This window comes from Mastigoproctus giganteus, chromosome 8 (assembly GCF_048544385.1).
Source record: "Mastigoproctus giganteus isolate SK-2022 chromosome 8, ASM4854438v1, whole genome shotgun sequence".
In the NCBI taxonomy this organism is placed as follows: Eukaryota; Metazoa; Arthropoda; class Arachnida; order Uropygi; family Thelyphonidae; genus Mastigoproctus; species Mastigoproctus giganteus.
The window spans coordinates 4999312-5245927 of NC_143582.1; the positions used below are offsets into that span (position 1 = coordinate 4999312).

General features: G+C 37.6%; 3 protein-coding genes across 3 annotated transcripts in view; 2 read left to right on the forward strand and 1 right to left on the reverse strand.

Moving 5' to 3' along the window:
• Positions 1–1292: 1292 nt before the first annotated feature.
• Positions 1293–141218, reverse strand: LOC150081218 (monocarboxylate transporter 10-like). The gene is made up of 9 exons (XM_090379410.1): positions 140725–141218; positions 71620–71984; positions 67382–67504; positions 57430–57558; positions 54863–55003; positions 47584–47809; positions 38536–38645; positions 25917–25983; positions 1293–1713 (listed from the first exon to the last, which is right to left on the reverse strand). Exons 1-9 carry the CDS (start codon positions 140993–140995, stop codon positions 1532–1534), a joined length of 1614 nt encoding a protein of 537 aa, XP_090235536.1. The 5' UTR covers positions 140996–141218; the 3' UTR covers positions 1293–1531.
• Positions 141219–158909: 17691 nt separating this feature from the next.
• On the forward strand, positions 158910–203278 carry LOC150081219 (tRNA (uracil-5-)-methyltransferase homolog B-like). The gene is made up of 11 exons (XM_090379429.1): positions 158910–158951; positions 169118–169240; positions 172374–172473; positions 177234–177307; positions 181189–181335; positions 182410–182504; positions 193025–193239; positions 197575–197676; positions 198936–199052; positions 200994–201093; positions 203125–203278. Exons 1-11 carry the CDS (start codon positions 158910–158912, stop codon positions 203276–203278), a joined length of 1269 nt encoding a protein of 422 aa, XP_090235555.1.
• An 18738-nt stretch (positions 203279–222016) lies between these two features.
• The window catches only part of LOC150081220 (tRNA (uracil-5-)-methyltransferase homolog B-like), a 110433-nt gene continuing 85833 nt past the window's right edge, over positions 222017–246616 (forward strand). The window contains exons 1-3 of the mRNA XM_090379430.1: positions 222017–222180; positions 238269–238532; positions 243663–243717. Coding sequence (XP_090235556.1) covers positions 222017–222180; positions 238269–238532; positions 243663–243717 — 483 coding nt within the window. The remainder of the gene's footprint in view (positions 222181–238268; positions 238533–243662; positions 243718–246616) is intronic.

Consider the following 246616-nt stretch of genomic DNA (forward strand, 5'->3'; position numbering starts at 1 on the left):
CCCAAGTGACATGAACATCTATCGATTACTGAGGAACCCTATTATAAAGAAGTTTTGTTTACAGATAATTTGTAAAATAATAAGAGAAGTTTACCACAATATAATAACGTAGAACCCTTCCTTACGATACTCCAGCAATTAAAACAAAAAATTTGCAAATCTTACTTACATTACAGTAACTCAATTAAACACAATTAGAAATCAAATGAACACAAAAATCAATGTAACGCAATTAAAAATTAAATTAAAAGAAATTTAATGAAAAAATTGCAAAAAATGATTTTTTTTTGAAAAAACTCAGTTTTTTTCGTTAAATTTCTTTTAATTTAATTTTTAATTGCGTTAGATTGATTTTTAACTGATTTCTAATTCATTTGATTTCTAATTGTGTTCAATTGTGTTTTTCTAATTGTGTTCAATTGTGTTTTTTTAATTTGTTCAATTGAGTTTTAATTATTTTTTATTTTTTTACTGTAATGTAAAATTTGCAATTTTTTCGTTTTAATTGCTGGAGATTATTGTACAGAAGTGTTCTACATATTATATTGAGGTAAACTTCTCTTATTATTTTACAAATATTGATATCAATGTAGAACATATTGAGCATTACAGCTCTGGTTCATACTATCAAGTTTACAGATAATGCACAAGAAAATATGAAGAACATGCTTTTGGGATAATATTGGGGGCCATAATAAGCTTTTCTAAGATCTGCCCTTTAAAATAATTTACATAGTGAAGAAAGTGAGCTGGCAATTAAATTGTTTCAGTATTTTAAGTTTTTGGGAATCATTCAATACATTCTTCATACATTTTGGTTTTTTTTTTTTTTTGTTCCCACTATATTGCATTTGATGATATTACTATTAAGAGAAACTATTTACTTACTTAAAGGATTGTGAAATGTGAAATTAATTTTCTTCAATTAAAGTCTGCTTTGCAGATCTTGCCTTGGTAGTCAGTAACCTTGCAAATATGCACTGGATTTTTTGAAGATATATGAAATCATGTGAAAACCACTGTAACTCTGTGTTATTGTGAGAAAGGAGTGACCAGCATGCAGGAGTGAATCAGCAGCTCCCAGAAATCTTGGCCCCCATCTATCATGTCATGACTATTAGTTGATTGCCAGCTGGGCCAGTCCACCCATCCCAGATGAGATATGGGTGTGCAGTGCATTACTGAAGATCTAGAGATGGAGGAGGGGGAGACAAAATTGCTTTTCTATCATGCCCACTTAATGGCTTCAAGGAATATTAAAATTAGAAAGAGTAAATAACAATAGAAAAATGTTTCACAGAACAGGTAACATATCCCTTTATTATTTTTGTAATAATGAGAATGTTCCTAGGTGAAGATGCTTACAGCTAATATACTACATACATTGTAAACTGCTCTTCTTCTCCATCAGTTACCATGTGGCAGTGTCATTTTGGAACAGTTATTTTCTTGCTAGAACATTAGGAATGAATTTTTTATGCAAGTTGCTTTATTTCCAGAAGACTGTACAGATCTAATTTATATTGATTCATCATTCTGGTCCTTGTGTAAAATTACTATACTGGTATGACTGAGCTCCTGCACTAGTTGCCAGCACTAGGTCACTTGGTAAGCTCCTGTTGTCCCAGCACACTGCTGTGGGAGTTGCCACATTGTACTCTGATGATGACAAGTTCTGTTTATTGTGAAAACCACTAGATAGGACAGAATCAGCTGAAAGACATAATTTTAAATTAAAAGCAATATATATATATATTATATACATTACACACTACTACATACAGACATCAGTAAAAAAATTAGTCACTTGTGGTATTTAGGGCATATAAGAGATTGAAAAATGTACCTTATGTGCTTGTTCACTTATAGCGCTGAGGAGTATAGAGTTAATTGTTTGTTCTATTTACAAGTATACACAGCTGTGATTGAAGGAGAATGGGTTTCCACAATAAAAGATGGGGCCTAGGAAAGGTGAGTGGCAAAAAGGAGTGCTAGCATTTGGTAGGTCTATAAAGGATTTGCTTTTAAAGAAATACAAGAATCTGCTGATATTCTGATTTCTGCAAAGAGAATTGCATAATATGGACATCTGGAGTAGGCCTACCTCAAAAGACCAATGTTAACAGTTGCACATAAAAAATGTGTGGTTAATATGTGGTCTAATAAGCATAAAAAGTGGATTAGCAGTGATTCAAAAGCTGTGATGAATCCAAATTTTACTTACACTCTAATGATGCCAGGCATCTAGTTTGCAGAAAAAGCAATTAAGCATTACATCCAGACTGTGTGCAAGCTGGTGGTGGTGGGTAGGTGATACTTTGGGGATGTTTTAATTATTTATAAACTGCATCAGCTACTTGAAATACCAACTAAGATGAATCAGGCTGGATATACAAATATTCTGAATGATCAGGTTGTGTCTTTTTCTGAACATCTGAAGGATACTCGTGATTTCAATATTGCTATATTCCAAGATGGCAACTATCCGGTTCACGGGGTCTCTACTGTTTTAAAATTTTTACATGAGGAGCATTGGGAGAATGGCCTGCCAAATCACCAGATTTAAATTCTACAGAGAATGTGTGGATCTACCTTGAATGGAAAGCAAAAACTATAAATTGTGGGCTCAACTATCAGTGCCATGCCAAGCCATTTTAGTACCTAAGGAAAGAATGAAAAATTGCACCCTCCACTAAAATATTTTTTTAAAAAAATTTTAATTAAAAATATTACTTATTTTTAATACATTTCTGGTACATGTAATAAAAAAATTAAAATTGAGGTTATGAAAATGACAACCAGTGGAGCGACAATCATTGTGGTGCCCCAGATAGCACTGCCATGCAGAGCTTGGTATCTGTACGGTGGCATGACAAAGATTTTCGTCTTGCAAAAGCAAGATGATAAATGGATTGGAATAATCAAAAATGTTGGCAAATCTTTCTTTTGGCACCCATTTCAGTTTTTAACCTGAGGCTTCGTTCGGCACGGCTTTGTAAACTGTTTAACCCTGCAGTGTCAGCTCTACACCTCTGAAGTGTAACTTAAAAATAACGAGCAGCATTAACTGTTGGATGAAGAAAAAATCTGTGATTTTTCTGTATCTTCCTAAATACAGACAAATTTTATTTGGTATGGGTTTTTTAATTTTTATTTATCATTTTCCCAGAGTTACAGCATGAGTGCAATGAGCAGGTACAGCCCCACCACATTTGTTTTCTACTTTTAAATTTTAATGCTGGTATAAGAAAAAGACTGCTACTGACACTTACAAAACTTTGAATTATATTTTGTTTCTAGTTAAAGTTATTTACAAAAACTTTCTTCTGTGATCTAATGATCATAAACTACGTAGTTTTGAAATTTGAATAATAAACACAGAAATTTGTTTTTGTGTTTTTGAATTGTTTTTGAATAATAAACACAGAAACATGGAAAGCAGTAATCAATCAGGTTAGAGAGTTAACAACAAGCAGAATGTTCAAATTTTGCACACTTTGTGGCATGCCAAATTTTAAATAAATTTTGAAAATGAAAGTGAACAATAGTATGCATAATTTTTTAATACTATTTATGCATATAATAACCAGAAACACATGCATACGTTCAACAATTTTTAAAGCTTAAAAGTGGAAAAGGCTAATAGCTCTCTTTATATTTTATGCTTATATTTTTGCTTGAAAATAAAAGGTGTAAAAATGTAGCATTTTTAAAATATTTAATTTTTATTAAAAACTAAAAAAATGCATAGCATAAATATTGTAATCCATTAATAAAAGATGAGACACTGACATACTCCAAGCAGAATTCAAAAATTCTAATATAATTTTGTCCAGAAATTAAAAATTTAAAAATTACACAGGTGAATAATTTTTTATCTGGTATCTGTATGTTATTAAATGATAACACAATAAAATTCAGCACACACTTAGTGTATAATGTTATAGTAGGAGAAATGGTCCAAGAAAAATTTAATCTTTTTTTTTTTTTTTTTTTTTTTTTTTTTCTCTCTTCCAATTATCATCTAACATTGTTCATACATTTCCCTAAACTTTTGAATTGTACTACAGCAATACCTCGCATAGCACTGATAATTGGTACCGAGACTGTTCCGGGTTATATGAAACCATGCTGATTGAGGTATAATTATAATGGGTTTTAATTGAATGCGTACCAGAGATACAGTCTATAAACAAATTATAATAAATCTATAAACAATTTGTTTATAGATTTATACTGCAAATATTGCAGTATAAATATTGCAAAAATTTTATTAATGAAAAGGTAACATCATGAGAGATGAGAAAAAAGCTTTATAGTTTATTTAGGTATTCCAATAATAAAGTCTGGTGAAGTCGTCTCTTCTTTTTCTCGGGATACACGTCTTTGTAGCATCAAATTCCATCTTGTAAAATTTGCCTTTTCTTGATGCTACCTTCAACATCCAGATCTCCATTCATAATTGCCTCACAGGCCATTTCAACCCCCGAAAAAACTTTCTCCAATTCTTCTGTTAAATTCTTTTGATGCCACTTCATTGTTATCCACTTCAGAATTGTTTTCCTCTTCTTCATGTGCAGTTTGCTCCTCAGTTTCAAGGAGAGTTGTATCATTTAAGTCATTTGCGTGTAAGTCAATGCAGTCATGTACATCGGCAGTGTCCAAAGTTTCAAATCCCAAGTCTTCTCCAATCTTCACAATGTCTTCGACAGTTGTCTGAACTTGCGATTCAAAACCAGTGAAATCATTTGCCAAATGGGGCAAAACATGCTGCCAAACAGAATGCATGTTGTTGGCAGCAGATATATTTTCGATTGTATTTAAAGGGGTAAAAAAGTAAATTGTGGAATGAAAAGTTCAAAAAGCTATCATGTCGTCTCATCAGGATAGAATACTGAACACTGTTGCACATTGCCGCTGACTGCCTGATTGGAGCTTTTAGCACATGTGCACATAAGACAATAGAGTTGGCACCGCAGCATATACGTACACGTACTTAGACTACAATAATACAGCATATATGTACACATACCTAGACTACAACAATGCAGCATATATGTAGAGTACGTGTCTACGCTATTGAATGAGTTTTAATATGTACAGTAAATTTTCGACTTAACTTAATTGAAAACAGTGTTATAGTGAAACCCGTGCTAAGCGAGGTATTGCTGTATATATAGTTGAATTAAATGTTCGGAGAAATTAAATTACAACAAATCATTAAAACTGATTGGACAAACTTTAAAAGTAATGAGTAAGGCACCCAGTTTATGGGCTGCATATCAACAAAAATAAAAGAATTATAATAATTTTATTCAATGTAGTCATCTCCAAAGACTATGCTTGATGTAACATTTCCTCAACTTTTTATAGATCCCTTATGTACAATCTGCTTCCTTGGTCCTATATTTTCGACCTATAACCACTCCTCAACTACATGAATAACATCATCCAAGTTTGCTACTTAGTACACCAATCTGATATTGTAGAGGCACCTTCCTCATAGTTACCTTTGGTATTGCACTATAAATAAAATGTACTGCTCGAGTGGAGAAATATATTTCTGTTTTATTTAAAGTATTTGCCACTGCTTGAGTTTTAACTCATGTTTAGTCTCTAGAGCAAAGTTTCCGGCATCCCCCTCTCCCCATACTTCTCCTTCAACCCATGCACGGTACTAAGTACTATAGGTTTTAATACCTTTTGTGTTTGTGGTTTTCATAAAAAAAAAAAAAAAAAAAAACACTCTGTGGAGTTTCATCTGTGAGCAGGTAAGCAATGTGAAGACCTTAGTAACCCAGTGACAAGAAGCATCCAAAATAAATGCCAAAATAGGTGAAGGTGCCTCTACAAGATAAGAGGCAGTGCACTAAGTAACAAATTTAATTTGCTTACCTCCACTTAAGAAAAACTGCTTTGATACCACCTTATAATAACGTTTTTTAAATCTTGTAGCACCAGCTTTTGCCAGTTACTTAATTTACTTTGTTTTATTTATGTGCACCCTCTTGCGTCTCATATATAGTGATACTTCTCATCACTGGGTTGCTAAGGTCTTCACATTGCCTATCTGCTCACTGATGAGATTCCAAACAGAATTGAAACTTTAATCTGTGCAGTGGCAAACACTTCTCCCCTGGAGCAGTGCATTTTATTTAAAGCAATTTGTGGTGAAGGTGCCTCCACAATATAAAAAATCAGTATGCTAAGTAGTGAACTTAGTTTGCTGAATACTACATAATAAAAATGGCTTTAGTAACCATTTACAGTAATAATTTATTTGATCCATAAAAACAACAACAGCCACTGCCAGATATCGCCCACATACAGAGACTTGCAGTTGCACCTGGACCCTCATATTAGTGAGGGTCCAGGCCCCTCACTAGCATGAGGCTCTGGTGTAACTGCATCCTGGTAAATGCAGCCTAGATAATAATAATCTATGTTTCAACTATTCAGTACTGTTTCTTATTATTTCTTTGTTTTATTTTGTTTTAGAATTTATTTCCATGTCCCCCTCTCCACAAACTCCAATTATTTTTAAGCAAAGCCATATGTGAATGGAGGGGAGATATAGTATACTGTTATAACTAGCTGTTGCCACTTCTTTTTACCAGTTTACCGTTTTGGAATGTTGCACTGTTTTGAATCTTTGAGCAACATAGTCCCTTATTATTAATTTTAGATACTAAAGTATATACGAATTAAAATTGTTATAGATCCCAATTTTTTGAGGACAAAAAAAAGCAAAGTTTAACTACACAGAAAACCACTATTCTTAAATGCAGGGTTTGGCTGAAATAAGAAACCTTAGGAGCCACAATGAGTCTTGTAGAAATACATTACAAAACTTGATTAATACAGAAATATTACTAGATGCAGTTGTGTATATTTAAAAAAATTCCATTTTGGAATTTTTACCTGTGAATAACAAAATAAATATATCTATATTTTTGATTCTTTTTTTAGTTATTATAAGTTATTATTATGAGTGCATTTAGTGTATTTTTTTATTTAACCAAAATAAGTATTTTATATATATATATAAAATACTGATATATACCACTTCATATTATGCTTTCATGGATAGCGCAGTTGGTAGAATCATTGTCCTCCCCACATGGGGTGGAAAAGACCTGAGTTTGAGTCCTGTCTATGATATAAGGAATTTTTATGGGCCTTTTTCACAACGTGGCTGAGTTAGTTGGTCTCGGGCAAGGGTAGCACCATTTTTTCTTCTGGAAACTCTGGTTTTTCTTTCAGCAAACAGAGAATCAACCATAGAACACATGCAATTTACAGACAGTATATACAGAGCAATACGGCCTTAGTCACTGATGCTCCTAAAAAAATTATTATATTATATATATTTTTATACTTCATATTATAAATTACTATTCTTTTTATATATATATATATATATATAAAAGGCCTCCATAGCTGAGTGGTCAGAAGTGGGAGTGCTACTGCACTCCCACTTTTCGACATGCTTTTTGAGTAGATCCAGGTTCAAGCCCCTGACTGCTAAATATGGTCAATCTGCCAATTTGAACTGGACCAGTGTGACTGATTAGGGTCTGTTTCCTTCAACTTGACTTGTTGAGAAGGCCTCCATCCTGCAGAGGATTGACAATGGCTGCAGTTTTATTTATTTATATATACAGTAAACCCCCGCTATTCGCGGGGGTTACAATCCTGAGAAATGCCACGAATACCGAAAACGCGAATACTGAGTTATGGCTCCCATAGTAATAAAGGGGTTCCATTCCAAAGTATGAAATATATAAGAAAAACTAGTCTAAAATTTTATCTGTGTATGTATTATAGGTACATTCATAATATGACTATGTACATAGACAGTACATAGTGAAATGCAAGCATATGATCGAAATGAAAATAAGAAACAGTTTAATATTAAATGTAATATTTATTAGAAATTTCAAACAAATCTTTCAAACTAGCGCCTTTGCTAACTAAAAAACTTATCCCACCAGTACTATCACCAGTTTCACTAAAGTGTTGATAAAGGAAGTTTTGCCTTTTCACGAAAAATGAGTGAACTTAACGGAATTTTATTTTGAGTTTGGTCTTCTGTCCACAGATTTAAATCTTTTCCATTTTTTCTAATTTAACATCACGAGTTACAGAGCAAATTTTTGAAACAATTAGCGCATTTTCACGGACACTATGGCAGATTTTTTTCTTCCAATTTCTTGATTGATCGTACCGTTGACTCATTGATCTTATAATGTTTTGCCACCGAGAAGACACTTTCACCATTAGAAATTTTGTCTAATAACTCAATTTTATTCGCCAATGTCATCACCTTTGATAATTTCACATTCACATTTCCCTTGTTATTCGTAGCCATATTTTTGTAGGGGTTAGAAAGAACTTGTCCACAATAAAGTCACTTTCTTCCGTTAACACACTCGAAAAAGTCTGTTTTACACTGCAAAATGGTAGATTTATCAATTTTGTAAGCATATCAATTTATAAATTGATAAATTTATTCAATTTTAAAAGCATATAAATTAAAAACAAACAACGAAACCTTCCATGGCAAGTGCATAACACATACCGAACAAGGATTAGCGAGAAACATCCACGCTGCGATTTTGTCACCCCTCTCCCCCACCCACTGAGTGCTGTTTTGACTGGGAAAGATAATTTTAGCCACACCCATGTTTTTTATGGCAGAAAATGTTCACGGCGCTTTAAAATTCACATTTTTTTAGGTTTCATTTTATGTTAAATCAGTCACCGCGAATAGTGGGGGTTTACTGTATATATATACAGGATGTCTCAAAAATACACGGCAAAACTTCAGGAATGAGTTCCTCATATGTAGACAATAAAAATATTTCATATCAACATAGTTCCGGAAATGCTTGGTTCCCCAGTTATTAACCGGAATATCTTATCTCCCGCAGGTGATTTCCTTCATCACAAGGTACTGACAGAATCTGGTGATTTTCCATTCCGACCACGTACTCAAATCAGGAGCAAGCGGATATGCACTTTATGTGCAGTTTGGCAGACGGCAATGCTCTGGAGGCTCGTTGTTTGTATTAGCATTAGTAGAGGCATTTGATGCAAGAAAGCTAGCTTATGCAGCATCAGCCAAAAAAAAAAAAAAGACCCACTTCCACTTCACCCCTCTGTTCGTTCAAAATACCTGTCCAGCTGAGCCTTAAACTTATTTAGGCTATCAACCTCCACCACAAGGGATGGAAGTCTGTTCCACCAACCAACCACCTGCTGGCTAAAGGCAAATTTCCTCACGTCTATCCTACATCTGTCTTTCCTCAATTTGAATTTATGCCCTCTCAGGTGATTATTCTGAGCGAGAGGAAGAATCCCATCAGCATTGAGCATGCTCAAACCATTCAAGGCTTTATACACCTCTATCAGATCACCTCGCTGGTGCCTAGTCTCCAGACACTGTAATTTGCAAAACTTAAGCCTTTGTTCCATTCACTAATCTTGTTGCCCTTCTCTGTACTCGTTCCAGCAGCTCTACATCCTTCTTGAAATGAGGCCTCCAGACCTGTATACAGTACTCTAGGTGAGGCCTGACCATTGCCTTATACAAGGGAATAATCACCTCCTTATCCCTGCTGGAAAAATTCCTGTATATCATTGACAATACTCCATGAGCTACTCTTGCAGCCCATTTGCACTGCTCAGAGAACTTCATATCTGCCTGCACAACCACCCCCAAGTCCCTTTCATTCTCTACCACTGTTAGTGTAGTAACACAGAGTTGATACGTTGCTCTGGGGTTGCTGTTTCCCATATGTAGTACTTTACATTTGTCAATGTTAAACTTCATTTGCCACCTCTCAGCCCATCTGCTCAACCTTTCCAGATCCTGTTGCAGCAGCATAGTGTCAGTAGTGTCCTTGACAACCCTGCCAACCTTTGTATCGTCTGCAAACTTGGACATTAAGCTTGATATACCATCATCAATATCATTTATAAATACAGAAAACAATAATGGACCCAACACTGAGCCCTGAGGGACTCCACTAATAACCTTTTTTTTTTTTTTTTTTTTTTGATTTGGTAGTTGTTGGTGCATCGGCTTCTGTGGCCATATTGCACCTCCCAAGGTTTTTGCAGTACTTTGATCCAAGCCCGAGGCGGGAATCGAACCCGCGACCTTTGGGTTGCCGGGCAGGTACTTTACCCACTCGGCTAGCCCGGTCAGCTCCACTAATAACATTAGTCCACGATGAGCAGTGTCCATTGATTACCACTCTCTGTCTTCTCCCCCTCGACCACTCCTTTATCCATAGCAGCAATTTGCCTCCAATGTCACACTGCTCCAATTTGTGCAGCAGTCTTCCATGTGCAACAGTATCAAAAGCCTTTCTAAGATCCAAGTATATAATATCAAAGCTATTCCCTGCATCCTGTTCTTTTGTGACTGCATCATAGTATCCAATCAAATTGGTCAGGCAAGACTTCCCCTTAACAAAACCATGCTGTGTCCGAGCTATAAGCCGACCGGGCTAGCCGAGTGGGTAAAGTACCTGCCCGGTAACCCAAAGGTCGCGGGTTCGATTCCCGCCTCGGGCTTGGATCAAAGTACTGCAAAAACCTTGGGAGGTGCAATATGGCCACAGAAGCCGATGCGCCAACAACTACCAAATCAAAAAAAAAAAAAAAAAAAAAATCCGAGCTATAACTGAAGTCTTGTCTAAATGATCCTGCAGTGCTTCTTTAACCAGTGCCTCCATTAATTTTCCTGGAACAGAAGTTAAGCTCACAGGTCTATAATTACTTGTGTCAGCCTTTGATCCTCCTTTGTGAATTGGGGTCACATTTGCACATTTCCAGTCTATGGGTACCTCCCCTGAGTCCAAGGAAGCTCTCATAATTATGGCTAATGGTTTGCTTACTTCCTTTGCTGCCTTCTTTAATATAACTGGATAGATCCCATCCACCCCGGGTGCCTTTCTTGTGTTTATCTTCAACAATTTCTCCTCCACTTTACTCCCAGTTATTTCAAGATTCTGTAGCTTACTGCTAGAGTTGAATACACCTCTGGCATTCCCCTTGCTGAATAACTCCTCATGTGTGAATGTCAATGCAAAATATTCATTTAGTTTGTTAGCTACCTGAGCAGGATCATCAACAGTTGACCCATCAATATCAAGTGGACCAATCTGATTCATCCCCTGGGAACATTTTGTACCACAAAATGTTCCCAGAACGAAGATGTCCAGACAGAAAAACGTTTGAAGGTATCCATCGCTGCCTTTGTGAACGTGAGACCTTTACACCTCGTGCTGCTGACAGAGGATGACCAAGACGATGCCAGGAATTTGGCATCGTCTTGGTCATCGATGAGACGTCGATGTGAGGCCTGTATTCAGGCAGAAGGTGGACATTTTGAACAATTACTATAAAGTGATGTGAAGAGTTAAGTGTCACAGACAGACCTTCAAAACTCGGAAACCAAGCATTTCCGGAACTACGTTGATATAAAATATTTTTATTGTCTACATACGAGGAACTCATTCCTGAAGTTATGCTGTGCATTTTTGAGACACCCTGTATGTGAAAGAAAATATAAATATTGATGCAATACTGGAAAGTATATAGGTTTGGACATCTCCTGTGAATGTTATTATCTCAGTGTGCATTTTCTTTACAATCTTGTGCCATTTACATACAGTGATATAATTATCAAAGGAGCACCTGCTCAAAGCAGAATCTGAAATAACTGATTTAACACTGTTGTTCGGAGGCCCTCTTTTAGTTTTTGTGAGGAGGCTCCAAAAATCTGTTTCCATTTCTGCATAGAAATCCAGTATTTTGCAAAATTAATATTCCAACATTTTAGAATTTTCAAGCCAATAATTTTTTTACATTCTTTTGATCCCACATTGGGGCACAGATGTTGTACATCCACTGTGCTCCCCTGCCTTTGCATGGCCATGAACCAGTGTACTGAATTAAATGGGATATGTCAAAAAGGAATAATTATGAGAAACTAAATATAAAAAAATACTTTTAATTTAATTTGTCTCTATCTTTTTGATCCCTCCTTATATTTCATGAGAAAATCACATAAATCCACAATATTTAAAATATGATTTTTTTAATAAAAAAATAGTTGAATTAATTAGAATTGGATAAGAAATAAAGTTACATAAAGTGAATCCTTCAGAGCATAAGGAAAAGGCCTTCTGTTCTGAAAATTACAATCAAATTAATCAAAACTGATATGAAACTGTATAAAAAAGAATTCTAGCCATCAGCAAGCCCTTTACAAGCCACAAATAAATTGAAACTGCAAACAATTATTTCAAAAACAGTTAGCATTAGCAGTGGAAAATGATGCAAGAAAGAAAGAAAAAAAAATTATACAGCATCAGTCAAAAAAAAAAAATAAAAATAAAAACCAGCATCTACTATTTCACCTTTTCATTCCCACCAACAGTTTGTTCCTTGAATTCATTTAAACTATAAACTTTATGCAAGAAATCAAGCTTATACAGCATCAGCCAAAAAAAAAAACAGTACCTTCTATATCACCTATTCATTCCCTCCAACAATTTGTCTAGATCTTCCTTGAATTTATTTAAACTATCAAATTCCACAACAACAGATGGAAGTTTCTTCCAACAATCAACCACCCATTAGCTAAAGGCAAACTTCTGCACATTTATTCTGCAACCATCCTTCCTCAATTTGACCATACACGTACCCCCCCCCCCCTCCCTGAGCAAAAAGAAGATTCCCATCAACATTGAGTTTGCTCAGTCCATTCAAAGCTTTAAACACCTCAATCAGAAAACTTTGCAGGTGCTTAGACTCTGGATGCTGCAGTTTGCAGAAATGAAGCCTTTCTTCATAAGAGCAACCCTTTGTTCCATTCACTAATCTTGTTGTCCTTCACTGTACTTGTTCCAGAAGCTCCACATGCTTCTTAAGATGAGGCCTATAGACTGTATGCAGGTGTGGCCTGACCACTGCCTTATACAATGGGATAATCATCTCCTTATCCCTGCTACAAAATCACTGCATATCATTGAAAAATTGACTTGCTCTGGCAGCCTATCTGCACTGCTCAGAAAACTTCATATCTGACTAAACAATTACCCCAGGTCTTTTTCATTCTCTACCACCCTGAGTGTAAGATCACATGGTTGGTACATTTCTCTGGGGTTACTGCTACCCATATGCAGTACTCTGCATTTGTTAATGTTAAACTTCAGTTTAACATTGGCATACTGTCATTACTATTATTAGCAACCCTGCCTACCTTTGTATCATCAGCAAACTTGGACATTAAGCCTGAAACACCATCAATATCACTGATAAATATACAAAACAACAATGGGCCAACCACTGAACCTTGCAGAACTCCACCAATAACATTAGTCTATAAAGAGCAATGTTCATTAATTACCACTCTCTATCTTCTAACACTCAACCATCCCTTTATCCATAGCAGCAACTTTCCCTTAATGCCACATTGCTCCAATTTGTACAGCACTCTTTTATGTGCAACAGTATTAAAACCTTTCCGAATACGAGTACATGGTATCAAAATTATTTTTTGCATCCAGTTGCTTTGTAACCACATTGTATCAAATTAGTGAAATAAGATTTCCCCTTAACAAACCCATGCTATGTTTGAAGTATAAATGCAAACTCGTCTAGATGATATTGCATTACTTCTTTTATCAGTGACTCCACCAATATTGTATCATTGTATCACTGTGACTCCACTAATATTGTTAATGGAGTCACTGATAAACTGGAACAGAAGTTAAGCTAACAGGTTTATAATTACTTGTGTCACACTTTTGATCCCCCTTTGTGAATTGGGGATACATTCACACATCTCTTTTTTCAGCCTGGTCTGTACTTGTTAACAGAAGAGACTGCTTCTACAGGGATGGGATACACTTAAATAGAAAGGGTGCAAGAATATTTGCTGATGCTATCGAGGCAGTGTTAGGTGGGTCGGAAAACTGCTAGTTTGGGGGGATACAAGAACTAATAGATTAACAATAGCATTAGTAGAGGCATTTGATGCAAGAAAGCAAGCTTATGCAGCATCAGCCAAAAAGAAAAAAATAATAAATAAATAAAAAATAACCATTTCCACTTCACCCCTCTGTTCCTTCGAAATACCTGTCCAGCTGAGCCTTAAACTTATTTAGGCTATCAACTTCCACGACAAGGGACGGAAGTCTGTTCCACCAACCAACCACCCGCTGGCTAAAGGCAAATTTCCACACGTCTATCCTACATCTGTCTTTCCTCAATTTGAATTTATGCCCTCTCAGGTGATTATTCTGAGCAAGAGGAAGAATCCCATCAGCACTGAGCATGTTCAAACCATTCAAGGCTTTGTACACCTCTATCAGATCATCACCTCGCTGGCAGAGGTGAAAGTGATTCTTGCATTGCTTCTATTGGAATGAGCAGAAGCCTGGAAAACAAGATGCAGGATATTTCAGCGGCTGCTGGGAGTCATTGCGATACAAGTAAACACTTACCTAGAAACCTTCCGTCTGATCAACAATCGCCAGTATGGATTCCGTCAATGTCGATCCACTGGTGATATTCTGGCTTATGTTACCCATTTATGGACTAATTCAATGGAAAGGTTCGGTGAAACACAAGTACAGTCAGTGCTTGTATAACACGTGTTTACACTACACAAATTCGATCATACACGATTTATAAATAGGGGAGCGATATCTTATATAACACGAACCGAATTCGCTTATGCACGATTTGCCTTTGTGTTTACAAGAAATGGCAGTCGAATGCAGAATCACCCCAATCGAACGCAACACGATAGGAATGAAGAGAAGATTCTGAAAATGTATTTATGTTTTTTATATCAGTGAAGGGGAAACACATTTCACCATAATAACGTAAAAACCAACACAATTCCAGCTATCGGTATAATCGCAAATGCAATTAGATTGAGTTTACTACCAGTTTATAACAGATTCCACTAGCAGAAACGCAACTGGAAATTGTTTTTATTGTTTTATCGTGGTAACCACCAGAAATGTGCTTTAGTAAAATGTGAGGTGATAATAGTGTATCCCTGCCTTTACGGTGTTGTTTATTCAGTTGCTACACGCGCGCAGCTTTGTTTGTGTATCAAGCGTGCCTCCTCATTTTGTAATTGTGCTTTATTCCCTAAAAATGAGTAAAATACTTAAAAGGTGTGAAAACGAAGCGTCCTGGTGAAGACACTGCAGATTCAGAGAGAAAAAGAAAAGCAATATCGATAAACAGAGGCGGACTAGGTCAAAAATTCTTACCCGGGAAAATTTATAGTGGCCTCATACTATAGTTTATGGCCAAAATCGCACTGGCCTACTGGAGTTTCCCCGGTAAGGCTTATGGCCAGTCCGCCTCTGTCGATAGAAAAAAAATATATGAAATTGTGAAATGCTTTGAACAAAATGAAAGACCATGTGATATTGCACATGCTACAGACCTAAATGAGGCAACGCCGAGAATTAGAAAGAATGCAGTGTGCCTTAATCGATATTGGATTAAGACAAAGATTTGGAAGAGATGGAACGGCTGTCATCTGTTTGGATAGAAAAAATAACAAAAAACAAGTTTGCTTATGATAGAAGCAAAAGCATTAGCAATATTTTATTATGTAATAGTCATAATAAAATACGTATTTTATTACGATTATTTATTGTGTTTGGTAAAGTTTGGGTTACAAATGTGTGTTCAATCTTGGGTGGCCAGCACCTAACCCTATTTTTTCCATAGGGCCTGTTGTTTATATGCACGATTTTGCATTGCACGAGGGTTTCTAGGAACACAACTATCGTGCTATACGAGGACTGACTGTAGTTGCTCTTGACATCTCAAAGACTTTGATCGTGTTTGGCATAAAGGTCTTCTAAACAAGCTTCCATCTTATGGTTTGCCAACTGTTTTTAGTAATTGGTTATCCAGTTTTCTCTCTGATCGCTCACTGAGGGTGATGGTAGATGGCTCTCTGTCTTCTAACTTCTCCACTAATGCCGGTGTCCCCCAAGGTTCAGTTCTTTCCCCCACTCTTTTCCTCTTGTATATTAATGACCTTCTTCCATTGACCGGAAATCCTATCCATAGTTTTGCCAATGATAGCACATTGCATTCCACTTTCCATTTTGAGAAACCTTGTCCTGCTCAATCAGCTTCAACTTCTCAAAAATCTGCTACCAATTCTTTAAATGCCGATCTTCAGGTAATTCTCCAGTGGGGCAAAGACAACTTAGTTGATTTCAACCCTTCTAAAACTCAGTCTTGTCTTATATCTTGCAAAAAGGATTCTTCTGCTCCTATTCTTATCTTTAGTGACACTCCGATTTCTAGGCAAAATGATATATCTCTTTTGGGGATTACCCTGACTTCTAATCTCTCTTGGCACAAGCACATTACAAATATTGCTTCCTCTGCATCTAAAAAACTTGATTTTCTCTTTCGTTCTCGGCGTTACTTTTCTTCCAAACAGCTGCTCACTCTGTATAAATCGCAAATCCGCCCTGCCATGGAATATTGTTCCCACATCTGGGGTGGTGCCCCCAAAACCTCTCTCAGGCTTCTTGATTCCATTCAGAAGAGAGCAGTTAGGTTAATTAATGATTCATCTCTAACAGAGTCTCTCCACTCGCTTTCACATAGATGTACTGTTTCTGCTGCATGCCTCTTCTACATATACTTCCATGGGCACTGTTCTTCTGAATTGGCTTCTATAATTCCCGCTCTCTCTTTCAAAAGAGTCCAAACACGTTCCGCCACCAGCCAACATCCATTTACTGTCCAACTTCAAACCCACAGAACCAACTTTTCATCTTCCTCGTTTATTCATTCAACTGCCGTTTTCTGGAACAACCTTCCTTCATACGTATTTCCTGAAAATTACAATCTACAGAAGTTCAAGTCCAATGTCAACAAATATCTTCTTTCATCTTATCAACCTCCAATTCAAGCACGGTACTAAGTACTATAGGTTCTAATACCTCTCATGTTTGGGGTTCACATAAAAAAAAAAAAAAAAAACACACGAGTTGTGTTAGGGTAGCTAAGAAAAAGAACAGGTGCATGATACTTGCGTGAACACCAATGCTAGGAGTTTGGTAAATAAATTTGATGAATTTGAGGTATTGCTCAAAGCATCAAAGGTGGATATTGTTGGGATATCAGAGACATGGTGTCACACAGATATGACAAATGCAGAACTGGAATTTGGGGAGTACAATGTCTACAGAAAGGATAGGAAGGGAGGAGGGGTTATGCTATTAGTTAAGAAACACACAAAATCCAAGGAGAAGCCAGTCGACATCGCTGGACAGTGCAGTGTCGAGTCAGTTTGGTGTGACATAAGCATTGGGAGATCAAAATTGAGAGTAGGAGTGTGCTACAGGCCTAATGACTCTGATGAGTATAATAAGAAACTGTACAGGGAAATAGAGTGGGCCAATAAATCACAGAGTCTTATAATGGGGGATTTTAATTTCCCAGATATTGACTGGAATTTGTGGTTGGTCACTCACACACTAGCAAGGCTTTTGTGTATTTATTGGATGATTGTTTTCTACATCAGCATGTTCGGGAGGCAACTAGAGGGAGTAATTCTCTTGATTTGATTATCATTAGTGATTCTTCATGCATTAAGAATCTGCAGATAAAGGAACCACTAGGTGGTAGTGATCACAGTGTTCTGAAGTGGGATTTACTCAAAGAGGTAACTAGCATCAGGGGTAAAGGGAAGGGTTATTGCTTTCGTAAAGGCGACTACCATGGTCTGAGACAGTATTTAAATTCTATACAGTGGGACCAACTGATGATGTTACCTACAGCAAATTCAAAGTGGGAAGCATTCAAAGAACTTATCTTGGAAGCTACTAGGCTTTACATACCACCTAATAAATATTGTTCAAGGTTTAGTCCTAAATGGATGTCAGATGAACTAAAGAGACATATGGCAGAGAAGAAAAACGCTTGGGATACATATAAATTAACAAGTGACACAGAAGCCTATGATAGATATAAGTTGATCTGTAACCAAGTTACAAAGGAGCTGAAGGCAGGTGAAGGCAGATTACGAGAAATCCTTGGCAAGGGATACAAAGAAAAACAGCAAAGAGTTCTTTACTTATGTAAACTCTAGAAGGAAGGGGATGAATCAGATTGGTCCACTTGATATCGATGGGTCAACTGTTAATGATCCTGCTCAGGTAGCTAACAAACTAAATAAATATTTTGCATCGACATTCACACATGAGGAGTTATTCAGCGAGGGGAATGTCAGAGGTGTATTGAACTTTGGCAGTAAGCTAGATAATCTTGCAATAACTGAGAGTAAAGTGGAGGAGAAATTGTTGAAGATAAACACAAGAAAGGCACCTGGGGTGGATGGGATTTATCCAGTTATATTAAAGGAGGCAGCAAAGGAAGTAAGCAAACCCTTAGCCATAATTATGAGAGCTTCCTTGACTCAGGGGAGGTACCCGTGGACTGGAGATGTGGAAATGTGACATCAATCAACACAGGAGGATCAAAGGGAGACACTGGTAATTACAGACCTATTAGTTTAACTTCTGTTTCAGGGAAATTAATGGAGGCACTGGTTAAAGAAGCATTACAGGATCATCTAGACAAGACTTCAGTTATAGCTTGGACACAGCATGCATTTGTTAAGGGGAAGACTTCTCTGATCAATTTGATTGGATACTGGATGCAAACAATTTTGATTTAACATATTTGGATCTTAGAAAGGCTTTTGATAGTGTTGTACATAGAAGACTGCTGCTATAATGTATAAAGGGATGGTTGAGTGGGAGAAGACAGAGTGGTAATCAATGGACACTGCTCTTCATGGATTAATGTTATTAGTGGAGTCCCCCAGGGTTCAGTGTTGGGTCCATTATTGTTTTCTGTATTTATAAATAATATTGATGATGGTATATCAAGCTTAATGTCCAACTTTGCAGACGATACAAAAGTTGGCAGGGTTGTTAAGGACACTACTGACACTATGCTGCTGCAACAGGATCTGGAAAGGTTGAGCAGATGGGCTGAGAGGTGGCAAATGAAGTTTAACATTGACAAATGTAAAGTACTACATATGGGAAACAGCAACCCCAGAGCAACGTATCAACTCTGTATTACTACACTAATAGTGGTAGAGAATCAAAGGGACTTGGGGGTGGTTGTGCAGGCAGATATGAAGTTCTCTGAGCAGTGCAAACGGGCTGCAAGAGTAGCTCATGGAGTATTGTCAATGATATACAGGAATTTTTCTAGCAGGGATAAGGAGGTGATTATTCCTTGTATAAGGCAATGGTCAGGTTAGGCCACACCTTGAGTACTGTATACAGGTGTGGAGGCCTCATTTCAAGAAGGATGTAGAGCTGCTGGAACGAGTACAGAGAAGAGCAACAAGGTTAGTGAATGGAACAAAGGTTTGCTCTTACGAAGAAAGGCTTAAGTTTTGCAAATTACAGTGTCTGGAGACTAGGCACCAGCGAGGTGATCTGATAGAGGTGTATAAAGCCTTGATTGGTTTGAGAATGCTCAATGCTGATGGGATTCTGCCTCTTGCTCAGAATAATTACCTGAGAGAGAATAAATTCAAATTGAGGAAAGACAGATGTAGGATAGATGTCCGGAAATTTGCCTTTAGCCAGCGGGTAGTTGGTTGGTGGAACAGACTTCCATCCCTTGTTGTGGAAGTTGATAGCCTAAATAAATTTAAGGCTCAGCTGGACAGGTATTTCGAACAAACTGAGGAGTGAAGTGGAAGTTTTTTTTTTTTTTTTTTTCTGGCTGTTGCTGCATAAGCTTGCTTTCTTGCATCATATGCCTCTACTAATGCTAATGCTAAATCTCTAGTCCATGGAGACCTTCCCTGAATCCAAGGATGCTCACAATTATGGCTAAGGGTTTGCTTAGTTACTCTGCTGCGCTCTTAGTTACTATGGTGGGATCTATAACTGGATAGATCCCATCCACCCCAGGTGCCTTTCTTATGTTTAACTTCAACAATTTCTCTCCCACTTTCCTCTCAATTATTATGAAATCATTTAGCTCCTTGTTAGAGGACTTGATAAACTTCTGGCATCTGCTTCCCCAAAGAATTCCTCATGTGTGAATGATGTGATGCAAACCATCAATATCAAGTGGACCAACTTGATTCATCCCCTTTCTTTAGTGTTTAAGTAAGTAAAGAAGTCTTTGCTGTTTTTCTTTCCATTATTTGCCAAAGATTTCTCATAATCTGCTTTCACTTGCCTGACCTCCTTTGTGACTTGATTAAATACTAATTTATATCTACCATAGGCTTCTGTGTCACCTGATAATTTATATGCATCCCATGCACTTTTCTTCTCTGCCACACGTTTCTTTTGTTCATCTGACATCCATTTAAGCCTCACTTAGGTCTATACCTTGAAGAGTATTTCTTAGTTGGTATGAAAAGCCTAGTAGCTTCTATGATTAATTCCTTGAATGCTTCCAATTAAAATTTTCTGGTGATGACATCATCAGTTGATCCCAATGTATAGAATTTAGAAGCTGTCTGAGACCAATATAGTCACCTTTACGAAGCAAAAATCCCTCCCATTAACTTTAATTGTAGTTACAGATGGAAATAAATCCCAAATCAATTGCACTATGATCAATGCCACCTAGTGGTTATTTTATCTGCTAATTCTTAATGCATGAAGAATCACTGCTGAAAATCAAATCACGTGTATTACTCCTTGTTGCCTCTCTAACAAGCTGCTATAGAAAACAATCATCCAATAAATCCACAAAAGTCTTGCTAGTGTGTGTATGACCAACCATCAAGTTCCAGTCAACTTCTGGAAAATTAAAATCCCCCATTGTAAGACATTCTGATTTACCCATTATTCTGATTTGGCCCATTCTATTTCTCTGTACAGCTGTTCGTTGTATTCATCACAGTCGTTTGGTTTATAACACACTCCTACTCTCATTTTTGTTTTCCCAGTGTATATGTCACAACAAACTGACTCAACATTGCACTGTCCGCCCATGTCAGCTGGATGCACTTCCTTAGATTTTACGTGTTTCTTAACTAACAGCATAATCTCTCCTTCCTTTCTATCCTATCTATCCTTTCTGTACACATTGAACCCCCAAATTCCAATACTGCATTCTTTATATCTGAGTGATACCATGTCTCTGAAATCCCAACAGTGTCTGCATTTACTATTTACTACTAGAAGTATTTATTATACTTCTATCATTGGTGTACACGCAAGTACAGGGTTGTTAAAATTAAAGTATCCCTATGTAGAGGGTTCTGGAATGAGTTCTAAGGCCCATACTGAAGAGAAATTTGTACAATAAAGAATGCACTCGCCATTTATTGGAAAAAAAAATTAGTTACAAAATTCGTCACTATATGGCGCGTAACTATCTTAGTTATTCTTATGCAAATAACTTACATTATTTGCATAATCGTAAGTTATTACCACAGCACCACTATTCAGCTCTACTGTACTGTATAAAAGCAAAGCAGTCTCTTCAAAATCATACAGTAGATGTTTGCTTGCACCACAGCAGCAGCAATGCCAACAACGTTGCAGGAAAAGGTGCTATTGGTGAAGCTGTAATATCAGAGCAGCACTAATGCAGCTGTGGCTATCAGAGAATTCCGGCATCAGAAGCACGAGGTGTGGACCTATGACTGTTTGTGCTGTCCGCAAAATGATTGCGAAATTTGAAGCGACGGGAAATCTTGGTGTTCAACCAGGTAGAGGTTGAAAACGAGTGGACTCCTCCTGTGTTGAAGAGGTGGCTATGGCTATCATGGATTTATCAAGTCAATCTCCATGTGGGTAGCACAGGTGTGCCAGCTGTTTCTCATGAAGTGGACATGCTGTATTCCACTGTAAGGCTAGTAATGCATCAGGTGTTGTGGTACTATCCTCACAAGATGCACATGCTACAGCAGCTAAAGCATGGTGATAGAGATATTAGTTTCACATATACACTTCAGTTTTTGGTGTGAATGACAGTGGATATCACTTGGCCATGGAATATCCTTTGAAGTGATGAAGCCCACTTCTCCTTAAATCGACAAGTGAATACACACAACTGCCACATTTGGGCAACAGAAAACCCTTGAGTTATCCAAGAGGTCCCATTGCATTCTCCAAAAGTGACAGTGTGGTGTGGATTTTCATCCACATTCATGATTGGGCCATATTTTTTTGAACAGGTAACACTGACTGGACTTCGCACCTGTTCCATCACTGGACAGTGATATTATGAAATGTTGGCAAATTTCACAATACCAGAGCCAACAATGTGGGTGCCTTCAGGATACTATATTCATGCAAGATGGTGCACCACCCCACATCCACCGTTGTGTCCAAAGATTGCTAAGGCAACACTTTACAAACGGGTCATCAGCCGTTGTTTCCAGACATCTTGGCCACCCCGATCACTGGACCTCACCCCGTGCGACTTCTGGTTGTGGGGTTTTTTGAAGAACCAGGTGTATCGGGAAGGATGTCAAACACTGACAGATCTGAAGGACAGCATTAAGCGTCATGTGCTGGCTATTTCAGTTGACATGTTACATTTTGCTGTAAAAAATGCTGTTCTTCGAATGGAAACTGTCGTTGACCAAAATGGAGGACGCATTGAACAATTGTAGCACTGTTCAAGTGATTTGTATTGCCACAGCACCATAGTGACAAATTTTGTAACTAATTTTTTTTTTCCAATGAATGGCGAGTGCATTCTACTGAAGAGAAATTTATACCTGTACTTGTACTGAAGAGAAATTTGTACCTGTACTTGTACTGAAGAGAAATTTGTACCTGTACTTGTACTGAAGATTAATTTATACCTGTTGTCCAAACTTCTCTTCGGTACAAGCCTTAGAACTCGCTCCAGAGCCCTCTATATAGGGATACTTTAATTTTAACAACCCTATATCCATGCTGTTCTTACTCTTAGTTACCCTAACACAGCCCATGTATTCACTTGTTTCATGATGACTCCCAGCAGTTCTTGAAATCCCCAGCACCTTGCGTTCAATGCTGTTACTCATTCCAATAGAAGCAACGCAAGAATCACTTTCACCTCTGCACATGGCTATTGTTAAGCTATTAGTCTGTGTATCCCCCGCCAAGCTAGCAGATTTCTGACCCACCTAACACTGCCACAATAGCATCTGAAAATATTCATTCTTGCACCCTTTCTATTTAAGTGTATCCATTCCTGTAGAATCAGTCTCTCCTATTAACAAGCACAGATCACTCTGAGAAATATTCTACCCCATGATCTTTGCACAGTCTCTGCAGTGCTGAATTGATTGACAAGGCTCTCATCATATACTCCCTCCTATCGTGTCTGGGCAGAATTGCAGACACTTTCAAATTTAACCCTAACTCACAACTTTTTTTCAACATTGCCCTATATACTTGTTAAGGAAGTCTGCAGATCTCCTACTGTTAATGTTATTAGTGCCCACATGTACAACAAAATCACCTTTTGTGCCCTTAAAAGATGATACGTCAACTTTTGCCCCTAGCAGACATACCCTGGTCCTATTCCACCTATCCTTTTTGCACAATATACTTACTGTTTCCCTGACAATAGAGTTGCTGACAATAACTAGCTCCTGTGGGGCCAGAACTTTCTGCCTTGGGGGGGGGGGGTTGCCGCTGTGTTACCTGATGATCAAGTGTAAGATATGGTATTGAAGTGGCAACTAAGAGCTTGATGGGCCCCCAATTTAATACCTTCAAGGGCATCCACCCTGTTCTTCAAGCTGATGCCTAATATCCTCACACTCCTTACATCGAGCACACAAAAAGACATCCCCCTTGGCAATATCATGTCCCATTCCTGATAGCCCTGCAAACACAAACATCTCATAAGGCCGTGATTTGGAGGACAACTGCCCTCCCTCAGTTCTCCCGAGAGCCATGGCACCCACTAGCTTGAGCCCTTTGCTTTGTTGCTCTGCGGCATGATTTTTTTTTTCAAATTCAATATAATTAAAAATACTTCACTAAACAAATATATCGAATGCTGTAATTTAATTACTAATCTTGATCCTTAACTTAACCAGTGCTGCGATGTTAGTGGTGAGGGATAGTTTGAATAACAATCTTTTTTTATGCTTTAACTATAGCCTAAAAATGTTTGTTATCCAGTTATTTAAAAAATATAATTGTTTGAAAACAAATCACTTTGATTTTTTTTTCTTGCCTTGTAGTGGAAAAACTCAAAATGCCAATTTTGATTTTCTTCATGTCGGAGTAAAAACCCACAAAATTTGAAGCGTTCAATTTGTATTTCTAAAACAATATCAGAAAACAATCTCCAAATTAAGAAGTCATTAAAAATTTTCTTCCACTGAACTCAAAATCAAATCTAGTCTTTTCCAAATGCGAAGAAAGCAGCATAGCCACTATACCAGCACATAATATTTTCAATCCTATGTCCTTCTTATTCTTCTTTAATGCTGCCAAATGGCGTTTGCGACTTCAATTTGATATTGTTCTCTGTCTAGTGCTGCGTGTAGAATTTGTGCTGTTGTCATGTGAAGTCAGGTGTTGATGTTATCTAGCCATGCCATTTTCGGTTTGCCTGGGCGTTTCTTGCCTTCGATCTTTCCCTTCAGGATGAGTGGTAGTAGGTGATATTTTTGTTGGTTCCTAGCGATGTGACCTAGGTATTTGCATTTCCTGCTGATGATGGTTTTGAGCAGGTCCCGTTCCGTGTGCATGTCCTGCAGGACCTGTACGTTGGTTATCTTGGCTGTCCACGGGATTTTCAGCATTCTTTGGTAGAGCCACATTTCGAAGGCCTGGAGCTTTTTTGTAGTGGCTGATGTTAGAGTCCAGGTTTCTACACCATAGAGCAGTATTGGCCAGATGTAGCATTTCAATGTGCATAATTTGAGCATGATGTTCAAGCTTCTGTCGGTGAGGAGGGTTTTCCACTTGGTGAATGCCTGCCTGGCTTGTTCAATTCTGCTTTTGATTTCGGCCTCGTGGTTCAGCTGGTCATCAATGAGTACTCCGAGATACTTGAAGAGGTGTATTTGCTCTAATTTTTCACTGTTTAGTTTGATCGTGATTTTGCTTGCAGTCCTGCTGACCTTCATCACCTTTGTTTTCTTTTTGTTGATTCGTAGCCCCCATGCTTGGCTTTCTATGTCCACTTCGTTCAAGATGGTCTGTAAATCTTGTTCTGAATCCGCTATTAGTACTGTGTCATCGGTATATCTTAAGTTATTGATGTAGTGTCCGTTAACTTTTATGCCGATGTTCTTGTCAGCCAGTGTTCGGTCGAAGATCATTTCCGAATAGATGTTAAAAAGAATGGGAGATAATGGGCAGCCTTGCCAGACGCCTTTTTTTATTGGAATTGGGTCTGTCAGGTCGTTATCATAGCGAAGCCAGGCTGTTTGATTCCAGTAGAGAGTTGTAATAAAGTTGATATCGTTGTTTTCAAGCCCAAGTTTTCTCAGTCGGTCAATTAGACGGTCGTGGTCTACTGAATCGAAGGCTTTCTCGTAATCAATAAAACATATATACACGTCTTTTTGATGTTCATAGCACCTTTGTAGCAATATTTGTAAACAGAAAATTGCTTCTCTGGTGCCTAGTCCCCTGCAGAATCCGAACTGTGTGTTTCCTAGTGCACTTTCGCACTTACATCTTATCCTTTGCCTATGTCCTGGATTTTTAATAAAATTTTTACATGAATACAGTATTTGTATATAAAAAAAATTCATAAATAATTATTGTAAAATTTAACAGTGAAACCTAAGGAAAGCTTTATCTGATGTTATTTTTTAGGCATAAGATTTATATAAGGCATTAATATAGTAAAAATTAAGTTTAAAAACAGCAAGGCTTACTCACCTAAGGCTGCTTTTTCAGATTGAGGATGGTTATTTTCTATTGTATCTATTGTAGGTGTATCTGTATTCTGGGTAGAAAAAAGAAACAACATTTAGTTTTTAATTATATATAAAAATAATATTGTAGAATACACAAATTATGAAATTCTATTAATAATTTCTGAAATAACCTGATTCTTTTTTATGCATTTTGCGGCCCAGCAATGATAAACATATTTGAAACTGATAAAATTAAAATATTTGTTCACATAATTCCATTAGAGGATTATAATTTTCCTTCTCATTTGATGATAGATATTTAGCTTTAAATTAGAAGGAACTGGAGCACTTCTTTGAACACACTCAAAAGTTATTTCATGCTAGGAGTAATTACAGTACTTTCAGATATTTCTTGGTATTTTCTGCTCCACTTCATTACTAACTGGTTGCTGTCTTTATAATAACATCAACTCGCACATATAAAAACAAAGAATTTCTTCAGAGTGTCAATAAGAACAAATTGCTACAATTCTTCATAATATCAATTCTATTTATATATGCCCTAAGCCAGTAAAGGAATAGTACTTTTTTCTTTCTTCTTCCCTTCAAGAACTCAGGAATGTTCGAGAATGTTTAAGCATTGCTCAAACATTCTTGAACACTCTTGAACACCGAAATTCCTTCATTATAAAAATGCATTTGTCAATTTAAATATCAAATAGTCCTCTGCCTCACCATGAGACAGAGTACTATTACCACCTCTTACTTTTACTTTTTCACCTTTTGAAAGAGTCCTTTCTAGATGACAATGGTGATAAAAGATCATCTTCCAAAGCTTCAGCTGTTAAAGATCACCATCTTCATATTGGCCATCAATCTTCTTCAGAGAAAGATGCTAATAGTGAAGAATATTCTTCCATTTAAGCTGCTTTCAACTACAAAGATATACTTGAAAGTGATGTGTAAGGTACATGGAAATTGTGCTTCACAAAAAATATTTTGTGATACATTGTGGACAATACAAATGTGAAAACTGAAGGAATGAAACGCTGATACAAAGTACCTTATTCTTTGCATACAAAAGCAATTGACATAATTGACTGAGAGCAGCTACAAGTTGGCTATACACCTCAGGAATTATGGAATACGGTAAAAAATGCTACTATTCTGTTTGTTGAAAGTTGGCAAGGAGAGATATTTTTCCCATCACTGTGAATGTTAGGAGATTTTTGTTGATTCTTCTGGTGCTCAAATTTGATTGCCCTTCTAGCAATTTTACTAAATTGCTAATAAAAAATAAAATAAAAAAGTTTTTCCATAAATCCCACAGGAATTCAGACCTCACTAAAATTGAATAACTGTCCAAATTCTATTTGTTCATTTTGTTTCTATTGTTTTTTAAAATTTTTGAAAAATGTTTACATTGTTTCAAACATTGTCTGTAGTTTATTCGTAATTGTTGTGATTGCCAAATTGTGATTCATGAGGAAGTTTTTAATTATTTTTGTAATGTTAATTCTGCATTTATATAATTTTATCAAAATATTATAAAAATATATTCCTAAGATGATTTATGTAAACTTGAGTAATATACATTTATTATTTGTCATGTAAATATTTATAAAATAAAATTGTGTGTCACACTAGCATATGAGTGTAATTTTTTTCCACCTACACAATGAAGGGTTAATATGTATATATACAGGGTGATTCACTACCAGTGCGACAAACTTGCAGGAGGTGTAGGGGGGCACAAAGACGAATCGGAATCACATAGCATTGCAGGGTCCGAAATGCCTTCGTCATGCGGTAGAGGACGTTGAACGGGAGGTCACGTGAACAGCGATCCCACTGGAAGTCAGCATTTGCGAACTGGTTCTCGAGGCAGTAGGATGGACGAGTATTCAAACGTTGAACTGGCCAACATGCACCTCGTGTATGGAGCTGCGGACTGTAACGGGCGCGCTGCTCTGCACTTGTACCAGGAACGTTTCCCACACAGGCGTGCTCCTCATCATACGATTTTCGCACGTGTGCACAGAAGGTTACGTGAGACTGGTTGTTTCACGAGAGGTACCATGAATTGAGAGCGAACGACGAGGATGCCAGACAATGAGGAGAATGTCCTATGTCTTGCAGAAGGCAATCCGAGTATGGGTACTCGAGCGATAGGCCAATGTTTGGGTATTTCCCAATCCACTGTATGGAGGATACTGTCAACAAACCAAATGAGTTCATACCATCTGCAATGCGTCCAATCATTGGAGCCTGCGGATTATCCACTCCGGAGGACTTTTGCTACTTGGTTTCTTCAACAGAAACGGTTCACAAATGCTGACTTCCAGCGGGATCGCTGTTCATGCGACCTCCCGAAGGCATTTCGGACCCTGCAATGCTATGTGATTCCGATTCGTCTTTGTGCCCCCTACACCTCCTGCAAGTTTGTCGCACTGGTAGTGAATCACCCTGTATATATATATATATATATATATATATATATAAGTAAATTGGCAAATGCTAGGCTTTTGCTGCAACAGTTTATAAAAACATTTTTCTGGATATTACTGGTATTGTAGTGACAAATACACCATCACCCAGAAAAAAATCCTCATCTGTACATCTCCCCTGTAACAATTTTCTAATCCTTCCTTAAATTTATTCAAACTACCTACCTCCACAAAACAGTGAAACATAAGTTTTTTAGTGCACATGAAATTTATTTTGGAATACCTGTGGGCGATCAAAACAAGTTGTGAGCACCTTATTTCTACTGTAGTGGTTGCAAATCAATATTACAGGGGATAGTTTCATGGTAGTTGTAAGTGTATGCTTTTTTGCTATATCTTGAATATGGAGGGAAACCACAAACCACCATGATGACTATTCCTTTTATAGAGTGGATATATCAAAGCTTAAAAAATCAGCAGATCAAAAAACCATAGTGTATTCAAACATACACTATTCAAATATACACTATTCAAACATAAGAGTAGGAGACCAGCGGAATTACTTAACAAGTACAGGTCACTGTTGAAAAAAAGCCGTGAAGTAGGGTTGAATTTGAAAGTGTCTGCAATTCTGCCCAGACACGTTAGGAGGGAGTATATGATGAGAGCCTTGTCGATCAATTCGGCCCTGGAAAGATTGTGCAAGGCTGAAGGGGTAGAATTTTTTTCAGCCTGGACTGTACTTGTTAACAGGAGAGATTGCTTCTACAGGGATGGGATACACTTAAATAGAAAGGGTGCAAGAATATTTGCTGATGCTATCGAGGCAGTGTTAGGTGGGTCGGAAAACTGCTAGCTTGGGGGGGAGACAAAGACTAATGGATTAACAGTAGCCACTGGCAGAGGTGAAAGAGATTCTTGCACTGCTTCTATTGGAATGAGCAGAAGCCTGAAAAACAAGATGCAGGATATTTCAGAGACTGCTGGAAGTCATTGCGGTACAAGTAAACACATGGGTTGTGTTAGGGTAGCTAAGAATAGAAACAGGTGCATGTATACTTGCGTGTACACTAATGCTAGGAGTTTAGTAAATAAATTTGATGAACTTGAGGTATTACTCAAAACATCAAAGGCAGATATTGTTGGGATATCAGAGACGTGGTGTCACACAGATATAAGGAATGCAGAACTGGAATTTGGGGAGTACAACATCTACAGAAAGGATAGACAGGATAGGAAGGGAGGAGGGGTTATGCTATTAGTTAAAAAACACATAAAATCCAAGGAAGTGAAGCCAGTTGACATCGCTGGACAGTGCAGTGTTGAGTCAGTTTGGTGTGACATAAGCATAGGTAAATCAAAATTGAGAGTAGGAGTGTGCTATAGGCCTAATGACTCTGATGAGTATAATAAGATACTGTACAGGGAAATAGAATGGGCCAGTAAATCAGAGAGTCTTATAATGGGGGATTTTAATTTCCCAGATATTGACTGGAATTTGTGGGTTGGTCACTCACCCACTAGCAAGGCTTTTGTGGATTTATTGGATGATTGTTTTCTACACCAGCATGTTCGGGAGGCAACTAGAGGGAGTAATACTCTTGATCTGATTATCAGTAGTGATTCTTCATGCATTAGGAATCTGCAGATAAATGAACCACTGGGTGGCAGTGATCACAGTGTGCTGAAGTGGGATTTACTCAAGGAGGTAACTACCATCAGAGGTAAAGGGAAGGGTTTTTGCTTTCGTAAAGGCGACTATGCTGGTCTGAGACAGTATTTAAATTCTATACAGTGGGACCAACTGATGATGTTACCAACAGCAAATTCAAAATGGGAAGCATTCAAGGAACTAATCTTGGAAGCTACCAGGCTTTACATACCAACCAAGAAATATTGTTCAAGGTTCAGGCCTAAATGGTTGTCAGATGAACTAATGAGACATATGGCAGAGAAGAAAAATGCATGGGATACATACAAATTAATGGGTGACGTGGAAGCCTATGATAGATATAAGTTGGTCTGTAACCAAGTCACAAAGGAGATTAGGCAGGCAAAGGCAGATTATGAGAAATCCTTGGCAAAGGATGCAAAGAAAAACAGAAAAGAGTTCTTTACCTATTTAAACTCAAGAAGGAAAGGGATGAATCAGATTGGTCCACTGGATGTTGATGGTTCAACAGTTGAGGATCCAGCTCAGGTGGCTAACAATCTAAACGAGTATTTTGCATCTACATTCACACATGAGGAGTTATTCAGGAAGGGGAATGTCGTAGGTGAAGTAAACATTGGCAGTGAGCTAGATGATTTTCTAATAACTGAGAGGAAAGTGGAGGAGAAATTGTTGAGGATAAACATAAAAAAGGCACCCGGGGTGGATGGGATCTATCCAGTTATATTAAAGGAGGCAGCAAAGGAAGTAAGCAAACCCCTAGCCATAATTATGAGAGCTTCTTTGGACTCAGGGGAGGTACCCATGGACTGGAGTTGTGCAAATGTAACCCCAATTCACAAAGGAGGATCAAAGGCTGACACAAGTAATTATAGACCTGTTAGTTTAACTTCGGTTCCAGGAAAATTAATGGAGGCACTGGTTAAAGAAGCACTGCAGGATCATCTGGACAAGAATTCAGTTATAGCTCAGACACAGCATGGGTTTGTTAAGGGCAGGTCTTGTCTGACCAATTTGATTGGATACTATGATGTAGTCACAAAAGAACTGGATGCAGGGAATAATTTTGATATTATATATTTGGATCTTAGAAAGGCTTTTGATACTGTTGCGCATGGAAGACTGCTGCACAAATTGGAGAAGTGTGGCATTCGAGGCAAATTGCTGCTATGGATAAAGGGATGGTTGAGTGGCAGAAGACAGAGAGTGGTAATCAATGGACACTGCTCAACGTGGACTAATGTTATTAGTGGAGTTCCTCAGGGTTCAGTGTTGGGTCCATTGTTGTTTTCTGTATTTATAAATGATATTGATGATGGTGTATCAGGCTTAATGTCCAAGTTTGCAGACGATACAAAGGTTGGCAGGGTTGTTAAGGACACTACTGATACTATGCTGCTGCAACAGGATCTGGAAAGGTTGAGCAGATGGGCTGAGAGGTGGCAAATGAAGTTTAACATTGACAAATGTAAAGTACTACATATGGGAAACAGTAACCCCAGATCAACGTATCAACTCTGTGGTACTACGCTGACAGTGGTAGAGAATGAAAAGGACCTGGGGGTAATTGTGCAGGCAGATATGAAGTTCTCTGAGCAGTGCAGACGAGCTGCAAGAGTAGCTCATGGTGTCTTGTCAATGATATACAGGAATTTTTCTAGCAGGGACAGGGATGTGATTATTCCCTTGTATAAGGCATTGGTCAGGCCACACCTTGAGTACTGTATACAGGTCTGGAGGCCTCATTTCAAGAAGGATGTAGAGCTGCTGGAACGAGTACAGAGAAGGGCAACAAGATTAGTGAATGGAACAAAGGGTTGCTCTTACGAAGAAAGGCTTAAGTTTTGCAAATTACAGAGCCTGGAGACTAGGCATCGCCGAGGTGATCTGATAGAGGTGTACAAGGCTTTGAATGGCTTGAGCATGCTCAATGCCGATGGGATTCTTCCTCTTGCTCAGAATAATCACCTGAGAGGGCATAAATTCAAATTGAGGAAGGACGGATGTCGGATAGATGTGCGGAAATTCGCCTTTAGCCAGCGGGCAGTTGGTTTGTGGAATAGACTTCCATCGCTTGTTGTTGAAGTTGATAGCCTAAACAAATTTAAGGCTCAGCTGGACAGGTATTTCGAACGAATTGAGGGGTGAAATGGGAGTAGTGGTTGGTTTTTTTTTTTTTTTTTTTTTGGCTGATGCTGAATAAGCTTGCTTTCTTGCATCATATGCCTCTACTAATGCTAATGCTAATGCTAATATTATTATTAAAATACACTACAGCTTTATTTGCTCCAGTGCCACACAGTGGCACTGGAAGCTTCCAATTCCCAATCCATCTTCCAGAGAAGACTCTTCAGAATCTGGTGAACAAGATAACTGGAATTACACATCAGAAGCCTGTTCAAGCAAAGTGCCATATTTTCCTAATCAGCAAGAATATGATGACTTAGCAAGGGACTTAGGCATAACCAAGAATTCAAGGTATAAATCTAAACAGATATCAGATGAACTGATGAGACTAGTGAGTTGGGGGGGGGGTGATTAGGTGAAGAACAGTGAGATTGGGGGGGGACAGAAGAGTACTCTTAACAGGAAAGACTTAAGTTCTGCAAATTGCAGCATCTGGAAATTGGGGAGATCTGATTGAGGTGTTTAAGACTTTGAATGGATTGAGTAAGGAAAGTGTTGATGGTATCCTTACTCTTGCTCAGACAATACATGCATAAGAGGAACATAAATTTAAAATGAGGACAGATGTACAGAAATTTGCTTTCAACCAGAGGATAGTTTGAATAAATTTAAGAAGACAAATCAAAGTAGACAAATTATTAGAGGAAATGAACTGATACGGAAGGTGTTTTTTCTTATTTATTTTTTTATTTTAATTATTTTATACACTTCTTTGTGTTACTTTTTGCAGTCAGTTGTCAGGGAATGCTGTGGTCCTCCAATGATATTAAGAACACAGGCTTGTGCTCTTTAGAAATAATTGCAACTGTCCACTTAGTCAACCTAAAGTAACTAACCTCGTTTTTAAAAACTCAAGGCACTGTTGTGACCAGTTTCAGAATTTACTGGTTCTTTCATCCAACAGGTGGTAGCCCTATTAGAAAAGAAAAGAAACCTTGTGCCGAGCAGTGAATCAACGTATCAAATCTAAATGAGCAGCCAAGCGCTAGATCGAAATGAAACTTCTGGTTGGAAACGTAACTTACGTTATGTGGATGTTAAACCCCTATAAACACATGGTTGCTAATAGGACTATCTGCTGTCTGATGATGGAACCATATGTTCTGAAACTAGTCAGAGCAGTGCCTCAAGTTTTTAATGGATACACCTAATGAGTAATGTTATCCAACTAAAGATGATATTAGTTACTTTAGGTTGACTATGTGGACAGTTGTAATCATTTCTAAAAGAGCACAAGCCTGAGTGCTATCACCATCACTGGAGAGAGCAAAGCATCCTCTGATGGTTGACTGGAAAAGCTAAGGGCACCTCCGTAGCCAGGTGGGCAGGAGCGGCAGTGCGCAGCACATACTTCTTGGTTAGACCGGGGTTCAAGCTCATGACCACCAAATACGGAAGATCAGTGAATGACCACCGCATATCCCCGGAGCAATGTGGCCTTAGTTGCTAATGCTCCTAAAAACCAAATAACAACAACAACAAGCAAAAGCTAACAGAGCATTATTTTAGAAGCTGCTTCAAATATTGAAGTAACCTGCATGTGAAAATGTGGTATGGCAGAAGGTTCTACAACCCAAACTTTATGTAACCATCAAAATTCCAATTTTGTTGTTGCATCATTGTCATAAATCAGAAAAAAACTTGTCACTCACATTCCATATGTAAAATATTTTCAAAAAAAAGTTCTGTTTATTTGCATTTCTTGGTGTTTCTTTGAATCAGTGATATTCTGCATTCAATTTTCCTACAATTTTATTATTTTTTATGTACATTTTTGGCTGATACTGTATAAGTTTGCTTCTTTGCTTCTTTTACCTATACTAAAAAATACTAATAGTAAAATTGTAGAAAAATTTGATGCAGAATATCACTGATTCAAAGAAATGCAAATCAACACAACCTTTTTTGAAAATATTTTACCTATTAGCATTAGCATAGGTATACGTTGCAAGCAAGTTTATGCAGCATCAGCCAAAGTAAAAAAAAACACCCTTCCATTTCATCCCTCCATTCGTTCCAAATGCCTGTCCAGCTCAGCTTTAAATTTATTTAGGCTATTAGCTTCCACAACAAAAGATGGAAGCCAATGTTCCACCAATCAACTACCCGCTGGCTAAAGGAAAATTTACGAACACCTATTCTACAACTATCTTTCCTCAATTTGAAACTGTGCCCCCACAGGTTCTTAGTCTAAGCAAGACGAAGAACCCATCTGCATTCAGCTTGCTCAACCCATTCAAGGCCTTATACACCTCAATCAGATCACCTCGCAGGTGCCTACTCTCCAGATGCTGCAATTTGCAGATCTTGAGCTTTTCTTGGTAAGAGCACCCCTTTGTTCCCCTCACCAATCTTGTTGTCCTTCTTTGTACTCATTCTAGCAACTCTACATACTTTCTAAAATGAGGCTTCCAGACCTGTACACAGTACTCTAGGTGCGGCCTGACCTTGTATAACGGGATTATCACCTCCCTGTCCCTGCTAGCAAAATTCCTATATATCATTGACAAGACTCCATGACCTACCCTGGCCACCTGTCTGCACTGCTCAGCAAACTTCATATTTGGCTGCACAATTACCCCCCAGGTCTTTTTCACTTTCCACTTCCCTGAGTGTAGTACTACCCACATTTCTCTTCAGTTATTGCTACCCATATGCAGTACTTTGCATTTGTCAATGTTAAACTCCAGTTGCCACTTCTCAGCCCATTTTCCCAACTTATCTAGATCCAGTTGGAGTAGCATACTGCCATTACTATTGTTAACAACCCTGCCAACCTTTGTATCATCTGCAAACTTGGACATTAAATCTGATATACCTTCATTGATATCATTGATAAATATGCAAAACAACAATGGGCCCAACACTGAACCCTGGGGAACTCCACTAATAATATTTGTACACAAATGTTATTAGTAGAGTTCCCCAGTGGAGTGTCTATTGATTACCACTCTCTGTTGTCTCCCACTCAACCATCCCTTTATCCATTGTAGCAGCTTACGCTTGATGCCATACCTCTCCAATTTGTACAGCAGTCTTCCATGTGCAACAGTATCAAAAGCTTTCCTGAAATCCAAGCATATGATATCAAAATTATTTTTGGCATTCAGTTCCTTTGTGACCTGGAAATCTCCATTACCACATCATAGTAACCAATCAAATTGGTCAGACAAGATCTCCCTTTGACAAACCCATTCTGTGTCTTAACTATTACTGCAGTCTTGTCTAGATGATCCTGCAATGCTTCTTTAACCAGTGACTCCATTATTTTCTCTGGAACAGAAGTCAAACTAACAGGTCTATAATTACTCGTGTCACCTTTTGATCCCCCCTTGTGAATAGGACATACATTTGCATATCTGCAGTCCATGGGGACTTCCCCCGAGTCCAAGGATGCTCTCATAATTATGGCTAAGGGTTTGCTTACTTCCTTTGCTGCCTCCTTTAATAAAACTGGATAGATCCCGTCCACCCAGGTGCCTTCCTTATGTTTAACTTCAATAATTTCTCTTCCACTTTGCTTTCAGTTATTACAAAATCATTTAACTCCTTGTTAGAGTTTGATAAACATCTGACCATCTCCTTCTTGAATAATTCCTCATGTTTGAATGTAGATGCAAAATACTTATTTTGTTCGGCAGCTATCTGAGAATGATTGTCTACAGTCAAACCATTGATATCTAGTGGACCAATCTGATTCATCCCCTTCCTTTAGAGTTTATATAAGTAAAGAACTCCTTGCTGTTTTTCTTTGCATCCTTTGCCAAAGATTTCTCATAATCTGCCTTCGCCTGCCTAACCTCCTTTGTGACTTGATTACAGTTTATACCTGCCATAGGCTTCTTTGTCACCTGATACTTTATATGCATCCCATACATTCTTCTTCTCTGCCACTAGCCTCAAAAGCTTTATTATTATTTATTTGTTCGGTTTTTAGGAGCATTAGCAACTAAGGCCATATTGCTCCAGGAATAGCGGTGGTCATTCCCTGACCTTTCCGCATCCTCCGTATTTGGTGGTGACGGGCTCGAACCCTGGTCTAATCAAGAAGCGTGTGCTACGCACTGCTGCCTCAAAAGCCTAGTAGCCTCCAAAATTAAGTCCCTGAAGGCTTCCCTAAAATTCACTGTTGGTAACATCATCAGTTGATCTCACTGCACAGAATTTAAAAACTGTCTGAGACCTCTGTAGTCACCTGTACGAAAGCAAAAGCCCTTCCCTTTAGCCTTGATGGTAGTTACATCTTTAAATAATTTTCACATCAATACATTGTGATCACTGTCGCCCAGTGGTTCCTTTATCTGCAGATTCTTAATGCATGAAAAATCACTACTGATAATCAGATCAAGTGTATTATTCCTTCTGGTTGCCTCTCGAACATGTTGCTGTAGAAAAGAGTCATCCAATAAATCCACAAAAGTCTTGCTACTGTGCGAGTGACCAACACACAAGTTCCAGTCAATATCTGGAAAGTAAAGTCTCCCATTATAAGACATTCTGATTTACTGGTCCACTCTATTTCTCTGCAGAAATAGAGTGGACCAGTGGACCTACTCTCATTTTCCCTTTCCCAGTACTTATTTCACACCAAACAGACTCAACACTGCATTGTCCACCAGCATCAATTGGATGCACTTCCTTAGATTTTATGTGTTTCTTAACTAACAGCATAACCCCTCCTCCCTTCCTATCCTGTCTATGCTTCCTATACACATTGTACCCCCCCAAATTCCAACTCTGCACTGCCTGTATCTGTGTGACACTATGTCTCTGATATCCGAACAATATCTGCCTTTGGTGTTTTGACTAGCACTTTAAGCTCATCAAATTTATTAACTATACTCCTAGCATTGGTGTACATGCAAGTATACGTGCACCTGTTCCTGCTCCTAGCCACCCTAACACAGCCCATGTATTTACTTGTTCCACTATGACTCCCAGCAGTCCTGGAAATCTCCATTACCTTGCTTTCCAGTCTGCTGTCCATTCTAACAGAAGCAGTGCAAGAATCACTTTTGCCTCTGCCTGTGGCCACTGTTAACCTTTTAGTCCGTGTATCCCCCCAAGCTAGCAGTTTTCCGACCCACCTAACTCTGCCTCGATAACATCAGCAAATATTCTTGCACCCTTTCTATTTAAGAGTGTATTACATCCCTGTAGAAGCAGTCTCTCCTGTCAACAAGCACAGACCTGGTGAAAAAAATTCTACACCTTGAGCCTTGCACAATTTCAGGGCCGAATTGATTGACCAGGCTCTCATCATATACTCCCTCCTATTGTGTCTGGGCAGAATTGCAGACACTTTCACATTCAACCCTAACTTGCAACTTTTTTTCGACATTGACCTGTACTTATTGAGTAAATCTGCAGATCTCTTACTCTTAATGTCATTACTTCCAACGTGTACAACGATATCACCTTTTGGAGTGTGACACAACAATATGGAGTGTGAATGATAAGTTTTTTTTTCTGATTTATGCCAATGATGCAACAACAAAATTGTAAATTTGGTGGTTACATGAAGTTTGGGCTGTAGTAACCTTATACCATACCACATATTATATAATTTTTTATGGTTTTTTATTTTATTTTCTTGTTTATCTTATCCTCTCTTTGCTCAAGTTGAGAATTAAGTATTTAGCTGGCTATAAGCAAATTTGGTAATTAATTAGTCTTAATTATTGACCCTTGATGACAGTACAGTAGGATTGCCACTTACCACTCTGCCATGAAAAAATTCTTAAAGCCCACCTCAATCATGACTGTGGTTAGCAAATCTCAGGTGGAGAGATATCCTGTATGAGTTTTTCAGCCTTCACAACATGCAGATTGATCCAAGCACACACACACACACACACACACACACACACACACACACACACACACACACACACACACACACACACACACACACACACACACACTAAATGATTAAAAATATGAATTGAAGTAGCAAAAAAAATCCCCCTTTTCCTATATAACCAAACAACCAACTTTAATTATGGAGAAAAAACTAAGCAAAGATATTTCAAGCACCACACTTTACTATAGGGACAGACATGATAATATTACTAAGTCTTATGAAAAAAAGGAAACACTAAACATTTTACAAATGCAGCATCCTCCTGCCTTTTTAAGGCTAAAGAAAGACATTTAATTAAATTTATTTCATTTCATTCTATATTTAGGTTGGCTCGTTACATTGGAACAGAATTGCACCTTACCAAAGTTAGCTTTAAAAAGACAGCAGCCTGAACAACATACTGTATTTGCTGCCTTTTAACATGGTTTAGTGTTTCCTTTTTTCATAAGTCTTTATATTTCAAGCACATTACCTGTGATGGCATTCTGTGAATTAAACACATAAGAGCAGCTCCAATAATTGGGGGTACGCCTGCAGCAAGGAAGGCTACCTTATAATTACCTAGATGATCGTAAAGTAGACCTGTAAAAAAAGTCAAAGTTAGAAATGCACCTCCTTAAAAGTGTAAAAAATATGTATTAAGGAAATTAGAAAAATGATTTGTTACTCCCCAGAAGTTATTTACATCATTTTTCCGTTTATTTTTTTCATAAACGGAATTTAATAACCGGAACTGAAATAATAAATACTTATAACACTATTTATAATCATTTGTTTTCTGACAAAATGTATTTCATATAAGATATATTAAAAAAAAAATATCTCAAACTTCAATAAATTAAAATAAAGTTTTAAAATATATAATGAAAATATATTTAAATATATTATTTATTTAGAATAATCCACACATTCAGTGATATACACTAGTTCACCTGTATGCAAAAATACAGCACAAAATAAGAATTTAACATAAATGTACAATAATCAAAAATATGTGACTTTTATAGATATACAGTATATATAATGAAGTTAAAATAGGTCAGCAGAATGGATAAGCCCTGAGAAGTGAATCCAACAAAACCAGTTCTTAAATAATAAAAACATGGTACATTATGGGAATACGGCGCTCGCTTAGCGCTGATTCATTTAGTGCTCTGTTTTTCGGGAATGCATTATCAGTGTTAAGCGGGGGGGGGGGGGTCCCATGTATATATAATGAAGTTAAAATAGGTCAGCAGAATGGATAAGCCCTGAGAAGTGAATCCAACAAAACCAGTTCTTAAATAATAAAAACATGGTACATTATGGGAATACGGCGCTCGCTTAGCGCTGATTCATTTAGTGCTCTGTTTTTCGGGAACGCATTATCAGTGTTAAGCGGGGGGGGTCCCATGTATATATAATGAAGTTAAAATAGGTTAGCAGAATGGATAAGCCCTGAGAAGTGAATCCAACAAAACCAGTTCTTAAATAATAAAAACATGGTACATTATGGGAATACGGCGCTCGCTTAGCGCTGATTCATTTAGCGCTCTGTTTTTCAGGAATGCATTATCAGTGTTAAGCGGAGGGGTCACATGTATATATAATGAAGTTAAAATAGGTCAGCGGAATGGATAAGCCCTGAGAAGTGAATCCAACAAAACCAGTTCTTAAATAATAAAAACATGTTACATTATGGGAATACGGCGCTCGCTTAGCGCTGGTTCATTTAGCGCTCTGTTTTTCGGGAACGCATTATCAGTGTTAAGCGGAGAGGTCACATGTATATATAATGAAGTTAAAATAGGTCAGCAGAATGGATAAGCCCTGTGAGAAGTGAATCCAATAAAACCAGTTCTTAAATAATAATAATAAAAAAAAAAAAAAAAACAATGAAGAGAACAGAAGTGGGGGGAGCTAAATTGAGAGAGAAATTGTTGTGAATACAATTTTTTTTATAATACTTTAAATAGAAAGCCAATACAGCATAATTTATGGGTGAATTATAAACAAATTTAGACCAGCATCCCCAAAAAATGCCAAAGCCAAGCAATGTGAAATATCATGACTTTAATACTGTAAACCATCCATAGCAACATAACCAATAAATAAAACAACTTAAAATTTAAAACAGTATAACTATTCAGTCCTATCTCATCAAAAAAAAAATAAGCCACATAAGGACATAGTCATAGATCACTGCATTTTGAACACAAATCATTGCATCAAACACCAACTAACAAAACAGTATCAGCCATCCAATGCAACAGTTTTGCAAAATGGTGACTCTTATGCAGTGAAAAATAAAACCAAGATATCTTAAGACCTTCACAATGCAAAGCCAAACTGCCAACTGGAAAATGAAGTATAAATAAGGAACTAGAATATACAATCAATCAAACTATAGGTCTGGTTGATTATATTATATAATTTATATAATGATAGTTCTAAGTTATATAATATGCAATCTATAACTATAGGTTTTATTATAAATATATATATTACTGAAACATTAGATAGTTTATAAATAAAGAAATAAATTTTGATTTTCAATAATAAAAATTAATAAATTTTTGTTACTATTCTTGGCTTCCATTTTGCTTTACTGTTTTTGGTTTTAAATTGAAAATAGCAGCACAAAGTGGAAGCACAAAGTCGGTCCTTGAGGTTGTCACAGACATTCTCTGAGATATGCCAGACAAGCTGTACTTGCTACTTGGGAGTCTAAAATGCTGATGGAACTGATATTCGGGTGACATTCAAGTCAAGTGGACCCAATTTTGGCGAAGTCCGGACAGTCTGTGACAGCCAGATCTTCTGCTTGCACCTTCATGATGGTGGGACTTAGTAATCCCAGGTATCACCTCCATGCATATGCACACCCAGGTGTGAACCGTAAGCAGAGGTCGAGGTGTGGCACCCACACAACATGGAGGAATGCCGCCCCTCTGTGTTACCAGGCAGTAATAGGTGGTAGATGACTCTCATCAACCAGTGCAATATCACCATTTTGCTTATTGGAGGCTTGAAATGGTGGAACCCATGTTTATTCTACAAAGCTAAGTTCCAGCCAACCCTTCCCCATCTCTTCCATCATGCAGTATGATTGATGACTTTTGAGGTTATGATGAACATTGTGGCGAGATCCAATCTTCCTTACATTTCGAGGGTATAGCTCTAAAACAGTGTTCGAAGGCCGGCCACTAGTTAGTACACTTGACCAAACTTATTGGTAACTCTCTAGGAGGCTTCCGGATCAGCTAGTGTATAATCTTGCTACCTCTACTCTGCCAGATAGTAACTGGAGGGAGTCCGAGTAGTGTGTATGCGGGGGGGCATTTTCGAGGCCACGTTATGTCGAGGATCTGGGTATATTCTTACCACGTGTATGACATACCCAAAAATTTCATTACTTCATACAGCATGTCCCACCCACTTTTTCTTACTATTGAATACACCATGAATTGTCAAACTAATAGACTAAGCTTATCTGCGAAAATATCTAAACCTCCCAAACACTTCCTAATTCATGTCACAAATATATGTGGCCTCAATGATGTCCATTTCCACTTGCAGTCTGCCAAAGCTCACGTACTTTTTCTGACATAATCTCAGTTATCGGTTGATTCAACTACTGCTCGTCTCAGTTGCCCAAATTATTCGCTGTATGATTCCTTTCTGCCCAAATTATTTGCTGTAGATTCCTTTCGCCTCAAAGGTGGTACTTGTGCATATGTCCATTCCGATATTCCCTGTCAGAGACTTGGTAATTAGGAATCTCCTCTTTTTGATCTTCTCTGGCTTAAAATCTCTCTACCTCATTGTGTCAAATTCATCTGTTGTCTCTACTGTTCTCCCAACTCCACTAATCACTTGGAGCTCTTTGACTTCCTCTCTTTGCAACTTGACTTTCTCCGGTCCAACTTTCCTAACAGTGAGGTAATTTTCCATGGTGATTTTAATGTTCACAACTCCAGCTGACTTCTGTTTTCTAGTCACACAGACTCAGCTGGTTGAGATGCTGAGGCTTTTGGAATTACTAATGACCTTGCACAGATTGTTCATTTACCTAGAAGAATAGCGAACAATCCTAACCATACAGCCAACACGTTTGATCTTTTTCTCACAAACAACCCTTCTAAGTACACAGTCGACGTGAGTGGTCCTTTAGGCACCTCAGATCACAATTTGGTGATTGTCTCTTCTCCAGTGGAGCCTTTGTCTCATGGCTATTCCCAACCTCGTATTGTTTGGCATTACAAGAATGCAAAATGGGATGGCCTGCGAGATTTCTTTTCTTCTTTTCCTTGGTCGGATTACTGTTTCAAAACTTCTGGTGTCAATGTTTGCTCAGATCATGTCAATGAAATTATTCTTGCAGGAATGGAATCCTTTAACCCACACTCCACTTTAAAATCTCATCCTTTATCTAAACCTTGGTTTTCCAATAAATGTGCTAAGGCTATTCAAGAGAAGAATGTTGCATATCGTAATTGGCTTGTTTCTAATTCTTCAGTTTCATTTTCTGCCTGCACCAAAGCTCACAACAATTGTAAAGCAGTTATTAATCAGTCCAAACTAGAGTTTGAACAGGCTAAAAGTAGAAAACTTGCTTCTTGCCCTAATGGTAGCCGAGCATTCTGGTCTCTTGCGAAAGCTATTGGCCGCAACTTTTGCTCATCTCTGCTCCCACCTCTGTCCAAAAGAGATGGTTCTGTTGTCACTTCAGCCAAGGATAAAGTTGACCTGCCAGCATTCCATTTTTCTTCCAACTCATGTATTAATGATCTTGGTAAAACACCTCCCACCATTCCCAACACACTCCATTAAATGCCTCCTGTGGTCTTCCGTCAAAAGGATGGCAGAAGGATTTTGACGAATCTTGATGTTAAGAAAGCTCCAGGTCCCGATGCTATTTCTCCACTTGTTCTTAAAACCTGTGCTCCTGAACTCACTTCTGTTCTTTGCCGCCTTTTTTCAATTTCTTATTCCATAGGTGTTTTTCCTTCTGCTTGGAAATTTGCTCATATTCAGCCAGTTGCTAAAAAGGGTGACAAATCCCTCCCATCCAATTATTGTCCCATTGCAATTACTTCTACTCTTTCTAAAGTAATGGAGAAATCAATTACCCTGAACTCTTAAACTACCTAGAAATTTTCCGTCTGATCAACGATCACCAGTATGGATTCCATCAGTGTTGATCCATTGGTTATATTCTGCCTTATGTTACCCATTTATGGACTATTTCAATGGAAAAGTTCGGTGAAACACAAGCAGTTGCTCTTGACATCTCAAAGGCTTTCGATCATGTTTGGCATAAAGGTCTTATAATCTTCTAAACAAGCTTCCATCTTATGGTTGGCAACTGTTTTTTGTTATTGGTTATCCTGTTTTCTCTCGGATCGCTCACTGAGGGTGATGGTAGATGGCTCTCTGTCTTCTAACTTCTCCACTAATACTGGTGTCCCCCCAAGGTTGAGTTCTTTCCCCCAATCTTTTCCTGTTGTATATTAATGACCTTCTTTCAATGACTGGAAATCCTATCCACAGTTTTGCTGATGATAGCACATTGCATTCCACTTTCCATTTTGAGAAACCTTGTCCTGCTCAATCAGCTTCAACTTCTCGAAAATCTGCTACCAATTCTTTAAATGCCTATCTCCAGGCAATTCTCCAGGGGGGGTAAAGACAACTTAGTTGATTTCAATCCTTCTAAAACTCAGTCTTGTCTTATATCTCACAAAAAGGATTCTTCTGCTCCTATGCTTATCTTTGGTGACACTTCGATTTCTAGGCAAAATGATATCTCTCTCTTGGGGGAATACCGTAACTTCTAATCTCTCTTGGCACAAGCACATTACAAATATTGCTTCCTCTGCATCTAAAAAACTTGGTTTTCTCTTTCGCTCTCAGCGTTACTTTTCTTCCAAAGAGCTGTTCACTCTGTACAAATCGCAAATCCGCCCTACCATGGAATATTGATCCCACATCTGGCGTGGTGCCCCCAAAACCCCTCTCAGGCTTCTTGATTCTGTTCAGAAGAGGGCAGTTAGGTTAATTAATGATTCATCTCTAACAGAGTCTCTCAACTTGCTGTCTCATAGACATACTGTTTCTGCTGCATGCCTCTTCTACAGATACTTCCATGGGCACTGTTCTTCTGAATTGGCTTCTATAATTCCCGCTCTCTCTTTCAAAACAGTCCAAACACATGCTGCCACCAGCCAACATCCATTTACTGTCCAACTTCAAACTCACAGAACCAACTTTTCATCTTCCTCATTTATTCATTCAACTGCCGTTTTCTGGAACAACCTTCCTTCATACATATTTACTGAAAATTACAGTCAATAGAAGTTCAAGTCCAATGTCAACAAATATCTTCTTTCGTCTTTACATAAAAAAAAAAAAAAAAAAAAAGACAAGAATTATTGTTCCTGATAACATAAAAGAAATTATTAATTGATATTTTCCAGGGAATTCAGATTTTTGAGTTCTTCGAAGTTCTTTTAATATTATTTTAATTCCTTGCCTTTTAGTTCATATTATTTTAATTTAAACTTTGCAACACATTAAACTATATGGTTAGGAGGTAAGTTTCATAAATATATATATAGAATAATTTGCTAATTTACCTAATGTTAAAATTCTTTGGGACTCAAAGTCCACACTATAAAATTTCTTATATATTACTTAAATTAAAAAAAGTAAGAGTAATATAATAATTGTGTGTAGTTAGCTTTTATTGACTGCTGTATGTGCTGAACTAAGTGTTGATCCAGTGTTCACTCTCTCTCTCTCTCTCTCTCTCTCTCTCTCTCTCTCTCTCTCTCTCTCTCACACACACACACACACACACACACACACACACACACACACACACACACACACACACACACACACAGGGAAGCTGCAATCAAAAACAAGTTTGTGGACTACTTATTGAATAGCAAAAACAAACAACAGTAAAGTCTTGAATGAATAGTTTTATATTTAAAAATAAACCAACATAAACTTTTTAAAAGATGATATCTCGATAACAGTTATCATCATTTACGAGCAGAAAATGTGATAATGTTTCAGCTGCTAATAAAATTAAATGCAGACATCTTAGGTCTTACTTCATAGTTAGTATTAGTATTGGTAAATGATATAAGGAAGCAAGCTTATACAGCATCAACCAAAAAAAAAAAAAAAAAACTACTTACCCAATCTGGCCATTTAATGATTTCTGTGATCCTTACTTAAACATATTCACTCTACCTGCTACCACAATACCAGATGAAAGTTTGTTCCAACAATCAATGTTTCTGACTGAAAACAAGTTTTTGCACATCAATCCCACAAACCATCCTTTTTCAATCTGTCTCCTTATGTGTGTTATCAGAGAAAGAGAGGATGCTATCAGCATTTAGTTTACTCAATCCATTTAGTATTAATATTGATAATGATACAAGGAAGCAAACTTATATCACATAAACAAAAAATAATAAAAACTAAAAAAAATAAAAATATAAAATAAACAAAAAAACTTTCCACATTACCTGTTCATCCCCCCTCTAATAATTTGTTTAACCATTCCTCCTTAAATTTATTCAAACTATCTATTTTCCTATATATCAGATATGGAAATGGATAGTTTGTTCCAACAATCAGTTACCCTCCAACTGAAAGAAAATTTTCATCCATTAATATGTCTCCTTATGTGTGTTGTCTGAAGAAGAGTAAGGATGCCATCAACATTTAGCTTACTCAGTCCATCCAAAGTCTTAAACAACTCAATCAACTCTCCTCCTAATTGCAGCATCTGGTGCCTTCCAGATGCTGCAATTTGCAGAACTGAAGTCTTTCTTGGTAAGAGCACCATTTTGTTCTCCTCATAAATCTCATTGCACTTCTCTAAACCTATTCCAACAGATCCACATCTTCTTAAAATGGCTTTCAAACCTGTATGCAGTGTTTAAGATACAGTGAGTTAATTTCTTCCCTTATCTCTGCAAGAAAAATTCCTATATATCATTAACAAACCTCATGAGCCATCCTAGCTGCCTGTCTGCACTGCTCAGAGAACTGCATGCCAGACTCTACAATTAGCCCCTAGGTCTCTTTCGTTGGCCATCACCTTGAGTGTGGTACCACACAAATGTGATTCTGTGATTATTTCTGTATTTTGTGAAATTGAGAAAAGGATCACAAGCTCAACATGAAAGTGTCCGAAATTTTACTCAAGCATGATTAAGGAGGGAGTTTATGGCTCTTACCTTCTCGAGCAATTCTAAATGAGAAAGATTGTAGAAGGTTGATATGGTTCATTTTTTTCAGAATGGCTTGTACTTGTTGACAGAATGGACTACTTTTGTAAAGATGAGATGTATTTGAATAAGTGTGCTATTGAGGAAGTGGCAACTGCTTTCTTGAGAAAGTGTTAGTTGGGGAAGGGGATCTCCTAGGTCCCCTTCAACTAACACTTTTCTTGTATGACTATAAGAGTTGAAACTGTCTATTAGACAGTTTCAACTCTTGTTTTCCAGTTGTACTTACGGCTTTGAAAAGTTTTACTAAATTAAATAATGGAGGATATCTTTTTCCTTTCATAGGTGTCATGAACAAGTGAACATGGACTTAACCCGGCAGTGCTTGCAAATGGCCTACCGGGTACTACTTCAAAATATTGATTGCACATTAATTGTTGGTCCAAGATTGATAGCTAAAACTTTCTGTACCTTCCTAAATACACACAGTTTTACTTGAGTGGGTTTCAAATTGAACAGTTATTGTTTACTCAGGATCAAAAGCAGAAAGAACCTGTGAGGTGCTATGTGACTTTTTATTACTATTCTTGTCTTACACTTTGTGCTACCATTTTCACTTTTAAACTGAAAATATCAGCACAGAGTGGAAGACAAGAATTGTTATTCCTTTACTTAATAAGCTGTTACTGATAATGTAATTAGTAGTAGCTTATTGGTCTTAGGTACATTTCTCACCAGGTTATTGATGTTACTACTATTACTGCTCCTACAGAAATTAAGTATTCTCTTTATGTTTAATTATTATAAAAAAATAACATTTTTAATTTTTCATTAAAAAATTTTGTTTAACATATATTGAGATCCATTAGAAAAAGAAAATGCATCGATATACTCCAAATAGAATTTAAAAAAAATAAATAAATAACAAATAAAAACTTTTCTAGAAATACAAAAAGGTTGAATAGCACCTGCAGATACTATTCAACCTTTTTGTAATGACTGGGTATAACCATTGCTGGGTTAAATTCAGGAAGGATTGTTGTAGATCGAATATAAGAAAATTCTCATTTAACCCAAAGTTAATAACTTATAGAATTAATTAGCATCTCATTTTAAAATAATAAAGAGCTTAATTTAAGGAAAGGTTGGATAGATACTTGATTGACACCAGATGCCTTTTTTTTTTTTTAAGGTTGATACTGAATAAGCCTGGCTTCATTGCATCAGTTTGCCTTTATTAATATAAAAAAAATAAAAATACAAAATAATAAATATTTGAAACTGACCTGCAACTGGAGGTCCAACAGTCAAAGGTATTGAGCAAAACCCTAAAAGAAAGCCAATAGCTTGTGATGCTCCTTTATGGCCAACAACATCAAAGGCAATTGGTCCTAATAATGATATAAAGCACCCATCAAAGAGTCCCAGGAATAGGCATAAAATAATGAGAGCTATGAAATGGTGGGCTATAACAGTAAACATAGTCAAAATTCCAATGCACAGGAATGCAATCTGAAATGGAAAAAAAAAAAAAAAAAAAAAAAATTTAAACAGTATCTTTTTGTTTATTTTTTTGTAGATAATTTTATAATATATAACTAGATTTTTAAATTAAAATAGATTTATAAAGCACTGTTAACCTGTCAGTAGGCACACTTGACAACTGATATAATTAGGAATTTTGATATCTATGGCCAAAAATCATATAGAGCACCTTTGCTTTTCATTAATACAACTTATGTTTAGTGATTGTTTTGAGACTTATTTTTCAACTGACAACCCTACACCTTTGCTTTTCATGAATAATGTAGAACAAAAATCAAAATGGAAAACGTGTTATGTGGATGATCTGAAGCTCCTGATCATATCACACCAACATATGATCATGGTACAATGAACAACAAAATTAATCAAAACCTAGAAAACCTGGCAAAATACCTTATTTAAAAATACCTCATTTTGCTTGTTACAGAGACCATAGAAACCATGGGTAATGCTTGAGCCAAAGCTCAAATCCAACCACAATCTCAGGTCATAAGCTGGCTGTTTAACATGGCAAGCACATCATCATCAGCTTTACATGCAGAACTGTGCAACTACCTAAAGATACACCAGTACAGTAGTGTATTATCCAAGAATCTTTTATGCTTCTGAAGTGTGGGATGAGCATCTCCATCCAATAAGAAATATCTTTATTCCACTCATTTTATATTTAGAGATACTGCATATTTAGAGATAAAATGATTCTTGACACTGACTGAAGAAAAACACAAACTGCACTGTGAATTTTATTTTTGGACATGTCAGTATTTTGCATCTGAGATGTTTGTGAATGGAGAACCTTCCATGGCTTTACAATCTACTCCAGTTCTCTGTCCCTAGCTAAATCGATTATATCTGTCAGTTGGTTTTTGCTGTTCCAAATGCCAAAATGTGCTCAATCCTTTATGTCATCCTTGAGAGTCATGGTACTGAAGCACCACCTTCTCTTTTTGGGGTGTGAAAAATACTAATGAACATTAAATACAAACAATATTTTAACTGTTGGAATCCCATACTGCAATTTTCTAAATATTACTATACGTATTTTCTTTATACTGAACGGTTACTATTATAATAATAATAATTTAAATAATAATTTTCTGTTTATACTCCGGCACAACAACCAAGTCAGTAGAGTTTACAATAAATCGTCAATACAAATATTTATCGTATTTAGTAGTCACGGGATTGAACTCCGGTCCACTCAAGGAACGCGTGCTATGCACTCTCGCTCCTGACCACTGGGCTACGTTATGTACAGGCAACCTTGGTATAACAAGGTACTTCTACAACACAGTGATTGATAAATTGCAGAAATTCTCAAACCCGGTACTTGTATAACATGGTTTGAGAATTGCAGTAAATATCGCATAACACAGTATTTTTGAGCTTTTGTACTGGAAAAACCTTGCTATTATGTTAGATGTAATTTTCAATATTTCCATTCCTTTTTGTGAATCCCTGCTGTTGACTCATTAGCTGTTATCGCCTTTGTAATATTTTTCTAAAGCACATTTCTGGAGGTCACTATTTTTCTAAAGCACATTCCTGGAGGTCACCTACATGTCTGCTGAGGCAAAGGTTGATGACATTGAAGACATCTTTTAAAGGCACAAAAGATGATATCATTGTACACATTGGCACTAATGACATTAAGTGTAGGAGATCTGCAGATTTACTACGCAAGTACAGGTCAATGCTGAAAAAAAAAGTCCTGAGTAAGTTTTAAATTTTGAAAGTGTCTGCAGTCCTGTCGAGACACGATAGGAGGGAGTATATGATGAGAGTCTTGTTAATCAATTTGGCTCGGGAGAGATTGTGCAGGGCTCATGGGGTAGAATTTTTCTTAGTATGGTTTGTGCTTATTAACAGGAGAGATTGCTTCTACGGGGATGGGATACACTTAAATAGGAGTGCAAGAATATTTGCTGATGCTATCGAGACAATGTTAGGTGGGTCGGGAAAACTGCTAGCTTGGGGAGGGGGATTCACAGACTAATAGATTAACAGTAGCCACAGGCAGAGTTGGAAATGATTCTTGCACTGCTTCTATTGGAATGAGCAGCAGCCTGGAAAACCAGTTGCTGGGGATTTCACAAACTGCTAGGGGTCATGAAACAAGTAAATACATGGGCTGTGTTAGAATAATTAAGAGTAAGAACTGGTGCACGTATACTTGCATGTACACCAATGCTAGGAGTATAGTAAATAAATTTGATGAATTTGAAGTTCTGGTTAAGACATCCAAGGCAGATATTGTTGGAAGTACCCCGGGGGCTCACAATCTGGTGAGTATGGGCTTGTCACACCCAGGGTCCTGAGCCGGATATCATCATTCTTCTTTTTCTTGGTGATTCCTCTCTCTCTCTCTCTCTCTCTCTCTCAGGGTAACTCGGGAATTTTTTTTTTTTTTTTTTTTTTTTTTGGCTGGTGCAGCATAAGCCTCAGGCTTCCTTGCACCATATAGCTGCTAATAATAATAATAATAATAAATAATATCAGAGACGTGGTGCAACTCAGATATAAAGGATGCAGAATTGGAATTTAGGGAGTACAATGTGTACAGAAACGATAGACAGGATAGCAAGGGAGGAGGGATTATGCTGTTAATTAAGAAATACTTAAAATTTAAGGAAGTGCATCCAATTGACATAGATGGACAGTGCAATGTTGAGCCAGTTTTTGTGTGATATAAGCACCGGGAAAGCAAAAATGAGGGTAGGAGTTTGTTATAGGCCTAATTACTCTGATAAGTACAATGAACATTTATACAGAGAGATAGAGTAGGCCAGTAAATCAGGTTGTCTTATAATGGGGGATTTTAACTTCCCAAATATAGGCTGGAACTTGTGGGTTGGTCACTCAAACACTAGCAAGGCTTTTGTGGATTTATTTTATGATTGTTTTTTACAGCAGCATGTTAGAGAGGCAACAAGAGGGAGTAACACTCTTGATCTCATTATTAGCAGTGACTATTCATCCATTAAGAATTTACAGATAAAGGAACCACTAGGTGGGAGTGATCACAGTGTACTGATTTGGGATTTACTTAAAGATGTAACTACCATCAGGGGTAAAGGGAAGGGTTTTTGCTTAAGTAAAGGCAACTACAGTGGTCTCAGTTGCCTCATTTTACAGGTCTCTGATGATGTTACCAACTGCAAATTCTAAATGGGAAGCATTCAAGGAAGTAATTTTGGAAGCTACTAGGCTTTTTGTTCCAACTAAAAAATACTGCTCTAGGTTCAGGCCTAAATGGATGTCAGATGAATTAATGAGACTCGTGGCAGAGAAGAAAAATGCATGGAATGCACATAAATTGTCAGGCGACACAGAAGCCTATGGTAGATACAAGCTAGTCTGTAATCAAGTCACAAAGGAGGTTAGGCAAGCGAAGGCAGATAATGAAAAATCGTTGGCAAAGGATGCAAAAAAAACCGCAAAGACTTCTTTACTTATATAAACTCTAAAAGGAAGGGGATGAATCAGATTGGTCACTTGACATCAATGGTTTCACTGTAGATGATAATGCTCAGATAGCTGCCGAACTAAATGAGAATTTTGCATCTACATTCACACAACAGGAGTCATTCAAGGAGGAGAGGGCCAGATGTTTATCAAACTCTAACAGGGAGTTAAATGATTTTGTTATAACTGAGAGCAAAGTGGAGGAGAAATTGTTGAAGTTAAACATAAGAAAAGCAGCTGGGGTGGATGGGATCTATCCAGTTATATTAAAGGAGACAGCAAAGGAAGTAAGCGAACCCTTAGCCATAATTATGAGAGCATCCTTGGACTCGGGGGAAGTTCCCACGGACTGCAGGTTTGTGCAAATGTATCTCCAATTCACAAAGGGGGATCAAAAGGTGACATGAGTAATTATAGACCTGTTAGTTTGACTTCTGTTCCAGGGAAAATAATGGAGTCACTGGTTAAAGAAGCATTGCAGGATCATCTAGATAAGGCAGCAGTAATAATTCAGACACAGCATGTGTTTGTTGTCAAGGGGAAGTCTTGTCTGACCAATTTGATTGGATAATATGCTGTGGTCACAAAGGAACTGATGCAGGAAATAATTTTGATATCATATACTTGGATTTCAGGAAAGCTTTTGATACTGTTGCACATGGAAGTTTACTGTTCAAGTTGGAGCAGTATGACATGAAGTGTAAGTTGCTACAATGGATAAAAGGTTGGTTGAGTGGGAGAAGACAGAGAGTGGTGATCAATGAGTACTGCTCTATGTGGATTAATGTTATTAGTGGTGTCCTTCAGGGTTTGGTGTTGGACCCATTGATGTTTTATATATTTATCAATGATAATATACTCGGCTGGATTTACACATAAGCTAAACAAGCTACAGCTTATGGCCTCACATTACAAGTGTCCTTGCTCCATATTTAAAAAATCCTTTTTTAATATTGTCACAGGCAGGTTAACTGTGTGAGAGAGAGAGAATTGCCTCATACATGTCACAGGCTTAGGGTCACAACAAGTTTAAATCCAGCACTGAAGGTATATCAACTTAATGATGTGTCAGATATGAAGTTCTCTGATTCTACCCAGACACGATTCCACGTAATCGTGTCTGGGTAGAATACGCTTTCCAAATTTAACCTAACTTGTGACTTTTTTTTTTCCAGCATTGACCTATACTTGTTAAGTAAATCTGTAGATTTCTTACTCTTAAGGTCATTAGTGCCAACGTGTACAAAAATATCACCTTTTATGCTTTAAAAGATGATATCTGCTCTACAACGTCATCAAATTTTGCCCCTAGCAGACAAACCCTGGTCCTGTTCCACCTATCCTTTTTGCATAATATATTTCCCATCTCCCTGACAATAGAGCCACTGGCAATAACTAGTTCCTGTGGGACCAGCACATTCTGCTTTGAGATTGCCGTTCTGTTGACTGATGCACAAGAGTGAGCTCTGGCACTGAGTTGGGCAGCTGAGAGCTTGATGGGCGCCTCATTAATTTCTTCGAAGGCATTTACCCTACACCTCAAACTCTCATAGATGCCCATCAGAATGCCGTTTTGGCGCCTAATTTCTTCACAGTCTCTGCGCCTAGCATGCACATCCTTCTTGACTAGATCATGTCCTGTTCTAGACAGGTCTACAAACATTTCCCATTTCGTGCATTGTTTTAGACTGTGATGCATTGGAGAATCGCCCTTCAGTTCTCCCATGAGCCACAGCACTCTGGCTATTCTGTGAACACTGCTTTGTTGCTCTAGTCTGGGTCATGGTTCCATTAAGTATAATTTAATTACCAATGAACTTTAATAAGATTGATAAATTTTACTGATTAATTGATAATACTATACTAATCTAACAGATTTCTAATACAATGCTACGTTTTTCGCTATCTAGTTTTACATTAAACCTATTCTGTATTGTATAAAATGGCGGCAAGTTACGAATGTAAAATCTACGGACACTAAGTATTAACTTTCAAAATCGCTATCTAATTTCAAAAATAAACCACAGAGCTTGGCTAGAACTATAAAGCTACTTATAGAAAATAATTTAGTATAACAATTAAGTCAATAAAATGACTAAATATAAATGAAAACTTAGCATTCGCCGGAGCTGCAAAATTAAATAAATAAGATCTTTATTGTAAAGTTCACCGATACATGCAGGTACCATGATTCTACAATACCCTTTGCATCACCATGCCAGGGGTTGGCATGGAAATCTTAGTCAATATGGTAATAACCTTGCATCCTGCTCGTGACCCATGCATTGAAAGCCATTTTATTTATGTGGGCTTTCTGGAAGTCATTGTAGTGTCTGCTATGAAGTGTCTTCTTTACCCATCTTTCCATCTTGGTTTCTTCCATCCAAGCAGGAGGGGTCTCCTCGCTTAGATTGAGTGAAGTATGCAATTATTCAGTATGCTAAAAAACCCCGGAAGAACTCATGGGGAACCCTACTTCCTTCACCACAGATTGGCTAACTCAGCTCTGATTAAAGATGCCTTTAGAAATCCTCCAGTTTTTGTACCCAGGCTTCTCTAAGCCGATTCACTTGTTCAGAGAGGCTGTCACAGTACTTATAATTATTAACTTGTTTTAAAGGCTGTCATGGAACTTATAATGTGACTGTATATAAATATTTCTCATTGATTTTTTTTTTTCTTTTGTTAAAATATAAATGGTTGAGAGTAGTAATGTTACTAAGGAACAGGTAGGCCCTATTTGAGATAGAACAGTGAGCCCATCAAGATGAAAAGTTAAATTATTCAATAAGAATTATGTTACTTTGCATTTCCACCCCCCCCCCCTCACCTGCTGAAATTATACTTCGGTGCTTGTGCAACCTGGTAGTTATGCACTTTGGTTGAAAAATGCTATAATAATATATTCTTCAAAAACTTGTATTTAAATAAAAAGTAAATGCCAACTAAATATACCAGTTTTTTTTTTCCCTTGTTTATTTAAGGTCATAGGATCACATTTTTCTATTTCTTGGTGATTCCTTTCTACTTCTCTCTCTCTCTCTCTCTCTCTCTCTCTCTCTCTCTCTCTCTCTCTCTCAGGGTAATTCAGAATTTTTTTTTTTTTTTGGCTGGTGCGGCATAAGCCTCAGACTTCCTTGCACCATATGGTTAATAATAATAATAATAATAATAAAAGGAGCAAAGTTCATTGCATCCTGTAGAACTGCAGTGCAGTTATCTAAGGGTTATTGGTCTCTTACAGAAAAAACAAAATAAGTTCAGAAACATAAGTAAGCACTTTCCTTAAGTCACAGAACTGAAATAGTAAAACATGAAAGTGTTAATCCCAAAAAAAAAGAAAAAAAAAAGTTACATTTTCATGTCGTGAGGATTCATAAAACTCCCAAGCACTTTCACTAACTAGTGAAAGTGCTTGGGAGCTTTATGGATTTTGTTTCATTTTATTCCTCTGTACTAGCTGAACACAAAATGAACTCCCACGTATACACAAATACATATTTAAACAATACTTTGACTGTATGCTCACCTTAGAATCGAGTATTGACTCCCTACCTGTTGTAAATAAATACGATTGATCCGAGGAAAGTCAGCTAATTTTCCAAATACTATTCTTCCAATTCCAGATGTCAGCCCAATACAAGTAACTAATACTTCACCATTAGCATCGGGCAAAGTATCTTTAACATGTTGAACCTATTATTAAAAAAAAAGTCTTAATGAGAATGTACTAATTAATTTTACAAAACAAAACACAGAAATCCCACATAAATTTACTATTTGAATAGTATTTTTTTTTTTTTGAGAAGTTAAATGTACAAGTGAGGTGGAGAAATCAGAAGTTTCATTTATTTTATGTAAAAAATGAGCTCTGATGCTTTCTTGTATTATGAAACTGTTGAATTGAAGTTAGAAAGAAATGGAGAAGTTGCCTGAGATCTTTCACCAGATAAGAGGTTTCACAATGCAGTGCACCATTTCACTGGAACCTCATTATATTCATTATATTTTATCTTATAACCTTGGTATAAGATAAAATATAATCAAATTAGCATTAGCATTAGTAGAGGCATATGATGCAAGAAAGCAAGCTTATGCAGTATCAGCCAATAAAAAACCGCTCCCATTTCACCCCTCCATTCATTCCAAATACCTGTCCAGCTCAGACTGTAAATTTATTTAGGCTATCAACTTCCACAACAAGGGAAGTCTGTTCCACCAAACCAACTACCCGCTGGCTAAAGGCAAACTTCCATACATCTATCCTACATCTGTCTTTCCTCGATTTGAATTTATGCCCTCTCAGGTGATTATTCTGAGCAAGAGGAAGAATCCCATCAGCATTGAGCATGCTCAAACCATTCAAGGCTTTATACATCTCAATCAGATCACTTCGCAGGTGCCTGCGAAGTGATCGTTTTCTAGATCCTGTCTCTAGACACTGTAATTTGCAAAATTTAAGCCTTTCTTTGTAAGAGCAACCCTTTGTTCCATTCACTAATCTTGTTGCCCTTCTCTGTACTCGTTCCAACAGCTCTACATCCTTCTTAAAATGAGGCCTCCAGACCTGTATACAGTACTCAAGATGTGACCTAACCATTGCCTTATATAAGGGGATAATTACCTTCTTATCCCTGCTAAAAAAATTCCTGTATATCATCGACAAGACACTATGAGCCACTCTTGCAGACTGTCTGCACTGCTCAGAAAACTTCATATCTGCCTGCACAATTATTACCCCCAGGTCCTTTTCGTTCTCTACCACTGTCAGTGTAGTACCATAGAGTTGATATGTCACTTTGGGGTTACTGCTTCCCATATGTAGTACTTTACATTTGTCAATGTTAAACGTCATTTGTTTCTTCTCAGCCCATCAGCTCAACTTTTCTAGATCCTGTTGCAGCAGCATACTGTCATTAGTTTCCTTAACAACCCTGCTTAATATAAGTTTAAAAAATATATATCATATTTTTTTCATTGTGCTTTAAGAATATAAATGGATAACTGAATATATCATAACTATATTAAAATATTAAGTTTCCTAAAATATTAAGTTTCCTATCCTAAAATATTAGGATTCTCTGAAAAATAATTTATGAAAAGAATAATTGTTCATTGTGCAGTACCAGTTCCTTAAATTGTAGCACTGTTGCAATATCCAGATATTACACTAAAAATAACCAGCATTTCTTTTTCAATATTTACATTGTCACCATTTCAGCTCTTCTGACAATGTTTATCTCACCTTCAGAGGGTAGGTGAAATTTTTCAGTTTAAATTTTATTCAGTTATTAGGTTTGCATTGATGGTGCTGCTCACCTAGCATCTGATATTTGTAGTAATATCAAAATAGATGTAAAAGTGGTGGTTTTTTATTACAAAAACGACAGTAATAGTTCTCAACACCAGAGCAACTCAAGATGAATGAAGAATATTAATTCGTCCTTCAACTCTGTTATTTATTTATTTATTTTTGGCAAAATAAGTCCTACCAGTTTTAAGACTTATTTATTACGAATTACATTACAAGGCTCAAGAGAAAAGGCTCAAGGAACCATTTTGAGGACTGTGATTGATCTTCATATTTTTAGCACTGGTGAATGTAAAAAAATCATAGTTCTTTTGCAGATTTTAATGATGTAACAACAACGTTGTCAAAGGAAAATCATGGAATGCTTATTTTTAGAACGCAATGAATTGCACCAAATAAATAAATAAATTTTATTTTTTGCATTTATTTTACTTATTTTATTTTTTTTAAAATTGTTCCAAGAACATTCTACTGCCTTAGTATAACCTTGATTTTGAGGTAATCTTTGTTGTTTACACATAGAACATGTCCCATATGTTGAATCATTGGAAAAATATACCTTTTGCTACATTTCAGGAAATAACACAGAACAAATTTTCAAAGTTTGCATGCAGAACAATTATTTTTAATTTTTAGTTTCAATTTTATATCTGAAGAAAATTCTCTTGCAATGAAATACATATTTTACTATTGACATTATATAGCTAAAATGTGGAGTAAACCTGGAGAATCTCTGAATCAATTATTAAAATCTGTTTCAGTGTAAATATACAATACCAAATGAATAAAGATAAAAGTAACATATACTTACTAGGTGAACGTAAGGTACAAAATAACCAAATAGAGCCATGGGAATGGCAAACACCCAGAGAAGATATTTTTTATTTCTCCATATAGAGGTATCCAACATTGAGCAGCACCGAAATCTTGAGAACTTGATCTAAAAATTAATAAAATGGATAGTAATGTTTACATTTTGTTTACATTTACTCGTTTTTAAGGGTATATATATATATATATAGCAGTGGCACACAAACTTATTTCGCTCACAACCCCCTTTATTAAATATAAAATTGACACGACCCCTCAATATAAATCCCAAGGGAGGACGACAAGATTTTTAGAGAAGAAAAATGGCATTTTATAAATTATGCACTAGAAAATTATTTGAGCTCTGAGAAAGGAATAAAAAAATTGTTTACTTTTTAATTTACACATTAAAATAATTGTTTAATATTTTTATTGAATACAGTAGGAGTGGCCAACTTAATTTGTGATGCGATCTACTTTTTTCCTTCAAAATGTGCTACGATCTACCATCTCAAAAATTTCATTGCACAAGGTTAAAAAAGTTAATCAACACATATTGATAAATGTTGTTTATAAATTTTAAAATTCAATACAATTCATAATTCTTATTTTAAATTCATATGTATTTAAAATTTTAATTTATGCAAAGTTTGTGTCTTCATGTCATCTGCCAGGCTTTCAAAATCAGGGATATACTGTGATAAGGCCAACTATAAAGAATCTTCTGTATGCAAGTCCGTAAGAGCACAGCAATTCTTCGTCTTTGTTTGTATCAAATACAAAAAGGCCAATTCACATAGATAATTATGTGGAACCAAAACAGGAATTTAAAAGTTCACTGCATTTTTTTACATTTGGGTACTTTTCTTGGCAAACATATTTCCAAAAGTCTTTTTCTGATAACCTGGCTTTTAGAAAGATATCATTTAGCAATGTTATAATTTCATTTTCAAGTAATATTTTCTCCAAGTGAAAAATCGCAGCGATTTGTTTCTTATCTAAGTCGACATTAAATGGATAAGAAATATATTGACCAATGTCTTCAATTGTTTTAAAATCACTGAATCTGGTTTAAAAATCGTCCACAATATTCTCAATTTCAGAAACATTTCTCACTATTAAATTCAAAAACAGGATATTTTTGCAAATAATCTTGAATATTTGCAAAATGGTCGAATTTTTTTAATTTGAGATCCTCAGCCATTGCCAAATATTGATATTTATATGCAGATATACTTTTAATCATGTCACCCACATTTTTATTTTTTCCTTATAATTCCATATTCAGATCACTTAATTTACTAGTAAAATCTGCCAGAAAAGCCAGATCACACAACCACTCCGTATCTTGTAGCTGCTGATAATCATCTCCCCTTTGATCAACAAATTATTTAATTTCATTCAGCAAATTTCGAAATCTCTGTAGAAGCTTACTCCGACTCAGCTACCTCACACCTGTGTGTAATATCAGATCTGGTTCTTTTTCATTGAGTTGCATTTTCAAAAATCTTCTTTGAAGAGATTGTCCTCTGATGGAATTCACGATTTTGATAGCAATGTCCACAACACTTTTAGTATGTAACTCAAAAAATTTGGGAATTCATAATCCTTTTGGCACAATGCGATGAATCCGTTAAGATGCCCCGTCATTGCTTTAGCTCCATCTGTTGTTACTGATACGAGCTTAAATAATGGTAATTTAATTTTTTCAATAAAATGCTTGAATGAGTTAAAGATATCAAGACCTCTAGTTCTTTCTTTTAACGAACCCATACCCAGCAGTTCCTCTCTAGTGGCAGAATCATCGAAAACCATACGAATGAAAACGAGCAATGGAGCTGTATCACTAACATTCATCCAGTTGTAAAGAAAAGGACACACAATTAGCAATATCAGCATGTAATCTGTTTGCTCACATTTTTACTCATTTTTTCGATGCATCGCATCACAGTATTTCGAGATAATTGCAGATCTTGAAAGGGCACTTTTAATTTCATTTTTGTTCTTAAAATTTTCAAAAAGAGAATCTATTTTTTCTAAAAATGCGTCTTTGATGAATTGACCATCAAAAAATGGTTTGCATTTTTTTTGCAAGAAGATGACTCACTTTAAATGATGCTACAGTTACTGCTTTAGATTGTAAATTAGGTGCCATGAAGAAATTTTGTTGCGCGAATAATCTGGATTTAAGTTCTAATTTATTTTTTCTAAGGTCACTATTCAGAGGAAAATCCAATTGGTATTTACCATGGAGTGCATTGAAGTGATTTTCTAAGTTTCCTTTTTTGGGTAGAGCCACGGAAGCATTGCAAATCAAACAGCAACATTTTTCTTTCTTTCATAGTATTCATTACAAAAAAGTATTCTAGTTCCCACTCTTGATGAAAATGATACGTTTTACTCTTTTTCGTAGTATTCATTTTTAAATCAAAAGGTATTAAATTAACATATAAGTACTGTCCAGTATTAAACCAGCAAAAGCAATGTTTATCGATTAAAACACTTTAAGTTGCGAACCGGAAAAATATCTCTGAACAGCTAACGTAGGATAATTGATGAAGAGGATTCCTGAATGAGGAAGTTGTTTCCAAAATAACCAAACACACCATCGTTTATTGCTCTGTTTAGTTATATCCTTATAAGAATCAGTTTTGAATGCCTTTGTGATATTTCTCTAAGCTATTTCTGGAGGTCATGCCCATAAAACAATAAAAACAATTTGCCCTTTTTGGTTTATTGGGCTTTTCTGTTAGTGCAATCTAATTATAAATGGGTAGTAAACTCAATCTTATTGCATTTGCAATAATACCGATAGCTGGAATTCTGTGGTATTTTACGTTATTATGGTGAAATGTGTTTCTCCTTCAATCATGCAAAAAAAAAAAACAAAAATAAATTTTCAAAATCTGCTCTTCATTCTTATTTTTGAAGATAAATAAAAAAAATAACTCTCAGGTAGCGAAACCCACTGCACAATATAAAATTCTGGTAGTATACCTGACCGCGCAAATTGAGGGATGACTGTATATTTAAAATTCATCGTGAATGATCGAAATTAAAGCCATGATCGACTGGTAGATCATGATTGACTCGTTGGCCACCCCTGGAATACAGCAAAAACAACAAATCAAATTCTTATTCTTCAATTAAGATTACAAAACATTAAAAAATTAACAATTACAAAACAAAACCTAACATAACCAATTAATGAGAAGGATGAGTCTGGATAACTGATAATATTTGGTCCATATTTGGATACAATATTTGAAAATGCCAATCTCATGTCATCTTCTGGATCAAGTCTGGAATGCTGTTTTGTTTTTATAGCTGTTAATTTTGAGAAACAAACCTCACATAAATATGTAGACCTGAAAGGTAGCTATATTTGTATCGGCATTTTCGATAATTCTGGATACTCATCTCGAAGAGAAAGCCAAAATTTTTCACAAGTAGCCTTGAAACGAGCACGTAATTGCTTCGTCAGATGATAGGTCAATAAGATCTTCCTTTTTGCTCAATGGTCATTTCAGGACATGAAGAAATTTCAAAAGCAAAGGGATCATGAATCCAATACAACATTTTTTTCTGAAGATACATAATCGTATGGAAAAATTAGCATTAGCATAAGTAGAGGCATTTGATGCAAGAAAGAAAGCTTATGCAGCATCAGCCAAAAAAAAAAAAAAAAAACCACTTCCACTTCACCCCTCTGTTAGTTCGAAATACCTGTCCAGCTGAGCCTTAAACTTATTTAGGCTATCAACTTCCACGACAAGGGATGGAAGTCTGTTCCACCAACCAACCACCTGCTGGCTAAAGGCAAATTTCCGCACGTCTATCCTATATCTGTCTTTCCTCAATTTGAATTTATACCCTCTCAGGTGATTATTCTCAGCGAGAGGAAGAATCCCATCAGCATTGAGCATGCTCAAACCATTCAAGGCTTTATACACCTCTATCAGATCACCTCGCTGGTGCCTAGTCTCCAGACACTGTAGACGAGTACTTCTCTGTACTCGTTCCAGCAGCTCTACATCCTTCTTGAAATGAGGCCTCCAGACCTGTATATAGTACTCTAGGTGTGGCCTGACCATTGCCTTATACAAGAGAATAATCACCTCCTTATCCCTGCTAGAAAAATTCCTATATATCATTGACAATACACCATGAGCTACTCTTGCAGCCCATCTGCACTGCTCAGAGAACTTCATATCTGCCTGCACAACCACCCCCAAGTCCCTTTCATTCTCTACCACTGTCAGTGTAGTACGACAGAGTTGATACGTTGCTCTGGGGTTGCTGTTTCCCATGTGTAGTACTTTACATTTGTCAATGTTCAAGGCTCAAGGGGTAGAATTTTTTTCTACCTGGACTGTACTTGTTAACAGGAGAGATTGCTTCTACAGGGATGGGATACACTTAAATACAAAGGGTGCAAGAATATTTGCTGATGCTATCGAGGCAGTGTTAGGTGGGTCAGAAAACTGCTAGCTTGGGGGAAGACAAAGACCAATAGATTGACAGTAGCCACTGGCAGAGGTGAAAGAGATTCTTGCACTGCTTCTATTAGAATGAGCAGAAGCCTGAAAAACAAGATGCATGATATTTCAGAGACTGCTGGGAGCCATTGCGGTACAAGTAAACACATGGGTTGTGTTAGGGTAGCTAATAATAGAAACAGGTGCAGGTATACTTGCGTGTACACCAATGCTAGGAGTTTAGTAAATAAATTTGATGAATTTGAGGTATTGCTCAAAACATCAAAGGCAGATATTGTTGAGATATCAGAGACGTGGTGTCACACAGATATAAGGGATGCAGAACTGGAATTTGGAGAGTACAACGTCTATAGAAAGGATATAGACAGGATAGGAAGGGGGGAGGGGTTATGCTATTAGTTAAGAAACACATAAAAACCAAGGAAGTGAAGCCAGTCGACATCGCTGGACAGTGCAGTGTTGAGTCACTTTGGTGTGACATAAGCATTGGGAGATCAAAATTGAGAGTAGGAGTGTGCTATAGGCCTAATGACTCTGATGAGTATAATAAGAAACTGTACAGGGAAATAGAGTGGGCCAGTAAATCAGAGAGTCTTATAATGGGAGATTTTAATTTCCCAGATATTGACTGGAATTTGGGGGCTGGTCACTCACACACTGGCAGGGCTTTTGTGGATTTATTGGATGATTGTTTTCTACATCAGCATGTTCGGGAGGCAACTAGAGGGAGTAATACTCTTGATTTGATTATCAGCAGTGATTCTTCATGCATTAAGAATCTGCAGATAAATGAACCACTAGGTGGCAGTGATCACAGTGTGCTGAAGTGGGATTTACTCAAAGAGGTAACTACCATTAGGGGTAAAGGGAAGGGTTATTGCTTCCGTAAAGGCGACTACGATGGACTGAGACAGTATTAAAATTCTATACAGTGGGACCAACTGATGATGTTACCAACAGCAAATTCAAAATGGGAAGCATTCAAAGAACTTATCTTGGAAGCTACTAGGCTTTACATACCAACTAAGAAATATTGTTCAAGGTTTAGGCCAAAATGGATGTCAGATGAACTAATGAGGCATATGGCAGAGAAGAAAAATGCATGGGATACTTACAAATTAACACATGACACAGAAGCCTATGATAGATACAAGCTGATATGCAACCAAGTTACAAAGGAGGTTAGGCAGGCGAAGGCAGATTACGAGAAATCCTTGGCAAGGGATGCAAAGAAAAACAGCAAAGAGTTCTTTACTTATGTAAACTCTAGAAGGAAGGGGATGAATCAGATTGGTCCACTTGATATTGATGGGTTAACTGTTGATGATCCTGCTCAGGTAGCTAACAAACTAAATGAATATTTTGCATTGACATTCACACATGAGGAGTTATTCAGCGAGGGGAATGCCAGAGATGTATTCAACTCTAGCAGTAAGCTACAGAATCTTGAAATAACTGGGAGTAAAGTGGAGGAGAAACTGTTGAAGATAAACACAAAAAAGGCACCCGGGGTGGATGGAGTCTATCCAGTTATATTAAAGGAAGCAGCAAAGGAAGTAAGCAAACCCTTAGCCATAATTATGAGAGCTTCCTTGGACTCAGGGGAGGTACCCATAGACTGGAAATGTGCAAATGTGACCCCAATTCACAAAGGAGGATCAAAGGCTGACACAAGTAATTATTGACCTGTGAGCTTAACTTCTGTTCCAGGAAAATTAATGGAGGCACTGGTTAAAGAAGCACTGCAGGATCATTTAGACAAGACTTCAGTTATAGCTCGGACACAGCATGGTTTTTTGTTAAGGGGAAGTCTTGCCTGACCAATTTGATTGGATACTATGATGCAGTCACAAAAGAACTGGATGCAGGGAATAACTTTGATATATACTTGGACCTTAGAAAGGCTTTTGATACTGTTGCACATGGAAGACTGCTACACAAATTGGAGCAGTGTGACATTGGAGGCAAATTGCTGCTATGGATAAAGGGGTGGTTGAGGGGGAGAAGACAGAGAGTGGTAATCAATGGATACTGCTCATCGTGGACTAATGTTATTAGTGGAGTCCCTCAGGGCTCAGTGTTGGGTCCATTATTGTTTTCTGTATTTATAAATGATATTGCTGATGGTATATCAAGCTTAATGTCCAAGTTTGCAGACGATACAAAGGTAGGCAGGGTAGGTAGGCCACCCACCTAACAATGCTAATTCTTAATTAGCATTGTTAGGTGGGTGGCAATGACATCCTTAAATTGTAAAATGTCAATATTATTGCTATTAATAAAATCAGAAAAACATGGGAACATTTCAGTATTATTACGCTCAAATTCAGTTTTCCAAAGGTTAAGTTTATTTTTGAAAGATTCTTGAATATTAATATGTTTGTTCCCTGTCCTTGAAGACTTAAATTTATATCATTAAGTTGTTCATATACTGTGTATATCAACAAGGTAACTAAGTTTTCCAAGCCATTTTATAATTGTAAACAATTGAGCATGAAGCAAAACTTCATGTTTGAGGCCAAAAAGATGTCGCAACACTTTACCACTGGACAACCACCTCACTTTCATATATAAAAGAAGTGTTTCATAAGTGGATCCCATTTCATTACAAAGTATGGTGAAAAGTCTGCTATTTAAGCTCCTACCTTTAATAAAGTTTTGATCACACTTACTGCATCTTTCAAAACTTCGTGCAAATCAGTTTGCATTTCCTTTGCTTACTTCCCTATGTATAATGTAATGATTAAAAACTATATTTGGAGCAATTTCCTTTACTTTTAAACCTTTATTTTCTCCTGTTAATGCAGCCAAATCAGTACAAATCGCAACACAGTTGTTCCACGTTATTTTATTTGTTTGAAAGAAAATATTTATAACATCAAAAATCTTCTGGCCCATCGTTCGATGGGCCAGAAGATTCTTTCCAAAGCTTTGCAAAATAGAAAATCCTCTAAAATATCTCCCTCGTAGCAGTATCCAACATGTACAATAAGTTGAGCAAGGTTTGAAATATCTGCGGATTCATCTAACTGTATTGCAAAAATTGGACTTTCTCTCAATCGATTTAATAAATTGAATTTTATGTTGTTCGATAACTGTAATACACCTCAAAACTGTGTCTCTGGACAGAGGAATGGTTTTTAAATCATTGCTATACTTTTCTTCATGCATAATTGAAATAATTTTTATTGCAGCAAGGAGAATGCACCAAATTACGAAGCAGAATAAAAAGCTTGCATGCAACCAGGGCAGATGGAACACGGTAAGCCTGGTAAGCAGGGTATAGGGATGCCAACATCTGGGGGTGCCAAATTCAAAATTTTTATTATACAACTGCCAGTAAAATGCTATGCCTCTTGTGTGCCTTACTTTTTAATAATATTTAATAAAAGTATCTCAAGGGTGGCAAATACATTTCTGCCTAGGGGTGCCAAAAAACCTAGTGCCGCGCCTGCGTGCAACACACTTGCTATGTATATTTACTGCTACCGCACATTCGCACCTCTGGTCTGGCCTTTAGGCAATACAGTACAGACAATTTGAGGATTTGTGCTGTAGGAAACATGAATTAGGAGCTAAAGGGATTACCGTAAGGGATAAATTGAGTGTGCTTCTCAGTACTACTCAGCATTTGATTAGTACTGAGAAGTCAGTACTAGTCAGCTGCTTTTTTGTGTGTCCATAGCCAGTGAGGAAATTAAGGCATATTCTGACGTGATTGGCAGTAGGGTTCATTCGTATCTCAGACTTAGTTTGAATAGCAAAGTCTCTATACCTACAGTATTGAAAAAGTAATTTTAACAACAGGTTTTTAGCTTTTATGTACACAAAAAATTAATTTATTTAAAAATGTCCATGACCCCTTTAATTTATCCCACAATAAATTAAAAGGGTCATGGAAAAAATTTATGTCGCACCCCACAGTTTGCTCACCACTGGTATATAGGATTAACTGATATTTACAACAATGATTAAAAATAATATCTGAATATAAAAGTTAGAAAAGTGCTACAATAGATCTAAGACTAACAATTTTTTCAACAATTTGATTAGCCAGTAAACCAATGGTAATTCCAAATTTGCATGCTATAAAAATACCAGTGGTTATTTAGTAACTAGAACATCAGTGTTGCTAGGATGTGTCAAGCTTGTATGTTCATGGGAACATCCCCAAGGTCCATCCAATGATTAACATACAAATCAATCAGAGAGTAGATTTTCCAAACTAAGAACACACGGTGAATATTTAAGTAATGGAAAAAAATGTGAAGGTGTAAAAATTAACCAAAAGAGCCTCATTATAAGATAAATAAATGATTATATCTGTAAACAGGAGACACAATCTTGTATCTGCTGTTTACCGATGTTAAATTTTTCTTGCATTTATAATTGACCAATATTAACATCAATATTAATACTGATGAATATTAATATTGATACCAAGACATGATATTTTTTCAGCATTCATAAAACAAATCATGTTTCAGTATAATTTCTTATCAATTCACAGAATTCAAATACAAACAGCAACTGGGTTCAGTCAATAAGGAAAGTAAATAATATAAATAAGGTAAGAAAACACCTTTACACATATATAACAAATATTTTATTACCAAGTGTGGTAATAAATACTGTGATATAGTATTTATCAAAGAGATCAATTGCTTGCACACATCACAGCATTCCCAAAGAAATCCACAGTGGTGATGCCCTGTAATCAGAGCATCACCACTATTCATCATCGTCATTCACAAACTACAGACTCGATAAATGCTGTTTGAGAGGTCTGATGTTGTAGAAAACTGGGATGTGTGTGTGGAATGTTGCAATACCTTCTCCCATACTTGTTCCAAATTGCTGTTCACCATTCAGATTAGCACAAATGATGCACCAAATCTGAATGATGCACCAAAAGAATTCCATTTCTTGCTCATAACGTGTTCCCTATAGACGGCATCAAGTTGCTAATGAATCTGCATTGGAGAGTTACCTTTTCATGAAGAAAATATATCACACTTCCTACCTCTACATTTGTCTAACTCTCCAGGCTCATTGCCATTTTTGTTTGTTGCTACATGTGCATGTGCATGCAGACCTAACATCCTCTTCTTGCCTTTCAAATAAAGTAGTTATACTCCAACAACTGCTATTAAAATGCTATTCCTCTTGTGTGCCTTACTTTTGGAACATTCCTCATATATTTGTTACATGAGGTACTTTTAAAAATAACAAAGATTTTCTTTAGAAGATTGCAATATTCCACACCATTTCTAGTAAAAATTCCCCATTTCAATGAAGATGATGATAATATTAGAGAAATAAGCATTTAGAAATACTATTAATATTTGCATATAATTCTTAAACATTCAAACAGTAAATTATATATTTCAATTTAGATGGCTGATTAAAAAAAACCTAATTTTAAAAAGACCATCATAGTAATAATATAAATACCTTCTTGTGTAAATTTTCTTCAGAATTATGCTCCACACTATCAGTTATCCGCTGATGTTGGTGGAGCAATGGTCGGAATGTTAATGCGCATAACATTAATGTCCCCATCATCGCAGAGAGGATCTAGAAAAGAAAGAGGTGTACGAATTGGAAGTATATTAATATCACCAAGATTACAGGGAATTTAGTGTTTAATCTGCAAACCACCTTCAACCAAGGATTTCTTAGAGCACATTAAATTTTTAAATTTAATGAATTATTATTAAATATGTATAATGTGAAAAAAATATATAAACTAATAATATTATTAATGATGTGCTTAATAAATAAGCTGTGTTATCAGACTAAATTTGCTATTTCACAAATTTTAACTTGTGCATAAAATTTATATGTATATTATTATTATTATTATTATTATTATTATTAGCCATATGGTGCAAGGAAGCTTGAGGCTTTTGCTGCACCAGCCAAAAAAAAAAAAAAAAAAAAATTGAGTTACCCCTGAGAGAGAGAGAGAGAGAGAGAGAGAGAGAGAGAGAGAGAGAGAGAGAGAGAGAGAGAGAGAAGAGGGAGGGGGTCAGAAATAGAAGGGAATCACCAAGAAAGAGAAGCATGATGATATCCAGCTCAGGACCCTGGGTGTGCCAAGCCCATACTCACCAGATGTGAGCCCCTGGGGGTATTACACTATCTAACTTTGAGAAGAGAACTGCATATTGCTATGGAACATACTTTTAGGTAAAAATAAATTATCAAAAATGCATGAAAAAATGATTCCTTATTTTAGTTAGGGAAAAAAATTTGAAACACTGCCTGAAATTGCATCATTTTAATCATTCGTATTTTACTTCATTTGTATGAAATAAAAGTGTGCATTTTGAACATACCACAAAAAGAACTGATTTCTCTCATTAATCAGAAATGATAAAATTAATAATATAATAATCTCATTAATAATAAAATCAGAAATGTAATTTCCTCATTTGAAACTAATTCCTCTCAATGCACTTTGATGTGCTGAGAGTTAGTCACAACTGGGATGCAATCTCGGTACTGTTCTTCCTGAAATATGAAACATTAGGTTAGTTTCATATTTCAGGAAGTTTGTTCCTAGATAACATTCATTGTTCTTAAACAAGATTTACTGACTACAACTTGGATAAATTTTCTTTCATTGTAACTTAATATATTTGTGGCATATCATGCATCCAATAGTTTCTGACATATATTAGAGAAGAGCCTCTGGATAAAGAAGAGGTTAGCTTAATTTGTTCAGTTCTAAGAAAGTAATTAATCCGAATGCAACATTAGGTTCCTAAGTTTCTGAGAGTTTCAGATTAAACTGATAGTCATCTAGGGACTCACATCTGGTGAGTATGGGCTTGGCACACCCAGGGTCCTCAGCTGGATATCATCATTCTTCTCTTTCTTGGTGATTCCCTTCTACCTCTCTCTCTCTCTCTCTTGTGGTAATTCAAAAATTTTTTTTTTTTTTTGGCTGGTGCAGCATAAGCCTCAGGTTTCCTTGCACCATATGGATAATAATAATAAGGCATATGCAAGAAGTAACGACCATCCCGATCATCGTGTCAACCATTGGTATGGTGCCAAAGACCGCAGCAGCCTAGCAGCAATAGGTCTCTCAGATAACACCTACAAGGAACTCCAGAAAGTTTGTTTGTTTGTTATTTAGTTTTTAGGAGCATTAGCAACTAAGGCCATATTGCTCCGGGGATATGCGGTGGTCATTCCCTGACCTTTCTGCATCCTCCATATTTGGTGGTCATGGGCTCAAACCCCGGTCTAATCAAGAACTGTGTGCTACGCACTGCTGCTCCTGCCCACCTTGCTACGGAGGCGCCCTCCATAGCAAGGTGGGCAGGAGCTAACTCTCTGACTAGGATAGTCAGAGAGTTCCTCGACCAAACATCAGGGTGGTTGTAATGTCTGGAACACCAGACATTACAACCACCCTGTGTACTTGGTAGCAGTACCCGTCACGGAGTGGAATCCCCCAATTAGGGAGAAATAATATAAGAGCAGCAATAATAATAATTCCTAGGACAATTAATGAAAGTCCAAAACCATCTTGCAGCCAAAGTATTAATTTTCTAGCTGCTCCAAAAATTTAATGGAGAGCACTTATTTAATGTTACAATAAAGTTCTTTGTGAATTAAAATTTAAGCTCAGTTCAAATTATCATTTAGAAGTTCCACACATATGGAATTGAAAAATATATTTTACTATTGATGGTGAATATCTTTGTCAGCAATAAAAAAAAATATGTTTGTTTTGGTTTTTTTTAGCCTATCGGCTACTCCCACCCAGACAAACCTTCAAATGAGTGTCACTTACAAGCCAGTCCTTGGAGGGGGGGGGGACGGCCAGGGTCAGTTGGTCTGACACACCTCTGACTGAAAAGGGCCAACCCCCTCCCACCAGTTCTGGAAAGGAGGACCACGTGGACCAAACTTTCACCTGCACTAATTCCTTCCCCTCCCCAAACTCTGGGACTGACCTTATCCACTCGTTACTCATTTGAAGAAGTTGGAAATGAATAGAATTCTTAAAGGCCTCCCCCGAACAGGACTGTGGTTTACTTTTTAAGCTTAAGTGGTAGGGTTCCCCTTATGATATATTATGTTATTCAGCATGCATAAAATTCAAACATGCCCATGTCATACAAACATAATTTATGATAAAGATTGCATCTAGTGCTATTTGAATTGTTCACAATAACCAGATTAATTGATGTGTCGAGGAATCTACAAAACAGCCAACCCACATCCAAAAAGTTCCTCTAATGAAGTTTTTTTATAAATGAAGCAAATATACATAACTCTAAAAAAATTTACTTCACATTAGTGTCCTTGTCAAAGATGCTGTCAAAAGTTATATTTGTGGAACTAGTTTTTATTTGTTCAGACACCTAATGAGCAGTTAAAGAGCTTCAGTTAATAAACTATGTTCTCGACTGGGTTTTATTATAGGACTTGCTAACAGCTTTCCTGAATTAACTTTGGAACATTTATGTGTCACTTCACATCTCAAATATGCAGAGTTTATATAAAATCCATTTCCCTACAAAACTTTGTTACTTTTTAACTTTAATCATGATTTTGAATTAGCCATTTTCATGAGTTAATCCCATCAAGAGATAAATAAGTACATACAGTACACACATACAGTAATAACTTATTATTGCAGTATGTGTGTATGTCATTATATATCTCTTGACAAATTATTTTTCAATTGTCAGTTTTATATGTAATCGTGTAATACCTATTGCTGATACAAAAAACACATTTTTAGTAATTTTTTGTATTTTAGAATTAATTTATTTTATAAATTTAATGTATATATATATATATATAATATGTAAATATAATATCAAAAGAAGGTAGTTAATGAATTTTAAAAATTTATCTATTAAACCTGAGACAGCATTGTCGATAGAGTTTGAGATTATTATGAGATTAATCAATAATTTTGAAAATAAAAAAGTCAGGAGCATAAACTTCCAGTAGAAAGTCATTGCCGGAGTATAAATGAGAACATATGAACAAAAAGCCTCGTTCAGCAGACATTGTCCATTATTTCCAAAGTATGTTAAATTAAGGTTTGTTAAACCAAGGCTAGTTTACTATATTTATGTGTGGTTAGTGGCTGAAAGAATTTCCTCATTTATTCTTCTCCCGGCCTCTAAAGATAATATTAATATAACGAACTACTTAAAAGGAAATCCTTTTCCTCCTCCTTAAGGAAATGATGGCTTATGAAGCAAAAAAAAAAAGTGACCAAAGTAGGTTTAGCATGCAAAAATGACATCAGGCTACTGTTATTTTTTACTGTAGTAGTAAACTTATGTACTTTAAACTTATTCTTCACTATACATGAAGAAAGGAGTTGCTGGTATTCTTGGAGTCAGCCATGCTAAAACTAGAAAGCCTGCAGAAGAAAGACTCACAGCTTTGTTCTTTTTAGAAAGTAAATGCATTCACTTACTGCAATTTAGCATTTATCACACAGATATTTTTATTTTTATCACTTTCAACATCCTCAGATGAGGATGTTGAAAGTGATAAAAATTAAGACCTCTGCAGATGTAGAGGTCTTAATTTTGGGCCCTGTAAATACAAATTCATAGAGTACTCATTTTATTGCATAAAAAGAGGTTATATGGATTTTTTAACATTGTACAATAACAGATATTGGTGAAAATTTGAATTTTACTAACCTGTAATGTCACAGATAATTCTACAGTATCCAACAGATAACGAAGCAACAAAGGCATCACCATAGTGAACACAGAACTTCCAGCAGTGACAATTCCATTTACCAACCCCAAGCGACGATGGAAATAATGACCCAGTATAACAAGGGATGGTGTATAGGCAAGCGAAGCCCCTGACCCTAACAACACTCCATAAGTCAAGTATAGTAATTCCAGTCTAGTAACAACAAATGAGCTTACAAACATTCCAGTGGTAGCAATGAAGCCTCCCAGAAATGATGTCTTTCGAACCCCCAACTTGTCTGTGAGGATACTTGCTACAGGAGATAGAAGGAATGTCATACCAATAGATACAGAGCCTACCCATGCTGTAAAGAAAAAAAAAAATTCTGTATATAATGAATCACACTTGCTCCATGATAAATACACAAATTTATTCTGTACACTTATAAATACAATATGGTATTTCAAAACACTTGCACTTCCTTGTTCCTTTAAATAAGAGTAGTAAATTAAAAGTTATTATAAAATTAAAAGTTACTAGTCAAATAAAGATCAATGAGACATCGTGCAGTACAAAGTGACCAGAAAGTCACTGTAAAGGTTCCCTTTATCTCTGGATTCATTGTGTCCATGTTGGTTCAAACAGGACTGTTTGCATAACTAGGTCCTTTGTAAGCATATTTTGTGGCATCTGGGGTATAATTAATACCAGTGAGGGCTGTTCCTACAGCAGCTGTTAAGTGTTATACAAATTATGCAACAATTTTCCAATAATAAACCTCCACAAGGCATTATAAAGTATGATAAAGATAAGACATAGACAGGTAGTATTGATGAAAATATGGAGAGCTTTGAGCCTCCATATTTGAGCCTCCACATCAAGTTCTTTAGCTTATTGCTAAAGAACTTGATGTGGAAACTATAAAGATCAGTCGTGTGTTCGGGCCACAATGGGCAGCTTGTACCTTGCGGATGGCAATTGCAAGTTGGAGGAATTATCCTGCTTTGTGCAAACATTTTGAACCAGAAGTTAAATATTCTCAACTATTAAACCAACTTTTCAATCTGGAATTTCTTAACCATTTAGCACTAGTGATCGACATCCTGCAGGAGCTCTCTTACCTTTCAGAAGCTTTGCAAAGTCGCAGAATCACTATAGTAAAAGCAGATAAATTAATTATTCTAACTATCAATGCTATCGCTAATTTGAAAAATTCTGAAGGAAATTATGAAGCTAAAATTCAGAGCATTTTGACGTGGAAAGAATTTGAAGGAATAAAAATCGAAAGTAAGAACACATTTAAAAAATTACCTCATGACAAGTTATTAATGCAACAGAGTAATTTTAAATTAAATAAAGAAAATAATGACAATATTGATGATGAGGAATTGAAAGAAATTTTAAACATGTGCTACTCGGAATCGTGGAATATGAAAGAACTTTTGTCTCCATGGCAAGACGATGAAAAACAAATAAGATATTTAAGTTTTCTGATAAAATATGAAATAAACATTAATGATTTTAAAGATTTTGTCGAAGACAGTTTATCTTTAAAATTGAATGAAATGCCTTCTTCAATTAAGAAAGCCATAGGTCACGTCTAGTGAGTATGAGCTTGGCACACCCAGTCCTGAGCTGGATATCATCATTCTTCTCTTCTTTGTGATTCCCTTCTACTTTTGACTCTCTCTCAGGGTAACTCAGGAATTTTTTTTTTTTTTTTGGCTGGTGCAGCATAAGCCTCAGACTTCCTTGCACCATGTAGCTAATAATAATAATATCTTTGAAACCATTGCGATTAGCAGTGCTGAAGCAGAGCGAGCTTTCAGCATAATGAATAATATTGTGACAATTAAACAAGTTGCAGATTATGATGACCATACATCTAAATGGAAAACCACTGCTTCAATTCGATCCAGATCGTTACATCAAATCATTCCTTCTGTAATCATCACTTAGCTATTGAGCAAAGCAGAAGATCGACAACAGATATTAATAAAGAAGTAAATACTATATGGAAATTTTTAGAATAAATTTTCCTTGAATATTTGTATAATAAATGTGTTGGGTCCATTATTGTTTTCTGTATTTATAAATGATATTGATGATGGTATATCGGGCTTAATGTCCAAGTTTGCAGACGATACAAAGGTTGGCAGGGTTGTCAAGGACACTACTGACACTATGCTGCTGCAACAGGATCTGGAAAGGTTGAGCAGATGGGCTGAGAGGTGGCAAATGAAGTTTAACATTGACAAATGTAAAGTACTACACATGGGAAACAGCAACCCCAGAGCAACGTATCAACTCTGTGGTACTACACTGACAGTGGTAGAGAATGAAAGGGACTTGGGGGTGGTTGTGCCGGCAGATATGAAGTTCTCTGAGCAGTGCAGACGGGCTGCAAGAGTAGCTCATGGAGTATTGTCAATGATATACAGGAATTTTTCCAGCAGGGATAAGGAGGTGATTATTCCATTGTATAAGGCGATGGTCAGGCCACACCTAGAGTACTGTATACAGGTCTGGAGGCCTCATTTCAAGAAGGATGTAGAGCTGCTGGAACGAGTACAGAGAAGGGCAACAAGATTAGTGAATGGAACAAAGGGGTGCTCTTACGAAGAAAGGCTTAAGTTTTGCAAATTACAGTGTCTGGAGACTAGGCACCAGCGAGGTGATCTGATAGAGGTGTATAAAGCCTTGAATGGTTTAAGCATGCTCAATGCTGATGGGATTCTTCCTCTAGCTCAGAAAAATCACCTGAGAGGGCATAAATTCAAATTGAGGAAAGACAGATGTAGGATAGACGTGCGGAAATTTGCCTTTAGCCAGCGGGTGGTTGGTTGGTGGAACAGACTTCCATCCCTTGTGGTGGAGGTTGATAGCCTAAATAAGTTTAAGGCTCAGCTGGACAGGTATTTTGAACGAACAGAGGGGTGAAGTGGAAGTGGGTTTTTTTTTTTTTTTTTTTTTGGCTGATGCTGCATAAGCTTGCTTTCTTGCATCAAATGCCTCTACTAATGCTAATGCTAATGCTAATAATTTTTTTCATGTTAATCTGTGATTTTTGTGTACCTTTTCTAGACGAGTTGGTTTTTTATGTATTTGTTTTTATATTGTAGAATGTTTGTGATAGTTTTTGTTATTTGTAATATGGGAAAATTTCATGTTATTTTTTATTCTCAATATTAAAATTTTATCATGAAAAAAATGTATCCATTATATTTCCCTAGTTGTTAAAAAAAAAAAAAACAACGAATAAAAAAGTGGCACGTGTGCCAAGCACCTGCTGATGATTCATGATTGAAACATAGTTTACAATCAAACAATCCAAATACCTGTACACTTGTTAACAAAGGAGGATATGAGCATTACACAGTGTTGGCTGAACATAGGAATGCACTTGCTTCTATAAGAGTATCATAAAGGTGAGTGTGGGCTTGGCACACCCAGGGTCCTGAGCTGGATATCATCATTCTTCTCTTTCTTGGTGATTCCCTTCTATTTCTCACTCTCACTCTCTCTCTCTCTCACAGGGTAACTTGAGAATTTTTTTTGGCTGGTGCAGCATAAGCCTCGGGCTTCCTTGCACCATATGGCTAATAATAATAATAATAATAATTCAGAATTTTCTGTGTTTATTCTTAACAAATTAATAAACAACAAATTCCATGAGGATTTTATTAATTGATGTAGTTTTCAGAGAAAGATTATCAAGATCAGTGTGAGGAATTTCAGATCATTAGCATAACATAAAGTATTATCATGCCTGGACCCAACAAGTAGGGAGACCAGTACCGTAAACAAGAACCTATATAAGACATTGCCCTGTGAAACTCCTACAGAGATACATCGTATGTATGTTGTTCTGTGGACAGTAGGCTATTTTATTTTGAAAAGAGTACTGTGAGAAACTGCAAAATATCTCCCTTAATCTGGTAGTGAAATAAAAGTAGTTTTATCACTACAAGAACTTTTATAGAGTTGAGAACAGCTTCAAGGTCTTTCAGCCTTTAAATCTCAAGTTGAGCTTATTGCCAAGCTAATCTTGAGATATGAGGCCAAGGAGATAAAGCTGGTAATAGCTGGAAGATTAAACACAGTGAATCTATGGGGGAGCAGGTAGTGAATTGGAGGAGGCTAATGTGGAAGCACTTGTTTAGTTAGAACAAGAAAGAGCACCATCTCAAGAAGTTTCAGAAGACTTGAGGCATTAGCCAATAATGCTTGATGAAGAGTAGAAGATTGGATTTTTCCTAATCTCATATTATAGTTATTATTATTTATATATAGCACATTACTAAGGCCATACTGCACTTCTAGATATGAAATTAGCACTCAATGCCCAAAAATTATAAATTGAATCAACACTGAAAATAGCCTTGCAGTACAAACAATCAACAAAAGTTTCTTAAAACTTGCAGCTTTAAAGAACACTAACTTTTTTGACTGACATTCATTGTGGAATTTTTAAAAATTTCTATGAAAATTTAAAAAATTCCTGATATTCTGATTTCTGGCCTCCAATAAGCAAAATGGCGTTATAACACCAGGGAATGAGAGTCATCTACCACATAGTCTTGCCTGGCAAAAGCACACCCCCAACGTGTACGTATGTTGGTTCACATCTGGGTAATCATCTGCTAATGCTAAATAACAAATGCACGGCATACATTAATTAACTTGTACATTCTTAAACTTATGGTACTTTCATTAAATATTTTTTATTCTTTCAATATTTGAAGAATTTCTCTCATAGTTCTACCTATTATGCTTTTATCAGAATCATTGATTTCTGTTATGGGACAAATATGGTAATGCTTCTTAGGTGATTTAAAAAGTTTGACCGGCTTCTGTTTCTCACTTCTTATTCCATTCCCCTATAATCTAGTCCATCATCTTTCAGGATTGAGGACTGGATTATTAATTTGATTCCAACTGGATGAACTTCTGGGCATGTTCTGTGGCAGCAAACTTAGTGAGAGCTGTAGTTTCATCATGAGGTGTCATGTTCACATGAACATCATTTGCACATGCTATTCCAAATTTTACCATTGTTTGTGTATTTCACCACATGCACAAAAATGACGGATTATTTTCAAGGCAGAATGTCCTTCCACACTCTAATACAATGCAGTTATTAAGTTAAATATATAAAGTATTTAAGGGCAAAGGCCTCATGCTACGAGGTAGAATGACTAATATGTAGGTTAGTGCAAATGCATCATTTTGCATCATAACCAAAACAATGCCAATTTAATTAATTAATTTAACTACTGTGGTAGATGTTATGTTAAAATGATGCATTTGCACTAAACTACATATTAGTTAAATATATCATCATGTGATGAATAACAGTGTTGAATCCGGAGGGGTGAGTTTCACCCCCCAGTGAAAAATAGTAATTTTTATTTTAAAAAACACGTTGTTGTTGTTGTTGTGTTTAACGACACATAGGCTGCTAGGGCCATATTTAAAAAAACACGAAATCAATACATTTGTCAAATAAACACAACATGAAAAATCACATCAATTAAGTGTGGTACTTGTTAGGTGGTAGATGGCGAAAATAAATCACTAAAATTCAAGACATAAAAATTTCAAAATAATTAAATGGCAATATTTCTGGCTGCACAAATTGTAACTAAAAGCCACTATTTCAAGTGTCCACATTTTCATTTTATGGTTTTCAGGTTCCCTTTATTTTCACACAAACCATCTCTTAATACTGTTTCACACAAACGGTCTACTTGTGACTAATTCTATGTTTGTATATCGCAAACAAGATTGCAGATCGCGAATAGGTTCGCCTGAATTGGTTCCTGACAGATGCTATTGTATTTGTAATTATAAAGTGTCTCGCAGCTTTCAGGGGAGTCTACTGCAGCCACTAAGTCAATTGTCAGCAGTTTCATTTTATGGTTTTCACATTCCCTTTTTCGTTTTTTTCACAGCAAGAGTCTACTTGTGGCTAATTCTTCCTTTGTATACCGCAAACAAGACAGTTTGATCACAGCCTATAAACAACACATTATTATATATGCATCTGTACTGCAAGATTGCATGAAGATAAGCTGAGGGCCCGAATGAGTTATCGGAAAAATTAATTAAGTGATTGATACATATGCAAAGAAAAAGCAAAGAAGAATAACATTATTACAATACAGTACTTGCATGTTTGATTATAATTTGTATATATTTCTTTTTTTTTTGCAAATTTTAATTGGTGATTTTCATATTATTAAACTGTGATTATTGTCAGTAATATGGTTTTTGTGAACTGACTATTAGTACATATACATATACAACATATACATATGTTGTATATGTATATGTTAAATAAAAAATAATAATAAAAAAATATACTACATGTGCCCCCGAAGTTTACATCTCCCCCCGGTGCATGTACCCCCAAAGTTTACATTTCATTTCATTATTGTTTTCTGTATTTATTAATGATATTGATGATAGTATATCAAGCTTAATGTCTAAGTTTGCAGACGATACAAAGGTTTGCAGGGTTGTTAATGACACTAATGACAGTATGCTACTGCAACAGGATCTAGAAAAGTTGAGCAGATGGGCTGAGAGGTGGCAACTGAAGTTTAACAGTGACAAATGTAAAGTATTGCATATGGGAAGCAGTAACCCCAGAGTAACATATCAACTGTGTGGTACTACACTGGCAGGGTAGAGAATGAAAAGGAACTGGGGGTAATTGTGCAGTCAGATATGAAGTTTTCTGAGCAGTGCAGATGGTCTGCTCATGGCATCTTGTCAATGATATATAGGAATTTTTCTAGCAGGGATAAGGAAGTGATTATCCATTTGTATAAGGCAATGGTCAGGCCACACCTTGAGTACTGTATACAGGTCTGGAAGCCTCATTTTAAGTAAGGATGTAGAGCTGCTGGAACGAGTACTGAGAAGGGAAACAAGATTAGTGAATGGAACAAATGAAGAAAGGCATAAATTTTGCAAATTAGTGTCTGGAGACTAGGCACCTGTAAGGTGATCTGATTGAGGTGCATAAAGCCTTGAATGGTTTGAGCATGCTATGTGCTGATGGGATTCTTCCTCTTGCTCAGAATAATCAGCTGAGAGGGCATAAATTCAAACTGAGGAAAGACATTTGTAGGGCAGATGTGTGGAAGTTTGCCTTTAGCCAGCAGGTGGTTGATTGCTGGAATAAACTTCCATCTGTCGTTGTAGACGTTGACAACTTCAAGGCAGAACTAGACAAACATTTGGAGCAAATGAATGGGTGAAATGGGAAGGTTTTTTTTTTTTTTTTTTTGGCTGATGCTGTATAAGCTTGCTTTCTTGCATCATATGCCTTTACTAATGCTATCCTTCCTCCCATCCCAGTGCAAATGCTCTGGATTCAACACTGATAACAAATCATCATGCAGGCAACATCGTGATTCTGCACAATGAAAGGAAGAGAAGGTAGGACCTGAAAGAGAAAATTTGTCAATTTAATAGGGTAACAAAAGAACTGTTTTAATAATAGATTTCTGTGCACTGTGATAAGTTATTTGCCAACCTCTGTTTTAAACTATGACTTAATTTGGTCCAAAACTGGAAATAAGAAATCTGTTCAAATAAAGAGCTATAGTAAAAATTAAGTAATTATGTTTTTTAAAGTATCTTTCCCTAATAAATAATTATATAACAGTGTATCTACACTGATACACCATAGTTTACCCATAAATTTCAACATAGTGTAAAGACATTGTTTTAATTGTATCTCATATTGTGGGTGCCTTTACAACGAGATAGCTGGTATTGCACTACTTCAAATAAATAATGCTTCTCTAGTAGAGAAGACTACTGTTATTTAATTTCAGTGAATACCACCACCCAGAAGATCATTTCAAAGCTAGTGGGCTTCATCAACAGTGGGTGAGCAGGTACCCTGGTAATGCAACCTGCCATCACTGTTGCAAAGTTATTTCCACAATATGAGAGATGCAAAATGGTGTAAGTAATAATAATGTATTAGAAGAAGAAATGCACAAGGCATAATTTTTTTATGGGTTTAGGTAATTAACTATATAATATCGGTGTAATAATTTAATAATGTAATAGTTACCCATAAATTTAAACTATGTAGTGTAAAGGCATCGTTTTAATTGTATCTACACCAATATTATATAGTTAATTACCTAAACCTATAAGAAATTATGCCTTGTGCATTTAGCATTAGAATAGGCATATGATGCAATATGATTTATTTAGGCTATCAACTTCCACAACAAGGGATGGAAGTCAGTTCCACCAGCCAACTACCCGCTGGCTAAAGGCAAATTTCCGCACATCTGTCCTACATCTGTCTTTCCTCAATTTGAATTTATGCCCTCTCAGGTGATTATTCTGAGCAAGAGGAAGAATCCCATCAGCATTGAGCATGTTCAAACCATTCAAGGCTTTATACACCTCTGTTAGATCACCTCGCTGGTGCCTAGTCTCCAGACACTGTAATTTGCAAAACTTAAGCCTTTCTTCGTAAGAGCAACCCTTTGTTCCATTCACTAATCTTGTTGCCCTTCTCTGTACTCATTCCAGCAGCTCTACATCCTTCTTGAAATGAGGCCTCCAGACCTGTATACAGTACTCAAGGTGTGGCCTGACCATTGCCTTATACAAGGGAATAATCACCTCCTTATCCCTGAAAGAAAAATTCCTGTATATCATTGACAAGACACCATGAGCTATTCTTGCAGCCCGTCTGCACTGCTCAGAGGATTAGAAGATTTCATCTTCTAATATATTACTTACACCATTTGGCATCTCTCATATTGTGGAAATAACTTTGCAACTGTGATAGCAGGTTGCATTACCAGGGTGGCACCTCCGTGAGCAGGTACAACAGTGCATAGCACACGTTTCTTGACTAGACTGGGGTTCAAGTCCGTGACCACCAAATACAGAAGATGCAGAAAAGTCAGGGAATGAAAAGTCACCGCATATCCCCAGAGCAACATGGCCTTAGTTGCTAATGCTCCTAAAAACCAACAAACAACATTACCAGGGTACCTGCCCACCCACTGATAATGAAGCCCACTTGCTTCAAAACAAGTCTGAGTGGTGGTACCAATGAAAATAAATAACAGTAGTCTTCTCTACTAGATTGTTGGGTTTTATTGGCACATTAGCAACTAAGACTATAATGCACTCTCTACTAGAGAAGCATTATTTAATTGAAGTAGTGCAATACCAGCTATCTTGTGAAGGCACCAACAATATGAGATACAATTAAAACGATGCCTTTACAATACATATGTAGTTCAAATTTATGAGTACACTATGGTGTATCTAGCATTAGCATTAGTAGAGGCATTTGATGCAAGAAAGCAAGCTTATGCAGCATCAGCAAAAAAAAAAAAAAAACCCACTTCCACTTCACCCCTCTGTTCGTTCAAAATACCTGTCCAGCTGAGCCTTAAACTTATTTAGGCTATCAACCTCCACTACAAGGGATGGAAGTCTGTTCCACCAACCAACCACCTGCTGGCTAAAGGCAAATTTCCGCACGTCTATCCTACACTGATATTATATAGTTAATTACCTAAACCCATAAGAAATTATGTCTTGTGCAGTTTATCTTCTAATACCTAATAAATAATATTTAGCTGTTCATTTATATATATATATATATATATATAAATAATATTTAACTGTTAATTTATTAATTTTAGTTAGAAAACAATCTAAAAAAGTATATTTCATATGAAAAACTTTCAGGATTACTTTCACCCTGTCCCACCACAATCATCCATGGAGCGGATATTAAAAGGTGGCAATTTGTGATAGTACCGCAGAATTGTATCACGATGTTACATCATGTGATGATCAGTTCCTAATTGGTTTTAAAAGAATTACCACCGAGTAGTAACATAATCTGGTTAATGCTGCCCAACAATGTGCCAGTGCATTCCTACTTTAATTCCCAACGGTTTCTTTGTCAAGAAGCAGTTACTGAGATCAAACTCCATATAGGCTCAGTGGTTCGCGATAAAAATATCGCGCTGAAAGGCATTCGAGAGTGAAAAAAAGGTTGGGAATTGCTGGTTTATTTGAACAGGGCGGGCTCTATGGTATTTATAATCTTTAGCAGAGTCCACTTTGGAGGTAGCTGTAGCCCTGGGCCCAAGCTGTGATAGGGGGCGCCAAAATTTATACAGTTTATATATTCAATCAATCTAGGTAAAATTTATTGCATGTACGCAAAAGCCAAATAAGCCACGGATTGAGGCTTACCTCTCAGAGGAGTTTTGCCGTTTTATTTTGTTAAATTCAAAAATTTATAATGATATATTTTACTGCATCTTTAACTTTGCCTAAATGTAAAGCTCATAGCATCTACGTCCAGTTCCAATCTAGTATCTACAAACTATGCCTAGCTCGTTTCCCCGAGAGTGTTTTATAAGTCATGGTTCTGGCATTTATTTTATTTTATATTTGCGTTATTGGCTGTAAGAATATTATTAATTTTGAAACCAAACAAACATAATTATTTAAAGGTATGTATAAAATTCTATAAACCTTTTCTCATAAGAACTGTTACAACTGAACCGTTTATCTTAAAATACAATTTCCATAACAATATTATTTTTTTAGTTTAAGAGAGCTTTTCGATTCTCACAAATTTGAATTAAAATATTTAAATATAAATATTAAATGAAGTTTCTAAGAATCAGTTCTGTGACAGTAGATTAACACATTGTTCTTTACATAAAGTGGCTTAGTCAAATCGCCAAATACACACTCGTTACTCCACGTATAGAAAGTTCACTGACTGCACTCTGTTCAGTGGTGTCCCAGCATTTTGTCAACAAATGTCTAACTAAGTACACAGTTTTTGTAGTCCTAAAAGAAATAAACAGTGTTTTCTGGCATACAGGAAAGGGGATTTGTTAACACTTCGATCTCGGAATCAGCCTGAAGAACGTTGCGACTGTTGATTACGGTGGACGGCTCGCCATATGTTGTATATCGCGCTAAGTCAATTCTGAAACGTATCACTCATTATTCAAGTCAAATAGAAGATATACTCTGTTCAAAGTTCTGTTTATAAGATTTAATGAGATAAGATCACAAAACTGTTTAAATAACTATGGAGGATATTGCCAAGTCTCTCTTATACTAACACTGCACCCATACAGTATTAAATTGCACAATTTTAACACTACCCATGCAGAATTTAAGGGATACCATCTAAATCAGTAATTAGCCTTTTTGGCATATGTGGTTATATCGGACATGATATTTAAAGTGTTTTCTCTAAAAAATAAAATTATTATTATCCCTAATATTTGCGATGTGGGCCGCCCAAGGAGTATTTAAAATAATGGCGGGAGGGAAAGTTAAACTACCGATTTACTAACATGTTTCACCTGTTATAATTTGTTTTTTCAGGGTTTCACTCAGTGTTTGAAATGAAAAATTTTACGAAGCGGATCGCTTTAATAAATTATCTTATTTTTAATAATCAAGTATGCACATGGCATTATTAATGCGTATGACGAATAAGTACTCAGTTTCGGTACGCTGCGGCCCTTTCTGAGCCCTTCCCCCTGATGTTGATTCTTCAGGCGATTAATTAAGTCTGTAGTTGGTGATTGTGTATGTTTCTGTTAATTAAATCCCTGCTGGAAGCCTCTGTTTGGGGACAGAAGTTCATTTTAATAAAGAAATATATTATAAAAATATATAACAAAAATCATAACTTGTAGTTATATGCATCCAAAGTTTGGAGTCTGCCAACTCATCCTATTTGACCATATCTTTTCCAACCCTAGTGGAATGCTCAATATCAGAGCCGGAACTAGGCAATCCCGGGGGCTCACATCTGGTGAGTATGGGCTTGGCAAACCCAGGGTCCTGAGCTGGATATCATCATTCTTCTCTTTCTTGGTGATTCCTTTGTACTTTCTCTCTCTCTCTCTCTCTCTCTCTCTCGGGGTAACTCGGGATTTTTTTTTTTTTTTTTGGCTGGTGCAGCATAAGCCTCAGGCTTCCTTGTACCATATGGCTAATAATAATAATAATAATAATAATAATAATCCTACGCCTGGGGTAAAAGTGTTATAAGTACGCCCCCATTATATGTAGATAGTCAATCTTTCAGTAGCGTAGTTAGGGTCGTCGACGCCCGGGGTAAACATGTCGCCCCTGATTGTGATAGATGATTCCTTCAGTTTGCGCCCCTGACGCTCGGTGGGTTCAGAGGGGGGGTAATCTCCCTTTGCATTCCCCCTTGCTACACCTCTGCGATCTTTATGAATTTATAAAAATTAATATTATTATTATTATTAGCTATATGTTGCAAGGAAGCCTGAGTCTTATGCTGCACCAGCAAAAAAAAAAAAAAAAAATTGAGTTATCATGTGTGAGAGAGAGACAGAGTGAGAAGTAGAAGGAAATTTAAATAATACAATGAATATAATAAAACAAAAATATCAAAGAAAAAGAAACTTACAAATATTCATTTATATCTACAGAGAATTTAATTCTATATAAACTACAAGAAACGTACACAGCTACAAATAAATTACAAAACCAGATAGTTTGTTTATATATCTAGTATATAGTATGAATCAGAGCTGTAATACTCAATATGTTCTACGTTGATAATAATATTAGTAAAAATAATAAGAGGAGTTTACCTCAATATAGTACGTAGAACACTTCCGTATGATACCCTCCAGAAATTAAAACGGAAAAAACGAAAAAATCGACAACTTACCGGTACATTGGAGTAAATTATAAATAATTAAATAATCAATTTAAAACAATTAAAAATCAAATTAACGCAATTAAAAGAATCTAACGAAAATATTCAAAACGATTTTCCTTCCTGAAGCTGACAACAATAGGGGCCGCCGTAGCCTAGTGGTCAGGCGCGCGGGTGCATAAGTACACGTGCCTTGAGTGACCGGGGTTCAAGCCCGTGACTACTGAATACGGTGCTGTTTCTTGTATTCTGTCTATCTTGTGAACTCCTCTGACCGTTTGGTCGTCCCGGAGTATAAACAGAAAATTTATTATTTATTATTAATTTTCATTCCTGTGATCACGACATACGGTCGAAAAGCGTTGCAGGAAGGAAAATCGTTTTGAATATTTTCGTTAGATTCTTTTAATTGCGTTAATTTGATTTTTAATTGTTTTAAATTGATTTGAATTGTGTTAAATTGATTATTTAATTATTTATAATTTACTCCAATGTACCGGTAAGTTGTCGGTTTTTTCCATTTTAATTTCTGGAGGGTATCATACGGAAGTGTTCTACGTACTATATTGAGGTAAACTCCTCTTATTATTTTTACTAATATATCTAGTATAAAATCATAGAAACAAAATATTTCGAAATATAATACTATTAACATTATAACATAAAGTAAAAATATACAATAAAGATGTATTATTTTAATCGAATTTTTCTCGCTTTGAAGGACGTTTCACAAGAAGCTACTGTTACAGGCAGGGTAAGAAAAATTCATAGCGCTATTTCTATATTTATATAAGATTCTATTAGACAATACTCATAAAACGAATTGGAGAAGTTGTAAAGGGATTTTATATCCTGATTTTTCAAATATTTGTTGAAATATCAACAGATATTTGAAAAATTTTGTTTGTCCTCCAGTGCTAACCACTGGAGGACAGACCAAAAAGCTCAGAGGTGTGACGTCACAAAACGGGCTATACTTTATAGAAGTTTGTAATTGGATTTTTCTGTTATTTTCGAAAAAATAAAAATTTTTAATTTTTTTCACTCTCACAAAAATATCTTAAGTAGCACGTACAAAGATAATGCAGTATTTCTTTTAATAAATTTTTTATTTTCATTTTAAACTAAGAACACAAGTTGATCACAAGCTATTATTCGTGTCGGGAATACGCCTTAATCTTTTGACTGGCTATAAAAAGCAGTTGACTGGCATGACTTCTCGATATGTGGTATAGGTGGCTGCATACGTCTTACGTTCCACTTACATTGTGGAACGGTAATCCCTTTAACCCTTAATTGGCGCTTTCTAATTGCTTAAATTGCCTAAAGGTCAAAAGTGGAAGCAAAGCATACACAGTTAAGTCTCTCGTAATCCGTCCGTTATATGGAAATTTTCTTCATTCTACAGAAACTTTTAAATGTAATTACCAAAAGGAATTCAAAAAATTCTCTATAAAGAAGTTCGTTAAATACAGGTCTGACTGTAATTAAATCAAAAATGAAGCAATTTTAAAATATATAACTGGTCGGACGTGCCCTTAAAATGCTGCACCTGGGACGGATTCCCCGCTCTCCCCACCCTAGTTCTGGCTCTGCTCAATATAAAAATAAGCCGCATTTCAATAAACCAGCAGACATTAGATTCCCTGACTGGAATCAGTATACTGGGAATTTCAGACGAATATACAGACTGAAAGAATCTATCAAGGTGTGCTCCCCCGTGGGCTACAATTATGTCTAAAAGTGATAATTATTTCTGTCAGTGAGGTAATAATTCTCTGGAAAGCTTAAATATATGACAGCCTAATGCGATTCACACCCAAAATTATGCTGAATATAATCAGATATACTTGATGGCTCGAATTCAGACAAGACAGTAGGTGCTGCGGCAGTCGTTGCTTTCACTGTTCCTACTTCTCTACCAACAGAGTTCAGCAATTTTTCTGCAAAACATTTTGCCATCTGCCTAGTTCTTAATCACCTAGATTCTCAAACCAGAGCGCAGCATATCATCTATACCGATTCTTTAAGCTCTATCAACTCAATGCAAATACCATCCCTTGCTGAAACAAATAAGATCTAAACTGATCCATCTACAAGACGAACAACAAACAGTGGTATTCTGCTGGATCCCAGATTTTGGAACACTTGGAAATGAAAACTCAGATCAAGCAGCAAAATAACCAATAAATTCAAATATGATTGATAGGAAGATTCCAGTGCAAGGCTGCAAAACCATTATACGGAAAATGTACTTCTCCCAATGAAAAAATATATGGCAGGAAACCACAATAAACTTATAGAAATTAAGACTCAACCATCCTTCTGGACCTCTGGCACCAGGAAAGTAAGAAAACAAGAAGTGGCTCTTGTAAGAGCACGCATTGGACACCCTCATATAAATCATTTTTATCTTCTCAGAAAGGAAGGCCTTCCACGGTGCTCACTGACATAATGTTCTCTCAGTAAAACATGTTTTACTTGACTGTTCCTATTATCAGCAGGAAAGGCTAAAATCATTCCTGTCTCACAGAAGTTTACAGAAACTTATAACAATGAGGCACATCATGGGAAATGAAGCAGGCCTAGATTAATATTTCTCCTTTCTAAAAAAGATAAGGATATTGTCTCACTTCTGAAAACTTAAACTTGAAACTATTATGTTAAAATAAAAGGCACAATATGGCCGCTGTAACCCTTGTACCAAAACCTTCAATAATGGCAACAACAAGAATAACTCGTAGATATGAACAAAACATATTTATTTATATATTTATTTAAAAAAGATATGTATAATATACATATTATGCATATCCACTCAAAGAAATAAATGGCATATTGCCCCACCTTTTCTGCAATACATTAGGAAAGTTTTTCAATTAATTTATGGTAGAAAGTTGGTTTATTCTCTACACAAACTGGCAGTTAAGTATCGAATCGGACCACATTTGTTTCAAATAACAGTAAGTGCGCGAGGCATGGATTTTATATGGTGTTTTGGTGTAATTATAATCATTCTTCCAGCAAAATATCGTGTAGCGGCAAAGTTGAAAGAAGAGCGCTTCGTTTCTGAATAGCTCTCTCCAGCATATCCTACACATTCACAAAAAGATTAATATCAGGTGAATGTGGGGACCAGGGAAGATGGCAGAAATCCATTTCATGTACTCCGAATCATTCTTGCACATTGCACTGTTGCGTTGTCATCCATAAAGTGGCCACTATCTTCAGGATAAACGTCTAAAACTGCCGTAAAAAGTAGATCTGATACAAAATTCAGGTACAGTATTCCCTGGATGACATTCGACCTTCCACTGGTATCAACGGACCCAGACCGTGCCAAAAAAACATTTCCCATACAATGATACCACATCCAGATGCTTGGGTTGTCTTGACAGGGCAATCAGCGTCCGTCACTTCGTGAGGTTCTCGCCACACTCTCTGCCTTACCATGAATGCAGAACAAAGTATCGTGATTCGCCCGACCACACGACTCTTCTTTGTTCCAGCGATACAATGGAAGAAAGTCCTGGAATAATGGAAAATATGGATCAGGTTGTTCAATCACGACGTCCTTGGCATCACTGCAAGCCGATTTTATTATTTCTTCTGAATAGGCAGGCGACTGCCAATTCCCAATTTCTTCAATATGGCCGCTGTATTCCCTGCGCACGGACGGAATGAAATAGGACAGTTTGGGGCTTGGTTGAGTTCATATTATTTGCTGCACACTGGATGGCCTATTTTTCCCTACAGTTCTCCGTAGAGCACGACAGCTTAGCTATTGAAGTATTGTTTTTCTGCCACATTTCCGCCTTTGAGGTGTGGAAGAACAGCTCGTTTTCCAGTCATTAAAACCTTTGAGATGGATGCTTTTGAGAAACTAGTTCTTTCGTGTCTTGAATCGTAGCTCCTCATAAATGTGCACCCACGATAAGACCTTTTACATAGTCTGATAGAGCACGGTTTTTCCGATTTTGGCTTTAGATTTCTGCAGTCGAACAGCTTGTGCAGTATTTATACTCAAGGAGGCAACACGTCATTACCCCACATCACGTTTTTATTTGCATCTATTCGCATTTATTTGCACTTTTTCTGTCTGTGACTGTCTTAATACAAAGGTTTGTATTTGGTTGACAAGCGTGTGAGTGAGTATATGACCGTTAAACTATTTATGAGCGTCACTGAAGAACAGCCCTAATACATTCCTAATTCAACGAATAGGTCTTGGTCTTTTCCTAACTGTACATCCAATTCATCCAGTAACAATGAGCTAACCACAACATTGTCAAACTGTCCTCTCCCACATGCTCTTTATTTTTAGTATCAGTATTAGAAGACACAGGCTTTTGCTGTGCTAGCCAAAGAATAAATAACTAAAAAATGAAGATAAAAAAATAAAAATAAATCATATACAAAAAAAGTAAAAAGCAAAACCGACATGTCTTTCTCCCCTCACGTAGGTAATTATCCAGCTGACCTTTAAATTTCCTCAAGCTGTCAGCCTCAACTACCCCACTGAAGTGATTTAATCCAGTAACTAACAACTTGCTGAAAGAAAGCGTTCTGCAATTCAGTTTAAATCTATTACCCTGTAATTTGAATTTATGGCACTTGAAATCCTAACTGAAAATTTCTCCTTTTTATTATCCTCGCTCAGAGCCTAATAGATCTCAAACAGATTCCCTATAAAGTACCCTGTTTCCAAGCTCTGGAGCCCACATATATTGAAGCCTTTTCTCACATGGGTAATCTTTTATAGATCTCACATTCTGGCAAGGTTGACTGTCTGTGGACTAGTTCACTGACCACAATGTGTTTTGAGGAGTGGACTCCATATTTGAACAGAGTATTCCAATCTCTGTGCTATGCAGTGAGATTATGACCTTAAACAATAGCAACCAAATGTAAAACGTCCCAAAATAGCAGAATGGTAGTTTTTCCACTAAAATTATCTTAAATATGTTCTATTGTTTGAAGGTCTGTGCTAGCAACTGCAATATTCAGAGCTTATTCTCTTGTTAGTTATTTGGTTTTTAGGAGCATTAACGACTAAGGCCATATTGCTCCGGGGATATGCGGTGGTCATTCCCTGACCTTTCCGCATCCTCCATATTTGGTGGTCACGGGCTCGAACCCCGGTCTAATCAAGACGCGTGTGCTACGCACTGTTGCTCCTGCCCACCTGGCTACGGAGACGCCTTATTCTCTTCAAACCAACCACACAGTCCTTGTTTTTTGTGATATAGAGCCAGGAGCATATTATTATTATTCTTATTATTAGCCATATGGTGCAAGGAAGCCCGAGGCTTAAGCTGCATCAGCCAAAAAAAAAAAAAAAAAAATTCCTGAGTTTTCCTGAAAAGGAGAGAGAGAAGAATCACCAAGCAAAAAAAGAATGATGATATCCAGCTCAGGACCCTGGGTGTGCCAAACCCATCAGGGCGATTAGTTCGCCATTACCCTCTCCCTAAAACAAACTTTATTGCTGTTATTGAAATTAATTTGATTTTGAATCCGTCCCACGATCACAAAATAAAATTGTGTATATATTGTTATTTGGAACATTGTTGCGTTGGGTGGTGTATAAGTGTGTGGAGTATACAATTGTCCAGATCATCAACGTAGGAAAAACATTAATGGATCCATACTCTGCGACCAATCGACCTACTCCATATATGGGAAACACACCCAGAACACCTAGAGATGACACTGGTGTTATCGTCTGGGTGTTTAAATTGGAAAATTTTAAGAAACTGAAAGTTCGTTAAGCACAATGTGTGCAGGAGGCTGATAAAGCGTACGCATGACGTTACCAGTATATATACCGAATCAGAACGGCGTTATACCATCGATCCCAAGTCCTCAACGACACGCTCAGTAATAAGGGTTGTCCAGATGTCCTCTATACCCAAACAAGTCCATCAGTCTGAAACACCAAAGGGAATCCATAGGTCTGATTTCTACCGATCCACAATACAGGTTTTTGTTATCAAGAGCATGTGTGCAGCTGCTGTTCGAAAATTTATGCCATGTAACTTTTTACTTCTCTTGGGAACACTAACAGGATTACCTGGACTTCTTGCACCTCCAAATCCTAGGGTCTCTAAGGTCTGATGACGAGACGTCATTCAATATTTTATGCCTATTTAGTAGTTTTTTAGGCTTTGTGTTAGTGCTGAAATTCCATTTCTTCAGAAAATGCCAAAGTCCATTAGGGAATGCCTAATTCCTAAGAAACAGCAAGTGCAAATGGACATTTGACACTTTCTGAAGAAATGGATTACATCATGGAAAACAAGTCGGATGAAACTTCCAGATGACAAAGGCAGATAATTACAAGTACCTGGAGATGATGCAAGTTGAACCTCTAGAACACAAAGAGATCTAAGCGAGCCTGATCCAGAAATGCCATAAAAGGATTAGAAGTTTTCTAAAATCAAAGTTAAATGGAGTTAACAGAGTCCAAGCCATAAAGATTTATGCACCCCCAGTATTAACATATTCCTTCGAGATCAGAGATTCGACTTACACTGAGTTCGAGGACATTATGAAATTGACCTGGATAATAATGACCAAGAGCCACCAACACAAAACGAAGTCAACCATCGAGAATCTCTGACTATAATGCGGAAAGAAGGGAGAAAGGGCTTGACAGATTTCATTAAGCAACATAATAACGCAGTTGAGAACCTAAAAGATTACTTCCAGAAAAACACAGCGCTAGTTTTGTTGTAGGGTTTTAGGAGCATCAGCGACTAAGGCTATATTGCTCTGTATATACCGTCTGCAATATGCATGTGTTTTGTGATCGATTTTCTGTTTGATGGACAAAAAACTCCAGTTTAGGGGGTAAAAAAACATGCTCTCCACATCTGATACCAACTAAACTCACACAAATTGTGAAAAAGGACCATAAAAATTCCTCGCGTCATTGACGGGATTCGAACTCAGGTCTTTTCCACCCGGTGTGGGGAGGACTAGCATTAGCATCAGCAAAGGAACATGATGCAAGAAAGCAAGCTTATATAGCATCATACTATAATAATTAATGATAAACACCAGCCAAGAGTGCCCGGATTGTGAGGAGTGTTATGTGGGGGAAACGGGGCGACGTTTAAAGGACCGTCTGGGGGAACACACGACCTCTATCAAGACTGCTAACTATGCGAGGTCTGCTGTTCTGGGAAAAGCAGCATCGGATCTCCCCTGAAGACGCGGTCATTACTGACCGCGCCCATGGATTTTGGGAACGCAAGTGGCTCGAGAGCTTGCGAATCGGTTCATCCAGTCACAATACTATTAATAGGGACAGGGGGACCCGTTTACACCCTTTGTTTGAGGCAGTTGTCCTCAGAAGGGATGACCGGTTCTGTTTGACACGCTCCCGAGCCACTTCCGTTTCCGACACGCGCATGTAGATCATGTGTCTGATGACTACGTGCATGAGTGCCATGGACCTGCTACTTAAGGATGTGTCTTAGCACTAGTAGTATGCTGTTGAAGAAGGAGACGGCAGTCTCCGAAAGCTCCAGATTTCATTGTTTTATCGCTTTTAACCCAGTTTATTTTAGATAATTTTACTGCTTTTAACTATATTGTAACTATATTTTAATCTTTATTGTATTTTATTTTCATCACATTTTATTGTATATTATTTTATTTTATTTTATTTTATAGTAAATTTTCAGTTTAATTTCTTGGCTGGTGTTTATCATTAATTATTATAGTATGGAATTTCCCAGCCCCATAGGCCTGTTTGAAGTTATATAGCATCAGCCAAAAAAAGAAACAAAACACACACACACACACACACACACACACACACACACACACACACACACACCCTTCTCATTTCACTCATCCACTCGCTCCAAATGTTTATCTAGTTCTGCCTTAAATCTATTTAAGCTATCAACTACCTACAACAACAGATGGAAGTTTGTTTCAGCAATCAACCACCCGATGGCTAAAGGCAAATTTCCGCACATCTATCCAACAACTGTCTCTCCTCAATTTGAATTAATGCCCTCTCATGCAATTATTCTAAGCAAGAGGAAGAATCACATCAGCATTGAGCATGTTCAAACTATTCAAGGCTTTATACACCTCAATCATATCACCTCGTAGGTGCCTAGTCTCCATACACTGCAATTTCCAAATTTAAGCCTTTCTTTGTAAGATCAATCATTTGTCCAATTCACTACTCTTGTTGTCTTTCTCTGTACTCGTTCCACCAGCTATGCATCTGAAAATGAGGCCTCAAGACCTGTATACAGTACTCAAGGTGTGGCCTCACCTTTGCCTTACACAAGAGGATAATCACCTCCTTATCCCTGCTAGAAAAATTCCTGTATATCACTGACAAGACACCATGAGATACTCTTGCAGACCGTCTACACTGCTCAGATAACTTCATATCTGCCTGTACAATTACCCAAGGTCCTTTTCACTCTTTACCACTGTCACTGTATTACCACACAGTTGCTATGTTACTCTGGGATTACTGCTTCCCATATGCAGTATTTTACATTTGTCAATATTCAACTTCAGTTGCCACCTCTCAGCCCATCTGCTCAAATTTTCTAGATCCTGTTGCAGCAGCGTACTGTCTTCAACAACCATGCCAACCTTCGTATCGTCTGCAAACTTGGACATTAAGCCTGATATACCATCATCAATATCATTAATAAATACAAAAAACAACAACGCACCGAACACTGAACCCTGGGGGTACTTCACTTATAACATTAATCCAAGAAGAGCAATGTTCATTGATTACCACTCTCTGTCTTCTCCCACTCAACCATCCCTTTATCCATGGCAGCAATTTTCCTCCAATGCCACACTGATCCGATTCGTTTAGCAGTCTTCCATGCGAAACAGTATCAAAAGCTTTTCTAAAATCCAAATATGTGATATCAAAATTATTCTTTGAATCCAGTTCCTTTGTGACCACATCATAGTATCCAATCAAATTAGTCAGACAAGACTTCCCCTTAACAAACCCATGCTGTGTCGGAGCTATAACTGAAGTCTTGTCTGGGTGATCCTGCAATGTTTCTTTAGCTAGTGCCTCCAGTAATTTCCCTGGAACTGAATTTAAGCTAATAGGTCTGTAATTAGCTGTGTCTCCCTTTGATCCTCCTTTGTGGGCTGAGGTCACATTTGCTCATCTGCAGTCCATGGGTACCTCCCTTGAGTCCAAGGAAGCTCTCATAATTATAGCTAAGGGTTTGCTTACTTCCTTTGTTGCCTCCTTTAATATAACTGGATAAATTCAATCAACCCCAGGTGCCTTTCTTATATTTATCTTCAACAATTCCTCCTCCACTTTCCTCTCAGTTATTACAAGATTATCTAGCTTACTGCCAGAGTTTAATACACCTCTGACATTCCCCTCCCTGAATAACTCCTTATGTGTAAAGGTAGATGCAAAATATTCATTTAGTTTGTTAGCTACTTGAGCAGGATCATCAACAGTTGAATCATCGATATCAAGTGGACCAATCTGATTCATCACATCCTTCCAGAGTTTACATAAGTAAAGAATTCTTTGTGTTTTTCTTTGCATCCTTTGCCAAAGATTTCTCTTAATCAGCCTTTGTCTGCCTAACCTCCTTTGTGACTTGTTACAGACCATCTTAAATCTATCATAGGCTTTCGTGTCACCTGTTCATTTATATGTATCCTCTACATTTTTCTTCTCTGCCACATGTCCAATTAGTTCATCTGACATCCATTTAGGCCTAAATCTCTAACAATATTTCTTAGTTGGCATGAGAAGCCTAGTAGCTTCCAAGATTAATTCTTTGAATGCTTCCCATTTTGAATTTGCTGCTGGTAACATCATCAATTGATCCCACCGTATAGAATTTAAATACTGTCTCAGACCACCGTAGTCACCTTTACGAAAGCAAAAACTCTTCCCTTTACCCTTGATGGTAGTTATCTCTTTCAGTAAATCCCACTTCAGCACACTGTGATCACTGCCACCTAGTGGTTATTTTCTCTGTAGATTCTTAATGCATGAGAATCACTAATGATAATCAGATCAAGAGTATTACTCCCTCTAGTTGCCTCCCGAACTTGCTGCTGCAGAAAACAATCATCCAATAAATCCACAAAAGCCTTGCTAGTGTGTGAGTGACCAACCCACAAATTCCAGTCAATATCTGAGAAATTAAAATCCGCCATTATAAGACTCTCTGATTTACTGGCCCACTATTTCCCTGTACAGTTTCTTATTATACTCATCAGAGTCATTAGGCCTATATCACACTCCTACTCTCAATTTTGATCTCCCAATGCTTATGTCACACCAAACTGACTCGAAACTGCACTGTCCAGCCATGTCGATTGGCTGTACTTCCTTGGATTTTATGTGTTTCTTAAACAATAACATAACCCCTCCTCCCTTCCTATCCTTTCTGTACACACATCGTTCTTCCCAAATTCCAGTTCTGCATTCTTTATATCTATGTGACACCATATCTCTGTTTTCCCAACAATATCTGCCTTTGAATTTTTGACAACACCTCAAATTCGTCAAATTTATTTACCAAACTCCTAGCATTGGTGTACACAGAAGTATACATGCACCTGTTCCTATTCTTAGCTACCCTAACACAACCCATGTGTTTACTTGTACTGCAATGACTCCCAGCAGTCTGTGGAATCCCCTGCACCTTCTTTTCCAGACTGCTGCTCATGTCAATAGAAGTAGCGTAAGAATTACTTTCACCTCTGCCTGCGGCTACTGTTAATCTATCAGTCTGTGTATCACCCCAAGCTAGCTGTTTTCCGACCCACCTAACTCTGCCTCGATAGCATCAGCAAATATTTTTGCACCCATTCTATTTAAGTGTATCCCATCCCTGTAGAAGCAGGCTCTCCTGTTTGCATGCAGAGACGCTATGCTGAAAAAAATTCTACCCCATGAGCCTTGCACAATCTCTCCAGGGCCGTATTGATTGACAAAGCTCTCATCATGTACTCCCTCCTATCGTGTCTGTTCAGAATTGCAGACACTTTCAAATTCAAACCTAACTCACGGCTCTTTTTCAACATTGACCTGCTTGTTAACTCCGGTCTCCTACTCTTAATATCATTAGTGCCAATGTGTACAACAATATCACCTTTTGTGCCCTTAAAAGATGATATCTGCTCTACAACGTCATCAACCTTTGCTTCTGGTAGACATACCCTGGTGCTGTTCCACCTATGCTTTTTTGCAAAATATGTTCCCCGTCTTCCTAACAACAGAGTCACCGACAACAACTAGTTCCTTTGGGCCCACCGCATTCTGCCTTGGGGATTGTCTCAATGTTGCGTGATGTTGAAGTGCAAGCTCTGGCATTGATGTTGGCAGCTGAGAGCTTGATGGGCCCCTCAATTTAAATCCTTCGAGGGCATCCACCCTGTCCTTCAAGATCTCATGTAGGTCCATAACAATGCTGAGTTGGCAATATCATGTCATGTAGGATTGTGATTATACCAACCAACTGAGCACCTTCTGCGACAAACAGGAAAACCGCAAGTTTGTGACCTCGAAACTCCTAGAGAAACAGCGACCACAAACAGCATCCTCCTAACCCAACCCAACAGTTGACTCAACAACCACAACTGCTACAAGAATTAGTGAAAACCGGCACTGCACACGTGACTTAAACCAAAGATGAGACAAAAGGAAATTAATTCCAAGGAAAGAACAATCATACTTGACCAAACACGTGAATGTGGCAAACTGACCAGCACCACAAGGAAATCACAACCAAGATGTTGGAACGAAGACCAGGACAGCAGGTGATCGCTGCCTAAGCCACATGGCGACCCAGGCTGGACACCTAGCTTAGCCTTCTTCCAACCCCTATCCCTGGCAGGGGAAGGTAACTTTTTGGCAACTCCCCCACCTGCCATCCAAACTTCCCTCTGGTGTGGCATGGGCATGCCACACTGCCTAGCAGGGGTTATCTCTTCTATCGACCCCTTACTGCTGCTTCTCCCCCCAGTCTTCAGCCTCCCCTCCCTCCCACTATTATCTTTCATCTAGCATATTTGATTTAATCAAAATTTTGCCCGACCTATTAGGCCTTTTAACACATTTCTCTAGCGTTCAACCCCAAACAGCGAATTCCTAACAGAAATCTCATTAAGCATTTACGTTAAACGTGTGATTTTTTTTTTTAGGCCCTAGCCACTGAAATCCCAGGAAACTGGGTGGCAGGACCTGCCAGAGCAACTTGTGATACTGGACACACCCGGCTAACCTCCACGTGGCGAGGTATGGGCACGTAGGGCTCCACTAGGGGCCGCCTGGCTGCCAATAAGCCGGCCAAACAATGGGCATAACACATCACACTGCACTGACACGGCCCACACACACTTTCAAATCTCTGGCTTGACTGTGTACTGTCCTTGATACAGCGAACACACGCGGAGATGGGAGAAGTCCCAGGTGCCGTCTGACACGAACATACCTTATACCAACTGTGCTACCCACGAGGGCACAGCGCCAATCTACCAGATCATGAGGATAATAGACAAATGGCACATCTTGTTCATCATCAACCAGGAGACCCTACTCACCAAGGCAGAAGAAACGTAGCTAGAAAACTGGGCAAAGAAGGCATGGCAGGCACTAAAATGAACTCGAAAAGTACATAAATAAAATGGTCACCAACAGGATGCTCTTCCCCCAGACAGAAGCATTCATGCTCGCCATCAAAGACCAAGTAATCAATATCAAGAAGTACAGAAACTACATCTCCAAGAACTACGGAATGACAGATGATATATGTCGACGATGCCACCTTTTCGCAGATGCAATCCAAAACATCACAGAGGAATGTAGGATGATTACCCAGATGCACTACACTAATGGCCATGACTAGGTCGCCAGGACAGTACACCAAAAGCTAGTGAAGACATACCAGTTGATCAACGATAGTGTATCGTATTGCAGGTACGTACCTCAGACTGTACTAGAGACTCCTACCCACAAGCTGTATTGGTATTGCACCATTAGAACGGACAAGGTGATCCATCATAACAGACCAGACATAACACTCACAGACAAGAGGGAAAAGACTACCTACTTAGCTAATCAATATAGCGGTGCCCAACACCAAAAACCTCCAGGAAACGTACGAGAAAAAGATCAGGAAATAAACACAGACCTTAGGCACAAAGTTAAAGAGATGGTGAACAGTGTCAACAACCGTCATGGTGCCAAAGAGCCTTCATGAGGACCTAGCAGCAATTGACCTCCCAGAAAACACCTACAAGGAACTCCAAAATGGTGCGATCCTGAACACCATTAGGATAGTTAGAGAACTCCTTGAAGAATAATTATAATAGCCAGACAGAACATCCATCTGGTACAATAGCATGACCGTTGCGGAATTGAAAAACCTATAATTAGAAGATCGAAGTAATAATAATAAGTTCCGTGCAAATGTTTTCTAGGAGAACAGTTATATGGAACTACTCCAGAAAACAGCGATGAATACATGTAGGATAGCCAGAGCAGTAGCGTAGCTACCCTTTTTCGGGCCCCTGCTTAATTAATGAAAATTGCAAAAACAGCAGACAGCCAAAGACGCCGGGTCCCTAAAGGGCCCGGACCCGGAGGCAATTGCCTTGCCTGCCTACATGATAGCTACGCCACTGAACCAGAGTTCCTCGACCAACAGTAATAATAATAACCGGACACAACCAACCACCCTATGCACTTGGTACCAGTCATGGGGTGTAAAAAATCCCGTAAGTAGAAAAATTAATAAAAATATAATCTTTCAAGTGATAAAATTGATATAATATACAATATAATGATGATGAAAAGCAAAAATAAAATTGAATGGTGAATAGCTGTTATCAAATCCGTTAGTTGGTTTTTCTGTAGGTGGTGTGATGGATACGTCACATCCGTTGCAAAAGAAAGAAAGAAAGAAATGAAAAGTATGGAAAACGCGATTACACAACAGCAATTAATTCGTAAGGAGACGCCAGGAAAACAAATCACTCCATGATGCAACTTTGCAGCTTGTTACTGGGCTTCGCTTCTCCAACAGCCAAGGTCGGGGCGAAGCCTGACATGTTACCAACGCCGACAGATGAAACACTGCCAACTTGTGGACGCGAACCACGTGCTTTCGAAAACTATTGAGGCCGTGATTTTGACAACACGTGGAAAGTTATTTATAGTAGCATAACCCCCAAGCTTTAAAAATATATTCCGCCTAAATATAAAACACTCCTGTGTATTTAAAATACACCTACTTTCTAAAAATAAAAAAATCATTGCACATTTTTGCGATGAATTTTTTATTTACAAAATGGCCGATACTGACAATACACAAAATGATTAATAAAAAAAATATATTGTACTGGCCTGTCCCCTACAGTGCAGAAAAGAATTGTCCTGGTTAAAACTCTAAAAAAATATTATTATTATATAAAATTATCTTTGAATTCTCCATCTGATATAATCAAATTTTCGAGGAGTGGAGGTATCTGATGTTGAATATTTTAATTACTCTGTATTTTGATAAAAATCCAATTCATGGTATACTGGAAGGAATTCCAGAGTGTCCTAATAATAGTAATTTAATTTATATACGACACCTTCAAACTTATAAGTACGGATATGGTGACTAATGAATGCGAATTACCTAAAGCCTGATAAACCTACAGTACCAGGACTATATTAAGTTATTATTAGTATTAGTACGGCCAAAATAATTTTTATGGGTCTTTTTTTTCAAAAGGTGTCTGAGAGAGTTGGTCTCAGGCAAGGGTAGCATTGTTCTTCTTCCGGAAACTGAAGTTTTTCATCCAGTAAATAGGAAAAGTTACCAAGGAATACGCTCATTTACAGCCATAATGTATATATCGCAATATGGCCTAAGTCGCTGATTTGCCTTCAACAAATTTCTCTTTATGGGTTTTTTTGCCATACCCGCGACAACTACTGGTACCAAGTGCATGGGGATGATTATTATGTTCGGCTATTATTATTATTGGTCTAGGAACTCTCTGATTATACTAGATATTCAAGTATTCAGGATTGTGGATTTCTAGAGTCCTTTGTAGGTGTTCTCTGAGAGGCCTATTGCTGCGTAGGTTCATAGATATTCTCTTCGATATTTTTGGTATCTTTAGTATGCCTTTGGGTTCGTACTTGTAATACGGTACATTTTCTTTGATCTACTGATATTTTTGCTCTAGGTTCGGTTTTATTATTCTGGTGACCTGGTTCTGCGTTTGATTGTACTCCGTCTGGGTGTATCCTGCGGTGATCTGCTGGATTGTTTCTGGAGAGGACCTGGAGGCATCATCAATATGTATCATCGCTCACTCCAGGATCCTTGCCCATGTATTTCCTGTAGTTCCTGATGTCGATTACTTGTCTTAGATGGTGAACATGATTTCTTGTATCTTAGGGAAGAAACATTGTAAGCCACCTTATCTATTTAGTCTTAATGGAGACCACTGTAGTGTCTGCCATTGAGTGCCTTCTTCGCCTATGTTTCCCCTTTATCTCTGCTGTCTGTGTAAGTGGCGTCTTCTTGTTAAGGTTGAGCCGTTTGTCTATCTTCGTTATGACTTGGCAGGTTGGTGCTGTATTTTCCTAGAGGTAATCCCGATTTCTTTTTCCATGGAGTGACAGCCCCCACCCTCTCTCTCTCTTTCGTTTACGAGCTATGGTCACTCTTTCAATTACCGACTCCGGGTGGTATTGGCTGCTCTTCGTCATCATTATCCCGCTCGATCTCATAACCTCGTCCAACTCGGTGTTTGTCCAACCTATGATCCCGAAGGAGTGAATTAGTACTGGGAACAGTGTTTATGGCTGTGACCATGTTCCCACCACTCACTTTGATTTTAACAGCCTTCTCAGTCTCTGATGGTATTTCTCAGTCAGGCAGGCCTTGATCCTCCTTGTGTTCTAACTGGTGAGCCTGCATCATCCCCAGATATTTGTTGGTGTCTCCCTCTGCCTTGGCTTCAATCTCCTCACTGGTCTTTAGGTGGTAGTTTCGTCTGACTGGATGTCCTTGATGCTATCCACGGATCTAACATTTGTCTAGGCCAAATTACATCCAGGTGTCAGTACTAAACTCATCGGTGATCCAGACCACCGGAAAGTTTAGAAATCCGGATCATACTACCCTACTGCGGATTATACTCTTCAGTGATCCAGAGTAGCTGTTGGAGTTGATTCTTGGTTGTGGCATAGAATTTGATGTCATCCATGTAAATCAGGTGAGAGAGGATGTACTTCTTGCCTTCTTTTAGGGTGTATCCATACTTGCTGGATCATGAACAGTGGATGGTGAACAGTGGGTTGAGTGCTGTACAGAATCATAGTGGGCTCGTGGCATCTTCCTGAAAGATTTCCCTTCTGGTGGGGTTCGGTCTGGTCTTGATATTCTCGATGTTGATCGTAATCCTCCATATCACCATGGTTGCTTCTAGGAAGTGTCGGTGTCAAGTTGACTTTGTACATCTTCAGTTTCTACATCAGTGAGCTATGAGGAATGGGGTCGAAAGCCTTGCGGTAGTCGTTGTACACCGTATACAAGTTGCAGTGCTTTTGGAGACTTGCTCAATGACTTCAGCATCAATTAGCATTAACATTAATACATGCACATGATGCAAGAAAGCAAACTTATACAGCATCAGCCAAAAAAAAAAAAAAAAAAAAATTCTTTCCATTTCACTGATCCATTTATTCCAAATGTTTGTCTAGTTTTGCCTTGAATTTATTTAAGCTATCAACTTCCACAACAACAGATGGAAGTTTGGTCCAGCAATCAACTACTCGCTGGCTAAAGGCAAACTTCCGCACATCTATTCTGCTGTATTTCCTCAGTTTGAATCTCTGTCCCCTCAGGTTTGTAATCTGAGCAAGAGGAAGAATCCCATCAGCATTGAGCCTGCTCAGTCCTTTCAAGGACTTATACACCTCAATCAGATCGCTTCGCAGGCGCCTAGTCTCCAGAAGCTGCAATTTTCAGAACTTAAGCCTTTCTTCATAAGAGCACCCCTTCGTGCCTTCACCAGTCTTGTTATCCTTCTCTGTACTCGTTCTAGCAACTCTACATCCCTCCTAAAATGAGGCTTCCAGACCTGTGCGCAGTACTCAAGGTGTGGCCTTATACAAGGGGATAATTGCCTTATACAAGGGGATAATCACCTCCTTATCCCTACTCGCAAAATTGCTGTATATCATTGACAAAACCCCATGACCTACCTGGCCCTGTCTGCACTGCTCAGAAAAATTCATATCTGACTGCACAATTACCCCCAGGTCTCTTTCAGTCTCCACTACCCTGAGTGTAGCAGCACCTAGTTGTTACATTTCTCTGGGGTTACTGCTACCCATATGCAATACTTTGCAACTTCAGTTTCCACTTCTCAGCCCATCTACCCAACTTTTCCATATCCTGTGCAGCACCATACTGTCATTACTGTTATTTTTACATTTATTGTTATAATGGTCAAGTGCTGCTTGGAGCCTCTGCTCATCTGCTTACATCCCTTCTGCTGCTCAGCCATGATGTTCTGGCTATCCCAGTGGTCTGAAATCTTAGTTATGCAACTAACTAGTTTGGATCTTGTACATTATTGGGAGACAGGTGATTGGTCTATACTGCGCCAGGTTTGTGATGTCTTTGTCCTGAGCTTTCAAGTAGTCCTTATGTTTTAATTAAGTGATACCTTGCGTCAGAGACTTGGAGACTGTCAGGTTGCCTTACTTTCTGGGTGAGCTGCTCCCCTATGTACCTGGGGGGGGGGTTCCTATGGGACTTCTTGTTCGATTGTTATGCTTCTTCTATTATACTATTCTGTCTTGTATGTCCTTAGTTTTTCCGTTCTAGATCTATTCAGGAGGCACAACCATTATGGCTAACTTTGCTGCTCCTTAGATTTTCCTAGAACTCCTCGAATGTCTTCTGATAGGGGAAGGGTTCGTTGCCTTCCTCCTCCTCCTCTTCTCCGATTTTCCTGTAGACGGCTTTGGTTTTCATTAAATATATGGTTGTATATTTTCCTCTGGACACTCTCCCTGTAACAGCAAAGTCTCTTGCTGAGTGCCACGAGTTTCTGTTTGAGGGTGTCCAGATATTCTTCGATGCTATGATTATGGGTCTCATATTTTCTGTGGATGTTTCCTTTCTTGAGGATGGTCATTACATTTCTGATCAGCTTCTTCTTTCTGTTATTCCGTTGGTACTGCATCAGTTGGCCTATTTTGACTCATATCCCTTCTATTTTCTGCTGTAGCCTTCTTTTACAGGGTGGTTGCTCCTTGGCATTTCGTTTTGTTTTCTGTTAGTCTCTAGTTTCTCTTCCATTTATCCTGGTGGCTACTATAGCGGCATAGTAAATAACTGTGAGGATGGTTCTAGTGTTACTTCGTCATTGTTGAAGTAATTCGGTATTATTCGGCGATTGAGGTGGTCCGTGACTTGCCACAGATTCTGTTGGGTTTCTGCTTTTGTGTGGTGTGGTGTGGGTTTTCGTGGGGTCTATGCCTTCGAATTTTGTCGGGCCTTCTTCCACTCTGGATATCGCGTTCGTCTGTTTCCACTTGGGCTGCTCTGGGTGGTAGTTCTTGTTCTTGGTGTTCCTCCTCTAGTTCTGGTTCGGTCGTGGTGTATTCGTTGTTCTTTGTAGTTGGTCGCTCACATACTGCTTGATTTTTTCCAAGATTACAGGAGGTATCAGGTTCTTCGTGACGGCGATCCGTCTCGTTGGTTACCTGAAGAGTCGAGTACCATTCCAACCACTTGGTGTGTAGTTTTCTCCTGTGCACTGTTGTGTGTCTGAGCGGGTATCGTCACCGTCCTCCCCACACCGGGTGGGAAAGGCCCGGGTTAGAATCCCATCGATGACGTGAAAAACTTTGATGGCCTTTTTTTCACTTCGTGGCTGAGTTAGTCGGTCTCAGGTGTAGATAGCAAGGTTTTTTCGTCAAGCAAAACAGGCAAATCGACCAGAGAACACACTCAATTTACAGACAAAATACACATAAGTGTATGTAATAACTAACCAGAGTTTAGTTTTATGTGCATTGTTGTGCCATGTCTCTAGTTTCGTATTATGCTCGCATGATAAACGTTTAATTTGGATGTTTCACTTCATGCGTTGGATTATTCTTCTTTCTTCGGTTAGTGCAGCTGCACAGGATGTTGGTCAGTTGTGTAGTCTTGACCTTCACTTTTGTTAGCCATACGGACGATAGCGCCACTTGCTCCACTGTAGTCCGCAGGAGACTATCTCTGACTTTTAGAACAGCCCCTCTGCTTATGGCCTCAACGCGGTGACTTTATCCTGAGCCACACTCGATGCAGTATGTTCAATATTTCTACTTCTCATCTTCATCCTGCTATAGAGGTGGACATGTTTAGCTGTGGCTTTTGTATCCAGTGGTGATTGGTAGTCATTGGTAGCGACACCAAATGGTGCCACTCTCTGCCTTAGCCGTCACGTCAACCTTGGGCGATTTAGGTCCGATGAAGCGACTTTTGCGATTTTTTCCTCCTCCTCCCACGCAGTTTTTTTTTGTTTTTTAGGTTCAATCTCCGAACCGCACCTGAAAATGTGCAAAGACTAGGTCTAGAACCATAATTGCAATATTCTAAATGGGATCCAATCGCATTTGAAAAATTCTATGTTTGTAAAGTGAAATATTGTAAAGTTTTGTAACTTTACAATATTTTACAATATTTACCATATTTTACAATATTTACAATATTGTAAATATTGTAAAGTTGAGGAAGATAAGAAATTTTTCATTTCCCAAATGTAGACGAAACCCTCGTACGAGAGCAAATATGTTTCATTTTAAATTTATAAATACAATTGCATGTTATCTGGGTGAAATAAATTATACATTTATGATTCCTTCAAGAATCCCTTTTCAATATAAGTTTAGGGGCATTTGTTCGCGAAAGAGTAAAGATGCCATCAGAATTTAGCTTATTCAATCATTTAAAGACTCAAATACTTCAGTCAGGTGTCCTTGCATGTATCTAGTTTCCAGACCATGCAATTCACAAAACTCAAACAGTTCTTAGTAAGAGTACCCTTTCGTGCTCATGAAAGGGTACTCTTTCATGAGTACTAATCTTATTGCTATTTTCTGCAACATTTTCAATAGATCCACGTCGTTCCTAAAATGACGCTGTCATTTATTATTATTATTATTTGCCATACGGTGCAAGGAAGCCAGGGGCTTTTGCTGCACCAACCAAAAATAATTTCTGAGTTATCCTGAGAGAGAGAGAGAGAGAGAGAGAGAGAGAGAGAGAGAGAGAGAAGTCGAAGGGAAGAGTGATGATATTCAGCTGAGAACCCTGGGTGTGCCAAGCCCATATACACCAGATTTGAGTCCCTGGACTTGTATGCAGTATCCAAAATGTGCCCTGCCCATCGCCTCTTATAGCAGAATAATCACTAGCTTCTCCCATCTGGAAAAATTCCTGTACACCTTCAATAGAATCTAATCAGGATATGATGGTTGCACCAGCATATCATGATTATTGGCATTAACCACCTTGGCAATGTTTGTATCATCTGTAAACTTATGTATTACTCTTGGTATACCTTCATCAGTATCATTAATAAAAAAAATAATAAATAAATAAAGTCGCATCTACAAATTATAAATCAGATTTTACATTAAACAGGTGAGTCCAATTGAGATCAGTCCGAAATCTGTAAGTCCAGTCACAATATTGATCAGTTCCTTAAAATGAGTAGGACAAATCAGGTTTAATATTAATTTAAACAACCGTATCAAAGAGAAAGCTAGTACAATGAATATGAAATTTATCTGAAAGAAAACATTAAGACACCATGTGGCCAGATCATAAACGGCACCACTTTGGGCTGAGCTAGTGCCTGTATTTGAGGGTAGGGAAGAGTTCAGTGGTTTGCAAGCTGATTTAGTGAAATCCTGCAGGTTTTAAAAATTACATTTGATGTCATAGTGAGGATACGTAAAAAGCATGACTCCGTCATACTCTTTACTCATTTTATTCAAATTGACTTGAAAAAGTATTCAGTAGTTTTTGTGGTTCAGTCCTTATTCTTGCCTGGAGACTCCAAGAAAAAACAGAGGAAAAGGACTTGACCTTTGTGATTAGATGATTCGCGCGGCGAATAAAATACAGCTTATCATCAATAGTTATTCTAGATATTTGGAACAGATCACCAAAGATATGCAATAATCATAAATTTCGATCAGTGGAGGTTAAGTATGTCCCAAAATCGTCTATTGGAGAACTGTACTCGATTTTGTTCCATAAAAATTCCTTGCATCATTTACGGAATTTGAACTCGGATCTTTTTTACCCGGTGAGGGGGGGAGGACTGTGAACTGTGCTACCGCGAGGGAGCACTGATAGATCTGATGTGAAATGGCTGCCACACAAAGAATAAGAGCAGTGGCCTAACAAATCAACTGGATAAACAAAAAAAAAAAAAAAAAAAAAAGACTGCTCCCAAATTGTGACTTGGGTCAGAACCCTGCAGTACCACAACTTATCACAGTAGTCTTTACTTGGCTTGACTCCAGAGGTCTAGCTCTGCTCTACTACGTCGCTGTCTGAGAGTTCATGTAATTTCTGCTAATTTCGGTTCTCCCACGTAATGGCTGTGAATGTTCTCACGCAATGGGAAACTATAAATTGTGGTAACAGGACATGTAAACAAAGTAGATTGGGTTAGATGCTAGGTGTGTATGCTCGCTAAGTATAGTACACTGCTCGACAAAATTAGCAGGACACATAGAAAACGTAGTGTAACTCGTGCAGCTTGCGATGAAGCAGGACAAAATTTAGTATGGTGGTGTACCATAGAATAACGATGAAATGAGGAAACAGCGAGTAACCTCGGACAGGTACACGGGACATTTATACGGTTTGTATAAATATTAAAGAATTACCAAAAGTGTCACATTACAGAAGTCGAAACACGATGCTCGAAAATACGGTCATATGACATCAGTACGGCTATGATCCCCTCCAACAGCTAAACAGGCCCAACAGCGGTGGACCATGCTCAATATAAGGGTGTCTATGAGATTCTGTGGCAACAAATCCCCATTCTTCCACCAGTGCAGACTTTAGTTTACCAAGTGACCGAGGAGTTGGCTGTCGGCGTGCAATGCGACACTCAATGGCCTCTCACACATGTTCGATAGGATTTAAGTCTAGTGATCGTGCTGGCCATGGCAGTCGTTGAATATCTTTAATTTCAAGATATTCCTCCACCATTTGACATCTATGTGCAGTGACGTTGTCTTGCATGAAAAGAAAATCTGGGCCAAGAGCACCCCTAAAAATTCGCACATAGGGTTTGAGGATCTGTTGTCGGTACCTCTGCACAGTTACGGTGCTCCTATCAAAAACATGAAGAGGAGTGTGGCCGTTAATCGTTATTCTGTCCCATATGAGAACACTGCCTCCACCATAAGTGTCCCTTTCTCTGGGTATTGGAGGGATGGTACAACATTTCTCATTGTCTTCAAATGAAATAACGCCTAGAATCTGTTTGTAGGCTAAAACGGGACTCATCAGAGAACAGAACTGTACTCGTTTTCGCGCCGACCGGGCTAGCCGGGTGGGTAAAGTGCCTGCCTGGCAACCCAAAGGTCGCGGGTTCGATTCCCGCCTCGGGCTTGGATCAAAGTACTGCAAAAACCTTGGGAGGTGCATTATGGCCACAGAAGCCAATGCGCCAACAACTACCAAAAAAGAAAAGAAAGAAGACTCGTTTTCGTTCCGTTTCATCGAAAGCTGCACGAGTTACACCACGTTTTCTACGTGTTCTGTTAATTTTGTCGAGCAGTGTAGTAACGGCAAATGATGCAAGAAAGAAACTTATATAGCATCAGCCAGAAAAAAAGAAAAAAAACCACATTTCACCCATCTGTACCCTCCAAAAATTTGTCTAGTTCTCCCTTGAATTTATTCAACCCATCAAGTGGAAAAGCAACTGAGGGATATGAGGCATCAGTATACTGTCTCTATAATTGCGTGTGCTTCTTTATTCGTTTTGAGGGACAAAAATCCCGGGTTTCTGAAAAGAACTATGAAACCGATTAATTCAACTTAAAAAATCCCATAAGAATTACTCGCGTCGATTCGAACTCCGGTCTTATCCACTTGGTGTGGGTGTGGTTGGTGATTATATCCGCTTGTTACCCGTCAGCACGATGGATTGAGATTACCATTAATATGCATTTTGACCTTATCACAGAGGTATTTAAACAATCTCACGAGAACTTAAAAAAGACTGTAAGACAAGCAAACTGCAGGGTTTTTACAATCTTTTCGAATTTCTTATAGTGAGGAATACAATGGGCAGAGGGACAGCCTGCAGTGGTATGTTAATTTCTTCTGTCTTGAGGAGAGGGGAAAAAGGAGTCTCATCACAGGAGAGGCCTTCAGATCTTTTTTATAAAAATCTTCGAATACAATATAAAATGAGAAATAATGCGATCAAGAAGTAGGGGGGCAGATACTCCTGGGAGGCGCTCCACTTTTAGCGTTAAATTTTTGCTGTAAAATAAGGGAGGTCCTATGACCCTTTGCTACTCCACATGTGATGTAGGAACAACTCTCCTCGAGCAAAATTTTTATATCTCATACTTATTGGGTTCAATCACTAACTCCATCGATTGAGAATTGGTTATCAGTAGAAGATGATTCTCGCTCTGTCCACCCTTCAACTTTAAAACTATTGATTCAGTCACTCGTATTTGTGATCTGATCAGGAGTGATCGACACTTAATAATCCGCAACGCTGCATGTGAAACTGATATTTTTTATGGGAATGTCAATAAATTTTAACTTATTGACACAAAACTTTGGAATAGTTTGAAAATTAAAAAGAAACAAAAGGACATTTGTTTGAAATAAAGTAATGGCCTCTTTAATTGTAGATGTGTGTGTTAAAAGTCTGCACAGCCTATCTTTTAATTTAATAACCGATTCTTAGAGAGTTATATCTAAGCAATTTAAGTAGTAGTTAGATTTCAGGAGCATTATGAACTAAGGCCACCATATTGCTCTGTGTTTATTGTCTATAAATTGCGTGTGTTTTGAGGTCGATTTTCTAGTTGCTAGATGAAAAACCCGAATTTACTGGAGAAAAAACCAGGATACCCTCGCCTGAGACCGACTAATTCAGCCACGTTATGAAAAGGACCCATCTCGAACTCAAGTCTTTTCCACCTGATGTGAGGAGGACAGCGATTCTACCAACTGTGCTGCCCACGAGGGCAGTAAGAATACACATTTCATATTTAGGATATAACAGCTGTCATGACATTTCTATGCTTAAACAGTTTTCATTTGTTTTGGCTTCTTTGTCAGCAGTAAAAATCAAAATGCTTTGCCAAATTCTGATAAAAGTTCCAAATTCTAATTAACCTAAAGCACATTAACCAATTACAACACGAAATGAAGTTCTGGTGATATATAAATATCTTTAATAACCTACGATGATACAGAAGCCCGTTAATAAAGGTCGATACCCCAGCAGAAGTGCATTGACCCTTTCATTTACACGTTCGAAGTGCTAAACTCTCATTCAATTAAAACAATTTGGCGAAATAAGCCTACATAAAGTAGGTCAATGTGGCCATGATAACGCATAGAACTTTCTAAAGCAAGTTCCATTACTAATTGGGATGTTTATTTGAAGCTACATCCGTGACCATTAATTTAGAAAAAAAAAACATCCTTGGAGGCGCTGTTTGATCTGCTCTGATACGAGAAATAACAGCACTTCAGAGATCAGAGATTCTTGTAAACAGGCTAACGTCAAGGTTAAACATTTGAACTTAGTCACTTTCCTTCCTCATAGTGCAAGGTGAGCGAAATGGAGTTTAGATTTTTGGCAGTGTTCTTATTGCAAGTGGGTTAACTTTCATTTGTAAATAAACAAACAAACAAACAAACAAACAAAAAAGTTACTCTTATTTATATCTCTTCGTTTTAAGGTGATGTCTTTCCCAAAGAATAAGAATGGATACATTTTTTTAAGATACTCTTTAAGCTTAAAATGGTGATAATATTCGAAATGGCGTAATATGCCCCTATGATTTTCGAAATGGTGCCGAAATTAATGACAATAAATACAGTGAATTGTGATTGGAACGCAAAGATTTGGTTATCTGATGCATCAGAGTTCTTTGGATTAGACATCTGATATAGACCATCGGTCTTTGTGTTACAATCCCAGTAAATATAAATATTATAATTCCATAGCTACTGAAGAGAGGAACTGCACGAAGTTTTGATGCGGTTTCTCTTGAAAAAAACCCCAAAGAGTAGGTAAAAGTAGGAACCAGCACTTATCAAAACTTTACCAATAGACTGATAATTAATTCGAGTGATTGATACGCAGCTGTAGGAAAAAGTAGTTTGATTAGTTCTGAATGGGCTCCAAAGTACTACTAACGAACTTTAGACTTGGTAAATTGAGTACTTGTAGTATGTTGTTCATAAATATTATACACTTACGTGCTCACACTTACAGCTGTACAGTAGTCTTCCATGTGCAACTGCTGTACAAATTGAAGCGGTGTGGCAGGGCAAGTTGCTATAATGGATAAAGGGATGGTTGAGTAGGACACGACAAGAGAGTGGTAATCAATGGACACTGCTCTTCGTGGAGTAATGTTATTAGTGGAGTTTCCCAGGGTTCGGTGCTGGGCCCATTGTTGTTTCGTGTATTCATCAATGATATTGATGAAGGTATATCAGGCTAAATGCCCACGTTTGCAGATGATACAAAGGTTGGCAGGGTTGTTAACGACAGTAAAGAGAGTAGGCTACTGCAACTGGATCCAGATAAATTGGGAAAATGGGCTGAGAAGTGGAAACTGAAGTTTAACATTGACAAATGCAAAGTGCAGCATATGGGTAACTCCAGAGTAATGCATCAACTGTGTGGTACTACACTCAGGGAAGTGGAAAGTGAAAAAGACCTGGGGGGGGATAATTGTGCAGTCAGATATGAAGTTCGCTGAGCAGTGCAGACGGGCGGTCATAGCAGGTCATGGAGTCTTATCAATGATATATAGGAATTTTGCTAGCAGGAACAAGAAGATGATTATGCCGTTGTACAATCAATGATCAGGCCACACTTTGATTACTATGTACAGGTCTGGAATCCTCATTTTAGGAAGGATGTAGAGTTGCTAGAACGAGTACAAAGAAGGGCAACTAGATTAGTGGGGAAAACAAAGGGTTGCTCTTACCAAGAGAGGCTTAAGTTCTGCAAATTGCAGCGCCTGAAGACAAGGCACATGCTAGGTGATCTGATTGAGGTGTATAAGGTCTTGAATGGGTTGAGCAAGCTCAATGCTGATGGGATTCTTCCTCTTGCTGAGATTAAGAACCTGATGGGGCATAGATTCAAATTGAGGAAAGGCAGTTGTAAAATAGATGTGCGGAAATTTGCCTTTAGCCAACGGGTAGTTGATTGCTGGAACAGACTTCCATATCTTTTTATGGAAGTTGATAGCTGAAATAAATTTAAGGCTAAGCTCGACAGGCATTTGAAGTGAAAGATTGGGTGAAATGGGAGGGTTTTTTTTTTTTTTTTTTGACTGATGCTGCATAATCTTGCTTTCTTGCATCGTCTTCTTCAACTAATGCCAATGTTAAAAATGGATCCAAAACGTTCACGAAAGTCAAAAACAGTATTAAAGGAAATTAAAACGTCAAATATGACTGAATCTTGGAAGAAATCATGACCTGTTGTATACAAAATTACCTTCGATTGGGAGAATCAGAGCGAAATTTATAAAGAAACAGTGCAGACTGCAAAAAAAAAAAAAAAAACCTGGATAAGGTTGAGGAGGCTGATGTGGTCATTTTATACGAATCACATAGTGAAGTTTTGATTACCAACGAGCTCCTTGAAAGTTAAAAAGGATGAAAGCAAGATATGATGGAAGAAATGATAACACTGCAGTGTTATCATTTCTTAAAGACTTCTGCAACCGAGGACATTGCAGAAGTCTTTAAGCTTCATTGTTCATGACTGATTAAGATAAAACAAAACAAAAAAGCTATTAATTATTTTTATTTTACAAATTTCTTTTCTTCCCTGGTTATAGGACCAATGGAGTTGTTCAACGTTAAATAAAACGATCAACGAAGTTTCAGCCGTCCGTTATTATTACGACGTTATAGAATGATGGCTGTTCCCATTACGTCATTTATGCAAAATAGGCCAACCCTATTATTGTATTAGGTCTTAACAACTGTTATATTTAAAATTTATCACTTTTTATTTTTTTAAAGAATGCATCTCTCAATATAATATGGAAGCATATTGAAAAATCGCTGTTCACTTAACAATGTTTCGCTTAACGAATTGTTATCGAGAAACCTGATCCTGTCGCTAAGCAAGGTACACCTGGGCTTTTATCAAGACTTATATGTATATAATGTATAAAAAACGTCGAAATTTTAGAAAATCCTGGGTCCCCGCGGCAGTGAGTGGCATTGTGGCACTTTCGTCACTACTACACTGGTGTGGAAAACTTAAGGACCAGTCTGGTTTTCACCTGTAGCTTCTCATAGGAGTGGCCTGGATATGGGAAAAGCATACCAAAGGAACCTCGTCAGGTACAGAAATGATGAAGGAAACAGCACCGACACAACAAAGGAAACAAAGGTACAGAGGGACTTTATTAAAAAATGGCAACATAGCACTGGCAGCCATGATACAGGTGCATCACTGCAAAAGATGGAACAAAGTGATAAGTTCTTGCGGTAACATCGTCCATTCCTCTGTCAGCGCCATCTTCAGCTGGTGAACATTTTCTTGTGGGTGTGGATGTGCCGCTAGGCGTCTCTACAGAGCATCTCATATGTGTTCAATGGGATTTAGATCGGTGAAAGGAGCAAGCCAATTCATACGAACAATGTCCTCACTTTCCAAATGCATATCAACAGCTGCAGTGCGATGGGGTGTGGCTTTATCGTCCATAAACACGAACTCGAGGCCAATAGTACCTCGGAACAGACGCACATGGGGAAGAATTACCTCAGTAAGTAGCGTGCACCGGTTACAGTACCGCCTTCCAGTATCTGGAGTTGTGTACGTCCATCCAAGATAACGCCTCCCCAGACAAGAACACCTCGGCCGCCATATCGAACCCTTTCAGTGATGTTTACGGAGTGATACCGTGTGCCAACGTCTCGCCAGATTAGCTGACATCCAGAATCGCTGCTGAGACGGAATCTACTCTTATCTATAAAGAGTACCTTACCCCATTGCGCTGCTGTCCAGTCCTTGTGTTCGATGCACCACTGTAAATGGTATCTCCGATGGGCAGTTGTTAAAGGGACACAGCGTACTGGCTGTCGGGCAAACAGTCCACCTTTGTGGAGACGCCTGACCACAGTAACCGCGATATCCTGCGTCCTGTGCTCCTGCGCAGCTGGAATTCATTGCGCTGCGACACCAGACAGCGCAATGAATTCCGCTGTCTGGTGTCGGTCCCTCTTGGCCTGTGGGAGTATATAGCGGTCATCACTGCGCGTTGTTTTTCGTGGACGACCACCACTGGTCCTTCCAACAGCTGTACCTGTCGGTCTGAAGGCCGACCAGCATGTGAGACGATGCTATGGGCGAACTGAACTCTGCAGCCACACTCCTCGCACTTCGACCTTCCTCGAGCATCCCAATTATTCGACCCTGGTAAGGTCATCCATATGTTGTCTACTGGCCATTTCGTTGTCTGTGGCACTGTAAGAAACCAATCGAACGTGTGTAACAATCGTGCTCACAATTCTGTAATTTGCACATAACTGCCGAACTGCTGCTTTTATCTGTTTATGTGAGCCCTCTCATTACGATTCAAATTTTTGCATGTGCACCAACTTTCTACTGAACGGTCACGGTTATGTAACTCGCCACAGGCTGTTTCGTTTGATTTTGCAGTTGTAACCTTTAGAAATGGTGTTGGTCCTTAAGTTTTGCACACCAATGTACTATCGGAAAACTGCTAGCTGGGGGGGGATACTCGGACTAATATATTAACAGTAGCCACTGGCAGAGATGAAACAGATTCTTGCACAGCTTCTATTAGAATGAGCAGCAGCCTGGAAAACAAGATGCAGGGGATTTCAGAGACTGCTGGGAGTCATTGCGGAACAGGTAAATACATGGGCTGTGTTAGGGTAGCTAAGAATAAGAACAGGTGCATGTATATTTGCGTGTACACCAGTGTTAGGAATGTAGAAAATAAATTTGATGAATTTGAGGTATTGCTCAAAACATCAAAGGCAGATATTGTTGGGATATCAGAGACGTGGTGTCACACAGATATAAGGAATGCAGAACTGGAATTTGGGGAGTACAATGTGTACAGGAAGGATACACAGGATAGGAAGAGAGACGGGGTTATGCTGTTATTTCATAAATACATAAAATCTAAGGAATTGCATCCAGTTGACATGGGTGGACAGTAGTGTTGAGTCAGTTTAGTGTGATAAACTACTAAAAACTACCACTGGGAAAGCAAAATTGAGAGTAGGTGTGTGTTATATCCCTAATGACTGATGAGTGCAATGAACAGCTGTACAAAGAAATAGAGTGGGCCAGTAAATCGGATTGTCTTATAATGGGGGATTTTAATTTCCCAAATATTGACTGGAATTTGTGGATTGGTCACTCACACACTAGCAAGGCTTTTGTGGATTTATTGAATGGTTGTTTTCTACATCAGCATGTTCGGGAGGCAACTAGAGGGAGTAATACTCTTGATCTGATTATCAGTAGTGATGCTCCATGCATTAAGAACCCGCAGATAAAGGAACCACTAGGTGGAAGTGATCACAGTGTGCTAATGTAGGATTTACTCAAAGAGGTAACTAATATCAGGGGTAAAGGGAATGGTTTTTGCTTTCTTAAAGGTGACTACGAGGTCTGAGACATTTTTTAAAGTCTATACAGTGGAACCAACTGATGATGTTTAAAACAGCGAATTCTAAATGGGAAGCCTTCAAGGAATTAATCTTTTAAGTTTACAATCCTTTACATACCAACTAAGAAATATAGTTTAAGATTTAGCCCCAAAAATGTCAGATGAGCTAATGATATTCGTGGTATATGAGTCTTGTTAGTTCATCTGAAGAAAAATGCATGGAACACATAATTTAACAGGTGACACAGAAGCCCCATGATAGATTTAAGCTGGTGTACACCAGCTTAAATCTACCATGGGGCTTCTTTGGCGAACGAGAAATCTTTGGCAAAGGATGCAAATAAAAACAGCAAAGAGTTCTTTACTTATGTAAACTCTAGGAGGAAGTGACGGATCAGATTGGTGCACTTGATATCAATGGTTCAACTGTTGATGATCCTGCTCAGGTAGCTAACAAATTGAATGAGTATTTTGCATCTATATTTACACATGAGGAGTTATTCAGGGAGGAGAACACCAGAGGTGTATTAAGATGTGGTAGTGAGCTTAATGATTTTTAATAACTGAAATCAAGGTGGAGGAGAAATTGTTGAAGATAAACATAAAAAAGGCACCTGGAGTGGATGGGATCTATCCAGTTATATTAAAGCAGGCATCAAAGGAAGTAAGCAAATCCTTAGCTGTAATTATGAGAGCTTCCTTGGACTCAGGTCAGGTACCCATGGACTGTATTTTTGTGCAAATGTGACCCCAATTCCCAAAGCAGGATCAAAGAGTAGCACAAGTAATTATAGATCTGTTAATTTAAATTCTGTTTCAGGGAAATTAATTGAAGCACTGGTTAAAGAAGCACTGCAGGATCATCTAGACATGACTTCAGTTATAGCTCGGACACAGCATGGTTTTGTTAAGGGAAAGTCTTGCCTGACCAATTTGATTGGATACTATGATGTGGTCACAAAGGAACTGGAAGCAAAAAATAATTTTGACATCATATACTTGGATCTTAGGATAGCTGTTGATACTGTTGATACCATGGAAGACTATTGTACAAATTGGAGCAGTATGGCATTAAGGGCAAAATGCTACTATGGATAAAGGGATGGTTGAGTGGGAGAAGTCAGAGAGTGGTAATCAATGGACACTGCTCTTCGTGGACCAATGTTATTAGTGGAGGGACCCAGGGTTGAGTATTGGGTCCATTGTTGTATTCTCTATTTATTAATGATATTGATGAAGGTATATCAGTCTTAATGTCTACGTTTTCAGACGATACGAAGATTGGCAGGGTTGTTAATGACATTAATGACAGTACGCTGCTGCAAGAGGATCTAGAAACGTTGAGCAGATGGGTTGAGAGGCGACAACTGAAGTTTTACCATGTAAATGTAAAGTACTGCATATGGGTAGTAGTAACCCCTGAGTAACATGTCAACTGTGTGGTAATACAGTGACAGTGGTAGAGAGTGAAAAGGACCTGGGGGTAATTGTGCAGTCAGATATGAAGTTTTCTGAGCAGTGCAGATAGTCTGCAAGAGTAGCTCATGGTGTCTTGTCAATGATATACAGAAATTTTTCTAGCAGGAATAAGGAAGTGATTGTCTCCTTGTATAAGGTAATGGTCAGGCCACACCTTGAGCACTTGAGTACGGTATACAGGTCTGGAGGCCTCATTTTTGGAAGGATGTAGAGCTGCTGGAACGAGTACAGTGAAGGGCAACAAGATTAGTGAATGGAACAAAGGGTTGCTCTAAAGAAGAAAGACTTGTGATTTACATTTTACAGTGTCTGGTGACTAGGCACCTGTGAGGTGATCTGATTGAGGTGTATTGAGGCTTGAATGGTTTGAGCATGCTCAATGCTGATGGGATTCTTCCTCTTGCCCAGAATGATTGTCTAAAAGGGCATAAATTCAAATTGGAGAAAAAGCAGTTGTAGGAGATATGTGCGTGTTTGATTGCTGGAACAAACTTCCATTTCTTCTTGTAGAAGTTGACAGCTTCAAGGTAGAACTAAACAAACATTTGGAGCGAATGGATGGGTGAAATGGGAATTTTTTTTTTTTTTTGTTGATGCTGTATAAGCTTGATTTCTTGCATCATATGCCTCTACTAACGCTAATGCTATCACTGCTGTCTACTTAATTTTTAATAATTATACATATGGATTTACTCAGTAATGTAACGATGGAAAGGTTATGGAGAGCGACTTGTACTATAATTTATGCAGGCTTTTATATAAGTTCTCTTGAATTAAACCATTTTTATATTAGAATTGAAAATAACCTTCAAAGTTGTTTTTAATTTTAATTTTAACTTTGTATTTAATTGCAAAACTAAAAATGAAAATATACCGGAATTAAAAATAAAAATAACAAACCATAGCCGCCTTTGTGAGAGGGCGCGCGATTTTACAAATTATTTTAGTTATTTGGTTTGAGGGAACTCAATATTCAGCTTTAGTGAAGTACTTTAATTTAAACATTGTGAGTATTTTGTGTCTAATTGTTTTTCATGACATTCAGTATAAATGCATTTACAAAAACATATTTTAGTAACATTTTACGAAATTCAGCTTGCGTTTTTACGAGACTACATAACTCCATTGTAAAAAATGCAAATCATCATTTATGTATGAAAATATAAGCAAACAAGATTTTCAAACGCCATCCTTATTTGCATATACAGTATGTTTATATAACTACATAAATTGATGCTTTGTACTATTTACAACGTCTTTAAGTCGGTTTATGATTGAAACAGATCAAGCATATCTCGGGGCATCGTTTAGCGTAATTATTTTGCTATAGAATTTGTTACAGGGTCACCGTTGTTTATAAGCAATGGCAGGAAAGAGCAAAAGGGATGTTTAGTTCGAGTTTCATTTCTTAAAGAAATAGCGAATGATAGCGACTTAGGATCTCTGGAGTGTAATTTGAGGAGATAAATGCCAGAAGAAACGAAGCTCGGTTTTGTTATGTGGGTCAAGAGAACCAGAACGAACTCGTTTTCACTCGTTAGCAAATTTTGAATATAAAAAAAGTTAGCTGGAAAAGGATTTTTCTTTCTTTTAATTACTGTGGAGGCTTAAATGTTGGTAAAATGTTTGTACCTGATAAAACAAGCATTGCAATTAAAGACTGAAATATTAAAATAAATTTCGCAATACACACTGAGTATAAATTAACTAAGGTTAATCTTAATAGAATTAATCTGTTAACTCATTAATAGATTTAATATTAACTGAATCTTAATAGATTTAAAGACAGGATCTTTCTGATTTTCAGAAACGTGATTGTTAGAGCATGTTTAGCAGCACCACAATTGAGAAAACAAAGGAAATCACTGATGTCTGTGTATATGTCAATGATTCGAAGACGAAAGGAGAATGCATCTCTAAAAGGAAGGAAGGCAGCATAAGTTCGATACTCCAAGAATGAAACAGCGAATTGTGCGTCAGAATAGAAGAGTTTCGTCAGATGACTGAAAAATTCAATTTAGACAAAGAAATTTTCTACTTCCAACCGAACTATGTGGTGGGAGTTTAAAAATCCGCAATTTGATACTGGTATGTCTACATGAAAGCAACTTTCTTCTGTAAAAAATTGAGCTATTCGATTGGAGTGGTGCCACCAAGGCTGGACTGTAGAACAGCTGAAAAAAACACGTGGTCTAACGAGACTTGATTTACATTTTGCACTAATTGTAGGATAAAAGTGCGCGAGCCCTGTGAAGGCATGTATTGAGACCATCTCGCGTCCTCCAGTAAAACGGCTGGAGGAGGTATCATGGTATGGGGTATGTTCTGTTGCTACGGACTGGGTCCGTTCAGACCATTCGAAGATCGTGTTACTAAGTACCTTTCTGTCGTATCAGACTAACTTCACCCTTAAATTCTTCATTTTTACATGGATTGCGATGGATTCTTTCAAGAGGATAACGCAACTGTCCGCTGTTCAAAAATTATATCTGAATGGTTCGAGGAAACATTCCTAAAATTTCCAGCATCTACCCCGGTCGCCTAATTCTCCAAATCTGAATCCAACTGACAGCATCTGAGATATGTTGCAAAGGGTAGTTTGGCTTTGCAGTTCTCAACCGACAAGAGTAGAGCAGTTGACAAATATTCTGATGGAAGAATAGCGAAATCTGGAGCTAGACACTCTCAAAGACCAAATGGAATCCATATCCTGGACATGTACAGAGGTAAATCGGACAAAAGCTGATCCTACTAAATATTGAAAAAAGTTTGTAATTTTTTTTTTGGCGAGTAAGGGTATTTTGATTAGGTATGACATTTATATTTAGCTGTTAGAGAATGAATTAATAACGTTCAAAGAATCAGCCATCCCGAACAGTTACCCATTGATGGTTGAAAAGGCTAGACCAGAAATCTTTTCTATATGTTGATGTATAAAAGAACTTCGAGGGTCTTAAAGGAATTGAAGATTCACCTTCAACGACAACAAATGATGATTACTAAGCAGCTTCAAACAGATTCAATAAATAGAAACATACCATGTCAAAAGTTTAAAGAGGGAAATATCGGGATGAAAAGAATCAACTACACGAAATGTAAAAATATGAGCAAAAAAAAAAAAAAAAAAAAAAAAAAAATACATGAGCGTATTCCTCTTGATAAACCCATTTATACACAGGCAATCTACTGAATGGGGAAAAAATTAAATAATATTGTATTTATTAATATATTAAAACAATAGAACGCGATCAATAAGTAGTTCATGAGCAAGCTGAACATGGAATTCGATTAATGCTTTTTTGCAAATGTCTTCGCACTTCCAAAATGTTAGATGTAAAATTTACCGATGTTGCTATGGCGAGAATGTTAATTGTCATGCTGGTCACCTAATTTGGGCATTATGTTGAAATAAAATCATTAATTACTGATTAATTCACCACAAAGGAGGAAAGAAGATTTCTTTCAGGAGCAATAACACCTTGCAGTGATGCAAAAGCGGTCCCAGGATTTTCTAAAGGAGAGGCTAAAGCAGTGTTACAATTTACGCACATATGGGATTAATTGTAACAATGTTTTTTGTGAAAAAATTTACAAAATATAAGTGTAAAAAAAGTTACAATTCTTATAAGTTTTTGTATTTAAAATCAGAAGAAAGCAACCTTCCTTTAACGTAAATTTTGTCATAATTTCATTATAAAATGGACTTTGTAATAATTAATTACTAACAATATATCATTATGAAATAATGTTACTGTAATATTTTATGAATACTTTGTTTATGACCCTCCCCTTCTCCTCGTCATCCACCCACCAATCTTTGTCCTTTATGCTGAGTGGTTATGTCAGCGACGGTAATCATTGGCAACCTTGTCTCCTTGGCAGTTGCTGTTTATAATTTCTTGCTCTTGGCAGTCTAACGAAGTCTACAGGTACCTTTTGCTAGTTGTCAAGCCCAAGATGCAGTTCAAGTTTGATGGACGTTACGAATAATAAACCCTCTCTTTAAACAAAGCTAGGAGTTTTGCTCCTCCAACCTTTCTTCTCATAAGCCTATTACAAAGATTTTTATGCGGAAGGTTGATTTTTCAGTGAGCTCCTCCTCATCTTATCTTTATTTTGCATAAATTCTATTTTTCTATTTTCCGGTAAAAAAATACTGGAAAACAACGTTTAGGATCAGATTATTACTTCATTTCACATTTATTTATTGCAGTCAGCAGTTGGAACTCAAAAAGAAATCATTGCAACTTCCTTTAATCAGGTGATCCTTCTTATTCGTACTTCAGTCAGGAGATCCTGTCTAAGCTTTGCAATTAGAGATCGCTTACAAAAATAACCGCTAGGAGATGAGGAGGAGGTCACGTTGAATTACTCACATAAAGCACATTAAAACTCCATCAGGTTTTGAGCATTAATGTTCATTCGGAAGTCTGCATCATAATGGCCGACTAGATGACTTTAAGTGCTACACAATTAATTCCGATTTGGACCTCTTTATTAGTACATCAGTCTCAATCAATTGCACTTCAGGTTATTAACGGGTAAATACCCCTGGACAAATGTCTAACAACTTGGAAACCATTGTAACTGTACTGTCTGAAAAGCCATTTCTCCGGCCTTGTAACAAAGATACGTGACCATGGCGACCAACGGTAACTAAAGAGATTAGTGAATGCTGTTAGACTTCCGCTTTGATTTCCGGTTTGGAAATTATTTAAAACAGCATTGCCGTAACTGTTGCATCGAAAAACCAAAGTGAGGGGGTTGCAGGGTAATGCTGGCAAAAGGGGAGAACTTACAGTTTTGTAGATTTATTTATTTTTTTTTGTATTAGAGTTAAGTTACTGCTATGGATAAAACAGTGGTTAAGTAATAGAAAACAGAGTACTTATAAATGGTTATAAAACCGTCATTCTCCCTCCCCCAAACTGGGTGCAAAAAAACCTGGGTCGGAATCCATCAATTATTCTATAAATTTGGCTTTTATTTCACTCCGTGGCTGAGTTAGTCGGAACTCGGGGTTTTTCCGACTAGCAAAACAGGCAAACCGACAAGAAAACACACAATTTACATACATGATATACACACAGGCAGATGAAATAAATTTCGAGTGGTCCTAATATGGCAGGATTTTCTTTTTATTTTTCTACTTTTTCAAGTGCTAATGTTATCAGTGGGGTCCCTTTCAATATTTAACAATGATACTGATGTAAGCAATTTAAGTTTAGTAGTAGTGGTGGCATGTGATGCAAGAAAGCAAGCATATGAGCTTATGTAGCATCAGCCAAAAAAAAAAAAAAATATATATATATATATATATATATATATATATATATATCACACAACCATTCCCTCTAAATGTTTGTCCAGTTCCTCCTTAAATTTATTTAACCTATCAACTTCCACAACGACAGATGGAAGTTTGTTCCAGCAATTAACCACCCGCTGGCTAAAGACAAATTTCCGCACAGCTATTCTACATCTGTCTTTCTTAATTTAAATTTATACCCCCTTAGGTTCGTAATCTGAACAAGTGGAAGAATCCCATCAGAATTCACCGTGCTCAACCCATTCAAGGCCTTATACACCTCAATCGGATCACCTCTCAGGTGCTAGTCTCCAGCCACTGCAATTTGCAGAACTTAAGCCTCACTTGGTAAGAGAATCCCTTCATTCCCCTCACCAATCTTGTTGCCCTTCTCTGTACACGCTCAAGGAAATCTACATCCTTCCTAAATTGAGACCTCCAGACCTGTAGGCAGTAAAGTAGTGGTGTGGCCTGACCATTGCTTTATACAGAGGGACAATTACCTCCTTTTCCCTGCTAGCAAAATTCCTATATATCATTGACAACACCCCATGACCTGCCCTGGCAGCTTCTCTGCATTACTCAGAAAACTTCATATCTGACTGCACAATTACTCCCAGATCTTTTTCATTTTCTACCACCTTAAGTGTAGTACCACACAGTTGGTACGTTTCTCTGGGGTTACTTCTACCCATATGCAGTACTTTGCATTTGTCAATGTTAAATACAAAGGTTAGCAGGCTTCAGTTGCCACTTCTCAGCCCATCTGCCCAAACTTTCTAGATCCGGTTGCAGTAGCACACTGCCATTACTGTCATTAACAACCCTGCTAACCTTGGTATCATCTCCAAACTTCGACACTTAGCCTGATATACCTTCATCAGTATCATTGATGAAGGTATAACAGTGGACCCAACACCGAATCCTGTGGGACTCCACTAATAACATTAGTACACGAAGAGCAGCACTCATTGATTACCACCCTCTGTCTTCTCCCATTCAACCATCCTTTTATCCATTGTAGCAACTTACCCTTAATACCATTCTGCTCTAATTTGTACAGTAGTCTTCCATGCGCAGCAGTGTCAAAAGTTTTCCTGAAATCCAAGTATATGATATCAAAATTATGTTTTGCATACATTTCCTTTGTAACCACATCATAATAACCAATCAAATTTGTCGGACAAGACTTTCCCTTAACAAACCCATGCTGTGTCTGAATTATTGCTGCAGTCTTGTCTAGATGATCCTGCAATGCATCTTTAACCAGTGACTCCATTGTTTTACCCGGAACAGAAGTTAAACTAACTGTTCTGTAATTACTCTTCTCACCCTTCGATTCTCCTTTGTGAATTGACAGGTCTGGAGGCCTCATTTTAGGAAGGATGTAGATTTGCTTGAGCGTGAGAAGGCAACAAGATTGGTGAGGGGAATGAAGGGATCCTCTTACCAAGAGAGGCTTAAGTTCTGCAAATTGCAGTGGCTGGAGACTAGGCACCTGCGCGGTGATCTGATTGAGGTGTATAAGGCCTTGAATGGGTTGAGCACGCTGAATTCTGATGGGATCCTTCCATTTGTTCAGATTACGAACATAAATTCAAATTAAGAAAAGACAGAAGTAGAATAGATGTGCCGAAATTTGCCTTTAGCCAGCGGGTGGTTAATTGCTGGAACAAACTTCCATCTGTCGTTGTGGAAGTTGATAGGTTAAATAAATTTAAGAAGGAACTGGACAGGTATTTGGAGGGAATGGTGGGATTTTTTTTTTTTTTTTTTTTGTTAGTTCTCCCCGAGTCACAGCACTCCTGCCACTTTGTGCCCGTTGCTTTGCTGCTCTAGTCTGGGGAATGATACTTTAAATTAATAAGATCAATAAATTTAATTAATTGTCAATACTACACTATCTAACAGAATCCTAAATGCAGTGATGCGTATTACGCTATATAATTTTACGTTAGAGCTACCTAGTAGTAGTATTAGTAGAGGCATATGATGCAAGAAAGCAAGCTTATACAGCATCAGCAGAAAAAAAAAAAAAACTTCCCATTTCACCCATCCATTCACTCCAAATGTTTGTATAGTTCTGCCTTGAATTTCTTTAAGCTCTCAACTTCCACAACAAATGATGGAAGTTTGTTCCAGCAATTAACCACCTGCTGGCTTAAGGCAAATTTCCGAATATTTATTCTACAACGATCTTTCCTCAATTTGAATTTGTCCCCTCAGGCGATTAATCTGGTCAAGAAAAAGAATCCTATCAGCATTGAGCTTGCTGAAACCCTTCAACGCCGTATACACCTCAATCATGTCACCTCGCAGGTGCCTAGTCTCCAGACACTGCAATTTGCAGAACTTAGACTTTCTTCGTAAAAGCAATCCTTTGTTCCATCCACCAATCTCCTTGCCTTTCTCTGTTCCAGCAGCTCTACATCCTTCCTAAAATGTGGCCTCCAGACCCGTATACAGTATTCAAGGTGTGGCCTAAGTTAGTGACATTAGTCGGTATAAACTAAGCAGATGGATTATACAATGGCAATTGATAAATGCAAGGTATATTTGGGTAGAAATAAATCCAGAATAATATTTTGTTTGAGTAGCACCAAACTGAGGGTAGTTGAAAAAGCAAAAGAACCTATAATTAATTGTAATGTGATATGAAATTCACTGAACAGCGTAGACAGGCTGCTAGAATTGCTCATAGTGTTCCCATTCGATCAATGATATGCAAAATTTTCATTTATTCAATGAAAAGTCATTGAATGAATTTTATGCAGAGTTTCTCATTCGATTAAATATGTACAGATCTATTGGAAAGGGTATAGAAAAAAAGCTAACATGACATTTGGAGACACAAATCAATATTCTTTCCAAGGAAGAGTAGGCTCCTGAAAATTGCAAGTTGCTGCTGGGGATAAAGGGATGGTTGAGTGGGAGAAGAGTGGTTATCAGTGGGTACTGTTCTTCTTAGACTTTTGTATTAGCGAGGGTCCCTACTGTTTTCAATATTTCTTAATGATGAAGGAGATTGTTTATGCACGGGTACTACACATACATCATTTCTACTACCCCAGGTAGTATGAATGCATCGTTTAATTATATCTCATATAATTAAATCAACCTTTAAATCAATGTGAATCAACCTTCACAACGAATGGCCGAATTATTGCACTGCTGTGAAAAAGTAACGCTTCCCCAGTGGAGAAGACTAATATTACTTATTCTCGGCCGATACCACCACCCAGACGGCACCGATTCGAACCTTCATCGGTGGGTGGGCAGGTACTCTGTTATTGCCACTTCTTGATGATATTGATGAAGGCATATCAGACTAAATGTGTAAGTTTGTAGATGATACAAACGTTGGCAGATTAACTACAGTAATCGGGTATGCTACTGCAACAAGGTCTTGGAAAATTAAGTAGATGGGTTGAGAACTGTCAAGTTTAATATTGACAAATGCAATATTAAATATCTATACTTCATATGGATAGGAGCAATCCCAGATTAGCGTACCAACCACATTCAGCGCCCTCAAGCCAGCCCTGTATATATCAACGTTTTGGGAATGAATGACATCAGGGTTCGAAAGAGAACCACAACGCTTGTTAGGATAATACGTTCAGAAGCGGCGCCATCTAGTTATAGGATGTCTAGGATCTAGATGGCGCTAGTATACACGACATTGAATCATTGCCGAAACGCTGTTTCCGTGTGGCAAACTGAGAACGGCGTTTCGGCATTCATTCCGAGTCCCGGATGAAATGAAGAAAGTTCGGGATTGGCCCTAATATTATGCCAACAAGTTTTATTTCGTAAAATTTCTGTCTGTATGCAGCAACTGGTTCAAGATGGCAAAAGGTGTTACAGCTGATCAGAATTTCAAACACAGTGCACAAATCTGTATAAACCTTAAGGGGTAGCACAGTTGGTAGAATCGCAATCTTCCCCAAACCGGGTGGAAAATACTCGAGTTCGAATCCCTTCGATGATGTAAGGAATTTTCATTGGTCTTTTTCACAACTGGGCTGAATTAGCTGGTCTCAGGAGACGGTTCTATGTTTTTTTTTCTCCGAAACTCGAGTTTTTCGGCTAGTAGACAGGCAAGTCGACCATAGAACACACCCAGTTTACAAACAATATATATATACGGCGCAATATGGCCAAAGTCACTGATGCTCCTAAAACCCAATCTGTACAAATAGTGATATATCTTACAGAATAAAAGAAATAATTATAGAATCGTAATTGTCATTAAATTTTGCACTCGAATGTATATGTAATGCTGGTCCAGCCTAAGTGTCATATATGAATTCTGCATTTGTTCATCTAACGTAAGAGACCTGTTGAGATGTCAATTAAATTTCCATTATCTTATATCAATCAAACTGAGACGTTTGCTGTTGTCAGGTCATCTATCTCCTACGATGTGAGTGATGTGCAAGGTCACCATTGTGTTAGTGCTTTACCCAGCTGTTTACGAAATGGAAAAACATGGTAGTTAACAGGGCTGATTGATGCCGGAGAAATCTCCAGTGGAATGTAGGTCACTGTGAAGCAAAATTCGTGATGATCACAATGGTGGTTTCCCTTTCCTCTGAAGACAGAGGTGGAAACCTCTGTTAAATCCATGTGGCTATATTCTGGGGGGGGGGGGGACCTCGCGCAGTTGATGATTCCAAAGGAGTAATACAGCAGGAAGTGTTTTCAGTCTTTGCACAAAGAGAAGGCGAACATGTTTTGCTTTGAAGAATGTATCTACAATCATTTTATATACATTAACATTCAAGATGGCTGCTTTTTTTTCAATAAGCAACTTAAATGGTTCGATTTATAAAAAAATTATTAGATATTTGACCCAACCTTCTTGATGATTGGATTGAAAAAAAAAAAATTTCCTTTATATGGCATTCGAGCCAAAAGTAAATATCAGATATTTTTAGGAGTTAGCAGACAAAAAGGCTTTTGTCTGCTAACTCCTAAAAAAAAAATAATAATAATAATTATTATTTTATATATATATATATTATATATTTTATATATAATAATAATAATAATATATATAATAATAATAATTATTATTATTATTATTAATTATTAATAATTAATAATAATAATTAAATATTTATAAAATAATAATAATTAATTACGAATTATTAATTCGTAAACAAAACTACTCATATTTTGAATCACTTTAATAATTGCAAAAATGCTGCAATGTTAGTAAAATTTATTTCGGACAAAGCAGTGAAAATTTATTTATTATTTTTTTTTATGGACGATGCCATTTTTTTCTTTATTATATTTTTTCTATGCAAATAATTAAACATAATTAAACAGCATCGAGATAAATCTGAGCAATTTAGGCCGTTCGATGACGTCAACGAAAGGCAGTTGTTACCGCAGAAGAGAAAATGTCAATTTGCAGACGACTGGAATAGCAACCGACGAAAACAGAGCCAGACGATAACACAAACTAGAATTTTCCAGAAAGTAGAACAAAACGTCATAGTTCATATGACTATAGGAGATAATTTGCAAAATAAAGTGTAGAAAATAATAATAATAATAATAATAATAATACAACAATGCATCGTATTAAATTATATTGAATTAAAAACGGAAAAGGAGAATAAATTGAAGGCGTAATATAGAGTAGCCAATGTGGAAAAAATAGCATAAAAGTTTAAACTGTTTGCAGAACTGATTTGCAAAATATGAAATAAAGATACACAAGCATTTTAAATTGCACGTTTATTGTGAGATGCGATAAAAAAAATTTAGTGGCCTCATCAAATTGGTGGAAAAGACATGAGTTAGAATTCAGTCAACGACGATAGAAATTCTCCCAGAAATTGCGGTTTTTCATCCAGCAAACGGCCAATCGACCACACACACACACACACACACATACACACACAATTTATATAAACATACGTATGGCCTATGTTGCTGATGCAACTAAAATCTTACGAAAACGACGTCAGTTTTTGTAGGATTTTAAAAAATGACGTTTTTCAACTCCTCATGAACATTAATTTTAGGGCGAACATTTGTTCTTTATTTATATAAACATAAACGCTTTTAAAGCTTTTTTATTATTATATCAATGGCATAGTAAAATTCCTTTACATAATTGGGAGCAAAAAATATCAGATGGTGTCAGGCTCGGATCAGTAGACAGGAAGATGGATGGGGGTTATTTATTACCATAAAGTTTTGGTATGGAGTATTTTTAAACTGTTATAGAAAAGCGATAACCGCATTTTTAAATGGGATCACCACTGAAAACATGTTCCCGGGAGTGAGAATGAGAGAATGAAGAAGGAGGGCTGCACCATGCAACCATGTTTGCAGTTTCTTTTGTTATATTGCAATTTACTTATGGTGTGAAAAGGGTTTCTTGCTGTTAGGATTTCTGTTAGCTTGAACTTATGAAGAAAGACGAAGGTTTTTTTTTCCGTAAAGTAGTTGATCTTTATGGTGCCGTATCAAGGAAGTGTAAGTAGAGTGGAAAAGCCAGTCAGGAACTTATTATTTCAGCGTGTACAGTCTTTAAATGATAATTCATTGCTTGCATAAGGGTGATGTCCGTTAAATTCTATGCTCGCCAAAGCAAGCTAGAAAGGAAGTACTATAGAAAGTGCCGTTTATCTAATATACTGATATGTCAATTCAGTTCAAGGTTAGACCACGTGATGGTGATGATAGGTCAAGCGAATTAGCAATAGCTGTTATTAATGAAAACCGGCATAACTTTTGCGAAACATCAATGTCTGTGATCGAAATTCTGTATTTTCAGCATGTCCTTCCAAATATTAAAAGCGTAACTTAAAATCACAGGGGCTTTGCAGAATTTTAAGAAAGCCTCCGCTTAATCAGACATTATTCTACTGGTGGAAATGTCTTATATCCAAACAGTTCCTAAAAAGAGTGGCAAATCCCTCCCTTCCAATTATCGTTTCACTACATTTACTCTCTCTCTCTCTCTAAAGTACTGAGAAGTCCATCAAATCCAACAGTTTCAACTTCTTGAATATACACTACCTAGTTTCTCACACGTCGACCTCCAGGTAATTCTTTCATAGGGCGAGTAAAACTTAGCTAACTTCAATCCTTCTAAAATGCAGTTCTGTTTTATATGTCTCACTTTGGCATAGCAAGTATCGCTTCCTTTGAATGGAAAAAAAAAATTTTTCTTTTTTGCTCTTGGCGCTACTTTTCTTCTTCTAAAAAAGATAGTCTGTATACAAATTGAAATGTGAATTTGAAACGCTGCCTTTTTAATAGATACGTATTTCTGCAGGCACTGTTGAAATACATATCGATTGCTGAACTTCGAAACCAGTTTGAATACGTGCCCCAACATCCATTTATTTTTTAAACCAAACTTAAAGGAACTAACTCTTCCTCTTTCCTCTTTGTGAGTTATCCCTTCTGCTTCTCAAAAGTAGCACTTGTGCTTTTTAAAAAAAGGTGTAGCAAAGGTATTGCAGACTGCTCAAAATCTACATCGTGAAAATTCATCTGGTAGTTCACTTGAATCTGAGCCATAACATTTGTTGAGGAAGGATAAATTTCATTTACCATATCTGGATACAGTATGTAATATGAATTCCTTCAAGATATGCAAAAAAATATATGGTTGGGGTGAAAAAAAACCCCGATTTTTAATGCATAGTATACTTCTTTAGCAGATTTGTGTGTTCACAGCAATGCAATCCAATTTTACCAATGAGATTGTAATCCAAAATTCTGATTGATACAGTCCAAGAGACTACACCATCATCAGTAAACCTCTGTTATCTTAATCCTTAAAAATTCATAAGAAGACGGTGTTTTAAATGATCGCATTCCACTTGATCCTGACTGACGTACTAGATAACAAAACGAAGGCCTTCAGTCAGTAATCCACTCTTCTATTTCAATCCCTTGAGATATATATCAAGGACAAGTACCCTTCTAAATAAACAAGCAAATGAGCAATAATAAGGAAATCTTTATATAAGGCTTACCAGTACGTTTCAATACCCGCTTCATTTTTCGGAAGGATATCAGTGAATGAGATGGCACTTGAAATAAAGTGAACCTTTCTTGTCAATGAAAGTATTAATATCAACTGACGACAACATAAAACAGCCTTTGGTTCAGAATAATTCTTATGATTTGAACTCATCCTTCAAAAAAAAAAAAAAAGATTTCGCAATTGCATTCTCTAATTCCTACTAGCTAACATAGCTACCACTTAGCCCCAAAATTGGTCCAATATTTACAAATTTCCCCTTTAGTAAAGTTGTTAAAGGTCGAACAGACTTCTCTCTTCATTTTAATCAGTATGCAAATAAGGAAGTTCGAACTTTTCTTCGTTTTTTTAATTTATATAATGGTATATTTTAAAAAGTTCATTTTTTTTACAAACACCGACAAGCTCTCCGGTGTGAAGTCGTCACTTCCACTCGGATCCCTCATGGTACACTTATCTCAACCTGGGAGCAATCCATGGAGAATACACTCGGAGTCATCCTCAAGGACCCAGTTGCTCTGACTCAATAAGAACAATACCAGTTGTGTCAAGAAAATAGGACTGTGACACACTGCAGACAGGATCGCCCTTCTCATGGGATGAGCTTCTTGCAGCTGTCGCACAAATAATAACCAAGTAATGCCCCGGTTTAGATCTGATCGAGCCAGAAATTGTTAAAAAGGTAGCCGAGTACGCACCAACGCTTCAACTCGACTTGTTCAATCGATGCATGGAAACTGGGGAATACCCGACAGAGTGGAAGACAGTAAATATCAAACTTATTCTGAAGAACCCAACGAAACAGCTAGAAAATCCAGACTCGTTCAGACCTATTGCACTTCAGTCAGTAGTTAGTAAACTTTATGAGACTCCTGCATGAAAGAATAACCCAGCACTACGAAGTAGCAGGATTGCCAACAAGGAAGCAATATGGGTTCAAACCGGGATCCTCCACGATTGATGCATTAAAAAGCCTGCTCATTGCGGCAATAGAATGATGCATGAAGTATTTACTCCTAATCTCCATCGACTTCGTTGGAGCGTTCGGCTCACTTTGGTGGCCGAGCGTCCTCGGCAGGTTGAGGGAGGCTAAAGTGCCCATAAACTTATACAAGAAAGATCATGGAAGATTACCTATCACACAGAAAGGTTGAGATCAACGCTCAGTTCAAGAAACTAAAAAAAAACAGACATAAAGAGGTTGTCCGCAGGGGTCCATTATGGGCTCACTGCTTTGGAATGTTGTATTTAATGCGTGGACCCTGGGGGGATTTTTTTATTTTTTTATTATTTATTAACACACAACTGTATATACATTCTCAAGTTATCTTAATCAATTTACATACAATATTAATCAATTTATATACAATATTTATATACAGATTTATATACATGCTCTTATATATACTGTAGTCTTTCTGTACATTGATTGTGTGTGTCCTGATATGAAGGGTGGCTCCTAGACACAAGCCCATCTCCACCTTTTACTCCTGAGAAAGCTCAGAACGTCTGTAAGACAGGCCTGAAAAAAAGAGTGTTATTTCAGGCCATTTCGCCACCAGGGATTAACTAACACCTGGATCCACCATTGTGTGCTGTAATGCACAAATCCTGCACCTACCGGAAGTAGTGCTATACTGGTAGGTGCCAGCAATCCCGCCCCCAAGGCTGCCCAAACTTGGAGGCCAGCGGAAAAAAAAAAAAAATAAATAAAAATAAAATAAAAAATAAAAATAAAAATTTTCCAACTAAGAACAATGTACACTTGTTGAAAAAAAAAGCAACATTATACGATTATTTACATGCAAATAGCAAATACATATACTTACATTAACTTAACACTTAGAAACATTAACATTAACATTATCTCCACTTTAGAGTCCATCCACAAATGCAAGCCTGAATTGGGTGTCCAGGAGCAGAAGATCATCTCGCTGTAGACAAGAAACATCCTATAAAGATGACATTACACGAAGTGTTCTGTCGTCAAATGTGCAGCACTTCCCTTAATTGGTATCCTGCAATAGATTTCTTAGCTCCTGTCTTCTTTTAAAAACTTTGGCCGAGAATTCCTGAAGCAAAGCAAAGATGTCCCACCTCTGAACCAAGAGAGGTAAATTATTCTCCGTGAGGTTTGGCAACCTATTTAGTAATTCCTGCCTGTCTGAAGTATACAGTCCGCATTCAAGGATGACATGTCTCCAAGATTCCACCTCACCGCACGAACAGTAGGGGTCAGGTTCTAATCCTCTTTCAAATAGTTTGGCCCTTAAGCCATGTCCAGTGATTAAGTAACTCGTTGTCATGGTGGGAGCAAACCAAGACGACACCCTCCTGTCCATTGCAAAGCTTACGGCTGGAATGAAGCCTCTTGTAATGGTTCCATACTCACTCAAATCCCAACGTTGCTGCCAGCAATTCACAAGCTCGCCCCAAATTCTACGTTTTTCCTCCTTTATGTTGTTATTTGGATTAGAGGTGATATTCAATATTTGTAACGCCCTTCCCTTCTTTAAGTTATATACAATACCTCGGAAAATAATGTGTAAATCCAAGGGGATGGTACCTGCAATAACCTGTAAGGCATTTGTCGACACTGTCCTTGGAGCGCGTATAACTGTAAGCAACATTGTACGTTGCAGGGACAGAAGCTTGGCTTTAGTTGTAACCTTGGTAGCAGCCGCAAACCAAATACCAGCACCATAATCTACAATGGGAAGAAATATCGTCTTGTAGTACAATACCAGAGTTTTTTTGGATAAACCCCATTCCTTGCGGGAAATTCTAACAACTGCAGCTACGAACTTTTTGATTTTTTCATTGATTTTAGTGACATGTACATGAAACCTGAGACGATCATCTAAAGTTAAACCCAGATATTTGGTGTTCTGTACATATGGAATTTGAGTACCATATAGGGTTACCTTTGGCGGCCTTCCATAATCGAAGTGGTGTTTAAACACCATGAAATTGGTCTTGGTGACAGAAATCTTTAGTTTATTCAAACCCGCCCATGCCACTAAATTATTCAAAACTGACTGAATTTTTTGTTCGAGAATTTGTCTTGATCCTCCCTGCACCGCCACCACCAAGTCATCTGCATATGCAACTTTGATGAACTCATCGCTATCCTTCGTGAGCCACTGGTCTAGCACTGCATTCCAAAAGAGAGGTCCCAAGACTGAACCCTGAGGGCATCCTCTTGAAACGGTAGTCGTGTATGATAAATGCTTTGCACATACTCTAACTTGTCGATCCTTAAAGTAAGATCTGAGGACTCTGAACAGGTAGTCATCACACTTTGCCAGTTGCAGTGACCTGAGAGCACTCTCCCACCAAAGGGAATCGAAAGCGCCCTCAAAGTCAATAAAAACAGCAAGAACATATTTGCTGTTTGCCTCCTGAATGTAAGTCAGCAGGGTTGAGATTGCGTCCTCAGTGGAACGTCCTTTTTTGAATCCAAACTGGCAATCAGAGGAGAGATTATGTTCTGTAAATAATTTAAAAATCCTTGGGGCAATCATCCTTTCAAATAATTTGCCAAGATTTGCCAATAAAGAGATTGGCCTGTATGCTCTGGGGTTTGTTTTTGGCTTTCCCGGTTTATGCAAGATTTTTAAGAGCGCAAGCTTCCATTCGAGAGGGAAAAGCCCTTCTAGCAGGCATTTATTAAATAAGTTTAATAAAATCTCAGGGAAGAATTCATAAAATTTTCCAATTACTTGATTCTCAATGAGGTCAATGCCAGGACATTTTTTATGGTTCAATTTAGCTACTGCAGCACCTAGCTCAAGCATATTAAAAATGGCAGTTTCGGTTGTCCCCTTATATTCACGATTAATGCGTCTAATTTCCGCTTGATCAGGGCTGTCCATAAACGGCAAATCTTCCGGAAATAGGCTACTCACTATCCCTTCGACTGTAGATTCCCAGTCCGAAGTTTCTTGATTCTCTCTAATTATCGTGTTGTAAATTTCACCACACAAAAGTTTATTTCTTGAAAGCTTATAGATTATACCCCAAGGGTCAGCATTTCCTGTTTCCTTCACCAGACGTTGCCAACAATTTTGCCTGCTATCAGCAATTGCTTTATGGTACCTCTTCCTCAAGTCTCTGTAATCATTTTTCAAAGCCTGAGTGTCTGCGTCCGATAGATGCCTATTCCTTTGGTATGCTTTTCGTGCTTGTTGAGTTTGTTGTCTCAATTCAGCTAGTGTCGAAGACCACCATGGGACAGAAGTTCTTCCTGTCTGTTTTCTTTTCGTCGAGTAGGCCATCGCTTGATATAATTGATATTGAACCAGAAAAACATATTCTTTTGCTGTTAAGGTGTTAATGATTACTTTGTTATCTCCATTAAAAATTGTATTCAGATATTCACGAAACTTGGTCCAGTTCACTCTGTCCATCCGAAAACGCCTTAAATCCCTTATTGTTATATTCACTTGCCTATCCTCCGGTAAAATCGAGAAGGTGATTGCTCGATGGTCACTATTAATTAGATACGGATTGACGTCCCAATTTTGCACCCTATCCACCAGATTAATGGAGGTTAAAGTAGCATCTATATTAGATTCACCATTTGTCGTCGAGAATGTATATGGTTTATTTGGCAAGTTCTTTACATGATCCAAGATCAGATCAACCAACTGCTCGCCTCGAGCATCAGAAAAGCCGCTGTTCCAAAGTGTAGACTTAGCGTTGAAATCTGCTGTAATTAGTAAGTTTTTAGCTGAAAATCTGCTACATACCCTGTCAAGTCTGTGTAAGGCTGGCTGAATATCTTCTGAGGGAGGAAAATACTGGGAAACCAGATAAAACGACTGGTCCCTGGAGGAAACCAGGATACAAACTGTGGTAGCAGAACATTCACTTGAGATAGTTGTTATTACTAGTTCACTGTTAAAGATAATTATGGCGGCCTTGGGTCGATCGTCACTTGAGGCAATAATCCTTGCCGAAATTGGATATCCTATAACTTTATACGCTGAACCCCCTACCTGAGAAGAGTAATACGGTTCTTGCAAGCATACAATATCAAACCCCAGATCATCAGCAGCTTTCCTAATCTCGTCCGCCGCTGCACGAGATCTTTGCCCATTAATCTGAAGAATTTTTATTTCGCCGTATTGCAGGTTAACACTTGTTGAATCAATTACCGTTGTATTATTCATGTCTGGTTCTTCGGTCTGTCAATTCAACAGCTTTAAGATACTCAGGGCATTTATTATCCCTGACCGAGTGATTACAATCCCTACCTCTACGTTTACAATTAACACACTGTGGTTGTTCCTCCTTGTGAATACAGTCAGAAAAAACATGGCCTCCACCCCCGCAGTGGCCACAAGATACAGCTTTATGGGAACAGAACTGCGCACTGTGACCATATCCTAGACATCTGAAGCATTTGCTTACAAGTGTAAACTTACGAAATCTATGTGACGTGAAACCTAGATAAATTTTGTCACTCTGAATCACGTGTCCCATAAGGCGTGGGCTGAAACCAATAACCCAATTGGTCACTCTGGTTCCGGTGCCAGAGTTAAATCTGAATGTAATCTCATTCTTAACTTCCTCCTGGCTAAAACCAAAGTCTTTTAAATTTTTATTAATTAAATCCTCCAAAATATCCTCCTTAGAATATTCCTTTGGGACACCGTAGATCAAAATTGTAGGATCGGACAATCTGGGTTTTTCTATTGATAATCCTGCTTTTTTTAATGCAGAAGCACTTGAGATCTTCTTGGCATCATCAGGATTTGTTGTCTCTAACAACACACCTTTATTTCTCAAAAGACGTACACCCTTGATTTTCATGTCCTTGTGATCTTTTTTAATCACTTCAGTAACTGCCTTCCTGATATCCTGGCTAGACGCCAGGGAAGATTCTGCTGAGGGCCTAAGTATTAGTATGTTTTCGGAATCAGAGATCCCACTTCCGGAATCCATCCTATCTTCACCAGCAATTGGTCTGCCCGAAGAAGCTGCCACCTCCACTGAAGACGTTAGCAGAGGAATCTCTGTTATTTCAGGAGTCTGTCTATTTCGCTTTGTCCCACCACGAACAACTTCCGTAAAAGTCTTATGAGGATGTAGATCACGTTGGATCTGTATCATCTTGTCCAAAAGACCTGCTCTGATTTCCAATTCAGATGCTTTGGTCTTAAGTCGTTCATTGTCAATTAAGATTGCGGTGGTAACTGCCTCTAGATCCGCCCATAGACTATGAATGCGGTTAGAGGCAGACTTAGTTATCTTGCTAGAATCCTTTGATAGAAACTCTCCCAGAGCTTTCCTGATTTTGGCAACCGTCGCATATACAATTGAAGCATTCAAAGACCCACCCAGGTCCAATCCCTCTGTTAGAGAAAGATCTTCAGAAGATTCTGTTGGAATCGAGTTACTATCGACAATGACCATCGGCGGCTCAGAAGCCAACGAAACAGAGGGACTCTCCACCACAATGTTTTTATCTCCTCGAGCTTGAGTAATTCTAGGAGTTTTGGGAGTTTTCTTCCCCCTGCATCCCTTTTTTTTCTTAGATGAATCCGTAGACTCTGATCCAGAAGAATTCTCAATGTCAATATCTTGTGTCAGTATCCTAACTTGGTCATGGTCCAAGTCAGTATCCATGTCAGATAAGTGTAGGCAAAAAAAAAAAAAAAAAAAAACCACACGACTATTGTCTATCCTCTTGTTCTAAACTTGTCTTCTCAATCCTAATAGGATACTCATTAGTACCCTAAAGGCAGAGTTATATCAATATGTCTATGTTTAATATGTATTTCACTTATCCAGCTGGATGGAAAGTGGAAGGGAAGTTCTGAAATCTTCGAAAAGCAGTGTCTAGATCTCAGTCCCTAATAGCCTGAGGGCGCCAGAAAAATTCTTGAAATTAAGTATTTTTATAAGATCCTCACCTACCAATAACGGGGTCCCAAGGACCAATAGATGAGGAGAAATATCAACTTTAAGATTGAGAAATGATAGCCCAAACAAGCCCACTATGTTATCCAGCAGAAGGCTTAAGTAAACTAATGAACAAACGATATTAAGTCAAAATACTGCGATGGCGCTAGTAAAAGTTTTCCGTCTCCATGACTAATTTCAAAAAATGGAATATTTCAAGTCGCCATTATCATCCATACAAAGTCTATGGGATAATGGTATCTCTATGGGAGATTTCAGTGATATATGTATAAGCACTATGCAATGCAATGTACGACTATGAAATCAATTACTCAGTTTGTAATATAATCTCATGCAAATAATTCCACAACCCCACGGTCCCAACAACCAAAAAATCACCTATGAACTCACCACAACTTTAACTTCTAGGAAAACATATTTACACATAAGGGGGTTGTCAATGAACGCATTAAATATCTCAAAAAGCAGGAGCACATTCAGAACACATGAGCCACACTGGACGATACCTCCACACCGGACTTTTATTTACTGTAGGCTACCATTTTGATTTCTAATGGCTACTTCCACTGGGAGCCGCCATTTCGTGGTGCCGTCTTAGACCTGTATTACTGTTGGTGTGGGGCACTGTAGCTGACATTATTGTAAAAAAAAAAAAAAAAACCCTGGGGGGAGGTCAAATCCCAGGCTTTGGCAGACAACCTAGTTCTCACCGCAGAAGCAAACTTCAGAGCTGAACTTGGGACCCTGGCCAACCACGCCATTCAACTCCTCCAAACCTAGGCAGCAAAGAACTTTCTCATGATTCAACCGACGAAGACTTCATCCATCCATCCTCCTCAAAGGTTTCCTTGACCTGTGCAGACTGTCCCAGATTAAAATTGGTGGGACCACAATAAAACTTGCAACACAGCTAAAATATTTAGGTGTACTCCTAGACAGCAAATTATCCTTTCAGCCACACTTTAAATACATTAGGACAAAGATCAGGAAATACTCAGCCCTGGTGGCCAGGGTCTCGCGAAGAGATTTGGGTTCTTAACAAGAGAACGCTGGCACTTTACTATAAGACATTCCCACAATCTCATACACCTCGGCCGTCTGGTATGACAAAACTATACTGATGACCAGAAGAACATTGGATTCCATCCAGCGATCCATCCTCCTTGCCATTACTTGCACTTGCAGTACAGTGACTACACCAGCCTTACAGGTAATTGCAGGAATCTTCCCACTTGATCTCGAAATCGCCAGAACCGGAATGCTCTATTACCTATCCAAAGGAGTCCCAGTTACCTTCTTGGACTTTACAACAGATCCTATGAACAACAGGAAGGTGGAAAAGCAAGCTTCAGACTCACCTACTGCAGGCTTAGCAAAATAGATGGGCCACCTCCACCAAAGGAGAGGTAACCCGTAAGTAACCTCTTACGGGTAACCTCTACCACCATGGTTCTTTCCAGGACTCCATACAGCATACCTACTAACAGGGCATGGCCCCTTCAACGCCAAACTCGCTGGTTTCAGGCTCACTGAAAACCCACACTGTCTATCCGGAGAGATCGAGGATTGGAATTATCTTATGCTTGATTGTCTCATATACGACGAAGGCTTAAGGTGCATATTAATCACGAGAGTCAGATATTTCCCTAAAGGGCGAGAGTTTCTCCTCCTTGACACGGAAGAAGATCAGAAAGCCCTGACGCGAATTGCGCAGGACTTCTTTACGAGAGGAAGGACGCAAATAGACATACGTTAAGGATCAAAGACGAAATACTATCAGACTATGACCAAATACTGATTGGGCACACTACCAACTGGGACTACCACCATCTATGAGTTGATGTCACCACTATGAGGAAAGGGCCTCATGGCGATCGGATGAGTACCTACTCAGTTCTTTCAATCCCTATCTTTACTCTTTTTTTTTTTTTTTTTAATACATAGGTCCTTACACCTTGCCGCTGAAATCTTCGGAAATTAGGGGGAAGAACCTGCCAGCGTACCATTATGATCCTTCCACTGCCTGACCTGCCTCCATGTGTCTAAGGATGGGCAATGGACTTAAGATGCATATTAGCCACGAGAGTCAGACGTTTACCAAAAGGGCAAAAGTTTCTCCTCCTTGAAACGGAAGAAGACTACAAAGCCCTGACGCGATTCGCCCAGGACTTCTTTATGAGACGAAAGACCGAAATGGCCATTTGTCAAGGATCAAAGACGAAATACCACCCGACTATGACCAAATACTGATTGGTCACACTACGAACTAGGACTACCAACACCACTTAGGCAGCAAGACCTGCCAGAGTACCATTGTGGTCCTTCTACACCTGACCTGCCTCCACGTGGCTAACGATGGGCAATGGAGGGTCCTACTAGGGGTACAATGGGTAAATGGTCAGAGGAACAACATAACACAACACTAACACACACTTACACTTTTGGAAACCTCTGGCCTTTAGCATTAGCCTTAGTTGAGGCATATGATGCAAGAAAGCAAGCCTATATAGTATCAACCAAAAGAAACCTTTCCATTTCTCCCATCCGGTCACTCCAAATGTTTGTCTATTTCAGCCTTAAATTTATTTAAGCTATCAACTTCCACAACAAGAGATGGAAGTCTGTTCCAGCAATCAACTACCCGCTGGCTAAAGGCAAACTTCCGCACATCTATTTTACAGCTAACTTTCGTTAATTTCAATCTATGCTCCATCAGGTTCTTAATCTGAGAAAGTGGAAGAATCCCGTCAACATAGACCCTGTACAAACCATTCAAGACTTTATAGACCTCAATCAGATCAGATCACCTCGCCTTCACAGAGTGCTGTGACACACAAACAGAGTACACAATGCGGAGATGGGGGTACCCCTGGGGCCACTAGACAATGAACAATTTATTCTTTTTCACTCATGGGAGTTACACATGGATTGTTGTTGTAATGGGGTGTCAGGAGAATCAGAGACTGCCATATTGCTACGTATATATATTGTCAGTAAATTGAATGTGTTCTGTGGTCGATTTTGTGTTTGCCGGACGAAAAATCCGAGTTTCTGGGAGGGAAAAACCATGCTACCCTCACTTGAGACCGACTAAAGCCACGTTATGAAAAAAGGCCCCTAAAAATTCTTCATGACGGGACTCGAACTCAGGTCTTTTCCATCCGGTTGGGGGAGAACGGATGTTCTACCAACTGTGCTACCCACGAGGGACTCATGTATTCTAACTGTAAGATCCATTTGATACTGATGGGTAGCACAGTGGTTATAATTACCGTCCTCCCCGCACCAGTTGGCAAGGCCCCGACTCGAATTCCGTTAATAATACGAGGAATTTTTGGGTTTTTTTTTCTTTCGTGCTTCCGTTAGATGGTCTCATGTGAGGAAAATAAGGTTCCTCCCGCGGAAAACTGGTTTATCAGCAAAACAGGCAAACCGATTAGAGAACACACTGAGTTTATGAACATAATACTAATGGATGGATGAGATTATTCTAGGATAACCCTCATATAACAATGTTTTTTAAACCCGCTTCATGTTTGATCACAAATTTTACATCTGCGACTTTCACAACAATGGAACCCATCTAAGAAGATAAAAAAATTAATATATAATATAAGGTAAATATAAAATAATATAATACATTGAATAATGTAAATTTTTGGTAAACCAGTGTTTCGGAAGTTGACAATTTTACTCTCAGGCTGGACTTATTTATTCCAAGAAATTCATTTACTTCATGCTGGCAATAAGGTCTACTCCTACTACAACTGAGCATTCCGGCAGCCATCCACTAATTTGGATTGTATGGTCATTTATGGCTTACATAATTAGATATTAATGTTTCAGAAATAAGCCGAAAACATAATAATGTGGTAAAAATGAATTTTTTTTAAAGTAGGAATTTTACAGTATATCTGCTTCAGGAGAAAGTCTCCACGGAAATTTGGCTGCCCAAACTGACTTGGTGTGCATCAACCAATCCCAAGCTATACTTGCCCGCTCTTCCACATTTAATTACGCCTCTGCAGTTTTTTTTTTTCTCACCAAGGCAACTAAGACCATGAGGTTTAGATGTATATTGTCTGTAAATTGTGTGTATTCGGGTGCTTGTTTTACTGGATGAAAAGCCAGAGTTTCCAAAGAGAAAAAAAAAAAAAAATCATTCTACTCTCATCCCAGATCGACTAACTCGGCAAAGCTGTTAAAATAGTCCATAAGCATTCTTCCCCTCATAAGAAGAACAATCTTAACCACCGTACTACTAACATGCATTCAACATTTATTTGTTTTTGAGATATTGTTTTTACATTATTACTAAAATGAAGTGACCTAAACTTCCCATTTATTTAAGAAATATAACATGGAGTATGAAAACAATTAAGAATCGAATCTGTTAGGAAATCATTTTCTGGTGTTATTATTTTTACAATCAGAATCCATTCATTTAATTTATTTCATTTTAGATATGACAGAAAAGAAAAAACAAACGTATAAAGATAATAACTATTTTTATTAAATGATATCTTATTGATCGCGAATTATATGTTTCTTTTTCATACTTCTTAAACTGGCCCATATCTAAAAGGAAAGAACATTTCATGGTTTTATAATATATTCATAATTGTATTAATTATAAAATCGATGCGGAAGGTTAACTTGCCTGTAACGAAGGCTGCTTCTTCATGTGTTGATTCAAATTTGTCCTTGAGTTTAACGAAAAGAACACCGATACAGTTCATTATCCCAAAGATGGTGCCATTAGTCCAGAAGGAAGCCAGGCATACAACCCATCCCCAACCTCCATCAGGATGTCGGAAGTTGTCTTTTGTGTCGCGAATTACAGGTCCACGCTTTGGTTCTTTAATTCTGGAAATAGGTCTGTCAGATTCATCACTTAACGATTTTGACACATCTTGACTGGATTTTCCCATTTCTGTTTCTTTCCAGTAAACTGAAAAATTTAGTTTATGGGTGCACTTAAATATGACAAACAAATCCGGTGAGATTCGACAGTCCGTAGAATAATTATCCCAACACCACTTTCATCAGCTGTTAACGGTCAGCGGTTTTAAACCGCAGTTAGGTTACCGTAGCTTTGCGACACCATCCCAGCTACGAACTTCTGGCACCTGTGCTTGCGTTAAAGCGACACCACTTCTGTGGCTACAGCTATAAATAGGAAGCGGCAGCAGGGCCATTGGGGGTTAGTTCTAGAGCGGACCTATAACATGCGAGAGCTAAACTTTAAAGCTTCTCTTTCACCACTGTTTTGTCAGCGTTACGGAACTCTAACGTAGTGGATAAAAAAAAAAAAAAAAAGAACAAAAAAATCTTCATTAGTAAATGGTCCAAGGACGAGCACTCACACTTCTTTAGTGAATGGCATTTCTGGCGTAGTTTCTTGAATGATTTACGACTAAGATATCGATGACCTTATCATTGCTTTGTTTCGATATAAACTGACCGAATTCAGTTCTATTATTTGTTATCAACACACATATCATCTCAATTCTTTTGACAACTGAATTATTTGATTAATTACTAATCTTTATTCATTTTCCAAATATATAAGCATTTGTTTTAAAAAAAATAATAATAATCCAATTCTAAATATAAAGTTGATTTTGCACTATTTCCGTTAGATATCGATTTCTACCGGAAATTAGCAGCGCCATAGATTTTTAGAAGCAAAGACAATTTATAAAACACAACTCCATTTTTTTTGACAATTGATTTGTTTGATTAATTATTAATCTTTATTCATTTTCAAAATATATATGCATTTGATACACGCGTTACGCGCAGAAAAAAAAAAAAAAAAAAAAAAAACGAATCAAATTGTAAATATATATATATATATTTTTTTTCCTATTAAATATCGATTTCCAGCGGAAATTAGCAGCGCCACCGGTTTTTGAATTTTTGAATTAATGTATATATATATTATTCATGACAATAATCACTGATTATCAAACGTAAAAGTCAGTAATAATAATAATAATAATAATAATAAGAAGAAGAAGAACGCAATACAATATCGTACAGTATACAATAACTGTGTGGTACTACATGTAGGGTTGTAGAAAATGAAAAAGACCTGGGAGTAATTGTGCAGTCAGATATGAAGTTTTCTGAGCAGTGCAGACAGGTGCCAGAGCAGGTCATGGGGTGGTGTCAATGATATACAGGAATTTTGCTAGTAGAGAAAAGGAAGTGATTATTCCTTTGTATAAGGCAATGGTTAGGCCACGCCTTGAGCACAGCGTACAGGTCTGGAGGTCTCATTTTAGAAATGGTGTAGAGTTGCTTGAGCGAGTACAGAGAAAGGTTACAAGATTGGTGAGGGGAATGAAGGGATTCTCTTACCAAGTGAGGCTTAAGTTCTGCAAATTGCAGTGGCTGGAGACTAGGCGCCTGAGAGGTGATCCGATTGAGGTGTATAAGGCCTTGAATGGGTTGAGGACGGTGAATTCTGATGGATTTCTTCCTCATGTTCAGATTACGAATATGAAGGGGGGGGGGTTAAATTCAAATTGAGGAAAGACAGTTGTAGAATAGTGCGGAAATTTGCCTTTAGCCAGCGGGTAGTGGATTGCTGGAACAAACTTCCATCTGTCGTTGTGGAAGTTGATAGGTTAAATAAATTTAAGGAGGAACTGGACAAACATTTAGAGGGAATGGTTGTGTGATATTTTTATTTTATTTTTTTTTTTTTTGGCTGATGCTACATAAACTTGCCTTCTTGCATCACATGCCTCTACTACTACTACAATATTTGTATCATCTGAAGTTTAATAATAATAATAAATAAAATAAATTTTCTGTTTATACTCCAGGACGACCAAACGGTCAGAGGAGTTCACAAGATAGACAGAATACAATAACAGCATAGTATTTAGCAGTCACGGGCTTGAACCCCGGTCACTCAAGGGACGCGTTACGCACAGAAGAAAAAAAAAATGATACACGCGCGTGGGTGCACTTATGCACCCACCCGCCTTAGTCTACATCAATTAAATTTCATCAAAAACTCATTAAGGATTTCAGAACCCTTATCAACAAATTATTGTTACACATTTACTCAAACACAAAGTTAATTATAAAATTCTCAAAAGAAAGAAATAAGGGAAGGGGGAAAATCAAAAATTTAATTGGTCCCACCAAACCAAGATCTATTATAATTTTTATGGCAACTCATTAAATATTAAAAACCTTCAAATGAGTGTATGTTAATGATGGCCTAAGCTTGAAGTCCAACTTTGACCTTGACAAACTGTTATTAATAATGTAATAAGGATGTTCCATATTTATTCAATGGTTTGGGAATCTATAAGTCCCTGTTGGAATATGATTATTATTTTTTTTTTATCTAGAGGACTTCTAGCACTCTTTATTACAATGTAGTTCTTTTTTTTTTAGATCAAATTAAATAAAAATTTCTGAGTAGGTTATAATATAATACAGTTTTGCCATTCACATGAAATAGTAATAATAACAATAAAACTGTTTCTGTTTTGCGTAGGCTGATCGGGACCGTGTGCTGATAACAGAAAGAAAGCTAAACCTTGCAATTTAACCTTTGATCACAAGAGAACGAAGCTAGCTAACAAAATATCGACCATAAAGGTCATATGCATTTCCACTTTAAATTGTTGATACTGATAGAGAAATTACCCTTGAAAAAAAAAAAAAAAAATGTTATAAACCGAAGTGCCTAACGCTTATTTTATACGAATTTCATGAACTTTTTACGCATTTTTACACAACTAACCCCTTTTGGTACATCTTGATTTGGTGAATACAGCCCTTCAGTATATATATATATTTTTTTTTCCATTCGTGTGTTATGTTTCCTTCTTATAACGCTATCGCAAGTGCCAGAATTTCCAACTTGTGATCAATTTTGCGCCAAGGAAACTATGGTCATGAGGAGTAAGTGTACTGAGGCTGTAAATTTCGTGTATTCCTTAGTTGATGCGAAAAAGCCAAATTTCCAGAAAAAAAATATTAAACAAAAAACTTAAAACTTGCCTGAGACCGACTAATTCAAACCCAAAAAAAAAGCCCATAAAAATTCCTCCAGTCTAGACGGGATTCGATTCGAATTCAATCTAGACCGGAGGAATAGTAGCAGCAGTAGTATGGTTTTTAGGAGCATCGGCGACTAAGGCCATATTGCTCTGTGTATATTGTCTGTAACTTGGGTGTGCTCTGAGGTCGATTTTCTGTTTGTTATGGATGAATAACCCGAGCTTCCGGGAGGAAAAACCATGCTACCATCGTCTGTGACCGACTAAGCCACGCTGCGAAAAAGACCCCCCCCAAAATAAATAAATAAATAAAATAAATTTGGAATTTTAAAAATCAGACCTTTAAAATTTAATTAAAATCGGACCAATACAAATTCGACAATTACTATTTCTTTTCCCATTCGTCCGCATCTAATAAATTCACTCTCAGCGGATGGATTTTTTTTAAAATTTTATATTTCCCTCTTTTAGAATGGTTTGTAATCCCAGAAACGAAAATTTCTCGGTTAGGACATAAAAATCATTGCTTCCTGCTTTTCTTTTTTCTTTTTCTTATAGTAGACATCGGATTATATGCACTGAAAAACAAGTCAAACATGCATGCAAACTCACACCTTGAATAATTTTGTTACAATACACAATAATAAAGTTCTCAGAATGGTCCATTCTAAATTTGTGATATTTATCTTCCGAGATCATTTTATACGCAGAAAATAAACTTCCTATTTCTACAGAAAAAACTGGGCTCTATTTAAAAATGTGAGCTTTTGAATCCTTGCAACTTCCACTTGAAATAGAAGTTCATTTCCTTCCCCATTTATAAATTCATCTAATTTTCTTAAAGTGCGAAATCCTGACTGCTTTTCTAAAAATTGTGTTTTCTTTTTATTTCTTCTATGCCTCTAGCCCGGTAAAAATTTGCAATTCACCTTTTTCCATCTCTTCAATTGCGATGCTCAAACAAAGTCTGCAAGTTTCAAGTTCTGTTATACAACTAGGTGACCAGCTGAAATGGGTCTGGATGAACAATAAATGTTTTCTAGCCAAAGAATCAGAAAGAATTGCCTAACCTTAGCAGTACCAATAGCCGGTGAATGCGTACTGTCCTACGAATCAACAAATTCTATTAATGTATCAAAAATTTTAGCATAGAACGACGCTGCTTGTAACTATGTGTCCCTCCTTATTAGAACATGATCAGATGGAAGAGGAAGAGTAGTTAGTAAATTGCTGTAAGTTGCTAATCTCGAAGGCTTTGACAAAATATTATTTTTATACTAGAAATAAGCTTAAGTTCACCAAAATTCTCCAGAATGGGCTAAGCAAGTAACGTGGATCAGATTTGGATAGAAAACTGGTAACGCAGAAGTGGCTTTTATCATATACGAAGCAGTGTCTCTAACAAAAACGCAGACTGGCTCTTTCGCTACATTACTTGTTAAAGTGTATAATAAAAATTACAGTTTGTTCTAAATTATTTGAGTCCCATTATTTGTGGTATATGGTTCAATAACTTCTTTTTGGTGTAACTTCTAAATAAAATGGCAATGTGAGGTTAAAAAAAAGGACTGTTTTCTTTCCCGTTTCAACTTTGTTAGTATCAGTAGTGGCAAATGATGCAAGAAAGCAAGCTTATACAGTATCAGCCAAAAAAAAAAACACTTCCCCACCACTTATCCATTTCCTTCAATAGTTTGTCTAGTTCTATCTTGAATTTATTTTCGCTATCCACTTTCATGACAACAGATGGAAATTTGTTCTAGCAATCAATCACAAAGTTGCTAAAGGAAGCAACTTTGTGATTGATTCAATTTGAATTTATGCAATCCCCATGTACACAAATGAGAAAGAATCCCATCAGCATTCAGCAGTTTCAATCCATTCAAAGCTTAAACACCTCAGTCAGATCGAATTGCAGATTTATAGTCTCCAGACGCTGCAATTTTCAGAATTGAACCTTTTCGTGGTAAGAGTACCCCCTTTATTCCTCTCACCAATCTCGTTGCCCTTCTCTGTACCTGTTCCAGCATTTCTACATTCTTCCTAAAATGCGGCGTCCAGACCTGTATAGTACTCAAGATGTTGCCTGAATATTGCATTTTACAATGGGATAATCACCTCATTATCCCTGCTAGTAAAATTCCTGTATATCATTGTATATCAATGACAAAAACCCATGAGTGCCCTGACAGCCTGTCTGCACTGTCTAGAGAATTTCATATCTGACTGCACAATTCATTTCCTTTTCTTTTTCCATTGCCCCTCAGTGTAGTACCATATGGTTGGTGCATTATTCAGGGTTAAGCATATGCAATAAAAAAATAAATAATAAACTATTATTTCTAAACTATTATTACTATTATATCATATTAGACCACCCGAATATTTAAATTCATATGCCGTGCTGTGTGTCTTATGTTTATTAATTCCGTGTGTTCTCTGGTCGATTTGTCTGTTTTTCTGGAAGATAAAAACTTCAGTTTTCGAGGTAAAAAACCTTGCTACCTACGCCTGAGACCGACTAACTGAGCCACGGAGTGAAAAAAGCCATTAAAGTTCCTCGCATCAGCGCATCTGCCTAGCCCTCGTAGGTAGCACAGTTGGTGGAATCATCGTCCACCCCACACCGGTTGGAAAAGACCAGAGTTTGAGTCCTGTCGATGACAGGAGTAATTTCATGTTCCTTTTCACGAAGTTGTTGAGTTACTCGGTCTCATGCGAGGGTAGCAAGGTTTTTTCTCTCGGAAACCGGGCTTTTCATCCCAGCAAAACATAAAATCGACCTCAGAACACGCAATTTACATACACTATACACGAAGCAGTATGGCCTTGGTCGCTAATGCTCCAAAAACCCTACCACAACAATAACAAATCATCCAACTCCTTATAAATTTTCTGTGCTTTTCGCAATCTTTTAGACTTTGTTTTTATTTCTTTAGGCAGAGATTTCAGCCCTTCTTTTTTGCCTTTTTATTATCTCTTTGGCATTCTATATTATTTGACGTGTAAACGCAACTCCTCTTAACAGAGGAGGCTGGTTTCTCCCAAAAAAACTTTACAAACAATGGTTTTCCTCATAGGGCCGAGTCCTTCTTTGCTAAGTTCTATGATTAGGCGAAAATATTTTTTTTTTTTTTTTTTTTTTCAAGCTAAACCTATACGGTTTTCAGGTTGCCAATTTACACTCATAACTGCAGATAATTGTATAGAACAGAGTTTTGCGAACTTTATATAGCTGGTGACTGGCTTTTCATTAACTTCTTATCGCAGCCCAAAAACATAAATGCTATAAAAACAATTTAATGCATAAATCATTCTTCTCTTTCTTGCTTTCTTGGTGATTCCTTCTATTTCTCTCTCGCTCTCAGGGTAACGTGGGATTTTTTTTTTTTTTTTTTTTTTGGCTGGTGCAGCATAAAGGCTCAGGCTTCCTTCCACCATATGGCTAATAATAATAATAATAACGACAGATCCGCGTTTTAAATTTGTATGTTCTTGTTTATACTCCGGCACGACCACAGGCAGTGGAATTTACAATAAACTATCGATACAGATATTAATTATTTTTCAGTCACGGGCTTGAAACCCGGTCCACTGAAAGAGCGCATGCTACTGCACTCACGCTCCTGACCACTCGGCTACGGAATACGATAAGATAAGAGGCCGCATCAAGGTTTAGAAAAATTAGGCAGATAAGCTGAGAAGTTACAATTCAGATTTAATATCGAAAAATGCAAACTACTGCATATGGGTCCGAGAATAACATACCAATTGGGTGTACAACACTCAGTGGAGAAAGAAAAAACCTAGGAGCAGTGGCGGTCCCAGGGACTGTAGGTGCTATAGCCTCCCAATAATCAAGCTAATGTGGGCGGATTTATTTTTCATGCTGCATGTTGATTGATGATTCTCTGTAACACTGCTTTATCCCCCACTTAGAAAATCCCTATTTCCCGGAATACTGTTTTAGCCCTTCCCTTTAGAAAATCCTGGGGTTGCCACTCTCTGATAAGAAGTTTTCTAAGAAGTGTAGGAAGGCTGCTAGGACAGTTCATGGGGTTCTTCTTGGAAGCCTCCTTTTAGGAAGGATGTGGAACTGTTGGAACTGATGCAGAGAAGAGCAAGGAGATTAGTGAGGGAACAAATGGATACTCTTATTGTTATAGGATTTTAGTCGCATCAGCAACTTAGGCCATATTGCGTCTTATATATTATGTCTGTAACCTGCATGTGTTCTGTCGTCTATTTGTCTGTTTGCTGGATGAAAAACCCGAATTTCTGGGAAAATATAATGCTACCTTCCCTGGGACCGACTAACTTAGCCACGCTGTGAAAAAAAGGCCCATAAAAAATTTCTCACATTATCGACACGATTAGAACTCAGATATTTCCCACCCGGTGTAGGGTGGAGAGCAGTTCTACCGACTCTGCTTCTACCAGTTCTGCCAAAAAAAAAAATATATGGATTTTTTTTTGTCTCATGACCTGAGACCTTAGGCATCCCATCTACTGGAACTGGCCCACCGTCCCATGGTATGGATGAGCATCTAGAAGGAGTATTCCTGGTGATAATTGCTTCTAGGTAGCTAAGAGGCCAGCATAACACAGCAACAAATGTGCATTAACTACACGAACATTACACGATTACACGCTGGTCTGTTTTGCAGTCTGTTCAACTTACAAAGAAACGAGATGTATTTGAATGGACGTTCTAGGAGCCACCCTACTTAACCCCATGGGCTCACATCTGGTGAGTATGGGCTTGGCACACCCAGGGTCCTGAGCTGGATATCTTCATTCTCTCTCTCTCTCTCGCTCTCTCTCTCTCTCTCTCTCTCTCTCTCTCTCTCTCTCTCTCTCTCTCTCTCGCTCTCTCTCTCTCTCTCTCTCTCTCTCTCTCTCTCTCTCTCTCTCTCTCTCGGTGTAAATCAGAATTTTTCTTTTGGTTGGTGCAGCATAAGCCTCAGGCTTCTTAGCACTATATGGCTAATAATAATAATAATATACACACATATCCACATGTAATGTTTAAGGACTTAAGCGGATTGAATGAATTAAACGCGATTAAACTCTTTCTCAGACGACACACGCTTACGTGTGTCGCCTGAGAAAGAGTTTAATTGCATTTTAATCATCGTTTCTCAATTTAATTCCCCTTAGGGACTTAAATTGAGAAACGATGGTTGCAGGGTAGACTGATGAAACTTCGGGTATCTATCGGGTGTTTGATTTTTGGAACAAACTTCCATTCAGTGTTGTGGAAGTGGATAATTTGAATAATTTAAAGAAGAATTAGACAAATCATCGCAGAGGATGATTAGTTTTATAATCTTGCTTTCTTTTATCACTTGCTACTACTAATGCTAATACTAATTCGTGGGGAGGTGTTTCTGCAATATGAGATCGATATACTAAGTGGCAAACCAAGTTTTCTCAGAGCTACATACAGAAAGATGCCTGACATATACAATGACTTTTATAACTATCGTAGCTTGAAGCTTTTGCCTTCACCATAATTATATTAAATTAATCTAATATCATAGAGCAGCGTTTCCCAAACTGGGGTTAGCGGACCCCCCCCCTGGGGATCCGTAGACCAGTATCAGGGGATCCGCGAAACGGACCGTCTGGCATTGGTAAAATTATTCTTTCAATGTATAGCAAATTGATGCCGTAGATCACAGTAGTTTGGGAACCACTGTCATAGAGCACTGTCTGTGCGTGTAGCACAGTGGTATCATCACCGTCCTCCTCACGCTGGGGAAAAAGCCTGGGTTCGAATCCCGTCGATGATGCGAAGAACTTTAATGGGCTTTTTTCACTTCGTGGTTGAGTTAGTCGGTCTCAGGCGTAGATAGCAAGGTTTTTTCCCCTGTCGGGAAAAACTGGGTTTTTTTTTTTTTTTATTATTATTAATAATATCCATATGATGCAAGGAAGCCTGAGGCGTATGCTGCACCAGGAAAAAAAAAAAGTTCCCGAGTAATCCTGAGAGAGAGAGAGTCAAAAGTAGAAAGAGAAGAATGATGATATCCAGCTCAGGACCCTGGGTGTGCCAAGCCCATACTCACCAGATGTGAGCCCCCGGGGTTCGTCCAGCAAACAGACAAATCAACCATAGAACACACGCAATTAACAGACATAAGACACAGAACGGCAGCTGAATTTAATTATTCGGGTGGTCTAAATATAAAATGTCATAGAGCACTGGCTGCTGGCTGTGTGTACAAATGGCTGTGTGTACACTTGCACTAACCTACACGTCAATTAATCTAATATTTATTTCTTGAGATAAAATAGCAAGTCCGCGTGGGGGCATTGTGGTAAAAATTCAGACACATGGTTAGGCACTGTTGAATTAGAAATGTTATTCTGTAAAATAAATTACAGTGGTTCTGTGAGTGTATCAAAGTGGGTATTTAAGTACTCGGTTAGAGGTTTGAGAGGAAGAAGTAGGTAAGTTTCTATCAACTACTGAAGAAAACGTGTTTAAATTCTACTTAAACTTCCGAATAATTGTAAATATTTCAGTGACTCAGAGGTTCCAAAATTTTATACCCACACCTTTAAAATATGTAAATTTATGGCACTCGCACCTGAAGAATAACAGAACAAGTGCAAATAAACATATTTGAAAAAAAATTACAAAACCGCCTAGTCTGCGTGTTTCAATTTGACAGTACTGTGTCACTCAATACACTGAATTTGACAGTACTGTGTACCAAGTTACTCAACCAAGTATGTGATATAAAAGATGATTTTAAAACAGCGGCGTGGGGGGAGGGGAGAATAAACATCCTGACTAAGACTAACCATAGCAGGATGTGCATGTCAATCACTGCTGCATGCAATGATCAATCGGAAGGGGTACCAGATTCTAAAGATCATGAATTTTGTCTAAGTCCAGGAAATATGCACTAAACTATTTACAATTTAGTATTCGTATAAGTAAATACAGTTTCTTGTGTTATTGGCTGCATTTCAGATTCAATATGGAGTGTATTTGCATTTGAGGAGTTAAGTGTTACCAATGGAAAATAATGCAGGAAAGTAAGCTTATACAGCATCAGCCAAAAAAAAAAAAAAAAAAAAAAACACATTTCACCTATCCATCCCCTCCAATAAACTGTCTAGTTCTTCCTAAAATGTAATCAAACTATCCATTTCTGCAACAGTGGATGAACTTGTTCTAGCACTCAGCCATTTGCTGGTTGTGCACGTCCATTCTGCAACTATCTTTCCTAAATTTGAATTTATGCTCCCTCGTGCATAGTCTGAGTAAGAGGAAGAATCCCATCAGCACTGAGTTTGCTCAAGCCATTCAAAGCCTTAAACACCTCAATCTGATCACCTTGCAGTTGCCTAGTCTCCAGATGGTGCAATTTGCAGAACTGAAGCCTTTCTTGGTAAGAGCATTGCTTTGTTACCCCTCAACAATCTCACTGCCCTTCTCTGTACTTGTTCTAACAGCTCTACATCCATCCTAAAATGAGGCTTCTCCACTTGTATGCAACTAAAAATGTGGCCTGACCATTGCTTTATACAATGGGATAATTACCTCCTTATCCCTGCTAGCAAAATTCTTGTATATCATTGACAAAACCCCATGTCCTGGAAGCCTGTCTGCATGGCTCAGAGAACTTCATATCTGACTTACAATTACTTATGTCCCTTTCATTTTCCACTGCCCTGAGTGTAGTACTACACAGTTGGTATGTTACTCTGCAATTACTGCTACCCACTTGCAGTACCTTGCATTTGTCATACAAAACTTCAATTGCCATTTCTCAGACCATCTGCCTAATTTTTTTAGATCTTGTTGCAGCGGTATATTTTCATTATTGTCAATAACCACCCTGCCCACCTTTGTATCATATTCAAACTTAGACATTAAGCTTGATATCATCCAAAGACATCCTGACTCGGATTAAAATTCCTGTGAGCATTTCTGGTGTGAGTCATGAGTATAGCCTATGACATGTGTTTGAAGGTTAGTCTAGTAGAAAATCAAGGTCAACTGACAATTCATTTCTTTGCAGCGTAACAAGTGTACCCATCTCAAATTAAAACTTGGTGGAGTACTAGAAGAATTTTAGTCACTGAAGAAATGGCTTGTCCTAGAATCAAATGTAACTGGGAACAAATGTAACTATTCAGCAATTGATGATGTTACCAACAGATTGTCAGATTTTAAAGTTGGGGGACAGGTAAAGAGAGCATTTCATTCATGTTGGGACTCCTGATATTAAATGAACACCATCTGACAATTTGTTGGATAAATATAGGACCATACTGGAAAAATGCCACAAGTTAGGTCAGAATGTGTCTGCAATTCTGCATAGACATGATAGGAGAGATTATATGCTGAAAGCCTTGTGGATTGACTCAAGACTTGAACTCTGCAAGGCTCTGGGGAAATTTTTATCAGAATGGTCCACACTTGTAGGTAGAAGGAATGTTTTGTAGAGATAGTATTCATTTGAACAAAGGGTGCAAGTTTTGCCAGTTTTATTGAGGATACTTTAAGGGTAAATGGAAACTGCTAGTTGGGGGGGGAGATAATATAGACCCTCATTTATCTGATGATATTGGTCAAATTAATGCTTGCACACAATTCAAGGTTTCTTTAAATGTGTGCATGACATTCTGAGAGTGACAGTGTTACAAATGAGCTGGAAGATAAAGCTAGGGAAACAAGCCTAAATAACTTTAAGGAGCATTCCAGGATAGTAAACTATAGACGTAAATACTTAATCTGAGCTGTGTGCATGTACAGATGTCAGGAGTGTTGTCAATAAAATGGGAAAATTTGAACTCCTATTATGTCTGCATTAGTTGTCCTGGTTAGGACAACTAATGCAGACATAATAGGTCCCAGAAACGTAGCACCACCTGGAAATTGGGGATGACAAGTTCCATTATTGCATGTATAATGTATTTCACAAAGATATGGAAGATAGAAGGGGTGGTGTGGTCATGCTTCTTATCAAAAGCAGCCTGAGTGCAAAGCTTTAGCTGAGCCAGAAGTTATGTCTGCCTGCATAGAATCTGTGTGGTGTCAAATAGTTGGAAACAAAAATATAATGAGAGTGTCAGTAATCTACAGACCAGAAGTTTGCAAAAACATGATGAGAGTCTCTACACACAGGTAGAATTCAGAATAAAGTGTGAATGTCTTATTGTGGGTGACTTCCATCTGCCCATTACTGAATGGAATAAGTGGGTATGAAACATGGGGAACAAAATTTTTAAGTAACCCAGATGATTATTGTTGTACCAGCATGTTAGAGAAAATACTAGGTATAAAAATATTCCTGAATTTGTCATTACTCATGAATCTCATGATATCATCACAGTGCTTCAAGTACAGGAACCAGGTTGGTAGGTAGTGATCATGCAATTGTTAGTTGCAGTAGTTATAGGCAAAGGCATGGATTTTAATTTCAAAAAATGAGACTATGGCAGAAGGCACTACATGACATCTCTTATTGGATGGATTGCAGAGGTGGATTAAATACATTAGAATCATGGAATACCTTTAAAGCAGTAATCACAGAAGCCCTGAATGCATATATACCATTAAGAAATACAGCAAGAGAAAGATGCTGAGATGGATGAATATGTAGCTGGCCAGTCTAATTGAACAGAAAAAGATAGTGGGAAAGGTATTATGATAATGAGTACAGAGTGATGAAAAGTAAAGTGCTGAAGCTTACAACAGCTACAAGTTGGTCTGTAATAGTATCATGGATAAGGCTAAACAGGCTAAGGCTGAGTATGAGTGAGAACTGGCTAAGAGAGCAAAGGATGAGGACAAGTATTTTTTCATGTATGTGAATACAAAGACGAAAGCGAACTGGAAATTGGTATGTGAAATAATGAGCACTTAAACCCATGTGGAATGTAATCTGCCTTTTATTACTTAAAGAATTACTGATTATTCTCAGACTTCCTGTACTTCCTGTTCTTGGTACTTCCTGTTGTACATTCCTTAACCTCACATACCAAACTTTCAGTTTGGTTTGTGATGTTTATTGCTCAATATTTTACCACTTTCCAGTTCTTGTTATACCTATGCACCATGCTACTAAAAGAATATTTAAGAATGAAACGAATCTGATCAGACTTTGTGTACTGGGTGTAGGAAAGTCTTAGATAACCAAGCTGATGTTGTTGATGAATTGAATAGGTACTTCATATTAGTAGTCTTTACAGATGAAAGACCCTTCATTCTGAGGAGAGGTGGTGCGAGTGAGGCTGATCCATAAGAAATTAGTGATTTTTAAATTACAGATGACTATTAGTAAAAAACTTTCAAGCCTAAAGGCAAGTAAGGCTCCTGGAGTTGATTTTATATACCCGGTAGTTTTGAGGAAGGCAGCCAGAGAGAGTATTGAACCATTGAGATCAAATATGAGGGCATCTTTGGACTCGGGAGACATTCCCTTGGATTAGAGAAGTACGAATGTATCACCAGTACATAAGGTGGTTCCAAGAGAAGTCAACTACAGACTGATTAGTCTGACTTCAATGGTAGGGAAAATCTTAGCAGTAATGATAGAGTGCAATCCAGGTGACATTTAAATAAATGTGGCATTCTGAAGGGTGTATAACATGGTTTCGTTAATGGAAAATCATGTTTAACTAACTTAGTTGGTTATTTTGACACAGTTACTCATGAACTGGATGTAGGGAGCAATTTCAACACAATTTATTTGGATTTTAGCAAAGTATTTGACTAGGTCCCTCATGAGAGGATATGTATAAGCTGGAACATGTTGGGATTACTGGAAAGATTGCAAGGTGGCTGCAGGGCAAAGGGTTGTGATTAATGATTATTCTTCAGATTGGTGTAACATTAGAAGTGGTGCCTCCATGGATTGGTTCTTGTATCACTGTTGTTTGTGATTTTCATAAACAACTGAGAAAAGAATAAAGAGATGTCAAAATTTGCAGATGACTTAAAGATTGGGAGAGTTGCTAATGATCAGTACCAAGCAGCACTCCTTCAAGACTTGAACAATCCTGAAGACTTCAAGAATGACCAGAAAAGGGCAGTTATGTTTTAATGCAGCAAAATGGAAGGTATTATATTTGTGGAATAGCAACCCCAAAATAAATTATACACTTGATGGGGTTGAATTAAAAACGGGAGAGGAAGAAAGGGATCGGGGAGTTACAATACAGGCAGATATGAAGTTTTCTGAGCTGTGTAAAGAGGCAGCCAGGAAAGCCCATGGTGTCTTATTGAGGATTTATCATATAGTATTCTCTAGAGATCAGGAGGTTATAATCCCACTGTATAAGGCAATTGTAAGACTTCATTTGCATATCGTGTTTAAGTATGGAAATCTCATTTGAAAAAGACATTTGAGCTTCTTAAAAAATGTCCAGAGATGGACAACTCACATAGTGAGATCATCAAAAGGGCAGCTGTATGAGGAAAGCCTTTTATTATGTGTGCTTCCTTCGGAGATCAGCAACCAGTCACCTTAAAGCGGACTTGAGGTTCATAAGACTGTGAGAGGGGCTAGTAAATGAATGAAGGCCGAATTTTCACTCTTATAAAGAATTCCAAAACTAGGGACCCATTAATTCAAATTACAGAGAAAGAAGTTTAGACTAGGAAGTTTTCTTTTAGCTAGTGAGTCAGTGATTGCTGGAAGAAGTTGCCTTTGCAAGTAATTGAGGCTGACAGTTTGAAGAAATTTTAAATCTGTCTCGATATTTTTTTGCATCAGAAACAAAAGACTTATCCCATCATTTAGTTTACTTAATTCTTTTAAAGTCATAAATATCTAGGGTAGCTATCTTATAGATTTCTGTTTTAGCTTTGCAATTTACAGAGCACACTGTTCCCCCCCCCCCTCTCTCTCTCTCTCTCTCTCTCTCTCTGTGTTATTATAGAAACAAATATAAATTAACTGAAATAAATTATTTATATTTTTTTGCAATTTGCATTAAAAGTAATGTTTTATGTAGAATTCATTAGTAATATTTAACAATTTTTAAGAAATAAAATACCTTAAAAATTTTAGCACATACTGTAATCATGGCATTGACTGAAAATAAAATGAAAAAGACAAATGATAAAACAAATCTTAAATAAAACAGAAATTACGTTTACTATAATTCATACTGTTTTCTGTTATAGATTCGCCATTCTCACTGATGAAAAAGAGGAACAGTTTAGTAGACATGGCAGTGAACATCTTGAGCAGCACAAACATACCATTGAAAAACGAAGATCTCTGGTTATCGAGAAAAATTCTCAGTTCAACTCAAAAGTTGATCTACAACCTATTACAGATTTAAAACAGTCATATAAGCATATTAAAGACAAGGAAAGTGGATCAGAAGAGAAAAAAGTTGAAAGGAACAAAAATAAGAAACAAAACCCCTTAAATGAGCAGAATCAATATCAGAGGCAAGTAGGTCAGATTGGTTGATTTGCATTTGTGATTTTTGATTGTGTTATATATTGATTTTCATCTGCTTAATGTAATTCACAAGATCCCAACTTAAAGAGTATGTTCAAAAGGGATAACCAACATATATTGATTAATAACCAATTCAGCAAGGTAATTTTCTGGCTTTATTGCACCAGTTTGCATTGTTGCCCGAAAGTCTGTGTTTCAGACAACTTTTGCAACATTATATTGGCTATGCTACTATACAGTCACAAAGACTGTCCCACCCCATGAGAGCATATTGAGTATATCACTTGTTTGAATATAGAAAATTCAAATCTTCTCAGAAACTGGGAGGAATTCTTAAATTTCTCTTGAATTGGGCTGTAGTTAGCCAATCAAGCAGAGGAATAGAGTTTCTGCATGAAGCTGATTTAGGTTTTTCAACCTGCATAACCCTTGCTGAAGCAATAGATATAATATATACATTTGTACAGTAATGATCACTTGTAGGACCTCCAGACCTGTACACAGTACTCTAGGTGTGGCCTGATCATTGTCTTGTATAACGGGATAATCACCTCCCTGTCCCTGTTACAAAATTCCTATATATCATTGACAAGACTCCATGACCTGCCCTGCCAGCCCGTCTGCACTGCTCAGTGAACTTCATATTTGGCTGCACAATTACCCCCAGGTCCTTTTCACATTCCACTTCCCTGAGTGTAGTGCCACCCAGTTGGTACGTTTCTCTTCGGTTATTGCTACCCATATGTAGTACTTTGCATTTGTCAATGTTAAACTCCAGATGCCACTTCTCAGCCCATTTTCCCAACTTATCTAGAAACAGTTGGAGTAGCATACTGTTGTTAACAACCCTGCCAACCTTTGTATCATCTGCAAACTTGGACATTAAACCTGATATACCTTCGTCAATATCATTGATAAATATGCAAAAGAACAATGGGCCCAACACCGAACCCTGGGGAACTCCACTAATAACATTTGTCCACGAAGAGCAGTGTCCATTGATTACCACTCTCTGTTGTCTCCCACTCAACCATCCCTTTATCCAGCGTAGCAGCTTACCCTTGAGGTCATACCGCTCCAATTTGTACAGCAGTCTTCCATGTGCAATAGTATCAAAAGATTTCCTGAAATCCAAGTATATGATATCAAAATTATTTTTGGCATTCTGTTCCTTTGTGACCACATCATAGTAACCAATCAAATTGGTCAGACAAGACCTCCCTTTGACAAACCCATGCTGTGTCTTAACTATTACTGCAGTCTTGTCTAGATGATCCTGCAATGCTTCTTTAACCAGTGATTCCATTATTTTCCCGGGAACACAAGTTAAACTAACAGGTCTAGTTGTGTCACCTTTTGAACCTCCTTTGTGAATTGGTGATACATTTGCACACTTCCAGTCCATGGGGACCTCCCCTGAGTCCAAGGAAGCTCTCATAATTATGGCTAAGGGTTTGCTTGCTTCCTTTGCTGCCTCCTTTAATATAACTGGATAGATCCCATCCAGTGCCTTTCTTATGTTTAACTTCAACAATTTCTCCTCCACTTTGCTCTCAGTTATTACAAAATCACTTAGCTCTGTTGTGTTTGATAAACTTCCGGCACTCCCCTCATCAAATAACTCTTCATGTGTGAAGAGTTATTGTTTGTAGGCATCATTTGCTCTTTCTCATATTGTGCTCTGCCTTCACGACGAGTTGCCATGATATTGCACTACCTCGAATAAGTAACGCTTCACTAATAGAGAAGACTATTGTTACTTATTCTCAGTGAGTACCACCACCACCACCCAACAACTACTTTGTAGTTTCTTAAGAGTTGTCTATGGTGTATCTACACACCGATATTATATAGATATTAAACTCTTAATGTATTATGCCTTGTGCATTTAGTTATTTTAAATATTGTCATATACACCTTTTGGCATCTTTCATATTGTGTGATTATCTTCACAACTGGGTCCGTCATGTCTGCAATACCAGGGTACCTGCCCACCCACTGATGATAGGCCAATAGCCTTGAAACATATCTGGGTGGTGGTACTCACTGAAGAATAAGTAACAATAGTCTTCTCTATTAGTGAAGCATTACTTATTCGTGGTAGTGCAATATCATGGCAGCTCATCATGAAGGCAGAGCACAATATGAGAAAGAGCAAATGATGCCTACAACAACTACTTTGTAGTTTCTTAAGGGTTGTCTATGGTGTATCTACACATCGATATTATATAGATATTAAATTCTTAATGTATTATGCCTTGTGCATTTAGTTATTTTAAATATTGGTGGTATAGTAAAAAGGAGATTTTGAATGTAGTATTGTTTTTTATATCAAGTACTCATTTTATTATTTTATTCACAGGCTGGCTGAAGTCATGACTCCTTTATGGAAAGATCCTTATATTGTGCAATTGCAGGTATGTTATATCACAGCTAGTTTCTCGAAAAAAAAAATTCTCTGTTTTCACTTAGCTGTTTTCTCAAAAAAAGTACATGAAAGGAACTGTCATTTTTCCTGACTTATTTGTTCATAGGTTTTGATTTGGATTGGATCAAGGACAGTGGAATAGGATTGAGATAAGGCGACTTTACATAGGATTAGTGAGATTAGAAAAATGAAACAAGAATATTGGGATAGGTTTTCAAAAGATTTAGAAAATGAAGTTACATGAGGAAATTATTTTAAAAAATTGTATACAAGTGAAGGGCAGCAAATATTAGAAAACAAAGAAAATAAGATTGGGGATTGGGCAAAGAATTAAATGTATAAATAATTAAAGGAATAATAGAAAAATGAAAAAATAGGAAAATGTTGGTATAGATAAAATAATGAGTTAATAAAATGTAGAGGAGAAAAGCTAACTACAGAATTAAAAGAATTTTAAAGAAAAGAATGTGCCTAGAGATTGGTGGAAAAATATAACAATACCAATATATATAAAAAAAAAAGAGATAAGCAATTTACAGAAAATAATAGGGGTATAAATTTATTAAAAGCTTCATTGAAACTGATTAAAAGGTAATATCAGAAAAATTAAATGAAATTATAGAATTAATGATGAGCAGCAAGAATTTAGAAAAAATAGATCATCACAGATGCAATATTTATAATCAAGCAGATGATAAAAAAAAACATTTGATTTTTAGAGTATAATTGGCCAATTTATGTGTTTTGTAGATTTAACAAAAGTTTTTGATAGAGTTAAAAGATGTAATAGAAATCTTAAAGCTGCAAAGTTCCTAAACAGCTAATAGAAGTAATCAGAGATATATATATAAATATATACAGGGTGTCTCAAAAATATTGGTACAAACGTTTAGGGGAGGTAGGTAACATCTAAAGGAATGTGAATTGCATAGGAACCCATAACCGGAAACGTCACAGGAAAGTAGTAGCAGAGGCACAAGAAGCAGAAATGACAAGACAGTAATTAGTGGCAAACATTTATTTGACATAATATTAACAATGGAGTATGAGATGGATGCATTTCATGATGTTACAACAGATGCTCGAAGGTCCCACCATGAGACGCGATGCATGCGTGACACTGATGCAGCATGGATTGGCGGACACAGTCAAACACACCTGGAGTTTCTTTGACAGTAGCAGCAGCGCAGATGAGTCTCGCCATGAGCTCCATTTCCGTCTCCACTGGTGATTCATACACGATAGATTTGAGGGCCCCCCTCACAGAAAGAAATCAAGGCTTGATAAATCAGGTGAGCGTGGGGGCCAGGCAACAGATCCACCATGGCCAATCCATCGACGCCCAAAACACCTGTTCAAATGGTCATGAACACACCTTCCATAATGGGCAAGCACCCTGTCATGTTGAAACCAAATGTTGTGCCTCACATTTGCTGGAACATCGTCAAGTAACCCTGGTAGAACTTGTTCAAGAAAGATCCGATATTTAGCGGAGTCATGGGGGATGGTAACTGGTATGGGCTGACTAAGCAGTCACCGACCATACCTGCCCACACATTTATTGCGAAGCGATGTTGTGCAGCATGGGGACGCACACCGTGTGGGTTGTCATGAGCCCAGACATGAGCATTGTGCTGATTGAATAAGCCTTCCCGAGTGAAATAAGCTTCATCCATGAACAAAACAGGCTGGAAAATTCAAGTCTTGAACACTTTCTTGGAGAAACCACCTCGCAAAAGCCACATGTGCAGGATGATCTTCGGGGAGCAGTAACTGAACCCTTTGGAGATGAAAGGGGTGTAAGGAATCATTATGCCAGATACACTGTACACTGCAACGAGACACTCCTGAGGCAGAGGCAACAGCACGTGTGCTGATAGCAGGATTATTCTGGACGGCATTCAACACACTTTCTTCCATGGTGGGAGTTCGCGTCGAACGTGGTCTGCCCCCACTACTCCTGTTACCTCTAAATGACCCATAATCGCACAAATTTTGATGCACACACGCAAACAAACGGTGGTCCGGTAAATGTCTGCGAAGGGTTCTCCATAAATTCGTTGAGTGGCTCATCCATTGCCCTCTGCTAATCCATACACTAGGTGCATGTCTGCCAGCTCACAGTTCGTATATCGATGCATGCTCTTCGTGCAGCGACTACTGCTTAAATGAGTAAACCAGAAATTTTCCCTCTCGCAAACTGATGAACAGTGCCGTGTACCGACTTACGGTGATGTTTCCGGTTATGGGTTCCTATGCGATTATCATTCCTTTAATGTTACCTACCTCCCCTAAACGTTTACCAATATTTTTGAGACATCCTGTATATATACAGAGAATAAATGCATAATCAAAACAAATCAAGGAAATGTAGAAGAAATAGAAATAACCAAAGGAATAAGAAGGAAACTCACAGAGTTCAGCTTGATAATGGATTAATTAATGAAGTAAATACAGTAAACAAAGGAATTAGAATAAAAGATAATTAAATACAATCCTATGCAGATGATGCAGTACTAGTGGCAGAGAATGGAAACAATTTGTAAAGAGTGCTGTGTAATTTTAATAAATAGCAAAAGAGTATAATATAGAAATATCAATAGGGCAATCAAAGAGCCAAAGCATAGCAAAAGAACCATCCAGATGTAAATTCGAATTAGAAGGAAAAATGATAGAATAAGTAACATAACTTCCTAGGAATATAGAGAAATAGTTCAGGAATAAATCAAGAAATAGAAACATCAGCATTGAAAGCGAGTAGAATATTGGGGGGTGGATAAATGATATATAATTCGGAACAAGCCAAACATCAATCAGAATTGCTGAAGTTAAAATATATAAAATGATAATAAGACTATAATAACATATGCAATTGAAACAAGATGTGCAACAGATACTGATTCAGATACACTGTTAATGGTTACTTGTTGTTTATCTTGTTATTAATAAAAAATAAAAAAATAAATATAAATAAATGAAAACACATTGGAAATTAACTAATAAAACATTTGAGAGATAAAGTTAAAAGTGAGGAAATCGGTAAACAGTGTAAAATACAACCTGTTAATGAGTGGATATACAGCAGGCCGCCATTATAACATGGTTCGCTTTACGCTGATTCGTTATAATGCTGTTCTTATATTATAATCCGTATCTGACTATAATGCTGTCACAGATCGCTATAACGCTCTTTCTACAGATTGCATTTTTGGCATATTTAACGAAATCATTTCATTTGATGGAGTCGATAGCTTGAAAATGAATATCAAAACAGCATTAAAACGTTTCCCATGCCGACTGGAGAAATTTTCCCATGCTCAGTGATATTTTCTTGCACGCTAATTTAATTGCAGTACAGTGACTTGTTACGTAGTTCCGAGATCAACATTTTAAAAAATGATCAAGTATATTGCTTGTAATATTTGTGTTATATGCATTTATCTGAAGTCTAGTCATCACTCAGTACAGTATTAGACATCGTGCGTAATGGACAGTTTACTTGAACATTGTATCATAATTAATGCAACCAACGCAGTTACATTTTCGAAGAGTTAATAATGGCGGATAAGAATGAAAAAACAACAACGTCTGGGCGCAGTACGAAGACTATAAATGTAAGTAAAAGACTGAATTTGAAAATTAAATTAGATGTTTTGAAGCGAATCGATTCTGGTCAAAGACAAGCGGATGTGTGCCATAATTTAGGACTTGCAAGTTTAACTCTAAGAACAATTACAAAAAAAAAATAAAGAATTAATTTTAGCAGTGGGAAAGATAGCTGTTCCATTACAAGCAACTAGGGCTAGGCTGGCTATTAGGATTTTATTGAAGATAATATCCAGTGCAGAATTCAGTTAAGTTAAATATTATAAAAAAAAAAAAAAAAAAAGAGAGAGAGAGAGATTAGCCAATATGATGATCTGAAGAAAACTCACCTAAAAAAAAAAAAAAAATGTGGAACCATTTTAAACTAGTAAGGGTTGGTTGAATAGATTTAAAATCCAGGGAGAAGCCGCAAGTGCAGATTAAGGAGCCAAAACTTTCAAAAAAGAACTTGTTAAAAGAAAGATAGATATTATGTGTTATACTTCTCAACAAGTTTTTAACATAGATGAAGCAGGACTTTTATGGAAATTAATGCCTAAAAGAAGTTTCATATTGAAAGAAGAAAAAAAACATGCCAGGCTTCAAAGCGGCGAAGGATCGGTTGACTTTATTGTTGGGTGGTAATGCTGCAGGGGATTTAAAATTAATACCCCTTTTAGTTTATTTGGAAGAGGGCCAAAGTTCAACCCAAAATCGACACATTTTTCTTTATTAAATTCATCAGTTAAATTAAGTCAATTTAGATCAATTAAATTCATGATTTTAATTGATCTAAATTGATTTAAATTTTAAATTTAAATAAATTTAGATCATATTTAAATGCATTAGCATTCAAATATTTGTACATATAAAATATTCAGCATGTAATGCAGAATATTTTATATGTACAAATATTTGGATATTAAATATTTTGATCGACATTTGTGTATCTTTTCACTACCGTTTATTATTGATTAGGAAATATCCTATGGCACTGACCGCAACTCACAAATACATATGTTACCTTATGGGAATGCGGCGCTCGCTTATCGTGGATTCACTTGGCGCTCTGTTTTTCCAGAACGAATTATCAGTGTTAAGCGGGGGTCACTTGTATAGTAAAAAAATTAATGGGAAAAACATAGAGTAATAGTATTTCACCCGTGCTCCCTTGCACAGCCCTGTTTCTCCCCTGTCCTGGCCGGGAGGAAGGTCCCCTTGTCTCCTCCCCGCCACCCCCTCTTTCCTTCTGGTGTGGCATGGGCCTGCCTCACTGATTTTGGGGTCATCTACTCTATCGACCCTATACTTCTGTCTCTCACCCCCCAGCCTTTAGTCTCCCCTCCCCCTCTAGCTTTCCAACTAGCGTTCATCCCATGTCAAAATTATCCTAGCCCTACACCCAAAATTCTAAATTCCACACTGTATAACTTAAAACTCCTTGGCCTGACCCAACCTCTAGCGCACCCCCCACCTTTTTTTTTTTTTTTTTTTTTTTTTGTCCTAGCCACTGAAATCCCAGGAAATTAGGTGGCAGGACCTGCCAGAGTACTTATTTAAAAATACTGGTGTACCTGGCTTGCCTCCACGGGGCTAAGTGTGGGCAACGTTGGGCCTCAGTAGGGGTCCAGCGGCTAAATAGCCAGATGAACAACGGTACACGACACTACATCCAACAATATCCATACACTTTTAAATCTCTGGCCTTTACAGTGTTCTGTAACACGTGACAATGTAGACTACACGGAGATGGGGGTAACCCCTGGTGCCGTTAGACCCTAAACACACTTCTAAAAACACCGTTAGACCCTAAACACAAGGAATCCACAGACATTTGCTGCACTGGCAAAAAAAAAAAAAAAAAAATTAACTAGATAAGAAAATACAAATTATATGCATTCCTCCTCAAAAGGCGCTTCTGTAGCCAGGTGGGCAGGAGCAGCAGTGCGTAGCACACGCTTCTCACACACACACACACACACACACACACACACACACACACACACACACACACACACACACACACACACACACACACACTTCACCCATCCTCTTTCACACATCTATCCTGCAGCCATCCTTCCTTAATGTGAATTTATGCTCCCTCATGTCTGTAGTCTCAGCAAGTGGAAGAATGCCATTAGCATTCAGCTTATGGCTGAATTACCATTCAAGTTCAATTACCATTAAATACCTCAGTCAGATCTCCCCACAGGTGCCTAATCTCGAGATGCTATAATTTGCAGAACTTAAGCCATTTTAGGTAAGAGCACCCTTTTGTTCCCTTCACCAGTCTGCTTGTACTTCTCTGCACCTGTTGCAGCAGATCTACATCCTTTCTAAAGGGAGGCCTCCAGACCTGTATATAGTACTCGGTATTCGTCCTAACCATGCATGGTCTGGCCCTATACAAAGGGATAATCAGCTCCTTATCCCTGCTAGCAAAGTTTCTGTATATCATTGATCAAACCCCATGAGCTGTCCTGGCACATGTCTGCATTGCTCAGGGAATTTTATATCTGACTGTACAATTACACCCAGTTCTTTTTCAGGTGCCTCCGTAGCCAGGTGGGAAAGAGCAGCAGTGCGCATCACACGCTTCTTGATTAGACCAGAGTTTGAGCCCATCACCACCAAATATGGAGGATGCGGAAAGGTCAGAGAATGACCACCGCATATCCCGGAGCAATATGGCCTTAGTTGCTAATGCTCCTAAAAAAAAAAAAAAAAAAAAAAAAAAGTTCTTTTTCATTTTCTAATATCTTGAGTGTAGTTCCACACAGTTGATACGTTACTCTGAGATTACTGCCACCCATATGCAGTACCTTGCATTTGTCAATGTCAAACTTCAACTGCCATTTCTCAACCCATCAACCTAATTTTTCTAAATCCTGTTGTAGTAGTGTACTATCATTACTGTTGTTAACCACCTTGCTCACCTTTGTATCATCTGCAAAATTTGATATTAAGCCTGGTATACCTTCATCAGTATCATAAATTGATATACCTTCAATTACATTAATTAATAATGAAAATAACAATGGACCTCTCACTGAACCCTGGGGAACTCTACTGATAACATTAGTCCACAAAGAGCAGTGCTCATTGATAACCATTCTCCGTCTTTCAAAGTGTCAGCCTCAGCTACCTATAAGGACAACTTGTTCCAATGATCAAAGACTCACTGGCTAAAAGAAAACTTCCTACAATCTAATCTAAAGCTCAACCCTCTATAATTTGAATTTATGCTCCTGAGTTCTGGAATTCTCTATAACTGTGACAATTCCATCTTCATTATTTTATTAACCCCTCTTAGAGACTTATAAACTTCAGTCAGTTGACCTCTGAGGTGTCTGGTTGCCAAGCTCTGTAGCCCACATAATCGGAGTCTTTCCTCTTATGGTTGACCTTTTGCCGATCTCTTCATTTGATTTGCCTGTCTTTGGACTCTTTCAGAAAGCTCAGTGTCTTATCAGATGGGGTCTCCATACTTGAACATTTGGAAGACCACAATTGTCTTATACAGTGGGATTATGACCACCCTATCTCTACAGGATAGCATTCAATAAATGATCGACAAGACACCATGGGTTTTCCTGGCTGCCTCTTTACACTACGCAGAAAACTTCCACTCTCATTATATGTTTGCTTCCAATTAACTCACGCCACACAAATTCTATGCTGGCAGATGTAACTTTAGACTCGGTAAAATCTCTTCTCGTTTAGGCTGCTTTTGATAAAAAGCATGACCCCCCTCCACTCCTATCTTCCTTGTCTTTCCTAAATACATTATACATTCGTTATACTTCAGCCATCGTTGATCCATTGCAAAATGAGGGCCTCCTCAACACGTTCCATCAACTGTGGTCGTGCTTTCCTTTGCCATTGTACACCAGCAAATTTCATTGAGCCACCTCATCTTTGGTCTTTTTCTTGGGTGGTTTGGAGTCGAGCAGTATCCATTCCAAAATTTGATTGGTCCATCTATCGTAAGCTCTTGATATGTGACCTTCTTATTTCCATTTTAAGTACTTTATTCTTTCAATGTCACTGACCTTGGTTTGTTGGCAAATCCATGCACGTGTTTTTTGGTCTCGTTTGGTTATTTTCAAAATTTGCCACTCTGTACTTATTTGTGTGACTCTCAATCTTTGTAAAGCTTTGGTATTCAATGTCCATGTTTCACAACCATGTGTTAGGACAGGAAGGATGCATTGATCAATAACTTTTTGTTTGCGACAGAGTGGAAAGTTTGTCTTGAAAACTATATTAAGCTTTCCAGTTGTTTGCCATCCCAGTTTTATGTGCCGTTTAATTTCCATCATGATGTTTCCATCTGTTGAAATTTCTTGTCCAAGGTAAACATACCTTTCCACTTCTTCTAGTCCTTGTCCATCATCATTGAGTTTCTTTGGTCTAGTAAATTTGTTGAACATAAAAAATCTGTTTTCTTGATATTCATCTTCAAGCCACACTTCTTGCTTTCATTCTTTCAGTTTTTCAATGTTTTGCTGTAATTCTTCTGGGTCAGTGGCAAAGAGAATATCATCTGCAAATTGTAAGTGATTCAGGTAATCATCATTTATCTTTAGTCCTTTGTTATCCTGATTTATCTTTCAAAAAATTTCTTCTAAACAAGCATAAAATAGTTTTTGGGAGCTTGTCTCATTGTTATTGATCTGAACTTTATCATTTTTAATCCATATTTTCAAATAGGCCTATGAGGTTGGGAGAATTCATATTCACAAGCAATTAAATTGATACACCAACCGTGTTGTATTAAAATAATAATTTAATACTGCAAAATAAATGTACATAACATAGATATTTATAATTAAAATAATTAAAACTATTTACAATAAAATAATACAAATAAAATAAAATAAGAGCGATAAAAGTATTATAAAACGTTAAAATACTTTAAAAGATTTTAAGTCTTTTAAGGTATTTTAATGTATTTTATTTTAACGTATTTTAACATATTTTAACGTTTTGTAATACTTTTATCACTCTTATTTTATTTTATCGTAAATAGTTTTAATTATAAATATCTATGTTATACATTTATTTAGTAGTATTAAATTATTATTTAAATACAACACGATTGGTGTATCAATTTAATTGCTTGTGAATTTAATCCACATTGATGCAGTCACCTTTTCATATATTGATTGAAGAAGAATATTGATGTAAGCTTCGACTATGCCTTTGTTGTTTGGGGTGTTGATTATTTCTTGTTTTGTCAGCGAGTCAAATGCTTTTCAAAGTCAATGAAGGCTGTACGTAATGGAAGGTTGTAATCATTGTGCCGCTCTATAACTTGCTGCACTGCTTGGATGTGATCCATTGTACTAAAGCCGCTTTTGAAACTTGTTCTTTGGTTGTGCTGCATCAAGTATAGTATTGTGCCTATTCTTCTTGAAGGTATGCCGACCGGGCTAGCCGAGTGGGTAAAGTACCTGCCCGGCAACCCAAAGGTCGCGGGTTCGATTCCCGCCTCGGGCTTGGATCAAAGTACTGCAAAAACCTTGGGAGGTGCAATATGGCCACAGAAGCCGATGCGCCAAAAACTACCAAATCAAAAAAAAAAAAAAAAAATCTTGAAGGTATCTTATGAAAAAAGGCGCCTCCATAGCCAGGTGGGCAGGAGCAGCAATACATACCACACGCTTCTTGATTAGACCGGGGTTCGAGCCCGTGCCCACCAAATACAGAGGATGCGGAAAGGTCAGGGAATGACCACCGCATATTCCCGGAGCAATATGGCCTTAGTTGCTAATGCTCCTAAAAACCAAATAACAACAACAAAACATAACATCTTATGAAAACTTTGTAGACAACTGGCAATAGGCTTATTAGTTGGTAGTTTTTAAAACTGCTGTATCACCTTTTTTGTGTAGTAGAATGGCTTCTGCATTTTTCCATGCTTACAGGTTACTTTATTCAGTAGAAGGCATTTTGAAAATAGTTTGGCTAGAACTTTACATAGCAGCTGTCTTCAGTTTTCAACATTTCAACAGTGACTTTATTGGGGTTTGCTGCTTCACCATTTTTCATTGATTTTATAGCATCTTCTACTTCTACAAAAATTTCTGGTACGGCTTCTGCATATGGTATTGGATCCAATTGTTGTCCCTTTATCCTTATAAAGATTTGAATAAAATTCTTCCACTTGCTTTAATATTTGTTGTTGGGTTTTTGTTGTGCCGTCCTCAAGCTTCAAAGCAAACATTTAACTCTTGTATATAAGAGTCAAATTTTGCTTTGAGGATTTTTTGTTTTGCTTTCTTTAGCCCTTGATTTTCATCTGGTGTTCTTCTGATGAGATCAACATTGAACTTTGTAAAAGGAATAAATATTCATTTTGCATTCCTTTCTGTAACAGAGCATTCAGTGAAGATTTTTATATAGAAATCATAATGCAAGGCTGTTTTATTCTAAATTTAAATGTAAATTAGTTATTGGCATTTTATTATTGTAAATAAATTGATCTCTAATCCAATTATTATTATTTATAATATTGTGGCATCTGGTTTATGACCTTTTTTTTTTTCTTTTGTTTTTTTAAAGAAAAAATATGATAAAAACATCAGTATAATGAAGCACTTTGGAATTCAGTTAAGGACAGCTAAGTCTAAAACATTATTGGATTCTTATGGACTTCCATGCCCGTTGGAACAGGTCAAATCTTCTGTGAGTAAATGAATAGATTTTTGTTTGGATATTTCTTCATTATAATATTTCAGAAAAATAATGTATATCATTCAAGTTACTTCTGCTGAAGTAGTCTTAAAAAAGTTTAGATTAACAGATTAGAGGGTTTGAACAGTTTTCTTGTGAACAGTAAAATATTTGAATATTAGCATTAGCATTAGTAGAGGCATTTGATGCAAGAAAGCAAGCTTATGCAGCATCAGCCAAAAAAAAAAAAAAAACCCACTTCCGCTTCACCCCTCTGTTCGTTCAAAATACCTGTCCAGCTGAGCCTTAAACTTATTTAGGCTATCAACCTCCACCACAAGGGATGGAAGTCTGTTCCACCAACCAACCACCCGCTGGCTAAAGGCAAATTTCCGCACGTCTATCCTACATCTGTCTTTCCTCAATTTGAATTTATGCCCTCTCAGGTGATTTTTCTGAGCTAGAGGAAGAATCCCATCAGCATTGAGCATGCTTAAACCATTCAAGGCTTTATACACCTCTATCAGATCACCTCGCTGGTGCCTAGTCTCCAGACACTGTAATTTGCAAAACTTAAGCCTTTCTTCGTAAGAGCACCCCTTTGTTCCATTCACTAATCTTGTTGCCCTTCTCTGTACTCGTTCCAGCAGCTCTACATCCTTCTTGAAATGAGGCCTCCAGACCTGTATACAGTACTCTAGGTGTGGCCTGACCATCGCCTTATACCTTATACAATGGAATAATCACCTCCTTATCCCTGCTGGAAAAATTCCTGTATATCATTGACAATACGCCATGAGCTACTCTTGCAGCCCGTCTGCACTGCTCAGAGAACTTCATATCTGCCTGCACAACCACCCCTAAGTCCCTTTCATTCTCTACCACTGTCAGTGTAGTACCACAGAGTTGATACGTTGCTCTGGGGTTGCTGTTTCCCATGTGTAGTACTTTACATTTGTCAATATTAAACTTCATTTGCCACCTCTCAGCCCATCTGCTCAACCTTTCCAGATGCTGTTGCAGCAGCATAGTGTCCGTAGTGTCCTTGACAACCCTGCCAACCTTTGTATCGTCTGCAAACTTGGACATTAAGCCGGATATACCATCATCAATATCATTTATAAATACAGAAAACAATAATGGACCCAACACTGAACCCTGAGGGACTCCACTAATAACATCAGTCCACGATGAGCAGTGTCCATTGATTACCACTCTCTGTCTTCTCCCCCTCAACCACCCCTTTATCCATAGCAGCAATTTGCCTCCAATGTCACACTGCTCCAATTTGTGTAGCAGTCTTCCATGTGCAACAGTATCAAAAGCCTTTCTAAGATCCAAGTATATAATATCAAAGTTATTCCCTGCATCCAGTTCTTTTGTGACTGCATCATAGTATCCAATCAAGTTGGTCAGGCAAGACTTCCCCTTAACAAAACCATGCTGTGTCTGAGCTATAACTGAAGTCTTGTCTAAATGATCCTGCAGTGCTTCTTTAACCAGTGCCTCCATTAATTTTCCTGGAACAGAAGTTAAGCTCACAGGTCTATAATTACTTGTGTCAGCCTTTGATCCTCCTTTGTGAATTGGGGTCACATTTGCACATTTCCAGTCTATGGGTACCTCCCCTGAGTCCAAGGAAGCTCTCATAATTATGGCTAAGGGTTTGCTTACTTCCTTTGCTGCCTCCTTTAATATAACTGGATAGATCCCATCCGCCCCGGGTGCCTTTCTTGTGTTTATCTTCAACAGTTTCTCCTCCACTTTACTCCCAGTTATTTCAAGATTCTGTAGCTTACTGCTAGAGTTGAATACACCTCTGGCATTCCCCTCGCTGAATAACTCCTCATGTGTGAATGTCGATGCAAAATATTCATTTAGTTTGTTGGCTACCTGAGCAGGATCATCAACACTTGACCCATCAATATCAAGTGGACCAATCTGATTCATCCCCTTCCTTCTAGAGTTTACATAAATAAAGAACTCTTTGCTGTTTTTCTTTGCATCCCTTGCCAAGGATTTCTCGTAATCTGCCTTCGCCTGCCTAACCTCCTTTTGTGATAATTGTTAAACAGAAAAGTAAAAATATGTGAACAAAATATTTACAAGGACTTTGAGTAGGGTAACACAGTTTTAATTAAAAAATTTTTGCATTACTTTGTTTTTCAAATCTGTCATATAGTTCTGGTAGAATATACTAATGGAAACATAAAAAGGAGTGTTCAATAATGCAATCTGATTATCTGTAGTTTCATGTAATTGAGGTTAAATGATAACCAGGTTCGCTAGTGCACAAATAACAGTCTGCTGTCTCACAGGACCAAAACAAATACAGTGTTTGACATGGCAGGTGAGTTTCATGTCCTGCCAAACCAGAATGGTGCAGCGATATGACTGTTGTATCTCATTATCTAACATGCTAATAGGAAATATATCGGCAACCATGTTATTTTCAAGAATTTGTGGCTATCATGATCAACCTATTTTTACTTAACATTTGATGCGGCAGTCAGTGATTAAAACCAAACCATTCACTTAAAAAGCTCTCGCACTTTAAAAGAACTTTCACATAATATTGGGAAGTGTTTCAAATGTAATTTGTGGGCAATTTTTTTAATGAACAGATTTAATTCTTGATAAATAAACCTCTATATCTGTATTGGGTTTCGTAACTTTTTTATCACTCTGTATAATGTTACAGTTTATATATTGATTTTTATTTATTTATTTTTTAGAAATGTTATAAATACCAGAAATACAGAATAGGCTATTTATTAGTATTTTTTTTTACAAGGAACCAGAAATACAGAATAGGCTATTTATTAGTATTTTTTTGCAAGGAACCAGAAATACCAGAAATACAGAATAGGCTGTTTATTAGTATTTTTTTACAAGGAACTCATGAATTCAGCAGACTGCCTTTGTTTTTCATCACCTGAAAATATTATTTATATAATATTTTCAGGTGATCTTTTTATCTACTCTATCCTTGTCTTCAGTTTTCACTGCAGTTCACATCAATATTATTTTATTTTTGTTCTGCTTAGTTTGCAAGTGTATTATAAATTTATTTTCATATCTATCAAGTATTTAAATTTTCAATTTTAAAATCAAATTCTTCTTTTCATTATTAGTTGTATTTCAGCCTGTTACAGATGGATATCGGAATAAAGATGAATTCTGTATTAGAACCGGTGTAGATGGAAACCCAAAAACTGTAGGCTTTCTTGTTGAAAGTAGTGCAGGTATGTTACTGAATAATATATTATATTTTGTTGATATTTGTATAAATTGTACTTTAGTTCTCTAGCTAGAACCTTTGCTTAGCTAACATTGAAATATAATTATAGGGAGTTGTTCATTTTGTTTAATAATATTTTTTTGTAAAAGAATCATGAAACATTTTGTAATATGGTTAAATTTTTTTTAACTATTCAAACTATCCAAACAACAGATCAAAATTCGTTCCACCAATCAGCCACCCGCTGGCTGAAGGAAAACTTCTGCACATCTATTCTGCAACCATCCTACCACAAATTGAATTTATCCCCCTTTTGTGTTTAGTGTGAGCAAGAGGAAGAATGTCATCAGCATTGAGCTTGCTTAATCCATTTAAAGCCTTAAACACCTCAGTCAGATCAGCTTGCAGTGTCTAGTCTCCGGATGCTGCAATTTGCAGAACTGAAATCTTCCTTGGTAAGAGCACCTCTTTGTTCCCCTCACCAATCTCATTACCCTGCTCTGCACCCGTTCCAGCAGCTCTATATTCATTTTAAAATGAGGCCTCCAGACCTTGTAAGATAGAATATCTTACAAATTAAAGAAAGAGAAATATATAAATTTTATTATAACATTGATGGGGTTGCTGGCCCCCAAACATGAAAATTAATTCTAAGTGAAGCTTCTGGTACAGTAATACCTATTACAAATCACAAATATTGTTTAAGATAGTGGGTTTCACGCTAATGGAATTAAATTAAGTGGAGTCTATATTTAATGTAAGAGCAAATATACCATGATAATAAACATTAGAAAGAGACATAGGATCAGCGCCCACTACCTGAAAGAGCAAGCGAAGCGGAACAGTGGGGGGGGGGGTCAATTGATAGAATGGCAAGGGACGGATTGCTCGAGAGACTAACTACAATAGGGGTACCAGTTGTAAGCGGTTTTTGTTTACTGCAAACAGAGCGGGGGTGGTCATTTTATAATAAGGCGAGACTAATCAAGTAAATGGACACAGGTGTTTTCTGGATGGTTCTGGAAAGATTCTCAGCTTCCGGATGTACAAAGAAAGTTCGAGAAATTTGTGGAAACTGGAAGTCCTCTCTACACCGGAAGGAGCTCGACCTTCCTGTCTTGGGTCGAGGCAAGGTGACGTGCAATAGGCAAATGAGAATGGAGATGATGATGGGGAGATAGAAATGATTGGTTGAGAAAAGGAGGGGGCGGTATGAAATTTTGGGAAATAAAAAGGGAAGAGCGTGCGAGAAAGGGGGTGATGAAAGTTTTTTTTCGGAGAGGTAGGCTCGGGAAACAGTCCCCGGGAGTGAATGATCAGTAGAACCAGTTATGGTGAGTTGGCTAAATTCTGATAGCTTAAGTAAAGTATAGCTAGGTTACAGAAAAGGGAACTTTCTCGAGATGGAACATAGAAGTCCGAAAGCGTCCACCGAGAGATATATTTAGAAGGAGGACGGCGAGAGATAATGCTTACGGAAGAACACCGGACCGTCCTGCAGCCTACAGAGAGAAATAAAGTAAAGGGGAGCGACTCCTACTGAATGATCTGGCAAAGTGAAGAAAGATATGACACCAGGAATGATCGGCGAAGCGAATAGTAACCCTGGCAGATGTTAGCAGTTCCGAAGCTGAAGAAGAGCGATCTCAGACTGATGTTGGACTCCGATGCAGAGCAGAAAGTCAAAGACCAATCCTTGTATTAGCTGAGGAATTCAGCTCACCAGAAGTAAGTGCTTAATGGCATATGTACCATTAGGTAGCACAAAAGACTGTAGCTAAAGATAGATAATGGTTAAAGGGAATTTTTTTGGGATACATGTAGTTAATTCAATACTTATTCTATAGATAAGTACAGAAATGTCATAAGGATTGATTAATAAGAGGGTAGTTCATAGTTACGTTTCATCTGCCTAACTTTAATGAATGTAGAATAAAAACTACATTTTGGAAGAAATTATTAGTGTTGTGGATAGACAATATGAACCAAAATAACATTCCTGTAACACAGGCAGTGATTATGGACTAGGAGCTTGTTCAATGAAATTAATGAGAAATAGGGAGGGACTGAATCATTTTCGGCTAGAAGGGACTGGTTTTCCCGGTTCAAAAACCGGACCAGAATTCACAATGTAAAAATTACCGTGGTGGCTAGTGCTGACACTGCAGGTGCTGAGGAGTATTCTCTCATATTCCAAAAGTTAATGGATGAAGGCTGCTTTAATGTTGATGAAACGGGGCTGTACTGGAAGAAGATGCCTGGTAGGACGTACATAGCCTGTGAAGAGATGTCTTCCCCTGGTTTTAAGGCTAAAAAAGATCAGCATACATTATTTCTGTGTGGTAATTCATCAGGCGCTTTTAAATTAAAGCTGATGTTAGTGTACCATTCATAGAATCCATTTGTTATGAAGGGCATTGTGAAGACTACTTCCTGTTTTCTGGTGCTCTAATAAGGTGTGGGTGACCCAGACCCTTTTTAGTGAATGGTACACTTCATACTTTTGTCCAGAGATGGCCCAATTTTGTGCAGCAAACAACTTGCTCAAAAAGGTTGTTTTAGTTCTCAACAATGCTCCAGGACATCCAGTGAATCTTGAAGATATTCCTAACGACATTCTGAATGTGAAGGTCATTTATTTACCACCCAGCACCACCTCACTGTTGCAGCCAATGGATCAGGGAGTTATTGTGACCTTCAAGGCATAGTATTTGCATACAACCTTCAAAGGGATTGTCGAGGCAATGCAAGCATCTAACTCAGTGACTGTGAGGGACTACTGCAAGTCCTGTAACATCCTTAAGGTCATAAGTAACATTGCTGCAGCCTGGAAAGAAGTGTTGCAATCATGCATGAATGCCGTTTGGAGGAAATTGTGGCCTGATGCAGTGTCTTACTTTCTTAGGTTTGAGCCAGTTTCAGCAGTGGCTGGAGATGTCACTCGGATGGTTGAGGATGCTCGCCTTGACAAGGTTGACATTGATGATGTCAGTGAGTTGGTGCAAAGCCATGGTGAGCCTTTCAAAGGAGGACTTAAGAGGAGCTGGCTGCACAACTGGCTAAACAAGATTCTGAGGAGGAAGAGCAGGAGATTGTGCCAATTAGGACCCTCACCACAAAGGCACTTCAATTAGCTTTGGCATAAATACAAACAGGCTGTGAAACTCTGTGATAATGACCCTGACTGGGAACGCAGCTCTTCCATCTAAAGAGCTGGTACTAACATATTGAAGCCCTACTACATGTTAGAAGAGAGAAAGACTCACCAGACTCCATTGCTGTAGTTCTTTTTTAAGGCCAAAGAATCTGCAGAAACGGTCAACCCTCCATCAGGCCCATTCCATTAATGCTGGTGCCTCCGTAGCCAGGTGGGCAGGAGCAGCAGTGTGTAGCATACGCTTCTTGATTAGACCGGGGTTCGAGCCCGTGACCCACCAAATACGGAGGATGGCGAAAGGTCAGGGAATGACCACCGCACATTCCTGGAGCAATATGGCCTTAGTTGCTAATGCTCCTAAAAACCAAATAACAACAACAACCATTAATGCCGCCCCATTATACTACTGTCAAAGAACATCAATAAGGGGGGGGGACAGACATTGGCATTACTACATACTCCAAAGTTGGCTCTACAGGAACAAAGCTAAGTTAAATTTTTATTTTATTACTTATAATTTATCTATAAATATTATTTATATCTCATAATTATAAAATAACCACAAATATTTAATATAAAAAACATATATATTAACTTTTATGGTTCAATTTTCATAGTGAAGAAATCTATCTCATTTAAATACATTATAATTCTTCTTCGATTTATGCCACTTCAGCTAATGACCCTGAGGAGGTGGAACGTAACCCTGTTGTAAATCAGGGCCTACCTGTATATAAAATATAAAATAATATAAAATACACTTTTAGATCATAAATAATTTTTAATTCATAAATAAATGGCTCTTTTTATTAAGTAAGAATTAATGTAATAGTATAAGGTTAAATGAATTACGACTAATAGCATAGAAAAGATAGAAAGAAACAAGATTATAAAATGATCATATTCAAGGTACACATTATCTTATGAAGAAGCCACAAGACCATGGTTTATGGAAGCACAAAGTATATCAATAAACAGTTTAGTGCAAGTTTGACAAAATTTTTTTGCAAAATTATTTTATTTTTTATTTGATAACTTTTTCTATTTTAAATTTCATGCATCTAAGCTGAATGGCAGTGGCTTTGATACTATGTAATCTGAATGGAAGAAAGAAAGAAACCGTTATTATAAACCTTGTTGAAATATTATAATGTAAGAAACTGTGTTAGTATAAACCATGTTGAAATATAAAATGTACTTACAGTGTCTGGACAGTCCACATCCAGGCAGAAAAAGAGAGGGTAGTTTAGAGATTCTGACGTTTTGATATATAAACATAATGTAGATGTACAAAAATCATCTGTATCTATTGCTCTTCAAGAAATGGATCTTGAAAGAGATAAAATTAAACATCCAAATAATACACACATTTTATAAGACATTTCAAGATATCAAATAATTAATTATTTAATATCTTGGAATGTTAATAATAGTTTCTATTCAATGTTATTTGAAAGTTTTTAGAAGTCCAACCCAACTTGAAATCTACAGGTAAGATTTGATATATTTGTTGATATAATCTTAATTTCAATATTTCCATATAAATTATTCTTTTATACTTATAATGGTGATATATTAATAGGCATTATTATTTTTTGATTTAATAGAATATCCTGATGCCAAATGCGTTAGTCCGAAGTATTTAGTGAATTTAAAAGAAAGTCACAAAATTGTGGCACAGGTGAGTACTTGTTAAAAGATTTAACTCTCACGGAAATTTATGAGTTAAGTCAGGGCATGTACAAAAAATAATTTGCAAGAAATAATTGATTAAAAAAAACATTTCAAACTTTTAAGTACATTTGTTATGTTATTGTTGTTTGTTATTTGGTTTTTAGGAGCATTAGCAACTAAGGCCCTATTGCTCCGGGATATGCGGTGGTCATTCCCTGATCTTTCCGCATCCTCCGTATTTGGTGGTGACTGGCTCGAACCCCGGTCTAATCAAGAAGCGTGTGCTACGCACTGCTGCTCCTTCCCATCTGGCTACGGAGGCGCCCTTTAAGTACATTTATAAGTGCATAAAGCACATAATAATTCATCAAACAGTGGATGAAATTATGTGAATTTGTTCTTTTAGAAGAGATTTCTAAGGGAGCACAAAGGTTCATTTAAATTGGAATAATAGAAATTCAGATTTTTTTCTTCGTAAAATCCCATCTAGGTGCTCAGATCACAACTTGGTGATGGTCTCTTCTCCAGTGGAGCCTCTATCTCGTGGCCTTACTCAGCCTCATGTCATTTGGCATTTTAGTAATGTGAAATGGATGAAGGGAAGATCTGCGTAATTTCTATTCTATTTTTCCTTGATTGGATTACTGTTATAAATCTTCTGATGGCAATATTTGCTCAGATTGTGTCAGTGAAATTATTCTTGTAGGAATGAAATCCTTTATTCTATATCCCACTTAAAAATCTCACTCTTTATATAAATCTTGGTTTTCCAATAAATGTGCTAAGGATATTCAAGATAAGAATGTAGCATGTTGCAACTGACTTCTATGGAAATCTCCAGCTTCATTTTCTGCCTACAGTAAAGCTTGAAATAGTTGTAAAACATTTATTAATAAATCCAAACTAGATTTTTAACAGACTAAGATTAGAAAACTTGCTTCTAGTTCAAATGTTGTTTGAGCATTCTAGTTTTGCCAAAGCTTTTGGTTGCAACTTCTGCCCATCTATACTTCTTTCTGTTACAGCATAGTGGTTCTATTGCATCCTTTCTAAAGATGAAGGCAACTTAAATAGCCTTCTACATTTCTTCTAAATCTTGTATCAATGATCATGGCAAATCATTTCCTATCATACTCAGTACACTCCACTCAGTTCCTCCTATGGCCTTCTGTAAGAAAGATGTTAGAAAAATTCTGAACAGCCTTGATACCATGAATGTTCCTGGTGCTGACGGTGTTTCTCCACTCAAAGCCTGTGCTCTGAGCTTGCTTCTGTTCTGTCTCACCTTTGTACACTTACTTTTTCCACTGGTGTTTTTCCTTCTCCTTGGGCACTTACTCATATCCCCTTCCAAAAATAGGTGACAAATCTCTCTCCCATCCAGTTATTGCTCCATTGCACTTACCTTTACTCTTTCCAGCTTACTAATATCCAGTTCCTAAAACAGGTGACAAATCCATTCCATCCATAATATAATAATATATTATAGTATATACTATAATATACTATAAATATAATAATATCAAATCAATATGGATTCTGTCACTGTCAATCCACAGTGATATAATGATTTATGCTACTCATCTTTGGATAAATTTGATGGAAAAATTTGTGAAACAAGCAGTTACTTTTGATATTTTTAAAGCTTTTAATCATTGTATAAAAAGAAAGCTGGATAATAATCAGTTCAAAAAAATAGTTGGCGGTCCTTATGGATTGCTAACTGTTATTTACAATTGGGTGTATAGTTTTCTCTCTGACCACTCTCTGTTGTGATTGTAGGTGGCTCTCTGTCTTCTAACTTCTCTACTAATTCTGGTGTACCCAAAGGTTCAGTTTTTTTTTTTTTTTTTTTTTCACTCTTTTTTTCCTTCTTTTATATTAATAACCTTCTTCTACTGACTAAATCCTATCCCTAGATTTGCTGACAATAGTAAACTAATTCCACCTTCCAATTTGAGAAACCTTGCTCTGCACAAGCAGAGTAAACTTGTAATATCCACCACCAATTCCTTAAATCCCATTCTCCAGATAATTATAATTCTCTGGTCGAAAAGATAAAAAAATTGAGGTTAACAAAGAAAACTTATTAACTTCAGTATTTCTAAAACTCAGTCCTGTTTTCATTTCCAAGAAAGCATCTACTGCCACTGTGCCCATCTTTGATGACACTTGGACTTTTATACAAAATTACATATTTTTGTTAGGGGGATTATTCTGACTTCTAAACAGTCTTATCACAGTATATTACAAATATTGCTTCCTCTGCATCAAAAACATTGCTTTTTTTTTTGTTTGTTCTCAGTGTTACTTTTCTTTTCAACGACTACTTGCTCTGTATATAAATCTTAAATCTGCCCTACCATGGAAGTATCTACAGATACTTCCATGGTAGTATCTACTGTTTTTCTGAATTGGCATCCGTAATTGCCCCGCTCTCTTCTAAATGAGTCAAAATGTGTGCTATAATGCAAACACCCATCATCCATTCACTGTTCAATCATAGAAACAACTTTTCCTCTTTCTTGTTTGTCTTTTTTTCTTTTTTTTTGGGTGGGGGGGAGAACCCTTCTGTCTGTATTTCATGAAATTTAGTCTGCAGAAAAACATCAAGTATCCTCTATCTTCTCAGCCTTCAACCTATTCATGTATTAAGTATTATAGTTTCTAATATTACTCCAGGTTCGGGGGTTTCGTAAAAAATATATGAATGGAAGTATTTCTTAGATTTTTGGAGTTTGTACAATAAGGAAAAGTTAGGTTGTATCAAATTTTCACCACATGTTCTGTTATGTTATGGGATCACGTCCAATTCCATAAATTAAAAGAGGGGATAATTGTAGAAAATATGTTGAGAAATTTTCCTTTAATTGCAGAATGATTTTTAGAATAAACTCCCAGTGCCAGGCCCATTGTTATCAATATTTATTAATGAGATTGATGAAGGTATATGAACCTCTTGATGTCTGTTTGCAGATGATACAAAGGTTCACAGAGTGGTTAGTGAGAGTTATCAAGGTAAGATACTGTGACAAGATCTAGAAAAATTAGACTGATGGGCCGAGAAATGGCAGTTTCAGTTTACCATTGACAAATGCAAGGTACTGTATATCAGTAGCAGTAATCCCAGATTAACATACCAACTGATGGTACTACACTCAGCATAGTGGAAAATGAAAAAGACCTGAAAGTAATTATGTAGTCAGATATGAAGTTCTTTGAGCAGTGTAGATAGACTGCTGGGACAGCTTATGGGATTTTTGTCATTGTAACTGATGCAACTGCAACCTGATATTGGGTTAACAGATAAAGTTAAATTACTTTGCACAAAGCAATCAAGATAAATGTACGTATCTAATAGAATGAAAAATATGTGAAATTCTAAAATTGCATTAAGAAACTTGTACAAAATAACATAATTTTCTCTAGACAGAGAAAAATTGATTTCATTGATTGATTTGTATATGCAGTTTATTTCCAAAGCATTGACTTTCAGAATGATTTCCAAAACAAAATTTTTCTCCATACAAGAAAAGATCTGTTTGATGATGTTGTGAAATCAGATCATAACACCTACAATAATTTAATTTTCATAAGTCATATTCACACTATTGAAACAAACTGTCACTGTTATTTCTGCAAGCAGGTACTAGAATCATTCTTGATTTTGTAAGTTTGAAAATAATTCAGTAAATAACTAGGGCTGAAGCTGTTGAAGTAATTGAAGGTTTAATAATTGGAAATTGATATAACAGCAGTGATTAATCCAAAGTTGTAGAAAATTTTGGCTTTCTGTTTTTTCTTTTTTTGTTTTTAAACTAAAATAATTTTATTCTTTCTATTTAGTTTGTTATTGAGTGTTCTTGATAATATCATTCTGCTTTGTAGAAATTTCAGGATTATATTCAAGGGTCATCCCTTCCAGCTTGTATTCGTTTTGATGACGGTGGCCATTGGAGAAATCTGGTTGTCCGTTCAAACCTTCGAGGTGATCTCATGGCAGTTGTTGTCTTTCACCCACAGAATATGACAAAGGTGCGAAATTTTGCAATTTGAAATGTTTAATAATTTTTTATATTGTATGTTGCATTCCACAGGGAAAAAAACTAAATGATTATTTCCCAGACTTTTTTTTTTTTTTTTAATGTTGATGACTAGTTAGTGTTATTCTTTTTTTTTTTGTGGACTACAAGATGCATATTGACAAACTGAAACTTACTATAGTAGTTGAGCAACAATTGACCTTGGTTTAGGGGATCTACAGACTATACTTTAGGTACCAGTGATCTAAATATTACAGTACTCATTATCAGATGATCTGGAGTAAGGAAGATGATCTGTGCATTTCGTCACTGGACAAGTAATAGTACTATGGGAGGATTGGAAAGTTAAGCTTATTTTCTGAATCTTATTACTCACATTACCAGAACTTGAAGTCTAAGAAACAGGATAAAATTTAAAATTTTCACATTTATGAGATTTCATTGTACCAATATAATACTGAGGTTGACTACTATTACAACTGGGATCAAGCTCCCTTATCTGTTAAGATTTCTAAGAAGAATCTGAATTTTTTTTCATCAACTTATAGCACCCCTAAACTGACCTTGTTTAATTTTACATGAAAAATTATTTGAATATAAAGTATCAGCTTCTGAAGAACTCTACTGCAGGAGATTCAAACTTTTTTTAAACTTGAATAGTAGTGAGAAAAGCTCACTCTTTTAGAACAGAGCAACACTGTGTAGTTGTGGTAGTTTATTGATATGTACGTAATAAGGCTTTGTCCTGCAAATAATGTTCTTGAGTTGCAGTATTGAAAAGAATTTCCTTGAGCCACAGAAATTTTTTTGTAATATAGTAAATGTTATTTAATATTACAAAAAAAAAAAAAAAAAAAAAAGTCCTATGGTATATGTGTACCATGAGCCAACAAGTCGCATTTGTTTAGTCATTTGGTCTGGTATCAAATGCCTCTCCAGCCTAGTGTTCAAAGTAGTGTAGAAAGGACTATTTATGTTTCTTTAATTGTCATATTATGACTATTAATAAAATAAGTCAAATGTTGGCAAGAAAAATAAATATATTTTCTTTTGAATTTTATCACAGGAAGAATTAGAAAATGAGAAAAATAAATTGAAAGAATACTTTGATGATGGAGGTTTAAAAGGTTTTCAGTTGAAATCGCTGTACTTTCAAGCCTGGTAAGTGTGTGTGTGTAAACTCGCAATCTGTGTTGTCATTTTTAAATTGGTACAGTACAAATTAGGAAGGTGACTTTTTTTTCACATGGCTGTCTCTCTGCTACTTCCTCAGGGCAGAGAGACGGCCATTTGAAGGAAGGTCACCTTCCTAATTTCTCCCTAGCTATATTCCTAATCTTTCTTGACTCAAAATTTAATAATTTCCTTTATTTCCTATCTCCTCCTTTTTTAAATCTCTAAGCTTTCCAAACTTTGTTTATATTTTTGTTAACTTGATCCCATGTTAATAGTTAACATGGAACTATAGGCAATCCAACAACTGCTAGTACAACTACGGCTAGCCAGTTAGTTATGCCTTAATTACTGGTAATGCTTCCCACCCAAAAAAAAAATTTTTCACCACCACTCGCAAACCAAAATCTATTGGGACCTTGACCTGATATATCAATGTGCATATAATGTTTAATTGTTCATCCTAAAATAGCATTAATGCTGCATAAACACAGCATTATTCGCAACAGAAAATTTAACAAATATAGAACATTGGCTTAAAAGTAGTGTTTAAAAAAAAAAAAAAATATATATATATATATATATATATATTAAATGTAATTTAAGGTCAAGGTTACTGCTTCCCATATGCAGTACTTTACATTTGTCAACGTTAAACTTCAGTTGCCACCTCTCAGCCCATCTGCTCAACTTTTCTAGATCCTGTTGCAGCAGCGTACTGTCATTAGTGTCATTAACAACCCTGCTGACCTTTGTATTGTCTGCAAACTTAGACATTAAGCCTGATATACCATCATCAGTATCATTGATGAATACAGAATACAACAATGGACCAAACACTGAACCCTGAGGGACTCTGCTAATAACATTAGTCCACGAAGAGCAGTGTCCATTGATTACCACTCTGTCTTCTCCCACTCAACCATCCCTTTATCCATAGCAGCAATTTGCCTCCAATGCCACACTACTCTAATTTGTGCAGCAGTCTTCTATGTGCAACAGTATCAAAAGCCTTTCTAAGATCCAAATATATGAAATCAAAATTATTGTTTGCATCCAGTTCCTTTGTGACTACATCATAGTATCCAATCAAATTGATCAGACAAGACTTCCCCTTAACAAACGCATGCTGTGTCCGAGCTATAACTGAAGTCTTGTCTAGATGATCCTGCAATGCTTCTTTAACCAGTGCCTCCATTAATTTCCCTGGAACAGAAGTTAAACTAATAGGTCTATAATTACTTGTGTCAGCCTTTAGTAGTAGTAGTAGTAGTAGTAGTGGCACATGATGCAAGAAAGCAAGTGTAGGAGCTTATGCAGCATCAGCCAAAAAAAAAAAAAAAAAAATCATCACGCCATTCCCTCCAAATGCCTGTCCAGTTCCTCCTTAAATTTATTTAACCTATCAACTTCCACAACGACAGATGGAAGTTTGTTCCAGCAATTAACCACCCGCTGGCTAAAGGCAAATTTCCGCACATCTATTCTACATCTGTCCTTTCTTAATTTGAACTTATGTCCCCGTAGGTTCGTAATCTGAACAAGTGGAAGGATCCCATCAGAATTCAGCGTGCTCAACCCATTCAAGGCCTTATAGACCTCAATCAGATCACCGCGCAGGTGCCTAGTCTCCAGCCACTGCAATTTGCAGAACTTAAGCCTCTCTTGGTAAGAGAATCCCTTCATTCCCCTCACCAATCGTGTTGCTCTTCTCTGTACACGCTCAAGCAAATCTACATCCTTCCTAAAATGAGGCCTCCAGACCTGTACGCAGTACTCAAGGCGTGGCCTGACCATTGCCTTATACAGAGGGACAATCACCTCCTTTTCCCTGCTAGCAAAATTCCTATATATCATTGACAAAACCCCATGACCTGCCCTAGCAGCCTGTCTGCATTGCTCAGAAAACTTCATATCTGACTGCACAATTACTCCCAGGTCTTTTTCATTTTCTACCACCTTAAGTGTAGTACCACACAGTTGGTACGTTTCTCTGGGGTTACTTCTACCCATATGCAGTACTTTGCATTTGTCAAGGTTGAACTTCAGTTGCCACTTCTTAGCCCATCTGCCCAAATTATCTAGATCCTGTTGCAGTAGCACACTGCCATTACTGTCATTAACAACCCTGCCAACCTTTGTGTCATCTGCAAACTTCGACATTAAGCCTGATATACCTTCATCAATATCATTGATAAATACACAAAACAACAGTGGACCCAACACCGAACCCTGTGGGACTCCACTAATAACATTAGTCCATGAAGAGCAGCACCCATTGATTACCACCCTCTGTCTTCTCCCACTTAACCATCCTTTTATCCATTGTAGCAACTTACCCTTAATACCATTCTGCTCCAATTTGTACAGTAGTCTTCCATGCGCAACAGTGTCAAAAGCTTTCCTGAAATCCAAGTATATGATATCAAAATTATTTTTCGCATCCAGTTCCTTTGTGACCACATCATAATAACCAATCAAATTTGTCAGACAAGACTTTCCCTTAACAAACCCATGCTGTGTTTGAATTATTGCTGCAGTCTTGTCTAGATGATCCTGCAATGCATCTTTAACCAGTGACTCCATTATTTTACCCGGAACAGAAGTTAAACTAACTGGTCTGTAATTACTCGTGTCACCCTTCGATCCACCTTTGTGAATTGGGGACACATTTGCACATCTCCAGTCCGTGGGAACCTCCCCTGAGTCCAAGGATGCTCTCATAATTATGGCTAAGGGTTTGCTTAGTTGCTTTGCCGCCTCCTTTAAAATAACTGGATAGATCCCATCCACCCCAGGTGCCTTTCTTATGTTTAACTTCAACAATTTCTCCTCCACTTTGCTCTCAGTTATTACAAAATCATTAAGCACACTGCTACAATTTGATAACCTTCTTCCATTTTCAAACTGTAATAATTCCTCACGTGTGAATGTAGATGCAAAATACTCATTCAGTTTGTTTGCTATCTGAGCAGGATCATCAACAGTCGAACCATCGATGTCAAGTGGACCAATCATATTCATCCCCTTCCTTTTAGAGTTTATATAAGTAAAGAAATCCTTGCTGTTTTTCTTAGCATCCTTTGCCAAAGATTTCTCGTAATCCGCCTTCGCCTGCCGAACCTCCTTTGTGACCTGATTACAGACTAGCTTATATCTGCCACAGGCTTCTGCGTCACCTGATAATTTATATGCATCCCATGCATTTTTCTTCTCTGTCACGAGTCTCATTAGTTCATTTGATAACCATTTAGGCCTAAACCTTGAACGATATTTCTTAATCGGTATATAAAGTCTAGTAGCTTCCATGATTAATTCCTTGAATGCTTCCCACTTAGAATTTACTGTTGGTAACATCGTCAGTTGATCCCACTGTACAGAATTTAAAAACTGTCTGAGACCACTGTACTCCCCTTTACGGAAGCAAAAACCCTTTCCTTTACCCCTGACGGTAGTTACCTCTTTGAGTAAATCCCACTTCAGCACACTGTGATCACTGCCACCTAGTGGTTCCTTTATCTGCAAATTCTTAATACACGAATGATCACTGCTGATAACCAGATCAAGAGTGTTACTTTCTCTGGTTGCCTCTCGAACATGCTGCTGCAGAAAACAATCATCCAATAAATCCACAAAAGTCTGACTGGTGTGTGAGTGACCAACCCACAAGTTCCAGTCAATATCTGGGAAGTTAAAATCCCCCATTATAAGACATTCAGATTTACTGGCCCACTCTATTTCTCTGTACAATTGTTCATTGTACTCATTCAAGTCATTAGGCCTATAACACACTCCTACCCTTATTTTTCCTTTCGCAGTGCTTATCTCGCACCAAACTGACTCAACAGAGCACTGTTCATCTATATTAACTGGGTGCACTTCCTTTGATTTTATGTTTTTCTTAATTAACAGCATAACACCCCCTCCCTTTCTGTCCTGTCTATCCTTTCTGTACACATTGTACTCCCCAAATTCCAGTTCTGCATTCCTTATATCTTTGTGACACCACGTCTCTGCTATCCCAACAATATCCGCCTTTGATGTCTTGACCAACACTTCAAATTCATCAAATTTATTTACTATACTTCTAGCATTGGTATACATGCAAGCATACATGCTCCTATGCCTATTCCTGGTTACCCTAACACATCCCATATACCCAACTATTCCATGATGACTGCCATCCGTCCCTGAAACCCCCAACACCCCTCGCTCCAGGTCGCTTCTTATTCTAATAGAAGTTGTGCAAGAATCGCCTTCACCTCTGCCTGCGGTTACTGTTAAACTATTAGTCTTTGTATCCCCCCAAACTAGCAGTTTTCCGACCCACCTAACACTGCCTCGATAGCATCAGCAAATATTCTTGCACCCTTTCTATTTAAGTGTATCCCATCCCTGTAGAAGCAATCTCTCCTATTAACAAGTACAGTCCAGGCTGAAAAAAATTCTACCCCTTGAGCCTTGCACAATCTTTCCAGGGCCGAATTGATCGACAAGGCTCTCATCATATACTCCCTCCTATCGTGTCTGGGCAGAATTGCAGACACTTTCAAATTCAACCCTATTTCACGGCTTTTTTTCAACAGTGACCTGTACTTGTTGAGTAATTCTGCCAGTCTCCTACTCTTAATATCATTAGTGCCAACGTGTACAACTATATCACCTTTTGTGCCCTTGAAAGATGATATCCGCTCTACAACGTCATCAACCTTTGCCCCTGGCAGACATACCCTGGTCCTGTTCCACCTATCCTTTTTACAAAGGATGTTCCCCGTTTCCCTGACAATAGAGTCACCAACAACAACTAGTTCCTGTGGGACCAGCGCATTCTGCCTTAGGGGTTGCCGCTGTGTTGCGTGATGACCAAGTGCAAGCTCTGGCGTTGATGTGGGCAGCTGAGAGCCTGATGGGCCCCTCAATTTAGTTTCTTCGAGGGCATCCACCCTGTCCTTCAAGCTCTCATATAGGCCCATAAGAACGCTGAGTTGTTGCCTGATTTCGATACACTCCTTGCATCGCGCACACACAAAGACATCCCCCATGGCAATATCATGTTCCGTTCCAGAGAGTTCGGCAAACATTTCACAAGTTGCACATTTCTTTAGGCTGTGATGCGTTGGAGAATTGCCCCCCTCAGTTCTCCCCCGAGTCACAGCACTCCTGCCACTTTGTGCCCGTTGCTTTGCTGCTCTAGTTTGGGGCATGGTAGTTTAAATTAATAAAATCAATAAATTAAATATCAATAGTATTTGAATAGAAACTATTAAATAGAAACAGTGAAGCGTATTACTATATAATTATGCGTTAGAGCTACCTAGCTACCTCAATTAAAAAATTTGAATTCCCTACCACTATATCCAAAAACAATGGCTACAGAAATGGAACGAAATAACGGTTTTACCTATCGTAAGTAAAATCCACAAAAACTCTTTATCTAAATTAAAAATAAAAAATAACCAGCGTAACTATAACTATATGACTACGTATTAAGTACAATATAAAATAACAATCATGTAAATAACAGGTAAACACTTATCGTTTTTGCAGAGCCTGTAACTGATAGCTGTAACTTTTAAAGAGATTCAGCGCCCTCTGATCCTCCTTTGTGAATTGGGGTCACATTTGCACATCTCCAGTCTGTGGGTACCTCCCCTGAGTCCAAGGAAGCTCTCATAATTATGGCTAAGGGTTTGCTTACTTCCTCTGCTGCCTCCTTTAATATAACTGGATAGACTCCATCCACCCCAGGTGCCTTTCTTATGTTTATCTTCAACAATTTCTCCTCCACTTTACTCTGTTATTACAAGATTATCTAGCTTACTGCCAGAGTTGAATACACCTCTGGCATTCCCCTCCCTGAATAACTCCTCATGTGTGAATGTAGATGGAAAATATTCATTTAGTTTGTTAGCTACCTGAGCAGGATCATCAACAGTTTAACCATCGATATCAAGTGGACCAATCTGATTCATCCCCTTCCTTCTAGAGTTTACATAAGTAAAGAATGTTAATATTTTAGAGGTTAATATAGGTAATGCAAAAAATGCTTGATCTAATGTCAGCTGAAATAAATATTGATACATGATCAGGTATTTCATCAGAGGACTACACCTGACCATGTATTTCTTCTACTACTGTGGACAAGTATAGAAACTGTGTTTCTATACTTGTCCATAGTAGTAGAAGAAAAGTGAATGGCCAAAAAGGAATGAAAAGAAATTAGCATTTACTAATACAGTGTGGACAAGGTAGTCCCAACGCAGAGCAGTATTGAGTTGGGATAAAAATGGTTAATATCAATATGTTTAATGTAAATATATGGAATTTAATTTTGTAAAGATAAGAAATGAATGTATTTTACAAAATAGATTTGAAACAAGCAAATGGTATAAGGGTGAGGTATTAAATTGCAGATGGGGAAGGGAAAAAGGATTATTTAAATAAATAAAGACGAAAAATAGCAATAGAAGTAGGATAGTAGGAGCGTTCGTTTCACCCTTGTATTACACTAATAGTTTAACGAACAGGAAGAACTTTAGAATTAAACAGCAGATAGATATAAAGTATAGAAAAGGTTATTGAATGTTATCAAGACATGCCAAGAAATGAATCTAAAATTTTAGATTCGTTTCTCGGCATGTCTTGCCACTCATATTTTGCCTTTCAATACAAGCATTTGGTATTAGCTCTCTTTTATACTAACGCTTACAAATGCCAGAGCCCTTACTACAAATTTGGGCTTCACAACCCCGGCAAGCTTAGTATTATTCAATAACCTTTTCTATACTTTGTATCTTTCTGCTGTCTAATTCTAAAGTTCTCCCCATTCATTAAACTATTAGTGTAATACGAGGGTGAAACGCTCCTACTTCTATTGCTATTTTTCATCTTTATTTATTTAAATAATCCTTTTCCTCTTCCCCCATCTGCAATTTAATACCTCACCCTTATACCATTTGCTTGTTCCAAATCTGCTTTGTAAAATACATTGATTTCTTATCTTTACAAAATTAAATCCTACACTAAATTCCACATATTTATATTAAACATATTAATATTAACCATTTTTATCCCAACTTGATACTTATTTTTACCTTAATTAATTTTTACCTAAATAAATTACGCTGCATTGGGGACTACCTTGTCCATACTGTATTAGAAAATGCTTTATTAGAATGCTGTATTAGAAAATTTCTTTTCATTCCTTTTTGGCCTTTCACTTTTCTTCTACTGCTATGGACAAGTATAGAAATGCAGTTCCTGATTCATGGTCAGGTGTAGTCCCCTGATGAAATACCTGATCATGTATCAATATTTATTTCAGCTGACATCAGATCAAGCATTTTTTGCATTACCTATATTAGACCATTTGCTAAATATGTTCCCCCCCATATCTGATGACAGCTATACCATTTTCATTTTATTTTTATTTTATTAACATTTTATTAGTATTTTGTTGTACTAATTTCACTTTACAGTTCCCCCACTTTATATTGGCTTGGCCATAATTTACTTAATTCATCATAACCTCTAGGATATTAACATTCTTTCACCTTTTACTAATTTACTATTCTTCTTTTTCTACTTTCCTCACCCTTATAGTTACTGGCACCTTGTGTAACTTTCACATCCATTTATGCATACTTAATTAAATTAATATTATTACAACTTACATATACTGTTGCATCCTTTAATGCTGCTTTGTGCTTTTAGATGCATCTGTCATACCTAATTTATTAAACTTGCTTTCACTGAAACCATTTCATCTACTGTATATCTCTTTTCTGTATAACTCTTTAAACTTTTCCTTTAAAGAGTTACATTGAAAAATTAATATATATATATATATAGGTAAGAGTTAAGCAACAGCCATTATCAATCCACTGCAGGATGGAAGTCTCCTCAAACAATTCATTTTGAAGGAAATGGACCACAGTCTGCCATGCTGGTCAAGTGCAGGTTGGCAGACCGACAATATTTAGCAGTCAGGGGCTTGAACCCCAGTCTACTCAAAGAGTGTGCAGTCACGCTCCTGACCACTCGGCTACAGAGGCCGTGCTTTTAATATATATATATATTTAAATATTTGAATAATGGCTTAAAAATGGCTTTGCTCTAGAGTGCTGTCTGTTCTATAAATTATTTCTTGCTGCATAAGGACCACCGCCGTGCAAATCCTCTGCATTTGTGGATCGATCGGAGGAGGAGGAATGGGTGTTTTGGTTCTTCGATCTTTTCGCCTTTGCGACGATTTGTATAGCAATTGAAATGCAGCGATTCCATGACCATTATTGACCTCGTGGTCCTCTGTCGATATGGGGCATAATGGTCAGTCTATTATTTTTAAATCTTGTTTTTCTCTTAGTAGTTCCTTTAACTCCCCCCCCCCCTTTTTTTGGTGATATTTCACGTTTTTCGGAACTGGTACCTTCGAGGGGGGGTACCGCTAAATTATATTATAATTGGCATTATTTTAAATTTTATATCGGTTTTATTAATTGGATTTAAAGTGCTAAATTATACAGGGAACTATCGGCTACTGTTTATGTCTTATTACCTTTACTTCCCCCTCCCAGTTGGTTATTTTACGTTATTTTTATGTTTATTTTCGCTCTACAGTTTTTGCCATACTACTGGCTTATGTTTTATTTATTTATTTATTTATTTTTTTGATTTATTTCGAACTATCGGGTATATATATATATTAAATGTAATTTAAAGTCAAAGTTACAGTTGATGGAAAAAAACAAAGAATAAATAACCAAGGTATGACAAATGCACCAAAATGCATAAAGCAGCAGTAAAGGATGCAAAAGTATATAAGCATGTAAGAATAGATAAATCTGATAAGGTTTGCATAGATGGAGGTGAAAATTACACGAAGTGCCAAGCACTTAGAAGAGTAAGGATAAAAAAAAGAAGTATTCTAGATTTGTAAAAGGCGAAAGAATGTTAATATCCTAAAAATTATGATAAATTTAGAAAATTATGGGCTGAGTTACAAAGCCAATTAGAGATGAAGGAATTGTAAAATAAAATTATTAATACCAAAAGATTAAACAAAATAAAGTAAAATAATATAAAAGGTGGTAGAGCTGCCATCAGATATGGGTGGACTAATTTAGTTATAAGTCAAATACAGGGATGGCAAAAATGCAAAGTCCTTACCCTGGTCCAAATTTTCATGGATACTGGGCAGCCTGATATCCATGAAAACTAGGGAACATGTGGAAGATTATCTTCATTGTCTTCCACATTCTCTCTTCCTTCTAAATATCTTTTATGCCATTCCAATTCGAGCTCTTGACATAGTATCTTCCCTGTAAACTTGACATAACAACTGAGTTGTTTCAGTTGGTGTTTTCTCTAGTTTTGTTAAAAATTTGAGGTTAAGTTGTTTAATTCTTTTGTCTGTCATTTTTCTGGCAGACTTCAAAAACACAAGTAATGAAACCTGCCTCACTGCAAAGTGAATGAACGTAATGGAAAATGTCTTGGCAGACAACTAGGGAACGGTTCAAAGGTCAACTGCTGTGCCTTTGTTTCACAGGTATTGCTTGCTGTGTAGTGGCTGCACAGCAAGCAATACACAGCAAGCAATTCCTATATCAAAAAATATAGGAATAATCCAATATGGCCACATCTTTTCATAATGATCCTGTCAATGCCAATGTGAACCACCAGTATGCACCAGTATTAGGCTTTAGAAAATCCTTGTGTTTTTCTTGACATTTTGTGACATTCTCAGTGAGGAGTGCCTCTTCTGGTACTGACTTCTTCAGATCTATATTCATAAAGAGTTACAGCACTTCTAAATTTTGTTGTGATGTTTGCAGCATGACTTTATCCCATTTTTCAATGGTTCTGGAGTTGGTCGCTACTGAAACTTGGTGCCAGCCTTGTGCAGCAGATATTACACTAGATTTTTTGAGAAAAACATTTGGCAATAGAGTACCCTTGAACATATTTGCTGTTTTATAAGACAGATATTTTGCTTGGCTACTTCTGTTGCTCAATTTATACCCATGTGACTGTTTCTTTGAGGATATTTCCAAGATAAAGGATTCAAAACAAATCTTTGCTCAGTCATTTGAAAGTCATAGAAGTGAGTTTTTTATCAAAAAAACAGGCAAAGTGACCACAAAATACATTGAAACTTCATCCCTAGTTGTTTTTGAGAAAAGGCAAAACAGAACATTTATTAGTTTCCTGCAGATTATAGATAAACTATGATTAAAATATTAGCTGTTCTTCTAAATTAATATCAAATTTATATTTTAATATACAAATTAGAATAATGATCTAATCAAATTTTTATATTAAATTCACAGTTAATAAACAGTTAAGAGAATTAATAAATTATGTAGTAACTAAGTGAATGAATTTACTAACTGTTGCCCTTTATTGTACATGCTTTTGATTGAACAGATAGTTGATATAACAGGTATTTTAATTTTAAACATGTAACCTTAAACCACACTCAAAAATCTGTTTAAATTATTGTTCAGTCCTCATACTAGGTGTACCCACTTACAAGCTCCATTTGAATTGCTCTTTGGAGATCCGTACATCTTTGAAGACTTAGGTGATCTGACGTTTCGCATATCCCCAGAAACGTTTTTCCAGATTAATACACCAGCAGCTAGAGTTCTCTATGAAAATATTGTTAGACTTAGTGGGATTACAGAATTGACAACCATACTGGATGTTGGTTGTGGTGCAGGTTGGTAGGACTAAAATTTTTCCTTATAAAAAATAAATTTATATCTCTATATACTGAGTGGTAGATGGCATCAATTTATAATTAATTTCTCTATCTATGCAAATAGTGTTCTTTTTTTTAATTTATTTGGAAAGGCACAAAAATATAATCCTCAACATCTAATTAATAGCTGATTATAATCCTTGACAAATCTAAATGATAAGAATGATTAATAATCCCTATGTTCATGGTCAGATTTTTTTTAAGATATTACATCTCTTCTGTCATTAATGCACTTTTTTTTTTTTTAGCATTAGCATTAGTAGAGGCATATAATGCAAGAAAGCAAGCTTATGCAGCATCAGCCAAAAAAAAAAAAACAAAAAAACACTCCCATTTCACCCCTCTGTTCGTTCGAAATACCTGTCCAGCTGATCCTTAATTTTATTTAGGCTATCAACATCCACAACAAGGGATGGAAGTCTGTTCCACCAACCAACTACCCGCTGGTTAAGGGCAAATTTCCGCACATCTATCCTACATCTGTCTTTCCTCAATTTGAATTTATGCCCTCTCAGGTGATTATTCTGAGCAAGAGGAAGAATCTCATCGGCATTGAGCATGCTCAAACTGTTCAAGGCTTTATACACCTCATCGGTGCCTGGTCTCCAGACACTGTAATTTGCAAAACTTAAGCCTTTCTTCGTAAGAGCAACCCTTTGTTCCATTCACTAATCTTGTTGCCCTTCGCTGTACTTGTTCCAGCAGCTCTACATCCTTCTTGAAATGAGGCCTCCAGACCTGTATACAGTACTCAAGGTGTGGCCTGACCATTGCCTTATACCAGGGAATAATCACCTCCATATCCCTGCTAGAAAAATTCCTGTATATCATTGACAAGACACCGTGAGCTACTCTTGTAGCCCGTCTGCACTGCTCAGAGAACTTCATATCTGCCTGCACAATTATCCCCAGGTCCTTTTCATTCTTTACAACTGTCAGTGTAGTACCACAGAGTTGATACATTGCTCTGGGGTTACTGTTTCCCGTATGTAGTACTTTACATTTGTCAATGTTAAACTTCATTTGCCACCTCTCAGCCCATCTGTTCAACCTTTCTAGATCCTGTTGCAGCAGCATAGCGTCAGTAGTGTCTTTAACAACCCTGCTGACCTTTGTATCGTCTGCAAACTTGGACATTAAGCTTGATATACCATCATCAATATCATTTATAAATACAGAAAACAATAATTGACCCAATACTGAACCCTGAGGGACTCCACTAATAACATTAGTCCACGATGAGCGGTGTCCATTGATTACCACTCTCTGTCTTCTCCCCCTCAACCATCCCTTTATCCATAGCAACAATTTTCCTCCAGTGCCACACTGCTCCAATTTGTGCAGCAGTCTTCCATGTGCAACAGTATCAAAAGCATTTCTAAGATCCAGATATATAATATCAGTTATTCCCTGCATCCAGTTCTTTTGTGACTGCATCATAGTATCCAGTCAAATTGGTCAGGCAAGACTTCCCCTTAACAAAAATATGCTGTGTCCGAGCTATAGCTGAAGTCTTGTCTAAATGATCCTGCAGTGCTTCTTTAACCAGTGCCTCCATTAATTTTCCTGGAACAGAAGTTAAACTCACAGGTCTATAATTACTTGTGTCAGCCTTTGATCCTGCTTTGTGAATTGGGGTCACATTTGCACATCTCCAGTCTATGGGTGCCTCCCCTGAGTCCAAAGAAGCTCTCATAATTATGGCTAAGGGTTTGCTTACTTTCTTTGCTGCCTCCTTTAATATAACTGGATAGATCCCATCCACCCCGGGTGCCTCTTTTATGTTTATCTTCAACAATTTCTCCTCCACTTTCCTCTCAGTTATTACAAAATCATCTAGCTCACTGTCAGAGTTTACTTCACCTCTGGCATTCCCCTCCCTGAACAACTCCTCATGTGTGAATGTAGATACAAAATACTCGTTTAGTGTGTTAGCCAACTGGGCAGGCTCCTCAACTGTTGAACCATCAATATCCAGTGGAGCAATCTGATTCATCCCTTTCCTTCTTGTGTTTACATAAGTAAAGAACTCTTTTCTGTTTTTCTTTGCATCCTTTGCCAAGGATTTCTCATAATCTGCCTAATCTCCTTTGTGACTTGGTTACAGACCAGCTTATATCTATCATAGGCTTGCATGTCACCCATTAATTTATATGTATCCCATGCATTTTTCTTCTCTGCCATATGTCTCATTAGTTCTTCTGACATCCATTTAGGCCTAAACCTTGAACAATATTTCTTAGTTGGTATGTAAAACCTAGTAGCTACCAAGAAAAGTTCTTTGAATGCTTCCCATTTTGAATTTGCTGTTGGTAACATCATCAGTTGGTCCCACTGTATAGAATTTAAATACTGTCTCAGACCATCATAGTCGCCTTTACGAAAGCAAAAACCGTTCCCTTTACCCCTGATGGTAGTTACCTCTTTGAGTAAATCCCACTTCAGCACACTGTGATCACTGCCACCTAGTGGTTCCTTTTTCTGCAGATTCTTAATGCATGAAGAATCACTACTGATAATCAGATCAAGAGTATTACTCCCTCTAGTTGCCTCCCGAACATGCTGATGTAGAAAACAATCATCCAATAAATCCACAAAAGCCTTGCTAGTGTGTGACTGACCAAGCCACAAATTCCAGTCAATATCTGGGAAATTAAAATCCCCCATTATAAGACTCTGATTTACTGACCCACTCTATTTTCCTGTACAGTTTCTTATTATACTCATCAGAGTCATTAGGCCTATAGCACATTCCTACTCTCAACTTTGATCTCCCAATGCTTATGTCACACCAAACTGACTCGACACTGCACTGTCCAGCGATGTCGACTGGCTTCACTTCCTTGGATTTTATGTGTTTCTTAACTAATAGCATAACCCTCCTCCCTTCCTATCTTGTCTATCCTTTCTGTACACATTGTACTCCCCAAATTCCAGTTCTGCATTCCTTATATCTGTGTGACACCACGTCTCTGATATCCCAACAATATCTGCCTTTGATGTTTTGAGCAATACTTCAAATTCATCAAATTTATTTACCAAACTCCTAGCATTGGTGTACACGCAAGTATACATGCACCTGTTCCTATTCTTAGTTACCCTAACACAACCCATGTGTTTACTTGTACCGCAATGACTCCCAGCAGTCTCTGAAATATCCTGCATTTTGTTTTCCAAGCTGAAATGTGTTTACTTATACCGCAATGGCTCCCAGCAGTCTCTGAAATATCTTGCATTTTGTTTTCCAGTGCAAGAATCACTTTCACCTTTGCCAGTGGCTACTGTTAATCTATTAGTCCTTGTATTCCCCCCCCCCAAGCTAGCAGTTTTCGAACCCACCTAACACTGTCTCGATAGCATCAGAAAATATTCTTGCACCCTTTCTATTTAAGTGTATCCCATCCCTGTATAAGCAGTCTCTCCTGTTAACAAGTACAGACCAGGCTGTGAAAAAAAAAAAATCTACCCCTTGAGCCTTGCACAATATTTCCAGGGTCGAATTGATCAACAAGGCTCTCATCATATATTCCCTCCTATCGTTCAAGCCCACCACCACTAAATACGGAGGATGCGGAAAGGTCAGGGAATGACCACCACATATCCCGGAGCAATATGGCCTTAGTTGCTAATGCTCCTAATAACAAACATAACATAACCCTCCTATCGTGTCTGGGCAGAATTGCAGACACTTTCAAATTCAACCCTAATTCACGGCTTTTTTTCAACAGTGACCTGTACTTGTTAAGTAATTCTGCTGATCTCCTACTCTTAATATCATTAGTGTCAACGTGTACAACTATATCACCTTTTGTTCCCTTAAAAGATGATATCTGCTCTAAAACGTCATGAACCTTTGCCTCTGGCAGACATATCCCTGGTCCTGTTCCACCTATCCTTTTTACAAAGCATGTTCCCCGTTTCTCTGACAATAGAGTCACCAGCAACTACTAGTTCCTGTGGGACAAGTGCATTCTGCCTTGGGTTTAAGTATAGAATACAAAAACCTTTGAGGTACTTAATTTTGCATTTCTAAATAAAATAGTGTGAGGTTTGAACACTGAACATTGGATAACCGTCATTAATCTGTGGTAATTTTTGTAGATGTTACAGTATAAAATAAATGGTATTTATATCCTAATACTGATATCTCATAATATATTTAGCTTTTGAAATTCATATGATTTGTTTAGTTTTTGTTATTTTTTAACAATATCAAATTCTGTTTGGGTTAGAGATTGCTTTATTTAGTAACCTTTTTTTGTGATTTTACTTAAAACCTATATATATTTATAGGATCTCTTGGCCTGATGTTGGCACCAGGTGCAAGGGGTGTTGTTGGTATAGATAGTTCCTCACTTGCAATAGCAGATGCTTCCTTCAATGCCAAATTTAACAGTAAGACATTTTTCAGATTTTTCTTCTGTAATGCACCAAAAAGTATTCATTTAAAATTTTAAGATGAATTGAGAAAATATACTTTAATCATTTATGTTAATTAATGCAAATTAATAAAATACATTATTTTGTGAGATTCCTGTTTGTTTGTGACAGGCATAACTAATTTCTGGTTAACATTAATTTCTTTAGTAATTAAGAAATAATTTCTTAATTATTTCTGATATACTAGCCTATGCACACTGTATGGCATTTTTAAATTCCTGTAGAGTGGACGGCAGTGGATCCCACTGCCAGATGGCCTTTTCATCCTCATTTTATGCATGTGCTCTGTGAGATTGAGGTCCCTTATTGAACAAGGGAGACGTCTTTATTATTTTCCTCTAACCAGTCATACAAGATATGACTGTAGCATGGTGCATTAACCTGTGGGGAAGTCACCTGAGAGATGGGTAGTCAACATGATGTGGTGCACTTTGTTCACAATATTGTTTGAATATGCTCTAGCATTCAGCAGCTAGGCCTAACATACTTCAAAATATTACACTTCTACACTTCTCTCACTAGCTTTTAGTGTTGTGCTCATTCAGATCAGTTATCATCCTGGGAAAGAGGAAGAATTCTGCTGGTGCTAGACTGGGAGAGCAGGGTGGCTGGTTGGTCTGTGCAGTATCACATTTCATAAGAAAATCTCTTCAACAGCAAGTCCGGAAAGGGCAGGGTAGCATTGTTGTTGCTACCTTTCTCTCAAAATTGTGGTCTCACCTGTGGAATGTCATCCCAAGTAACAATGGTTAGACCATTGTTAATTTCCAACTATTTAGTGTTTCCAAAAGTTGATTTTGGATATCCCATGCTTTCTGTTATCTGGTGAATGAATTTTGCCAGCTGTGATAAGCTACTGTCACACCACTTGCAAAGGGTTCTAGTTATTTTATTGTCTCATTCTGTTACATCTATCTATCATTGAGTGTATGCTTTTTAACTGGTATTGCCAAGTACCTGTAAAGTTACCTTTGAAATAAACTGTTATTTCCCAGGGATGCAGTTCCCAACATGTATTGGGAACCTCGATTATACCAACCTTGGCTATATCATCTATCCTTATACAATTTACATTTATATAAATAAAATTTTTAGAAGTTCATTATCAGTTAGTTTATATGGAATTTCATTTATTATCGACAAACATTTTTTTCAGTGAATTTATACCTCTACTGACTAAATCAAATATCTAATCTTTAAACTTGCGTTTGCAGATTTAACTAATGCAAGCTACATACATGGTCAGGCACAGAAGCTCCTTCCAGATCTTTTACCTGATTTGTATTGTGAGGATATGCTGGCCATTCTAAACCCACCAAGGCAAGGTGTTGGTAAGTGTCAAATTCTTAATAATGTCGTGCCAGATTTATTTGAACATTATTTATAATGGTCTTCAATAACATATTCTATTTCAGACAAATAAAGGTATATACATTTGTATATTATAAGTTAACAATACAAAATAAATATTGTATTGTTAGGATATAGTTAATCAGAAATTCCAGAAATTAGTATGTTTTTTTGTTTGTTTGTTTTTCTAAGTGTATGAGACCAATAATATTTTTATTGGTCTCTTATACTTTTCAGTCATCTGTTAGTTTCCTGTACTGTTGCCCTTTGATTCTATAAGGGTTGCTTAAAGGTGAAGCTACCTAACCAGAAGGAAACTCCCCTGCCCACATTTTAACACTACACTTGAACAAAGCAATTGAAACTCAATTCTGGCTTGGATGTTGCCTGGGACAATAAAGTTTGTACTGTTCTAGGGAACCAAGACACACAAATGTTACTTGAGCAACCATCAAGATATACTCTCGGCATTGGAAGCTTAAGTTACAAAGAAGTGAAGGTTGCTGAACTAGATATGTTATGGTGAGGGGGAGAGGGTTTACAGCCTTCCATTTAAGTTAAGTACTTGTATTGGTTTTACAATATTCAAATATTTCTAAAAACGTCCATTCTAACATTATTTTTTCTCAGTATCCAATAATTGTCACTATACTATATGTAATGATTTTAATTTGGTGATTAATAACATTCTATCTTAAACTGATTGAAAGTTCATTTCCCCTATCTTACCTACAATATAGGCAACAGCAGCATAATATGCTGCTGTTTTATTATGCACGGACATATTATGTCCTTGCATAATGAGATGTCTTAAGGACCAAATACTGTTACATTTGGTCCTTCAGGCTGTCGCAGACATTCTCTCAGATATGCCAGATAAGCTCTGCTTGCTACCTGGGAGTCTAAAACACTCATGGAACTGATATTTGGGTGACACTCAAGTCAAGTGGACCCAATTTCGGTAAAGTCTGGTCGATCTGTGACAGCCAAATCATCTGCTTGTACCTTCATGATGGTGGGACTGTTAATAATCCTGGGTATAACTCCCATACACAAACACATTGTAGGTGATCGCCCACACCACATGGAGGAATGCCGCCCCTCTGTGTTACCAGGCAATACTAGGTGGTAGATGACTCATCAACTGGTGCAATACCACCACTTTGCTTATTGGAGTCTTGAAGTGGTGAAACTCATGTTTAGTCTCCACAGCTAAGTTCCAGTCAACCCTTTTCCATTTCTTCCATCATGCAGTGACTGATGTCTTTTGAGGTTATGATGAACACCATGGCGAGATCCAAACTTCCTTACATTTCGAGGGTACAGCTCTTAAACAGTGTTCGCAGGTTGGCCGCTAGTTAATACACCAGACCTTTCCCCCCCCTTGTGCAGCATAAGCCTTATGCTTCCTTGCAACCTGTGGCCATTACTAGATATTAATACCGATCTATTGAATACTGTAAAGCCAGGCTCTTCCTTTATGTAGAGTCAGTGGGCTATGGCAGCAGGCACAGTTGGAAGTTTTTCTAACACAAAGTTATCAAAGTGTGTATGAATTAAGTATGATGGATATTATAATTTATAAAAAATTTTTTATTTCAACATTTTAGCTTTTGCAGTGATTCGAGCATTGAGAGAATGCAGGCATTTAAAGCGTGTGCTCTATATCTCTTGCAAGCCAAACCTTTCCCCCCCCTTGTGCAGCATAAGCCTTATGCTTCCTTGCAACCTGTGGCCATTACTAGATATTAATACCGATCTATTGAATACTGTAAAGCCAGGCTCTTCCTTTATGTAGAGTCAGTGGGCTATGGCAGCAGGCACAGTTGGAAGTTTTTCTAACACAAAGTTATCAAAGTGTGTATGAATTAAGTATGATGGATATTATAATTTATAAAAAATTTTTTATTTCAACATTTTAGCTTTTGCAGTGATTCGAGCATTGAGAGAATGCAGGCATTTAAAGCGTGTGCTCTATATCTCTTGCAAGCCAAAGGGACAAGCTCTCCATAATTTTGTACAGTAAGTATTTCTTCATATAAATTAATCATATAAATTTAATACAATCATATAATATAAATAAATAAAAATAATAAATATAAATAATATATACATTTTATATAATTAGATATTTTATATAAATTATATATTAAATATAATTTTATTAGATTATATTAAATTTATTATTATAATATAATATAATATAATATAATATAATATAATATAATTTCTTCATATAATTTGTCGTATAATAAAATTATATGATAAATTCTCTAAAATTGATTTGAACTTTATTTTGTTTGACATTGTGTAACACTTCTTATAAGTATTGTTGTCAATTCCACTGTATTTTTTTTATCCATTATGTTTGATAAAGGTTTGATGGTTATTAAGAATGGTTTAAAATTGCATAATAAGGGAAAACACTTGAATGTGAATTAAGAATGAACAATTTAAATGAGAGTTTACAAAAAAGTTTATTCACCTTACCATAATCCAGCAGACTTATTTCTTTGTAACATTCTCCCACTATCCATCCTAGCAATGTATGAGTTCCAGTGAAAATTTAGCATAGTGTTAAGCATGTCTGGAGTTTTCTAATGTTAGTATACTTTTTTTTTGGTAAACTCATCTCAATTTAAAGTTTAAACATTTTGCTTGTATTAAGAATTTAATGAGGATTATAATATCATTAGGTAATAATTTTGTACATTTTAATGTAATAGCACATTTCTCTTATTAATTTCATATATCTAGCTTCAGTGGCTATATTAATGTACAGCCACTGCAGCTAGGGAACTTCCATCAATTGGAACTAAATTGTCATACTCTTGAGTTTGGACATTTTTTGTTTTTGCAATTTAATTATAATTAAATTGTAAAAAATAATAATTTTTATATCATTATCCATAAGCCAGTATTTTATATAAAAGAGACAGGCTTTTATAATAATTGATTTAAATAATCACAGTTGTTGATATATTTAAAATAAATTAAAAATTCAGTTATTCTAATTTATTAGCATTAGTAAAGGCACATGATGCAAGAAAGCAAGCTTATATAGATGTGGTTTATTTATTGGGGGAAAAAAAAACTTCTCATTTCACCCATCCACTAGCTCCAAATGTTTGTCTAAGTTCTGCCTTGGATCTGTTTAAGCTATCAACTTCTACAACAACAGATGGAACTTTGTTCTAGCAATCAACTACCTGCTGGCTAAAGGCAAACTTCCGCACATCTATCCTACAACTATCATTTCTCAATTTGAATTTATGCCCTCTCGGGTGATTATTCTGAACAAGAGGAAGGATCCCATCAGCATTGAGAAACTTATCTTCACCTGAGACAAACTAACTCAATTCAGTTATTCAATGCCTATAACAAATAGGGGCCACATTTGCTATACTGCAATTATTCTTCTGATTTTACTTAAGATATTAATTAGTTTGGAGATATAAAAGCATATGTTTAAAATGATATTTAATCTCTTGTCAGCGTTTTTGCTTTTTAATTCTCATTTCTTATTTTGCTGATCTTGTGAAATAATGCAGGCATGCTGATACCATTATTTATGATGTGGTTTATTTCTTGAAAAAAAATTATTTTTCAACATTTATTTTACTAGTTTGTAATCGATTTAAACATTCTACAAGTCAGAGTATGCATATCCTGTGTTATCTTTATTCACACTCTCTTATCAAAAATGGGGTTCAGCTCCTATTAGTTTTTCAGTACCTTTTTAATTTCTTTCATTAACTACTGCACCAGAAGGATTATTTAATTTTTTTTCCAAAATATCAGACTATCATATTCTTAAGTTCTTTACTTCCATTTTGTTTTCTCTTTGATTCGCTGAACAAAAACATGAATTTATCACTGGTAAGAGTTGATGAAATTAGAAGTTTTTTGAAAAATATATTGCCCTCATAAAAAAGATTCTATTGCATTTAAATAGGCAGAGTAAGACTGTGCTTTTACATCATGTTTACATTAATTATTGCAGATTGATTATAAATTTATTCAACTTTTGATTATTTTGAAATTTTTTTTTAGGTTGTGTCAACCTTGTGGTAAAGATCGTAGTTTGGGGGAGCCATTTGTCCCTCTTTTAGCAATTCCTGTTGATATGTTTCCTCACACAGACCAATGTGAATTAATTATTCTTTTTGAAAGGAAATCATCTATTGAAGCTAGAAATTATGAATAATTAATAAGAATTTAATTTTATATCATGTGTTACTAGATTTTTTTTTATAAACAGGGTAACTTCCTGTACCCAGACAGAGAGGCTACTTGTCTTCATCTTTTCATAATGTACATAAGTGTAAATAGTGAGAGTTAAGTGTTTGTAAATATATATGGTGATGAAGTTTAATAAACTTTATCACAATAAAGAACAGTAATTCAATCTAAATCCATTTTGATTTGTGAAACCATGCTTAAAAAAAGAAACAGAATAAATGCCCTTCATTCAGGTTGACTCATTGATAATTACAGGGAAAAAATTTGTTAATTGTCAAACTTTTGATAGGCCACTAAAGAACAGGCAGTTTTTAATAATTTACCCATCCATTTCCTTAAACATTCATACTTATTCTCTTAAACCCTGATGATTTTTATAGGCCCTGTGTAGTGGCTTCCCATTGCTTTTTATGCCTGTGTGTATGGAACAATGCATCTGTGTGTTCAATGTTAGTTTGCTTGTTTTGCAGCAAAAGAAAATCCTCAGAATAACTGTCATTCAGTCAGTCAAATTCAAATCTGACCATAAGAAATTCTTCCAGTCTAGGACAGAGCTCAAGCCTAGACCTTTGCAAATTGGTGTGAAGTGACCAAGCCAGTTTACTTATATTATAGTTCAGATTCTTTAGGACTGCAGGTTGATTGAACCTACAATCCTACTCATTCAAAGCACGAATTAATATTTACCTGTAATAGATTGCTGGCTGGAGAAAACAGGGCCTGACAATACTGCAGAAATGGTATATATAGTTTTTCTATCAAAACTAGTTCAAAAACTAAATATTAGAGAGTAGCAGACAAAGCGAATATTTTAAAAAGATGTGGAATAGAGAGAAAGTTTCTCTTTACTTCTCTTCTACATTGTAATGGAGACAAGTCATTTTAGACATGTTTGCAAAATGCCTGCTGTTTTCATCTATTTGTACCTCTGCATGTTATGATTCACAGTGCACATGTGTCAATAAAATTTAAGTTATGCTGTTTTAGAAAGATCTGTTCAGTCATTCCAAATTTCACTCAAATTGGACCAATAAAAATTCATTTATTTATAGTGAGAACTAAAATTTTTAGTTCTTACTATACATTTCACGAGACAATTTGTGATGGTTCCTGGCATTTCTATTTCTGATTTTAGATGGCATTTTATTTTGAAATAGTGAAACATTCAAGGGTGTTATCTGCAATAGTGAAGTCTGTCAACAAATGAAGCTGAATGCAGTTTGTCGATATTCATTAAGGATCAACACTTCTAGAGACAAGTGGAATCAATTTTTTGTGCTCTTTCAATTATTGCACATTTTGATAAGGGAATTTTATTTTCCTTTTTATTTATTTTTTGGCACTACCAATTCTTTTCCACTTCTGTACATAGGATTATGCACACCTGCTCAATTGGAATCCTGAGAAGTGCAATATACCATTGCCTACAGGGCAATATGTTATATTGCCAGAGTTCTATAAATAGCTTCTCTTCCACTTATCAACTATTTAAATCCTTCCAGTTTGCCAATGAAATTTGTTATCTCTTCTAAAATAGAAGTAACTTTTATGAACACTTTCCCCCATACTCAGTCTTGTGACGATTTTTTTGAATAAGCTAATAATGAATAGAGTTTAATAGGTGTCAGTGCATATCAAGAGCATTCAAAATATCTAATATCAGTGCATAAACTTAACAGTACTAACACATTAAGATTCTAAATAAAAACCTACCCTGTTTATCTTTTCTGTGCACATTGTCTCCCCAAATTCCAATTCTGCACTGCTTATATTTGTGTGACACAAGGGTACATGACCAGCCAGAATAGGCCTATTAGCATTAGTAGTGGCATATGATTCAAGAAAGCAAGCTTATACAGCAAGTGTACGTTCGTGTTTGCTTAGTGTGGGTTATGCTTTTCATCTGGCCCTTTAGCCTAGGGTCTAATATCAGTAATAAGACCACTAGTTACCATCACTGGTACGAGGAGCCAGGCCAGGAGAGAAGATAACTCTGGCTGGCCGACCTCAGGGGTAGCCTGAGCTACCCAGGGAGTGCCCATATAAAAATAATAAAATAAAATATAAAATAAACAAAAAAATAAAGTAGATAAACAATAAAATAAAATGAATAAGTAAAAATTAAAAATAGAGTAAACTGTGATAGCTTGAAGAGATGGAGTTGCGGTAAAGGGAAAAAAGTATGCAAATGGAATGAAAAGTGTGAGGGCAGAGGGAGGATGAAAGAAGGCATACTCCAGACAGGAATATAGATGGGGGATAAAAAAGTATATTACATTAGGCAACTCAAATATTTTAAATTCAAATGCTTTGCTCTTTTGTCTGTTAATTGCATGTGTTCTATGGCCAATTTCTGTTTTGCTGGATGAAATACCTAGTTTCTGGGAGTAAAACCTTGCTATCTATGTCTGAGACGGATTAATCAGCCACTGAGTTAAAAAAAAAACCCAGTTCCTTGTGTCATCGGGTAGGGGGATGAAAAAATTAAAAAATCAAATTATATTAGGGTTGTCCATATTTGTGTCTGTAAATTGTGTGTGTTCTCTGGACGATTTGCCTGTTTTGCTGGATGAAAAAATCCCATTTCCTGGGAAAAAAACACCTTGCTATTTATGCCTGAGACCAACTAACTTGCCCATTAAAGTTCCTCACGTCATTGGTAGGGTTCGAACCTGCGCCTTTTCCTCCTGGTGTGGGGAGGATGGTGATGAGGAGCCCACCCAGTCTCAGGAAAGATTGTGAAGTCAATTGCTCCACAGTCAGGTAGCCTAGTGGCATGATCTCGTATTTGCCAAAACCAAATGCCAGCAATATCTGTCCCACCCCTGAGGAAGTGTTCAGATAAGATGCTACCCTGATAGGGTTAGCAGATATTATCTGGCACCTCAAATTAGAGTTACCAGAAGGTGAGTAGGCAAGAGCCCAGTGTCAGCAAATAAATAGCAGAAGATGTTCTGCAAGTTAGGTTTAGGGTCCATTATAAGATGGGGGTATTCTGTATACTTGCTTTAGGTGGGCTTGACACATTTTAAATACTGAGCAAAAGTAGTGGACTTTGTAATTAGTTTCATCAGTGACATAGATGTGTTCCTGCCAGTGGGGTACATTTCTGGTCTGGTAATTAGGAGACTTCTAGGTATACCATAAAGAGGGCAATCATATGCCAGGTGACTCCAGTCTTGATTGTCGTTCCAAGGGCAGAGAGGGGAATCGGTGGACCCAGGGCATGCAGCCTGGCTTGGAATGAGTTGTGAAGGTCTGGTGAGTACCACGGCAGAGGTATAAGTGCAGTGATCATAACTTGTGGAAATCTTTTAGTTGTCTCGCCTTTGGAGTTTCATCTATGATTTATTTCTTCCAACATGGCTATTCACATCTCGGCTGCCATCTTATCCTAGGATTATCTCTCGCATTGCTGTCTGGGACATAAGGTACACCAGTCTATGGCTTACAGTTTTGTGGGAATAAATGGTATTACTGTAGGTGTTTATTCGAGAGGAGAGTAAGGGGATGTGTGGTTGCTGTCTGCAATGTGGCAAGACAGATAGAATGCATCAAATAAGTGTAATAACTAGGAATTTTCTTCAATGTGTGAAGATGGTGTCCCCCAACTAGTTCTCCCAAAATTTACTGACTACTGTTTTCTGAACAAGGCCGCATCCATCTTTGCTAAGTTGTATGATTTAGTAGTTTACATTAGGCGAAACTCAATTTTTTCCCTTCCAGCTAACCTTTTACGGTTTTCAGGGCCAGTATTTACTTTTTAAATGCAGATAATTGCACAGAACAGTTTTGCAAACTTTATGTAGCTGGTGACTGGTTTTTCGTTAACTTGTTTTTGCATCCCAAAATAAAAATGTTATAAAAATTTATATTTTGGGATGCAAATTAGTGAAGACACATTATATTTAATGTGTGTCTTCACTATTTAATTTTATAACAATAATCTTTTATTATATGTTCTCATTAGAGCTTTTAAATAACTAAAAAAATGTGAACAATGATCTAGTTTTATATCACATGGTAACTTTCTGGCAGAAATAAAAGATGACAATTTTCCCTTAAATCTGGTTCTACAATCGGTCTATTATTATACTTGTGTTTGAAAAAAATCCAAAACGAGAAACTAGTTTCACACTTTTTTATATTCATGACTTACTCTGATGAATATAATAAACAATTGTACATGGAAAGAGAGCGGGCCAATAAATGAGAGAGTCTTATAATGGAGGATTTTAATTTCCCAGATATTGTGGGTTGGCCACTCACACACTGGCAAGGGTTTTGTGGATTTATTGGATGATTGCTTTCTACAGCAGCATGTATGGGAAGCAACTAGAGGGAGTAATACTCTTGATCTGATTCTTCATGCATTAAGAATGTGCAAAAAAAGCAACCACTAGGTGAGAGTGATCACAGTGTGCTGAAGTGGAATTTACTCAAATCATCAGGGGTAAAGGGAAGGGTTTTTGTTATCATAAAGGCGACTACAGAGTTGTGATATTAGAAATTCTATATGGTAGAACAAAATCATGATACCATCAGCAAATTCAAAATGGAAGCATTCAAAGAATTAATCTTGAAACTACTAAGCTTTTCATAGCAACTAAGAAATATATCAAGGTTTAGACCTAAATGGAAGTCAGATAAACGAATGAGATGTGGCAGAGAATAAAAATGCATGGGATACGTATAAATTATTGGTGACACGGAAACCTATCATATATATATATATAAGCTGGTCTGTAACCAAGGTACCAAGAAGGTTAGGCAGGCAAACGCAAATTACGAGAAACCTTTGGCAAAGGATGCGAAGAAAAACAGCAAGGAGTTCTTTACTTGTGTAAATTAAAAGGAAGGGAATGAATCAGATTCGTACGCTGGATATCGATGGTTCAATTGTTGATCCTAGACAGCTAAGAAACAGTATTTTGCATCTACATTCACACATGAAGAGTTAATCAAGGAGGGGAATGCCAGAGGTGAATTTAACTCTGGCAGTGACTTGGATGATTTTGTAATAACAGAGCAAAGTGGAGAATAAATTGTTGAAGATAAACATAAGAAAGGCACCTGAGGTGGATGGGATCTATCCAGTTTTACTGAAGGAGGCAGCAAATGAAGTAAGCACGCCCTTAATCATAATTATGAGAGCTTCCTTGGAGCAAAGCAGGTAGATAACAATGGACTGGAGATGTGCAAATGCGACCCAAATTCACAAAGGAGGATCAAATGGGCACAAGTAATTAGAGACCTGTTAGTTTAACTTCTGTTTCAGGGAAATTTATGGAAGCACTGGTTAAAGAAGCATTGCAGGATATCTAGACAAGACCAGTTATAGCTCGGATGCAGCATGGTTTTGTTAAGGGGAGGTCTTGTCTGACCAAATTGATTAGCTACTATAATGTGGCTACAAAGGAACTGGATGCAGGGAATAATTTTGATTCATATATTTGGATCTTAGAAAGACTTTCGATACTGTTTGCACATGGAAGACTACTGCACTGCACAAATAGGAGAAGTGTGGCATTGGAGGCAATATACTGCTATGGATAAAGGGATGGTTGATTGGGAGAAGACAGAGTGGTAATCAATGGATACTGCTCTTCATGAACTAATATTATTAGTGGAGTCCCTCAGGGTTCAGTGTTTGGTCCATTGTTATTTTCTGTATTTATAAATGATATTGACGATGGTATATCAGGCTTAATATCCAAGATTGCAGACGATACGCATGTTGGCAGAGTTGTTAATGACACTAATGAGAGTACACTGCTGCAACAGGAACTAGAAAAGTTGGGCAGATGGGCTGAGAGGCGGCAACTGAAGAAGCTTAACATTGACAAATGAAAAATACTGCATATTAAGCAGTAACCCCATAGTATCGTTTCAAATGTGTGGTACTAAACTGACAGTGGTAGAGAATGAAAAGGATCTGGGGTCATTCTACAGGCAGATACGAAGTTTTCTGAGCAGTGCAGATGGACTGCAGGAGTAGCTCATGGTGTCTTGTTAATGATATACAGGAATTTTTCTAGCAGGTATAAGGAGGTGATTATCCCCTTGTACAAGGCAATGGTCAGGCCACACCTTGAGTACTGTATACAGGTCTGGAGGCCTCATTTTAGGAAGGATCTAGGCTGCTGGAGCGAGTTCAGAGAAGGGCAACAAGATTAGTGAATGGAACAAAGGTTTGCTCTTACGAAGAAAGGCTTATGTTTTGCAAATTACTGTCTGGAGACTAGGCATCTGTGGGGTGATCTGATTGAAGTGTATAAAGCCTTGAATGGTTTGAGCATACTCAATGCCGATGGGATTCTTCCTTTTGCTCTGAATAATGTGAATGCCTGAAAGGGCATAAATTCAAATTCAGGAAAGGCAGTTGTAGTATAGATGTGCAGAAATTTGTCTTTAGCCTGCGTGTGATTTATTGCTTTAACAAACTTCCATCTGTCGTTGTAGAAATTGCTAGCTTAAATAGATTTAAGGAACAACTAGACAACCCTATGGAGCGAGTGGATTGGTGAAAGAATTAATTTTGAAACTACTAAGCTTTTCATAGCAACTAAGAAATATTGTTTTTTCTTAGATCATGTGGCTTTACTAATGCTAATGCAAAAGGATACGCTTATTGTATTAGGATTTTAGCTGCATGAGTAACTAAGTATTAGCATTAGCATTGGTTGAGGCATAGGATGCAAGGAAGCAAGCTTATACAGCATCAACCAAAAAAAAAAAAAAAAAAACCCTTCCCATTTCACCAACCCGGTCGCTCTAAATGTTTGTCTAGTTCAGCCTTCAAATTATTTAAATTTTCAACTTGCACAACAACAGATGGAAGTCTGTTCCAGCAATCAACTACCCGCTGGCTAAAACAAACTTACTCTCATTTTTCTACAACTGTCTTTCCTCAATTTCAAGGTATACCTCTTCAGGTTCTTAATCTGAGCAAGAACTTGAACACCTCAATCATTGTGGTACCACACAATGAACTGTGTAGTACTACCCTTAAGGGGGTGGAGAATAGAAAGGACCTAGGGGTAATTGTTCAATCAGATATGAAGTTTACTGAGAAGTGCAGACGGACTGCAAGAGTAGCTCATGGTGTCTTGTCAATGATATAAAGGAATTCTAGCAGGGATAAGGCGGCGATTATCTCCTTGTATAAGGCAAAGGTTAGGCCACACTTTGAGTACTATATACAGGTCTGGAGGCTTCATTTTAGGAATGATATAGAGCTGCTGGAAAGAGTACAGAGAACTGCAATAAGATTAGCGAATGGAACAAAGTGTTGCTCTTATGAATAAATTCTTAAGTTTTGCAAATTACAGTGTCCATAGACTAGGCACTTGCGAGGTGATCTGATTGAGATGTATAAAGCCTTGAATGGTTTGAGCATGCTATGTGCTGATGGGATTCTTCCTCTTGCTCAGAATAATTGGCTGAGAGGGCATAAATTCAATTTGAGGAAAGGCAGTTGTATGATAAATGTGTGGAAGTTTGCCTTTGGCCAGCGGGTATTTGTTTGGTGGAACAGACTTCCATCCTTTGTTGTGGAAGTTGATAGCCTAAATAAATTTAAGGCCGAGCTGGATAGGTATTTGGAACGAATGGAGGGGTGAAGTGAAATGGGAGCGTGTTTTTTTTTTTTTTTTTTTGGCTGATGATGCATAAGCTTGCTTTCTTGCATCAGATACCACTGCTAATGCTAACTGGATTGATTCCATCCACCACAGGTGCCTTTTTTATGTTTAACTTCAACAATTTATCTTCTGCTTTCTCTCAGTTATTACAAAAAACCCTTAGCTCCTTGTTCGAGTTTAATTTACGTTTGGCATTCCCCTTCTTGAATAACTACTCATGTATGAATGTAAGTGCAAAATACCCATTCGGTTTATCAGCTACTTGAGCAATATCGGCAATGGTTGAATCATCTATGTTAAGTGGACCAATCTGATTCATATCCTTCCTTCTAGAAGTTTACATATATAAGGAACTCTTTGCTGTTTTTCTTTGCATCCTTTGCCAACGATTTCTCGTAATCTGCCTTTGCCTGCCTAACCTCCTTTGTGGCTTGATTACACACTAGCTTATATCTGTCGTAGAGTTCTTTGTCGCCTGATAATTTAGAGGCACCCCATGCATTTTTCTTCTTATCCACGAGCCTCATTAATTAATCTGACCTCGTTTAGGCCTGACCTTGACCAGTCTTTCTTAGTTGGTATGAAAAGCCTAGTAGCCTGCAAAATCAATTCCGTGAAGGCTACCCATTTAGAAGGGGGTGTCCTTCAGGGACTTACGAAAGCAAAAACCGTTCTCTTTACCCTTGATGGTAGTTAATTAAATCTCACATCGTTACATGATCACTGTCACCTAGTGGTTCCTTTATTTGCAAATTCTTAGTGCATGAATAATCACTGCTGATAATCAGATGAAGAGTATTACTCCCTCTGGTTGCCGATCGAACATGTTGCTGTAGAAAACAATCCTCCTATAAATCCATAAAAGTCTTGCTAGCATGGGATTGACCAACCCTCAAGTTCCTGTCAATATCTGGAAAGTAAAATCCCTCATTACAAGACATTCTGATTTTGTGCCCACTTTATTTCTCTGCTTCAACTGTTCGTTGTACTTATCAGAATCTTTAATCCTGTAACCCACTCCTACTCTCATTTTCTCTTTCCCAGGGTTAGGCCAAACTTTAGGAAGGATGTAGAACTGGAACAGATGCTGAGAAGGGCAGCCAGATTGATGAAGGGAACAAATATATTGTGCAAGAAGAATAGGATCATGCTATATCTGCCGGAAGCAAAAGTAGATGATGTAGAGCAGACATCTTTTAAGGGCACAAAAGGTGGTGTACATGTTGGCACTAATGATACTAAGAATAGATCTGAGAAGTACGGGGCAATATTACGAAAAGTGTTTGAATCAGGATTTAATTTGAAAGTATCTGCAATTCTGCCCAGACACCATAGGAAGGAGTACATGTTGAGATTCTTATCAATTTATCCCTGGAGAGAATGTGCAAAACTCAAGGAGTAGAATTATTCTGTATGGCCTGGGTTTAAATGGGAAGGAAGTAAATTTTTATGCTTTCCCCCCTCCCCCTTCATATTTTGGATATGCAGGTGTTTAGTCTGGTTTTGAATGATTTTATCTCTCGGAAATTTGAGTTTTTTCATCAACAAACTGGGGACCTACTGAAAAGTCTTCAGTCAGTTTTCCTGTTTAAAGCTTTATTACCTTAGCTGCCTTCTTACTTGTGTCAATAAAATACTTTGGTCACCTGCCAAAGTTTCAAATTTATCAGAGTACAGAAACAATTTTTTTTTCACACTATAAACAAAAATATGATCTTTACTGTTATGCAAGTATTCTATTAAAAGCGGCATGCAGTCCAATTACAGCAATGGGTTGAGATTAGTTCAGAATATGCTTAAGAATATTGTATCTTAGTCAGTGTCGTTCCTAGGGTATGTGGTGCCCAGGTGCCAATTGAAATTTGGCGCTCCCCCTTAAAATTTTCTTCATATGTGTATGTATGTAAGTTACAAGTTTTCAGGCACCCCTTGAACGTTGCCACCCAGGTGCAGTGCACTCCTTGCACCATCGGGACAGCCTGATCTTAGTGTAGTATTAGTAGCGGCATATGATGCAAAAAAGAAACCTTAGCAGAAACAACTTTAACCCCATCAGCCAAATCAAAAAAGAAAACGTTCCGTATTATCTGTCCATCACCTACAAGAGTTTGGTTCTTTTTCGAGTTTATTCAAACTACTGATGCTCATAACTACGGACGGAAGTTTCTTCCAAAATTGAATTTTCTGCTGGCTGAAGGGAAATTTCCACACATAAGCTGCAACCATCCTTCTTCACTTTGAATTTACCTCCTCATGTGCACACAGTCTTAGTAAAAGGAAGAATTCTATCAGCATTGAGCTTGCTCACTCCATTCAAAGCCTTAAACACCTCAATCAGATCAAATCAAAGATGTCTAGTTTGAAGACGTTGCAAGTGGCGGAACTAGTGACTTAATATGAGCACCCTTTTCATTCCCTCACCCGTCGTTGATCTTCTGTGCACCCAATCCAACAGATCTACATCCTTCCTGAAATGAGGCATTCAGACCTGTATGCAGTATTCAAGGTACAGCTTAACCAATACGTTTTACAATGGAATAATCAACTCCATATTCCTGCTAGCAAAGTTCCTGTATATCGCTTAAAAAAACATGACATGTCTTGGCAGCTTGTCTGCATGTCTCAGAGAACTTCCTATGTTGCTGCACAATCACCACCAGGACTTTTTCATTCTCCACTGCCCTGTGTGGCAATACACAGATGGACCATCTGGGATTGTTGCTCCCCATATAAAGTGTCTTGCATTTGTCAATATTAAACTTCAGTTGTCACTTCGGAGCCCATTTGTCTTTTTCTAGTATTGTTGCAGTAGCATACCTTGATTATTGTTATTAACCACTCTTCCATTCTTTTTGTCACCTCAAATGTAGACATTAAGGTCGATATGCCCTTCATCAGTATCATTAATAAATATAGGAAACAACATTGGGAGCAATAAAAATTAAAGTTAGTCAACAAAGAGAATTGCCCAATGGTAACCACCTACTGTCTTCTCCCATGCAATCATTTCTTTATCCACACCAGTAACTTGCCCTTAATGCCACATTGCTCCATTTTGGACAGCACTCTTCCATGCGCAACATTTACCGAATGCCTTCCTGAAATCCAAGTATATGATGTAAAAATAATTTTTTTCATCCAGTTCCTTGGTCACTCCATCATAGTAACATATCATATTGGTTAGGCAAGAGTGCCTGTTAACAAATCCATGCTGTGATTGCAGTATAATTGCAAGCCTGTCCAAATGCCCCTGCATTAATTCTTTACTCATTAATTCAATTATTTTCCTTGAAAATAATTGAATTAATGATTCAATTATTGATTCGGTACTGATATCACCGTGTGATATCTTTGAGAATACATTCACACACCTCCAATCCAAAAGGACATTCCCTGAATCCAAAGATGCTCTAATAATTATGGCTAATGGTTTGCTTGTATCCTATATTTCCTCGCTTAATATACACTCAGTGATCACTCCATCGGTAATTGACTATGCCATGCAGCTAACATTACAAAAAAAAAAAAAAAAAAAAAATTCCTATGCTATAGCAGTGGAAATTTGCATGAGAATGTGAAAGCAAAAGTGATAATATAGCAGTTATAGGACATAGTAAAGATATCGCGGAGTTCTAAAGGGCTTGGTGGTGGATTTCGTGCACCAGGTGCTTCCATGTCGGAAACGTCATGTCTTGTCAGTTGCTCAAATTCCTCTATGGTTAAGGTGTATAATCAATGGTACTCAACGGGTCAAAGCACTTCCCGCAGATTGAACTAAATGATTATTCAATCTAGATTTTTGTGGCAAGTGAAAGGTGCAGTGAGTTGTTCTGGCTCTACAGCAGGTCACTTTGAGGTATTGACATCGCAATACAAAACGGGGAAGGCAAGAAAAAATTCCCAATTGACAATGCACCGCACATTCAGACGTATGAGGTTCCATAATAGACGACCGAATAGAGATCCTCTCCTCACCATTGAACATCGTCGACGGCGAATGCTGTGGTGTCAACAACACGCCGGTTGGGCGGGCACTGGAGGCCTGGAGATGAGTGTGATGGTTGGACGAGTCTAAATGCCTGGTGCAACATGCCGACGGATGCCTTCGTGTTTGTCACCAGCAACATGAGTCCATGGATCCATTGTGCAAGGTGCTCAATCTACCGGCAGATCGTGTTGGTTGCTTAATAAGGGACATTTTACCTGGCAAAAAGTAGTCCCACTGGTGCTCATGGACCAACGTTTCGCTGGTGAATTCTTGGACATGCGTTGTTCTTAGGTAGGGCGTCTCCTGGATGCTAGCTGAACCACTCATTGGTGTAGTCTGCCCGCAGTAAAACATGTGCACCTTGCCATCTTGTATTTTGCACCCAACAGATACGGGTTCTTCTAAGACAATAATGGCCTTCACGAGCAGTACAGTTGTTACGATCACCTTCCTCACTCCGTGTGGAAAAGACCTGATTTAGATTCCCGTCGATGACGGGAGAAATTTTTTTGAGACTTTTCGCAATGTGGTTGAGTTAGTTGGTTTCAGGCTACGTTAGCATGATTTTTTTTTTACCCAGAAATCCGAGTTTTTCGTCCAACAAACAGAAAATTGACCTCAGAACACAATTTACAGACAGTATGCACGAATCTACATAGCCTTAGTCGCTAATGGTCCTAAAACAAAATGACAACAACAAGTCGATAATGTTCCATGTCATTGTGCACTGTTCGACTGATCTACAATAAACTGGGCATCAACCTTGATAAGTTCTGTGAGGACAAGCTCTACAGAAAGGAATGCCTCAAAAACTGTTACCAACTACTGAACCTGTGACGACCACCTACATCTGGACTTTTTGCCTGCTGCATTTTTATTTTTATTTTTTTCTATTTATTTATTTTTATATATATTTTTAAATTCTGATGTCTATTGCTATAAACTTTGTTTTACACTGTATATATGGTTCCTTCACCTCAGTATGTAAATCTCTCACCCTCCTGGCACACTGACGCCCCAGGGTGGCCCACAGTTCCTTGTGGTTAATAAACGGATAATAATAATAATAATAATAATAATAATAATAATTCAACCGAACCCCTGTGGGACGTTTTGCAACCAGAAGTGAGACATACAGACTGACAAACATCATTTATTCCCAGGGATATACAGGGATATACATTTTAGAGATATACAATCTGCCTTGCAGGCAGATTGACTGTATATCCCTATAGATGTCTTCAGACGTTCATATGACTTCCATTGACTTCCATTTAGGTCTAAGCCTTGATAAGACTTCCATTGACTTCCATTTAGGTCGAAGCGAGGAGGGGTTATGCTGTTAGTTAAGAACACATAAAATCTAAGGACGTGCATGCAGTTGACACTGGTGGACAGGGAATGTTAGTCTGTTTGGTGTGACATAAACACTGGGAAAGGGAAAATGAGAGGAGTATGTTATAGGCGTAATGACGTTGATGAGTACAATGAACGGATGTGTAGAGAAATAGAATAGGCCAGTAAATCAGAATGTCTTATAAGGGGGGGGGGGGATTTTAACTTTCCAGATAATGACTGGAATTGTGGGTTGGTCACTCACACGCTAGCAAGCCTTTTGTGGATTGTTTTATACAGCAACATGTTCGAGGGGCAACCAGAGGGAGTAATACTCTTGATCTGATTATCAGCAGTGATGACGCATGCATTAGGAATTTGCAGATAAAGGAGCCACTAGTTGACAGTGATCATAGTGTACTGATGTGGGATTTACTTAAAGATGTAACTACGATCAAGACTAAAGGGAAGAATTTTTGTTTAAAGGTGACTACAGATGTCTCAGGCAGTTTTTAAATTCTATAGAGTGGGATCAACTAATGACGTTGCTAACGTTCAATTCTAAATGGGAAGCCTTCGGGGACTTAATCTTGGAGGCTGCTAGGCTTTTCTTTCCAACTAAGAAATACCGTTCAAGGTTCAGGCTTAAATGGATGTCAGATGAATTAATGAGGCTCGTGGCAGAGATGAAAAATGCATGGTATGCATATAAGCTGGTCTGTAATCAAATCACAAAGGAGGTTAGGCAGGCGAAGGCAGATTACGAGAAAGACAGATTTGGCAAAGGACGCAAAGAAAAACAGCAAATAGTTTATTTATGTAAACTCTAGATGGAAGGGGTGAATCAGATTGGTGCACTTAACATAGCTGGTTCGACTATTGATGATCCTGCTCAAGTAACTGATAAACTGAATGAGTATTTTGCATCTATATTCACACATGAGGAGTTATTCAAGGAAGGAAATGCTAGAAATTTATCAAACTCTAACAGGGAGCTAAGTGATTTTGTAATAACTCAGAGCCAAGTGGAGGAGAAATTGTTGAAGTTAAACATAAAAAAGGCACCGAGGGCAGATGGAATCTATTCAGTTATAATCAAGGAGGCAGCAAGGGAAGTAAGCAAACCATTAGCCGTAATTATGAGAGCATTCTCAGAGTCAGATGAGGTCTCTATGGACTGAAAATGTGCAAATGTATCCCCAATTCACAAAAGGGTTCAAAGGGTGACACAAATAATTATATCCCTGCTAGTTTAACTTCTGTTTCGGCGAAAAAAATATAGTCACTGGTTAAGAGGTGATATATAGGAATTATTCTAGCAGGGATAAGGAGGTGACTATCCCCTTGTGTCAGGCAATGGTCAGGTCACACCTTGAGTACCGTATAGAAGTCTGGAGGACTCATTTTAAGAAGGCTGTAGAGTTGCTGGAATGAGTACAGAGAAGGGGAAACAAGATTAGTAAATGGAACAAAGGGCTGCTGTTATGAAGAAAGGCTTAAGTTTTGCAAATTACAGTGTTTGGAGACTAAACACCTGCGAGGTGATCTTACTGAGGCGTATGAAACCTTGACTGGTCTGAGCATGCTCAATGCTGATGGGATTATTCCTCTTGCTGAGAATAATCGTCTGAGAGGACATAAATGCAAATTGAGGAAAGACAGTTGTAGGATAGATGTTTGGAAGTTTTCCTTTAACCAGCGGGTGGTTGATTGCTGGAAGAAACTTCTATCTGTCATAGATGTTGATAGCTTTAACAGATTCAAGGCAGAACTATACAAACACTTGGAGCGAGTCGATGGGTGAGATTAGAAGGGTGTGCGTGGTTTTTTTTTGGCTGCTACTGTATAAGCATCTCTTGCATCATGTGCCCTTGCTAATGATAATGCTAATGCTAAAGTGTTCCCCTTGAGTGCTTTACAAAGTGGATGTTGCGTTGTGTGTCAAAGGGTTTCGCCCATTTTGACATTATACCAGCATTATTTTTACTGTAATTTCCTTTCACTGCATATACGGATTGATTAAAATGCAATTTTTTAGTAATACAATCGAAATGTTGACATTTATTCTGTTAAGAGTCTGATACCCAGGGGCCTTGAGCTCTGGACATGCTTTTTCCGCTTTGGAAGGTAAATAAATAAATAAATAAATAAGATCTTTATTGTACAGTACATCGGTACACGCAGGTACCACGACCATACAATACCCTTCACGGCACCATGCCAGGGGTTAACAAACGGCAGAGATAACCTCGCCGGAATTATAAAGATTAATTTTTAAAAAATTAATTAAAATTAAAAAATTAAAATATTAATTAAAATTAAAAGATTAATTAATAAAAAAAAAAAAAAAAAAAAAAAGTACTCATAGCAGATAACATTGACTTGAAAGGAAAACTAATACAAAAATATCAAGTTGTGATAACAAAAGATTTTCCTCGAGTCCAGTTTTCTGAGAGTCTCTTGCCCCGCCAAACCGATCTGAGATCAGTTGGTAGTTGTGGAGACCACGTGCAGATCTAGGATGATCCGTCTATACTTTTTATCATCTATGATTTTAAATAAGTCAGCATCCAAGGATTGAACCAGGTGGAGCTTCTGATAAGGGAGGAACCGATCTTTCAAATGTAGTCTCGAAGGAAGAGCAAGAAGCTTGGGAGTGGAGCGGAGACCTGGTTGGGGAATCCGCCAGCACACGGTGTCCCAAACGTTGGGTGCTGAGACTCTCCCGGAAATCATTTTTACGGTGAAGATGAGTCTTCTCTCGTGCATTAATGCTGAAAACCTGGTTAAATTCAGCGCGTCGGCCATCGGTGTTGTGCGCTGCTGTGGTGGGAGATGACACTTCCAGGTTGCCCACTTCAGGAGCCAGTATTCAGCGGCTTTTAATGGTTTAATTGTGGTGTCTGCAGCTGAGCCCCACAACTCTACTCCATACAGTATACTTCCAAAAACCATCATCCTGATATACATTTTTATCAGGTTTGTGTTGTCAATGTGTAGCAAGTGCTGCTTGGCAACCCACCGTTTCTTGTTGAATTTAGCACAGAGTTCGTCTATATGATGATGGAATCGTAATTTTCTGTCGAAGATTACACCCAGATCTCTTTGCTTTTCAACGCAGGGGATCGGGACTCCGTCAATCGCAGGCTGAATTATGGTTGGTATGGGTTTAAGAGAGAATACCATGATGGCAGATTTCTCAGGATTCACTTGCAGGTCAAAATTCGTGAGGTACTGCCGTACTTCTGATAAAGTCTTGTTGATGGTTACTGTGGCATTTTTGGCTTCATCGGTCAACTTTATTTTTGTGAAGATCTTTAAATCATCTGCATATGATATCATATCTGTTCTATTGTGTATTAGTGGGTAGATGATAGCAGTGAAAAGAATTCCGGACAGGACTCCTCCTTGTGGAACGCCTGTTTGTATTTGTCTAGTATACCTTTGTTTTCCTATGTACATTTGGATGATTCTATTCTGAAGAAGGGATGTCAGAAACTTCAATACTGGGCCTGTGATGTGATAGTAATTTCGAAGTAGTTTGAGCAAGGCTGGGATGTGAACACTATCGAACGCAGCTTGTAGATCAAGATATGTGATTGCCATTTCTTCTTTCTCCTCAAATGATCCAAGGATTGCATTAGTAGTCATAATCAGGTTACTAACTGTTGATCTGTCTTGCAACGAATAATGAATTTGCTGGGGCCTGTGCGGGAGAATGTGCGTGGTAAGTGTTTTCAGTACTGTTTTTTCAAGTAATTTCAATAGACACGAGGAACGAGAGATGGGTCTAAAGTGCCTGGCTTCAGTTGGCTGGGAAACTTTTGGGAGTGGCCTAACAGAATATAAATTCCATATTGGAGGAAAAAATTCTCCTTTTAATATGCTATTGAAAATTATTAGGAGGGGATCACTTAGAAATGGGCTCAAACATTTAATGATAAATTGTGGTACTTTGTCGATTCCCGCTGTACCAGTTGCAGGCAACTTATTAATCGCAGATAAAAGGTCTTGTCTTGTTAATTCAATGGTTTCAAGTGCGTCTCTGGGCATATCATCATCAGACATGGGAATATCACTGGGCTCATGTTGGTTTAGCTGAACTCGTGCAATAAAGTCCATCCACCTTTCGGGATCAAACTGTGGAGGGAGTTCACAGTATTTCTGTCGGTATGGTGGACAGCCCTTATGAAGTGTGGTTTCAATGTGATATTTTATGGCTTGAGACTTGAGGCGGTTGAAGTTTGCTCGTCCTTTGGAGTACGCAATTCGGTCTGGAACTAGTCCTGTCATTTTCCACTGTTTGTACAGTACCTGTTTAAGCTTAAAACTGTTGCTCAGCTCAGGAGTCCACCATCCTCTCGTACGTTCAGAGATCCTTATTTTCTTTGAGGCTGCATAATTAGAAATTGTGATGAGCCAGCGAGTTAAAAGGTCTAAGGCAAGTTGATTATCACATTGCTCAAGTGCATTCCAAGGAATTGCAGTGGCTGCTTCTAAACATTTAGTAATGTTGAGTAATTTTGGGCTCGTTATTATCTTGGTGTGGACCCGAGTCGAGACGTTGTAATTTGGAGTCGGAAAATATAAGTTAATTAAAATTGGCATGTGATCAGATTGAAAAGCTATTTCTGTTGTAGAATCAAGTTCACAATTGCTTGATGATAGCACAAGATCAAGATGGTGATCACCTCTGGTCGGGAGATTATTAATCAGATGGATTCCTAATGGGTGAAGGTTATTTAGCAATCTGGACTGAAGATGAACAAGTTGAGGGGAGAAGTTAAAGTCTCCACAGATAACATGCCTTGCTGAGTGATGGAGCCCATGAATGAGCCAATTAGTTATCTCGTCGACGGTTTCAGCATCGGGTCCTGGAGGGGTGTATATAACTGCAAAATCAATGCGAGCAGATTTAAATACGCATGACACAATTAGCCCTTCGAACTTAGTGGACTGACTATTATAATTCTTAGTAACAAGTATGTGCGGTGTTTTGTAGAAGAGTCCCACTCCACCTCCCCTTTTGTCCTGTCTGGAGCAGAGAATCACATTATATCCAGCCGACACTGCATATGGAAATTGCTCCTCATTTCGGCCAAGCCAGGTTTCTGTTATGCAGAGCACATCAAACTTGTGCGAAAGTAGAAGCTCTTCTACAGTTTCAAGCTTGTTACGGATGCTACGGGCATTCTGATAGAATATAGAGATGCTATTATGTCTGGGGATATTCCTTAGTATCCTCTGCGGTCTTTTTCTCTCTTTTTTTAAGGCGTTTCTTTCAGATATCCTAACAGGAATTATTTTGAATTGGCTTCCATTCATGATTTCGGTAGTGAGTCAGCTAGTGGGGTTGACTGGACCCTGAATGTGACCGTAATAAGACGTAATCACGTCAGATGACCCAAGCATATGCGTGGTATTACACACCTTCCTTGTCTCTCAGAAGAGTGAGGACAGGGAAGATCTGTGATATCAAGACTGGGAACAAATTTTAAAAAATAATAAATTTTCTATTTATATTCGGACGACCGCATAGGTCAAAGGAGTTTTTATGATAGAAAGAATAGAAGAGCATTGCCGTATTTAGGATCGATGTGGCATTTTTAGCACGTACTGTATATATCTTGCATTCTGGAAAAAAGTTTAGAAAACACTAGGCTAAGCAGTGCTCCTTTCCTCCCCTGTTCCATGCAGTTTTGCAATTTTTTTTTAAAATGAAGTTTCACGTCTTGTGATGGCGCTGAAAGCATCAACAAACTCCAGCAGACTATTTTTAAAACAATGTGGCATGCCGTTTAGTAATATGTTTTCTGCAAAGTCGGGTTGTGTCACTTATGAGATTTTTTCGACCTTGAAGTTTATTCATGTTATTAGAGGTTTAAGGAGTCAAAACAAAAGGTAAAATTCTCATTTACGGGACAGCTCGCATTATAACGAAATAATTAAAAAGACCACTGATCATGATTAAAAAAGGGAAGAATCCAACAAACCAAACTATTATTTTTAGGCCACCCGAATAATTAAATTTATCTGCTTTTCTGTGTGTCTAATGTCTGTTAATTGCGTGTCTGCTATGGTCGATTTGTCTGTTTTGCTGGACGAAAAACTCCAGTCTATGCCTGAGACCGACTGGCTCAGCCACGGAGTGAAAAAAGCCCATTAAAGTTCTTCGCGTCATTATTATTATTATTATTATTATTATTAGCCATATAGTGCAAGGAAGCCTGAAGCTTATGCACTAGCTAAAAAAAAAATTCCGAGTTACCCTGAGAGAGAGAGTAGAAGGGAATCACCAAGAAAGAAAAATTATAATATCCAGCTCAGGACCCTGGGTATGCCAAGCCCATACTCACCAGATGTGAGCCCCTAGGATTAAATCGATGGGAAGGGAAGAATCACTGCAATTCAGATATCATTAAACATCAGAATTGGTGATCCGGCATTTGCATGTCGTATCCCCCATTGTTTATCAAAATTGTCTCCGCTGTGTGCAACACAGATGCCGTTGTCCAAATTTTATGCAGTGACAGAAACTGAGGGATTGGTCTTCACTACAAGGTTCTTACCCATGGACCTTTGCGACAACAGCATGATTCACAGTGATTGGCTGTTGGCCAAATTCCACAATTCCGGGTTAGAGAGAATCTCTAACCCGGAATTGTGGAATTAGAGATCTATTCCTGCGTGACATTTCATTTCCCGATTTAAAACCAGGAGAAAATTTTTTCCGATTATCCCCTTTTGGCACTGCTTTAAAATTGGGAAGAGATTTTCTTCCCAGAATTAGATCATCCAATCACTGTAAAACAGTGGGCCGAGCTAGACCTGCTTATCATTCATTGTTGCAAAGATCCATGGGTAAGAGCTTTGAACTGAAGACCAGGTGTGGATTTACCATGAAGCTAATGAAGCTTAAGACTGCTATCCCTTTTCACTCCAAACATGCCCTCCATCACACTTCTATCTCTGACTTTATCAACAAAGGGAAACAAAAGGCCTCATTTCAAGAAGGATGTAGAGCTGCTGGAACGGGTACAGAGAAGGGCAACAAGATTAGTGAATGGAACAAAGGGTTGCTCTTACGAAGAAAGGCTTAAGTTTTGCAAATTACAGAGTCTGGAGACTAGGCACCGGCGAGGTGATCTGATAGAGGTGTATAAGGCTTTGAATGGTTTGAGCATGCTCAATGCCAATGGGATTCTTCATCTGGCTCAGAATAATCACCTCAGAGGGCATAAATTCAAATTGAGGAAGGACGGATGTCGGATAGATGTGCGGAAATTTGCCTTTGGCCAGCGGGTGGTTGGTTGGTGGAACCGACTTCCATCACTTGTTGTTGAAGTTGATAGCCTAAACAAATTTAAAGCTCAACTGGACAGGTATTTCGAACGAACGGAGGGGTGAAATGGGAGTGGTGTGTGTTTTTTTTTTGGCTGATGCTGAATAAGCTTGCTTTCTTGCATCATATGCCTCTACTAATGCTAATGCTAAAACCTGCTGTTGAACAACATTCTCGGTAAGTCGTATGACAATGCAGCTGTTATGAAAGGTGAGGACAAAGGGCTGCAAGTACTCTCTAAAAACATTAATAAGTATGCAGAATATGTACTTTGCCCAGCTCATTTCCTTAATCTTATTGGAGAGAAAGCTGCCTCCAAGTACCCAAAGTCATTGACTACTTTGGTATTTTGCAATAGTTATATGTTTCTTTTTGGGTTCGTCTCATAGATGGAATATTTTAAACACACATGCCAACTTTTTAAAGAGTCTAAGTGTAATAAGATGGTCTACCCATTATAAAGCCGTTCAAGCCTTGCAACTTGGGTACAACAACGTTTTGAAATATATTTTTGAAGACTCAGAAGAGAAACCTGGACACAAAGAAGATGCAAAAAGTTTATTTAAAAAGTTTATAAAGCTCAAATACACCATTTTAACTGGTTTAGAAAGACATTTTGGAACGTTTCAATAAAACAGATGAGAAATTACAGACTCCTGATTTGGACATATATGAAGGGCACCTTCTTTTGTCATCTTTAAATTTGTTTATTAAAGAACTCAGAAAATTCAAAAACATTAATGGAATATGAAACAAAAGTGATAAAGATGAGCGATGAAATCAACGGAAATTATTCTGACGTCGAGCAAATTGTAACAAAAAATATATTCAGATCATACCAAAAGCAGTAATTCATTAAGAGGAAGAGCTAAGTTTCGAATAGAAGCAGCGACTAACCTCTTGGATTGTTTGATAATCCAATTAATAAAGAGGAGGGAATCATATATGAACACATTGGAAAAAGTTTTAAATTTCTTGCTGATTTAACACGAAATACTGACATCGATGAAGATAATAAAACTCATTATATACCACTACGACGAGGACATCGACAACAAACTGGTTAATGAGTGTTGTCAGTTCAAAGAGTATTTAAGATTAGTCACTACACAAGAAAACTTGAAATGCCCTGAAATCTTACAGCTCATTATGAGAGAAATGATAGATGTTTTCCCAAATTTGACAACAATCCTAAAAATTTATATGACATTACCAATAATGGGTTGTGAAGCTGAAAGAAGCTTATCTAAAAAACAAATTTCTATTAACCATGCTAGAGGAACGACTGAATTGGGGGGATACAAGGGGGGATACAAACTGCTAGATTGGGGGGATACAAGGACTAATAGATTAACAGTAGCCAGCCACTGGCAGAGGTGAAAGTGATTCTTGCACTGCTTCTATTGGAATGAGCCGCAGCCTGGAAAATAAGATGCAGGATATTTCAGAGACTGCTGGGAATCATTGGGGTACAAGTAAACACATGGGTTGTGTTAGGGTAGCTAAGAAAAAGAACAGGTGCATGTATACTTGTGTGTACACCAATGCTAGGAGTTTAGTAAATAAATTTGATGAATTTGAGGTATTGCTCAAAACATCAAAGGCAGATATTGTGGGGATTTCAGAGACGTGGTGTCACACAGATATAAGAAATGCAGAACTGGAATTTGGGGAGTACAATGTGTACAGAAAGGATAGACAGGATAGGAAGGGAGGAGGGGTTATGCTATTAATTAAGAAACACATAAAATCCAAGGAAGTGAAGCCAGTCGACATCGCTGGACAGTGCAGTGTCGAGTCAGTTTGGTGTGACATAAGCATTGGGAGATCAAAATTGAGAGTAGGAGTGTGCTATAGGCCTAATGACTCTGATGAGTATAATAAGAAACTGTTCGGAGAAATAGAGTGGGCCAATAAATCAGAGAGTCTTATAATGGGGGATTTTAATTTCCCAGATATTGACTGGAATTTGGGGGCTGGTCACTCACACAGTAGCAAGGCTTTTGTGGATTTATTGGATGATTGTTTTCTACATCAGCATGTTCGGGAGGCAACTAGAGGGAGTAATACTCTTGATTTGATTATCAGTAGTGATTCTTCATGCATTAAGAATCTGCAGATAAATGAACCACTTGGTGGCAGTGATCACAGTGTGCTGAAGTGGGAGTTACTCAAAGAGGTAACTACCATTAGGGGTAAAGGGAAGGGGTATTGCTTTCGTAAAGGCGACTACAATGGACTGAGACAGTATTTAAATTCTATACAGTGGGATCAACTGATGATATTGCCAACAGCAAATTCAAAATGGGAAGCATTCAAAGAACTTATCGTGGAAGCTACTAGGCTTTACATACCAACTAAGAAATATTGTTCAAGGTTTAGGCCTAAATGGTTGTCAGATGAACTAATGAGGCATATGGCAGAGAAGAAAAATGCATGGGATACATACAAATTAACACGTGACACGGATGCCTATGATAGATACAAGTTGATCTGTAACCAAGTTACAAAGGAGGTTAGGCAGGCGAAGGCAGATTACGAGAGATCCTTGGCAAGGGATGCGAAGAAAAACAGCAAAGAGTTCTTTACTTATGTAAACTCTAGAAGGAAGGGGATGAATCAGATTGGTCCACTTGAGATCGATGGGTCAACTGTTGATGACCCTGCTCGGGTAGCTAACAAACTAAATGAATATTTTGCATCGACATTCACACATGAGGAGTTATTCAGCGAGGGGAATGCCAGAGGTGTATTCAACTCTAGCAGTAAGCTAGAGAATCTTGTAATAACTGAGAGCAAAGTGGAGGAGAAATTGTTGAAGATAAACACAAGAAAGGCACCTGGGTGGATGGGATCTATCCAGTTATATTAAAGGAGGCAGCAAAGGAGGTAAGCAAACCCTTAGCCATAATTATGAGAGCTTCCTTGGACTCAGGGGAGGTACCCATTGACTGGAGATGTGCAAATGTGACCCCAATTCACAAAGGGGGATCAAAGGCTGACACAAGTAATTATAGACCTGTGAGTTTAACTTCTGTTCCCGGAAAATTAATGGAGGCACTGGTGAAAGAAGCACTGCAGGATCATCTAGACAAGACTTCAGTTATAGCTAGGACACAGCATGGTTTTGTTAAGGGGAAGTCTTGCCTGACCAATTTGATTGGATACTATGATGCAGTCACAAAAGAACTGGATGCAGGGAATAACTTTGATATTATATACTTGGATCTTAGAAAGGCTTTTGATACTGTTGCACATGGAAGACTGCTGCACAAATTGGAGCAGTGTGGCATTGGAGGCAAGTTGCTGCTATGGATAAAGGGGTGGTTGAGGGGGAGAAGACAGAGAGTGGTAATCAATGGACACTGCTCATCGTGGACTAATGTTATTAGTGGAGTCCCTCAGGGTTCAGTATTGGGGCCTTTATTGTTTTCTGTATTTATAAATGATATTGATGATGGTATATCAGGCTTAATGTCCAAGTTTGCAGACGATACGAAGGTTGGCAGGGTTGTCAAGGACACTACTGACACTATGCTGCTGCAACAGGATTTGGAAAGGTTGAGCAGATGGGCTTCGAGGTGGCAAATGAAGTTTAACATTGACAAATGTAAAGTACTACATATGGGAAACAGCAACCCCAGAGCAACGTATCAACTCTGTGGTACTACACTGACAGTGGTAGAGAATGAAAGGGACCTGGGGGTGGTGGTGCAGGCAGATATGAAGTTCTCTGAGCAGTGCAGACGAGCTGCAAGAGTAGCTCATGGTGTATTGTCGATGATATATAGGAATTTTTCTAGCAGGGATGAGGAGGTGATTATTCCCTTGTATAAGGCAATGGTCAGGCCACACCTAGAGTACTGTATACAGGCCTGGAGGCCTCATTTCAGGAAGGATGTAGAGCTGCTGGAACGAGTACAGAGAAGGGCAACTAGATTGGTGAATGGGACAAAGGGGTTCTCTTACGAAGAAAGGCTTAAGTTTTGCAAATTACAGTGTCTGGAAACTAGGCACCAGCGGGGTGATCTGATAGAGGTGTACAAAGCCTTGAATGGTTTGAGCATGCTCAATGCTGATGGGATTCTTCCTCTAGCTCAGAAAAATCACCTGAGAGGGCATAAATTCAAATTGAGGAAAGACAGATGTAGGATAGATGTGCGGAAATTTGCCTTTAGCCAGCGGGTGGTTGGCGGGTGGAACAGACTTCCATCCCTTGTCGTGGAAGTTGATAGCCTAAATAAGTTTAAGGCTCAGCTGGACAGGTATTTCGAACGAACAGAGGGGTGAAGTGGAAGTGGTTATTTTTATTTATTTATGTTACTTTTTTTTTTTTTTTTTTTTTTTTTTTTTGGCTGATGCTGCATAAGCTTGCTTTCTTGCATCAAATGCCTCTACTAATGCTAATGCTAATGCTAATGCTAATTATCTTTCTGTTCTCTCTCTCTATAGAAAATGATATTACACAATTGTTGTCATAAGAAGAGGCAATCATAGAGTACAACCAAAAATAAAATAGGAAAGAAAGTATTATAGAGAAGTGTGTCAGGCAGTTAATTAATAAAAATATTACATTATTTTTCTAGATTTTGTGGTATTTGTTAACTTTTTTAAATTTGTAATTTGTTGATTCCTTTTCTCATAAATATTCACTTTTGTACATAATTTTGTATTCTTTTTCTTAAAGAGGGCCCCACAAAATGTGGATCTGCCCCTGCTGAAGATTAACCACTTGTGGCTAATACTGATATTGTGCAGTGGCTGGTCTTGTAATCCATTTGGAAAGGCATATCAGCAACATTGAAATTAAATCCAGACAAAAGTTGAGCAGGATTGAGCTAGATTGTATACAAAGTGCCAACTTTCAAAATTATAATATTCTTAAAACCTAATTGGAACTTCAAAATTATGGATGTAGTAATTAATTATTAATGTAAATAAATCATTTTCAGAAGCCAAAAGAGGAGATAAATTTAAATTGAAAAAAAAAAAAAAAAAAAAGGATGATTACAGAACAGATGTGCAAAAGTGTGCCTTTGTTGCTTTGAGTAGCTGAGGAATATGGGCCAGAGAAATTTGAAATTTTATTATAACTAGAGTGGCAAGTGGAGAATTTTCCTGAGTGCCTATTTGCCAAGATGCCATAGGCCTAATGACTCGAATGAGTACAATGAACAATTGTACAGAGAAATAGAGTGGGCTAGTAAATCGGAATGTCTTATAATGGGGGATTTCAACTTCCCAGATATTGACTGGAATTTGTGGGTTGGGCACTCACACACTAGTCAGACATTTGTGGATTTATTGGATGATTGTTTTCTGCAGCAGCATGTTTGAGAGGCAACCAGAGAAAGTAATACTCTTGATCTGGTTATCAGCAGTGATCATTCATGTATTAGGAATTTGCAGATAAAAGAACCACTAGGTGGCAGCGATCACAGTGTACTGACGTGGGATTTACTTAAAGATTTAATTACCATCAGGGGTAAAGGAAAGGGTTTTTGCTTCCATAAAGGCGAGTACAGTGGTCTCCGACAGTTTTTAAATTCTGTACAGTGGAATCAACTGGTGATGTTACCAACAGTAAATTCTAAGTGGGAAGCATTCAAGGAATTAATCGTGGATGCTACTAAAAGTTTCATACCTATTAAGAAATATTGTTCAAGGTTTAGGCCTAAATGGTTGTCAAATGAACTAACGAGACTCATAACAGAGAAGAAAAATGCATGGGATGCATACAAATTAACACGTGACACAGAAGCCTATGATAGCTACAAGTTGATCTGTAACCAAGTTACAAAGGAGGTTAGGCAGGCGAAGGCAGATTACGAGAAATCCTTGGCAAAAGATGCTAAGAAAAACAGCAAGGATTTCTTTACTTATATAAACTCTAAAAGGAAGGGGATGAATCTGATTGGTCCACTTGACATCGATGGTTCGACTGTTGATGATCCTGCTCAGATAGCAAACAAACTGAATGAGTATTTTGCATCTACATTCACACATGAGGAATTATTAAGGTTTGAAAATGCAGAAGGTTATCAAATTGTAGCAGGATACATAATGATTTTGTAATAACTGAGAACAAAGTGGAAGAGAAACTGTTGAAGTTAAACGTAAGAAAAGCACCTGGGGTGGATGGGATCTATCCAATTATATTAAAGGAGGCGGCAGTTATATTAAATGGGTTTGTTAAGGGAAAGTCTTGTCTGACAAATTTGATCGGATATTATGATGTGGTTACAAAGGAACTGGATGCAAAAAATAATTTTGATATCATATATTTGGATTTCAGGAAAGCTTTTGACACTGTTGCGCATGGAAGACTATTGTACAAATTGGAGCAGAATGGTATTAAGGGTAAGTTGCTACAATGGATAAAAGGATGGTTAAGTGGGAGAAGACAGAGGGTGGTAATCAGTGGGTGCTGCTCTTCTTGGACTAATGTTATTAGTGGAGTTCCACAGGGTTCGGTGTTGGTTCCACTGTTGTTTTGTATATTTATCAATGATATTGATGAAGGTATATCAGGCTTAGTGTCGAAGTTTGCAGATGATACAAAGGTTGGCAGGGTTGTTAATGACAGTAAGGGTTGTTAATGACAGTAATGGTTGTTAATGACAGTAATGGCAGTGTGCTACTGCAACAGGATCTAGATAATTTGGGCAGATGGGCTAAGAAGTGGCAACTGAAGTTTAACCTTGACAAATGTAAAGTACTGCATATGGGTAGAAGTAACTCCAGAGAAACGTACCAACTGTGTGGTACTACACTTAAGGTGGTAGAAAATGAAAAAGACCTGGGAGTAATTGTGCAGTCAGATATGAAGTTTTCTGAGCAATGCAGACAGGCTACCAGGGCAGGTCATGGGGTTTTGTCAATGATATATATAGGAATTTTGCTAGCATGGAAAAGGAGGTGATTATCCCTCTGTATAAGGCAATGGTCAGGCCACGCCTTGAGTACTGTGTACAGGTCTGGAGGCCTCATTTTAGGAAGGATGTAGGATGAGCGTGTACAGAGAAGGGCAACAAGATTGGTGAGGGGAATGAAGGGATCCTCTTACCAAGAGAGGCTTAAGTTCTGCAAATTGCAGTGGCTGGAGACTGGACACCAGCGCGGGGATCTGATTGAGGTGTATAAGGCCTTGAATGGGTTGAGCACGCTGAATTCTGATGGGATCCTTCCACTTGTTCAGATTACGAACCTAAGGGGGCATAAATTCAAATTAAGAAAAGACAGATGTAGATTAGATGTGCGGAAATTTGCCTTTAGCCAGCAGGTGGTTAATTGCTGGAACAAACTTCCATCTGTCGTTGTGGAAGTTGATAGGTTGAATAAATTTAAGGAGGAACTGGACAGGCATTTGGAGGGAATGGTGTGATTTTTTTTTTTTTTTTTGGCTGATGCTGCATAAGCTCATACATTTGCTTTCTTGCATCACATGCCACTACTACTACTACTACCTACACACATAAGGAAGCTTGTGTCATTCATGCTAGGATTGTTCCTGAATATTGCAGCCAGTATACTGCAGAGATGTAATTAATCATTAATGTAAATTTATGATTAATTATTGCAAATTATTAATAGTGTGAACACGAATAGATTTCTGTTCATACCATTCCCATAAAGTTACTTTATAATGTCTCTACCCTTATTTAATTATATTGTCTACTTTATTAGCAACTTCACTGGCCTGATGTGGTTGCGACCGAAGGCATTTTTTTCTTGTCATTAACTTATTCATGTGGTATCTCTCAGGGTTCTCCTCTGGGAATTTTTAAATTTATCTTATATCTTGATAATGTCTTCAATACATCAGTCATTTGATGTTATTTCTTCAGAAGACATTGCATCTGGCTTCAAAAGAATAACGTTTTGAATCTGAGCAAATGCAAATTAAGATTTTATCTTGTGAACTGTTTGAACCACTATTTGATTATTCTGTTTTAAGTAAGACCATTGGAGCTGTCTACCAATTTATAGATCTTGCATTACAGTAAATTATGATTTTCATCCTTCTGCCCATATTAATATCATTATTCCTGGAGCATTGAGGTTACTGTGATTAATCAACCTTTCAGTGTCTTTAGAAATGATTCTACTATTTTGACATTATATAAGCTACATATTTTCCTGACATTTGTGTATTGTGATGTTATTTAGTACCCTTTCCATCACATTTATCAGATTTACGTTATAGGAATAAAACACTATTTAACTGCTGAAATTATATTTTTCTTTGTGTTCAGTGCAGATTGCATGTTTTTATTTTATTGATAATTATTTTCTAAACAGTTTTATTGGTTTTTGCCTATTCCCTTCTTGCTGTGTTTTTTTTAGTTCCCCAAACTATAAATATATTTTTTGTCTCTCTCTTTTGAACTGATATTCTTCTCAGACAAAGACACAATGTTGACTGTTGAATGCCTAAAGGCGATTACTCATCCACCTGGGCTATTGTTCTTCTCCTGCTACTAAGCGCTTTTCTCCCTGCTACTTCTAGCTACGGGAGCCACGGCGATCGCTGGAATTGACTAATTTGAAGAATGCTTAAAACTTATGTCTTCCACAATGATTCTCTGATCGCTAATTTACGAAGAAAGGCTTAAGTTTTGCAAATTACAGTGTCTGGAGACTAGGCACCAGCGAGGTGATCTGATAGAGGTGTATAAAGCCTTGAATGGTTTGAGCATGCTCAATGCTGATGGGATTCTTCCTCTAGCTCAGAATAATCACCTGAGAGGGCATAAATTCAAATTGAGGAAAGACAGATGTAGGATAGACATGCGGAAATTTGCCTTTAGCCAGCGGGTGGTTGGTTGGTGGAACAGACTTCCATCCCTTGTCGTGGAGGTTGATAGCCTAAATAAGTTTAAGGCTCAGCTGGACAGGTATTTTGAACGAACAGAGGGGTGAAGTGGAAGTGGGTTTTTTTTTTTTTTTTTTGGCTGATGCTGCATAAGCTTGCTTTCTTGCATCAAATGCCTCTACTAATGCTAATGCTAGTCTGGCCAAGCTGAATGATCATTGTTATTTTTGTTAGTCAAGTGAATTTGTATTACAGGTTCTTGCTTCAGTTAATTTTATTTTTGTTTTCCCTTCCCCCTGCTTATGCTATTCAAAGCTGCTTTAAATGCATTTTTGATATTAGTAATATTATTATTATTATTATTATTATTAGCCATATGGTACAAGGAAGCCTGAGGCTTATGCTGCACTAGCCAAAAAAAAAAAATTCCCAAGTTACCCTGAGAGAGAGAGAGAGAGAGAGAGAGAGAGAGAGAGAGAGAGAGAGAGAGAGAAAGAAAGAAAGAAAGAGAAAGGAATCACCAAGAAAGAGAAGAATGATGATATTCAGCTCAGGACCCTGGGTTTGCCAAGCCCATACCACCAGATGTGAGTCCCGGGGTTAATGTAGTAATATTTATTATTAATTAATAATAATTGAATAATAATTTAAGAGTAGGAGACCAGCGGAATTACTTAACAAGTACAGGTCACTGTTGAAAAAAAGCCGTGAAGTAGGGTTGAATTTGAAAGTGTCTGCAATTCTGCCCAGACACGATAGGAGGGAGTATATGATGAGAGCCTTGTCGATCAATTCGGCCCTGGAAAGATTGTGCAAGGCTCAAGGGGTAGAATTTTTTTCAGCCTGGAATGTACTTGTTAACAGGAGAGATTGCTTCTACAGGGATGGGATACACTTAAATAGAAAGGGTGCAAGAATATTTGCTGATGCTATCGAGGCAGTGTTAGGTGGGTCGGAAAACTGCTAGCTTGGGGGGAGACAAAGACTAATGGATTAACAGTAGCCACTGGCAGAGGTGAAAGAGATTCTTGCACTGCTTCTATTGGAATGAGCAGAAGCCTGAAAAACAAGATGCAGGATATTTCAGAGACTGCTGGAAGTCATTGTGATACAAGTAAACACATGGGTTGTGTTAGGGTAGCTAAGAATAGAAACAGGTGCATGTATACTTGCGTGTACACCAATGCTAGGAGTTTAGTAAATAAATTTGATGAATTTGAGGTATTGCTCAAAACATCAAAGGCAGATATTGTTGGGATATCAGAGACTTGGTGTCACACAGATATAAGGAATGCAGAACTGGAATTTGGGGAGTACAATGTGTATAGAAAGGATAGACAGGACAGCAGGGGAGGAGGGGTTATGCTATTAGTTAAAAAACACATAAAATCCAAGGAAGTGAAGCCAGTCGACATTGATGGACAGGGCAGTGTCGAGTCAGTTTGGTGTGACATAAGCATAGGTAAATCAAAATTGAGAGTAGGAGTGTGCTATAGGCCTAATGACTCTGATGAGTATAATGAGATACTGTACAGGGAAATAGAATGGGCCAGTAAATCAGAGAGTCTTATAATGGGGGATTTTAATTTCCCAGATATTGACTGGAATTTGTGGGTTGGTCACTCACACACTAGCAGGGCTTTTGTGGATTTATTGGATGATTGTTTTCTACACCAGCATGTTCGGGAGGTAACTAGAGGGAGTAATACTCTTGATCTGATTATCAGTAGTGATTCTTCATGCATTAGGAATCTGCAGATAAAGGAACCACTGGGTGGCAGTGATCACAGTGTGCTGAAGTGGGATTTACTCAAGGAGGTAACTACCATCGGAGGTAAAGGGAAGGGTTTTTGCTTTCGTAAAGGCGACTATGATGGTCTGAGACAGTATTTAAATTCTATACAGTGGGACCAACTGATGATGTTACCAACAGCAAATTCAAAATGGGAAGCATTCAAGGAACTAATCTTGGAAGCTACCAGGCTTTACATACCAACCAAGAAATATTGTTCAAGGTTCAGGCCTAAATGGTTGTCAGATGAACTAATGAGACATATGGCAGAGAAGAAAAATGCATGGGATACATACAAATTAATGGGTGACATGGAAGCCTATGATAGATATAAGTTGGTCTGTAACCAAGTCACAAAGGAGATTAGGCAGGCAAAGGCAGATTATGAGAAATCCTTGGCAAAGGACACAAAGAAAAACAGAAAAGAGTTCTTTACCTATTTAAACTCAAGAAGGAAAGGGATGAATCAGATTGTTCCACTGGATGTTGATGGTTCAACAGTTGAGGATCCAGCTCAGGTGGCTAACAATCTAAACGAGTATTTTGCATCTACATTCACACATGAGGAGTTATTCAGGAAGGGGAATGTCGTAGGTGAAGTAAACATTGGCAGTGAGCTAGATTATTTTCTAATAACTGAGAGGAAAGTGGAGGAGAAATTGTTGAGGATAAACATAAAAAAGGCACCCGGGGTGGATGGGATCTATCCAGTTATATTAAAGGAGGCAGCAAAGGAAGTAAGCAAACCCCTAGCCATAATTATGAGAGCTTCTTTGGACTCAGGGGAGGTACCCATGGACTGGAGATGTGCAAATGTAACCCCAATTCACAAAGGAGGATCAAAGGCTGACACAAGTAATTATAGACCTGTTAGTTTAACTTTGGTTCCAGGAAAATTAATGGAGGCACTGGTTAAAGAAGCACTGCAGGATCATCTGGACAAGAATTCAGTTATAGCTCAGACACAGCATGGTTTTGTTAAGGGCAGGTCTTGTCTGACCAATTTGATTGGATACTATGATGTAGTCACAAAAGAACTGGATGCAGGGAATAACTTTGATATTATATATTTGGATCTTAGAAAGGCTTTTGATACTGTTGCGCATGGAAGACTGCTGCACAAATTGGAGAAGTGTGGCATTGGAGGCAAATTGCTGCTATGGATAAAGGGATGGTTGAGTGGCAGAAGACAGATTTTTTTTTTTTTTGATTTGGTAGTTGTTGGCGCATCGGCTTCTGTGGCCATATTGCACCTCCCAAGGTTTTTGCAGTACTTTGATCCAAGCCCGAGGCGGGAATCGAACCCGCGACCTTTTGATTGCCTGGCAGGTACTTTACCCACTCGGCTAGCCCGGTCGGCGGCAGAAGACAGAGAGTGGTAATCAATGGACACTGCTCAACGTGGACTAATGTTATTAGTGGAGTTCCTCAGGGTTCAGTGTTGGGTCCATTGTTGTTTTCTGTATTTATAAATGATATTGATGATGGTGTATCAGGCTTAATGTCCAAGTTTGCAGACGATACCAAGGTTGGCAGGGTTGTTAAGGACACTACTGATACTATGCTGCTGCAACAGGATCTGGAAAGGTTGAGCAGATGGGCTGAGAGGTGGCAAATGAAGTTTAAGATTGACAAATGTAAAGTACTACATATGGGAAACAGTAAACCCAGATCAACGTATCAACTCTGTGGTACTACGCTGACAGTGGTAGAGAATGAAAAGGACCTGGGGGTAATTGTGCAGGCAGATATGAAGTTCTCTGAGCAGTGCAGACGAGCTGCAAGAGTAGCTCATGGTGTCTTGTCAATGATATACAGGAATTTTTCCAGCAGGGACAGGGATGTGATTATTCCCTTGTATAAGGCATTGGTCAGGCCACACCTTGAGTACTGTATACAGGTCTGGAGGCCTCATTTCAAGAAGGATGTGGAGCTGCTGGAACGAGTACAGAGAAGGGCAACAAGATTAGTGAATGGAACAAAGGGTTGCGCTTACGATGAAAGGCTTAAGTTTTGCAAATTACAGAGCCTGGAGACTAGGCATTGGCGAGGTGATCTGATAGAGGTGTATAAGGCTTTGAATGGCTTGAGCATGCTCAATGCCGATGGGATTCTTCCTCTTGCTCAGAATAATCACCTGAGAGGGCATAAATTCAAATTGAGGAAGGACGGATGTCGGATAGATGTGCGGAAATTTGCCTTTAGCCAGCGGGCAGTTGGTTTGTGGAATAGACTCCCATCGCTTGTTGTTGAAGTTGATAGCCTAAATAAATTTAAGGCTCAGCTGGACAGGTATTTCGAACGAACGGAGGGGTGAAATGGGAGTAGTGGTTGTTTTTTTTTTTTTTTTGGCTGATGCTGAATAAGCTTGCTTTCTTGCATCATATGCCTATGCTAATGCTAATGCTAATATTTGTAGGGCTTTTAATGACTACTGCTTGATAAAAAAAAAAAAAAAATTGGAAGGGCTATGGCCTCAATCTACAGAAAATTCACTTGACGTGAAAAATGATGCTATTTTACCAATTTGGTGATTCTCTTATGAAAAAACATGATGCTGTTACACCGTCTACTGCTTTATTTGATTTAAGATAGTCGGCAATTGTTGAGTTTTATGCCATTATTTTTGAATTTCTTAATCAAATGTGGTGTAAGATTTCTTAATAAACAAGAATTTATTTAAAAGATTACCTTTTCACACTCTTATTTTATGACATTATATAAGCTTATATAATGTTATGTGTATTAGCTGAAATAATTACTATATATTTTTTTGACACATAAGTCAACTAAGCTAAACTGATTTCTATTTTTTTGAAAATTTGTGCATAATCATATTTGATATACCAGTGGACCCCCCCTTTTACTGTCATTTTTTGTATCTCGCATAGTGGTGTATTACATTAAAATCTGCATTAGAACCAGTCTACTTGAATTCATTTACTTTGCTCTTTCTTTTAAAAGTTTACATAGTGACATTTTATTACACTGCACAATGAACTCTAAAAGGGAAATTTTATTTATTGTTTATTTTTTTTTTTTTTTTAGGAGCATTAGCAACTAAGGCCATATTGCTCCGGGGATATGCGGTGGTCATTCCCTGACCTTTCCGCATCCTCCGTATTTGGTGATCACGGGCTCGAACCCCGGTCTAATCAAGAAGCGTGTGCTATGCACTGCTGCTCCTGCCCATCTGGCTACGGAGGCACACCTAAAAGGGAAAAGCATATACAGTACTCACTCATGCAGGGAATACTGCATGAGTGAGTACTATATATGCTTTTCCCTTTTGCGGGTTCGAATCCCGCCTCGGGCTTGAATCAGAGTAAAATGCAAAAACTTTGGGAGGTGCATTATGGCTACAGAAGCCAATGCGCCAACAACTAACAAAAAAAAAAAAAAAATGTAACTGAGCCATACCTTGCTGTTTGTACTGCAAATTCCTTTCTATGTAAGCATTATCTCAACATCGATGTCAATTTCTCAATCTCAATTTTTTGTAAGAAACTGAGAATCTTGAAAGTTTACTTTTAGTAAACAGTATTGTTGTTTAAAACTGTTGATTATTTTCAGAAGAAAAAGGATGCTGACAAGGTTGGATGGATGAAAGAGTTAAGCTTAAAATTTTAGATGATTTTTTTAGTGCTTGAAAGGTTAAATCACATGCCAGAACATAATGTATATATCTCGTTAGATACATATAAAAGTTAATGTATGTTTTGTATCCACCATGTTGACTAATGGTTTTAGAGGTAATTTTTGGACCTTTAGTATTTGACTTATATGCAGAATATATGGTATCAGCTTATATAACTTCTGTTTTGGGAATTTTTGGTTTTGAATTTTTCTGGTGTATCCATTTCTCATTAATATCTCAATTTAATATATGAGTAGTTTGTGAATACCATGTGAATTATAATGTTATTTGATGTAATCATTTTAGATTCCTGTTCTATTTTCATTTACAATTTAATACAGATAAATTATGTATATCTAGTGAGAATATAGTATATACTACTGTTATTTTAAATTATTACTAGATGGCGACAGATCCAGTTCAAGGTAACCTCTCAAGAAAAGTTCAAAGAGGAACAAGAAAGTCCCATTCCTCCTCCTTCACCACCAACACTACCACCACCACCACTATCAATTATCAAGAATGCATTACAATGTGAACCAAAAAGTCTTCAAAAGTATCAGCCTGAACATAAACTGCCTAAAAGTAATAGAAGTTTAATAGAGCTGAAATTAGAGGACATACAACAAATTAGAGAGCCTTTGACTGTTGAAAATCAGTATGAAAGGTATTGTTATTCACTTATTTAATTTTTTCTTTGTAGTGAGGTAAATCATTTTTGATCCATAATTTCTGTAAATAACTATTTCTATGAAAAGATTTACTGAGAATCTGAGCTTAACTATAAAAAGGGGCAAATAAGAAAAAACAATCTTATTTTTACTTGTTTGATTATTATTATTATTTCTCTTATATATTTTCTCCCTGATTGGGGGTTCCACCTCGTGATGGGTATTGCTACCAAGTACACAGGGTGGTGGTTGTTGTGTCTGGTGTTACTGATGGTTGAGGTACTGTCTGACTATCCTACAGGTGTTCAGGATTGTAACTTTCTGGAGTTCCTTGTAGGTGTTTGCTGGGAGACCTATTGCTGCTAGGCTGTTATGTAGTATTTTTGGCACCATACCAGTGGTTGACATGATGATCAGGATGGTCATAATGTTGCATATGCCACATCTCTTTGATCCCCTGTTTTAGGTTTTGCATATGCCACATCACTTTGATCCCCTGTTTTAGGTTCGTGTACTTCCTGATTTTTTCCCCATGGATTTTCTGCAGGTTGCCAGTGTTGGGTACTGCTATGTCAATCAGATGGGTAGCCTTTTCCTTCTTGTCTACAAGGGTTATTCTGGTCTGTTGTGCAGGATTGTCTTATCCGTTATTATGACGTGGTCCCAGTACGGCTTGTGGGTTGGGGTCTGTAGTACGGCCTGGGGTTTGTACTTGTAGTACACTACACTTTCTTCGATCAGCTGGTATTTCCTTGCTAGCTTCTAATGTATTAACCTGGCTACCTGGTCATGTCTATGAGTGTACTCCATCTGGGTGATCACCTTGCATCCCACGGTGATGTGTTGGATTGTTTCTGAGGCCAGGTGGAATCGTCGACATGTGTCATCGGATGCTCTGGGCTCCTTGGCAATGTATTTTCTATAGTTTCTGGTGTTGATTACCTGGTCTTGGATGGTGAGCATGAATCCTTCAGTCTCAGGGAAGAGCATCCCACTCGTGAGCCATGCATTGGAAGCAATTTTATCTATGTGATCTTGATGGAGATCATTGCAGTGTCTGCCATGGAGTGTCTTCTCTGCCCATCTTTCTAGCTTCGTTTGTGCCTCCTGATTGGGAGGGGACTCCTCGCTTAGGTTGAGTGGGGTATACCGCTTGTCTATCTTCCTTATGGCCTAGTGGAGTGCTGCTGTGTGTTTCTGGAAGTAATCCTTCAGGTTAGCAATCACTGTTTTCTGTTGCTCAATGAGGTCTATCAGGTCATTTCCTCCTCTTCCTGAGCAATTGTCAGTCTCTCCACGGCTGACTTCAGGTGGTGTTGGCGGCTCTTGGTTGTCATTGTCCTTGTCTTTCTCATGATATCCTCCAGCTCGGTGTTAGCCCAATCTATGAGCCTGAAGGAGTATGTTAGCACTGGGACTGCATTGTGTTCCTTTGTGTTTAACTGTGTTCCTTCCATTCAGCTTTGCTGTCAGCAGGCTTCTGAGTCTGATGGTATTTTTCGGTCAGGCAGGTCTTAATTTCCTTGTGCTTTAACTACTGAGCCTGCATCATCCCCAAGTATTTGTAGGCCTCTTCCTCTGCCATGCCTTTGATCTCTTTACCAGTCTGCAGTTGATAGTTTTGATTGACTAATTTTCCCGTGCAATCCATGGGTCTTGCGTATGTCTAAACCAAATTCCATCCTAATATCATCGCTGAATTCTTCGGTGATCTGGAGTAGTTGCTGTAGTTGCTTCTCAGTTCCCGCGTAGAGCTTGATGTTATCCCTGTACATCAGGTGGGTGGGGTGTACAGGTTCTTTTTTCCTTTTTTGAGGTTATATCTGTACTTGTTGCTGTTGAGCATGGTGGATAGCAGGTTAAGTGCTAGACAGAATCACAGTGGGCTCAGGGCATCTCCCTGAAAGATTCCTCTCCTGACAGGGATTGGCCTGGTTGTGATGTTCTCGACCTTAATGGTGGTACTCCATTTCACCATTGTTTCTCCTAGGAAGTTTATCACTATCAGATTGACTTTGTAGATGTTCAGTGCCACTATTAGCCATCTATGAGGCACGGAGTCAAAGACCTTGCGGTAATCGAATGTAGGCTGTGTTCATGTTGTGGCACTTCTTGTAGGCTTGCTCTATAATCACAGCATCTATCCTTTTCTTAGCTGCTTGCATTCTTTCTGCTGTTTGGCCATTATGTTCTGGCTCTCTAGGTGGTGTGATATCTTCTTGGTTATACAGCTGGTCAGGATTGCTACTGCACTAAACCCAAATACTAAACTGTTACAATAGTAATGCCATGCGATATGCTAGGACAATATTATTAACACTACTCTATTCCCAGCTGCTACAGCAGCAGTCTTATGATGTCACTATGATTACTGCAACAATATAAACTCAGGTTGTAACACCGATATCCTCCACTCGCTTTGAGTATGGAAATGTCTAATTATTTCAGAGACTGTCAGTGATAATAAATTGTTTTCTTACTATTAATGCTTTGAACTGATTTTTCTCATTTTAACAGTTAAGGAGTTTTAGGGAGGTTTAAGGAAAACTCCAGATGTGGAAATTGTACTATATGTGTTTTTACACTTATTTATAAGCTTATGCCATGGGGGTTAGAAGGAATTTCCATTATATTCTTTTTTTTTTTTTTTTTATTCATGTTTATCAGCACACTTTCCCATTGTTTCCTACCTGTTCTGTATGTATGCAGTGGCAGTGTTCTATAGCATAGTAACTGAGGTACATAACTTCATCTGTTTGTTTCTCTGAAGAAGACTTACTCAATCAAAGTAATTGCTAGTGATTTATCCTTCATTTGGAATGCTATATATTTCTCAATGGTGTTGTTCATTTCGAGTTCTGATACAACAAAATTCCATGTTGAAATGTAGCAAAATTGAGAGTGCTGATGATTTCCTCATGCCATCAAACTGCCAATTAATTTTACTGAGTATCATTGTAATGAACAATACAGTAAATTAGACCACCCCCCACCTGCAGTAACATTTAGATTACCAATAGCTCACACAGTTTCTATTACTGCTAATGGCTCGAGGCACTCCACATTTTCATTGCAGACTCGAATTTTAATTGCAGTAAGGTTGATTTGATTTTTGTGGCGCGAAAACAGCAAGGTTATAGTGCATGAGAGTGCAGAAATAGTCGACTTACATAGCATAGATAAGGTGTCAGTGGTTCTGTAGGTAGTAAAATTCCGAGCACGATGGGTAAAAGGAAGGATTTATTGGACTTTGATAAAGGACAGATTGTGGGTGGTCGACGAACTGGTGCCTCGATTTCCCAAATGGCTGAACTGGTGGGCTGTTCGAGAGCTGCCGTAGTTAAAGTGTACCAGGACTGGCATCAAAATGGTCAAACAACGACCCGATGGCAAATCTGCAAACGTCAGCGAAAGGTTGATATTAGAGGTGAGTGCCTGGTTCGACGACTCGTACAGGCGAACAGGTGCAGCACTGTTGAAGAGTTGACTACCCAAAACAACATGTGCCAATCTGGAACAAGATCTGCCATGACCATGTGTCGTACGCTTGCATGTATGGGCTATACCAGCAGATGATCCCTATGGCATCCTCTCCTAACCAAGGTTCATCAGCTTAAAAGATTCGCCTGATGCAAAGAGCATGCAAGTTGGACGTTAGAAGACTGGAAGAAGGTGTGCTGGTCAGATGAGTCACATTATTTACTCCACACCGTGGATGGTCGTGTACGGATTTGGCATCAACAACATGAGGCTCTTCATCCATCCTGCATGGTATCAAAAGTGCAGGCCGGTGGAGGCAGTTGTATGGTGTGGGGTATGTTTCACTGGCAGGAACTTGGACCCCTGGTGCATGCGGAACAACATATCAGTGGTCTCTGCTATCATCAACTTGCTGACTGTACACCCCGCTGTGTTACACTTTTTCCTAAATGGCGATGGTGTCTTCCAAGATGACAATGCGTGGAGCCATCAGGCACTTGTTGTGCAGGAATGGAGGAACACAGTTCTGACTTCCAGCATATCGATTGGCCTCCGAACTCCGCTGATATCAATCCCATAGAGCACTTATGGGACACTATGGAAAGGCATATCAGGCATCTGGATACACCAATCACCTCCATACCTGCATTACTGACTGCATTACACACAGTTTGGTTGGCCATACCTCCCGAATGCTTCCGACACCTTGTTGAATCAATGCCACGTTGGATAGCTGCTGTACTGGGGACAGAAGGAGGACCTACGAAGTATTAGGTAGGTGGACATAATTCAGTGATCACTCAGTGTGTGTGTGTATATATATATATATATATATTTATTTTTTTATTAGCATCATCATGTCTTAGTGTACCCTCTGTCACATGACAGAACTGCTATTTATGTCATGCATTAGTTTAGTTGACAGAGAAGCATCCAATCTTCAAAGCACCTCATTTATGATCTATGATTTTAATTTATTTTAATCTGTGTATTTTATCTTATTTGCTTTGAGTATATTGTTTGTTATTCTTGACCTTTGTGTATTCTTTTACTTATTTTTGAATAGTTTTTAAGCTATGCTGACCACCATAGTCAAGTGGTCAAGTGAAAAGATACGGTGATATGTGCATTTTAGTGGACTGTGGTTCAAGCCCACATTACTGCTCTAAAAATGATGATGTTTTTGTATTCTGTTTATGTTGTGAACTCCTCTGACCATATGTAGTCATCCTAACATAAACAGAAAATTTATTTTTTATTTTATTTTCCCAATGAGTGAGTGAGTGGAACTTGGTTTTGAATTGTGCCTTGTAGGGCTTCCAGTAATATCCTTCATGGTGTACATAGTTGTTCTGATAAGCATGTAATACATTCTATATATGCTATCAGAAAAAAAATTGGAACTTGTTCTGTGATGAAAACTTGATCCATGCACAAAATTCTGTAACATTTATTCTGATAAAGGTGTTCACAGTTTGTGTGAAAGTGATCATAGACACCAGTATTAGAAACTGAATACCAGAGTTAGTAACTTGTGTCCTCATAGTTGAATCATACTATTATCAGATTATTAAATTATACTAAGTAATATAATTAAGTGCAGTATTTTTGTATTTTTTCCTGTAACACTGTTTTATTTTTTTCAGGCTTACTCATGCCCTGACTCCTTTGTGTAAATTCCCATATCTCGTGCAACAAAAGGTATATATTGTCATATTCTATTCACTTTCTTTATATTGATATATCGATTCTTTTCTTAGCACTGATACTAGAATCCAGAAATCTCTAGAATAAAAATGCGGATTATACCTTTGAGCTATGTATTATAGCTTCAGTAGCTGATTTACCATAAAAACTCAAAATGAACATATTGTTTCTAAAATGTTTTTAAAGAAACACGAATTGCTTGTTAATTTACATTATTTTTTTTTTATATTTTATCTGTAGGAAGAGGTACAGATCTCATTAAAAAGAACTAGCATTGTGAGATATTGCAATTATTATTCACAGTACAAAAACTGATGCTGCCCAATACCACTCATATGTTGTTGTTAGACCCCCACTGTGCAAGACGCTTTCAAAATAACAACAAAAGATATAATTTATCCTTCTATAGGATATCCTTTGTTACTACAACTGAGATCAAAGAATTTGGCTACATGGTCACATAAATTACAGGGCCAGGTTTATCATCAGATTGGCAGCATGCAGTCACTGCCAAATATGAAGAGCTCAAAATCCTGTTGGTGTACTTCAAATCACAATACAAAGCAAATTGAGTAGCATTTTAGAAGATGCACATTTCATGTTCATATCTATTTCAGAGTTTCAAATGTGTAATAGAAGAAAATGATTCTAGATGGCAGTCTTGGTAATCATATAGACCAAAAAAAAAGAAAAGAAGCTCCTGTCTTTCTGTCTTGTGAATAGCATAGCAGCGAGGTCATTGTGTTGCAACTCAGGAACAACTCCCTCCAGAAAATTTCTAAAAATATAGAACACATGATGCACTTCAGTATCCTCTTATTTTCTTGCAAGCAGTCATCATCATCATCAGCCATTTTCAATCCACTGCAGGGTGAAGGGCTCTCCAGCAACTTTCCAGTTCCTTCTGTTTTGTGCAATGGCCATCCATTTACTACCCACAAACTCATGAATTTCATCTATCCATCTCCGCCTTTGTCTTCCAGGTTTTCTTCTAGCTCCTCTTGGATACCATTCTGTTATTTTCTTACTCCATCTGTCATCATGTTTTCGAGCTATGTGTCCTGCTCAAGACCATTTTAGTTCTTTAGTTTTGATAAGAATGTCCTTTGCTTGAGTTTGCTGCCTAATCCAAGTGTTTCTCTTCTTATCTAACAGTCTGATTCCCAATATAATTCATTCCATTCTTCGCTGTGTAGTTCTCAGCTTCTCTTCCATTCTTTTGGTGAATGCCCAAGTTTCACTTCCATAAGTCATGGTGGGGAGTATACATTGGTTCATTATTTTATGTTTCAGACAAACTGGGATATTGCTCTACAGTATGTGACTATATTTCCTGAATGCTATCCATCAAAAATTTATTCTTCTCTTTACTTCCAGCCATTTATCATTATTACAGCTAATAATTTGTCCCAGATAAGTATATGACTCCACCTTTTCAAATATTGCTCCTTCAATCATTATATCCCTTTCTGTGGCATACTTGTTCATCATTACTTTTGTTTTAGCCATATTCATCTTTAGTCCAAAATCCTTACTAACTGTGCATAACTGATTAAGATTTTCCTCTAATTCTTTGGGATCGTGGCTTATGACCCCAATGTCATCTGCAAATCGTAAATGGTTTAGGTACTCTCCATTGACATTGATTCCTTTCTGCGACCAGTTTAATCTTCTGAAAGCTTCCTCAAGGGCAGCAGCGCCTCCGTAGCCAAGTGGGCAGGAGCAGCAGTGTGTAGCACACGCTTCTTGATTAAACTGGGGTTCAAGCCCATGCCCACCAAATATGGAGGATGTGGAAAGGTCAGGGAATGACCACCGCATATCCCCCCGGAACAATATGGCCTTAGCTGCTAATGCTCCTAAAAACCAAATAACAAACAACAACAGTAACAAACCTCAAGGGCAGCAGTAAACAGCTTCGGAGATATTGTGTCTCCTTGTCGAACTCCTTTCTCGATTTTAAATTTGCTACTGTCTTTGTCTAGTCTAATAAAGGAGGTAGCGTTCTCATATATTTTCTTCAAAATCATAATATATGGGGTATCTATGCCTTGTCTTTCCAGTGCCCGAAACATTGTCAAATGCCTTTTCATAATCCACAAATGCCATGCATAACGGTGTTTTATATTCATTTGCTTTCTCCATTAGCTGTGATATTACGTGAAGGTGATCCATAGTTGAGAATCCTGTCCTAAAGCCAGCTTGCTCTTTCGGTTGATTCTCATCAAGTATTCTTTCTAATCTGTTAGTAAAGACCCTTGTGAACAACTTGTAGATGTGGGATATCAAGCTAATTGGTCTATAATTTCCAATTTCTGATTTATCTCCTTTCTTATGCAGCACAGCTATGATTGCATTATTCCACTGCTTAGGTGGAATAATGCAATCACACCTTTTCTAATGCACTTTGTGAAGAGCCTTGCCAGTTTTTGTGTTATGTCTCCTCCTCCCAATTTTAACAACTCTACAGTAACTTCATCTTCCCCTGGGGCTTTCTGATTCTTCATTTTCATCAATGCATGTCCTACCTCATCAGGAAGAATATTGGGTATGTCATATGTGTTGCTAATTTGCGATCCATCTTCCCCACTGCTGGCATTATTCCCTCACTCCTTGTATAATCCTCTATAGTAGTCTTCTGCTATTTGAATTATGCCTTCTCTGCTATTTATAAGTACACCATCACTATTCTTCAGTTTCAGTATCATTTTTCTTTCTGTATTATTGCTCATGGCTGCTGATTTAAGTCCTTTGTTTTCCCTTAATGCTTGTTCTATTTTTCTTGTGTTAAATCTTCTTATGTCCTCTCCGAGTCTCTTTCTAATGGCTTTGCATAACTCAGTATACTCAATTTTCTCCTTGTCAGTGTTTATCTTGCTCTTCATTTGTCACC

Coding starts and splice junctions, on each gene's coding strand:
- LOC150081219 (XM_090379429.1), top strand. CDS start 158,910: ATGACTCCTTTATGGAAAGATCCTTATATTGTGCAATTGCAG. Junction 177,308..181,188: donor GTCACAAAATTGTGGCACAG/GTGAGTACTTGT, acceptor TCTGCTTTGTAG/AAATTTCAGGATTATATTCA. Junction 181,336..182,409: donor ACCCACAGAATATGACAAAG/GTGCGAAATTTT, acceptor ATTTTATCACAG/GAAGAATTAGAAAATGAGAA.
- LOC150081218 (XM_090379410.1), bottom strand. CDS start 140,995: ATGGGAAAATCCAGTCAAGATGTGTCAAAATCGTTAAGTGATGAATCT. Junction 71,985..140,724: donor AGAAGCAGCCTTCGTTACAG/GCAAGTTAACCT, acceptor TTTTCTTTACAG/CATGGGTAGGCTCTGTATCT. Junction 55,004..57,429: donor TTGTACCTTACGTTCACCTA/GTAAGTATATGT, acceptor TTTTAATAATAG/GTTCAACATGTTAAAGATAC.